The 255,755-nt window shown below is 62.4% G+C and overlaps 1 protein-coding gene and 2 long non-coding RNA genes across 11 annotated transcripts; 1 reads left to right on the top strand and 2 right to left on the bottom strand.

The window, feature by feature from the left end:
• Positions 1-16,497: 16,497 nt before the first annotated feature.
• On the bottom strand, positions 16,498-28,295 carry LOC138845820 (uncharacterized). The gene is made up of 2 exons (XR_011382998.1): positions 23,643-28,295; positions 16,498-22,911 (listed from the first exon to the last, which is right to left on the bottom strand). It is a non-coding gene; the product is annotated as an uncharacterized lncRNA (long non-coding RNA).
• Positions 28,296-52,421: 24,126 nt separating this feature from the next.
• Positions 52,422-240,866, top strand: TNS3 (tensin 3). Of its 9 annotated transcripts, none has more exons than XM_070059452.1 (31): positions 52,422-52,575; positions 87,028-87,124; positions 97,474-97,511; positions 114,828-114,860; positions 138,702-138,754; positions 141,863-142,034; positions 144,392-144,442; positions 146,560-146,682; positions 151,891-151,955; positions 154,294-154,377; positions 160,910-161,022; positions 161,583-161,643; positions 162,449-162,524; positions 167,309-167,438; positions 167,696-167,761; positions 168,981-169,085; positions 179,473-180,663; positions 185,955-186,124; positions 187,601-187,715; positions 187,806-187,889; positions 220,091-220,262; positions 222,036-222,619; positions 223,894-223,980; positions 226,534-226,665; positions 227,778-227,873; positions 228,531-228,608; positions 229,261-229,338; positions 234,995-235,163; positions 236,928-236,996; positions 237,092-237,121; positions 238,325-240,866. In XM_070059452.1, the coding sequence occupies exons 6-31, from the start codon at positions 141,885-141,887 to the stop codon at positions 238,467-238,469; spliced, it is 4,224 nt and encodes a 1,407-aa protein (XP_069915553.1). In that variant the 5' UTR covers positions 52,422-52,575; positions 87,028-87,124; positions 97,474-97,511; positions 114,828-114,860; positions 138,702-138,754; positions 141,863-141,884; the 3' UTR covers positions 238,470-240,866. The 9 variants fall into 9 exon arrangements, with proteins under 9 accessions (XP_069915553.1, XP_069915547.1, XP_069915551.1 ...); XM_070059444.1 differs by lacking the exon at positions 52,422-52,575 and adding an exon at positions 53,733-53,845; XM_070059447.1 differs by lacking the exon at positions 52,422-52,575 and adding an exon at positions 76,939-77,089.
• Positions 196,824-200,090, bottom strand: LOC138845819 (uncharacterized). Its single transcript, XR_011382997.1, has 2 exons — positions 198,980-200,090; positions 196,824-197,433 (listed from the first exon to the last, which is right to left on the bottom strand). It is a non-coding gene; the product is annotated as an uncharacterized lncRNA (long non-coding RNA).
• Positions 240,867-255,755: the final 14,889 nt, after the last annotated feature.

The raw sequence follows: 255,755 nt of genomic DNA, 5'->3' as shown, positions 1-255,755 counted from the left end.
GCGTGTTACCCCATCTCCCGCGAGCGTGTTGAACGCCCGCATACGGTCGCCGTCCGCGTCAGCCAGGCACCGCGATCCCTGCAGCTCAGCTGGCGTAGCTGTGCTTTGTCAGGGGGACACAGAGAAGCAGCCCGTGGTCCCGGCACACACGACAGTGCCGAGGGGACGCTGGCTGTGAACCCCGCGCTCCCTGGCCCTGGCCCCGCCCTCACCCACTGAGCCGTGAGCTCCCTTCCACCCGCGTCTCACGCCTCCACGCGCTGGCGCCGGCAGGCACCTCCCACTCGGCCACGGCCCCGTGCTGCCCCGAGAGCTCGTCCGCTCTGATGGGCTTGTTCCTTCTTGTAGCAGGTGCACTGGCATTTGTGTCTGTGTGCGGTCTCCACATTTGCTCTCTCTCCGGTGGGCTCCAGGGCCTGAGAGCAGCCCAGCCCCACGCTGGGGGCTTCCTGCCCTGTTGACCCACACAGCGGCCAGTCCTTGCAGACCCGCCGCTTACAGGTGACAACAGCTGAGGTCAAGAAACGGGCTCTTTGTCCTCGTGCACACAAGTCGTGGGAAAGCGGGACGGAGGTCAGGGGAATCTGTCATCAGACTGTTACTCACAGCCGCCATTCAGAGTTCACCCGGGGGCCAGGGCTCAACTCCGGTGTTTTCCCCACGGTCCCCTCGCGGTGGCCCTGAGCCCTCCGTCTCACTGGTTTGCTGCGGGCTTTACCGAGTCTGCCTGGGAGGAGTGGCGGCCGCCCGGTTCCACGGAGTCTCTGCTCTGTGCGTGACGTCCGTCTCTGCTGGTCACCGTGCGCACTGCTGCCTACACAAGCGTTTCAAACTGAAGCCCGCATTTTGCAAAGTTCAGAGTCGAGTCTCGCTGCATTAACGATTCTCGTTTTGCCTGACTTACTAACGCAATAGGCAACGGCTATTCAAACGGAACTTCGAAGTCAGCGGGGCTGCTGGTTTTGAGTCCATCTGAAGCTCGCTGCGTGCTGATAGGACTTGCGAAGGAGACCACTGGATTTGGAGAGCGTGCTCGTGTTTTTGGACTCTGAAGATTCTTGGTAACTTCAACAGGCCTGGTGAGAACGCGTGTGGTCAGAGCGAGTGTGAGGAAGCAGGCGGACAGTGTGGCATCCGCCAGGACTCGTTCTCGACCACGGGGCAGCCAAGGTGGTGCAGCAAAAATGAAAAAGTCGCTGACAACAACCCGTGAGTGGAGACTGAAAGGAACCGAGATAACTCCCGGTCTGAAGACATGACCTGGACCGAACGCAGATCAGGTTCCCCGGGCATGTCGGATCTACATGCGCTTGTTAAAAACCAGGAGAGCTCTCAAGTGAATAATTTTAATGTCCAACTCGGGAACCTGGAGGAAGATAGAATAAACACCAGGAACGTAGGACTCTGAGGATAAAGAGAGAGCACAGAAAGTAGTGAAGCACGAAATAGTGGAGACGCTCGACAAAGTCAAGACGGTTTTGTGAAAGAGCGACGGAGCAGGCAGCTCTCCAGGGAGCTGATGAACAGAAACAGCAAATAAGAACCCGAAAAGACGGATTCAGACACCATAAAATTAAAAATAGTAAAGTAATACCATACAGTTTTATTCCGGTATATCTGAAAGCTTGAAGCAGACATTTCCTGGGAAATATAATCAATCTGAAAAGAGAAAGATGATAGCTGAATCGTGACCCCAACAGAACAGAAATCTAGAATTTCTGAACTATGTTTGCAAGTGAGTTTTATGCAATATTCAAAAATATCCTTGCTGCACACCAAGTGTGCCAGGTATTTAAAAAAAAAAAAAACAAGGAAAAACCATGTAACTTAGTGTACAAAATTAGTATAATCGGGATTTTTTAAAAATTGACTAAGAATATTATAGGAAATGAACATTACATATCAACTTTACAAACACCATTTCAAGAATCTTACGTAAAGTATGAACAAATCCAATTCAGCAGGGTGGAGAAACACTGCCGTGATTAGAGGATTCCTCCCCTGCCCCCGGGAACTTCAGTCCTCGGGTGTCAACGGCACCAAGAAGGTGGGGACTTAGTCCAGTCATGGAACCTGGTGTCGGGGTCAGAGTAAGTCTTTGGATGGCAATGGCTGCACGAGGAGGTGTGGACACACGGCGCACTCCGTCTCCCCCCACACGATGCCCTGGGCACCGAGGAGGTGTGGACACACCATGTACTCCCTGTCCCCCCGACACAATGCCCTGGGCACCGAGGAGGTGTAGACACACCGTGCACTCCCTGTCCCTCCACCCCCAAGGTGATGCCCTGGGCACCAAGGAGGTGTAGACACACGGTGCACTCCCAGTCTCCCCCGACGTGATGCCCTGGGCACCAGCAGACGCCACCTGCGAGAAGCCATCACCAGAGGCTGAACAAGGTTCAGCTGGTCCTGGACCGTGAGCTTCCAGAACCTTGAGCCGGAGTAAACCTCTCCCCTGCCTCATCCGTACACATGGCTACCCCATTACAGATGGAAGGAGAACGGTTTATCCATGAAATCAACAGGATTTCGGGATGGGCGTTGTGGTTACGCTGCCGCTCAGGACACCCACATCTTAGAGTGCCGAGGACTGGGCCCCATCTCAGCTCCCGATCCAGCTCCCTGATGATGGGCCTGGGGGACGGCAGAAGGCGGCCCAAGCCCCTGGGCCCTGCCACCCGAGTGTGAGACCCAGATGGCGTTCCTGGATCCTGCCTTTGGCCTGGCCCAGCCCTGGCCTCTGTGGCCATTTAGGGAGGGAGCCAGTAGATGGAAGATTTCCCTCCTTCTCTCCTTTCTCCTCTCGCTTCCTCTCTCTGTCTCTCCCCACCCTCTGTCTGTCAAATAAATTAATCTCCTAAAACTCTTGTTTCCAAATGAGGCCATTCTCTAAGGCTGGGGTTTCAGACTTGAGCACACGCGCTGGGGGAGGGTCACAGTTCAACCCGTGACACCTTCCAAGTCGCTTGTTGGAACGACGGAGGCACTGAGCGCCCTGGTCACCTGTGGTGGAGAGATTTCACTACGATTTCCCTGGGGTCCAGCGCTATCGTTTTTTATATCATTTATAGATGGGTTTTTGAAAACGGGTCCTCTGCTTTTAGGTAAATTCCCCGTTGATGAATCGGCTGTTTGAGTCCTTTCCCAGTGTCAGTGTCCGTCTTACTGAGGCCAAGAAGCCTGGAGCCCAGAGCCTTGGGGAGCAGGTGCCGGGGTCCCAGAGCCTTGGGCAGCAGGTGCCGGGGTCCCAGGAGTGTAGGGCAGCAGGTGCCGGGGTCCCAGAGCCTAGGGCAGCAGGTGCCGGGGTCCCAGAGCCTTGGGCAGAAGGTGCCGGGGTCCCAGAGCCTTGGGCAGCAGGTGCCAGGGTCCCAGAGCCTAGGGCAGCAGGTGCCAGGGTCCCAGAGCCTTGGGCAGCAGGCGCCGGAGCCCAGAGCCTTGGGGAGCAGGTGCTGGGGTCCCAGAGCCTAGGGCAGCAGGTGCCGGGGTCCCAGAGCCTAGGGCAGCAGGTGCCGGGGTCCCAGAGCCTAGGGCAGCAGGTGCCGGGGTCCCAGAGCCTTGGGCAGCAGGTGCCGGGGTCCCAGAGCCTAGCGCAGCAGGTGCCGGGGTCCCAGAGCCTAGGGCAGCAGGTGCCGGGGACCCGGAGCCTAGGGCAGCAGGTGCCGGGGTCCCAGAGCCTTGGGGAGCAGGTGCTGGAGCCCAGAGCCTTGGGCAGCAGGTGCCAGGGTCCCAGAGCCTTGGGGAGCAGGTGCCAGGGTCCCAGAGCCTTGGGCAGCAGGCGCCGGAGCCCAGAGCCTTGGGGAGCAGGTGCTGGGGTCCCAGAGCCTAGGGCAGCAGGTGCCGGGGTCCCAGAGCCTAGGGCAGCAGGTGCCGGGGTCCCAGAGCCTTGGGCAGAAGGTGCCGGGGTCCCAGAGCCTTGGGGAGCAGGTGCCAGGGTCCCAGAGCCTTGGGGAGCAGGTGCCAGGGTCCCAGAGCCTTGGGCAGCAGGTGCCGGGATCCCAGAGCCTAGGGCAGCAGGTGCCGGGGTCCCAGAGCCTAGGGCAGCAGGTGCCGGAGCCCAGAGCCTAGGGCAGCAGGTGCCGGAGCCCAGAGCCTTGGGGAGCAGGTGCCGGAGCCCAGAGCCTTGGGGAGCAGGTGCCGGAGCCCAGAGCCTTGGGGAGCAGGTGCCGGGGTTCCAGGAGCCTTGGGCAGCAGGTGCCAGGGTCCCAGAGCCTAGGGCAGCAGGTGCCGGGGTTCCAGGAGCCTTGGGCAGCAGGTGCCGGGGTCCCGGAGCCTAGGGCAGCAGGTGCCGGAGCCCAGAGCCTTGGGGAGCAGGTGCCGGGGTCCCCGTGGGAGCACCAGCTCCATTTCCTCTCTGCGCTGTGTCTGTCTAGAAGCTTCCATGGGATGGCAGAGTAACGGGCAGTTTAGAGTCCAGGGTGCAGGCGTCAGGTGCCCACGGACACCTCCTCTTTTTTTCGTGTTTCTTTCTTTCAATGATGGGTGCCATGTGCACTTCCATACCTGTGAGCAGTGCGTGACCTCAGACCAGAAAGATCACATCCAGTGACTCAGACGCTTGTCAGTCCTCTCTCGCAGCTGTCTGGAAATAGACAGAGTTGTCAGGCACAGTGACCCCACAGTGCCGTGGGACCTGGAAGCTCTCGCTCCCGGCCGCCTGCACCCAGCACCCAGTTGGTCCCTGCTCCCCCTGGCCAGGCTCTGCCAGTCACTGTCGCCTCCCTGCCCCCGTGCAGCCACCAGCCACTTCTCGCGTCCCACACGAGCGGGGGCATGTGGTGTTTGTGGCATTTTCTCGGTGGGTTGTTTTCCAACCCCTGACGCCTGGCTTGTCTCCCGGGGGAGAAGAGTGAGCTCTGGGCCTCCTGGCTCCGAGGTGGAAGCCGGGATGGGGTGTTGACTCTGGCGCAGCGTGGACCCCCAGTAATGTCGTGCATCCCAGAGCGGCTCCCCCAGGACCGGGTCTGGCCGTGGAAGCAGAAGACCCCTGTGTGTGAGAGGCCCAGATGGCCGGGAGCGCTGTGCACGCGTGTGGGCCAGCTGCGTGTGCACGGAAGCAGAGCTGTGGGCCGGCTCCTGGGCCCGGTGTCAGAGCCGAGTCACAGCGCGGCGGTGCTGACCCTGGGATTCAATTACCCGTCCTATTTCTCATTCAGCCGTTTCCTCCTTTCCTCGGTAGATTTGATTTTCCCTCATCCTAATGAAGCTTCTCGGGAAAATCTAATCACTGCCTTATTCTAATCGGGGTAATTAAAACTGATGGGCCAGGCCTGGGCATGAGGTGGGCCTGGCGGAGGCGCCTCGGTTAAGAAAGTGATGGCGCCGCACAGCTTTGCTCGTCCTGGACACATGGCGGCAGCTCTGGGGGCTGAGAGGCAGGACCACGAGACGGGAGGCCACGCCACCAGTCCCTCCAACGCCAACGCCAATGCCGACGCAGCCACAGTGCCCAACGGAGACACCAGGAGACGGCTGTTCATAGAGCAGCAGATCCATGGTCAGCCTCTCTTCATGAAGGAGATGCTTTCAAACAGTTCTGAGACAGCCTGTGCCCTCGTCACCGCCACCTCTGTGGCTGGGCCGTGCCAGCCCCGGTCGTGGGTGCTTCCTGGGCTCTCTGCAAGTCGCCGCCACCCCCGAGCCCGGGGGGAGCCAGGCAGGTGCACTGAGGCCCCCAGCTGCCGCGCGCTCCTCCTCTGCTCCCCGGGGCGTGGCCCACCGTGGCTACCAGCCCTTTAGCTGCTTCCAGGCGTCTGACTGCCAGAGGGAGGCTCCTCTCTGCGACCTGTGACCCCCCCCAGGGTCCCTGGGGAATCACGGCGTTCCACAAGTGCTCCCCAGAGAGCAGACACCTCTGTCCCTGTCCCTGTCCCTGTCCCTGTCTCTCTCACACCCTTCACTGCTGCCTCCGTCTCTTCCCTCTGCCACCCACATGCAAACGGGATGCGTTCTTTTCTCTCAGTCTTCCCGGAGGACTGCAACGTGTATGTGTGCATGCGTGTATGCATGTGTGTGTGTTATATGTATGTCTATGCATGTGTGTGCATGCACATGTTTATATGTGCACGTGTGTGCATATGTATGATTGTGTATCTATGTGTGTGTGCATACATGTATAAGTGTGTGGGTATACGTGTGCATGTACATACATGTATGCATGTATGTGTGTATATGTGTATATATTGGTGCGTTTATGTGTATACATATATGATTTGTGTTATATCTATGCATGCAAGTGCATACATATATGATTGTGTATGTGTGTGCAAGTGCATACATATATGATTGTGTATGTGTGTGCAAGTGCGTACATGTATGATTGTGTATATGTGTGCAAGTGCGTACATGTATGATTGTGTATATGTGTGCAAGTGCGTACATGTATGATTGTGTATGTGTGTATGTGTGTAGGTGTATGTGTGCATGTACATGCATGCATGATTGTGTATGTGTGTGCATGTGTGTAGGTATGTGTGCATGTACATACATGTATGATTGTGTGTGTGCATGTGTGTATGTATATACATGTATGATTGTGTGTGTGTAGGTATTGTGTGTACGTACATGTATGATTGTGTATGTGTGTGTATGTGTGTAGGTGTGTGCATGTACATACATGTATGATTGTATGTGTGTATGTGTGTATGTGCATGCATGTATGATTGTGTGTGTGCATGTGTGTAGGTGTGCGCATGTACATGCATGTATGATTGTGTATGTGTGTGCGTGTGTGCATGTACATGCATGTATGATTGTGTGTGTAGGTGTGTGTGTGCATGTACATGCATGTATGGTTGTGTATGTGTGTAGGTGTGTGCATGTACATACATGTATGATTGTATGTGTGTATGTGTGTATGTGCATGCATGTATGATTGTGTGTGTGCATGTGTGTAGGTGTGCGCATGTACATGCATGTATGATTGTGTATGTGTGTGCGTGTGTGCATGTACATGCATGTATGATTGTGTGTGTAGGTGTGTGTGTGCATGTACATGCATGTATGGTTGTGTATGTGTGTAGGTGTGTGCATGTACATGCATGTATGATTGTGTATGTGTATATGTAGGTGTATAGGTGTGTGCGCATGTACATGCATGTATGGTTGTGTGTAGGCATGTGTGCATGTACATACATGTATGATTGTGTATGTGTGTAGGTGTGTGTGTGCATGTACATGCATGTATGGTTGTGTGTGTGCATGTGCGTGTTTCTCGCATCTCCTTCACCCCTCGAATGCCCTCCCTGGGAACTTGGAGCACCGAGACGCGGGCGTTCAGGGCGCGGTTGTGGTTTGGCCGCCCTTGCTCTGACAGTCCCCTCCCTCCTGGTGCGGGCAGCCCTGCAGCCTCCCGGCTGGAAGCAAAGCGCAACAGCCAGGACGAGAGGCATTCGGCCAATTTCTGGGAAAATGCGAAAGCATCTGCAGGCCCAAGACGCCTGCGTCCCAGAGCAGCTTTTATGGATGAGAGTGATGACGGGTTCAGCAACTGGCGAGGCAGCCAACCCGGGCTGTGCGTCCTGGGCGGACGAGGGGCTTCCTCTGGCCCAGTGAGAGGGGCACGGAGTGCCACGGAGCGCCAGAGTCGACGACTCTTCCCCTGATATGAACCATAAGTCAAGAGCGCCCGGGTGGACGGGGCCACCATGGCGCATCTTCTCAGGCCACCGAGAAGGAAGGACCGGGCCCGTCCCATCAGGCTCCGGCTGGTTCCGAGTCTGCAGGCGGAACCCTCACTCACGGGTCCCTGGGTCCCTGGCTTGCGAGGTGGCGTGGGATGGCATGAGAGGGCATCCTGCAGTGCACGCCCCGGAAGGGGTCGGGGGGGACACCCCGTGAGCCAGAACCCCTCACGGCTCACAGCCTCTGCCCATCACCGCCCCCACCAGGCCCAGACAAGCCCCTCATGTCTGCGACATGTCCACAGAAATGCAGGCTCAGGTGCAGCCGGCTCGGGGCGAGCGCCTCCCCAGGGCCCCGAAAGCCGATGATGTGTTTTCCTTGGGGGTGGCGGAAGTGAGCTGTCAGAGAAACCCAGTGAAAGTAAACATGGACCGGGCCCCTCATACACGGTGAGTCTGCCCGGAGACCCCTCCAGGACGAGCAGCCGCCGCAGAGACAGGCTCAGAGCATCGTCCTGGGCTGGGGCGGTGGGCCAGGCGGCCCCCTCGCGTGTGGGCTGGGGAGAGGCCATGGGAGCTGGGTATGTTTGTTGCAGAAGACCACATACAGATTAGGAGAATCACAGGACCCCTAGGGGCAGGCAGGCGAGCAGCAGGTACAGGTAACTCCCAGCAGAAGAGAGATTTCGGAAGCATGAGCGTACATGTGACCAGAGAAAGAAATTGCAATGATGAGATGCTGGCATCGCCCATCAAGGAAAAACTTTGCACCAGCGTTACACCTGCAAGGTGGGCGTTTGGTGCAGCAGCTAAGGTGTCTCTCGGGACGGCTGCACCTCATACCAGAGAGCTGGACCCCCGTCCTCGTGGGTGCTGTGGGAAGACGCTCCACAAAGTCCTGGCTCAGCACGCGGGCTGTGACGAGGGCTGCGTGGGGACTCCAGGCTCAGCCGAGAGCAAGGATGGCTCCAGGAAGCAGTACCAGGGAGCCGGCCCCTTGGCCGGTGTCCTGCAGGCCAGCCCTGACACGCAGGGGAGAGCCACAGGCGAGGCTGGGGTGGGGCAGCCGGGCGCGCGAGGTCTTCCGTGCAGCCGCCACTGCCACGGTGGTGCTGGGTGCAGACTGTGCTGCCGGCCACGAGGCCCGGGGAAGGCGGGGACCCCGCTGAGGCCTCGGCTCCTCCTCACGGCTTAGCCCTCAGGTGCTAAGGTGCTCAGTGACCTGACTCACGAGGCAAACGGGCTTGCGTGTCTCCCGGCCGGGAGCCACCTGTCTAATTCAGAGAAGCCGAGAGCCTGGGCCGAGGTGCCTTACTGGAAACCAGCAGAAAGTCGAATGCTGCCCCAACTCAAAATTCAAATTTTTTTCTATAAAAGTTGGTGTAACTTTCAGAAGCGAAACGTCTCTGGGTTATAAATAGGCTGGTTCTCATCGCAGCTGTGAGCAGTCAGCAGGCGCCGTGAGCCTCCCAGGGCTGCCAGCAGGGGCACACAGCTGGATCTTGCAGCCGAAATGACCCTTTCTCGGAATGGCTTTAACAAGCCTTTATTTTCCAGGAGAAAAGCAGCTGGGTCTCTTCGTTGTCGCTAACGTTCAGGGAGAAGGTGCTGGTCCACCAAGTCTGTGTGTGTCTCGACGTTCCGTTCCGTAGCCCCTGCTTCTCCCGACCCCCCGTTTTCCACATGTGTGCTGCCTGTGGGCGCAGGCCTGCGTGCGTGGGTGATCCGTGTATGCAGGAAACCGCACGGAGGCAGACGGGTCAGCAGAGGGCACAGCGCTCGGGGACAGGCGTGAGGGGGCTGTCGGGAAGTCGGGCGACACCAGAGCGCGCCCGCGGGCCTTGTCACTTCAGGGCTGCCGGCCGTTTCTCAGTAAAGAAGACTTTTAACTTTTATTTCTTTATTTTCATTTTATGGAAAAGGCAAAGAGACACAGAGAGCGAGAGCGAGCGAGAGCGAGAGGGAGCGGGATGGGGAGCTTCCCTCTGCTGGTTCACCCCCCAGAGCACGGCCGGTCCCGGCTCCTGGCTGCAGCCCCCGCTGCTGTAGTGGATGGAAGATCTCTCTCTCAGTCTCTCTGCCTTTCAAGTAAACACATAACTGTTTTTTAAAAGAACATTGAAGGCGCAATTTAATATTCTATACTGGTTGGAATTTAGATTCCCCTCTGTTGTTCCCATCAGCAATATTCCTGAAACCAGCGCAGGTCAGTGGAGTTTCCAACCCCCCGCCCGTCGGAAGCCGAGCGCCCCCCCCGCCCCCGAGCGGGGTGACAGGCGGCGCCCAAACACAGGCGGAGGCGAGACAGGGAGACAGCTCCCCATCCAAGGCAACGCCTGGGCCACCTCCAGGCGCAGTGGGGTTCTGAGTGACCCCCGGCCAAGCCCTGGCCCCGCCCTCCGCACCGCCCTCGGGATCGGACTTACTCCCTTCCCTGGGCGCATCACCCGAGTCATGGCGTCATGGCATCAAGGCCATCAACACCACCCTCCAAAAAGCCCGTCTCCATGAATGAACGCGCCGGCGTGTCTAGGACAGACGAGCAGCGGAGGCGTGGGGAGCAGGGAGGGGAGGGATTTGCACCCGGGGAGCCCCTGTTCCGAGCACCTTCACCCCGCCCGTCTGCGCCGCCACCGCCACTCACTGCAGCCAGATGGAACCCACGTCTGTGGCGACGGCACTGGAGCCTGGCTTCCACGCCTGGCGTCGGACGAGCCGATGGTGCCCGGGCAGCAGGAAGCGGGAAGTCTCCTTGCGCTCGGGTAATAGGGTTGCTATGCTAATCTCTGTAGCCAGCTCTCATTCCCTCCTAATGGGCTGTTCTCAATTTCCCGGGTACGAGAGTTCAGAACGGCCACGCGTTCAGTCAGCCACTCCGGCCTCCACAGCCCCCTCTCTGCTCACTCCGAGGGGTCTGTGCGTCTGCCCAGGCCAGAGCAGCCCGGTGCCACATAATTAGCTTAGCCCTTCATCTGGCCTGGTGCCGCCCACTGGCTGAGGGCTGCAGCTGCACCTGCTGGCTGTGACGTCGTCCCGGGGGAAAGGGCTCCCACTGGGGACTGCGGGGTGCTCTGGGGAGAAGCAGCCATGGCGCCAGCCTTGTGGTTGGGAAGATTCAGGCTCGGCTCGGGGACGCCTGCGCTCCTCCCCAGGTCCCCACAGACCCGCACGGGAGCCGCCTGCTCGGTGGGCTGTGGCATGGCCCCTTCCTCATCCCATCCCATCCGCCCGTGCAGCCTACAGAGCACACGCGTGCTGCGTGGGGGTCGCTGGGCTTGGCCCGGCCCCACCCTCCCAGCCCTGTCTCTGATTTGCCTCCAAACCATGCTAGCCTTCCACGCTGCCTGTGGCCTTATGCCCAGGGAAGAGGGGACTTCCCAGACTCAGCTGTTGCTTTGGATGCAAGATATTTCTAAATTGTGAATAGTGTTTTTCGTAATATATATTTTCCAGGAACTTTTTGAAAATCTCTCATATAGAGAATTTCGACCTAATACCATTTCAGTGTGGCTTGATCCCGAGTGGCGGAGCAGGTCCTGAGAATCTAGCACTTCTGTGCCCTGCGGGCTGGGGGGGGGAGCCCCTCCCCCACAGAGTGGAGCCCTTCCCCGTCACAGGCGCTCACAAGGCCTCAGGGCCTCTCCAGGGACGACTTTGAGAGCCCATGCAGGTGGCTGGTGGCCACCAGGGCTGGGCGGGAGGGTATCAGGACGGAGGGGCAGGCCTGGGCTTGCAGGGGGCGGGGGGTGGGGGGGAGCGATAAGGGGCAAGTCCCTTCACACCTCTCCAGGTGAACAGCACCTGCTAGCTGGGGGCGGGGCCTTCCCGCCCTGGCCGCCCCTCCCCCTCCCCCATTAACTCGTCTCAGTGCCAGAGTCCAGCGACATCACATTCAGTCACTGGGGCATTTTCCCAGAGTTCCCGGGGACCGCCCACCGTTGCCCTGGCACCCTGGTGGGCACTCGGCCCGCCCCACCCCCACTGTCAGCACAGCGCCTGGCACTGCCCTTCCCGCTTCTCTCTGAGAACTCCAGAGTGAGCCCTGCCTGGGCCTGGAGCCCGGACCCAGGGCTGGAGCCTGCGGCTGCGTCTTCTGTGTCCCCAGATCAAAGGCGGCCTGGGCTTGGGCTTGGGCTCTGCGTGTGCTGTTCTCCAGGGCGGAGACCTGCTGGTGGCAGTGTCAGGTTACGTGGGATGTAGGCGGTGCGCGCAGAATCCTGCTGACCTCAGCTCCACACTGAACTGGACGCCTTCCTCCCCCGATCACGGCCGCCCGGGCAGCCGCACTGGCAGGCTTTGACAGAGGCGGTCGTGCCAGGTCTCCGCTGGCCAGCTGTGCAGGAACGGGCACTTGTCAAGGGAGACAGGTCCCTTCTGGCCGTCCCCGGCTCTGCTCTGGCCCCGGGCTGCTCCCTCTGCCCCAGTCCCTTCCTCACCCCCGAGTGCCTGAGCAAGGGCAAAGTGCACTCAGGGGCCACTCCAAGGGCACCTTCCCAGCTGGCGCTGCGCTGAGCCAGCACCGGGTGCCCCAAGTCCTGCTGGAGGCCCTCAGCCTCGTCTTACAGGGTGGCTGTGAACCTCACCCCATCGACCCGGGATCTCAGGGCCTTGGAACAGCGTCCACGCCCGGCTCTGTGTCCTCCTCATGCAATCAAGGTACATGGTTGGTGGACAAGGGACGGTCACTCTTCCAGGGCCTGGCAGTCTCCATGTGGCCTGCACGCCCCCTCAGCCATCCCCTGTCACATAGACAAGGCCATGGATGCCCCTTTATAAGGCCACCAGGACCCTGCAGGACAGGGGACCCGAGTCCATGGGCTCTTGGAGAACCTGGAATCAGGGCTGCCCTCCTGGGCTGTGGGCATAAGAGATGATGCGGGCTAAGTGTCCCTCATCCGAAGTGCTGCGACCTGAAGAGTTTCGGATTTCGGGTTCGGGAATGTTTGCACCTGGGTGATGTGGCGTCTTGGGACCTCACCACGCAGCCTGAAGGGAGCTGTGCACGATGTTTGGTCACCTGCATTTTGGTTTGCCCGCGAGCCACCCTCGGGGAGCTCAGATCTTGGATTTAAAAGTTTCAGATCAGGGATGCCCAGCCCGTAGAAGTGACGTCCAAGCTGTGGGGACGAAGCAGTCGGCAGCTGGCCAGGCAGCTACGTCACGGCGTCCCCAGCTGTCTGAGGTGGGGCCCAGCCTCTTCCCACACCTGCAGCCCCCCATGCCCCACAGCCCACAGCCCATCCTGTGCCACACCCGGCCCTGCCCACTGCCCTCGCTGCCCACTCCAGCTCTGCCTCCCTCACACGGCCAAGAGGTCACTTCCGCTGCTCCTCATCAGCTCCTCCTCCTCTCCAGTCTGCCAGGGAGAGAAACGCGGGAGTCACCCTTGCCCTCGTCTCCTTGAAAGGCCCAGGGAGTCCCATCCACATGTCAATCACTGATCGGGGGTGGGGCAGCGCTGTCCCTTGCTGGCCTAAGGGCTATCCTAGGCCAGGGGCTATGTCCCTTAGGGCTATCCCAAGCCAGGCCTGAGAATGGGCAGAACAAGCCTCCCTGAACTGGGGTTCGGAGCCGTGCACTTGCATACAAGCCCAAGACCTCTGACCCGACGTGCGCTGTGGGAGGTGGGCAGCTGAGCGCTCGTCACGTTGGGAGGCGGTCTGGGGCTTGAGTGACACAGGATGTGACCAGGGGTTCTCAGAGGGTTGCAGCTTTGCCCCATCAGGACGTGTGGCGAAATCCAGCAGAACGTTTGGTGTCACCACAGCACGTGAGTGGAGGCTGGGGACACTGAACAGTCTACCCATGCCCAGCACATGGTCCAGGCCCAAAGGTCAGCACTGGCCATCGTGGGCACTGCGGTGAGGTGGGCTGGATGGCTCTGGGTGACGGAGCCGGTCGCTCCCCCACTGGGCAAGGCAGCGTCTTCAGGCAGGGCTGTGTGGGGAGGCGGGAGCAGCCTGTAGGGCTGGCTCTGCACCCGTGCACCCCAGCCGGCCCACCGAGGACGCTGCCCGTGTGAGAGACACGTGTCGCCCTGGGACGCCCAGGCAGAACAATGTGTTCCACAGCCTGACCCGTGCCCACGCCAGCGAGCGGCCACCAACGGTCCAGGCCGGGCTCCCAGCCTCAGCCTCTCCGCGCCCAAGGACTGAGCTCAGTGGGGATCACGCGTGCGGAGCGCGTGTGATGACGCACACGTCCCAGCCAGGGAGGGACCAGCAGGATCAGCAGCTGGGGCTCCGGGGCTCCGGGGGCTCTGCATCCAGGCGGCCACTCCCAGCCCCCACTGTGGCCTGCGTGCTCACGGGACGCTGGCTGGAGGCCAGGCGGGGCCCCGGGGCCAAGGCTCCCCGCCCTGCCTCCGTCTTCCTGCGATGCCGCGTGGAATGAGGGGAATGAGTCTCCAGCATGTGGGCCCATATTTAATTATTATGATTTATCACCGCCGAGTACATAAAGCAGTCCCCCGGACGCGACATTCCTCACTCCCCAGCGCGCCGGGCAGTCTGCGGGCCTCCGCGGCATCCTGCGCCGCTCTCCTCGTTAGCGTCATCACTGTTATTTACGACAGCCCAGCTGCCGGGGAGCAGGGCAGGGGCCGTGAGGTTCGCAGCAAGTTCAAGGGCTGGCGGGGAGGCCCTGGGCGCCCCAAGAGCTGCCAGCCCCCAGGGACCTGTGGGCGGGCGAGGGTGTGCGGGAGCCGCGGCTGCGGGAAGTTGTGATGAAACACGCGAGACCACAAAAGGCACCGCTGGCGCCATGCACGTGTGCGGCGCGCTCCCCTTCCCCTTACTTACAGCTGCATCGTTGTGCAACCATCACCACCATCCGCCTCCGGAACTTTCCATCGTGTCCCCCCTGAACACTCCCTGCCCTCGCCCCCTCCCCTGAGCCCCAGACCCACTACTCTGCTTTCCGTGTGCGTTTGACCTCGGTAAGGAGAATCGCAGGAAATCTGTCCTTCTGTGTCTTGCTTACTTCACTCAGCCGGGCCACTTGTGGGTTCGTCCGTGCTGTAGCGTGTGCCAGAATCCCCCTCCTCCGCGGGACTGGGCCGTGTCCCACGTGTGCGTAGCTTCCATTCCGTCTGTCTTCTCAACCATTGACATTTGGGCTGCTTCCACCACTGGCTGTGGCGCCGCTGTGCACATGGGTGTGCAAGGATCTGATTGAGTCCCTGCTTCCATTTGCTGTAGAGTCTGGAGCCTCCATGCTGCTCCCACAGTAGCTGCGCCACAGCACGCCCCCCGCCCCCAGCAGCCAGCGCAGCAGGGCTCCAGGTCCCCACCTCTCCCACGCTCCGACCCAGTCAGGGTTCTCACTGTCACTCCCGGGACCCGGCATTCGGAGCACCTAGAGCGGCCCCCGGGCACCCACATCCTGCTCACCTCCCCTCTACAGCACAGAAGGGGGCAGCGGTGACCCTGGCAGGGGCTGTGGGACAGCCTGAGACACCTTCTCGGGGGCAGGAGGCACGGATGCCACACGACAGCACAAGGCAGGGCTCAGCCGGGAACGCGCGTGGTCAGCGCGGTGCTTGCCGCCTCCGTCGTGGGCAGCAGCCACTTGCCCGTCAGACACACTGCTCGGCTCTGGGCCGCCAGTCACTGGCAGGATTTCCCTAACGGCAAACGATGTTGAGCACCCACGTGAATACTGGCATTTATGGGGCTGGCGCTGTGGTGTAGTGGTAAAGCCTCCGCCTGCAGTGCCCACATCCCATACGGGTGCCAATTCGTGTCCTGGCTGCCCAACTTCTGATTCAACTCTCTGCTATGGCCTGGGAGAGCAGTAGAAGATGGGCCAAGTCCTTGGGACCCTGCATCTGGTGGGAGACCTGGAAGAAGCTCCTGGCTCCTGGCTCCAGATCGGCACAGCTCTGGCTGTTGCGGCCATCTCGGGAGTGAACCAGCAGATGGAAGACCTCTCTCTCTCTGCCTCTGCTTCTACCTGTGTGTAACTCTGACTTGGAAGGGAGGGAGGGAGGAAAGGAGGGAGGGAGGGAGGGAGGGAGGGAGGGAAGAAAGAAAAGAAATTGCATTCGTCACGCAGTCTGTGTGCGCCTGGGGAGAAGGTCTCACAGCACAGTCGACATCAGGTGTCTGGAAGGCAGGAAGAATTCATGGCTGCCCCCAGTCCGTCCGCGTGCACCACCAGTTCCGCACGGAGCACGCACTGCTCAGTCACCGTGAAGGGAGCCGGCTGGGATGGGTTTCTGAGCACAGGTGTAGCCTGATGATTTTAGGACAATGAAGTGGGGATCAGCTGACCAACGAGAGCGCAGAGCACAACGGGCCAAATCAGCCGCCTCCGGCCAGGTCGTCTGGTCACAACGCCAGGACAGAAACGGAATTCCCGGGGAGGGGGCACCCGGAGCTTCCCGCAGGCCAGGACGCGACTCACTTGACGCACAGACGGTGATGTCACAATCCGGGTTTTAAAAGACAGTATTCGGCGAGAAACCAGCGAGCAAACATTCTGGCTTTCTGACCCGCAGTGTCCGTGCTGCAGCCGCCGCCGTGTGAAAGCGGCCTGGAAGAACACGGCGGAGGGCGGGCGCGGCTGTGTTCCGATAAAACTGAATTTACTAAGCCAGGACGGCGGCCCCAGCTTGAGTTAACACCTGAGTAGGAGGACACAAGGTGTACACTGAGCGCCACGTGTGGGAATTCTGAGGGTGAATTCTTGGAGTCCGGGCCTGAGCCGAGCAGTGCAGAACGCGTCGGTGGTCTGCGACACAAAGCACCGCACGGTGTCCTCCAACGGCTGCGGCGCCTGGCAGTTCACGGTGACCGCTTCTCACCGCCACAGCGTCACAGAAACTGGCAGCGTCCTTAGTGTAACCGTATCAAAGGCTTCCTGTGATAATTGCTTTTATTTTTTTTTTTTATTTTTATTTTTTTTGACAGGCAGAGTGGACAGTGAGAGAGAGAGACAGAGAGAGAAAGGTCTTCCCTTGCCGTTGGTTCACCCTCCAATGGCCGCCGCTGCAGCCGGCGCACTGCGCTGATCCGATGGCAGGAGCCAGGATCCAGGTGCTTTTCCTGGTCTCCCATGGGGTGCAGGGCCCAAGCACCTGGGCTATCCTCCACTGCACTCCCTGGCCATAGCAGAGAGCTGGCCTGGAAGAGGGGCAACCGGGACAGAATCCGGCGCCCCGACCGGCACTAGAACCCGGTGTGCCGGCGCCGCAAGGTGGAGGATTAACCTATTGAGCCACGGCGCCGGCCGATAATTGCTTTTAAGATGTTGTATTTATTGGAAAGGCAGAGTGACAGAGAGCGGGAGGAGACAGATCTTCCATCAGCCGGTCCAGTCCCCAGACGGCCACAAGAGCCAGGTCGGGGCCGGGCCAAAGCCAGGAGCTGCGAACTCCATCGGGGTCTCCCAGAAGACGGGAGCCCAAGTGCTGGCCATCGCCGGCTGCTTTCCCGGGCGCACAGGCAGGGAGCTGGGTCTGAAGCAGGTGGCAGGAACTCAAACACGTGATGGCCGTGTCAGCCAGCCCCTTGGTGATTACTGAAGAGACTTTTCCTGCTTCTGGTTTTCAGAACTACCCGGGTACATATTCCGCACCCTCGCCCGTTGCTGTTCCAGTAGTAGCAAGTCCAGGGCTGGCATTGTGGCACAGCTGGTTAAGCTACTGCCCAGGACACTGGCATCCCGCGTGTGGCCTTTGCCCACCACCCGCGGGAATGAGAACGCTGTGACCTTGCAGAAATGTGAGTGGGAACCAGAGAGCCACGGCCACAACGCGAGAGGCCGTCCTGCGGGGCTGATGGCGCGCGCCACCACCCCTGCCCAAGGTCGTGTAGGGGACGGAGAGCAGGCAACGCAGGAAGCAGAAAGCCCGGGAGGGGTTAAAGAGAAGAATCCGTTCACGGAGAGCCGAGGGGCGCCTGCTCCCGCCCGAACACATCTGCTTCCACACTCGCAGCCTGTCCGGATATCAACTTCGCACAACAGAAAACAGACGCCCTCAACGGCAGGGACTGAGCAGTTCCCGCAGCACAGTTCGCGGGGGCCCTCGCAGCGGCCACAAATCCCAACACCCTCCTCCATGAAACGTGCAAACTGCCCATGGGCAGGACGGGGCCTCTGGCGCGGGTCTCAGCCCAGGGAAGAGCTCAGAGCGCCCGGGGCGGGCGGGGGAGGGGCTGGGCACAGGAGACCCCATGGCCCGCCGGCTCCACGCGCCAGTAGAGGCTGGGGTCAGTGCGTCCCCACGGGAGGAAGGCCGACCGCTGTACAGAGGGAGAAGACCAGACCCAGTGCTAAGCAAGCGCTGCCTCTTGCGCCTCGCGGGTTAGGGCAGGAGGGGGAGCCAGTTCGGGGGCCACATTCAAGGGTGAGGCAAGAGGGCACGAGGACAGCCTGAACCAAGGCCCGGGCCGGGAAGGACGTGGACAGGGTGAGCAGAGCGTGCGGGACCCATCCACAGCGTGGAAACTGCCCGCTGCCCGGCTGCCAGTGCTGGGGCCAAGCACGCAGACTCAGCCCCTATCCGCTGGCCAGCCGGCAGGTGGGCCAGAGGCTCCCCTGGGAGCACGCGTAGTGTGGTCCCACAGAGCCAGGGTACGGTCCCTCAGGGCAGTGGTGGCACACGGGACGGGGCTGACCAGGCACGTGGGGGAGAGACGGGCTGGAAATCAACACTGCCTGTGCTCCTGACCCGCAGGGCCCAGCCTTGAAGGTGGAAGCCAGGCTGGGCCGTGTGCAGGGGCGGGGACCTGCCATCAGGGAGTGGGGCCTTCAGAGGAGCCACAGCCGGGCTGCTGGCCCCAGTGTCCAGGGCAGGGGTCAGCAGGGAGGAAGCACTCACCGAAGAACCCACGTGCACTGGGAGGTTGGCGCTGTGTCCTCCCAGGGCAGGGCAGCCGCTGGGCCCTGGGCTGCTCCTCAAGGGTGAGCTAGTCACATCTTCCGGAACCCGCGGCCCCCGATGGCACTTGACCCAAGTCCTCCAGCGCCTCCCCCTCCCAGCCTGCCAGGACCAAATCCTCCCGGTCTCCAAATACTCCTCCCACTGCAGACAAAGAACTGAGGAGTAGAAAGTGGCCTGAGTTTATCAGTTCCTTGAAGTAGCCCCTTCAAGGTATTTTGATGAGGGGCCTGTGCTGTGGCCTGCATCGCCAGCATCCCATGTGGACGTGGGTTCAAGTCCCGGATGTTCCACTTCCAAACCAGCTCCCTGCTAATGCACCTGCGAAAGCAGTGGAAGATGGCCCAGGTGCTCGGTCCCCTGCACCCACGTGAGACCCAGAGGAAGCTCCTGGCTCCTGGCCTCAGATCTGTCCAACTCCACCACTGCCGCCATTTGGGGAGTGAACCAACTGATGGAAGGTCTGTCTCTCTCTCTCTCTGTGTAACTCTGCCTTTCAAATAAGATAAATATATCTTTAAGAAAAGGTATTTTGATGGGGTGTGTGTTTGGCACAGGGGTTAACACATCACTTAGGATGTCCACATCCCAGATCAGGGTGCCAGGGTGGTGGTGCCACTCTGCTCCTGGATCCAGTTCCTGCTGAAATACACGAGTCCTTGCTGCCCACACTGGACTCCCAGCTCCTGATTCAGCTGGGCCCAGGCCAGGCCATTGCAGGCATTAGGTGTGAACCAGCAAACGGACGCTCACTCGCTCTCCCTCTGCATTCTGAAATAAATTAATTTTAAAAACACATTCTGATGATCTTCTTTTCAAGTGATTTCATTATAAACAGAAGCCATGAGGAGCCCGTGTTGTGACATAGTGGGGAAAGCCTCTGCCTGCGATGCTGGCATCCCATGTGGGCGCCAGTTTCAGTCCTGGCAGCTCCACTTCTGACCCAGCTCTCTGCTGTGGCCCAGGTGCTTGGGCCCCTGCACCCATGTGGGAGACCCAGAAGAAGCTCCTGGCTCCTGGCTTTAGCCGTGGCGACTGTGGCCATTTGGGGAGTAAACCAGCAGATATAAGATCAGTCTCTCTCTTTTTCCATCTCTCTCTTTCAAATAAATAAAAATAAGTTTAAAAGAAATAAATAGGGGGCCAGCACTGTGGCATAGCAGGTAAAGCCACAGCCTATAGTGCTGCATCCCATATGGGCACAGGTTCAAGTCCCAGTTGCTCCACTTCCAATCCAGCTCTCTGTATGGCCTGGGAAAGCAGTGGAAGATGACCCAAGTGCTTGGGCCCCAAGTACTTGGAGACCCAGACGAAGCTCCCAGCTCCTGGCTTTGGATCTGCCCAGCTCTGGTCATTGTGGCCATTTGGAGAGTGAACCAGCTGATGGAAGACCTTTCTCCCTCTCTCTTTGTCTGTAACTCTGCTTCTCAAATAAATAAATTCTTTAAAAAATCACAAAAGAAGGGGCCAGCGCTGTGGCATAGCAGGTAAAACTGCTGCCTGCAGTGCCAGCATCCCATATGGGCACCGGTTCAAGGCCCGGCTGCTCCACTTCTGATCCAGCTCTCTGCTATGGCCTGGGAAAGCAGTAGAAGATGGCCCAAGTCCTTGGGCCCTTGCAGCCCGTGGGAGACCTGGAAGAAGCTCCTGGCTCCTGGCTCCTGGCTTTGGATTGGCGCAGCTCCAGCCGTTGCAGCCATCTGGGGAGTGAACCAGTGTATGGAAGACTTTCTCTCTCTCTCTCTCTCTCTCTCTGCCTCTCTATAACTCTTCCTTTCAAGTAAATAAAATAAATCTTGAAAAAAAAATGATAAAAGAAGCCATGAGATGTTTAAATCTTCAAAATTTGAAAAGAAAATAAAAATTGTGTTCAAAGACTCAAAGACAACATTTGGCTTTCCTGCTCATAACGCTTTGTCCTGAGACAGCCTAAAAACAGCAGAGGAAGCATCTGTGAAAGAACACTTCTTCCACCAGCCTTGTCCTGAGTTTCTTTTTAATAAGGACTGCATTGTGCAGTTTCTAAAACTCATAAATTATTTTGACTTTATTTTCGTAATGTAACAACCACATGTTTAATATGAGTGAAATATGACTAAGAAATGATGTGTTCTCTTGGAAAAAGCTGCATTTTGTACTTGTACCTAATATAAGCCAGCACACTTTTTAAACAGAACCAAAAGGGTCCTATGCAATGGTCCAAAATTACAGGTTAAGGATGTAAGTAAGTAACATTTGTCTTAAAAATATTTCACCTTCAATAGCTCCGTACAAACTATACCAGATTCAAAGAAAGCCTGTTCAGTCCAGCAGGTGAGGAGGGCCCGCTCTCCCCACAGTCCGGCAGCCTGCGGCACGGTGCAGGGGACCGCACGCTGGCCCGCAGCCTGGGCCTCTGCACGCCTGGCTGCCGGGAACCCGGAGTGAGCACACGTCTCACATCAGTCTCTGCGGGTGTCCGGAACAAGAAACCACGGGTGGCTTATGTTGTTTAGTAGCACACAGAAAAGGACAAACGGTCTTGAAGCTATGGGAAAGAGAGAAGTTAACAGTCTTTTAAACAAAAATAGGATTTTAATGAGATTATATAGGCCCATGGAAACCTCACTCATTTAATTCCTATAACAACTTACAAGGCACAGGGTATCCCCACTTTCAAAATGAAAAACCACATACAGAGAGTCAAAGTAGACCGTCTAAATTAGCTAAAATACTTCACTTCCCTATAATAATTAGTTCTATAGCTTGCAGTAGGTGTAATTGACAAATAACTAATTTGGTTTTTCTGTTTGTTTTGACAGGCAGAGTTAGACAGTGAGAGAGCGAGACAGAGAGAAAGGTCTTCCTTCTGTTGGTTCACCCCCAAATGGCCACGACGGCCAGCACACTGTGCTGATCCAAAGCCAGGAGCCAGGTGCTTCTCCTGGTCTCCCATGGGGTGCAGGGCCCAAGCACTTGGGCCATCCTCCACTGCACTCCCGGGCCACAGCAGAGAGCTGGCCTGGAAGAGGAGCAACCGGGACAGAACTGGCGCCCCAACCAGGACTAGAACCCGGTGTGCCAGTGCCGCAGGCGGAGGATCAGCCTAGTGAGCCGCAGCGTTGGCCAACAAATAACTAATTTATAAGTGCAGACACAAGCCAGATAAGGATGTTCTGGGAGGAACAGACAGCACACAGGAGGTGGCCCCGGGGTGGGGGGGGGTCTCTCCTAGTGGCGTCACAGCTGTCCTGGTCTGCGTGAGTGCATCTCTGATGTCTGCCGCAGAGTTCAGTCTCCAAGTGCGTCCCTGTCGTAAATCACCACGTGCCCATACCAACCAATGGAGCCATGCGCTGTTTTATACGGCGCGTGCAGCTGTGAAGGCCCTCCACACTACGATCACACCGTGTGTACACTTATGAGAGGCCCTCCACACTATGATCACGACCCTCACACTGTGTGTACATCTATATGAGGCCTCCACACGACCCACACCGTGTACACCTTCATACGAGGCGTAAGCACTGGTGTGCACAGAGAGCTGCAGGACACACCACAGGTCCTCTGGTCCAACTTCCCTCTTGGTTCAGTGACTCTGAAGGTTCCGTCTCCCGCGCGTCGGCTGTTTCTGCACCAAAATGAGGCCTTCAGAGAGCTGCCTGCACTTTCTCCTGGGAGAAGCAGGAGCACCTGGAAGATGACTGCTGCGGCCGTGGAAGAGCCGTTCAGAGTCGTCTTCCTCGGGTGCCTCGCGCCTCCTGCCACACGCGTCCCACCTGAGGCACACGTGCTGGAAGTCCAGGACCAACCCAAACGTCACTGGCAGCCGGTGGCTGAATGACAGGTGGCACATGCACGCCAAGGCACGCTCTGCGGCCATGAGAAGGCACGTTCAGTGAGATGGATGAGTTCCTGCTCCAAACACAACGCGGCAAGACGCCAGAAACAAACGTGCATGGACGGGCGGCGTTCTGTCCACAAAGAGGCCCAACTAGCCATCGTGGACCTGCACGTAGAAGGTGGACGGCAGAGAAAACAAGAGGGTGGGCAACCCCAAAGCAAGATGGCGGGGGGGGGGTGGGGCCGGGCAGAAAGGGTCCCTGGGAGTCGGCAGTGTCCCCGACGGTCCCCTGGGATCCGCAGGACAAGCACCCGTCACACTGCACGTCTTGTGCTCAGCACCACAGAGTGCTGTGTTTCAGCATGAACACCCCTCACTCATAGACACACACATGCGTGCATCTGTGCACACACATACATGTGTGTACCCAGTCATCAGACACAGCACTCACGTGATTCTGCTTCCTGTTCTTCCATGCCAGCGGTCTCAGCCAGTCTTAGAGTGAACTGGAGTCACTGGTAGAAACCAGGGAAGCGGGCTCAGCGTGGCCTGTGCTCCCGGGCTGGGCTCTCGGCCGGGTGCTGGAGAGGGGTGCGAGGGAGAAGCCAGAATGCCAGGGGCTGGGCTTTAGGACTTTGCCTGCACTAACAAAAGCACCCAGGGACTTGCTTCTGGGCCAGGACTGGCCTTTGTGCCTGGGTTACTGAGGAATGTTCCCTCCCCGTGGGCAGGTGGAGGGGGCCCTGGGGCTGCAGAGCACAGCCCCTCTGTGCACCCAGCCAGCGCCAGGAGGCCCTTCCACCCTCTCCCCTCCTCCAGCTGCGCGCACTCCTCCTGGGACCCTGCCTACGTTAGTCCCAGCCTTGCAGTGTCCCCTGACGTGTTCCTTCCCTCTTCCAGCCTCAAGGTCACACATGGTGGGGCCAGGGCTGTGCTGTAGTGGGTAAAGCCACCGCCTGCAGTGCCAGCATGCCATATGGGCACCGGTTCGAGTCCCGGCTGCTCCTCTTCTGATCCAGCTCTCTGCTATGGCCTGGGAAAGCAGTGGAGGATGACCCAAATCCTTGGGCCCCTGCACCCGCATGGGAGACTCCGAGGAAGCTCCTGGCTCCTGGCTTTGGACTGGCTCAGCTCCAGCCACTGCGGCCGATTGGGGCATGAACCAGTGGATGGAAAACCTCTCTCTCTCTTCTCTCTCTCTTTCTCTCTCTGCCTCTCCTTCTCTTTCTGTGTAACTCTTTCAAATAAATAAATTTTTTAAAAAAATCATGCACGGATAAGCCTCTCCCCACCCCTAAAACCCCAGGATCACCTTTGCTGCCCTGGGGGACGCCTCCAGCTCTAAGGTCAGGTCACACAGATGACGACGCCGACGACAGGGTGCAAGACACCAGGACCACAGCTTTTCTCCGCCACCAACCCCGGTTTCCAGGAGCAGCATCGGTCTCAGCTGCACACAGGAGGAGGCCCCGGGGTCTGCTGGCGGGTTTTGATTTAGTTTGGGTGTTCCTGACAATCGGAAGCATGTGCACGTTTCAGAAATCATTCCTCGAATCATCCCCGCAGTAAGCTTCATAGAGTGGCCAGCGGCTCATCACAGGTGGTAGGTGGAAGCGTGGTAGGACGTGCAGAACAGTGACCATGCTCCAGCGCTCGCTCCTGCGCCCCAGCTGCCGAACAAACAAAGTCAAACATCCTTTCAAGACGGGCACTGATTCCTATAAATAAGCACAGACTGCGGATCCCTGCGTTCCTCGGCCGGCGTCTGCTGCCTTCACCCGGCCCTAAACACGCGGGCGACACACTCCGAAGCAGACGAGGGCAGGAGGGAGACTGACGGCGTGGAGCACGTCACGGGGCAGCAGAGCAGGGTCCACCGCACAAGCACCAGAATACCCGCGAGCGCGGTGCCCACGTGCGGGGTGACATGTGGGACGCAGCTTCAGAGCCCCCCCCCCCCCAGGGAGCCCGCACTCCTGGCACTTCTGTGCACAGAGAGCAGTGTGAGCGTGCCCACGGCGGCCCCCCCTGCAAAGTGGCTGCGCTCAGAGCCCAGAGGGACACCTCAGCCCGTGCTGTCTCCCAGGCCGGGCGCCTGGCCCTCTGCCCCCCAGGGAGCCCTCAGGGAGGCGGGGCCCTCTTCCCTGTCACAGTCACAAGCTGCAGCCTCTTGGAGCCCACACTGCTCTGCACAGAACTGGGGGGGGGGGGTAGGAGGTGAAGACGCCTCGTCCTCCATCTCACAGCCGCCCCACGCGGCTGCACGTGGCCCAGGGCCTCGCCCTCCATCTCACGGCCGCCCCACGCGGCTGCACGCGGCCCAGGGCCTCGCCCTCCATCTCACAGCTGCCCCACACGGCTGCACTTGGCCCAGGGCCTCGCCCTCCATCTCACGGCCGCCCCACACGGCTGCACTTGGCCCAGGGCCTCGCCCTCCATCTCACAGCTGCCCCACACGGCTGCACTTGGCCCAGGGCCTCGCCCTCCATCTCACAGCCGCCCCCAACGCGGCTGCACGCGGCCCAGGGCCTCGTTCTCCATCTCACAGCGGCCCGGCCTCGTCCTCCATCTCACGGCCGCCCCCACACGGCTGCACGCTCCCTGGCGGCCCAGGCCCCAGACTGGGAGAAGCCGCAGCTTCTTCAAACGCAGACAGCAGAGTGCCTCTCCGAAGACCATGAACAATACAATCAAAGGAAGAAAAACCAATCAACGAACCCAAAAGAAAGGAAGGTGGTGAATTCCCTGACAAAGGATGCAAAGTTACTGACTGAAAGACGCTGGGCGAGTTACCGGGGAACACACAGAACAAAATGAAACCAGAAAATGATCCCCGAACAAGACCAGAGTACCAGCGAAGAGACAAACGCAATCGCTCAACGGAAACTTCACCAGAAGGGCTCAGAGGCAGACGGGATCGCACACCGACGGAGAAAGCCTGGTTGAAGGAATGATGACCGCGAATTTCCTCCCCTGACCTGGGGGAGGAAGTGAGCCTCTGCATTCTAGAACCCCAAAGACCCAAACAGCTTGAGCTACACAGACACATTCTAACAGCTACCAGCAGTCAAGGCAGGAGCTGGCGCTGTGGCGTAGTGGGTTAAGTGCCACGTGGGCGCCGGTTCCAGGCCCAGCTGCCCCTCTTCCCATCCAGCTCCCTGCTGTGGCCTGGGAAAGCAGCGGAGGACGGCCCAAGTGCTGGGGCCCTGCACCCACGTGGGAGACCAGGGTGACGCTCCTGGCTTCCCCTGGCCACGTGGCCACCTGAGCAGTGGGCCAGCAGATGAGAGATCTGCTTCTCTCACAGAGTGCAGCTCTTGTCAGGAAATCGGACGTCTCGGCAGAAACCTCGTGGGTAGGAAGACAGCGACCAGGAGTGCTGCAAGGCAAGGCTGCCCTTCAGAACGAAGGAGAAGTAAAGATTGTTCTCACATGGGAGTCCTCAGACCTGCGGCATCACAAAGGCCACAGGGAGTTCTCCAACTGGAAACAGTTGGCACAGGGACTGGGACGCGCCTGAGACCCCGTGTCAGAGGCCTGGTTTAAGCATCAGCTGCACCCCATTCACAGCTGGGAGGCAGCAGGTCACAGCTCAGCCACCATACGGGAGACCTGGATGGCGCCCCTGGCTCCCGGCTCCCAGCCTACCCCAGCCGTGGTGGGCATTTGAGGAGTAAGCCAGTGGATGGGAGATCAAGCCCTTGGGCCCCTGACCCGCGCGGGAGACATGGAAGAAGCTCCTGGCTCCTGGGTTTGGATCAGCGCAGCTCCAGCTGTTGAGGCCATTTGGGGCATGAACCAGAGGATGGAAGATTCTCTCTCTCTCTGCCTCTCCTTCTTTCTGTAACTCTTTCAAATAAATAAATTTTTTTTAAAAAGTATAGCTTTTGTATGTGACCCAAGTTGTTCTCCCCTTCAGGTTTATGTTAAAAGATATTTTATGTAAAAAAAAAAAAAAAAAAAAAAAAAAAAAAAAACCCTGTTAGGATAAGTAGATTCATGGAATTGACACAAAATCAATATACAAAAATCAGTTGCAACTCTATCAAAACTCTAACAAGCAAAGCAAATGGAAATTAAGAAAGCAATGCTGTTCACAACAGCAATAAGAATACTTAATAAGGCCCGCGCCGCGGCTCACTAGGCTAATCCTCCGCCTTGCGGCGCCGGCACACCAGGTTCTAGTCCCAGTCGGGGCGCCGGATTCTGTCCCGGTTGCCCCTCTTCCAGGCCAGCTCTCTGCTGTGGCCAGGGAGTGCAGTGGAGGATGGCCCAGGTGCTTGGGCCCTGTACCCCATGGGAGACCAGGAAAAGCACCTGGCTCCTGGCTCCTGCCATCGGATCAGCGCGGTGCGCCGGCCGCAGCGCGCCGGCCGCGGCGGCCATTGGAGGGTGAACCAACGGCAAAGGAAGACCTTTCTCTCTGTCTCTCTCTCTCTCACTGTCCACTCTGCCTGTCAAAAAAGAAAAAAAAGAAAGAAAAGAAAAAAAGAATACTTAATAAACACGCACGGAGGGGTGCAGCGGGACAGCCACGCCCACAGAGTGCGGGGGGGGATGCAGGGCGGGGGCAGCGGGACAGCCACGCCCACACAGAGTGCCAGGATGCAGGGTGGGGGCAGCAGGACAGCCACGCCCACAGAGTGCCGGGGTGCAGGGAGGGGGGGCAGCGGGACAGCCATGCCCACAGAGTGCGGGGATGCAGGGCGGGGGCAGCGGGACAGCCACGCCCACAGAGTGCCGGGGTGCAGGGTGGGGGCAGCGGGACAGCCACGCCCACAGAGTGCGGGGATGCAGGGCGGGGGCAGCGGGACAGCCACGCCCACAGAGTGCCGGGGTGCAGGCAGGGGGCAGCGGGGCCAGCAGGGGCTGCATCTCCTCTCGGGGTCTCACCCCAGCACTGCCACCACGCCCACGACTGACAGGGTCAGAGTGCGGGGAACAGTGTGCACGGCTGGCCTGCCGTGAGCACACGTGTCGGCACACACATCCTGAGTGCGGGCAGAGACCGCACGGCCGTGCCCATGAAGGGCCTGCCCGCAGGCCCCCCGTTTTCCTAACACTTGTCTGACAGCTGCTCCCGCCCTGCTTGGCTGCTGTCAGACACGAAGAATGAGCACCAGCTCCCGGGTCTGGGGCTGGGGTCCGAGGCCACGACACCGCCAGTGTCCACGTCTGGCCAGCGCTCCCTGGCTCGTGGACAGCCCATTCATGGGGCCAGGCTCTGGGGCTCCCGCTCAGGGACACCCCTCTAGGTCGTGCAGGGCGCACCCAGGCCGCGGGCCGCGTCTGGACACCCGCGGAATCTGGAGCAGGTCAAGATGAACCCAGGCTCACCGAGCCGTCCGCGCCCACGCGTCCCGGGCCTCCCCGTGCCCGGCCCGGCCTGCCCCTCTCCTAACCCCAGCACGAGCACAGCAAAGGGCACGAACGCGTCCTCCACGGTCACGAGGCGCCGCCCGCCCCAGCTCCCGGAGGAGCGGCAGCAGCCAGGACCCCCAGCCCCGCGCACCACCCCAGGCTGACCACGGGCCACCCCGGCTGTCGGCCCGCGTGGACCGCGCCCTGGAACATTCCCACAGGCCGGGCCTTGGCAGCGACCCTGCCCGCAGCCCTGTAATTGGGCACGCCCGCGGCTATTTTAGGGCGCGGAGACGCCGGGGTTGTCCTTCCCGGCCCGGTGCCCGCAGGGCGAGTGGACACCCGCGCGCGGGGGCAGCCGCCCCGCACAGACCACGCCCCGCTTCCTCCGAGGGCCCCTAGCCCGCTCCCGAGGCAGGATCCTGGAGCCAGAGGGGAAGGGGCGGCCCCCCGTGCGGCAGCCACTCTGAAGGGGTACGGGGTGCGGCGCCCCAGCTGCAGAACCAACGGGCCAGCGGCTCGAGCGCCGACCCACTGTCCCCTGGTCATCATGGCGGCGCCTCCCCGCTGGCCCCAGCAGACACAGGTGCACCATGGGAAGTAGGTGTCCCGGATGGACGGGTGAGGGGGGTGGAGCTACAGCGCACGGCTGCGCCGGAAGTGGCGGCCATCCTAGGCGCGCTTCCGGCCCAGGGCCGCCATGTCTGTGCATGGTACAGGCAGGTGGTGTGGCCAGAGGCGCGCGTGGCGGCACACCTGGGCGTCCTTCCCACCTGCGGTCTTTGCGTGTGCTTGCCTGTGGAGTGCAGTGTTGTAGCATCACGCACAGGGGTCGTCACGGGACCAGCCTCGGCGTGCCCGCTCCTCAGACCCCACCTCCCGTGTGCTGGGGACGGGCCGGTGAATTAGCACCACAGCCGGATCCCCCTGCGGGGCGTGACAGCGGGGCTGGATCCCGGAAGCCCTGCTTCCAGACCCCGCAGGGAACCGCTCATTTCCGGGGGGCTGGGGCTGGGTGCACAGTTGAGGATTCTTAGGCCACGCACGGTTATGTTACGAAATTCTTGTGGACTGAGTGTCCACGCCCCCACTTCTGTGGGTTTATTTTGAGGTTTTGTGTTGAAATGATTGTGTAATGATGAGTTCTCCTGAGAACAGCTGCGACCGTGTGGACGTGACATCCGGGGGACGCTCCGGGGGCTGGCGTGGGGAGCCGGGGTCGCCCGGGGGTCGCGCGTACTCCGCGGGGTCCAGTGAGACTGGCCTCGGCCCGGGGCAGCCCTGCTGCAGGAGGAGCGCCATGGCTGCCCTGTGTGTCCAGGCTCGGTGCAGGCTGAGCCCACCGTCCCTGAGCAGGTGTGGCGCAGGTTCACGCCCGCAGCCTGGCCGTCACCCCGCCAGCACCCACCCAGCACCCCCACCCACCCGGCGCCACCACCCACCCGGCGCCCCCGCACACCTGTGAGTCCCCGGCACACCCAGCGCCACCACCCACCCAGCGCCACCACCCACCCGGCGCCCCCGCACACCCAGCGCCCCCACACACCTGGAGCCCCCCCCCCGCACACCCAGCGCCACCACCCACCCAGCGCCCCCCCCCCGCACACCCGGCGCCCCCCCGCACACCCGGAGCCCCCATCCACCTGGAGCCCCCACCCACCTGGAGCCACCACCCACCTGGCGCCCCCCCCCCCGCACACCTGTGAGCTCCCGCACACCCAGCGCCACCACCCACCTGGAGCCACCACCCTCCCGGCGCCCCCGCACACCTGAGCCCCTGCACACCTGTGAGTCCCCCGCACACCTGTGAGCCCCAGGGCCTCTGGGCCGGCACAGTGGCGGCGGGGAGCCCTAAGGATGCCCGTCGCTGATGGGCTCCTGTCTGACGCCCGCTCACAGGACCCAGGGACAGTGCCCGCATCTAGGATGGGGACCTGGGCCTCGGGTTCTTAGGGGCTCTGGTGGAAGGCACGCCAGCAGTCGCTAGTGAACGCACGTCACCGCGGACCCCTGAGTCTGTCTTGGCAATTCCTTCCGCCCCGGCCCACCCCATGCCGAGTTCTCTCCTTCCACTTTCCAAGGAGAGAAGTATGATTTATCAATTTCTTCTTTCAAGTTGTCTCATCGTCTCCAGTCACCCAGAATACATTTCTGAATTAGGTGACGGCTGTCGGGTGCAGACGTGGATGGTGCGGTGCTTCCCCAAGTTCATGGAGCACACGACTAGAAGTGAGGTGGTTTTGGTGGGGAAAGTTTTGAAATCCATTTAATCATTTCATGACACACACCCAGGAACTTTGTGAACACCCCTCACTTGCCTGGATTTCAAGTGTTTTGCTCCAAAATAAACTTGTCTTTTAGATTCCTTTTTCCATGAACTTTTTGAAGTCGTGCATATTTTAAACTTGAGGGCAACTTTCTCAGCAAAGCGAGAGCGCCGGGCGGGCACACCCACGTCTGCGCTGCGGTCGGCTGGCGGAGACCTCGCTGAAACGAGAAACCCACACATCCGCCTCGGGGAGCCAGGAGCCCGGGCTGCCGGTCCAGCTTTCCCACGGCTCGGGCTCCACGGACCCGCCTGGGAAATTATGGATTCGCACTCACGCCTGCTTGCAGTGGCTTCTCATTTCCTTGTGTTTTGTGTTGTTTTGGTTTGGGTGTTTGTGTTTATTTGTTTGTTTTGCTGTTCCGCTGCTCCCCAAATGTGGTGTAGTCCAGTGGAGGAGGACGGGGCCCACTCGGACCCTCTAATTATGAAGTTCGGTGGAATGCGTGAGACGGGCGGCCGTGGGCACACTGCCTCCCCCTGCCCTGAGACCGTTCCCTGGGACCCGGGCGGCCGGAGGGGGGGGGGGGACGGGGCGTGCTGCTCGCCCCAGCACAGCTGCTCTCTCACTGGAAGGAAAGGGAGTCCCTGCCAGCGTCGCCTCCGGGGTACCCCTGCTGCTGGTTCCCGGGACACCCGTGCCACAGCGTCAGCTCCTTATGTGGCTGATGGTTTGGGTGTCAGCATGGGTGGGTTGAGGGATACCCAGTGGCTGCTGAAGAGTTCGTCCTGGTGTGTCTGTGAGGACGCTTCCAGGGACGTCCACGCATGGGGCCGTGAACTGCGTGGGCAAGATCCCCTTGATGGGGGCACGCACCGTCCAACTGCTAGAGGCCCAGGTGAAATAAAACACGACGGAAAATGAGTCTCTTCTCACTCCCTCTGCTGGAGCTGGGCCGCTCTCCTCCTGCCTCCAACAGAACTCCAGGCCCCTCAGCCTCGGGACTCCAGGACTCGCAACAGCAGCCCCTGGGGGCCCGGGGGCTTCGATCTCAGACCGAGAGCTTTGCCACCAGCTTCCCTGGGTCTGAACCCCACCCCCACCCCCAGCTGAACCACGCTGCCAGCTCCCCTGGGGCTGCAGCCTGCAGACCATCTTAGCACAGGACTTACTCAGCCGCCCAGTGTGTAAGTCCCCTTGCCCTTGTCTGTAATAGGCAGAGAGATAGATGATAGATAGAATGATAGATACATACATAGGGATAGATAGGTGATTGATGAAGATACATAAATGAATAGATGATAGGTAGATCAATAGAAATACGCAGATACCTGATGGATGATAGATATGTAGATAAATAGGTAGATGGATAAATGACAGGTAGACAGACATAGACGGATACAGGAATGGATAATCGATAGATGAGAGACAGGAAGATACATAAGTGATAGCTAGATTAAACAGATCTCCTGTTGAGTCCACCTGTCTGGAGAGCTATGATTAATACAGAGGTCTAAGCACATTTTACAAACATTTTGAACCCATCTTCCTGTCTGGCCCTCAGTGGCCCTGTGTGCCTTGGAGGGTAACACTATATCTTCAGGCCTTTTTTCTGAGTAAAATCCACAGGAACACTGTCCATGTCGCCTCCATCTTTTTGTCATCTATGAGGACAGAGGACATCACTGGTGTGCGGGGTGCTCATCGCCCCTCCAGCCTGTCCAGGGGCAGGTGACGTCCATGCTTCTCACTCCCATCACCAGCTCCTGGGGTCCCCACTATAGCTCTGGCTTTCCTCTCTGGTCTCAGAGGCGCACCTCACATCTGGGCACTTTGTTATGTAATCTTTTCCCACACAGTTTGAAAAGTTATTTCTATGATGGTATCCTGAGTGGTATCAGCTCAGTCCATGGTACCACTAGAAGTTTTCCCGTGTTCGGTGCCTCATTGAGAAAGTGCGGTGATGACTAGAATGCACGCAGAAATACACAAATCCTTCTATTACACCATTTACTGAAAAGCAGGGCACCTGGGGGGGTCAGCGTAGTGACGGAGGAGTGAAGCTGCCGCCTGTCTGGGCGCTGATTTAAGTCCCGGCTGCTCCACTTCCGATCCAGCTCCCTGCTAACGGCCTGGGAAAAGCAGCAGAGGATGGCCCAGGTGCTTGGGCCCCTGCACCCATGTGGGAGATGCAGAGGAAGCTCCTGGCTTCTGGCTTCTTCCTTGTCCAGCCCTAGCTGTTGCAGCCGTCTGGGAAGTGAACCAGTGAATGGAGGATCTCTCTGACTCTCCCTCTCTCTGTAACTCTGACCTTCGAGTAACAAAATAAAACTTGAAAAGAAGAATAGCACCTTTGCTGTTCGCCCTGGAGTAAATAAAAAATGAACCCTGCGCTCACCACCTCCCGTAAAGAAGACAGAGGCACACGCAGAGTGAGGGCAGCAGAGAGCGCAGGTTGTGGCTGTGGGACTTGGAGCCCCGTGCGGCCCCGGCACAGCCATTCCCTGCAGGAGGCGTCCCCAGGCCCAGGGGCCATAACATCAAACAGCCCTGCTGGCCCCGTGCCGTGTGGACCCCCTTCCCAGTCTGTGCCGGTGGGTGTGGCCTTCTCTGGGTTGCCTCTGCTGTGGCAGCAGTGTCCACCATGGTGCTCTGGCCTACCCCTGGCCACTGACTTCAGTCCTGCTCTCCTGGAGCCTGACATGGGCATAACACTCAAGACTCAGGCTCAGTAAACACGTGACTGATCAAGAAAGCAGCGGCTCCCAGTGCCTACTCCTCTGGCCCCGTGTGTCAGACACTCGTCACACGGGACAGGCAGAAGTCCTGTCACTTTCTGTCGTGCCCGGTCCACGAGAGAACATCTCCCTGATGAGCAGCCTCGGGCCCTGAAGGCTTTAGTGGAAGCTGCTGGGGACAGCAGGGCTGGGGACTCCAGTGTCCCCACCTCCAGGAGTCCCCGATGCTGCAGGCAGGATAAAGAGATTAGATTCGCAGGGTCCTGGTGGCTGCCCTGCATTCCAGTGGACGCTCAGGTTACAGCTGGAGTGGGGCTTGTTCCTGGGCCAGACCTGGCCAGCCAGCCTGCCCATCTGGAAGCCAGAGCCAAGGGGGAGGGGGACGCCAAGCCAGGCCTCGGACCAGGGACAGTAGGAGGAGCACACGCCCTCACACATTCACACCCGCATGTGCACACGGGAGCACACGTGTACAAATACGTATGCACGCCGGCACGAAGGGGACCTGGGGTTTCCTGGGTGCCTCCTCTGTGGCAGACCCACGTCACGCCCTGTGTGAGCTGTCACTGCAAGCCGCCTGTTCCACAGAGGCCCCGGCCGGGAGGGCCAGAGTGGCGGATCCGGCCCTCTCACCGGCTCTCCATGCGGTGGCCGTCTGGTCTGCCGGGCCCTTGACTGCGTGCACAGGTGTGTGCCGCTGTTTTTACGGTGGTGCCTGATGCAGAATCATGGGATGGGCCCAGTACCTGCTCCTTCCAGGTTGTTCCTGCATTTCCTACGGAACAAGTGCCTCTGCTTCCAGATAGGCTGTAGCCCCACCAAGGGCAGAGCTGGGCGTCATCCCCTCCCTCTGGGCGGTGGCCTGCTGCTGGGGAAGCCGCCACGGGGGCACTCGGCCCCGGACCAAGCGTCCAGGCCCCGTGGAGTCCACCCGGCCTGATTGTCACTGCTCCTCCCACTCTGCCCCCTGCCACACCTGCCCCACGGCCATCGGCACTGGGTGTCCCTCGATCCTGTGTTGTGTCCGCCACCTGCTCACCAGCACGAGTGGAGAGGGGGACAGAGACGAGCAGAGCCTTCACAGGACACCTGCAGCCCCTCAGCAGGTGATGCCAGCACTCACGCCCCAGACCCCACCCTCCCTGCCACGAGTCAGGATCCACCTGCAGAGAAAGTCGGATCCACCTGAAACAACTCCGGTGACCAACCCTGTGAGCTCCTAGACCTGTGTCCTGAAATTCCCCATCACACACACCCTCCTCCATCACAGACACACCTCCTCCATCAGACACGTCACCTCCATCATCACAGACAGCACCTCCACCAGCACACACATCACCTCCACCATCACACACACCACCTCCACCATCACACACATCACCTCCATCACACACACACATCACCTCCACCACTGCTCACACCACCTCCACCATCACACACGTCACCTCCACCACTGCTCACACCACCTCCACCATCACACACATCACCTCCACCATCACACGCATCACCTCCACCATCACACACACCACCTTCACCATCACACACATCACCTCCACCATCACACACACCACCTCCACCATCACACACGTCACCTCCACCATCACACACATCACCTCCACCATCACACGCATCACCTCCACCAGCACACACATCATCTCCACCAGCACACACACCACCTCCACCACCGCTCACCTGCTGAACCACAGGTCCCTGAGCAGCTGCCATCCTGCAGGCCGCGGTGGGGATGCACTGGGTGAAAGGAAAATCACAGCAGGAAGCTGAGTGGGACTGTTCAGACTGGCGAGCTGAGTCGCCCAGGAATCCGAGCAGGTGCCCACCCCCCTTGATTCAGAGACAGCGGCATGGAATCCACAGTGCAGGACGCATCCCTGCAGCAGGCCCGGCGGTGCCCGGGCTGACCCCTGAGAAGCAGGCCTCTCACAGAGTGGGGGCGAGGCCCAGCAGACACAGCCAGGTCGCCCAGTGCCGCGTGGGGCCGGGAGGAACGTGCCGGACCCCCCTTCCCCTCTGCGGGCACGGGGGGGGGGGCCTGCCTGGGGATGGCCTTGCACTGCCGCTTGGAAGAAGACCTCTTCAACCTCGCCCACGGGGGCGGCACTGCGGGGAGCGAGCGACAGGAAGAGCGTGAGGGCCGCGTGCCCTGGCAGAGTGCCTGCGTGAATCCTGGCTCCGCTCTGAACCCCAGCAGGGGGACAGCAGGGGACAGACAGCTCCAGTGGTCGGGGCCCAGGAGACCCGGAGTTCCTGGGGAGTGAGTCAGCAGGAGGAGAGCACGCTGCCCCCCCCCCCCCGCCTTTGAGTAACACAGTGATTTTTTTAAAAAGTAATGCAACGCGCTGTGGTAGAGACCCACCGAGTTTTCCGGGGACGGGGTGGGGGTGAGGCCTGGCTGCAAGCTGCGCGGAGGGGTTCTGCCGAGTGCCCCCGAGATGGAGCCGCCCAGGCCGCCACACGGAGCCGCGAGGGAGCAGAGGGAGGGCCTGTGTGGTTCCAGAGCGCGAGGGGTGTGCAGGGGGTGAGCCCAGGGCTGGACGCTCACTGCCGGGGCACCTGGAGGGAGGCGGGGCCTGCAGCCGGGAAGGAGTAGGTTCTGGGTCACAGGTGCGCTGGGAGCCCCTCCCCCGCTCCCCCCACTCTCTCACCTTGGCCCCCCAGGATGCTGCAGCAAGGTGGATGGGACCCCTTGCACGGCTCAGGGATGGAGGAGGGTTCTGGACACGCCTAGCGTCACGAGGCGGTAGGGGTAGGGCGCCTGATCCCAGGACTGCGAATGTCGTAGTGGGCGCTGGGCCATCTGGGGAGAGGGCGGGAGCGGGAGGGTGGGAGGGTCCAGGGAGGCCCCTGGGCGGCTCTGTTCTCAGGACAGCAGTATGGCGGCAGCGACTCCATAAGCGGGGCTGCAAGTGGCCCAGGGAGGAAAGTGAAGGAGAGAGAAGCCGTAGGAGCAGCGGTGACAGAACTGGGGGGCTGCCTGCCGGGTGGAAGGCGCTCGGGGCTTACAGGTGGACACGGGGTCAGGGTGGCGGGCGGACCTGGAAGATTCCACAGCTCTGTGCCACGGCTGAGGGCCGTGGCTCTGGCGTGTGAGGCGGGGGTGGGGGTGGATGGGCGGGAGGCCGAGGGGCTGGGCTCTCCACCGAGCGCCTGAGTGGCAGCCCCGACGCTGAACCTGCCTCCTGTGTTTGAACGAGGAAGAGTTTAGGACGAAACGGGCCCTTCCAAGCCGGCCGAGCCCGCCTGCGCCATCCACTCCTCCCCCCACCCCCACGTCCTCAGCTCCCGGAGGAAGCGCCCACGCCAAAGCGCCCACGCCACGACGTGACAGCCACAGCTGACGCCGGGCGGGAGGGCACGCGCTCGGTGCGCTGGGCGTGGCGGGAGGAGCAGGGCTGCCGTGGCCGCAGCGTCACTTGGCGTTGCTTCTTTCGGATGGGTGCTCCCATTGAGACCCCTTGCCTGTTGGCGACAGTCAGGAGGGCGCCTGTCCCAGCCTGAGATGGAGGCCCAGGGACATGGCCCGGAAATGTTTGCAAGGGCGGCTGCCCAGCACCGAGGACGGTCCTGAGACCTCAACCCTCTGTGGCAGCTGGGCCCAGGGCATGGGAGGCTGGCCGGAGCCCTGGGGGATGTGGGCTCCGTGGGTCCAGAACACGTGTGCTGGTAAAGAAGCCACAGCCTGGGCTTCGTGTAAGCGCCCTTACATTTGGCACGACAGCCAAGGGCCACCCCTCCTCCCCCTTCAGCCGAAACCCATCATGCTAGGTCCCATTTCTGACTTCTCAGTCTAGCCCTAAAGCTGCCTACCCCGGGGCTACTGGGAGGACCGGTCACTCCAGAGGCTGCCCCAGTTGGCTTCCTCCCTGTTCTCCCTGACCCACGGCCTTCCACCCCTCCCTGGGCCCCCACACTCTGCTCAGTCTCCCCCAGGCCTGGCCGTGTCTCCTGGCGCTGTGCACCCCTCCTGCAGGGGCCCTGCCTGGTGCTCCGTGGGCTCCGAGGGCAGCCAGCGTTGGCAGGTCAGTGAGTGGCTCCTGTGAGTCAAACCCGAACACCCTCCATCCTGCTGCTCCTGCCCCTCCCCGGCATTTGCAGAGGCCATGACAGTGAGCTGCCCGCCAGGATCCTGGGTGCATCCTGGACTCCAAGCTCCGGTCTCCCAGCTCCAGTCTCCTGGCTGACAGAGGGCACAGGGCCAGTGCCTTCCTGTACTCCGGTGGGGCCGTCGGTGCTGGGTGGGCGGGTGTGTACAAAGTTCTTCATCCAGAAACGTTCACAGGGGCCGCAGCATGGCAGGTCCTGTGGGCAGACAGGGGCCATCTAGGTGGTAGAGGAGCCAAGGGGTCCCTCGCAGGGAGCAGGTGTACGGAGAAGGCACACAGTCGGCGACACCAGAGGGTCAGTGATGTCCACCCGGACAGGCGGAGATCTTGGGTCGAAAAATCCTCCCACCCGAACATTCACTTCGCTGTGGACGTAATCGGGAAGCGGGATGCTCCTGTGCACTGCACGTGTGCCCCTCAAAATCCACGTGGGGTGGTGTTGGGAAGTGGGGTCCTTGGGAGCAACTAGAGTCACGAGGGGTAGATCTGCCATGGTGGGATTAGTGCCCTGTAAGAGGGAAGTTTTCTATCTGTATCTGTCAGTCATCTATTCAATCATCTCTCTGTGTCCTCTATCTGTATCATTTATATCAATCATCTATCATCTACGTCTGTCATCTGTCTATTGTCTACCTATAGCTATCATCTGTCAATCATCTGTCTGTCAATCATCTATCTGTAGAATTTGTATCAGTTGTCTATCATCTACATCTGTCATCTGTCTATTTTCTATCTACAGCTATCATCTGCCAATCATCTGTCAATCATCTATCCATATCATTTGTATCAATCATCTGTCATCTATGTCTGTCATCTCGCCACCTCTCTGTGACTGTAATCATGTCTCTACCTAGCTCTCGTCCGTCTCTGCCATTCTCTCTCTCCCAGCCACACCGAGTAAGGTCACATGAGGACATGGCGAGAAGGCTCTCTACCCGCCAGGAGGACCAGCCCTGCACACGTTGAGGGGACTTCCAGAGGTTTCTGGAAAACAGAACTCAAAGGTTAGTTTACTTTGGTGCAAAATATTTTTAACTCCACGCGTGAGTTCAGGACAATGCGTGTCACGAGACAGCTATGCGCAGAGGAGGTGCAGGTGAGGGTCAGCCACTGAGGGGCCTCTTGGTCCGGGCTTGACTGTTTCCAGTTCACTCGCAGGCCGAGGCTCGGGCTGTCCTTGCTTCCTAGCAGGGTGGCTGGGGATGGACAGGGAGCCCACTGGACCTCACCAACTGACCCCAAAGATTGGGAGGCATTGCTGGGCTCCCGTGAAAGGCACGATGTGTGGGGGCCTTGCCCAGCACCGGTGTGCTTGAAGGGCTCATGGGCCCTGGGTGCCGGCTGGAGACACAGGGTGACTTGTCTGTGCCTAACGCCTGGGCCAGGCCAGAGCCAAGGACCCAGCCACCAGGGGCCCAGTCTTCCAAGCTGTGCCTCCCGCTATGGGTGGCAGCGAGCCGTGCTGAGTCGCTCTCCCGCTCTGGGTGGCAGCGAGCCGTGCTGAGTCGCTCTCCCAATCTGGGTGACAGCGAGCCATGCTGAGTCGCTCTCCCGCTCTGGGTGGCAGTGAGCCGTGCTGAGTCCCTCTCCCACTCTGGGTGGCAGTGAGCCGTGCTGAGTCGCTTCGTCCTCCCCGCCTCCAGCTCTGCCTTCCCTTTCCCACTGTCCCACCAGCCGTCCCGCCACTCCCAGTTCCCCAGGTATTGCCCCTGGCTCCCCCAGCACAGACCCAGGCATGAGGGGTGGGAGGGGGAGACTGGGAGGGGCCAGGGGCTGCAGGGCTCCGAGGACACCTTCTGTTGCTGGAACCAAATGCCACAAAACCCGAGGAGAGGGGATTTCGTCGAAGGCTGGGAGGCGGGGGCAGAGGCGCTGTGCTGGGGCGGTCCTTCCCGCCTGACGCAGCTCAGGGCAGCACAGGAGCTGAGGGGCCGCGCGTCTCTTCCTCTGAGCGAGCCTCAGGCCACTGCTGGCCCCAGGGCCCCACAGCAGGGCCAGAGTAAGTGCTCTCTCTCTCTCTCTCTCTCTCTCTCTCTCTCTCTCTCTCTCCTTTCTCTTTGAAAGGCAGTGACAGAGAGAGGGAGATCCTCCATCTGCTGGTTCACTCCCTAAATGACTGTAATGGCTGGGGCCGGGCCGGGCTGAAGCCAGGAGCCTGGAACTCCATCCAGGTTGCCCATGTGCGTGCAGGGGCCCAAGCCCTTGGGCCGTCTTCCTCGGCCTTCCCCGGGGAGTTAGCAGGGAGCTGGATGGGATGCTGAGCAGCCAGGACTGGAACCTGGAACCAGCGCCAGCATCACAGGCAACAGCCACACCCTCGTCCCAACTCCGCCCTCTGACGCCTCACTGTGGGGAGCATGTTTCACGGAGACGTTTGGTGAGGACATCAAGCCACAGCACTGGCCCTTCCTGGACGTCGACCTTGCCCCTGTGTGCCCCTCGTCGGACTTAGGGGACATCTGAGGGCTGAGCGGCCGGGGCTTCCTGTCCACTGGCCCCAGGAAGACACTCGGCCTCATGCTCCTCTTCAGTGGCTTCCTGCTACTCTGACCTGTGCAGCCAGCCGCGTCCCGGGGCCTAGACGGGCACTGGTGAGCCAGAGACAGACGAGGCTCCCAGCGGCTGTCCTCTCTTGCCGCTGGGACCTGCAGGGTGGGTGTGGACTGCAGCGTGAGATCTGCAAGGAGCATCCAGGCCCAGCTCTTGCCTGCGTGGGTCATGCAGGGGGGTTCCATAGTGCAAGGTGGCCTCCAGCAGAGAGAGACCAGGAGGGAGAGAGAGATGGGGAGGGAGAGAGAGAGATGGGGAGGGAGAGAGATGGGGAGGGAGAGAGGCAGAGTGCACATCAAGGCCTCTCACTGCCTTGCCCCAAGCCACACTGTATTTTATGCATCTGCTATTCTTACTTCAGCACATACCACGCATGGGTGTGCATGTATGCCTGTACATGCATGTATGTACACACACACACATGTGCACACGGAGGCACACTCTCACTTGCAGATGCTCAGAAAACTTGGAGTCAGACCTCCAGCGAGGGTGGGCTGGGCATTTGGGTGTGAGAGGGGCTTCGTCTTCCGCTCTGAGACCCACTGCCGGGTGCACTTGTATTGCAGGCCTGCTCTGCCTTCCCACAAAGTCAAGGAGCTGCACGGACGCTCTGGTGAGGGTCACAGTGTGCAGGAGGGGTGGCGAGGTCCCCGCGCACCGGCGACACCACAGAGGGGTCGGCACCGGTGTGTGCTTAGAAGGCGCTGACGGGTGGCTGGGTCCGGAGTGTTCCGGAGAGGAGCTGGCTGTGGTCTGCCTGGAAACGCAGCCTGCAGGGAGTCAGCGGGAGGAAACAGCTGCTGTCCACCGCAGGACGCCCCCGGCCCGCCAGCGCCCAGGGCGAGCGGAGCCCTGCTGAATTCCTTCCCGAATCCAAGAGCAGGCGGCTGTTCCCTTTCCGAAGAGCCCGGCTTCCTGTTTCCTGCAGAGACTGAGCCCCGTCCATTCACACGGAGCCCTCCTCGGCTCTTGCCCACAGCTTTTGTGAGAAAACCACGAGGTTTGAAAGAAGAAATCTGAGGGTCTGGGCCTGAGAAACTCCCAAGCGTGAGAGTTAGCAGAGCAGGGGGCTCCTTCCTGGTGAGAGCTGGAGGCGGTGGCAGCATCTGTGGGGTGGGGGAGAGGGGGTGAGGAAGGGGGGAAGAAAGAGACAAAGGAAGGAAGGGATGGAGAGAGCAAGGGGGTGGGGGGAGAGAAGGGGTGAGGGAGAGGGAGCTACAGAGAACAGGGCGGGGGAGGGGCGTCTCATCGCTGCTCACCATTTCTGCTCCTCCTCCCCACCCCCACGAAAGCGGGCAAAGCCAGGGAGGAAGCGGGAGGGGGGAGCTTGGGACCCAGGGGACCTGAAGACAGAGGAGCTGGCAGGTGCTGGGAGTGGTCTTGGGCAGAGTGGGTGTGGCCTCTGCTGCACCCATTTTTTTTTTTTTTTTTATTAAGGCAGAGTTAGAGAGAGAGCTCTTCCAATCTTGCATCCTCTGGTTCACTCCCCAAATGGCTGCAATGGCCAGTGCTGGCCCAGGCTGAAGCCGGGAGCCAGGAGCTTCATCTGGGTCTCCCACTGGGTGCAGGAACCCAAGCACTTGGACCATTTGCTGCTTTCCCAGGTGCATTAGCAGGGAGCTGGATCGGAAGTGGAGCAGCCGGGACTTGAGCCGGCGCCCATGTGGGGTGCTGGTTTCACAGTCAGTAGCTTTTACCCGCCATGCCCAAGACTCCAGCTTTTGAAGGTTTTTCATTTCTTGGCTTTGTCCTGTTAACTGTCCACCTGGGAAACTCGAATCCGGAACATCAGAGGGTGCGGGACCTGTGTCCCAGTAGGTGTTCAGCACGGTGTCGGTGTCCTACAAAGTCCCACTCTGCCGTCCCGCCTGCTGCGCCTCCCGTGAGAAGGGAGTTTGCAGAGAGCCCGTCCCGCTTTGTCAGCTGAAAGCGCAAACCCCCAAACCCGCATCATGACACAGACCTGAGGTCCCCACGTCCACTGCGCATGGTCTCCTTGAGCAGCTGCCCCACATTCCACCGTGAGGGAGACCTGTGGCACTGAGGGAGTGCGCTGGCCGGGTGGGCCTCTGCTGCGCCTGCCCCAGGCCTGTGCCTCTCGTGGGCCCCCCTCCCTTCTCTTACCCTTCCAAACTTGGATGGGATGTGTCTCCGGGGAGGGCCGCCCCACCTCGTGTGTGGACACTCTGTGCACTGCTGCCCAGGCCCTGCTCTCAGACTCTGGGGCCCCAAGTTACCGTGGCTTCTCCTTTCTGCTGCCCCTTTGCCGGGAGCCGCTCCTGACCGTGACCTGGTAAAACACGCTACCGCCAGGGCCCCGGGTCATCGTGGCCCCGCCGGGCACGGGGTCAGCCCTCAGTGAGCCCACACCCAGGTTTCCAGGTTGGGGGCAGGAGTTCAGCAGGGCCCGCAGCAGAGTGCCCGTGTCATCTGATTCCAGCCCCGGCTCCTGGTGCCAATGCGGCCTTGGGAGACAGGGGTGATGGCTCAAGCGCTTGGGGCCCTGCCACCCACGTGGGAGATGTAGGTTGAGGCCCCAGCTCCTGACTCCAGCCTGGCTCAGTGCCAGCTGTTGTGAGCATCTGGAAAGTGAACCAGCAGACCGGAGGGCTTTTCTCTCTCTCTCTCCCCTCACTCTATGAGCAAATAGAGAATAAGTTTCCAGATTGGTCCTCAGAATGACAGAACCACGTGTGTGCACCAGTAACTAGAAAAGACCCACGCCCAGGGCCCAGGACTCCAGGAGGCCTCGTGGGCAGTCCCCTGGACAAGGAGAGAGGACGTGCCAGCAGCCATGAAATCGTCTCTGCAAATGGTTGTCAGCAGGGAAGGCGCAGCCCTGGGGCAGCCGTGCACCCCCTCAGGCCGACGCGGGCTCACTGCTGTGGGGACCACACAGGACTTCCCGTCTGCACACATGAGCGCAGCGTGCACGAGTGGAGTGGGCGGTGGAGGCAGCCTCGTCCTCACTCCACCCACTGCTGCCGTCGCCAACCCCCTTGCTCGGCTTCCCACGGTCGCCTGGGCGGGCGGGGGTCTCTGCCCATCCTTGGAAAGGACCAAGGTGCTCGGGGCTGACCTGAGCATCCCCACGGATGCCCACTGGGGCTGAGACGCTGAGAAGAGCTGTCTCCCCCTTCTCTGTCTTTGGCAGGGCGTTCACCCACTCTGAACCTTGATGCCTGAGACCCTGCAGGGTGGGTGGGGTCCCCAGGGGCACAGCGTGCATGCGCCCACATGCATGTGGCCGAGGGAGCCATGCAGGCTTTCCTGCGGTGTGCGCCGGCCTTCTGCGGGATCCCTGGTAAGGGGAAGACGCTGTGACATCGCTCTGACATCACTTGATCATGCGTGCACAGCAGGATCAGAGGAGAGGCCCCGGAAACACATGTCTCTGAAGGTGCCTCAGGGTGCGGGCTGCAGGACACAGCCGGGGTGGGGCAGAGAAACAGGCTCTGTGCCCCGTGTCTGTGCTGTCCTCGCTCTCCACGTCTGTGGTTTCCGGCGGCTGAGCAGCAGAAATTCCCTCTCCCAGCCTGCAGGCTGCAGGTCCAGGGTCAGAGCATGGGCAGGGCCGGCTCTGCCCCAGGCCCCGCGGACGCTGTCTCCTCCCCGCGTCCTCCCTCTCTGTGTCTGCCTCTGGACTCCAGTTCATTTCCCCTTTAGAGCCCCTGCGCCACTCAGTCACCTGCAGGCGACAGGCGAGTGGCAGAACCGAACTTGGCCGTGCAGGCAGCGTTCCTGCTTCCTTCTTTATACAATACCACGTGGAGGGGCCGGCCCTGTGGCGCAGCCAGTTAAGCTGCCACCTGCAGCGCAGGCATCCCTTACGGAGGCTGGACCAAGTCCCAGCTGCTCCACGTCCGACCCAGCTCCCTGCTAATGCACCTGGAATAGCAGAAGACGGCCCGAGTGCTTGGGCCCTGCACCCACATGAGAGACCTGGATGAAGCTCTTGGCTCCTGGCTTCAGCCTGGCCCGACCTTGGTCACTGAGGCCATCTGGGGAGTGCACCAGAAGATGGAAGATCTCTCTCTCTCTCTCTCTCTCTATCTCTCTCAATCTGTAACTGTGCCTTTCAAATAAATAAGTCTTAGAAAAATAAAGTGGTATTTACAGATTTAAAAACCCAAGTGTAGAACAGGCTATAGGAACCTCAGCAGGAATTCTAGCCTGTCCGTCCCCAGTTTTTTTCTCTTCCAAAAGGTAGAGCGAGACAGTCCCGTATGCTGATGCCCTCCCCAGACGCCCACAGTGGCCCCGGCTGGGCCTGGGCTGCAGCTGGGAACACACTCCAGCTTTCCTGCAGGAGTGGCAGGAACCAGCTGCCTGAGTCACCTGCTGCCTCCCAGGGTCTGCATTAGCGGAAGCTGGGCCCGAGCAGAGCCGGGAGTGGAGCCCACGTGGGTGGTTCAGCCGCGAGGCTGCACCCGCTGCCTCCCCACCCCTGCTGTGTTCAGAGACTCACACCCTGGCCATTAGGGTCAGACAGGGCAGGTGAGCCTGATGCCAGCCGGCAGAGGGCAGGGCCAGCAGGAAGTAGCTCCGCCTCCCCCTAGCCTGCGGGTCCTCTCCCAATCCCACCTCAGCCCCTGGGACAAGCCCTTCCCCACTGCTCCCTGCCTGCCTGACCCGGCCACATCTGGTGCCCTGAGGTCCTGGCACCAGCCCCTCTCCCAGGCAAAGACGCCACTGCGGGGCTCCTGGGACGAGGCAGGCGGCCCCAGGGCCTTGTTTCTCCAGACACTGCACTGGAGGGAGGAGGATCCGCTCCCAGCGCTGAATCCGGTGGTCGGAATTCTCCCGCCCACGGCCGCCACAGCACGCATGATGGGGACGGTGGCTGCGTTTGCCGTTCCACACAGACGGCAGCACAGGAGGGGGAGACGCTGCGCCGTGGGGGGTGCGCGTGTGCCTCTGACAGCCCCTGCCTCCGGGCAGAGTTCATAGACGGAGCACCACGAAGAGCCGGGCGGGCGGGCCCCGCAGGAATGTTGGCACGAGAGAGTGTTTACTTAGAGGTTGACATCCAGGCTGGTGGCTGGGACTTTCCACGCTGTTCGCAAGAATCTTGGCATCCCAGCTATGTGGCAAGAGCTGGTCAGGGTGGGAAAGCCGCTCCCTGTCACTTGTTTGGAGCAGTCACCCGGCCGAGACGGGTGGGGGCGCAGTGGGTTTCCTGGGGACAGCAGGACACAGGGCAGCTGTTCACAGCCTGGAGCCCACGTCCCGCCAGTTACAACAAGGCCAGGCGGGCGTTTGGTGCCAGTGCTGCAGGGGACGCCCATGTTGACTATCAGAGTTTCAACTCCGCTCCTGACCCACTTCCTGCACACCCTGGGAGGCCACGGTGAGGGCTCAGGCATCGGGCCCTGCCACCCACGTGGGAGACCCGGATGGAGTTCAGGATCCTGGCTTTGGCCTGGCTCAGCCCTGGGTGTTGCCGGCATTTGGGGACTGAACCAGCTGATGAAGATGAAGATCTCTCTCTCTCTCTCTCTCTCTCTCTCTCTGCCTTTCGACTAAATAAGATAAAATCAGTAAAATCAACGAATAAGTAATTTTGTACAGAACATGGCCAGTGTCCCAGTTCCCAGTTCTTTTGTCCACATACGGGAGTAAGGTAAGCGGCGGTGGGCTGCCAGGGAAGCAGAGGTGCAGGAGTCCCCCACGACAGGAGCGGGGGCGGGGGCGGGGGCTGGGGCTGGGGTGGGGGCTGCCCCCCACCCCCGGCAGGTCCCACCCACTTCTCACTGCCAGCACCTTTGCCCTTTGCCAGCCTCCTCGGGGCAGTGTTCTGTGTCTTTTCTGTGCTGGGTCTCCTGGGGGCGTCATTTCTGTGCTGCCCACAGAGGCCGGCTGGGTCAGACTTGTTCCCCGAGTTCCCACTCCCTCCCCGGGCAGCCCCCCCTCGGAGCACGCTGCCTGGGTGGAAATCGAGAGAGGACATCGACACGGACAAGCCGCTGCCCTTGTCAGTTCTGGAGGCTGCGTGGACTGTCCAAGCTCAGGGTGCAGGCCCCTGAGCGCCACGGCCAGCGTGGTGCCCTGCTGCTCCGTCCTGGTGGCCGGGGCAGCCGGGGGCGGGCAGGGGGAGTTCCTTGGTCAAGCTTTCGGATGAGCACGGCTAATCATAGTCAGGCTTCCTGCTAAGGGCCCCCTCCCTGTACTGCTGTGCTGTGACTGTTGGAGGGCACATCATCACGCCAACCAATGCTGGCCAGAGAAGTGGTCCAGGTGGAGGGTGACACCCAGGCCACTCATCGGCCACACAGCGGGCTCTTCAGAGGATAACCCTGCCAACACCTTTAAGTCACCTTGGCTGCCAGAGCAGGTCCTCAGGCCTGTTCCCACAGCCGTTTCTCACCTCAATGTCAGACGCTCTCCTCACAGCCTAGGGCACGTAGTTCTTTCCATCAAGGGTCCATGCAGGGCCCAGGGCGGAAACGACCCTGTTCTTCCAGAGGTCAAGCTGGGAGCTGGGGTGGGGCTTAGTTCAGGCGTGCAGGTGCCCGGGCACACCTGTGCCCCTGGAGGTCACGGGGCGCACGGTGCACTGGGGGAGCAGCGAGTGTGGCTGGTGGGTGTAAGCCCCTCCCCTGCCGCCCACTCTGGCCGTGGGCCTGGCTTGTCCTTGTTTCTGGGGCTACTGGCACTCTGCTTCCCCTGCCTCTGCCTCCCTCCGGGCCCCGTGCGGAAAGGTTCCCTCAAGCCCGGTCCTGCTCCCCGCAACGGTGAATCCCACGTCTGTGCCCAGTCCTCGGCCGAGTCCTCCCGTTTCTCTCCAGGCCCCCGGCGTCTGAACCTACCCCAGTGCGCCTCCCTGGCCGGGGTGAGAAGGCAGGACATCGGGGCCGGAGCAGGTGGCTGCTGCTTGCTTTGTCCTGGCTGCACTGCGCAGGATCCGCCCTCGGCTGGGTCTGGGTTTGTCCCCGGAGGGCCCGTCCATGGTCACATGCTCCGCGGGGTTCCCAGCCAGTAGATGCCGCAGGCACAGGCAGCACTAATTTGTCAGAGGCCTCAGCTGCCAAAGGAATGCCCCTAAGCCCCTCCGTGGCGGCCACTCCCTCCTGTGGGCCCCTGCCCCCAGTCTCACCTCCAGCTCAGAGTGTGTCTCCATGGAGGGCAGCCTTCCTGTGGGCAGTGCTGAGGGTCATCTCCGTGGACGGTGTGTGTGGGGGGCCCTGGCCTCCCCCTCCCAGGCGGGCAGCAGCCCCCCACTCTGGTCCAGGCCGGCTGCAACCCCAGGGTTGGGCAACACTGACTTGAGTGCTGGAATGAACCTGCTGAGATGTCATCACCTCCCACCAGCCCCTTGAGAGCAGGGGACGGCCCTGCCCTGGCGCATGGCGGCCACGTTCATTGTTTCTTCCGGGAAACTCTTAGGTTACAAGCAAAAGGCACGGAGCAGCCTCCCCTGGGCTGCAGGACACGGTGCCTGCCCCTGGGAGTGGCGCACACCGACCCTGCATATGGCTGTAGCAGTGGCCGGGAAGGTCGCAATGAAGGCCCACGTGGGTGGTCAGAAAGAGCCTGGGGGTGGGTCTGAGACAGGATGCACAGCCGGGTGGCAAAGGCAATAGCCACCCACAAGGGGGACCTGGAGCGAGTCCCCGGCTCCAGGCTTTGGCCAGGCCCAGTCTCAGCTGTTGTGGGCATTTGTGGAGTTGACCAGAGGGTGAGAGAACGCTCTGTCTCTGTCTCCCGACGGCGCTGACATTACTTACTTAATTAATTAGATTTTTTTAAAAGGAAGAAAATACATCAGGCAAGAGCCCCGGGGTGGAGGAAGGGTCCACCTGGATCCCACTTGGAAGGCGTCTCTTCCCGCACCCAAAAGAACATAGACTTGCGGTTTCCAGACCTATTTTTTAAAAATTGTGTATTTATTTGTGCATAATGAGAGAGAGACACACAGAGAGAGAGAGAGAGAGAGAGAATCTGTGTCTGCCGGTTCACTCCCCAAGTGCCCACAGCCGCCAGGGCTGAGCCAGGCCTGGGAGGGGATCTGGCAGCTCCTGCGAAACCTCTCTGCAAACCCAGCGCGGTCCCACGGAGGGCCATCGACCCTGCGGCCCCTCGCGCGGCCCCTGCGGGCAGCGTGTGCAGAGCGGGGAGCCGGGCCTGGGCTGGTCGGATTCTTCCTGGGAACGCGGGGCGGACGCCAGCTGAGGCTCTGGCTGGTTCACAGCGGCCAAGTCCGCCCGGAGTGAAAGCGTCTTTACATAGAAAAAGGCTCCGGTAACCGCTCGGGGAAGCACGTTTCTTTCTTATGCAGCAGTTACAGCAGCTCAGACGTTCTTTCAGAGAGCACATTCCAGGACCAGCCCTGGAATTCGGAGGGAGGCTCAGGAATGCACGTCAGACCCCTCCTCCCCAGAGCTGTGATGGCTGCCAGGTTCGGAGTCCACACCTGAGCCTGAGGAGTTGTCCTCGGCGCTTTGCTGCTTCCTTTCCCTCGAGAGACCGAGAGACAGAGCCAGACAGACGGACGATGCACGGATGAAGGGCTGACAGAGTCCCCGTGCTCCGCTCACTCCCTGAATGGTGGGAGTCAGGAACGCCTCCCAAGTCCTGGGGCCCTGGCTGCTGTCTCCCTGGGTGCACATGAGCAGAGAGCTGGATCGACACAGAGCCTGGACTCAAACCAGAGACCCCGATCCAGGTTTCAGAGGTCCCAGCTGCTCCGCCAAACGCCCACACGGGGGGAGACAGGGAGCAGGAGGAGCCCCGCGTGCAGCCCCCCTCGCTGGGGCGACTGCTCCTCCAGGAGCTGCACTCACAGCACCAGGCTGGCCCGGGAGCCGCGAGGTGGAATCGGGGGCTGCCGGTGCCGGCACACGGACCGTGTGGCTGGTGTGGGGCTCACAGCAGCCCTATGGAACTGGTTCTGCTGCTGTCTCTGTTTTGAGGTTCATCACCTTACCACGGCCGCATAGAGAAGAGCGGTCCACCCCTGCACTTCAGACCCAGGGAGGGCGCCTGGTTTCCGGGCTGCACGCCCTGGGAGGCCAGAGCTGTGGACAGGGCTGGTTGGCAAGCTGATGGACAGCTGGGGGCTGTGGGCACCCTAAGCTCTGCAGAAGCCCTTGAGCAAGGGCAGGGTCGGGTCAGCCTGCCAGGACCCGGGTGGGCCCACAGGCATCCGAGCAGCAGCACCCACAAAACGTTGTGCGTTATGTTAGGAAAATGGCAGTCTTATCTATGGCGTGATCTACACCCCGACACATCCTAGGCTGTAGCCCCCATCGCCATGGCTGGAAGCCAGGTGACCCCATGGCCCAACCACCAGTGTCAGTTTGACCCCATAGAAATGGGGTTCGCTGCTCCTACTTCCCTGCCCCCGCCGCCCCCACCAAAGTTTGAAGAGGACCTGTTCCTGAGCACGTGGCGCTCTCTCTCTCTCTCTCTTACGCTCTCCTTCTCTCTCTCTTCCCTCTTCTCCCCTTCCCTCCAGGCTGCCCGGTTTCCCCACCAATAGCCCCTTCCCTTACTCTGGTGTTGGTGTATTTCGTGGTGGCCGTGCATGCTACTATTTGTAAATGAGAACGATTTTATGAGCAATCCCCGGAACATGATGCGTGTGTAAATGTGCAGTTGCGTGTTGGGAGCCTGGGCATGCCCCCCCGCCCCGATTTCAGGGGTCCCGACGCCCCCTCCTGAGCAGGTTCACCCGCCCACTCAGTGCTCTGCCTTCCTCCTTTTCTTCCTCTTTCCTCGCGCATTCCACAGAACACGCAAGGCCCTTGCCTGACAGAACTGGCTGACCCCAGACGGGGAGGGCCGCAGCAGAGCGGCCGTGAGAGAAGCCAGAGCCCACCTGGAAGGCGCCTCGCTGCCAGCCCCAGCCGTGCGGAGGGACCCGGCCCTGCAGGCCCGGGCTGGCAACAGGCGCTGCTCTCCCAGTGGGCGCTGGGCTGTCCTCTTCCTGCCAGCCAGGCTCGGTCCTGGGGGTGCTGCTAGCTTTTTCTAAGTTCAAGTTCCCTGTGTTGTGGAATCATAAATAAAATGCATATGTATGGGGCTGGGTCTTGTGGCATAGCAGGTAAAGCGGCCACGTGCAACACTGGCCCCCCACATGGGTGCCAGTTCATGTCCAGGCTGCTCCACTTCCCGTCCAGCTCCCTGCTAATGGCCTGGGTAAAAGCAGCAGAGGATGATGGCCCAGGTGCTTGGATCCCTGCCACACCTGTGGGAGACCTGGATGGAGTTCCTGGCTTCGGCCTGGCCCAGGGCTGGCCATTGCAGTCATCTGGGGAGTGAACAAATAGATTGAAGACCTCTCTCTCTCTCTAACTCTTTCAAATAAATGAATACATCTCTAAAAATAAATAAATAAAATAATACAACGCCTGAAGATCCTGTAGAGAAACGGAGGCAAGAGGACAGGCACGGATACAGGTATGTGAGAGAAGACGGGTTCCGTCGGCTCAGCGGGACTGGGAGGTGTCTGGCGTCCACAAGCAGGAGAGGGCCATCCGGCCCCGAGCCGCACGTGGGCGCGGCGCTACCCCAGCTCCCGCAGGACCTGTGGACACAGGGTCAACCTCAGCACAGTCTCCTGGACGCACAGAAGCCGGTGGGAGGCAGAGGGGTGAGGCCCTGGCAGGGCTGCGCAAGGGCCTGGGGTTGGGGGAGGGAGTGGGGGAGAGGCGTGGGGTCCATCTCACCCTCCCAGGGCACAGCGCTGCAGCTGACGGCACCCAGTCCAGGCCTGCCTGCCGTGTCTTCCAGGAGGCCTATGGGAAACAAGAAAGGAGGAGAGGACCCTCCCTGGTCCTCTGGGGGCACGGAATGACCACACTTGTCCCACAGCAGAGACAGTCTCCTGGCACTGACCGGCTTCCAGAGAAGCTTCCAGAACTCCCACTGGGGAGAAGCAAGAATGACCCTGGGGAGACGGGCTCAGGGGAGAGAGGCGGTGAGGGGTTCTTGCCCCGCCAGCCCTGCCCCCACTGGAGGGTTGAGAGGGGCCCGCTCTGGGCATAGGGAGACTTTTTCTCCAGCGAAATTGGTCTGAGGCTCCTGTTTTCGAGTTTGAGATATTTTTGGATGGCTAAGGATGGAAAAATGCACGTTCTCGTTTTCAGATAATTGCTTGTGCCCTGTTTCTGTTCAAGTTCTTGGAAGCTCAAAGTTGCGCCTGTGAAGTGGGGAGGCGCCGGGGAGCTGAGTTCCAGGAGGGGCCAGACACGGTGTCCGGAAGGCGATACCCTCGCCCAGGCTAACAGGAGGACGGGGTCCGGCTCTTCTCCTCTCTGGGGACACAGCCTGGGTGTGTCAAGGCAGATCCCACAGGAGTGGGAGTCCAAGTCAAGGCAGATCCCACGGGAGTGGGAGTCCAAGTCAAGGCAGATCTCACGGGAGTGGGAGTCCAAGTCAAGGCAGATCTCACGGGAGTGGGAGTCCAAGTCAAGGCAGATCCCACGGGAGTGGGAGTCCAAGTCGCTGCTGTGCCAGAAGCCAGGCCCTCCTCCCCCTGGCTGACCCGGAGGGGCTGCGGGTTGGTTGCTGGGGTCGCTGGCTCGGCGGCGGGTAGGAAGTCCGGAAGGTCGCCCTCGTGTGAGCACACGTGTAGCATCGGAGCTCCCAGCACATCCAGTGACCAAGGACGTGGGCACCGACAGCCTCGGGCGTGACGCTCTGTGGCCAAGTGGAAGGGACATTCACACAGAGGACCGGGCGCAGCTGTGCAGAGACAGTGGGCGGAGGAAGGAAGCTGAGAGTCCCCAGGAGGCCAGATGGCCTGGTCCTTATCGTGTTCCGCCTCTGACCAGCACACTGACCTTGGGCAAGATCCAGGGCTTCGGCCTCTTTCCTTATCGGGCCTAAGGGTTTAGTGCCCGGAAGGGCCAGCTGCTTCTGACACCTCCCCGCTCGCCCACTGCCTCTCCCCTACCACCCCCTGCCCCACCTCTGCCCTCTTGGGCTGGGGTCTCCTAGAAGGTGGGGAAAGTGCTGGCCTCACTCCCCGGCCTGGGGCTCCAAGAACGGGACGCTGGCCCTGGCTGTGGGGCAGGGACGTGGTCGCCCTCTCCAGCTCCCCCAAGCAGCACTTGCCACCCCTCCTTGAGGGGGGTGAAGGGACCGAGCCTGGCGGGCTGGGTGTTCTCACGGTGGAGGGGCGGTTGGCTGCCGGTCCCCCGGGGGGGGGGGGGCCCTTTCCAAACTGCGCTTCCAAGGATGGTTTACCTCGCTCTGTTTCTCCACCATCCCTTGCGCAGGGGCAGAGGAGCAGGGGGGACCCCCAGGCCTGTGGGGTGGGGTGGGGGTTAGGGTGTTCTGTGTCTGACTTGGCCTCTGCTCGGCCTGCTCCAGGCAGGAGCCCCGGGCCATGTGCTGCAGGTGGCAGGTGCCATCCTTGGCCCTCTACTGCAGGAGGTGGGGTGAGGGGTGCCCTCCCGGAGACGCCCCCCAGGTAGCAGGGGGTGCTGGTGTCTATAGGACGGGACGTGGATGGACCTCTCTTGGTGATCGCTGACCTCTGATTTCCCCAGAAGAGCATGCGTGTTGCACAGGGACCTACCAGAGCCATCCGCCCCCCACTCCTCACAAAGGGTGAAAGTGAGGCTGAGTGGCTGAGTGCTGGAGCACCCGGTCTTGGGGGTGGCCAATGCATGGCAGTGTGTCCCGCGAGAATTCCTCTGCTGGCACCTCCGACCTTGCTGGCTTCTGGCCCCCGGAGTCCTGCACAGTTGTCCCTGCTTGTTCTGAGAAGTGGGGTGACCTCCCCAGTCCTCCCTGACGCCCCCTTCCTTAGCTGGGACCTCCGCCCGGGCTGTTCCGCCCTGTGTGCCCGGCCCCAGGGAGACTCTAAGCTGCAGGAGGACAGGCAGACCCTGCTCCCGCGGGCGCGATAAACACCCATGCTATGCAGGGCCTGGAACTCGAACCCGCTCCCGGGGTGTTCTCGCACCCCCAAGCCCGCGGCACCCTCGGAGCCCGGGCCGGCTCCAGGGAGAAGTCCCAGGGGCGCACCGGCAGAGCAGGGGCCCCGCGAGTGCAGGCGCGCGGCTTTGTTGCGGCGATGAGGCCAGGTGACCGCTGGGCCCCGGGCCCGGGCCGCGGCGATTGCCCGCGCCGCCTCGAGGGGGCCCTGGCGCGGGCGCCGGCCGCCAGCCAGGAGGACGGGCCCGCCCGCGCGCTGCTCGGCGCCCAGCCTCGCTGCCGGCCATCGCTCCGCCGGACCGCGCCGCGGGCTCGCCCAGGTACTGGGGGCCGGGAGGAAGCGGGGTACGCGGCCACGCGCCGCCGCCCTCTTTGTTTTGGGCCCAGCGCGGGTGTCTGCGCCTGGGGCGCAGGGACTCGGGCTCGGCGCGTGCGGGGACAGGGGCTCCGGCTGCGCGGGGGACGGGGACTCAGGGCGCCGGGACAGGGGCTCGGGAGGACTGAGGCCAAGGCGCGCGGAGACCCGGGCTGGGGGCGCGTGGGGCCACTGTGCGGCTCTGCCGGGGTCCCGGGAAACGCGCTGGGGCGCGGACCGGCCAGGCTGGGGTCCGGGGTCCGGGGACCGGGGACCGGGGGCGCGGACCGGACAGGCTGGGGTCTGCGACGGAGCCGGCGGCGCAGGGGCGCGCGGGACGGCGGGTGGAGGCCGGAGCGGCGCTGTCTCGGTCGCGGCCGGGCGGACTTCGCTCCCTGGGACGCGTCCGAGACTCCGCGCCAGAGAGCAGAGCCCGGGGCCGCCCGCCGTGGGCAAACTCCATCTTCTGCTTGTTCTGGGAGGGCGCCTTGTTGCGTTTCTCTTTCCTTTGCGGCGCGAGAGGCAGGGGGCCCCTCGAGCCCCTCTGCCTCCCCCCGAAGGCGGGGGGCCTGGCGGAGCTCTGGGCAGGGGCCACCTGTGGCACGTGCCGCCTGGCACGCCAGTCTGCGCGGACCGGCGGTAGGAGGGGGAGGGTCCCGGCGCCCGTGGGGTCTCCGAGCGCTGCAGGCCGGCCTGACCCTGGATGTGCCTGCAGACTGGGAGGCGGGAAGCGAAGGGGGCTTCCCCGCGCTCCCTGGGGGGTGCCCTCTGGTGACCGAAACTCCAGCAGTGCTGAAAAGCAGAAGGTGACCCCCAGCGCACACGTTCCCCGGGTCTCCCTGCTTGAACCGGAACACAGGAAAGTGGGGCTGGAGGAGCCCTTGCAGCCACGGGGCCCCTCCCTCCCCGCACGAATCCGGCTAAGGCGCTTCCTGCGTGCTTTCCCTGCGCAAGGAGGGTTGTGCACCCTCGTGTTCTGGTTCCTCTCTTTGGGGCCTGCCCGGTTATATTTGCAAATCAATCAACAAGTATTAAGAAAGGCTTCTCTGTGCGGAGGCCTTGAGAGCCCGGGAGGGGTGGGGGAGTGGCCGCAGCTGGAGGGTGGAGGGGCACGGCCAGAACCCAGGGAGCTGTGCGCACGGGCTCTCCGCGGGGAGCTGCCTGGGAGGGCTGGCCGGAGGCCAGAGCCCAGACCCTGGACCGGAGGCCAGCAGCAGAGCTGGAGAGGAGCGCAGGTACCAGCCGGTCCATTTCCTTTCAGCCTTGCAGGGAGCAGGGTTACTGCCCCACTTGACAGATGGAAGTGGCCCGAGGCGGTGAACCCTGGTGGCGGTGGTGCCGCCTGGGAGCCTGCCCCTGGCTGTGGATGCATGTCTGTAGGTGGGCTCCTAGTGCGTGTCCGGCTGTAGGTGGGCTCCCGATGCGTGTCTGTAGACGGGATCATGATGTGTGTCTGCCTGTAGGTGGGTTCCTGATGTGTGTCTGACTGTAGGTCAGATACTGATCTGACCTGTCTGTAGATGGGATCATGATGTGTGTCTGACTGTAGGTGGACTCCTAGCGTGTATCTGACTGTAGGTGAGGGCCTTAATGAGTGTCCGGCTGTAGGGTGGGATCTTAATGTATGTCCGGCTGTAGGTGGACTCCCGATGTGTGTCTGGCTGTAGGTGGGGCCTTAATGTGTATCTGGCTGTAGATGGGCTCCCAATGTGCATCTGGCTGTAGGTGGACTCCTAGTGTGTATCCGACTGTAGGTGGGGGCCTTAATGCATGTCCAGCTGTAGGTGGGCTCCCAATGTGCGTCTGGCTGTAGGTGGGCTCCTAGCACGTGTCTGGACAGCAGTTCCTCAGTGGAGGTTGTTGAAGCTATCAACAGCTGCAGTTGAATTATTTGAAGAAAGTAGGAAGAGCAGCCTTAGGAACTGCAGCTCCCAGGGCAGGTCGGCTGCCTGTCCCAGACTGCCCCGCAATGTTCTGAAGCTGAGCTGCTTGCTGATGGAACCCCCACTGGAGGGTGTGAGCCCAGAGCATGCTACAGGCTGCAGGAGGTGCCACAGGCTGCAGGAGGTGCTACAGGCTGCAGAAGGTGGACAGGCTGCAGGAGGTACAGGCTGCAGGAGGTGGACAGGCTGGAGGAGGTACAGGCTGCCAGAGGTACAGGCTGCAGGAGGTACAGGCTGCAGGAGGTGCTACAGGCTGCTGGAGGTACAGGCTGCCGGAGGTGCTACAGGTTGCAGGAGGTACAGGCTGCAGGAGGTGCTACAGGTTGCAGGAGGTGGACAGGCTGCAGGAGGTACAGGCTGCAGGAGGTGCTACAGGCTGCAGGAGGTACAGGCTGCAGGAGGTGCTACAGGTTGCAGGAGGTACAGGCTGCCGGAGGTACAGGCTGCAGGAGGTGGACAGGCTGCAGGAGGTGGACAGGCTGCAGGAGGTGGACAGGCTGCAGGAGGTACAGGCTGCCGGAGGTGCTACAGGCTGCCGGAGGTACAGGCTGCCGGAGGTACAGGCTGCCGGAGGTACAGGCTGCAGGAGGTGAACAGGCTGCCGGAGGTACAGGCTGCAGGAGGTGCTACAGGCTGCAGGAGGTACAGGCTGCCGGAGGTACAGGCTGCAGGAGGTGGACAGGCTGCAGGAGGTGGACAGGTTGCAGGAGGTGGACAGGGCAGAGAGTGGGGGCCGGGGGGAAGGTGTTTGGCCCTCCTGGCAAACGCAGCTCCTACCTGCAAGGCTGAGTAGTCACTACGCAAACTCTGAAGTCCTGGCTCCGTGTGTCTGTGTCCTGTCCTGTCCCTGCAGCAGCCGCTGGGGCTGAGCACCGTGTCCAGGGGAGCCCCTGTCCCCTGCTCTCAACTCCATGCAGGAGTTGCTTGTAGGAATGCCACATGCCCCTTAGGAGGCAGCGAGCCTTCCTGCCATCCCAGCCACGGTCGGGCAGAAGCACTTGCTGACTATGTGTCAGCCGCACCCTTAGGTCCAGGTTGCCAGGCCTGGCTGTGGCTCCCCGGGGCTTCTGGGGGAGGGGCTCCTGGTGCAGCAGGAGCCAGGGAGGGTGGCCGGGGTCTGGCCTGGAACTCTCCATGGGTCAGCCCAGCCCCAGACCTCTGGCTGCTTCCTGTAGGACCCTGGTGAGCTTGGGGATCAGCTGATGATGCAGAGCCAGCCCCGTCTACCCAGAGTCCTTTGCGGCCACTGCTGTTCATCTAACACAAGGGGCTCTGGTTACTTGGCAAATTAAGCAGGCATTTGGTTAACCTACAGCTACTTCTTGTTTCTCGCAGTTAGCAACAGGGTTACTATCAAAACAGAGTCTCTTTTAACCCTCACTGCTTTTAAAACACTGAGTCAGTCAAAATCACCAAATGCCAGCAACTCGATGCCAAGGGGGCGTCCCCCTGCCTTGCATGCCCGAGTGTGTAGGTTCCGGGAGTGGGCTGCATCCGCCCAGGCCCTGCACAGCTGCGCCGTTCCTGGGGTGCAGCGCGGGGCTGGGACATTGATGCCCTGGGGCCAGTCCAGCCTCTTGGCTTTCTACCTGTGCCCTGGGCTTCAGTAGCGTCTGGCGCGTGGCCACTATTTCGGGTGGGAACGGGGAGCTGAGCTTGGAGGCCCCTGGTGGTCCTGATGTCTGTGTGGTGGGTTCTTTGTGGGGGGACATCTCGGTGTCTGTGCTCTCAGGGGGTCTCTCAGCCCTTCTGGGGGCTGGGCTGACCTGCGGAGAGCCGCAGGCCAGACCCCACTCTGCCCGGCCGCCTGCCTGGCCCTCCCGCAGCCCTGTCTGGGGTTCCTTAGCTGGTGCCCCAGAGCCCTCAGGGGCTGCCACTGCTGGACTGGAGGGAGAAGACCGGCGTGGGTGAGGGGGACCCACCACTGGGGACTTGGCACGTCAGGGGAGTGGATGGTTCTTGGTGGGCGCCATAACGACCCCTAGACACTTAAACAGGATTATTATTATTATCAAAGGAAGTACTGATCTTGTATTAAAATGCTTTGTTCCAAATGGGCAAAATAACCAGAGAGTGTGCTGGTGGCGATTATGTGTGTGAACCTGAGTTCCCTGTGGCACAGCACCCCCCGGTCATGCCACAGCTTTGGGAGAGAGAGTCCAGTAAAAATCCCTGCTCCCTGGCCAGGCAGGAAGTGACCCTCGCCCCGAGCCCTCTGCAAACAGCCTGCCTCGGACTCTGCCACCACGGTCCCACGTTCTGCAAGAGGGCCAGCTTGGGTCACTAGTGGTGTCGTGGGATGGCAGGGCCTGGCTTTGAGCCCCGGTCTGCCTGTGGTGCCTGGAGCTGTGGCACAGCGAGGGGTGCCAGCGTCCCTGGCGGTGCCCAGGCCCTGCGCGGCCCGCTCCCTGGCCCAGCTGCTTCCTCAGCCGGAGGCCGCGTTCTGTGCTTCCCTTCCTTCCTCCTCCGGCTCTAATTATGGCACACCCGGCGCTGCGTGCCCTTCCTCTTCCTCTTCTCTCCGGGGCAGAGAGCAGCACTTGGCGAGCCCTGTGCAGGCCTGGCTTTGCTTCTGTTTGCAAATTAGCACAAGACCGCTGGAGGAGTCCTGCTGGGCACCGTGCCCGTGGCACCAGGGGGCTTCCAGGTGGGCCTGGCACGGCCCCTGCTGTCTGAAACGCCACCGGACGCCCGGTGGCCTGCGCAAGACACTGCCCTGGGCGTTCCCGGCTGCTTCTCTTTTGAGCCGACCCCTGCGGGGAGGAGGGGAGGGCTGCCGATTCCCTTCAAGGGGCTCAGGAATCCCTGGCTCCCCTTCCCCTGGGACTTCACCGCCACGGCACTGGCCCACATCTGGTGGGAGGTGGGGCGGCTGCCGGGCCTCCAGCCAGGGCGTCCACGTCTGTGCACATTCCTCCCGGAACAAAGGGCCCCTCCCTGCCCGGGCTCCGCCCCACTTTGTAATCTATCACCTTTCTTCACATCTCCCCGGGCGCCAGCCCCCTCTCCGTGGGCACCTTGGGAAGTAGATCAAAGAGAGGCAACCAGATAGCCCAGGCTCTGACCGCCCGCGAGCCTGGGTGAGACCGCCCGCCCTGGTTCCCGGGCAGCCTGGGACTGCCGTGGGTCCGGTCCCCCGCTGCTGGCTGGCTCTGGGCCCAGTGCGCACTGGGTCCTGCTGAATTTCCATGGCCCCGGGTTCTGAAAAGCAGGCTGTCACCTTCTGGGAGAACATTGCCCCACTCTCCCCCATTCTGGTCCCTGTGTGGGCAGGGGGTCGTGCACCCTGGATGAGTGTTTCCCAGGGCTGGGGACAGCTGTGTTTCCATCCAGTCACCTCTGGAAGGCTTTGCTTGACCAGGGCTGGGGTGGAGGAGAGGGGCCTGTGTTGGCAGGTCTTGGCGGTGCTGGACGCTTAGGTGGGCGTGAGCGTGTGCAGGGGGCGGGAGCAATGCAGGGAGCAGGGGCACGGGCACATGCAGGGGGCAGGGGCATGTGCAGGGGGCGGGAGCACGTGCAGGGGGCAGGGGCACGGGCACATGCAGGGGGCAGGGGGCAGGGGCACGTGCAGGGGGCGGGAGCACATGCAGGCATGTACAGGGAGTGGGAGTGTGTGCAGGGGGGTGGGCACGTGTAGGGGGTGGGGGGCAGGGGTGTGTGCAGGGGGCAGGGGTGTGTGCAGGGGTCGGGAGTGTGTGCAGGGGGCAGAGTGTGTGCAGGGGCGGGGTGTGTGCTGGGGGCAGAGTGTGTGAAGGGGGCGGGAGCGTGTGCAGGGGGAGGGAGCGTATGCAGGGCGTGGGAGTGTATGCAGGGGGCAGGGGCGTGTGCAGTGGGCAGGGGTGTGTGCAGTGGGCAGGGGTGTGTGCAGGGGGTGGGGCACGTGCGGGGGGGGGGCACTGTCTGGCATCTGTGTTACTCTGGGCCCAGCCCAGGGCTGCCACACAGGGATGTGTCTTTGTTTTCTAACGTGCTGTTAAATGTTATTTATTTATTTTGTAATTGTTTGGGAGACAGAGAGACAGGTAGACAGGCAGACTGAGAGAGAGCCTGCGTGCACCGTGTAGCTCCTCGGATGTGCACAGCTGTTGGGCTGAGCCAAAGCTGGGAGCCCAGGACGAGGAAGCCAACGCAGGCCTCCCACGTGGGTGGCAGGAGCCGAGCTGGGCGCTGACCCCAGGCGCTCGGTATGGGGCTTGGGCAGCGTAACCGCTGGGTCCAACGCCCAGCCCTAGTCGCTTGTGTCTTTTTTCCATGAAGTGGTTTCCGGGTGACGCAGTAGACTTGGGAGAAGAAGGCCTGGCTCAGGCAGCCGGAGGATTTGCAGCCGCCCGTGTGCGGAGTTTGCACGGTAGGTCACGTCCCGCGTGCTGCGGTGTGTCCTGCGCTGTAACAGCACTGTGGCAGAGCGAGCGAGTGGCCTCTGGAAGTCCCCTGAGGGCAGCGCCTGGACGCCCCTGTGCGTTGGTCGCGACTCCCTGTGGGTGTCCCTGCCCACAGACGCCCGGGCAGCCCCCGCCAGCCCTGTCCTGAGCATTTCTAGCTGCCGTTCAGGTCCAAGGACACAACTTTCTTTTTTTAAATAATGACTTATTTATTTGAAAGGCAGAATTACACACACACACACACACACACACATCTTCCATCCGCTGTCCAGTTGGCTGCAATGGTCAGGGCTGGCCAGGCTGAAGCCAGGAGCCAGAAGCTTCTCCCAAGTCTCCCATGTGGGTGCAGGGGCCCAAGCACTTGGCCATCCTCTACTGCTTTCCCAGGCCACAGCAGGGAGCTGGATCAGAAGTGGAGCAGCCGAGGCTTGAACCGGCGCCCATATGGGATGCACTGCAGGTGGTGGCTTCACCCGCTCCCCCCAATGGGATGCCAGCACTGCAGGTGGTGGCTTCACCCGCTCCCCCCAATGGGATGCCGGCACTGCAGGTGGTGGCTTCACCCGCTCCACACTGCCGACCCGGACACAACTTTCTTGCTGTGCTAGAACACACCCGGGGAAACTTGGTGCATCAGCCATGCTCAGGTGCGCAGCGCATTGTGGGCGCATCCTTGCTGACGCCCCGCCTCCCCCCACCCCTTTCCAGAGCCCTCTGTCTCTCTCCGCTGAGCCCAGCTCCCCCTGCCGTCCCCTGCCCCCGTCTCTTGGCATCTGACTGCCCTGGATGGAGCGTGCCGGTGGGATGCTACAGCGTTTGTCCTTTCTGGCTGGCTTATTGCGCCGAGCATAAGGTCCTCGGGGTTCACCCACCGTAGCTTGTGTCAGAGCCTCACTTCTTTCCAAGGCCCAGCCATGTTCTGCTGTGTAGATACAGAGGCAGCAACACACGGTGCGCCACCACAGGGCTTGCGCAGGTGTGCAGAAAATTGGGATTACAAGGCAAGTTTATTTTGGTGTAAAAAATTTGGAAATCCATGCATTTTCCCCACAATATGCATTTTCCATGGACTTCCTGCATGTGTGCAGGTGTGCACTACGGTACACGCATGAGTGTATGTACATGTGTGTGGGCAAACATGCATGTGCCCACGTGTGCATGTGTGTGGACGCATTTCCTTTTTAAAAGATTTATTAATGTATTTGAAAGGGAGAGTGACAGAGAGCTAGAGAGCCAGAGGCAGAGAGAAAGAGAGGTCTTCCATCTGCTGGTCCACTCTCCAAATGGCCACAACATCTTGAGCTGGGCCAATCCAAAGCCAGGAGCCAGGAGCTTCTTCCAGGTCTCCATGCTGGTACAGGGGCCCAAGCACTTGGGCCATCCTCTACTGCTTTCCCAGGTCATGGCAGAGAGCTGGATTGGAAGTAGAGCAACCGGGTCTCGAACCAGTGCCCATATGGGATACTGGCACTGCAGGTGGTAGCTTTACTCCCTATGCCACAGAACGCCAGCCCCATGTTTTCCTTTTTTAAGATTTATTAATTTATTTGAAAGGCAGAGTGACACAGAGAGAGGAAGAGACAGTGACACACACACACACAGAGAGAGAGAGAGAGAGAGAGAGAGAGAGAGGTCCTCCATCTGTTTGTTTACTCCCTGAACAGCCACAGTTGCTGGCTGGGGCTGGGTCAGGCTGAAGCCAAGAGCCTGGGACTCCAGCCGGATCTCCGGGGGCCTAAGCACTGGACCATCTCCCGCTGCTTTCCCAGGTGCATTAGCAAGGAGCTGGATTGGAAGCGGAGACGCTGGGCCTTGAACTGGCACTCATGGGATGCCAGCATGGCAGGCGGCGGCTTCCGTCTCTGTGCCACAGCGCCCGCCCCTCCTCTTCTTCACCAAGTCCTCTACTGGACACTCCCACCTCTGGCAGCTGGGAGTGAGTGTGCAAGCCCCTGCTTTCAGTTCTGCCGGGGGCGTTACCCAAGCCCTTTGGGGTGCCCAGGTATGGTCCACGTGCAGCTCGGATCCCCGGACACAGCTGAGTTGGTGCCCCAGGGTAAGGTGCGGCCTGCAGGAGAGGAGGAGGCGTCTGGCCGTGCTGTTTTGACAGATCACGTAAACTCGGTGATTAATGGAATGAGAAAGCAGGAAGAATGTCTTTCATTTAAAAAAAATAAATAGAGCCTTCGTGGCTGCGTGGCTTTATTTTCAATTAAAAGGGCCTGATTTTGTTTCTGGGAATGGTTTTAATTTGGATAAATGGTTCAGTCTGGGAGCCACATGCCAGAGCCTGTGGTCTGAGTGCTGTTCGGGCGGGGGCTCCGCGGCCGCGTTCTCGGGGACCCACACTCCTGGGACCTGCCTTGCTCTGTGAATGGCGCTGCGGCCTGAGCCGTGCTGGCGGCTTCTCCCAGCAGGACGGGCAGGCGGCCGCGCCGCGCTGCCCTTCCGGGCTGGGCCGGTTAATCTTTACCCTCGGAGGACGCATTGGCAATTCCCAGGCAGGAATGTCCACAGGCAGGCCCTGGCTTTTTCCTCCCTTGGAACACGTGCACCAGAGTGACTGCCGTCTCTTCCGACGTGGGCATTTGTAGAATCGGTGGGATTTGCAGGCAGGAGGAGGAGGGGGCCCGGCGGGACTGCAGCCCCCGGGGGACCTGGGGGTGGGGTGTCGGCGGGGCTTCTTTCCAAGGGGATGTGGGGTGGACGGGGTGGAGGAGTGAACCCAGGGTGGCTTCCTGGTGGAGGGAGAGTTTGGGCCAGGGCTGGGGCGGCCGCCGTCTGGTGTGGCTGCCGTCTGGCGTGGCCGCCGTCTGGTGTGGCCTAACAAGTGGTTTGCAGCAGCCAAAGGGGATGCAAAGATGGGAGACGGGACCTGCTGCCATTAATCAGGGCTCAGAGCTCCTGAGAGCCTGGCCTGCTGTTTGCAAAGTGGGCTGTGGGCTCCTCCACCTGGGCCTGGAGCGAGCTTGGGCGGTGGCAGATGGTGGGGGCGCACCCCACAGGGGAAGGACCGCCCCTCCAAAGTCGCTTGGCTGGAGGGCGCCGGGACGGGGAGCCCTGAGCTCCTGTCCTAAGACAGGACAGGTGGGGGGCCTTGGCTCTGGAAGTCCAGCCCATGTCAGCTTCGTGTCCCGAAATCCTGGGCCCAACGTGCACCTGACCTCGGGGCAGCCCTGGGGGCGCTCCCTGTGCATCTTGGGGAATGTGCCCGTTTCTCACAGGGAGCAGATGCTGTCTGGGTGAGTGAGCGAGTGGCGGTGCACAGAGCCCACTGCACTGGTGGTGGACCTATTGCCGCTCCTCCCCCCCCCAACAGGGACAGGCAGCATGGAGAGCCCCTGCCCTACACATGGTGCAGCTCTGTGAATGATGCCACCCTGCCCTCCCCCGCCGGGGCCCTGACCTCTGACCTGCGCCCCAGACCTGCACCTAATGCTAAGTGCAGCCTGGCCCGTGTCCCTTCCAGAAAATTCCACCTGTGCTTTTGCTCAGGCCGGCTGGGCGCCTCCTGCCGACCTGAGTTTGCAGTTGCTGGGGTGTCCGAGCAGCCCCTGGCAGTGGGGCTGACCCTTGCTAGACTGGGACAACCCCCTCCGTGGGGTGGCTGGGACCCGGCACACGAGGGCCAGCGCAGAAACTGTGGCCGGCTGTGTGCTGACGGGGCTGGCCGTGCGCTGGAGCCACTCCGTGCTGACCTTGGCCCCAGACGTGTTTGTGAGTGGGGTTCCTGGTGCGTGTCCAGCTGCGGCCTGTCGGTGCTGAGTTCAGCTCTGTGCCCCGTCCTGTTCCGGCTGAGCCCCAGACAGATGCGGCTTCTGTTTCTGTGCCAAGAGGCACTGGCCACTGAGCTGGGGCAGACAAAGACCGTGGATCTACTGTGATCCCAGTGTCCTGTGTCCCCTTGACCCCTGGACGCCTGCCTGTCCTTCCATCTGCGCACACACAGGCCGCTCGCTGTGTCCGTCCCTCTGTCTCAAAGTGCCAGGTGGCTTGGAAGGCCCCCCTCTGGCCGCTGGAGAGGGCACTGGGCCTCCCTGTTTGCCCCGGGAGCTGGCCCTGCAGGAACAAGGTGGCGGGCACACTTACCCCTGCTGCCTGCTCTCTGTGGCCCTGCGACGGTCTCCCGACAGCTCTGAAGGGCTGCTAAGAGTGGACGATGTTGGGGGGGGCACCTTGCTGAGCTCTGGGGTGCCGGGGGGCACTGTGCCCCCAGGGCCCTCTTGAGGAGCCTGGGGGTTGCTGCTGTGTCTTTCCTATTGTCTGTAGTTGTTCACTTCCGGGGTGCTGGACCCAGAGGGTCAGCCCGAGGGCCTCCACACCAGGCCCCTCCCTGCCCACCAGACAGAAAGACTGGGACGGAGAGGGGCTGTGGGGCCTCCCAGCCACGGGGGGGGGTCCCCTTCCAGGTGGTCTGGGTGGACACACCCCCACACTCCCTGTCCCGAGGCTCTTCCGTGAGCTGTGCACTCTGGGACTGTCTCTCCTCCCTGAAATCTGGCCTCCAAGGACCAGGTCGAGGGGTCTTATTTCTTCAGCAGGGTGAGGGCCCTGGGAGGGGGCGCGCGAGAGCTGAGGGCCCCCAGGTATGGCGTCTGCCGTCCCCTGGATGGCCAGGGCCAGCCTCCCAGGCTGACGCGGGAGGACACAGCACCCCCACCCTCCACGGAAATGGTCCAGAAGATCCTTGTTCCTAGGAGGGGGGGCTCTGCACATTCCAAGGCTTCCGTGCCGTTTTTAGGGCTACCATTTCCTTCTCAAAAATGATCTGTGTGAGAGGCACAGAGACGCAGAGAGGGGGAGCTCCTGTGTGCTGGTTTCACTCCCCACGCGCCCACGGCAGCCGCCTGCTGGGGACGGAAGCCAGGCCCCAGGAACTCAATCCAAGTCTCCTGTGTGGGTGGCAGGGACCCAGCCCCTGAGCCCTCCTGCTGCTCCCCAGGGTCTGGGTCCGCGGGCAGTGGAACCCGGGTGCTGGGATGTGGGAGGCGGGCCCCCGGGGGAAGCCTGTCCCAGGCGACCGGTTCTGGCCGGTGGGGAGAGCCGTGTGCCCCTTCTTACAGATTTGAGCATCTGGCCTCTGAGCAAACAGCCGAGTTTCTCATCCCAGTGTGGAGTGCTGGGGGCGGATTCCGCTAGGACCCCCAAAGGCTGCCGGACGGGCGCTGCCCACCAGGCTGCTGCTGCTCTATGTTCCTGCAGCACCGAGGATCGGGCGCGCCCTGCAAGTCCTTTGGGTGTTCGCAGAACGGCCCGGGCGGAATCTCGGCTAACGCCGGGGGAGGGGGAGGGGCGGGGTGGGAGGGACTCGTGGCCATGGCAGGCGTCCACGCCAGGCTGGGGAAATGTCACTTCTCCGCATGGCCCGGGGCTCCTCGGATCACGTTCACCACTGGGACTGCACGCCCGGAAGGCAGCGGCAGAACCGGGAGTGATGGCAGGGCCTGTGTGAGAACACTGCCCCATGCTGGATCCCCCGGGGCTCGGGAGAGCAGGCCCCGCCCATGGCCAGTGTGCGGGGGACAGCGTGTCTGGGTCCGAGGTGTGGCCTGGCCATGAGCCACCTCAGCCCCCTGGAGGGCCGCGCGTCATCTGTGGGCCTTCGGCCTCAGCCCAGGGTCACGGGGTGCAGCTCGCGCCCGCCGCCTCGGCCTGGGTTCCCGCACCCTGGCCTCTGCTTCTGCTGCAGGAGTGTGCGTGGCACAGCACAGCTCCGGGCGCTCAGGCTGGCCGCAGGAAGGGGCTGCTGTGGGCTGGGGAGGAGCCCTGTGTGGGAGACCCCTTTGTCACCTGCTTCCTTCACTGCCCCTCCCCCATCTGCCCGTGCAGCTGGGTCCGGGTGCACGCGGTGCTCCCCAGCCGTGAAGGGGACAAGGCTCAGGACGGGGGGCGGGGGCGGGGGCGGGCGCTGGCCGTGCCCTCAGCGTGGGCTTGCAGGGTCGGGGCCTCCGGGGCTCCGGGTCCTGCCGGCTGCACCTCCCAAGGCCAGGGCTCCAGGCAGGGCTGCCTGCTGGTCACCGCCTTCTTGCTCTCTCCAATCCAAGGCCACGGTTTTCTGAGACCCGGCCTTGCCCGGACTGAGCGGCTGCGGTGCCGGCTCAGCAAGGGCTCAGCAGAGTGCGGGGGGTGCCCCCAGGATGCACCTCGCCAAGGGCTCGGCGTGCGCTGCCTGCGTGGGGCCCGGAGCTTGGGGGGCAGCTGGCAGATGCAGGCCTGGCACGAAATGTCGGAGAGCAGAGCGGCCAGTCCTGCCCTTTGCCTGTCTCAGAACGGCCTGGTGTGAGTCGCGCTCTCTGCTGGGTTCTGACAGTGTCGTCGGGATCTGGGGCCGGTAGCCCTGGGGTGTGGGAGGGGCTGGCTGGCTGCTGCCCCGGTGCCACGCTGCTCTGGTCACAGCATGCAGTACCTCAGTGAGGAAGGGGTGAGGAGGACCACAGGCCGAGTCAGGCTGGCCACCTGGGCCACCACGTGTTGGTCCCATTGTCACCGGCCTCTCCGAAGTCCCAGTCACTGAGGGACTCCTCCTGAGTAGGACATGAGGAGGTGGGGGGTCTCTATCATCGAGGGGTTGGGGGGTCTCTATCATTGAGGGGCTGGGGGGGTCTCTCCATCCCCGAGGGGGTCTCTATCATCGAGGGGTTGGGGGGGTCTCTCCATCCCTGAGGGGTCTCTATCATCGAGGGGTTGGGGGGTCTCTCCATCCCCGAGGGGGTCTCTATCATCAAGGGGTTGGGGGGGTCTCTATCATCGAGGGGTTGGGGGGTCTCTATCATCGAGGGGTTGGGGGGTCTCTCCATCCCCGAGGGGGTCTCTATCATCGAGGGGTTGGGGGGTCTCTCCATCCCCGAGGGGGTCTCTATCATCAAGGGGTTGGGGGGGTCTCTATCATCGAGGGGTTGGGGGGTCTCTATCATCGAGGGGTTGGGGGGATCTCTCCATCCCCAAGGGGATCCCTATCATTGAGGGGTTGGGGGATCTCTCCATCCCCGAGGGGGTCCCTATCATCGAGGGGTTGGGGGATCTCTCCATCCCCAGTGGGTCTCTATCATCCAGGGATTGGGGGGGCCTCTCCATCCCCGAGGGGCCTGGGGCATATCCTGGGGCCTGGGGGTCAGGGATGTGGGGTGTCCCCTGGTGCCGGCTCACACCAGTCCATCTTCTTCCCTCTCTCGGGGGTCACGCGGAGCTCAAGGCCTCGGCTGCTGCAGGCGGCCTCTCCCGGGCCGGGTGGGGCTCCTGTTCCGTGCTGCAGGACTTCGGTCTGACGACGTGGAGAGGGGCTGCATACAGCACGGGGCAGCTTGCTGGGTGGATAGCGAGCTTGGGGAAGAACTCTCGGCGTGCAGGAACCCGGTTGTGTCCTTGGCTTCTGTTTGCAGGGTTGTCTTTTGCCTTCCTGCCGCGTTTGCTTCGTCTGCCTCCACCTGCTGTGAAATCAAAGTCCTGCACGTCGGGCCTCGGCCTGCGTCTTCCGTGGAGCAGGACCTGTGCTCGCATCCCCCGCCCTCAGGGTCAGGATCCCACCCGGAGACTGCACGCAGCTTGAGTGACACCGGCTAACGTGCAAGCCCCGCCCGCCCCGTCCCCTTGGTGCCCCAGTGTGGTCTGTGGTCGCTCCTTGATGTAATCAGAGCTCTGTCAGGCTCTGCGCTTTGCACAAACTCTCCTGTCTGAAGCTTTATTTTTTTATGATGTTGGCTTGTTTTGAAATTTCCAAAGGCTTTTTTTTTTGTGAATTAAATTTCATTCTTGGTGACAGCTTGCAGGCAGGTGTAAGGTAAATACAGAGAGTGCGTGGACCCTTTATCCAGTTCCCCTTGAACAACTGCACAGCAGTGCAGGAGGCAGACCTGACAGGTGCAGTTCCCGAACATTCTAGAACATTCAGCAGGGGCCCTCGTGTGGCCGCGGTGTAGCCACTCCACCTCCCCCCATCCCGTCCTCTCCATAACCTGGTAGCCCCAACCTGCTGTCAGCCTTGTGCTTCTGTCGTCTGTGCTGTGTGGCTGGGGAGCCGTAGGCGGCTGGCTGCCGGAGAGTCGCCAGGGTTGTCGTGCCTGTCGGCTCCTGTGTGCTGCCGACGGAAGCGCCAGGCAGTGCTTGGCCACGTGCTGCCGACGGAAGCGCCAGGCAGTGCTTGGCCACGTGCTGCCGCAGGCCGCAGCTTTGCTGGTGAGTCGTCCCTCCGTGCACACGGCATGCTCTCCAGGTGAGGCGTCGTCTCTGGCCCAGGTCTCCGCCACGTTTTGTTACCATTCCACCCAAGTGTTTCCCTTCCTTCTCCCTGTGGCTGTGAGCGGTACTGTGCTTTTGACACTGTGTGCCTGTGTTTGTCACTCGTGCCTAGAAACACAGCCGGCGACGTCGTCTGTCTGCCTGGTTTCCTGAGATCCTGCTGACTCGTCTGGTCGATTCCTGGGTCCTCCTGTCCTCTCCTCCCGGGAAGGCCTGGGGCCAGCGTCCTGGGGGGGGCACAGTCTGGGGTTGCTGGCTCCTGTCTTGTCCTCCCCCTCAGGATAAGTGGCCTGTGCCGGGTGTTGGTGCGTGTGAGGAGGCGCCGTGTGCCTCTGTCCCTCTGCTGGCCAGCGCCCTGTGGTCACCTGGGTAAGACTCCCGTGGCCATCGGCGCCAGCACTACTGTCTGTACCTTTGAGCACCCTGCTTCCTAGTGGATTTTCCTCGAGGAATTAATATCCCAGAGCGAGCGCGGAGGCACAGGGGCCACAAGGTGGTCACGTCCGCGCCAGTCCCCGCCCCCGGCACCTGCAGCTCGCCCCGTCCTCGCTCTGCGACCCTGGGCGAGGAGCAGACTGTGCGTTACAGCAGTGCTCAAGTGAGGTCACACCGGAAGGCCGTCGGTGAACAGTCACCCTGGAGTGACACCGTAGGAGTCAGGGCTCAGGCCACGCAACATGGGCTCCCACAGGGTTGTGTGGGGTCACACGAGGTCAAGGTGGATCTGGCTGTGGCTGTGAAGCCCCTAGCGAGGAAGACGAGGCTGCATCCACGCCCCTGCATGGGGAGTTCGTTGTGGCGAGGTGGGGTTGCTCATGCCCCTGGCGCACCAGGTCTGTGCACTGCCTAGAAAACTCAGACACTCGGCTCCCACAACCACAGCACCTTCCAGACTCCCGGGGGCGGCCCTCGATTGGCGGGCGTCCCCCAGATGGCCGCCCTGTGGCCTTCCTGTGTGTGTCTCCCGAGGCAGTGCTGCTCTCTCGAGTCCCTGCTGTCTGTCCTGCTAGGCCGATCTCCGGTCCTTCTTCCTGGTCACCCGTGTCCTGCTGAGGATGCCAGGGCAGCCAGGGCCTGCAGTGCGCTAGGCTGGGGGTGGGGGAGAGGAAGGAGCAGGTGCAGCGGTAGGCAGGAGCCCAGTGGGGAAGCCTGAGGAGGCTGGGTCTGTGGGACGGTGTGGGCCTGGGCGGAGGCACAGAGCCGTCTGTCCTCTCAGGAGGTGGGCTCCTGTGCCTCCTGCTGGAGCCCCTCTGCCCCTCTGGCGCTCTCCGGCCCCGGTCCCCGCCTCTTCCTCTCCATTCTCTGCACAGCCCTGCGGGTGGCAGCTGGGCCACTGCCGCGCACCAGAGCACTGGCGGAGCTCACCGGGCAGATGTGGCTAAGACAGGGCGTCACACGGACACCTCTGCCCTTCCTCTCCGTCCCCTGGGGAGGCGCTGGCCCATTATTAAAATCCAAACACGCATCCCCGGCTCTGTGTGTCCAAGCGTGCATTAGGCCTGGGATCGGAGAGTGAGTCCAGGTCCAGAGTCCAGGGAGGTGGGAGCTGCTACTTCTGTGTCTGCCTCTCTGAGCCTTGCTGGGGCTCCCTCGGGGAGGTCTGGGCGCTGGGAGATTTGCCTCTGGTTTTCCTGTGCCCGGCTCCAGGCGAAGGCTCTCGGAGGTCAGGGAGGTGTTGCTGTGAGGGCGGCATGTCTGTGCCCCGAGCTGGGTTGCCCTCCAGGTGTGCGTCTTCTGGGGCAGCCAGGTGCTTGGAGAGGGCAGGAGGGCCGCGGGCCTGGGCGGGTCACAGCCGGCACCTGCGTGCCGCCCCCTCCTCCCCTTCCCTGCGGGGGGGGGGGCACCTGTCCTGGGAGGCCGAGGGCATCTCGTCCCAGTTCTCTCGGCAGGGAAACAGGAGCCCGTGAGGATTCGCAGGCAGGCAGGCGAAGGCAGAGGAGGCTGGAGCCCAGGTCCTTAGGGGGAGACTGTTGGAGCCCCTTCTCCGTCCCTGTCCCTGAGGGACCTCTTTCATGTGGGGCGCGGGGAGGGGTGTGGACCCTCTGTGAGTGTCAGGTCCGCCTCGGGGCTGGAGGGGCTTTGCTTCTCGCTGGTGGGTGAGCAGAGCAAAGCAAACAGGCGGCCGGCCGAGGAAGGAGGAAGCATTCCTGGCGGGGATTACCTGGGAGGTGACTCCGTCCCTTTGATCTCGGAGCACCTGGCTTGCTGCGGCTTGTTCCTATCGGGACAGCAAATTCCCTTCCCTTTCATGCTGGGAACCCACACCAGGTTCTGACGCTGGGGGGTGCCGGCTTCCTCATGCCGCCTGCAGGACCTGCCGCCGCGCCCGGAGGACACTGAGGCTCTGCCCGGCCCAATTCTGCTTCTTGGGCCCCGCCGAGGCGGGTCTGATAGGCTGGCTGGTGGGCGGGAGGATGGACGGGCAGTCGGTGGACGTGGCCTGCTGCCTGCTCAGCGCACACTCCCGGAGGAGAAGGTCCACACGGCTCCACTGAAGGTGTTCCCGGCTGGCAGGGTGGCCGGGCTGTGCACACCCGCAGGGCTCGGCGCGGGTGGGGCTGCCTCCTGGTCAGCCTTGTGCGGCCCCCACCTCCCCTGTTCTTGGTTCTCTTGAGACGGAGACCCAGGGCAGGGGCGGGTCGCTCAGCCGTGTGCCCCAGGACTGCCAGTGCCACTCCTGCCTTGGGAGCCGGGCCGGGTACCAAGGACGTGAGCAGCCGCCCTGTTTACTGAGTGCCAGCGGGAGCCCCTGGGTCTGGAAGTGCTTGGGGCACCGCCTGCAGCTGTGTCCCCTCACCCCCAGGCACGGCCACCCCCACTCCTGGGCTGGGCAGCGACACCAGGCAGCCAGCAGGCAGAGCCCACATGGAGCCCTCTGGGGGGCGGAGCCTCCCACAGCGTCCACATCAAGGTGTGGGCCTTGCGGGTTCAGGGCTTCAGATCCTGGACTCGGACCCCAGACCGCAGGCTCCCGGTCCTCAAAGCTCCAGGGTGGGCAGGACACGAGTGGCCGCGGGGGCAGGCAGGAGAGACCCCTGTGTGTCTCAGAGTGGGGGCCTCCTTTGTTCATTAAAGAGAACTTTAGGCGTTTTGAGGTATGAGTGTCTGCAGGGTCCACCGCACGAGTGGTGTTGACCGCAGCCTGTCATTGCCCAGCGTGGGGGACGTTCCAGGGATGACCCCGGGGCAGCAGGAATCTGAACAAGGGCCTGACAGGTGGGGCACCACCTGCTCACCGCCACCTGTGCAGGTGTTGTGTTTGGGCACATCTGCGTGTATGTGTGCATGCGTGTACTGCTGCGCACACACATGTAAGCAGCACGCATGCACGTGTGCCTGGGTGTGAGTACATAGTGTGCACATGCATGTGTGCACATGTCGGTGTGTGCATGTCTGTTTGTGTCTCTGTGTGTATCTGTGTGTGTGTCTGTGTGTGCTTGTCTCTGTGTGTGCGTGTCTGGGTGTGTGCATGTCTGTGTGTGTCTCTCTGTGTGTGTATCTATGTGCTTGTGTGTGTGTGCGTGTGTGTGCATGTGTGTATCTGTGTGTGTGCATGTCTGGGTGTGTGTGCATATCTGTGTGTGTCTGTGTGTGTGTATATCTGTGTGCGTGTGTGTGCATGTGTCTGTGTGTGTGCGTGTGTGTGTCTGTGTGCGTGTGTGCATGTCTCTGTGTGTGCATGTGTGTGTCTGTGTGTGCATGTGTGCATGTCTCTGTGCGTGTGTGTGTGTCTGGGTGTGTGTGCATGTGTGTGCGTGTCTCTGTGTGCATGTGTGTGCGTGTCTCTGTGTGTGCGTGCATGTGTGTGTGCGTGTGTGCGTGTCTCTGTGTGTGTGTCTGTGTGTTCGTGTCTGTGTCTCTGTGTGTGCGTGCGTGTGCGTGTGTCTGTCTCTGTGTGTCTGTGTGTGTGCATGTGTGTGCGTGTCTCTGTGTGTGCGTGTGTGTGTCTGTGTGTGTGCGTGCGTGTGCGTGTCTGGCTGTGTGGGTGTGGCCTTTCGTTTCTGAGGTGGAGGTGGAGCATGGTTGGGGCTGCTGTTTTTTCTTGTTCCTCCAGGCAAGCTGTTTCTCAGGCACGTGCGGGCCCGACGGCTTTCTGGCTGGCGGGAGGACTGGGGGCCCGCTGCTGAGCGGTCCCGCCGTGGTGCAATCCCTGCTTTGTCACGGCCTGCCTTGCAGCCACAACAGCCCGAGGAGAAGAGGAGCGAACGGGGGGCGGATCAGGTGTTGGGAGGATGTGCGGGGAGGGCTGTGTGTGGGTGACCACGCAGGGGGACCGTGCTGGGCCTGCTCAGGGCCTGTGCAGGCACTTCCTGTGTGGGGAGAGCCCTCCAGCCTCTCGCAGGCAGGGACGGCTCCCACGTCTGGCGGGGCGGGCCCTCGGCCTCTTGGCAAAGACGCACTGCTGAGCCCGGGCTTCCCAGGCCGCGGCCGTGCAGGCTCTGCAGGCGTGAGGGTCCCAGTACCGGGTAGTCCATTCCTCGGGGCTGCTCCATCCTGGCTCCTGTCTTCCCGCCCTCCAACACACACGTGTGCGTGTGCATGTGTGGGCATGGCTATGTACACGTGTGCACGAGCAGATGTGGGCACGTGTGTATGTGTAACTGCATGTGAACACGTGTACACACAGATGTGCGTGTGTGTGTCTGCTGTGTGCGTGAGTGCCTGTGTGTGCACGTGTGTGTGCGTGTGTTCCATGTGTTGGCTCGTTCCACTGTCCCTGTTGGGGGCCGTTCTTGCTGTTTCCCTCGGGTGCCGTGAGCAGGCCCGCGGCCTGCACGTGGGGGCAGTGCACATGTGTCTGTCCCAGGGCACCAGGCCTGTGCCAGCGTGTTCAGTCACATCTCGCGCTTCCTTGCTCAAACCCTGTGGCCACGTCCACTTCTGTCCGAGTCTCAGGCCGAGCCCTCCCCTTTGCCAGCCGCGAGGCCCCGGGAGCTGCCCCTGCAGGCCCTGCCCCGTGTCTCCCTGCTGCATCTCGTGTCCCAGCTGGCTGGTGGAAAGGGGTCCAGTTCCCACCGCCTTTGTCTGCATGCTTAACTTTTACGAAGGCCTAGGAGCCCCCGCGCTCCCTGCTCTCCGCACACACCGGCCTCATCATGGCCCCCGCTGGCCGCAGAGCCCCGGGGCGGTACGCATGTCTTTTCCCGCCTCCTTTGGCCATCATTTGGAAAACAGGGCTGCGTCCTTCTGATTGGCAGGCCTTGGAGCAGGCCATGGGGGGCCGAAGGGGAGGCTGGGGTGTGGGGCGGCGTCTGAGGCCCAGTGGGGCGTCAGTCATTCATCACTCCGTGAGTCCTTAGCCCTGCCCTCACGGACGTGACCTCCCCATGCCGTGCCTGCTGGACAGCGTGCTGGGTGAGGGGTGGGCGCTCTGTTGTCCGTAGGGTGGCACTCAGGCGCCCTGGAGGCCGTGGCATCTAGCAGGAATTTGCAGAGAGGAAGAGAGGAGGACAGTGGGGGAAAAGCTGGAGGCTCGGCGTGTGCAAGTGTCCCGGGGCAGCGGCTGGCTGGACAGGTTGGAGCACAGGCCCACGTGCTGGAAATAACACTGGGTGCGTTTACGACCGTGGGTTCCCAGGGCAAAGGCGGGTTTTGTGCTGGGACACGGTCCTCCTCCGACGTGTGTGTCGAGAAGCGCCGTCAGCCTGGCCTGGAGTGGAGACACTCCGTCCGTTTATCTGTGGGTGGAGCAGGCTGATGGGACGGGAGACCAAGGAGCCTCTTGGGATTTCCCTCTGCCCCTGCCACTCCCACCCCGACTCTTGGCTCATGAATGCCGCCCCCGGAGCCTTCTCTCTCTTTTCCCTGCCCCCTCCCACCCAGTAACCCGGAACCCCATGAATGGCCAGATGAGCCGGGGCTGGGCGGCATTGTAAACCAGCTAATCAGAGATTCAAAGGGCAGCAGATAGGAGGCCAGCGCATTCCAGAGGCCCAGCCCAGGGCCCGACCTTGGGTGTGGCCCGGGACACAGTCACCTTAAAGCCTGGCCTGTCGCTGTTGTCGATCCACTTGCTTTCTGAGGCCGAGGGCACCCGCGTGCTGGCACACATGAGCTTTATAGGCTGGGTGGGGGCCCCAGACACGGAACCGGCGCAGGACGACAGCCATGGGGCCACGCCCCAGGCCAGCGTCTCTTCCCTGCTCCCCTGGGGACGGGGGTCTGCAGCAGGGGCTCGGGCTGCTTTGTTGCCCAGTAAGGGCGGTGAGAAGTCCGTCACACGCTTCAGTGACGTGTTCCCACGTGACGCACGACAGCGAGGACACGGGCCAAAGCCCTCCCTCCTGGGTGGGCCTGGTGCACAGGGGAGGCTGGGAGCAATGGGATGCCAGAGTTTTCCTCCAGCGACGCCTGGGTCCTGAGTGCAGTCCTGCTGTGCTGTGGCTGTGCTGAGAGTGACTCGGGTAGGATGCTTCGGGCCTAAGCGTCAGCCCGTTGGCTGTGACAGGGAAGCCACGCGCCCAGCTTTGAGTCCCGGGTTCCACGTGCCCAGCGCACAGCTGGTGTTCGGCTCCTCCCTGCGCTCAGGTGCCTGCCACTGTGGGGCCTCCTGATGTGGCTGGGCTGTGTCCCTGGCAGTCGGTCGTGCCTGGGAGTCTTGGCCTGTCCAGCGCCTCCATAGGCCCCACGGCGTCCCCCTGGCATTGCCACCAGGGGGCATCACCCCGTGTTCTGGGAGGCCCCGTCCTGGTTGCCGGCCAGGGGAGCTGGGCCTTGCCCGCCAGAGAGGCCACCTCGCTGCTGCTGTCTGGGCGTCATGGAGGTTGAGGTTTCCTTCTGTCCCAGCATCGGTCAGGAGCGTGCCTTCCATGTCCCGCGAACGTCTCGGATTAGGTTGGGTGAGCGAGGTCGGGGGTGCTTCCGGGGCAGGAGCCTCGTGTCCAGGGCCGGCCGAGCAGGTCGCTGCGGGGTGGCAGGCCAGGGCTGCTGGCTCCTGAGGTTGAACGCGGCGGCATGGAGTGCTTGGCGCCCGTGAGCCTGGCCGTGGTGAGACCGGAGCCTGCGAGGTGCCCTGGCAGTGGTGGGCTCGCAGCCTCCGTGTGAGGCAGATCCTGGGGCGGGGGGGGGGGTGTCTGTGCAGTGGGAGTGGCCCCAAAGGTCTGCTCCCACCCCTCAGCCCTGCCCTCTCGCCTCCCTCCCAGGAATGCAAAGGTCCCTAGGAGCAAATCCACTGGGTGCTTTATTTTATTTTAAAAGATGTGTGTATTTATTTTAAAGGCAAAATGACAGAGACAGATAAATCTCTTCCATCCACATGGCCGTACCAGCCAGGAGCTCTGTCTGGGTCTCCCACGTGGGGGGCAGGGCCCAGGAACCTGGGCCGTCATCCGCTGCCTTTTCGGGAGCATTAGCAGGGGGCTGGAAGGAAGCGGAGCAGCCCCGGGGGAGGGGGAGGGGTGGGGAAGGGCTGCCCAGGCCTGGCTGCTGACCGGCCAGGGAAGGCCCCTCCGGCTGCAGTGTTGGGGACGCTGGGGGAAACACTGCGGGTGAGCCCTGGGAGGGCGCTGGTCTCCCTGTGCACTGTCACTGTAGTGATGAAGGGGAGCCCTTCAGTCTGTGAGAGCGGCACCAGTCCCGCCGCCCGGCTCCGCTCCTTGTCCGGGTCTGGCCCTTAGCATGGCTAAGTGGCTCAATACACCCTCTTCTCTTAGAGAGAGAATGAGTAACAGCAGGTTCAGGGTCCGCCTGCCTACAGCAGGAAGCCACCTCCAACCAATTCCTCCTGGTGGCCGTGGGCAGCGCAGTGCCCGACCCTTGATTGCTGGTCCCTGGTGGAGCCCAGAGAGAGCAGGGCAGGTCTCGTGTGCAGGGAGCTTGGTCACGTCTGGGGACCGTCTGCCCGTCACCAAATTCAGATTCCTCCCGCTCGCTCGTGGGGTGCTGGGGCAAGGTTGGGGGAAGAGCAACACCCAAGGCCACGCTTTGAGCTCGACTTGCAGACGCTGCTGTGGGCCTGGTCTTGGGTGAGACGCAGGGCTGTGAAGTGAACGTGACACAGATGTGTTCTCAGGGACTCCTCGGTCACCTGCGGGACCAGGATGCACCAGGAGGGGCACGCGTGCAAAAACTAAGGCTTCCGCACAAACGGCATGCGTGAGGACGAATGGACAGAGGAAGGGGAGCAGTGAGCAGAGGGGAGAATGCAGAGGATGCCCCGTGCTGGCGGGAGGGGAACTGGCACCAGAATGGCGTCGTTGAAAGTGGAGGGCAGCCTTGCTCCTCGCCGCGGAAGCAGACGGAGGGATGCTCGGAGCCAGACCTGAGAGCGGATGGGGGCCTGGAATTCGCACATGTGTTAGCCATAAAGGCCTGGCCGGGCCCACCCAGGCCGCCCTCCGCGTGGCAGGCATTGGAGTTGAGAGTGGAGCTGCGGATCAGAGGCCGGAGCCCTGGCTCCACAAAGGCTGAGCTGGGGGACACCGGGGTCCTGAGAACTGCTGGGGGCTGGCCTGGAGCCAAGGCCCGGAGGACCCCCCTGCTGGGGCGCGGGCACTGCAGGGCAGGGGCTCCTGCTCACAAGAGGCTTGGACACCTCCATGTTTTAAGCATTTTTTTAAAAATTTTTCTAAGAAACTAGACTTTGCCATAGACCTATTTTTAAAAAAGACTTCTTTATTTATTTGAAAGGCAGAGAGAGAGACAGAGCTCTTCCATCCGCTGGTTCACTCTCCAAGTGGCCACAGCGGCCAGGGCTGGGCCAGGAGCTCCATCCTGGTGTCCCGCATGGGCCGTCCTCTGCTGCCTTCCCGGGTGCCTCAGCAGGGAGCTGAGCTGGAAGCAGAGCGGCCGGGGTCTCTGGGGTACGGGATGTGTGAGTTGTGGGTGGTGGCTTAACCCGCGGTGCCACAACACCGGCTCTCCGTGGAGTCTCCTGTAGGAAGCCTGGGTGTGCTGCTCCAGGGAGGGCGGCCATGGGGACCGCGGCCTGCAACCCCACCGGCCCTGGGAAGGGGCTGGTCTGGCCGTGGCTTTCCTACGGGACCCTCCCACTGCCCAGACTCCTGGGTGCTCCCCATGCAGCTGCGTACCTCCTCCACGGCAGCTCTCGCATTTCTTCTAAAATGCTGTGTGCGTGGGGTGGGTGTTCAGCTCAGCAGCTGTGGGACACCTACACCCCACCTCCAGGTGCGTGGGTCAAGTTCTGGCTCCTGCTCCTGTGCACCCCCCAGAGGGCAGCAGGCCATGACCCACGCACCTGGGGCCCTGACCCCCACGTGGGACACAGTTCGGTGTCCGTCTGCCTCAGTCCTGGCTGTTGGTGGTTTGGGGAGTGAATCAGTGGGTGCGAGATCTCTCTCTCTCAGGCATAAATAAGTGCACCATACGGGCAGGCCCCCGGGACAGGCGGCCCTCCTGCGGGTTTGCTTTTGGTCGCCCTCGGTCCTCGTGTCCCGCAGCGAGGCCGGCTGGTTCCAGGGCAGCCTGTGGTCCTGCTCCCCACGCCCTGCTGGTGAGGCAGTTCCCGGGAGGCTGGCGGGGTCCTATCCCAGACTGAAAACTCGCGCAAGCCCGGGAGCCCGCCGGCCCGCGCGCGCGGAGGCCTGAAACCCTAGCGGGGCCGGGCGCTCGTTGCGGGCCCAAGCGGCTGCAGGCGCTGCCCAGCCCGGCGGGCGGCGTCCCCGGGGCTCCGCGGCGCTGCGGGCGGGGCGGGGACGGGGCTAATTCGTGTCAGATGCTGGGCGCCGCGCGCGGGCTTTTGTTCCCGGCGTCCGACTGCCCGTGGCGGGGCGCGCGCGGCCGGGCCCCGCCGCCACGAGCCCTCCAGCCTCCCGGGCCGCCCACCTTTCCCCGGGCTTTCCGCACGCGCGGCGCCGGCCACCTCCCCTGCGCGGACCGCCGCTCCTGAAGGCCCGCGGGCGCCGGGGCGGCCATGAGGCTGCGCGCCCTGACGCGCGGGGCCGGGACGCGCCGGAGCCAGGTGAGTGCGGCGCGCGCGGGGCCGGGCCGCACGTGGACCGCACCGGGCGCGCTCGCTCGTGTCCGCGGCGTGCTGTGGGTGCGCGCGCGCCTGCTCGCCCACGCGTGTGTCCCCGGGAGCGCGCGTCCGTATGCGCGCAGGGCCGGTGGGGCTGTGGTCGGAGCGGGGCTCCGGGCTCCACTCCTCCCCCTCCAGCGTCTCTCGGAAGCGCTTACTCCGCTGGCGTGGAGGTGGGACGCGGGCCTCGGCGCGGACTCGCTGCCTCGAAGGTAACGAGCGGCGTCGCGGCGCGCGCAGGTGGGCTGGGGCCGTGGCGCCCGGGGTCCCCGGGACAGCTCCTGGCCGAGCCCACGGGGCTGGGGACTCGCCCCGGGTTCAGCGGTAGCCGCTTCCCACGGCAGGGCGTTTGCTGCGTTCGTCCCGAAACTTTTGCGCGGTTCCCGAGAGCGCAGGTCACCAGAGCTGTCCCTGCGCGCCCGCGCTCAGCGCAGCGCGGGGCGGGCGGGGGCCGGGAGGGCTCTGCGGGCCCGGGCCGGGGTCGCCGCTTCCGCCCCGGTTTGCTCCCCGTCGGTGAGGTGTCTGATCAGGCCCCGCCTCTCGGGGTCGCTCCCGCAGGCTGTCCTGCTGCCCAGGGCCACCCGGGACAGCGCAGCCGGCACTGCCGCCTCCACTTCAGCGCGGGGCCTGCAGCGGCGTCTGCGGTTTTGCGTTTGTCTGCGTGCAGCTCGCTCCCTCGGGCAGCTTCTTCCTCACCAGCGGAGGCCCTGTGAGAAGCTGCACTAATTGCTGTGCCCCTCAGGGGGTCCCCCAGCCTGCGGGCTCCTCTTCCTGCGTCTCCCTGCTCACAATTACATGCAATTTAGATTCCTGAGCGGGGCCTGCTGGCTGCTGGAGAGGCCGGACCAGGTGGAGACAGGGCGGTGTGGCCAGATGTGCTTGCGCCGGCCCCGTTCCCTCCCTGCCGGTCCCCTCCGAGGGGCTTCTCGCTGCACCAGCGGGCAGGGGAGCTGCGGGGAACAGTGCCTCTTTCTCGCCGGGGGCAATAAAGGTATTTGTAAGGAGGAAAAGGCCAGCGCGTTCCTCCTTGGCCCGCACACTGTGGCCGATTCATTCGGTCCACAGACGTTCATTGAGGGGCCACGGCGCGCTGGCTGCCAGGCACCGAGGACAAAGGGGCCCGGGCCGGTGTCCTGCCTCCAGGAGGCTGCAGTGGGGTGCAGGGCGAGGCCCAGCTGGGGTGCTGCTGGACAGGGCCGTGAATGGCTGCCCCTGTGAACGCGGGGCTGGGGGGGAGACCAGCCCGAGCCCCACATCCCTGCTGCGTGGGCTGCCCAGAGCTCGCCGTCCCCACTTGGGCCACACGCTGCTGCCGACAGGGACACGGATGCGCCCTGCTAACACCGGGACCCCCGTGACATTGGGCACACAGCGTCTGCTCTCAGAGAGTCTGGTTTCTGCCGAAAACACAAGAGTGAGAGGGCTACTTGCGGAAGCTCACGGAAAAGTGAGGTTGAAAAGTAAGTTGAATTTGGTCCAGACTGTTTTGAAATCTGTGTGTAGTTTTGATTTTTTTCATAATACACATTTTTTCATGAACTTTTTGAAGTATGCATGGATTTTGAAGTAATTTTTTGCACAAAATAAGCCTGTAGTGTAGTTCCAGGTTCTGGGAGCCCTTTGAAGTGGAGCCCCACGGAACGGTGGGCACGGGCTTGGCGGCTAATTGGAGTCACCTGGGGGAGCTTTGGGCCCTCGCCAGGGGTCTGGCTCCGCCCCCAGTAATCTGATTTAATTGGTCTGGGACGGAGCTGAGGCTGAGCTCCTTATAAAACTGTGCCTGGGGCGGGCATTGTGGCACAGCGGGTTGAGCCGCCGCCTGCAACGCTGGCATCCGTGTCGGCGTGCCGGTGAGCCCTGGCTGCTCTGCTTCTGATCCAGGTCCCTGCTAACGAGTCTGGGAAGGCGTCAGGAGGGGTCCTGGTGCATGGCCCCTGCTACCTGTGTGGGAGACCAGGAGGCGTCTCCGAGTTCTGGCTTTGGCCGGGCCCAGCCCTGGCTGTTGTGGGCATTTGGGAAGTGAATCCGTGGGTGGAAGATCTCGCTCTGTCTCTCCCTCTCTTTGTCATTCTGCCTTTCAAATACATTCTAAAAAAATACAAAATGAAACAGCAGCAGTGCTCAAGTGCTTCTTATGGACTGGCGTTTGTCTCTGGTCAGGAGCTCTCCTAAGAGGCGGGAGGGGTTGAGAGAGGCGACTTGCCCAGGGCCCCCGCGATTGGACTGCAGGTGGCAGATCTGACGTGACGGCTTCTGCCTGCTTCAGGACACTTTCCCTAGTGGGACAGTCTGCACAAAAGCCCGAGCGGATGTGGTTATTGACAAGGCCACTGCAGGACTGAGGTGGGGACTAGAACCGGGGATGACAGGGAGCTACAAGTTGCCCGCCTTCCAGGCAGCTTGAATGACAGTGGGGAGACCCAGGCAGTCCCAAAGCTCGGGCATGCTGGCGTCAGTCCTTGGCCAGTCCCGGCTCCTGGGAGTGGCTCGCGGAGGCCAGCTGGAGGGGTGGACGTGCCGGGCTAGTTATGTCTGCCGTAGTGGGGGAGTGAGGAGCTGTGTGCCTGTGCCAGCATCGGGGAAAGGGGGAGTAATTAGATCTCAGAGGAGAATTTGCTGTGTTGCAAGTTAGAACGCGGTGTGTTTATTCAACACCTTGTCTTGTTAGTTTTGTAGGATGCCAAGAACACATTTAAAAATATTTAAATTAATTTTAATTTTACATGTAAGGAGGGGAGAGATGGATTCCACCTGCTGTTTCACTCCCTAAATGCCTGCAACAACCAGGGTTGGGTCAAGTGAATGCCAGGAGCTCTGAACTCAATCCAGGTCTCCCACGTGGGTGGAGGGAACCCAAGTACTGGAGCCTCCCAGGGTGTGCACCGGCTACACACACACACACACACACACACATCTCTGCCTCTGGATTTTGACTTAGATTGTGTAGGATCTCTCGACAGTTTGGGAAGAGCCTGATCTTAATTCTAGTGAGTCTTCGGCCTGTGAACATCTCTTCGGTTCCTCGGGTCCTCTTTAATCTCTTCTAGCGTTTTATAGTTTTTACTCTCTAGGTTGTTCATACCGATTGTCAGATTTATCCTTGAGTATTTAATGGTTCTAATGCTATCTTGTTTAAGATGTATTTATTTATTTGAAAGGCAGAGTTGGGAGAGAGAGAGTGAGAGAGAGAGAGATCTTCCATCCACTGGTTCAGCCCCCACGTGGCCGCAACAGCCAGGGCTGGGCCAGGCTGAAGTTAAGAGCCTGGAGCTCCGTGTCGGTCTCCTATGTGGGTGGCAGGGCCCGAGCACTCAGGCGCATCAGTGGGGAGCGGGACGGGACGTGCAGCAGCTGGGCCCCCATATGCGATGCTGGTGGTGCCGGCGGCTGTGCCCCTGCTGCTGCTCTACCTGGCGATGATCTTGGGGTTTCCGAATGGTCGTTGCTTGTGTGTAGACTTTGTGTACTGACCGTGTGTCCCTCACCTTTACCAAGTCCATTTGTAGAATCTGTGGGATTTCTCCAAGCAGGCAATCGGATTGTCAACGATGGAAGACAGTTCCCTGTCCCCTTCCAAGCCTGGTGTCCCTTGCTGCTGCTTGCTGATGGCACTGGTCAGCACCTCTGGACATCTGGGGAGAAGTGTTGACTGGGGACACCATTGTCTTGTTCCTGAGCCCAAGGTCCTTCTGTGTCAGGTCTGATGTTTGCTGTGGGTTTTCACAGTTTATGAACCTGAGGGAGTTCTGTTCCAGTCTTAGCTGAACAAAAGTTTTTAAGTGAATATTGGATTTTCTCAGTAGTTTTCTGCGTCATTGTAAAGACCAGGCATTTCTCTTTCTCAGTGTCTGAGTTGACTTGAAGGTTAAACCAACCTTGCATTCTTGGGATGAATGCAGCCTGTCACGGTGTGTCAGCCGTCTGGATTCTTTAGGATAACTTGTCATTTAGGAGTGTGTCGTTCAATTTTAAATATTGGGTGATTTTCTAGAGATCTTTCTGCTTATGTGTTCAAATTTAATCATGTTGTGGTCAGAGAACCTTTTTGAAAAACATGTATTTATTTATTTGAAAGTCAGAGTTAACATCTAGAGAGGGAGAGTGAGAGAGAGATGGAGAGAGAGAGAGCGAGTGCTCTGCCATCTACTGGTTCACTCTGCAGGTGGCCGCAGTGGCTGGGGCTGGGCCAGGCTGAAGCCAGAAACCAGGAACTTCATCTGGGTCTCCCACATGGATGGCAGGAACCCAAGGACTTGGGCCATCTTCCACTGTTTTCCCAGGCTTTTTGCAGGGAACTGGATCAAAAGTGGAGCAGCTGGGACAGGAACCGGAGCCTGCATGGCATGCTGGCATTGCGGATGGTGGCTTTACCTGCTGTGCCATAATGCTGGCCCCAGAGCACATCCTTATATGACTTGGATGTTCCTGAGCTTACTTAGAGTTGTTTTACGTCCTGGAGTAGGGTCTCTCATCCTTGGTAGACACCCCGTCGGCCCCTGGAAAGAACGTGCATTCTGTTTCTTTTGGGTCAAATGTGCTGTGTCAGGTCAAGTTCTTTGAAGACGTTCAAATCTTCCTTACACTTGTTTATTTTATTTAAAAATTACTCATGTATCACAGTTTATTTGAAAGTTAGAGACAAAGGCAGATGGAGATTGCTTATCACCTGCAGGTGCCTGCAGCCGCGAGGGATAGGCAGGGTGGTTTCTGCGAGACCGCCCTCCTTGGCTGTCACACGTCATGGTGTCCCGTGTGTTGCGCCCTGACCTTGGTGAGCCCCGAGCACTCTCTGCAGGCTGTCTGCACATGGAGGCACCTCTGAGGCCCGGGGGTCTAGGCGCAGGGACGAGGCCTGGTGTATGTGGGAAGTGACGTTCTGGCTGTGTTTGCACATTGGCCTGCTTCCTTTCGGGGTTCTGTCAGATTTTGCTTCATGAATGTTGACATTTTGTTATTGTCTTTTATCATTGCGAAGTGGCTTTCTGTAGCGCAAGTATACTTTGTTATGGTTTATTCATCTGAAAGAGTTACAAAGAGAGGGACGGGAAGAGAGCTCTTCCATCCACTGGTTCATTTCCCAAGTGACCGCGACGGCTGGGGCTGGACCAGGCTGAAGCCAGGAGCCAGGTCTCACCCTTGGGTGGCAGGGACCCAAGTACCTGCGCCATCTTCTGCTGCTTTCCCGGCGCGTCGACAGGAAGCCGGGTTGGAAGCGGAGCAGCTGAGACTCCCACTTGAACTGGCATTCCGAAATGGGGTGCTGGCCTGCCGGGCCACACTGCCCAAACCTCTTGTGGATACACTTTGATCTGAAGTCTGCTCCCACGGCCCTGTGGTTGAGGTCGGCATCTCTAGCCTTGGTCTTCTGTCAGTGCAGCCACGCCCATTCCCTTTGATTGACGTCAGCTGTGGCATGTCTTCTACGCCTCATCTTTCTCTTCCCTTTGTTAGACAATCTATTGGGGTTGGCATTGTGGCATAGCTGGTAGAGCCACTGCCTGCAGCCCGGCAACGCTGGCATCCCATGGGCACCGGTGCGTGTTCCAGCTGCTCCGTTTCTGAGCCAGCTCCCTGCTAATGCACCTGGGAGAAGCAGGGGAAGATGGCCCAAGTGCTTGGGGCCCTGCACCCATGTGGGAGCCCTGGATGAAGCTGCTGGCTCCTGGCTGCGGCTGAGCTTAGCCCTGGCCGTTGCAGCCATCCAGTAGATGGAAGAACGTGCTTGCTCTCTCTCTCTTGCTTGCTCTCTGTCTCCTTCTCTCTGTAATTCTGCCTTTCAGATAATAAAAGTGCAGAAGACAGCCTGACAGTGCTTGCCTCTAGTTCAGGTGTTCAGACTGTCGAATGCCACTTGCTTTGCCTCTGCCACACTCGTCTCTGCCTTCCTGTTCCTCACTTTCCTGTTTGGGATTTGTTGGATGTTGTTGTGAGTTCATCTCATCTCTGCTGCCGCACCAGCTACCACCGATGTTGCAGCGGCTCCTGTGGGACTTGACAGTGCCCCGTGACGCCCCACGGGTATTGACCCTTCCACAGTGGCTCTGAGAGCCTCGCGGGGACGTGTCTCCATTTCTCCTTTCCTGAACTTGTGCCGTGTCGTCACAGGTCTGTCTGTTCTCGTGTTAGATGCTACCTTACAGAACTGTTTTCTTTGAAGAGTGGCTTACCTTTAGGGCGCTTCAGACACAGGAGGACAGAGTCTTGTCCATAGCCGTGCGGTCACCGTTCCTGACACTGCCCATCCCTCCCTGTAAAGCTGCCTTTCCAGTGTCCGCTGCCCTCCTGCCCAGGCTGACCTTAGCACGCCCTGCAGGTGCGTGGGCTCCCGCTAAGTTCTTTCATCTTCCAGCTTTTGTTCCTTTCTTTTTTTAATTAAAGATTTATTTATTTATTTGAAAGGTACAGTTACAGAGAGAGGAGAGGCAGAGAGAGAGGTCTTCCATCCACAGTTACAGAGAGAGGAGAGGAGAGGGAGAGAGAGGGAGGGAGGGAGGGAGAGAGAGAGATGTCTTCATCCACTGGTTCAGTCTCCAGATGGCCGCAATGGCCAGAGCTATGCTGAACCGAAGCCACTGCTTTCCCAGGCCGTGGCAGAGAGCTGGATCAGAAGTGGAGCAGCCGGGATGTGAACTGGCGCCTGTGTGGGATGCCGGCACTGCAGGCGGCGGCCGTACCCGCTGTGCCACAGCGCTGGCCCCTGACCTTCATTTCTGAAAGATGCTTTAGCTGGGTATAGGACTCTGGCTCTGTGGGCCTTTATGATGTTCCCGGCCTGCATTTCTCAGATGTGAGAAGTCTGCACGGAGCCACCGCTTCCTCTCCCCTCTGGCTGCCTTTGGGGTCTCCTCCTAATTACTGGGTTTGAGTTTGGTTGTGCTGGGCCTTCCTGTCATTTCTGGAACATTTCTTTTACGTTTTCTTTATTTTATAACGTTATTTTTTATTTGAAGGTTAGAATTACAGAGAAACAGGGAGAGACAGAGAAAGGGCTCTTCGATCTGTTGGTTCACTCCCCAGTTGGCTGCTCTGGTCAGGGCTGGGCTGGAACCAGGAGCTCCATCCAGGTCTCCCACGTGGGGCAGGGCCCCGGGTGCACGGGCCACCCTCCGCTGCCTTCTCAGGCCGTTAGCAGAGGCTGGATCGGAAGTGGAGCAGCCGGGACCAGAACCGGTGCCACAGGGCAGCAGTGCCTCACCCCTCTCCTTACTGGGCTTGAGCTCCGTCGTGGTGGGCCGCCTTCTTGTTTCTGCTCCTCCGGATCTTCCGAGCCTCTCGGTTCTGAGGGTTTTACAGTTTCTCTCCTATTTGGGAAAACTGCAGCCCTCTCAGCCTGCTCCACGCCCTTCCTCTCCCTCGGGGACTCCAGTTACACGCGTGTGTGCCAGAGCCCTGGGGCCGCTGCTGCCTGTCCGTCTCGCTGTCTCGCCCCCACCCAGTGTGCTTTCCACCCGTTTTCTCCTGCGGGCCTTTGGCTGGGGTCTGCTCTGCTCGCTCTCTGGCCGTGTGGAACGCAGGCAGGTGCCCCGTCACCCTGTCTGCTCGTTCTGCTCGTTCTGCTGTCTGTCTGTCCGTCTGTCTGCAGCATTCCCCGTGCTGGTTGCATTTTTCTCTCTCTGAGCGCCTGATGATTTTTGGTTGGATGTCAGACACTGTGAGTTTTTCCTTCCTGGTAAGTTACTTGGAAACAGTGTGATTCCGTTGGGTGCTGCTTTTCAGAGGGAGTGGACAGGAGAGGAGCCGTGGTCAGTTCAGAGCTAGCTGTCCCCCACGAGTCAGGCCAGGTCTCTTCGTGTTGTCGGGGAACACTGTGAGTTCTCAGGATCCCTGGCCTGGCTGTGGGATCGGACGCTGTTCCCAGCACCGTGAGAGCACCAGGCCTCGTCTCCTCCGATTCCATCCGGCGATTCTTTCTCCAGCCCTGGGTAGTGTCCTCTCACACATGCGTGTGCACACACACGTGTGCTCACAGTACCGAGCTGACTGCTGTCCCCCAAACCACTGCTGCCCCCCTGACCCTTCCCTCCTCAACGCAGGCCGTGCCCTGGTGGACCTGGGCTCCGCCCTCCTCCTGGGCGTCACAGGGGCAGTGCTGATGCTCAGCACGGGTTCCATGTGTCCGACAAGGAAACAGCACCGCGCTTCGTCCCCGGTGTCGTGTCTGAAAAACCACTGCCTTGTATCACGTCGCGGCCGTTACTGGGGGCGTGATATCGTGTCGCGGCCGTTACTGGGGATGCGGTATCGTGTCGCGGCCGTTACTGGGGACGCGGTATCGTGTCGCGGCCGTTACTGGGGACGTGGTATCACGTCGCGGCCGTTACTGGGGACGCGGTATTGTGTCGTGGCCGTTACTGGGGACGTGGTATCACGTCGCGGCCGTTACTGGGGACGCGGTATCGTGTCGCGGCCGTTACTGGGGACGTGGTATCACGTCGCGGCCGTTACTGGGGACGCCGTATCGTGTCGTGGCCGTTACTGGGGACGCGGTATCCTGTCGTGGCCGTTACTGGGGACGCGGTATCCTGTCATGGCCGTTACTGGGGACGCGGTATCGTGTCGCGGCCGTTACTGGGGACGTGAGGACGAATCTTGTTCCTGGAACTTCGTCTGGATCAGGGGTGGAAGTTCCTGTAGGTGCTTTTAAGAGATAAACGAAGGTGTGTGGTGCTGTCCTGTGCTCACCTTTGGAGCCGGGTTACCAGCACCTGCCAGGGCTGTTTTTGTTGCTGCAGACAGCGCACTGTAAGGATCTTAAGGACACCACTCCGTGACCGAAATACTCGTGCCTCCACGTAACTGCCGGCTCCAGGGTGAGGCGTGGGACGCCTCCCTGTCCGGGAGCGTGTTGTCCAGGGAGCGTGTTGTCCAGGAAGCGTGTCGTCCAGGGAGCGTGTCGTCCAGGGAGCGTGTCGTCCAGGGAGCGTGTTGTCCAGGGAGCGTGTTGTCCAGGGAGCGTGTTGTCCAGGACGAGGCTGCTCCTACCACTGTTAGCGACTCTCTGTGAGCTGGCTGCCCGTGAACGCTGGGTGTCCTGTGCCTGGTGTCTGTCCATCCGTGTGATGCTTCTGCCGTCTGTGTTGGTGGTCTGTGTGTGGATTCCAGCATATGACTGAGCCATTTTCCTTTTGATGGGCACTGGGGCACTTCCTGTTTGGGGCACCCTGAAATAAGGTTGCTGTGACCGTTCACGTGCGAGTCTTTGTAGGCATTGACTTCTTTTTCAGGTCCATAAGGGTGGGGTCCCAGGCTCGTGGGGTGGGATTGTGTTTTAAGTTCAGAAGAAATTGTTAAGCTGACTTCTTCCACATCGTCCGGGATGCGTAAATTCAAGTCGTTCTGGCGGGCACGTGATGGCCTCAGACACTGCAGGCGGATCTGCGTTGCCGATGGAGCTCACCGGCGCTGGTCGGCAGCCGGTTCGTGGCTGGTGTTTGGTTTCTAAGGCAAGTTGAATGCCTGTAGGATCTTTAGACTGGTTGTGAGCGGTGACTCTGCCAACATGCATGTAGGGGCAGTGGCTGCGTCTCAGGAGGACGCACACGCGTGGTCCCTGGTCTGCAGAGGCGCACGGGGCTCACGGCGGGGCCGGAGCAGCCTGTGCTGTGCCGTATGAGCAGCGCTGGTGATGCTGGGCTCCCAGGACCCCCGGCGGGCTGTGCAGTGGGTGTGAGGGAACCTCGGATTGCGAGTCTAGGTCTGGGTGCCGACAGCGCGCCCTGAGCTGCCGGGGAACCGTGCTCAGCCGTGGCGGCTTTCCTGTCCCTTGTTTGCTTGGTAAAGTTCCTGCTCCCGCTCCGTCCAGGCTGCGCCCGGTCCACCGTGTCCTGCGAGGGGAGGGGAACACGCGCCTGGACTGAAGGTGTCCGCCTTTCCTCTTTCAGGCCGAAGAAGCAGCCTCGAGGCCACAGAGTTTTAAGAGCAAGGCGGTGACGTCATCCCGAGCGTGTGGGGTTTGCGGCCGGGGCAGCTCCTGCCGAGGTGAGTGCCTGCCGTGGTCGCCTCGCCGGGGACGGAGCAGGGAACTCGGCCGGCCTGGCTGGGACAGCCGTGCCTGCTCACCGGGAAACCTTACAGAAGGACGCAGTTGGCTTCCCTTGAATGCCAGCGGCAGGCTGCGGGTGCCGCTGGGTGGGCAGGGGAGGGTGCCGGGCAGCTCCTGGGCACCGACTGGGCTGTGTGCTCCTGGGGCCTCCTCTTGGTCCTGGGCCGTGCTCGCCCCTGCCTCCCCCTGCTCCAGGAAACCCAGTGATTCAGCAGCTCCCCCCTCCCCGGTGACCTCCCCTCCCCCTCCTCCCTGGCACAGGCTTCGCTCTCTCACCCCTGCTTCCCCTAAGTGCTGTTTCCCTGGCAGGCACTGCCTCTGTCGCTGCTTCCCGAGCACGGGAGCCAGGCCCAGGTGACTTGGGCACCGGTGCTGTGGTCCCTGCCAGGTGGCTCTGGGCCTCCCCGGCTGGGGTGGGCATCTGGGTCACAGGCAGCGTGGGCAGTAGGAAGTTTCAGAACTTGGGTGCCAGTCTGGGCTCCGCCACTCATACCCGGGTAACCCTGGACACGCGGGGTTTATGAGAGACTGGGTTTTCCACGGCAGGGTGGCCGTGAAGACCCCAGGGAAGCATGCGCGGGGATGTGCTGGGCACGCCTGCCCAGAGGTGGCGGGTGGGCCACCTGGCTTGCCCCGGGATGGTTCCCTGCTGCTGCAGCCACCCCTGTGCGCCGAGCCGTGCAGGCCCCCTCGGGGGTGCTGGCTCAGCTCTCCTGCCGCGAGCAGTGGCCCTGAGCTGGCTGATGCAAGTCCCAGGGGTGGAGCAGGTACAACCCGGCCTCCTCTGGTGCCTGCCTGCCCGGCTGGGTGCCCACCTGCGCACAGGACGGGCCGCCCTCATTCACCCCTGCCCACCCGTGTCTGCCTCCTGAGGGGGTGCTCACAGGCCTTGAGCCCTGTAGGCTGCTGGGCCCTGCTGTGGGCTTTCCCTGGAGGCCCTGTGGGGTGGTGGTGAGGATGGGCAGCGTCCTTGACCGTGGCAGGCCTGGGGGCTGCGGGTCTGTCCAGTCCACAGTGGTGCGCTGGAGCTGTGTCTCTGGGGAGGAGTCACCGAGCACAGAGCTTTGGAAGGGGAAGCTGTGCTGTGGCCAGCTCCGCTGTCCTTGGGAGGCGCCTCACTGCCCCTCGTCCCTCCAGAACCTGGGCCTCAGTGGCTGTCGGTGATGGCTGGACTGGCACGGCCTAGCCGCAGCTGGAAGCCCTGGAGGCCTGGGGCCGGCTCTGCTTGGCCTCTCGATGGGGGTGTGGGCCCGGGCATGGGGCAGGTGCATCTTTGGGCAGAGTGCCTGTGTTCCTGAGCCTCTGTGCGCCGGTGCACCGGGGCAGAGCTGTGTGCTGGGCGTGGTGGTGTTGTTGTCCAGCAGGGCAGGACACGTGTGGGGCGTGTCAGCTGAGTCGGTGGGTGGGGCCGAGCCTGTGCGGCACTTGCCGTGTTCTGAGTCAAGTCTGTCCGTGAGTCTGAGGCTCAGCAGGTGCCCCCGAGCGTCAGAGCCGTGAAAACTTTGTGGGCAGATAACCCCCTGGCTCTTGTGTTTGCTCTCTAGGTGCTGTCCCCAAACCCCTTCCCGGGACGGCCAGAGCCGGGCCCTGCCCGACCCCACCGTGGGTCCCTCTGCCTCCCCCACAGAGGCTCGCCGTGCAGACCCCACTGGCTGCCAGGCTCAGCTCTCCCCATCAGACTTGCCTTGTTCCCAGAGGTGGTCCTGGAGGGAAGCTTCCGGAAGTCTGAGAAGAGGGTGGAGGCACGTGGGCCAGATTCCGTGTGGTGCCTTGGGGGCCGATGGCTGTGCTTCCGCCTCGCTGAGCCTGGCTGTGACCCGCGCGCCTCCTGCCCAGCGCCCACACACCTGCTCTCACGGTGCATTTGCCCCACAGCCCTGTGTGTTCTGCGTCTGCACCCGGCAGGTGACTGGGCCCTGCTGGCTGCTTCTCGGCACGCCGGGTGGTTGGGGGTTGGAGTGTCGCCCACTAGGGGTGTCTGGGTGGCGTCGGTCGGTTTTGTAGGTGGATTTTGATTGCTCAGACTTCCTGAGCAGAGCGCCAGGCTGATCCAGCCACGTTTCTGTGCTGCGGGAGCTGCGACCTGGAAGTGGTTTTGAAGGTTGGGGCGGCTGACGTCCACGCTGTTCCTCAGGAGGGGGTTTTGTGGCTCCCTGTGTGCTCTCGGGCGGCTGGGCCGTGGGAAGGTGGAGAGATGCAGTGGTGGTGCCAGTCCCCACATCCTTGTAGCCAGGGAAGGGGCAGGGGGGCTCACTGTGGCCACGCGTGTGTCAGACATGGAGGGAGCCACTGACAAACTGGAGCTTGGCCTGTGTGGGACTCAGAGAGTCCCAGCATCCTGGCTGTCCAAGGCTTCCAAGGCCCCTTGTCAAGGCCAGCATGGGTCAGGCACCCACGTGTGTGGCGTGGCCATCAACGTGGGAGGATGCCTGCCTCCGGGCTGCTGGGCCACGAGGTGCTGGGCTTGTGGAGGGTGGGACCAGCCTCTGGCTGGCGTTCACGTGGTGGCGAGCGGTGCTGCAGTGGGCTGCGTGTCCAGGGTGATCTGCTCACACACAAGTCGGGTGTGGGCTTGGCGTCCATCCAACGTCAGTATAAGCTCGGCACGCCTCCCTTCTCTTACTTTTTTTTTTTTAAAGATATATTTTTTATTTATTTGAAAGGCAGAGGTACAAAGAGATAGAGGGGAGAGGCAGCAGAGAGAGAGAGAGAGAGAGGGGTCCTCCGTCTGCTGGTTCACTCCCCAAATGTCCACAATGGTTGGGACTGGGCCAGGCTTGAGCCAGGAGCTTCTTCTGGGTCTCCCACGTGGGTGCAGGGACCCAAGCACTAGGGCCATCTTCCGCTGCTGTCCCAGGCCACTAGCAGGGAGCTGGACTGGAAGTGGAGCAGCCAGGACTTGAACTCGTGCCCATATGGGATGCTGGTGTTTCAGGCAGCTGCTTAACCCATTTTGCCTCAACACTGGCCTGATAATGGTGATCTTGGCGGAGATGAGGGGGAGGGTTAAGGGCATCCTCTCTAACCTGGAACATTTTTACTCTTCCTTTTCGGGTTCATCTTCGCCTTTTATGCTGACTCACATTCTAACCCCCGCTTCAGGCTTCAGTGCAGAAGTCGCTGTAGCACTGCACTGTGAGCTGTCACATTTGCATATGGAAATGATGGCGCTGCCGCCGCCGCCTGGGCTCAGTGTCTGGCCGTGGCTTTCCTCGCTTTGCCTGGGACTGCGCCGCTTGTGCCCCCGCGGCCCTCAGCGCTGTGGACGCCTGGCCTCGTGTCACTGAGTTCCCGTGGTCTGGGTTCCATGGATGCCGTTACGGAGAAGGTGCTCGCTGGTGGGAATCCCACGCTGTCATGTTTCGTAGGGGGGCTTTGAGAGTTTAAGCTCTGGGGGACCTGGGCCGTAGAGGAGGGTGGAGCCAGGAGACCCAGGGTCAGACAGAGCTGTAATTCTGCCTTGCAGAATAAATTAAATTTTAATTTTTTAAGAAGACCAACGAGGCAGTGGTGGGACGGTGTGGACGAGCGGTGAATGTGGGTGTTAAGGAGCCCCAGTGTGGCAGCCATGGCTGGGGTGTAGGTCGGTCCCCTCCTGCCTCAGGACACAGAGAGGCCGGTGAACCTGAGAAGCAGGTGACTCGTGGGCTCATGTGCAGCATGCTGAACACGTGGCGAGTGCTGCATAAAGTCTCGGACGGGGCTGGTGCTGTGGTGTAGTGGGCTAAGCCTCCGCCCACTACATCCCGGCATCCCCTGTGGGTGCCACCTGGAGACCTGGCTGCTCCTCTTCCGATCCAGATCCCTGCTATGGCCTGGGAAAGCAGTGGAAGATGAACCAAGTACTTGGGCCCCTGTACCCCGTGGGAGACCCATAAGGAGCTCCTGGCTCCCGGCTTTGTCCCAGCTCTGGCTGTTGCAGCCGTCTGGGGAGTGTACCAGGGGATGAAAGATCTCTCTCTCTTGGGGCTGGCGCTGTGGCATAGCAGGTAAAGCTGCCACCTGCAGTACCAGCATCTGGTTTGAGTCTTGGCTGCTCCAGTTCTGATCCAGCTCTCTGCTATGGCCTGGGGAAGGCAGTGGAGGATGGCTCAAGTCCTTGGGCCCCTGCACCCGCGTGGGAGACCCGGAGGAAGCTCTGGGCTCCTGGCTTCGTATCGGCCCAGCTCCGGCCATTGCGGCTAATTGGGGAGTGAACCAGTGGATGGAGGACCCCTCTCCCTCTCCCTCTCCCTCTCCCTCTCCCTCTCCCTCTCCCTCTCCCTCTCCCTCTCCCTCTCCCTCTCCCTCTCCCTCTCCCTCTCCCTCTCCCTCTCCCTCTCCCCCTCCCCCTCCCCCCCTCCCCCTCCCCCTCCCCCTCCCCCTCCCCCTCCCCCTCCCCCTCTCCTTCTCTCCCTATGTAACTGACTTTCAAATAAATAAATAAACCTTTAGGGGAAAAAAAGAGATCTCTATATTTCTCTATTTCTCCCTCTCTGTAACTCTGCCTCTCAAGTAAATAAATAAATCTTAAAAAAAAAAAGCAAAAACAAACTCTGATGGCCCCATTAGGCCATGGCGAGGCCCCAAGGCCCCTGGAGCTGTGCCAGGGGGGGGCAAATTCCAGGACAATTTGCAGGATGGACAATGCATGTGCCCCACAGCCGGACGGCCCTGACCGTGAGTGCCGCGCTGGGGGCTGGGATGCTCGTGTGTGACCGGGGCACGGTGCAGCCTCCAGCGGGGGCCACCACGGAAGTGGCCCTGCTGTGCTGGCCGTGGGGGCCGAGCTCCCTGGGAAATGGCTCCGAGTGTGGCCAGCAGTGCCTCCCGCCCGCCCCCTCGAGACCCCTGCCGTCCGTTCTCCCGTCTCTGGGCAGGAAGTGGCGTCTCCTTTTTATTAGCCCTCTGGTCTTACCACGAGCGGCACGGAGAGTCGTCCGTGGCGGAGGGGTCTCTGTAGCATGCTGGCTCGGTTCAAAATGACGTGTTCTTCTGCATTTCTCGGAGTTCACTGTGAACGCGGAATCTGTTTTTTCCGTAAGTCATCTTTATTAGACAAACCTTTTGCCATTTTTGGATGGCTCCTGGCCACCCGGGTACCTTCCTGCCTTACCTACCGGGAGGCTCCAGTCGGCAGCGCGCCCGGTCCCGTGGGGGGGTGAGGTTGCTGCGGTCGGCTCTGCCTGGCTTTGTTCCTAATTTTAGCCGCCCCCCCCCCCCCCAAGGTCAGGGAGATGTTCTCAGGCGCTCGTTCGGAATTCCTTCCTGTTCCTCCAGTTCCGCTCCAGTGTCACGGCCGATGCTTCCGGAAACCGTGTTGTTTGGGTGGTTATGACGGCTTTCCACGGAGCAGCCGGCTCTCCCGGTGTTGCTGTGGGGGCGCCCAGGGGTGGGCGAGCCCCTGGCGTGTGCTTCTCTTACAAAGCTTGCGTCCTGCTGCACGAGGACTTGCGTCTTTCAGCTCTCCTGTCGTAAGCACTTTTGCGTGCTGCGTGTTTAGGGATCATGATTTTAAAACTACCCAGTGTTTTGTTTTTCTTTTCACTGCTTGGGTGAAAACAATCCGTTTGGCCTCAGGTGGGCAGGGCTCTTTGCTGGCCCTCAGGCCGGTGGCGGGGGACCCGTGGCTGGGGCCTGGCTCCTCGGTGAGGACCAGGGTGGGCACCGTCTGTCCAGCTGCACAGGCTCCTGGACGGCGGCTCTTCTGCCTCAGGTGGCTGCCGGGTGTTTGCAGGGCTGGTTTAGCCAACGTGGAGCCCAGGTGCTACGCCAGGCGAGCACACAGGAACCTTTGTGCTGGGCTCTGCAGGTGTTCAAGCCCAGCGCGGTGAGCTGTGCTCTGTGCACGCGGAGCTGGGCTGGTGGCAGCTCCGGCTTCCTGAGTCACACGCCGCTGGGCACCCCCTCTGTCGCCGGGGCAGGCACCTTCCGCTCCGTGCTTCGGTTTGCTGTTGGTGAAATGGAGCGAGAATGAAATGAGCCTTTCTCCCGGTCCCTGTGGGAGCAGGTGGGACAGGTGTGGGAAACAGGTGGCTGTGGGGCCGCAGCCAGTGCCTCCCTTGCTGTAGGGCAGCGGCTTTTGCCGGGCAGGGGGTGTGGAGGGGGTTCCGACTGGGCAGGGGCGGGGGGACAGGCCTTGGCCTGCTCACTGGTGCCTCTGGGAGAATGTACTTCCTTCTTTGCTGGAGGGGACTGGGTCCCTCCCTCGACCCGGGAGCCCCAGGCCAGGAGAAGGAATGGGGTTACCACTGCCGGTGTGGACCGGCCGTCCTCACCCCTGGGGTCTCGGGACTCCCACCGCTGAGTTCTCAGAAGACCCTCGGGAGCACTGGGGAGTGGGCTGTGTCTGTCAGTGTGAGAAGTGGGACGTGCAGGTTGAAAGCACCCATTGTAGGTGGACCTAACTGTGTATTTTAAAGCTGTTTGTTTATTTTTATTTATCCAAGAGACAGAGAGCCCCCATACGTGGAAGCTGGGAGCCTAGAGCTCAGTCCAGGTCGCCCTCGTGTGTGGCAGGGACCCAAGCACTTGGGCCATCACCTGCTGCTGTCAGGGTGAGCTTTAGCAGGAAGCTGGAATCAGAGGCAGAGCCAAGACGCGAACCCAGGCCCTCTCATCCGGGGTACAGGCATCCCGAGCACTGTCTTAAACGTGCACCGAGCACCTGCCCCAAATGTAATTCCATGAAGAATGACCGCGTTTGTCAAAAGCAAGCAGCAGCGAGAGCCGCGTGGTCGTGGCTCTGTTGTGGCTGTGTCACGCAGCCTGGGGGCCGTGGGGACCCTCCCACCTGCTTCTGCATGCGCCCTGTCAGTGAGTGGCCTGCCTTGAGGACTCTGCAGAAACCCAGCCCTTACAGGCGTGCGGCCGGGAAAGGAAGTGTGGTAATAGCTTTTCCAGGTGCCTGGAGGCTCTGTTCTGATTCCGCACAAAACTCAAGTGGGTCGTTTAAAGGTCACCTCTCTGTGGGCTTGGAGCTGGATGTGTGGGTTTTCCCTGCTCTGCTCTGCACATCCTCTGGCCTGTGTTCTTAATTTGAGAGAGGGAGAGAGAGAGAGAGAGAGAGAATGAATCCCATCTGCAGTTCACTCCCAAATGCCCACAATGGCCCCAGGCTGGAGTGCAGGAAGCTGGAGTCCAGGGGGAGCTGGGCATAGAACCCGTGCTCCCGTGTGGGCCGGCCGTCCTCACCCTTGGGGTCTCGGGTGTTTGAGCGCCCGTGGCCTGTGCTCCCGTGTGGGATGTGGGTGTCTGAGCGCCCGTGGCCCGTGCTCCCTTGTGGGATGTGGGTGTCTGAGCGCCCGTGGCCCGTGCTCCCGTGTGGGATGTGGGTGTCTGAGCGCCCGTGGCCCGTGCTCCCGTGTGGGATGCGGGTGTCTGAGCGCCTGTGCCCTGTGCTCCCACGTGGGATGCGGGTGTCTGAGCGCCCGTGGCCCGTGTTCCCGTGTGGGATGCGGGTGTCTGAGCGCCCGTGGTCCGTGTTCCCGTGTGGGATGCGGGTGTCTGAGCGCCCGTGGCCCGTGTTCCCGTGTGGGATGCGGATGTCTGCCGCTAAGCCGAGCGCCCGTGCCCCGTGTCACGCATTGAGTGTGCCCTCCTCCTGTCGTCAGCATCGCACCCTGGCTGTGTGGAAATGACGTCCCAGTGGGTTGGTTATGTGGGCTCCAGATGTTGATGAGCTGAGTAATCTCAGATTTATTTAAAGTCAGAGTTACAGAGAGAGGTCTTTCACCTGCTGGCTCACTCCTCAAATAGCTGCAACAGGAGCCAGGCGCTCCCTCCAGGGCTCCCACGTGAGTGCAGGGGCCCAGGCACTTGGGCCGTCTTCCTCTGCTTTCCCAGGCGCATTAGCAGGGAGCTGGATTGGAAGTGGAGCAGCCAGGACTTGAACCAAGCCCATGTAGGATGCCGGCTCTGCAGATGACGGCTCTACCCGCTGCACCACAGCACCGGCCCCTATCAGTGTAGACTGAATCGAGAAGTCCTAGACGTGGTCAAGCCCCTGGTGATGGATTCGTCTCCCTGCACTCGGGTTTTCACTTGGAATCTGAAGTTAGTCGTTGGTTTGTCGGGGCAGGCTCGCTTTGTTCGTTTTGGAGAGAGCGGCTGCGTCCCGGGTTGAGCATCCTTAGTCTGACTGCGGGAGCTCTTTCAGACGGGAGCCGTGTTGCCTGAGGACGCCGCGAGCTGTGCTGCCAGCTCCCCTGCACAGGTGTGGTCCCTGCCGCGCCACTGTGCTCACAGGGCCCTCTGCAGGCCACCTCCGTGGTCTCACCGGGAGTGAAGCCGTTTGGTCAGCCATCGAGACTTAGTAGCGTGAGTAGTCTTTGCTGCTTCATCAGATTATTCCTAAGTGAGGCTGGCATTTGTGTAAAACGGCGAGTGAGAGGCAGTGGAGAGCAGACGGCGACTCGTAGGGCTGGAGTAGCACCTGCCAGCAGGGATGCCCTGGCCTCACGTGGTCAGCGCGGGTGTCGACACCGAGCAGAGGCGAGAGCGTCTCAGTGCAGGTGTGAGGTTTTGTCGGAGAGGCGTCAGCAGCTCCAGGGGCTTGCAGAGCCCCATGGAAGAAGCCCTGGCTTAGACCCTCCGTGATCCAGCCTGCACCGGTGACCTCCCTGTGAATGGCACAGGCGTGGAGGAGAGAGCAGGGGAATATCCTGTGGGCGGGGAGGAAGTGGGGCCGAATACCGAGTGGGCAGCAGACGATGACCGTGAGGTCACCAAGCCAGGCAGCAGGATTCCCAAGATCCTTCTCCCACATGGCAGGTGGATCACGGTTCTCAACAGCAGCTCGGCCAGTCTGTGTGTGTGTGTGTGTGTGTGTGCGAGAGAGAGAGAAAGAGAGAGACAGACAGACGTGTCAGCCACTGGGGAAGCGTGGCCTAGCACAGCCGGGGCTCTGCAGGAGAGAAGGCACCAGGCTGTGTGTGCAGGTGGCTGAGGCTGTTGTGGGCGAGCTCAGGGTGCCGTGGACACAGGGTCACTTGGGAGCCACGTCTGGGGGGCCAGGAAGAACTTTGCAGAGACCCACGATCCTGGCATTGGCTGGGAGATCCTGGGTGATGGAGAGGAGCCCTGCAGGAGGGGGACGGGCTGTCAGGGAGGGCCTGTGTCCAGGGCATCCGCAGTGGCTCTGAGTGGCCGCTGCTGGCCTTGGTGGGCGCTGCACCCCTGCGGAGGTGCAGATTGGCTGCACTGCTGGCGCCCTGGCTGAGCCTCCAGGTGGGGACGCAGAGCGGCTCGGTCCTTCAGTCTGGGGGATGGTGGCAAGATTGCAGCAGCAGTAGTTGGTCAAGACCTGGGGGACCTGGGGAGGTGTGGCTTGGGCTCTCCTGCGAGGCCGAGTCTTCAGCTGGGCTGGAGCCGCCCTTCTGAAGAGGGGGGTTCGGGTGACGGCCAGGCTGGGGACCACGGACACCTGCAGAGGGGCTGTCCACGGGGCCAGCTGCAGGAGCCGCCTCCCAGCACGGCTCCTGGTGGTTCAGTAGACCAGGGCAGCAGTCACCCCCACCGCCGTGCCGGCAGCCCGGTCACACACACAGACCCCTGCCAGAGCTGGGGTGGGTTGCCCTGCTGGGGGGGCCATGACTGCTGAGGGTGACTCCACCCGAGGGTGCAGCCAGAAGCCGCCAGGCGTGAGCACGGCTGGGTGCCCCTCCCACCTGCACCCCTGCTGGCTGTCGCTCGCTGAGGCCACAGGCCGAGACTGCCTCCCCTGCTGCTGGCTTCCGGTGACTGCCGGGCTCGTGCCCGTGTACACACGTGTACACACGTGTGTTGTCCCAGGTGTCCTCCCCGGGCTGACGTGACCTTCGTGGCTTCTGTATTCCACAGAAGGCAGGGGGAGGTGGCAGGGCAGTCTCCCGCGCTCACGGGGCCCTGGACACCCAGTGGGATTTGGGGCCCCTCTGCCCCTTGTCTTCAGGGGTCCACACCCTGCATGTGGACGTGGCTCCGTCCGATGCAGCCGTTGCTCTGGAGAGGAGACAGCCCCGGGGTGTGGGGTCTCCACGGTTTGAAAGGCACTCCCAGTTCCCTTGATGGCCGCGGGGGGAGGGGGTTGACTCCCACTGCTGGGCACACCCGGGCTTTCTCTGCGCAGTCCTGTCTTCTCCCGGGATCCAGTGTGGCTGGACACGCCCCTGCAGAGCCATCCCAGCCGCCTCATGGTGTAACCTGGGCTGGTCCTCACCGTGGCCTCTGTCCATGCTGCCCCGGGGGCCTTGCGTAGCGGGGGTGGGGTGGGGGGTGGGGCAGACCCCTCGCTGGCTGCCACACACATTCTTTCTTTCTTTTCCAGCCTCCAAGTATTCCTGCCGCAGGAAATGTGAAGCCAAGGTAAGCATTCCGCGGCTTTCCCGTGGGACTTTTTATAGCTGAGTTGGCTCCGCCGAGCGATAGGCGTAGAAGGGGCCGCTTTGGACGGCGGCCACAGAAGGGAGGCTGCGGGACAGAGCCGGAGAGCAGTTCCTTCTCTTGGGCGTCTGTTTCTCATCTCTGGGGTAAACCCAATAGCTTTGAAACCCACAGGAAATGATTCCAGAGCGTTTGGTTTCAGATAAGAGCCCTGCGGGGTCTCCTGGCTGTGGCACCGGGCCTTCTGGGGCTGGCGGTCCCCGCGTTCCCCGGTGCCCTGAGGACCTGGCGGCCTCCCTTGGAGGGGAGCGTTGGCTGCCGTGGAGATCTGGGGGCCCTGGAGTAGGGGCAGCGCAACTGGGCTTGTGCATTCATGGGCGGGGCGTTGCGCTGCGGAGGACCCTCCCGGCCCTCACCCGGAGGCCTGGCTGTGCCGGGGGTGAGGGGCGCGGCAGTGGCGTGTGGGACACGGGCACGAGCAGGGAGCGCCTGCTTTCCTCCCGTCGCGGTGTCTGCGCCTCTGGGTTCCACACTGGAGTCGCTGCAGGGAGGCTGAGTGACGGTGAGGCCCTCCTGCCAGGGGTGTCGGGGTCCCCGCCGGCTGCCCTGTGGCCGTGGGTCCAGGGAGGTGGGGTTTAGAGACTTGGATTGTGCAGCTTCGCGAGCCTCATGGGTGCAGGCTTCCCGCTCCTCACGGTGCTGCAATCCGGCTTCAGCAGGTGTGTTCTGTGTGAGGCCAGAGGGCTGGTGTCCCTCACCCCCACAGTACACGTGTGTACATGCACAACACACACGTGCAGTCCTCACACATGTGCACATGCACACATATGAGCACACACATGCTCAACACACATGCACACAAACTCACACCTACACACATGCATACTCACAGACACGTGTGCACACAGGGGAACACACGAGCACACACATGTGTGTGCACCCACACCACACACGTGTATATGTTTATGTCCCATGCACATGCATACACAAGACACATGTGTGCACACAGATATATGCACACACAAACATACACAGCTGCACATACACGTGAGTGTACAACCTCACACTTGTATGCACGCATATTCACAGACCTGCACACACACACACGTGCACACAGACATGCACGTGGCAGCTACACTGTGCACCCATGCGTGTAGACACACGTGTGCATACATGTGTGTAGCCACAGGCACGACCGTGCGTCCACCCACTGAGAACAGCACTCTGGCCCAGCTCTGTGGCTCACGCTCCCTGGGGAGCGTGTTGGCACTCTGTGTTACCAGCCCCAGCAGGTCCCCTGCCTGCCACTCCCGAGTGAGGCTGCCTGGGGCTCTGCTCGCACTGTCCGCCCGCGTTGGGGAGCTGCCTTCCCCTTCTGGGCAGGCGGGCAGGCAGGCGGGCGGGCGGGTGGGCAGGCGGGCAGGTGCCGCTCACTCACCAGTGCTGGGCGGTGTCGGCGCAGGCTTCCTGGAGTGGTGCTGACTGTGGGGCTCCCACTCCTGGCCGCTCCCTGCCGAGTGCTTGGATGCCGCCCTCAGCCTGGGCCTCTGTGGTGCCGTCCACCTTGCACTCGTCCCTCGTCACACTGGGGGACAGAAGGGCTGTACTGCTCATCCCGGCGCCTTCCGCCACGCCCTGACCCTTGCCGGCTGTGGCCCGAGCTGCAGACGCGTGCCTGCCCTCCCTCTGCTGCTCCCGACTGCTTAGGGCATTGGCTTCTTCGGCTCAGGGCATTCCGAGCGCCCTGGCTGTGTGGCCCCGGCGTTTCCACCATAGCGTGGGTGGCCTGGGAGGGTGGATGCGCTCTCCCTGCCATCCAGCCACGGCCAGGGAGGGGCTCCCTGGGCCTTTTTTCTGACAATGTGGTTTTGAATGGGAGTTATGAGTGCGGCCAGCACTAACAAAGCAGTTTCTGGAAGCCGGCCCTGTTGGGGGCAGCCTGGTCACCCAGGAACCTCATGGAGGCTTCTCCCCGGCCCGCCCCAGCAGCTCTCGGGTCTTGGGGACTGTGTGTCCATTGCCACCCGGGCTTCCGGGACACAGCGTGTGCTCAGCTGTGTGGGAGTTGGGGAAGCTTCGGAAGAACACGGGCTGGTCCTCTCCCTGTTGGCCGCCTCCTGGCTGGGCCACGGCCTGTGCTCCTGCGCCCCCTGGTTAGTGTCCCTGAGGTCCAGAACTGAACACCCTGGAGAGCTGAATGCCAGCGCCACCATCCCAGGCCCCAGCCTCGGTCTGCAGTGACGCCAAGGGCGTGGAGAGACTGCCCTGCGTGTTCTCTCTGGGTCATCAGCAGGGAGACTGAGCCGTGAGCTGGGTCACTTCAGAGCCCGGTGGAGGGAGGTCATTCCTCCCCTGGTCCCCGGGGGCCAGGCTGTGTGGCTAAGTGGGTAGACGGGGCGTAGACCTGAGCTTTGATTCCAGTGGGGCCTCTTGGAGTCAGGCCACATCCCTTGCTGTGGTCTGAAAGTTCACGTTCCCCCAAGTTCGTCTGTGGGAAGCTAACCCCGCAGTGACAGTGCTGGGAGGTGGGGCCTGAGGGGGTGATGTGGTCACAAGGGCGGGGCTCTGGTGATGGCATTTGTGCCCCTATAAAAGAGGCCCCCGAGATCTCCCTCCCTCCTCTGCCCCATGAGGGTACCCAGAGACAACCTCAGAACTGGGGAGGGTCCTGCTGGGCCCCAAGTCTGCCTGCACCTTGCTCGGGCTTGCAGCCTCCAGAACCGTGAGAGATAAGAGAGGTAAGCCCCCCGGTCCAAGGGGATTCGTTACAGCCTCTGAACACAGGCGCACGGGCCAGAGCTCGGGTCTTCCGTGTGAACTCATGGGTGGTGCACACGTGTTAACACTGAGTGCACCTGCACGGGCCGCAGCCGGGGTCCCCCGCGTGGGGCACACGCAGTGCTGTCCCTTCGCCGTCCGGGCTGCTGACTGTAAAACTTCCGTGGCACCCAGGGGTGTGGGACAGTTACTTGAGACTTGGATGCACACAGCTGCTTCCTTCTCACTGGGCTTATTCTTTGCAGCCACGTGAACTGTGTGGCCTTGTGACTTGGTATTTTTCCTGCCTGTCAGCTGACTCACGGGCCAGAGAGAAGGAAGGACGAGAAACGAAGTGTTTTTCGGAAGGCACGTGGGGAGGTGCTGGGGGGGGTGGTGCCCGTGGGGGTGGGGTCAGCGGCTCTGGCAGGTGGGTGGGGGTGTGGGACCTGGCAGCGGCTCCTCCACTCCCGCCTGCCTGCTCATTAGATGTCCACTTGCTTAAGGTACCAAGTGTGATCTCCGAAGTTGTGAGGTTTACAGACCTGCAGGCGATTGGTTACGAACTTCGGGCCCCAGGCGGTGGCTGGCTGTCGTCAGTCCTCCCCGGGGCCGTGCTCAGGGGTCTCCCTGGAGGGGCCCCCACCACAGGGCCTGCCCTAGTCCAGGAGGCCCAGCCTCCTGCCCCCTGGGCTCCAGGGCTGCCCTCAGCCCCTGTGGCTCATCCTCGCTCCTCTCTCGCTTCGATTTGTGCACTGGACACACAGAGCAGGACAGCAGGTGCTGCCCCGGGTGGTGAGGTGTGGGCCTCGCTCAGGCGTTGCAGGGATAGGAGAGGGTCCTGGCCTGGCCTCCTGCTCCCCCGGGTGGCCCTTCCTCCATCCTGGGTGCTTCCCTTCGGGCGCGCCCACGCCAGGAGACCTCGTGTCATTGTGGCTGCTGTGTGCGTGGACCTGCTGTTCTTCTCCCCGAAGAGGAGCAGTCAGAGCCCACAGTGCCCTGGGCCCCCCGGGTCAGCCAACTTCTCCCCAACCCTTGGCCCTGGGACGCCGGGGGTCTGCTGCTGCCTCGGAGCCCTCGCTGGCCTCCTGTCAGTCATCCCCATGTCCTGGCTGTGCCTCTGCCTCCTGCAGCGCAGGCCAGGGCGAGGACCGGCTTTCTGGATGTTCTGCCTGTGACACCCGAGCCCGATTCCATAGTGTCGCTCCTGGCTTCCTCGGAAGCCCGTGCTCTGGCCGGTGCGGCTGACCCCTCGCTCACCCCGGTCTGTAGAGAGCGCCTCTCTACATGACGAGGAGCCACCTGCTTTGGGGGGACTGTTGGGCTGCCCACTGCTTTCATCACGTAGGTGAGAAGCAGGCCCAGGAGGTGAAATCCTTCACCTGTTGTCACTCGGCCTCCAAGGTCCCGCCTCTGCGGCTTGGGTCAGAGTCAGCCACAGTGAGGGACTAGTACACGCGTGCATACGCCCATACACACACACACGTATGCACACACACACGGAGGCACGGCCTCCCCACCGTCGACATCCCCCAGCAGAGTGGGGCACTTGTCACACCTGACGAAGCCACGGTGACATGTGCGCGTCATGCCAGTCCCTAGCTCACATCACACGGGTTCCGTGCCGTCTGTGGGCTGGGGCAAATGCGGAACTACAGGGCTTCCCTGCCCGCGTCCCCCTCCCGGGCCCGGCCACCCCAGCCCTGTCGGCCGTCTCCGTAGCTTTGGCTTTCCGAGAGCTCAGGGAGCCGCGGCCCTGCGGTCTGTGGTGTCTCTCGCTCGGGGCGCGCTTCTGAGTTCTGTGGGGGGGGGGTGCCGGACCCCTGCTCTTTAGCCTGGCCGTGTCCCGCGATTGGTCACTCGGCTACTGAGGGCCACCTTGGCTGTTGCACGTCGTACCCTTTGCCTTGGAAGTTGTCCCTGGTTTCAGGGGAACCACGAAGCCTCTGAGTGCTGCTCTCTTGGGAGAGCTTTTGTCCATCTTCCGGAAGGATGCACCTGCTGGCGGGCAGTCCTCGCTGCTCTTTCTGGCCCGTGTACCTTGCTGCAGGTGCGCTCCCGAGGGTGGGGTCTGGGAGCACAGTCCTTGTGTATTCAGTCATTCTCTGTGCTGTAGTTGATGGCTAGACACTGAGCCGGGTCTGGGGCCTGAACGGGAGCCCTGGCGGGGTCTTTGCGGCTGTCCTGGACCTGGAGTGGCCTGCAGGACTGGTCCCTGTCCCGTGAGGAGGCACGCAGGCCAGGTGGCAGCAGCCATGGCAGCTCTGGGATTCTCTTGGGTGGGACCGTCCCTTGCTCCGCCTTGGGAGGGCTTTGTGGGGGCCCGGCTGGGGAGGCACCGTGGGCAGCACGGTGGTGGCTTGACCGGCTTCGTGATTGGGTCTCTGGTGCAGCCTGCGAGTCAGCTCTATTTGTGTGGGCTCTCCCAGTCCCACCCCCAGATTCCCATGGGAATGACACCGTCTATGGAAAGACTGTCAGCTACAAGTCAGGTGCCTGTTTTCCTCGGATCCGCATTGGGGTGGGGCAGATACACATGCCTCCACGCGTGCCCACCGTGTCTCTGCACCCCCTGGTACCCCCCTCACTGGCGGCCACGCCTGCTTAGCAGGGGTGGTCTTCTCCTGAGCGGGAGACCCTGGCCCCTGAGTCCCGCTCATGGCTCGGGCCAGGATCTGTAAGATGTGGGCCTTTCGTGGCACTGTCCCTGGGTCTCTGACCCCCTCGCGGTGTCATTGGGTGTCTGCCGTGACGTGGGCTTTGGCGGAGCCTTCGGAAGTCCACTTTGGTCCCAGACTCCAGACGGATTCTGCCCCCCAGACCTCCAGCGTGGAGCAGCAGGTGCAGGGAGCACACGTGTGTGCTGATAGGACGTGCCCCTGGCCAGGTCAGGAAGGAGGGGAGATGCCGTCCGACCTCACGCTGCCGCCTGCCAGGACGGAATGAGGCACCCAGAGCTGCGAGGACCCCGAGTTCCAGCCAGATGCCACTTTTGTGCCAAGAGCAACATGTGGGTGCTTGTCCTGACCGGGCCATGCAGCCAGCAGGAGCCAGCTCTGCAGGGAGCAGGGTGCAGAAGCCCAGGCCCGGCTGCGGGGGCACACACCACCCACACGTGAGCAGGCCCTGGTGGAGTGCCCCGCCCGCCTTGCCCTCTGTTGGCCGGAGATTGCTTCCTTTCTTCCGGCCTCCTCCTGGGAGTCCTGCTGCGTCCGAGGGGTGAGGGGCAGACCTGGGTCTGGGCTTGGGCTCTGCCTGTGCAGGGCAGCTGACCCTGGCCTGTTTCCTCGGCTGTACAACGGGAGCGAGAGCCCAGCCGCTGGGCTTCCAAGCACTGGAGGCAGCTGCCGTGCAGTGTGCCGAGCGTCTGGTTGGTTTGCCACAGTGACCTTCGGCGCCGGGGGAGCCACCTGCAGTTTCTGGTGCTGGAAGCCGATTCTCCCTGCAGCTGGGGTTCTCGCAGCCGCCGAGCTGTGCCGCGGGCCCTTGCCTGCCGCTGGCGAGCGTAGATTTCATTTGTGAGCTGTTAAACAGGGGGAAGGTAGGCTGCGTTTTCTGGGTTCTGATGCAACCCTGCCTGGCCTGGAAGCCGTTCTGTGGCTGCAGGCAGAGCAGCCGGGTTCTTGATTTCCTGAGGGTGCAACCAAAGCACTCCCCGCTCAGGACTGCTGGCTCCGGCCAGAGCTGCGTGGCCTCCTGCTGGCCGGCTCCATGTGCTCTCACCTGGCCAGCTACCCTTCTCTCTGCCCACCCGCAGCATCCTGCATTTGCCCCTGCCCGGCCCAGCCTGGCTCCCCGTCCAGGGAGGAGGTCTGTGAGCCTCGTCCAGGGCTGCTGCAGCCATGGTGGCCAGCCCCAGAGCACAGCCAGGTGGGCCCCCCCCAGCCTGGTCCCTTCAGAGGACGTGGGTTCCTGCTCCTGCCCCCTGGGGAGATGTAGGGAGGCGGAGGGGAGGAGCAGGGTGCAGTGGCTGGACGGTGCCGGACGCCTGCACGGCGCTTTCGGTCACTTGGCGCTGGCTCCTGGGGGCCTGGGCCTGACCTCATGGCCACTCTGGCGTCTATGCAGCGTGGCAGCTGGGCCCATGGACAGGATCCTCGAGGCAGCTCCCTGCGGCCAGCCACCGAGGGGGGCTCTAATCCCTGTCTCAGTGCATCCCAGGGCACGCGAGGCCCAGCCCAGCTCCGGGAGGAGGGGTCGGACGCCCCCTTGTGGTGGGAGCCCCCGTGGTGTGCAGGGGTGTTCCCTGGGCCCACCAACAGTCCGTCCACACGGCTCAGATGCGGCTCCTCCAGCTCGCAGGGCCTCGGGCATTGCCAGGGCACGGCGTGCGGCCCCCGGAGGGCCCGAGTCCAGGCAGGGATTTTCCCGGTGGGAGAGGACTGGAGGAAAAGTAAACGAGATGACCGCCTCTCGTGTCCTCTCGCTACGTCGGGCTCATGAGCTTCCGGAACTTTCACAGGCGAGCAGCCAGCACTGGCAGGCACCCGTGGCCTCCTGGTTCCTCTGCTTGATCAGACAGAGCAGAGTGGGAAGGGCCGGCCCGAGGGGCTGGGGCTCCGGGTCAGCGCCTGTCCCTCCATGGGGCTCAGCCTCCTCCGCTGGGCAGCGGGTGTCTGGCCACCACGGATCTGCGGGCCCAGGCTGGCGAGCTGGCCAGGCCGCAGGGATGTGTGCCTGTTACTGAGCACGTGCAGGTCCCTGGCTGGGTGGAAGCAGTGGGCAGGGGTCCCCGGGGGCATCCGAGACCCGGGGAATCACAGGCCTTGTCCGGCGCTGGCCTTGCGGTTGGCTCGTGATGCGGTGTGGGTGGTGCTGATCTGTTCTCCTGTGTTCCCTTGAAGCCCCCACATATCTGCCTGGAGCCACGGGAGAGCCAGGCCTCCCTCGTGGGCCCTGGGCCTCCGTCGAGGGAGGGGAGTTGAGTTGGGGCACAACCCGAGGAATGCGGGGGTGCGGGGCCCTGTCTTGTCTCTTCCTGGCGTGTGCTGGAATCACAGCGCGGGGCCGGGAGAGGAAGCGGGAGGCGAGCAGCCAGGCTGAGAGCCGAGAGCCCGGGGGCGGCCGCTCATCTGCTCTCGCGGCTCTGCCCCCAGCCTGCCCTTCCGCTTGAGGAGAAACACAGGCGGGACCTCCCCCCTGCTGCTCGGCCGCGTCCTTGCACGCCCCTGGCTGGTGGTGGGGGTTCTCATGGGAATCAGGGCAGGCCCGGCTGGGCTTCCATGCCGAGTGCGCCGGCCGAGCTGCTGGAGGAGTGCGGCTGGGTCAGGCCTGACAGCGGGGCGCGGGGGCACGGCCGGAGTCGGTGTCTGTGCTCCGTGCTGTGTGCTCCGCGTGGACCCTTTGTTGGTGGTGAGGAGAGAGCCCGACCCCCACCCTCTGGCCCATTTTAGCAGCAGGCGTTTTGTTGGTATGTGTGTGTGTGTCTGTTTGAAAGGCAGAGTGACGCAGAGAAAGGATCTCCATTGTCTGGTTCACTCCCCAGATGCCTGCAGCAGCTGGGGCTGGGCCTGGCCCACGCCAGGGGCTGGCGGCTCCGTCCGGATCTCCCACGTGGGTGGCAGGGACCCGAGCCCTTGGCCTTCACCTGCTGCCTCCCAGGGTGCCGGGCCTGGATGGGTGCTCTGATGTGGCATGCGGATGTCCCAAGCAGGGAGGTAATTGGCTGTGCCACTTAGAGGAGGCTCACTGCCTTCCTCACATCTGCAGCCCTCCGGGGCCACCTGGAGGACCCAGCTGTGCTGGTGTTCCGGAATGTTCCACGTGGTCAGCGATCCTGCAGACATTTGCTTGCAGGTGTCAGGGCTGAGCTGTCGCCGTCTCCCCACATTCCCCCTCACCCTTCAACCTCAGGACGGGCTGTACCGGGAGCAGGCTGTTTTAACAGGTAACACAGGTAATACCAGGTCACCAGGGGGCTCTGATCCCGAGCGACTGTGTGCTCAGAAGAGGAAGTAGGACACGGATCCCGAGGACAAGGAGACAGCAGGGGGCGGCGCTGAGGACACAGGCACACAGGGGGCGGCCGGGTGAGGATGCAGGGAGAATTCAGCCTGCCGACACCTTGGCCTTGGGACCGTGAGCGGGCTTGGAGCCATGTGGGCGGGCTTGGAGCCACGTGGGCGGACGGCCAGAGCTGATTCCGACGTCCACGCAGACGGGCGCCTCTTGTGGCACTCCCGGCGTCTTGGAGCCTGCCCCTCCCCGCCGGTCATGAATGGTGCTCGTGGTCACAGGGCAGCTCAGGGCTTTTCCTTCTCCCGGTCCTGCCGTGGGTGCTGTCCTGTTGGTGAGTGGAAGTGAAAGTGGTGAGAGTCCACGGAACGCCCTGTGGAAAGGCCCCTCCCACCACCCTCCAGACTGTGGCCGTGCAGGGACGGGCACCATGGCCGGACCGTGCCTGAGCTTGCGTGGGCTTCGTGCATACTTCCCCCAGCCCAGCGACTGGGGCGGGTCTGGGGACTTTGCAGACAGAGGTGTCCCCGTGGCCTCTGGAGGAGTCGTGTCCATCAAGAGAAAGCGAAGGCGAGCTGCCACCTCCACCTCGTGCAGTGACGCTAGGGCTCCAGCTGCCCCCAGCCCAGGCCCCGTGTGGCTGTGGGACAGTGGGACCTGCGCCTGAGGCTGCACTTCCCCTCCCTGCCACCTGCTGGGGGTCCCTGGATTTGTTGGAATCCTCTGTGTGTGTATTGGATGCATTTTCTTTCTTTTTTTAAAAGGTTTATTTATTTATTTGCAAGTCAGAGTTACACAGAGAGAAGGAGAGGCAGAGAGAGAGAGAGAGAGAGAGAGAGAGAGAGAGAGAGGTCTTCCATCCGTTGGTTCACTCCTTAACTGGCCAGAGCTGCACCGATCCAAAGCCAGGAGCTTCCTCTGAGTCTCCCACACAGGTGCAGGGGCCCAAGGACTTAGGCCACCTTCTACTGCTTTCCCAGGCCCTTAGCAGAGAGCTGGATCGGAAGTGGAGCAGCCCATATGGGATGCCAGTACTGCAGGCGTTGGTCGTACCCGCTATGCCACAGCACTGACTGGTTGCATTTTCATCACTGTTGTCACTGGTTTTGAACCGATATCATCCTGAGCAAGAGCCAGCCCAGCCTGTGGGGGGGCAGGGGTGCCCACACACTCCACATCCTGGGACAGAACCCCCCCCAGGCTGTCCAGGTGACCTGGGACAGAACCCCCCTCCCTCCAGAGTGTTCAGGTGACCTGAGACAGAATCCCCCTCCCTCCAGAGTGTCCAGGTGACCTGGGACAGAACCCCCCTCCCTCCAGAGTGTCCAGGTGACCTGGGACAGAACCCCCCCTCCCTCCAGAGTGTCCAGGTGACCTGGGACAGAACCCCCCCTCCCTCCAGAGTGTCCAGGTGACCTGGGACAGAACCCCCCTCCCTCCAGAGTGTCCAGGTGACCTGGGACAGAACCCCCCTCCCTCCAGAGTGTCCAGGTGACCTGGGGCAGAACCCCCCCTCCCTCCAGAGTGTCCAGGTGACCTGGGACAGAACCCCCCTCCCTCCAGAGTGTCCAGGTGACCTGGGGCAGAACCCCCCTCCCTCCAGAGTGTCCAGGTGACCTGGGGAAGAACCCCTCTCCCTCCAGAGTGTCCAGGTGACCTGGGACAGAACCCCCCCTCCCTCGAGTGTCCAGGTGACCTGGGGCAGAACCCCCTCCCTCCAGAGTGTCCAGGTGACCTGGGACAGAACCCTCCTCCCTCGAGTGTCCAGGTGACCTGGGGCAGAACCCCCCCTCCCTCGAGTGTCCAGGTGAGCTGGGACACAACCCCCCCCCCTCGAGTGTCCAGGTGAGCTGGGACAGAACCCTCCTCCCTTGAGTGTCCAGGTGAGCTGGGACAGAACCCCCCCCTCCCTCGAGTGTCCAGGTGACCTGGGACAGAACCCCCCTCCCTCGAGTGTCCAGGTGAGCTGGGACAGAACCCTCCTCCCTTGAGTGTCCAGGTGAGCTGGGACAGAACCCCCCCCCTCGAGTGTCCAGGTGACCTGGGGCAGAACCCCCCCCTCCCTCGAGTGTCCAGGTGACCTGGGACAGAACCCCCTCCCTCGAGTGTCCAGGTGAGCTGGGACAGAACCCTCCTCCCTCAAGTGTCCAGGTGAGCTGGGACAGAACCCCCCTCCCTCGAGTGTCCAGGTGACCTGGGACAGAACCCCCCTCCCTCTAGAGTGTCCAGGTGAGCTGGGACAGAACCCCCCTCCCTCTAGAGTGTCCAGGTGACCTGGGACAGAACCCCCCTCCCTCCAGAGTGTCCAGGTGACCTGGGGCAGAACCCCCCACCCCCGCTGACCAGATGGCCTTTGTTCCGTCGGTCAGGGAGGCATGTGGCTGGGGAAACCTCTCTGTCTTGGTGTTGTCCGAGGAGCGGTTGAATGGCTGAGTTTCTTCATCAGGAAAGCGGTGTCTGAACGCACGGGCAGCTGGCTCGTCCCTCCCTGCCGCAGGAGAGGCAGGGGTGTCGGGAGTGCGTGCTCAGGCCCCACCCGAGAGGTGGGCACCCTGGCCCTGGCCTTCATCTACACGGGGCGGGCCACTGAGGGTGAACCGTCTCTAAGGCCGATGCGCTTCCTGGCTTCTGAGCCCAGGGATGGAGCTGCAGGCTGAGCTTGTGTGTGTGTGCACATACATGAACACACATGTGGACACACAGATCCACAGAACACTCCAGTCACATACATGGACACACCACCTAGCACACTGGCACACACATGGGCACACAGATACACACAGATGCATTGACACATGTAACCCACTGGCACACACATGGATACATAGGAACATGCAGATGCACAGAGACATGTACATAGACATAGACACTCCCACACAGACCCGCTGACAGAGGCAGACATGTTCTCACATAGATACAGACACACGTGGACACGTTCTCACTTAGACACACAGGGGACATCTTACATGGACACACAGTCACATGGACATGGACACACATGGACACTGTTACATTCCCAAACACAGACACACACAGATGTTCTGACACAGACGCACGTGGACACATGCTCACATGGACACACACACGTGCTCTGACGCGGACACAACCTCATGGACATACAGACATGGACACACGTGGACATAATCACATGGTCACAGACACGCAGACACATGGACATTCATGCTTTGACACACATGAACATTCTCACATGGACACAGTCCATGGACACACTCTTACATAGATACATGGACACAGTCACACAGACACACATAGACACATGAATACTGTTACATGGGCACAGGAACATGCTCTTATATAGATACACATGGGCACACTCATGTGGATACATGGGCACAGTCACACGGACACACACACACACACAGACACATGGATGCTGGCACGTGGACACACAAATGTGCTCTGATATAGAAATCCGTGGACACACTCACGTGGATACCTGGGCACAGACACACACTCATGTGGACAAACATGCTCTGACGCAGACATGCATGGACACGCTCTCCTGGACACAGATGTGCCTCGGGTGGGAACACACAGATGGTCCTCATGCACATACTTGCACAGACCCACAGTTTCCGTCATAGCCCTCCACATCCGCACAGGGCACCCCGGGTCTTCACACACACCCCCAGGGGCACAGCAGGGCTGGGTCTAGGCCACCACGCCACTGCCCCACCGTCCTGTTGCCCTGTTGCCCTGTTGCCCCGAGATGAGCTTATCGATACTGGCAGGCCCTAGGTGTCCACGTAAGCAGGTGTGGGCCGGGCCAGGCTCTGTTTGTTTGTGGTCGTCCGTGGTAACGAACGGAGCCAGGAGCCGGCCATGAAGTGGTTCTCACGCAGGCCTCTCAGGCCTGAGCCTTCCGGGGGGGCCGTCCTGCGGTGCCTGGGGCTGCGTTCCCGGCCTGTGGCACGCCACCCCTTCCTGGGTTTTCTGCAGCTGCCCTGACTCCCAAGGGGGCACCTTGTGGCCAGCAGGTGGCAGCTCCTATGGGAGATGAACTTGCTCTCCTGTGAGGGTCCTCAAGTGGCCGGCTCGCCAGAGAACGGGGCTGGAGCATCCGCAGGGCATCATGGGTGACACAGCCATGCTGGGCTGTCCCCAAACCCTGCAGCACCTTGGTCTCCAGCTCTGTGAGCTGGGACGGGCAGCTGAGAGCCCAGCTGCTGAAGCCACCACCTCCCCGTGCTGAGGGCATGGAGGACCCCGGAGAGGACGCAGGCCTGCATGTGTCTCGGCATCTGGAGAAAGGACCGGGGCCAGCACTGTGGCATAACTGACAAAGTCGCCTCCTGCGGTGCCGGCGCCCCACATGGATGCTGGTTCAAGTCCCAGCTGCTCCACTTCTGATCCAGCTCCCAGCTAATGGCCAGGGGAAGCAGCGGAAATTGGCCCAAGTGCTTGGACCTCTGCGCCCACATGAGATACCTGGGGGAAGCTCCTGGTTTTGGCCTGGCTCAGTCCTGGCCGATGTGGCCATTTGGGGAGTGAACCAGAGGTTGGAAGACCGCTTTCTCTGCATTTCTCTAAAGAGAGAGAGAGAGAGAAAGAGAGAGGGAGAGAGGAAGGGCCCAGGCCCACCGGGTATCCTGGTGTCAGGAGAAAGGGTCCAAGAGTGTGCGTTTGGCCACCCCCGGCCCTCCCACCCTGGAGGCCACCCCGGCTTGGTCACCAGCTCCTCCTCCTCATGTGATGCCTCTCCCTGACGTGGGCAGGCCAGTGAGGCCAGTGCGGCATGGGCGCCTGTGACTGTGGTGCCGCCCTGCCCTGGGAGCCATGTGTGCGGCAACCCCCTGTCCCCTGCCCAGGTGTGCAGCAGGTGCAGCTGGGGTGGGGGTGGGGGGCACGTGGCAGCTGCATCCCCATTTGCTCCTTGACAGCAGCCTGGACCCCCAGTTCTGAGAGTGGCCAGTGGCCTTCCATGTTCCAGGGGAGGGAAGAAGACCGAGTGGTCGTCCGACTCCAGGCCGGGCCTGGTCTGGAAGCCCGAGGAGTCAGAGCCCAAGGCGGCCACCTGGTCATTGTTTTTGCTCAAGCTCACGTTTGCCTTCTTGGTAGAAACCTGCGTTTCTGTCCCTCGGCAGGGGGCTCCTTGCCTGTGGGGCCACCCCGTCGCCTGGGGGATGCCTTTGCGGCGCCAGTGTGTTGCACTTCTGCAGTGGGGCCGCGGTGGGTCCTCCCCGGAGAGGCTCTGGCTCAGCCGGGTGCCAGTGAGCATGGAGCGCTGCCGCGTCCCAGTGGCCCTGCCGGCCCAGGGAGCTGCTCAGGCTGCCACACCCACTCATGTTCCTGAAGGCTGTGTGGTTTGTGCAGTTGGGCCCTCAGCCGCTGCGTACATGTGGGCTGGTTTGCTTTGTGTGTGATGACCAGTGTGTCCTGGCAGACGGTGCTGGGTGAAAGCAGGCCTCCGATTTCAGGGTGCAGTGAGGGCAGCTGGGTCAGTTCCCCTGGCTCCACATGCCCAGTAATTACTCCTGTGTGGCTGCAGGCATGCAGGGGATGTACCTGGCTTCAGGGCTGGGTCCTGTGTGGCCGCGGGCGTGCAGGGGATGCCCCTACCTTCAGGGCCGACTCCTTGTGGCTGCAGGGGTGCAGGGGACACCCCTACCTTCAGGGCTGGGTCCTGTGTGGCTGCAGGGGTGCAGGGGATGCCCCTACCTTCCGGGCTGACTCCTTGTGGCTGCAGGGGTGCAGGGGACACCCCTACCTTCAGGGCTGGGTCCTGTGTGGCTGCAGGGGTGCAGGGGACGCCCCTGGCTTCAGGGCTGACTCCTTGTGGCTACAGGGGTGCGGGGGATGCCCCTGGCTTCAGGGCTGGGTCCTGTGTGGCTGCAGGGGTGCGGGGGATGCCCCTACCTTCAGGGCTGGGTCCTGTGTGGCTGCAGGGGTGCAGGGGACGCCCCTACCTTCCGGGCTGACTCCTTGTGGCTGCAGGGGTGCAGGGGACGCCCCTGGCTTCAGGGCTGGGTCCTGTGTGGCTGCAGGTGTGCAGGGGACGCCCCTACCTTCCGGGCTGACTCCTTGCGGCTGCTGCTTCCAAACTCCAGGTTCCGCTGCTGCGTCTGCTCTTGCGTTGACTCTCTCAGCAGGCACAGCGTTCCAGGCGACGCACTCAGCAAAGTGAACAGACAGCACTTCAGGAGCCTTCAGAGTTGGGGAGAGGCAGGCCTGTGCCTGCTCCTCACGTGTCAGTGAGAGAGAGAGACAGAGAGAAAGGTCTTCCTTTTCCATTGGTTCACCCTCCAATGGCCGCTGTGGCCACTGCAGCCGGCGCACCGCGCCGATCCAAAGCCAGGAGCCAGGTGTTTCTCCTGGTCTCCCATGGGGTGCAGGGCCCAAGCACTTGGGCCATCCTCCATGCACTCCTGGGACACAGCAGAGAGCTGGCCTGGAAGAGGGGCAACCGGGACAGAATCTGGCACCCCGACCGGGACTAGAACCCGGGGTGCCGGTGCCGCAGGCGGAGGATTAGCCTTGTGAGCCTTGGCGCTGGCCGCCCTGCCCTTGGGAGCCAGCCCTTGGTCTGCATGGGAGCTCACTGTGGGGGCTGCGCGCTCTGGGGATTTGCACAGAGGCCGGGGACATGTGTGTGCCATCGTGGTGTGGCCAAGGGCTCCACCGTCCTGGAAATCCCCCAGCCGGCCCTCGGTCTCTCTGACCTCTTGGCTGTCAGCCTCGCCTTTCCCAGAATGCCCTGGAGGTGGAGTCGTAGCCGTGTGCAGCCCCGACAGTGGTGTTCACGGGCAGGGGCTCGCGTGTCGCGTGTGTGGTGAGGCCCAGGATCCGTGTGCGTGGTCGGTGAAGTTCGTGTCCCGTGGGGCCTCCCTGGCTGCTGCCTCCCACACCCCGAGGTTCCGTCCCTACCTCCCTCCTGTGCTGCCAGTCCCCGTGTGTTAGTGTCTGGCTGTCTGGCTTCGTGCTAGTTTGCTCAGAGCTGGACGTGCACGTGTGGGGCTCAGGACACACGAGTGGAAAAGAGGCATCCTGCCCGCTGGCCGCTGTGTGTGTGGGCGGGGTCTTGGGCGGGGAGCCCCACCCCAGACGAGTGTGAGTCAGTGTCCTGGTGAGGTCACGGCCTGTCCCAGACGAGGGATGACCGTGTGTCATGGATTCCTTGAGGAACTGGACTGAGTCAGATGGGCAGTGGCCCCCACTACGGCCAACCACAGGGACACTGAGCCCCTGGGGTTTCTCCTTCCTCAGCAGGTTCTCGAAAATCCCCTGGAGGATGGGGGGGCTGGGGGCGGCGGAGCAGGAGGAAGTCAGGGAGCCGGGCGGCCCCTGGGGCGCGGGTCCTGTTGCAGGAGCAGGAGGGCAGCCGGTTCCACTTGCTGGGCTCCGTGCTCGGTGCCAGCCCCTGCCAGCCCCCTCCTCACCAGCCCCTGCCAGCCCCTGCCAGCCCCCTCCTCACCAGCCCCTGCCAGCCCCTGCCAGCCCCCTCCTCACCAGCCCCCGCCAGCCCCTGCCAGCCCCCTCCTCACCAGCCCCTGCCAGCCCCCTCCTCACCAGCCCCTGCCAGCCCCTCCCGCTCCCCTCCTCACCAGCCCCTGCCAGCCCCCGCCAGCCCCCTCCTCACCAGCCCCTGCCAGCCCCCTCCTTAACAGCCCCCGCCAGCCCCGCCCCCTCCTCACCAGCCCCTGCCAGCCCCTCCCGCTCCCCTCCTCACCAGCCCCTGCCAGCCCCCGCCAGCCCCCTCCTCACCAGCCCCTGCCAGCCCCCTCCTCACCAGCCCCTGCCAGCCCCCTGCCAGCCCCCTCCTCACCAGCCCCTGCCAGCCCCTCCCGCTCCCCTCCTCACCAGCCCCTGCCAGCCCCTCCCGCTCCCCTCCTCACCAGCCCCTGCCAGCCCCCGCCAGCCCCCTCCTCACCAGCCCCTGCCAGCCCCCTCCTCACCAGCCCCTGCCAGCCCCATCCCGCTCCCCTCCTCACCAGCCCCTGCCAGCCCCCTCCCACTCCCCTCCTCACCAGCCCCTGCCAGCTCCCTCTCACTCCCCCTCCTCACCAGCCCCTGCGGGGAGACCCCACTGCAGCCGGCAGCTCTCACACGGGGACACTGTGAGGCCCGGTGCAGCCAACGGGCCCTGGCCTGAGGCCCCCGCCGCCCTGGGTCGTCCCTGGGGTGCCCACCCTCTCCTGCCGTCTTCTCTCCCCCTCAAGTCATGAGTCTTCCCTGATGAGCAGCGCTCCTTTCTCCCGAACCCTGTGCGGACTCGAAAACCGTGACCGCCACGGACAGACTCTCTGTTCAGGTCCGCCTGTGGAAGGTTCTACAAGGGGCAGTCCGTTTTGCAGGTCCCTGGGAGTGGGTGTGTGTGGGGTGGGGGCAGCTTGAGGAGCCCTGGGCAGAGCCCTCCACCGCCCCCTGGGGAGGGGGTGAAGTGGAAGGTGCGGCTCTGCTGGGTGTCAGATGCATGGCTCCCGAGACAGAGGTGCCCGAAGCGAGCGGACGCTTGCCCGTGCTCTGCTCCCTCCACGTCCCGGGTCCTAGCGTGTGGTCAGCCCCACCTTATGGCTGTGGAAGCTTCTCTGAGAATCTCCTCGCTCATGGCTTTCTTCTCTCTTTAAGGTGGTGACCCCCTGCTGTGTGCACCTGCGCCAGGTAAGCCGGGCGCCCGCCGCGCCCTCCCTCAGAGCTGTGTCTCCTAGGGAGAGGAGCCAGGGCCCTCTGCGGGCTCTGCCTCCTGAGCCCCGCGGATGTTTTCAGGGCTGACTCCCCAGGGCCTGGGTCGAGCTGACATGGTCTCAGGGAGAAGTGTGCGCAGGGGCCTCGCCTGTGTCACGTGTGGTGTGCGGAGAGCCTGGTGCCTCGGTTGGTGAACACTCAGTTCTGACAAATGCCCTGTGTGTGTGTGCATTTTAAAGACTTATTTATTTGAAAGACTAGGTTACAGAGAGACAGGGAAAGACACCACACACACACACACACACACACACACACACACAGAGAGAGAGAGAGAGAGAGAGAGAGAGAGAGAGAGAACTCCATCTGCTGGTTCACTCCCCGGATGGCTGCAACAGCCAGGGCTGGGCCAGGCCGAAGCCAGGAGCCAGCATCATCTCCTGGGTCTCCTGCATGGGTGCAGGGGCCCAAGTACTTGGGTCATCTGCTGCTGTTTTCCCAGGCGCAATAGCAGGGAGCTGGATCGACAGTGGAGCAGCCGGGTCTTGAACTGGCGCCCCTACGGGATGCCGGCCTCGCAGGTAGAGGCTTAACCCTTTGCACCACAGCGCTGGCTCCAACCTTTTTCTGCAAATCGGATGTGACCCCCAGGAGGCCAGGTGAAGCAGCGTCTGGATGCTGGGGGCGTGAGCAGGTCCAGCCTCCCTGTAGGGACGGACACAGGTGCACCTGCTGCTCCTCCCGCTGTAGCATCGAGAGCTGGGACCCTCAGGAAGGGCTCCAGCTGCCGTCGGGCCGACTGCCTTGCTTCCATGTGGCTGCTAGGCTCCCTGCTCCCTGTGGGGCTCCCAGCCAGGGTTGTGGGGGCTGTGGGGCCCCGAGCCAGGGTCGTGGGGGCTGTGGGGCTCCCAGCCAGGATCATGGGGTCGTGGAGCTTCCAGCTGGGGCCGTGGGAGTAGTGCGGCTCCCAGCCGGGGTCATGGGGTTGTGGGGCTCCCAGTCAGGGTTGTGGGGGCTGTGGGGCCCTGAGCCAGGGTCATGGGGGCTGTGCGGCTCCCAGCCAGGGTCATGGGGTCGTGGAACTTCCAGCTGGGGCCGTGGGTGTTGTGCGGCTCTCAGCTGGGGTCATGGGGGTTGTGGGGCTTCCAGCTGGGGTCATGGGGGCCATGCAGCTCCCAGCCAGGGTCTTGGGGGTTGTGGGGTGCCCAAGGGGGCCACGGGGGTCATGGGGCTCCCAGCAGGGGCTGTGGGGGTCATGGGGCTTCCAGCGTGGCCTTGGGGTGTGTCTCTGTAGGCACTTGGTTTTGACCAGCTATGGTTTGTCTCCGTGACTGATTGCCCTGGCGTGCCCCGGGCCCGTGTGGTCCTGGGCTGTGAGCCGTCCTGGGGCCCTGGCTGAGGTCCGTTCTCCCAGTGTCCACTGCTGCTCTCCCCTCTGCTCAGAGGCGCTGCTGGCACGCATGTGGGTGAGCGTGGGCAGCAGCCCCCAGGGAGTGCGTGTCCATGCCCCTGCTCCAGCACAGTCCCTCAGGGCCTTCTCCAGCCTCCACAGCCTGGAGCCACAGGGACCGCCGGCGAGGGCTCGTCCCTGCCTCCCTGGGGCCTCGGGGTGCCAAGTCCTGTGTCTGGCACATCGGAACGTAGCTTCCTGTTCAGAGGGCCCCTGAGTGAGCCGGCTGCTGCCCCTGTTGCTGTGAGTGTGTGTGTGTGTGTATGTGTGTGCACACACCAGTGTGCATGTGTGTGTGAGTATACAGCTGTTACATGCCTGTGAATCTGCGTCTGTGTGTTGTGTGATTAGAGGTGCCTGAACGTGCATGCGTGGGTTGTTATGTGAACGTGTGTGTACGATTGATCACATATGTAATCACTGGATCACGCGAGTGTGTGTGAGTATGTCTTTTACGCGTTTAGTTTTTTATTATTATTTTTTTGACAGGCAGAGTGGACAGTGAGAGAGAGAGACAGAGAGAAAGGTCTTCCTTTGCCATTGGTTCACCCCACAGTGGCCGCCGCGGTCGGCGCACTGCGGCCAGTGCACCACGCTGATCCGATGGCAGGAGCCAGGTGCCTCTCCTGGTCTCCCCTGGGGTGCAGGGCCCAAGCACTTGGGCCATCCTCCACTGCACTCCCTGACCACAGCAGAGAGCTGGCCTGGAAGAGGGGCAACCTGGACAGAATCCAGCGCCCCGACCGGGACTAGAACCCAGTGTGCCGGCGCCGCAAGGCGGAGGATTAGCCTAGTGAACCGCGGCGCCGGCCACGTGTTTCGTTTTTATCTGAAAGTGGACACATACACAGGTTGACTAGCCCATGTCCGAAATGCTTGGGGTCATAAGTGTAGATTTCAGAGCTTTTGGAGTTTGGAATATTTGAGTGGAATAGTGGTTAAGCATTTATTTGTTTAATCTGAGAGGCAGAGAGAGAGAGACAAAGAGAGGGATAGTGGACACTCCTGACCACCAGGGCTGTACAAGACAGGGCAGGGAGGAGGCCTTTCCTGCGGGGCTGCACTGGCCGGGCTGCTCACGTGGGGGCCGTTTCCCTGCTGAGGTTCCTGGTGTCAGCGCCTTCTGCGCATCTGGCCAGGAGAGAGGGATGTGAGGGTGCGGTGGTGCACAGGCAGAGCTCCTGTGTCAGCGCCGACTCGGCTGGCGACCACGCACAGGCCCTGAGTTTCCCAGGAGCCGCCGTGAGCAGAAGACAGGTGTTGACGGGCACCTTGTCTTCAGGGAGGCGAGAGCAGGTGGGGATGATGGAAAGTGGACGCCAGAGTGCTGGGACATGTCCTGAGCCCCAGCTGCGTGGCAGGTGCAGGGCGGCTGCCAGTCCCCAGGCACAGGGGGAGGCCGCTACGGAGGGAGGTCAGTGCCGGCCTCTTGCTGTGGGCGCTGGGGCCCACCCAGGACTTCTAGAAGTGCAAAGGCACAGCGTGTTGTTGCTGTCAGCTGATGCTGTACCTGATGTTCAGAGTCGGGGCTGTGGGTGCCTGGGGGTACACGTACGTCCCCACACGTGCACACAGGCACGTAACGTCGTAGCGGTGGTCAGTGTGGACCCCATGCAGGCGTGACGTGGGAGAGTGCTGAGCTGAGAGCTTTCGCTGTTCTGGGCTCCCTGTTCCCTGTGAGATGGGGGTGGTGCCACCTGGTCCCGGGCACCCTCAGGGTGAGGTGAGTGAGACCACGGTACAATTCCTGGCACTGGCCACGGTGCTCAGAAGGTCCCCGGTGAGCGGGGAGAGGCCTGGGCACTGTTCTGTGGATTCGAGAGCCCCTGCAGTGTGGGGCTTGTGTTGTGTTGGCCTCTCGTTCTCTTGGTGGATAGCGAGGGCACCGCACAGATACAGAGCGCTCGTCCGCTCCTGCGTCCCCTAGATTGGAGACCGAGGACGGGAAGCTGGTGGAAGGGGCTCCGTGGTGGGAGCAGGGCCTCTGCTCGCCGCTGCTGTCTGCAGGGTCGTCTCACGGTGCGGCCCTGGCAGCTTTGCACTGAGGGTCCGGAGCAGGGCATCGCTTTCCTCTCTTATCCTCAGCTTCGTGCACTGCCCAGGGGAGCCAAGCACCCACGGGTTCCGGCAGTCTCAGGGGAGACCGGGAGCCCATCCAAGGCCTTGTGCGCTGCCTGCTGCCCAGCCGGGGCGGCCTTCCCAGTGGCTCACGGCTGCTCTTTCCAGGGCAGGGCCCGGTGCCGCCAGTTCCATGGAAGCACCATGCTGTTTACAGAGAGCGGCCGTTGCCCTTGAGAGAGGCCTGGGTCCCGCCTCGCCGTGACCTCTGCGCCGCCGCACACAGGGTGCTGCGCTGGGGCATTGAGGTTGCCGCCGCCGCCGGCAGCCGAGAGGCTGACCGACAGCTGAGTCAGGATGCAGCCCCGCTTCCCTGTGTTTAATCAGATTGCAGACAATGGGCGCCTTGTGCCAACGGCGACCTCAGGAGCGCTCCACCTGGGCTTTCCTAATGACACCTGTGTGGGTGTGTGTGTGCATGCATGCGTGTGCACACGTCCCTTGTTCAGTGCAGTTGCTCAAACACACAAATGATCTTGTAGGAGGAGCCCGCCGTGGTTCCGGAAACCTGCACCCAGCCCGCGCTGCCCCCTCGCGCCCGCCTCCAGCCGCCGTGGCGGTCTGCACAGTGTCGGACGTCTCAGAAGGAATGCCCACCAGTGGGCCCGGGGGCCCTGAGGGTCCGAGGGACGAAGAGGAGGTGCTTTCCCGCATCCCTTGTAGTTCACGGTGAGGGGAGCAGCAGCACGTGCCGGGTGGGGCCCAGGCGGCAGCGCCGAGGTCTTGGGGCAGCTGGGGTGACACTGGGCTGCTCCCTGGTGGCCCTGGCCCGCGGGGGCTCTGTGTGCACATCTGTCCCTCAGGGCCTCCTGTGTGCCCGTCCCCCGTGTGTGCAGCCACCGCGTGGAGGCTGCTGGCCTCCTGCTTGTGTGTTGTCTCTACTCTGGAAAGCTCCAGAAGCCCAGCTACCCCCACTGCCTTCTGAGGAACACCTGCAGGCTCATGTGTGCACGCACATACGCGTCCGGGCCCACCACGGCCCTGCACGCATCGGGAGTCTGCATTCGAATGCGTTGGCCTGGGGCCGTGTCAGCCACAGAGCTGGGAAGATCCCCTGACTGCTGAGCAGAGAGCCCGTGAGGTCCAAGTTCAGGCTCTGCATCAGGTCAAGGGAACCACACGGTGGTTTTGGGATGAGCCAGACGAAGCTCCGAAATGAAAATACACACGCGTGTCAGGAGAGGGAGGTGGGCCGGGGCTCCCCGTGCTAACCCCACAGCCCCCGGAGGCCCGGAGCTGCGCTCTCCTCTGGCCTCTCAGGTGGGGAGCTGACATGCGGTGAGAAGGCGGACTTGGCAGCGAGTAGCCGTCTCCTGGTGGGCCCAGAGGACGCCTCTGTAGGGTGGGTGTAGGGAACGAGGTGGCGTCTCCGAGACCACGCCTGTCTCACGCCTCTGAACACGGCTGCCCGGGATCACACAGGGATGAGGTCTGGGCAGGCCGGACCCAGCGCCCGGCACCCTCAGCAGAGGGGGAGCGGCCAGAGACACCAGGCCATGTGAAGATTGGAGCGATGCGTCCACCTTGTGGAGAGGGCAGGGGAGCAGGGAGCTCTCAGAGACGCGGTGACCTCAGCCCCTGCCGCCGGTCACGGGCAGCCCTGGGCCAGGTGACACCAGGTGCCTCCAGCACATCACCTCTCGGTCGTGGCCAGCGGCTCCCCAGGTGTTTCTGGAACTCCCTCTGCCCCCAGAGCACAGAGGAAGCTGCTGTGGCCACATCAGGCAGGAGATGGGCAACCAGGACCAGCCTGCAGTGAGGAGAGACCCCGGGGAGGCCCCGCCCCGCATTGCCGCAGACCAGTGGTCAGGATGCCCGTGCAGCGTGTGTGCGGGAGGAGTCTGATGAGGAACAGCCGAGTGCCAGTGCTCCAGGACCCCCGGGAAGTCCCAGGAGCCTTCCTCCCTGGGCAGGTAGGGGGCGCAGGCCTGCAAGGGGCTCCTGCTTTCCCTGCAGGGACTCTTGGGCCGGCAGGGCTTGGGCCAGCCGGCCGGTCGGAGCCAGACCAGGTCTCAGAGACAGTTCTGGGAACGGCTCTGACCTTTGCCCACCAGCCTCTTCAGCTGCCCCTCAGACACCCCAAGAACCGTGGCCGGGGCCTGGGCCCCTGCAGCACGGGCCGCGTGGGCGGTCAGCTCCCTCCTCTCCGACCGTGGGCTGCTCTGTGATGAGCGCTGGGCTTTGATGCCATCGTCCCTTGCCACACCTGACGAAAGGGCACGCCTTCGGCTCCCCAGTGCTGGGTGGGAGGCCAGGGCCAGGAGGTCTCCCTTCTGAGGACCCCTCATCGGCATCAGGAGCTCGGGAGAGAGGGAAGAAGCCCCCGCAGTGTGTACTGCCTCGCCCCTGGGGTCCTGGAGCCAGGCCCGGGACTGTGCAGCCCTTGTCGGCCAGTGCAGGTGCAGGGACACATTAACCTGGTGTCAGCTTACAGCCCGCGAGCACAAAGCCTTGGCTAATGATTAAAGACACACGAGGCCCATGGCTGGAGACTCCCTTGGGCTGCAGCCTGCACCTGCCCTCCCACCCCCACCTGCCGTGGGCACTTGTGCTGCCAGGTGTGTCGCTGCCGTGAGGTGCTGAATTCCCACGCCCTGACCGCGGACTGCGCCTGTGTGCTTGGAGGTGCCGCTCTTCTCCGGGCCTCCGGACTCCCATCCTAAAGTGAGGGGAGGGGCTGAGCCCTTGGCCCTGGCTCCTACCCACCCGGGCCCCCTGGGGGACCTGCCCTCCGCACGCAGGGCACGGCGGGCAGCATCCCTCCCAGGCTCCCGCCGTCGGCAGCATTTTGAATGAATGAATGAATGAATGAATGAGTGGGCGAATGAAGGTGGTTCAGGTCTGGGGGCTGTGCGCCAGCATCGCCCAGGAGAAGCCTGGCGGAGCGCGATCCGCTTCCCCGTCATGTCGCAGATTCTGTGGCAGGCACACGCTTTGAACGTGGAGGGACTGCCGAGGCCACCCGGCATCACTGGGCCGACCAGCGCGGCTGTGGAAAGCGGACACGCACTTGTTTCAGTGTCCCGAGCCGGTGAGAAGTTAGCATGTGACAGAGTGGCGCTGGACAGTGCTCTGCTGACACGGCGTTTAATTGGCCAGAGTGCATTTGGCCTGCTAGAGGGAGGGGTTTTCCTTTTGAGGAACCTGCGCCTCACTCGCACCCCCCCAATCTGCATCCGCCCAGGGCAGATGTGAGGGGTGGGAGGGAGCCTGCGGTCAGCCTGGGTGGAGGCCCGGTCTCGTTACCCTGCCTCAAGTGTGGACATGGGCAACCGTGGGTGCCCTTGGTGGTCTCTGGTGGGCTCTGGCAGCTGACGAAGGCTCTGTGCAGAGAAGCAGGTGCCTGGGTCGCGGGAGGCCAGCCCGGGTGTTTGTGTGTCGCGGGCATCGCCTCCATGGCTCTGGTCCTCTCCCCGTCCCCGTCATCCCCTGAGCGTGTGAAGAAGGTGCTGTCTGGGAAGGGACGTTTTGTCCTCACGCAGCCCAGCTCACACTGGCGGCTGCGTCCCCGAGGGCAGGCGACGGGCGTCAGGGCAGGGTGCTTTCCCCGTTAGAGGAAGGTACTCCGGGACACTCCCCACCCAGATCCTCTCTGGGCCCCGTGGGGTGCGGGGCAGCCCCAGGCCTGTCCCCATGGAGCACACTGACCTGGAGAGCAGGCTTGAGTGGCAGGTCAGGGCCTGCAGGCGGCCAGGGCTTTGTAATGTGGGACGGAAGTCCGGTTTTGTGATCTATACAATGGGCTTTTAAAAAGTTGCTGATTTGTTTAAGAGGTAGAGCAGCAGAGAGGAGACAGAGGCAGATCTCCCATCCACTGGCCCACTCCCCCGTGTCTGGAGTGGCCAGGGTGAGCCAGGTACGTGGGTGGCAGGGACTCACGGACTTGAACCATCGTCCCCTGCCTTCCCAGGTGCATTTGCAGGGAGCTGGGTCAGAAGCCGAGTGGCTGGGCCTTGAACCAGCAGGCTGATGTGGGCTGTAGGCATCCTTCAGCAGTGGGCTAACCTGCTCCTCCACGACCCTGGCCCCCTACAGCAGGCTTCAGAAAGTGCGTGAAAGGCGAAATTGAAGGATGAGCTTATTTTGGTGCAAAATGGCTTTAAAATGCACGCGTGGATTCTTCGTGGTCGGCATCTCTTTGTGCCTCAGGCCGGCTGCAGCAGCTACGTGGCTCCTGAGTTGCTTTTGAGGGGGCTGGGCCCAGCTCGTCCTGGAAGTTGGGGGACGAGGGGAGGGGTCCCGTGTGGTTCCCTTCCCACAGGAACTGAACTCAGGGTTTCTGGGTCACAGGAGAAGTGGTGGGGGGTCACAGGTCTGCTCCCTGAACGCTGGCCTCGACCTCAGAAGGGACGCGGCTACGGGTCTCGTGCCTTCTCAACGCCCGAGCCCTTGCCAGAGTGGTGGGGGGTCACAGGTCTGCTCCCTGAACGCTGGCTTTGGCCTCAGAAGGGACGCGGCTACGGGTCTCGTGCCTTCTCGACGCCCGAGCCCTTGCCAGAAACCACCCCAGCCGGGCCCAGGCCCGCCATCCCTCTGCGGCTGCAGCTGCGGGGGTGGGGGATGGGGGAGTGGGGCCGGCACCTGGACGCAGCCGGGGATTGTCCCGGGCAGCAGTGGGGAAGGACCCGGCTGGCCGAGGAACGGAACCCAAGCGCAGCAGAGCAGGGTGAGCCCTGGTGACGCTGTTTGTGGCGGGCGGCGCTCGCCTCGGCTCGTCCTTTAGCCGGGGCTGCTTTTCATTTTCTGTTTAGTTTTTCAGCGTCTGACAGATTCGCTCATGTGTGCAGTGCTACAAGTGTGGTGATTCCCGTTCCTCCCTCTCTCCTCCCCACGCTCACTCCTCCAGTTCTCTCTCTCTCTTAGTTCTTCAGATCACTTTTTAAAAATTCACATCACAGTCAGACGTTTAATTCTCCACCAGATAACGAGTTCAACAGATGAAGGAAGATCCTAGTTTGGTGGGGATGCAGGCGTGGACTGTGCAGTGGTCAGGGGTTCGGCCGGTTCCCCTCTGTGCCAGCTGTGCACCAAGATGGTTGTGCATGAAGCGAGGCCACGTTGGGGTCAGCTCCACGCTGGCCTGGGGCGGGGAAGGGGCCACCTGGGGGTGCACCGGTGACCTTGGTGCCCGTGGCGGTGCCTGGGGGTGCTCGTGCACAGAGCACAGGTGGCTGCTGCCCAAGCCCCTGCGATCACGTGGGCGGTGTGGCCCGAGCCGCTGTCCTGTGCCCCTGGCTGGAGCCCGGAGGCTGAGTCAGGCTGGGACGTCCTCGCAGCAGCGCCGCAGCCTGTCTTACCGCGTGCTGGTAACTGCCAGGGCAGACAGCACGTTCACGGGCACCGGGGCCGCCGCTTCCCTGCGGCTTACAGACAGCAACACCGAGAACGCTGGATCGGGACTGCTCCAGGCTAGCCAGGAGCGTTCTTCAAAATTTTTGATTAATTGATTAAAGTTACTTGAAAGGCAGAGGAACAGAGAGAAAGATCTTCCACCTGCTGGTTCACTCCGCAAATGCCTGCAAACAGCCGGGGCTGAGCCACATTGAAGCCAGGTGCGAGCAGCTTAATCTGGTCTCCTCGTGGGTGGCAGGGCCCCGAGTCCGTGAGCCGTCACCGCCGCCTCCCAGGGTGCACATCACCAAGAGGCTGGAGTCGGGAGTGGAGCCAGGATTGGAACCCTGCCCCTCCAGGGTGGGGTGTGGCATCCCAGAGACGTCGTAATTGGCATGCTAAGTGCCCGCCTCCTTCTTCTCTCCCTGGGAAAATGGCAGTTGGCAGGGCGACCCCCCTTCTGAGTTATTTATACAGAGGTGGGACCAGGCCTGGGTGTGGGGGGAGAGCAGATTTCGACTGCCTGGAGCGCAGAACGTGGGAGAACGCAGCCCGTTGAGTAGGCTTGGATTGTTGGAGGCAGTGAGCGCCCCGGCATCCGTGGGGCTGGCAGTGGTGCTGTGGCCGTTGTTCCTGGCACGGCCGGCACCAGCAGGGGATGCTACCGGGAGGCCGGTGTTGCCAGTGCTGGGAAGGCGGCTGCAGGAATACCGCCGCTCGGTTCTCAGTGCAGACACCTCGGTGCACAGCTGGGTCAGAGAACGGGCTCCACAGCACAGCCGGGGCTTTCAGTCCCGGTCGGAGACTCCGGGCCGGGCGTCCACGTCTGTCTGCGAGCTCCTGCTGCAGCCGGCTCTGCGCTCACCCACAGCGCCCTGCTGCCCGGCCACAGCCCGGGCTCCTGCTTCAGCGGCTGCTGCTTCCGCCGCCACCACATCTCTTCCCACGGCACCGGCTCTGCTTTTGCCTTCGGGGAGCAGTCTTAGTTTACCCGCCAGCCTTCGCCTGCCTGGGTCTGATCCTAGTCCTGTCTTCTTCCTCCGGGCTGCTGCACCAGGCCTGGGTCTGCCACCTCCTTGCCTGTGCTCGGACTGCTGGCTGGGGAGGCTCTGTCCCAAGGACCCTGCGCATCACACACACCTGCCCCTCCCAGCCTGTCTGTGCCCCCGCACAGCGGGAGGTGGGCTCCGCTGCCCCCCACCCCACACTTCCTCCTGTCCCAGCTCCATCGGCACCTGCGGGCAGACCTTTCTGTTTCGTTCCACTCACCCTGGGATCTCCCTCCCCTCTGTTCCACTGGCCTGCCCGTGCTGCCTGGGCTAGAACTGTCCCTGCATTCAGCAACCCGTGCGTCCCTGTGTTTGGGGGACAGGCTCCTGCAATGGGGAGTCCCGGCTGCGGTGGCCGGCCCTGAGGGAGGCTGGCCTGGGTGGTTCGCGAGCTGCGAAGGTGGGGAGGGCTTCTGTGTCACTGCTCCTGCCTTCCTGCTGCCTCTCTGCCCAGGAGTTGGGCAGTCAGTCCCAGGCCGAGGACGGTCGCTGCGGCTCTCGGGTCAGTGTGTTATGACACGGAAGACTGTCCTTGTTCCTGCTGGGCACTTCTGGGGCTGCTCCCATGGCCGCACCTGCACACAGGGCAGGAAGCTGGAAGTCCAGCCGGGCATTGTGTGCTGGGCACCTGGCTGGGGCAGAAGCTCCCTGCACTTTGCCCTGCCCAGAGGTCAGGCGTGCAGGCTGCCCAAGCCCCCTCTGCTTTTCCCCTCCCGCGACTGTCCTGGTGGTCCTGGTGAAGGCGGCGCTGCCTGCGACGGCTCCGTTCACACTTCTCGTCCTGAAGCAGGTGTCCCGCTGCTCCCTCCTGAGGCTGGGGTGGGGGCTGTGCTGGCCGCAGCTGTGTGTCCCCACCCCGCAGTGGGGCAGGCCAGGCAGGGCCCGTCAGGCCTGTGCTCTGTGCTGGGGCCTGCCAGCACCTGTGGTCTCAGCTCCGCCGCACAGGTGGGACCTGGCATCTGCCTGCTCCGGCCTGGGTGGAACCGCCGTGCGGTGGCCTCCAGCTGCTCCTCAGAGTGTGTGCTGGGTGGAGCAGCAGGGGCAGCTCAGGCTGGGGTCAGCCCTGGTGTCAGCGGCAGGTGCAGGGTCATGATCCCCCGCCCCCATCAGTTATTCCTGGACAGTCGCGTGCTGACTGCGCCAGGTCCGGGTTGGGCGGTGTGGATGCAGAGTGCGCCATGCGTGATCGGCCGGGGCCTCGGCACGCCCGCCCCCGCCACAGCCCTGCTTCTCCGTGGTGAGAACCCCGGGCCCCTCCCCAGCTGCTGTGAAATGTGCACGGTTACTGTGATTCCTGCGGCCCGCGGCCGCCCACGCAGGTGCCCATGATGGCGTCTGTGAGGGAGCTGGGTCCCAGGGCTCCTGTCACCATGACGTCCTCAGGACCCCACACCCCCACTGCCGCTGCAGCCACGGGGCCAGGCAGCGCCTCTGGTCACAGGTGGCAGACGACGGTGAGCGATGCTGGCCTTGGGCCCCTGACTCCTCCTGGGGCTGGACAGCATCTTCTCAGGCCTTTAGCCATCCTGTGAGGCTGCTGTTACCAACCCATTCCACAGAGGAACAGCTGGAAGTCCTGTGGGTACCTGCATGTCTGAGGAGCACGGCTGGCAAAGGGGCAGCAGGTCCTGCTTTGGCCCCCGGCCCCCGAGGTTTTCTCTGGCACCTGCCTCCTGGGGGAGCAGGCAGGGCGCCCCCTGCTGGTCATCGGCCGTGGCCCCTCATCGCATCCAGCCTAGAAAGGGACCCCATGTGGCTGCTGTGGGGTGGGTGCCTCCACGCACGTGTGCCCACCCCTGCCCTCCCCCTGAGCCTGTGTGCAGCCCCCGCCCCAGGCCTCTGTGCCCACTTCCTCCCTCCTTCCCGCCCCCTGTCCAGGTAACTGTCACGGAGAGAGAACAGGTGCACGTAGGGTGTGATTATACAGTGAGCGTGTGCCTCCCCGCCAGCCTGGGAAGCCGTTGGAGTGACAGGTGCAGGCGCCTCGCTCGGGTTCCCGCCCTTGGCCGCCACCCTTCCTCTCGGCTCTGCGTGGCGTTCAGCGGCAGCCAAGACCCAGCCCCAGGCAGGTTGGGTGACCTTTATAGTCCCTGCTGCCACCAGGCTCTGCCTGTGGCCACCGTCTCCCTGGAGATTCAGAACCGGTCGGGCTCGGGTCCCGTAACCGAGGGGTCCTGTGGCCTCCGCCTCCCCTCCTGGCCCAGCTGTGCTGTCTCTCTGACCCCGGCCTTGTGCGTGTGCTTCTTGGTTTTGTTTTTACTGAGAACTGTTGTTGAATGCTGCTGAGTTTGCTGATGAGTCATCTTAATTGAGGTGGGAGGTGGAGCCACACAGCGCTAAGGACGGAAGCGGAGGAGGGGCAGGGGAGAGGAAGGAGGGGGCGGGAGGCGGGCGGCCGCTCAGCAGGTGTTGGGATCCCCAGGTGGAGACCTGGCCTCCTGGGGACTCGGGGTGAGGTTTTCTGGGAGGGGGAGATTTCCGGAAGCCACCGCCATGCCCGCTGTTCTCTGCACCTTGTGGAGGGCGGAGCTCCCTGGAGGCCCAGTCTGGGCTGGTCCCCGGGAGTGCACAGCCAGCTCAGCTTCCTGGTCACACGGTGCTTCCCGGGCTGGCTGTGGCCCTGGGCAGGCTGGCTCTTGGCCTTGGGTGGCAGTGTCTGTGCCTGCGTGCAAGCATGGGTGCTCTGCGTGGGGCCGGGCGCACCTGCCGGCTGCTGCTCCTGGCTCTGGGCCCTCCCACCTGTGAGCAGTCCCAGCGCCGCCCCCCTGAGGCCCGGAGCCCACACATTAGCATGTAGTGGGCCTGACCCAGCCGTGCGGTGGGAGGAGCTGCTTCTGCAGGGAGCCCCAGCACAGTAAGTTCCCGACTGCCTGGCTGTGTGTGGCCCTGGTGAGGACCCCTCCCCTGCCAGCCCCCGTGCGGAGGCCTCTTGGGAGCACAGAGGGAGTGGCCGGCTGTGTGGTAAAGGCTTGGGTCTCCGTCTCCTCCCCTCCCCTGCTCCCGGCCTGCCTGTTGCCCAGCGGCCCTGTTCCATATGGGACGTACCCAGCCGGGGTCCCCGGCCCGGGGCGGGACTCTGCGCGTGTGTGTTTACGAACATACGAGTCTGCGCGGGCTCGTGGCTGAGCTTGGTGGCAGTCTCAGCCTGGGTCACACGTGTCTCACGTGGCAGTGCCTGTGGGGAGAAGGGTGACCTGAGGGGGTTCTTGCCTCTGGGGGTGGAGTTGCCTCATCAGCTGTGTGGCTCTGGGGGCTTCGCCTTCTCGGTGCCGGCCCCACCTTCCCCTGCTCCGTGGGGCTGCAGCCGTGGCTGGTCCTGGGGTCTTGTGTGGGCTTGGCACCTGCGGGGGGAGTCATTGCAGGTGCCCGTCACCTGCCTAGCACTCAAATAAAACAATTGGGTAAGTGACTAATATTTGTTCAGCACTCAGTGCCGCCAGGCGCGGTCCCGAGCCCGTGTGTTTCCTTGTGTAATCCCGCCCCCGGCACTGAGGTTACCTCCCTCTGCCAAAGAAGAAACTGAGTCTCAGGGCAGGCAGGTGCGCTCCCAAGGTCAGACGCTTCCCGCCGGGCGTCAGGATGGCAGAGCGTGCGGCAGTGGGCAGAGGGACACGCGAACGAAGGCCTGGGTTGCGCCCAGTGCATGGGCTGGTCGTGGGCTCCGGGAAGGGCTCTGCTCTGCTGTGTTCGCCACTCCCTGCCCGTGCAGTCGTCCCCACGCCACCCACGGCCTCTGCTGGGCACCGGCGGCCACCGTCTCCCTTCCTTGCCCTTCACCGTTGCCGTGGTTGAGGGCAGAGCTGGCGTCGCAGGTCGTCAGGCTCCTGCAGGAGGGCACGGGCCAGGCAGCTCCAGGCGCGTGAGACGCCAGCGCAGGTCAGGGGTCTCTTCCTTGGCGTGCCGTATGTTCTGGTTCACGGATCCTGGCCCTGCCTGGCACCCTGTTAGCCCTGCGTGAGCTGGAGCCAGCGCCGACTCGTTGCTGGGTCTTTGGCCATGTTGGGAGGGTGACCACCTGCTCCTGGGAGTGGGGCCGGGGTCTCCTGAGCAGGAGACCGCTCCCCACAGGGCAGTCTTGGGAGACTGAGAAAGCTCTGGCAGGAGCTGGCGTTCCCCTGGCTGGCAGCTGCAGAGGCTCAGGGTGCCGAGTCCAGCCGCGCCACACCTTTAGTGTCTGCCTCGCTGGCTCCAGTGGACGCCGGACCACGCCTGTTCCGTGGGCTCTGTCCTCCTGCACCAGCCCCCTCGCGCCATTCCCATCTGTGGCAAGCTCGGGAAGAAGTCACGGGCTCCTGCTGGGCGGCGCCCTCTTCCGTGGAGCTTCTGCACCCGTGGGTGCCTTGGCTTCGGTTCTGAAGCTGGACGGGAGTCAGTGCTGAGATGGAAGACGGAGTCCACCTGCCTCTCACGGCGGCCACGTGGGTCCTGAGCCCCTCTGGGGTTGGTGGCTGCTGCCTCCTCTCTTCCTTTAGGATGCACCTGCAGGCAGGCAGGCAGTGCCCTTGCCGGCACGCACAGACGGGAGCAGAGCTCGGACGAGAATGCCCACGGTTAGTTCCCTCTTGGCACTTGGGGTCAGCGTGGTCAGAAGACCAAGGCAAGTGGACACGGGACGGCTGACTCAAGTGGGCAGGGATCTGAGCACCGCGGGGCCCTGGAGGGTCTGTCTGACCGAGAGCTCTCAGAGTCACAGGAGATGCCAGGCGAGGCCGGGGCGTGTGGGTGCGCTGCAGCCTGAGCTGTGCACAGCCCGTGCAAAGGCCCCGGGTCGTGTGTGAGGCAGGGACAGCGTGTGAGGAGGCACACGCGAGGCAAGCCTGCCCACCCAGGGGCCCCGGCCAGGGACCCCCACGGTGCCTTTAGCAGTGGGCACCCGTGAACCGTGTTCCCTCGGGAGCGCAGCAGTGGTGTTCGCTGCACAACGGGGTCAGTTTCTGCAGAGGAGCCAGTCCGGGCTGCCGTGCGCCTGCAGGGTCTGCCCTGCCACGTGAGCCCGTGATGCAGCCACGGCCGCGGCCCTGCTCGCGTGGGGGCACCGACCCCCTGTGATTCTGCGTAAGGCACCGCTTGCTCTCTGTCCTGGGACACCCGGAGAACGTGTTGTGGCAATGCCCGGTTGTGTTTGCTCCCTGCTGGGCTGGCTGGGAGGGTGCCACAGGCCTTTGCTGGCCTAATCCCCACGGTGGCCGTAGATAGAAGGTGGCCGCAGGCTGTTAGCCCATTTTGTGGATGTGGAGCCCGAGGCATAGAGGGACCGGTGCCTGCCCAAGGTCAGGTGGTGGAGTGCAGATGCAAACCCTGGGCCTGGTACTCCACGTGGCTGGGGATTCCTGGTGTCCCTGCGTGGAAGCAGCTGGGGCTGGGAACCTGGACGGGGCTGCTCCTGGCTGCACGTTCTGAGGGGCCCGGCCCCCGGGACTGCGGGCAATGGCACGTGTGAGTCCAGCCTAGCCCGGCACCCACCTGCTGTGTGGCTGGTCTGCTCTAGTGCCTTCTACAGGTGCCCTGCCAGACTCCGTGTGGGCACTGGCAGCCCCCAGGCCTCTCCTGGTGTCATTCTTGGGTTGGGTACTTGGAGCCACCCTCTCCACAGAGGCTGCTGGGGGCAAGGACCATGCTGTCCATGGGTGGTTCCTGGAGACCCAGAGCATCCCCAGGTCGGAAGGCTCCTGTGTGGCCCTGGGTGAGAGGCCCTGGCCTCAGCCTCCCAGGCGTCTGCTGGGAAATGGAGGGGGAGCCCAAAAGGGGGTTTGCATCCCCTGAGGTGGCAGGCGTCCCTCATCCTGGAGAAGCAACGGGGCGGCTGCCGGTCATCACCCGTGGTGCCTGTGTGAGCAGAGGAAGAGAGACCAAGCTGGCCGCCTGCTGTGTCCCGAGTGCTGGTGCGGCACGACGCCCTCACCACAGCTAGCACCACGCTCTGACTTCCCCACCTCCAGCGCCCCGGGCCCACTGGCCCGGTTCTTGATAAGTTAGGAGACCGTGGCTCAGTGGCAGCAGCAGGAGGCGGGCTTAGAGCACCTGCTTAGGCTCGGGCGTGAGCTGAGGTTCAAGGACGCTGCTGCAGCGCACGCCGTGGCACTTGAGCCCCGTCCAGTGGGAGTGCAGGCAGCTCTGCCTCCTCCGAGGCTCGCGGCTGCGGCCGGCAGGTGCTGGGATCGGTCCTCAGGCCAGGTCTGCTGATGCCGGCTCCCGCTGCTGGGCGGAAGGGCCTGGGGAACCTGAGCGCTGTGATCAGACGTAAGAGGCACAAACCAGGCCCCGCGGGAGACGGGCTGTCCCTGCTGACCAGCGTGTCTCAGGTCTCGCCTGCCCTTCAGGTGGGGGAGGGGCGTGGGGGGCGGGGTCCACCCACTGGAGGCACTACCTCGGGCCTAGGACTTTGTGACCGCTCCTCGTCCGCGTGTGCAGTGGGCTGCAGGCGTCTGGATTGTGTGCACATGTGTGTGTGTGTGGGTGGCATGTACATGCGTGTACATGCATGTGCCCTGGCAGGGGCTTGGTGTTCCAGCCAGGAGAGCTCTCCTGGCAAACCCTGTTCTGGAAGTGTCTTCAGGAGAATTATCACTCCAGTGGTCCCCGCCCCTCATCCTGCCAGGGCCCCTGGGTCCTTGTCCCTCTTCCCGTGGGTCCTTGTACTTGGCTCTCCCCTGGTGTTCTCTGAGCCCCAGGCCTTTCTTCCCGCCCACTCTGGCCTCCCGAGGGGGCAGCTGCCACCCACCGGGAAAGCACTATTTGCGTGGAGATGTTTGCCTGCTGTCCCCACGTGTCCCCCGGCCACCCTGCTGGGCCTGGCAAGGGGTGGGCAGGGTGGGCTGTGGTGCTGCACCAGGGCGCACGGAGGGATGCCACGGCAGCATCACGTGGGAGAGCAGGGGTCCCCGGCCGCTGTGCTTGGGTCCCTCACCCCTGTGAGGCGAGGAGGTGCACGAAGCCGAGGCGGTGGGGGACCTTTCACGGCTGCAGGTGCACAGTGGCCGGGACGAGCCGTGGCGGCTGCAGAGGGAGCTCCCGTGCAGGGCGCGAAGCCAGGCCCGGCCGGCGCCACAGCCTCGCCTCTCTCGCGCCACTTTAACCTTAACCCCAGATTCCGGCGGTGCAGGCCCCTCCTCCCCTCTGCTCTCAGCGCCTGCGGAAACTGAAAGCCACGATAATCCCGTGCCAGCAGGGGCACAGGTGAGGGCGGTGTGGGCTGGCACAGGCCAGGCGGGAGACTTTGCAGCCGGCAGTTTCCACCTGGAGAACAGGAGAGGACAAAGGGAGCCCTGTGCGGCTGCCTCGTGGAACGCTGCTCGCCGGGGGCCGGGCCCTGCCAGCCGGGTCTGGGCTCCGAGAGAGAGAGGGCGGCTCCGAGGCGGGAGGATCTCCCGGGCCTGCGGCACCAGGGTAGGACCTACGTCTCCGGGGAGCCCCCAAGTCCCCTTCCTGGCCACGCTGGAGCTTGATGCCCGCCCTGGGCCCACGGGCCCGGGTCTGCGCCATCATCGGTGTGGGCGTTCCTTCAGGTCAAGCCGTTCAGCGACGTCACGTCCCTCACCTGTTGTCCGTTTCCACGTGGCATGAGGCCTGTCAGCCTCCCTCAGCTCCACGTGTCAACCCCGAGCGAGTCGGGAATCCAGGCCCGGCAGAGGTTGGGGCTGGCTCGGGCGTGGTGAGTCGGCCGTGCCTCTCTGCCCCCTCCCCGCACCGCGTGTGGCTTGGGGCTGTGGACGCGCAGGGCTCCGTGGAGCAGCTGCAGGCTACCTGGGTGACTGCACGACACCAGAGCCTCAGGTGCCGGCTTGTGGGGCAGGTGTGGGGCTGCCAGCTAGCTGCCTGCCTTGGACGTGCTGTGTGCCCTGCAGGGGGCTGCCGCGGCCTGGACCTCCAGGTGGAGGCACACGGAGGATCCGCTGGCCTGGGCTGGCGATGCAGGTGAGCCTCGGGCTCCTGCGACCTTGGCAGTGGCCCCCAGACGCTGTGGCTGTCACCGCAGGTGTGGGTGGCTGTGTGGGGGCGGCCTCGTTCCCCTTCCTGGCAGTTCAGGAGACGTTCCTTTGGGTCGTGTGGGGTTGGAGGGGGCGTCCCCTTCGGGAAGCCCGTGTGTCTGAACTCCCCACGTGAGCAGCTGTGGGCTGGCACCCAGCACGGCCGCACGTCTCACCTGCTCCGGTGCTGGGGCTCGCGGGGGTGAAAGCCAGTGTACAGTTTCCTGGCGGCTTGCACCTGGGCACCGTGAGAGTCTTGATGGAAGGAATTGGCAGGGGGTTAGGCTCTGAGCGCTCAGTGCTGCGCTGGACCCAGAGGGTGTTGGGGGAGATGCGTCTGTGCGTCTGTCTGCTCAGCGCTTCGGTGTGTGGCCCAGGGGCAGGCCTGGGGTCTCCTCGGCCGTGTCGGTGTCTGTGCGTCCTGAGACCCTCCCCCGCCCCACCCTGCCCATGCTGGTGCCAGCATTTCACAGTCACGCGTTCTCTGTGTGCCCGTGATCGGGGGGTGATGTGCTCTGGGAGAGGTCGGGCTGTGCCAGGGAGCTCCCACAGCGCGTGTGTGTGTTCCGTTACGTGATGGCGCAGTTTGTGATACAGTGATGAGCAGGTTCCTAGTCCTGGAGCATGGCGAGCCTGAAGATGTGGGTCAGTGGGCGTCTCCGTGCGTTTTTCTGTGGCTGTGATGGCCATTCCTGAAGGACAGGCGTCTGTTTAGCTCCTGGTTCTCAAAGCCGCAAAGCCTGAGGTCAGACGGCCACATCCGGTGATCTCCTCGTGGTGCTGGGGACTTGGCCAAGGTCACGTGGGGCGGCCGTGGCAGGAGGGGCGCCTGGGAGGGAGTGCTAAACCCGCTCTGGTGGCAGACCCACTCGAGAGGACCCGTGAGCCCAGAACCCTTTCATCCATTGACTGCTCATCAGGGCAGAGCCCGAGGGTCCCACCTGGTTCCCTGATGCCTGAGTTCTGGTGGTGGTGGGTCCTGGCTGCCCCTGCAGAGTGAGCAGCTGGACCTGTCTGATCTGGTGTGGGGTCTGGCATCAGAGCAGGACGGGTTTGCCAGAGACCCAGGAGCACCGAGGGCATGCTCAGGCCACCTGTGGTTCTGGAAGGGAGAGGAGCCGCCCCAGTCGGATGGAGGATGTGCGTGCGGGCTGGGGCAGTTACTGCACAGGGCGTCTGCTGGGAGTACCCTGCGGTGGGTGCCACATCGAATCTGGGTTGGACCTAAAATTCCGTGTTCTGAACTTACTGCCCGGCCCTTGAGAGCCACTCGTGTGGGTTACCCGAGCCCCGCAGCCACCCGTTTTACAGATGGGAAAACTGGAGTTCAGGGCTGTGCTGGAGCCCAGGCGCAGTGCGGCTCAGGGCTGACCTCCGGGTTTGTTCGTTCATTCACAGTGGTAGAACGAGGCCCTGGCTCTCCCACACTGTGATGGTTGCAGTCGCTTAGCTCTGAAAATGGTGGGTTCAGGGATTTTGATGCACGGCCGAGGCTGGGGCTGGGGCTGGGGCTGGGGCTGGGGCTGGGTCCTAAGGGAGAAGCCACCGGAAACCACCCGTGGGGGTCAGGCTGGGCCTGGGAGGAAGGCGGCAGGGGTGGGGGCCAGGGTGGCCCTGAGCAGCGGGCCCAGGGCTGTACTCAGCCCCCCACACCCATGTGTCCTCCGCGCTGGCCGGAGCTGGCTTTTGAGGGTCTGCGAATGGGCCAGGAGCTCTCTAGCCCCCAGCCCCTGAGCCCCAGCTGTGGTGCTGTCCTTGCTTGCCCACCTTGCTGAGAGGGGTCTGAGGAGGACAGAGGGTGGTGAGGAGAGGCCTGGAGGCCTTGCTGGGCACTGGACTCATCTGTGTGCTTGGTAGAGAGAAGAGAAATCAGAAAAACAGCCCGTAACAGTGCAAGGCAGAAGCCGACCACTCCTCAGCCGGCTGCGGCTGGCCACGTGTGTGGCTGCACGTGGCAGCGTGGCCTCTGCCAGCCCTGTTTCCTGCCGTGTTCGTGCACGTGGGTGTGTGCACAGCTGTACAGCTTCCCGCGGGTGCACTGCTCTCACTCTGTGAGCCTTGCTGCCACACGCCGGGCTGTCTGCTCTGGGCTGTGACTTCGGCACCCCTCGGGAGCCAGCCTCGTCCGTCTCTGGTCATGTGTGCAGGTTCTGTCCTTCAAACAGCTGAGCCGCACGCGCCTCACCCCCTGGCTGTCCTCACACACTGACCAGCATCCTCTGCGGTGTGGACATGGTTCATGTCCCACCAGCGCCTGGCTGCCTGCCTCCTTTCTAAGAATTCTTTATGTATTTGACGGGAAGGTAGAGAGAAAGAGAGAGGGAGAGGGAGAGAGAGGGAGGAAGGGAGGGAGGGAGCGAGGGAGGGAGGGAGAGAGAGAGAGAGAGAGAGAGAGAAAGAGAGTTCGTCCATCTTCTGGTTCACTCCCCAAGTGGCTGCAATGGCTGGTTGGGCCAGGCGGAAACCAGGAACAAGGAGCTTCATCCAGGTCTCCCACATGGGTGCAGGGGCCCAATCTCTTGGGCCATCCTCCACTGCTTTCTAGGCACATTAGCGGGGAGCTGAATCAGAAGTGGAGCAGCAGGGACTTGAACTGTTGCCCATACAGGATGTCAGCATCGCAGGTGGAGGCTTTACCCATTTTGCTACAATGCCGGACCCTAAGAATTCTTTATGTGTTTGACAGGAAGACTTGAGAGAGAGATCTGTCTTCCCTCCGCTGGTTCACTCCCCAGATGGTTGCAATGCCAGGGCTGGGCCAGGCTGTGGGTGCAGAGGCCTAAGCACTTGGGCCGTCTTCTGCTTTCCCAGGTGCATTAGTAGGGAGCTGGATTGTAAGTGGATCAGCTGGGATTTGAACTGGCGTCACAGGTGGTGGCTTTACCCACAATGCCCCAGTGCTGGCCCCTCCACCAGTGCTTTCAGAACAGTTTCTGAAATTGTTATCTGTGACGTTCCAATAAGGAACAAAGAACTAATGTCATCATTGGGAGTTCTTTTCATGTGGGCTGTGCCCATTCTGGGCCCAGCTTCAGGACCTTGGAGCCAGCGGGGAGCCCCTGCAGCCTCAGGGGCCTGCAGGCTGGGCTGCACAGGGAGGGGCAGCACGCGCAGGCTGCAGCACCCCCCAGTCCCCGGCTGGCTCTGAGAGGTGGGCCCTGAATTGTCCTCTGCACAGGGAAGGACCAAGGAGAGAAGTGGCCAGGGGCTTCCCTGGGGGACGTGGGTGGGAGTGGGTTGACCCGTGGATGTGGCTATCTGGCCCCCAGCCCCAGCCCCTGACCCCCCTGCTGGGGAAGAGAGAGCGTGCACCCTGGTCCTGCCTCCGTAGGGCCCGGGGGTGGGCTTCTCTGTGGTTTTCCTGTACCTGGGGGGTGGTTTCTCCATGAATTCCTGTTCCTGAGGTGGGCTTCTCTGCGTTTGTCCACTTCCTGGGGTGGGGTGGGGTGGGGCGGGGTGGTTTCCCCATTCCTGGAGGGGGCGGTTCCCCATGGGTTCCCTGCTCCTGGGTGTAGGTTTCTCCTGGATTTCCGGCTCCCGGGTGGGCGTCTGTGGTGTCAGGGCCCTGCCTCGCTGGAGGCCTGGTGGGTTTCTCTGTGGTTCTGGAGCTGGTGGGAGGCCTTGTGTGTTCATGTCTGCCTCGTCGTCCCCTGAGCTCTCCCAAGAGTTTATTTCTGTCCTCTCGCACTGAGGGGCCCAGGGGGGCAGCCCCTGCTTGAGGGGCCCAGGGGGGCAGCCCCTGCTTGAGGGGGGCCCAGGGGGGCAGCCCCTGCTTGAGGGGCCCAGGGGGGCAGCCCCTGCTTGAGGGGCCCTGGGGGGCAGCCCTGGGTGTCCGCCTGCCGGTGTCAGTCGGGGAGCCGGCGGGAGTTCTGAGGCCTCTGCCCCGAGGAAGGCTCTGGGCGCCTGCACACGGCGTCACTGGGTCACCGGACGTGGGTCAGGACGGGCATCGGGTGCTGGGAAGGGCGCGTGTGGGCTGCCCCCCCCGCCCCGGCCTCTGTGAGACCTTCCCCTCTCTGAGCCTGATGTCCTCACTTCTGGTGTGCGGGTGCATCTCTGAAAGTGTGTGTGCATAGCTTGGCGTGGGAGGGGAACATAACCACACCCACGTGCACACATACAAATATGCAGACAAGTGCATGCACACGTCCAGGCACACACACACACACTCAGACCCTCGTGTGCTCTCACATGTGAAAGCACACAGACCCACGTGCACACATACAAATATACAGACAAGTGCATGCACACGTCCAGGCACACACACGCACACTCAGACCCTCGTGTGCACATGTGGGGAGCAACTCGGACTAGACTAAGTTACTGGAATTAAGACTTATTCTATGCATCTGCTCTCCCACAATATGGCGCTGGGAGAGGAGGAAACAGCTTCTACACAGCTGCCTCCAGTTCAACCAACAAGCTGCAGGACCTGCTCCTGATTGGAGAGCAGCGTACTCGGCGTGTGGGCAGCCGAGTTGGGATTGGTGGAAGAGGACTATAAAGGAGGAGAGAGACAACATGCACCAGGAACATCTAAGGGGAACACCTGTGCAGCCCCCGAGAGAGCCGGCCGGTGGTGTGCCGCTCCCCCGCGGAAGTGGGGAATGTGGCAGGGGGAACCGCCCTTCCACGGAGGTGGAAGGGACGGTAGCCAACCCGGGAAGAACCAGCAGCAAACCCGGGGAGGGCCGAGCAGACAAAAGAACAGCGCAGGGTCCTGTGTCGTTCCTCCACGAAGACGGGGAGCGACATAATGGTGCCGTGACTCGGATATGAAGCCTAGGCAGGGTTTAGTGTCGTTCCTCCACGAAGAGGGGGAGCGACATGCACACATATGTGAAAGCACACACACCCATGTGCACACATACCAAATATACAGACAAGTGCATGCACACATCCAGGCACACACATGCACACAAAGGCACTCACAAACACATGTACACACATCCATATCCACACACAGGTGGACACACATACGCACTCAGACCCTCGTGTGCACTCACATGTGAAAGCACACACACCCACATGCACACATACCAAATATACAGACAAGTGCATGCACACATCCAGGCACACACGTGCACACTCAGACCCTCATGTGCACTCACATGTGAAAGCACACACACCCACATGCACACATACCAAATATACAGACAAGTGCATGCACACATCCAGGCACACACGTGCACACAAAGGCACTCACAAACACATGTACACACATCCATATGCACACACAGGTGGACACACATGCGCACTCAGACCCTCATGTGCACACACCGTATGCACACACACACCCATGTGCACACACACAAGTACAATGAGAGTTTTGTCTCTACAGGGGCTGGTTCTGAGACCCCCACAGACACCGAGCGCCGCGCATGCTCAGATCCCTTCTGTGATGTCCTCGCTGCCTGCAGCCCACGTGTCCTCCCCGTGGCCTGCCCCTCCCAGTGGAAGGGCTGGGGCCCGTCTGGTAGAGGCAGGGCCATCCCAGACCCGGCCGCAGGGTTCGTGTCAGCCACAGCCTAGTGCTTTCCTGAGCGTCTTCCATCCCCGGGGACTGAATCCTTGGGAGCAGAGCCTGTGCGAGCCGAGGGCTGACTGCAGGGTCCGAGACGCGCCTGCTGGACGGGGTCCTAGAGCAGTCGGTAGAACTGAGATTCCCAGAGGGCACACGTCAGTGAGAGCAGCGCCGTGCACGTGTCCCGTGTCGGCCTTGCCCGTGGTGCCCCGTGGAAGCCCCGTCCTGCTGCTGGCCCGTGGGGCCGTGTCCCGTGGTGACCTGAAGTACCCTGGTGTTTCGGAGCCCAGTGGTGACAGTGATTGGCTCGCTGTTCATGATGAGCTGGGGACAGCGTGGGGGAGGGGACGTGCAGGTGACCTGTGTCTTCTGCAATTGCAGGCCCCCCGGAACTCCGCGCCGTCCGCTGCTCTCTCCGGTGACCAGCCGTTGCGGTGAGTGTCCGGAGTGTCTGGAGGGCAGTGGGCCGAGTCCCACGGGGGAACTTGAAAACGGTACTCGGAGGCGACGCGTGGGAGGCTCGCACGTGTTTTCTGAGTGCTGTGGTGCTGGGGCCCATTGTGCAGGTGACCTACGGGGGTCCCACAACCATGGTGGCGGAGGAGGGGCAGCTCCGTCCGAGCAGGTGCCAGAGGCTGGAGACCCATGGCCGGATCCTGGGATGGCCGAGGGCCGCGTTATCATTGCTTCACATCAGTCTTCCGAAGATGTTTTTTTTTTTTAAGTTCTGATTTTTTTGACATTTTTATTGACACTTTTTTACAAGATTTGTGAAGATTTACACTGGAACGGAGCTGATTAGAGTTCATTCTTCTTGTAGGGCTCTTTTAAAAAATATTTTATTTATTTGAAAGAGAGCAAGAGAGCAAGAGAGAGAGAGAGAGATCTTCCATCTGCTGGTTCACTCCCCAGGTAGCCACAATGGGCTGAGCGGGGCAGAAGCCAGGAGCTTCACCCGTGTCTCCCACGTGGGCGGCAGTGATTCGAGCGCTTAGGTCATCTTTCACTGCTTCTCCCAGGCCATTAGCAGGAGCTGGATTGGAAGAGGAGCAGTGTGGATTTGAACTAGTGCCCATGTGGGATGACAACTCTGTACATGGCAGCTTTACCCGCTACGCCACAGCGCCAGCCCCAGATTTGCTTTTTAAAAAGTAATTAAGGGGCTGGCGCTGCGGCTCAGTGGGTTAAAGCCCCAGCCTGCAGCACCAGCATCCCATATGGGCACTGGTTCGAGTCCCAGCTATTCCTCTTCTGAGCAGTAGAAGATGCCCAAGTGCTTGGGCCCCTGCACCCGCATGGGAGACCTGGAAGAAGCTCCCAGCTCCTGGCTTTGGATCAGCTCAGCTCTGGACGTTGCGGCCAATTGGGGAATGAACCAGCAGATGGAAGACCGACCGACCTCCCTCTCTCTCTCTCTCTCTCTCTCTCTGGCTCTCTTTGGCTCTACCTCTCTCTGTAACTCTGTCTTTCAAATAAATAAAATAAATCTTTTTTTTTAAAGAGTAATTAAAATTCGTTAGTGACTGTGTCTGATGATGAAAGTAAAGAAAAAATAATCTGGCAACTGCTCAGATCCTTATTTGAACAAGTCAACTCTCAAAAACTACCCCGCTTTCAGATTACTGGTGTTGCTGTTAATTCTTTTTCAAGTGTGAAAATGGCATTGCAGGTATTTCAGTCAGAAAGTGTTTTTATCTTTGAAATCAGTCCTGCAGTGTTCCTTTTTAAAGATCTTTTAAAAATGTTACTTTACTCGGAAGGCGGACCGAGGGAGGACTCCCAGTGATTCCTCCCCAATGCCACGGCAGCCAGAGCCGGGCCGGGCGGAAGCCGGGAGCCCAGACTCCACCCAGGCCTGGCACGTGGTGGGGGGGACCTGGTTCCTCGGCCGTCGCCTGCTGCCTCCCGGTGGTCCAGCAGGAAGTGGATCAGGAGCCGGGAGCCCGGACTCCAGCCAGGCTCTGGGCCTTGGATGTGGGCGCCCCCAGTGGAGACCTGACCCCAGGATTTCTGAATGAAACACCAGGGCCTGGGGTTGCCTCTGTGAGGTCACGGGGGTGGAGAGGTCACGGGGTCCCTGACAGATCAGCGTGGCCGTGTGCTGGGAATACCGCAGTTGGGTGACGGATGCGTGGGTGTTTGGTAAACTGTTTGTTAGGTTTCAGATTTTTCCAAAATGGAAAAAGAGAGGACACACACGTGCACACACACACAGACCATGCACACACACACACGCACACAGACATACACACGCAGACCACACACACACAGACCATGCACATGTGCCCACATACACATGCAGACACACACACACTCAGACACACACACGCAGGTGCACACATACACACAGACACACACACGCAGATGCACACATACATGCAGACGCACACACACAGACACATACGCAGATGCACACATACACGCAGACGCACGCACACACGCAGATGCACACATACACGCAGGTGCACACATGCAGATACACACATGCAGACACACACACATGCAGACGCACACATACACGCAGACGCACACATACACGGAGACACACACACATACATGCAGATACACACACGCAGACACACACTCGCAGACACACACACACGATAGGATGAGTAAAAAGGAAGTCGCAGCCGGTGGCTCACCTCCATGCACAGGAAGCGCCTCCTGCACGCCTGCCGGCCCCTCCTCACCTCCTGGGCCGCCTGTTGGGCTTCCCGGGGCCTTGCTTCCCGGGACCCTCTCCCATTCCCCAGCCCTCTCTCTCGAGGGCCTTCAAGGCCTTCCTGAGGGCACCAGTGACTGGGGAGAAGCTGCGGAGCCGTCCCCAGGGACTCCAGGCCTCAGCCAGCCTCACCCCATCCTCCAGTCCTGCCGGCTGGGCGGGACTCAGCTGCTCCTGCCCCAACCCTTCCCGTGTGTGCATCTCACACCTGGACGCCTGCTTGGGCACCTGTGTCCTGGGTGCAGGGGTTTGGCCGCGTGTGGCCCAGCAGAGGCCACCGAGCCCCGAAGTGTGGAGCCCCGCCCTCCTCCCCATCCCGGCCCCTCCCCTCCCAGCACCCGAAGGTTCCCTGTGACCCCCCACGCCTACCCCGCTGCACACAGCCCGGAGGGTCTGCTTGCTGTTGATGGGCAGCCTTGGCCTCTGCTTTCCAAACGCCTCATGCTGACTCCGATACTTGGAACGGGGTGAGGCTCACCCTCCCCGGGATCCCAGCCTCTGAGCCACCCCTTCCCGCCAGGCCTGCCCTTGCTGCATCCAGGGCCCAGCGTGCCCAAGCCCCGTGTCACTGCTGCAGAGGCCTGCCCTCGCTGCGCCCAGGCCCAGCGTGCCCCAGCCCCGTGTCACTGCTGCAGGGCCCCCTTCCCTGCTCATCCTGCTGGCAGCTTGCAGCGCCCGGTCGTGCCCGGATGGATCCGCACCCTCCTGGAGAAGTGCAGCCAGGTCGCCTGGCGTGAGACCCGTGAGGGTCAGTAGCTGTGCCCTGCCCTGTCCCGGCCCTCCTGTCCTGCTGGCTGACCTGTCGGCCTCTCCCTCGCAGGCCCGCGGCCCTGAGCCCCGCCATGGAGGACGGGCATGAGCTGGACCTCACCTACATCACGGAGCGCATCATCGCCGTGTCATTCCCCGCTGGTGGCTGCGAGGAGTCCTACCTGCGCCACCTGCAGGAGGTCACGCGGATGCTCAAGTCCAAGCACGGCGACAACTACCTGGTGAGCGATGAGGGCCGGCTGTGACGGCCAGACACGGGCAGGCCCCTCGTGGCTGAGCTGTACCCCACAGCCCAGGGCCCCGCTTCCACCCCACAGCCCCTACACCAGCCAGGGGGCCGGGTGTGACGGCCAGACACGGGCAGGCCCCTCGTGGCCGAGCTGTACCCCACAGCCGAGGGCCCCGCCTCCACCCCACAGCCCCTACACCAGCCAGGGGGCCGGGTGTGACGGCCGGACACAGGCAGACCCCTCACGGCTGAGCTGTACCCCACAGCCCCCTACACCAGCTGGGGGGCCGGGTGTGACGGCCAGACACGGGTGGGCCCCTCGTGGCCGAGCTGTACCCCACAGCCAAGGGCCCCGCCTCCACCCCGCAGCCCCTACACCAGCCAGGGGGCCGGGTGTGACGGCCGGACACGGGTGGGCCTCTCGCGACTGAGCTGTACCCCACAGCCCCTACACCAGCTGGGGGGCCGGGCATGACGGCCGGACATGAGCAGACCCCTCGCGGCTGAGCTGTACCCCACAGCCGAGGGCCCCGCCTCCACCCTGCAGCCCCCTACACAAGCCACCCCCTGCTGGTCCCCCACAGCAACCCTGGTACCAAAGAGCAAACTGACCCTGCTTGAATGGGCAAGACAAAGCGTGGGGTGGCCAAGAAACCAGGGGCTGCCCGGCCAGGTGATAGCTGGGTTGGCCTTGGAGGGGGAGCCTCTCATGGGTCTCCCTCCTTTGATCATCACTTTCTTCGTGCCAGTGTGCCAGCGTGCCAGTGTGCCAGCGCTCCGGTCTCTTCTTGCTCCCTGCTGGCACCCTCTCCGTTCCTCCTTCTCCCTTATCTGCAGCCCTGAGCCAACAAGGAGGCCATTGTCAGCCTTATCAGTCTCTCCCAGGACTGGGCTGGGGCTGCGGAGGTGGGGTGGAGCTCCTTCGGACTTGGGCTCCTCCGGGCCCCCTGCCCCACACACCTGCTCCTGCCCTGAAGCCAGTCCTCTGTGACCGTGGAGGATAGGGGAGTGGCCCCCCTCTCATGGGGCTCCCTCCCTTGGGGGCTTCTTCCTTTAGCGGGGGAGCTGGGCCCCTCGGCAGGACCTGCTCCAGTCAGCCCGCTCCCTGGCTGCCTACCCCAAAGACCACCCAGAGGGCCTGGGGCCTGGGATGGCACCCACTGGGTCTGGGGGCAGCTCCTCCTCTGTCACCACGCAGGGGTCTTTTATGGGTTTGGGGCGGGAGCTTTGGGAACCTGGGAGAGAGCCGCATGTGTGTCTCACCCAGACCCAGCAGGATGGCTCGCAGACTGGCTGGTCTGTTTCTCTGTGGACATCTGACAGTCGCAGACAGGCAAGCCGGCCTTGAACACACACCACTTACGGAGGACTCTGGGGCACTGCCTCTCCTGCTGGGGGAGCTTCCTGGGCCCTGCCAGGGCGGCAGCTGCGTCTCGGATTCTGGCAGGGCGGGCCGGGGCCACTCTGAGCAGGTCCCGGAGGCCGCTGGGTGGGCACCAGAGCTGTGCCTGCTGAGTCAGGGTCCCTACGGGAGACTTGGGGTGGCCAGGGCAGGCCCCGCTCCCTGCTCCCTGCTTCCCCCACGTCTTCAGAAAGTTCATGGAAGCTAGAATTAAAAGAATTTACTTTGGTGTGAATTTTTTTAAATCTGTGCAGTTTTTTCCTGAAGGCGTTTTCTGAGAACTTTGTTCAGGCCCTGCGTTTGCATGGATTTCAGAACTTTTGTACCAAAATCAATGTACCTTTTACTTCTGTTTCCCCAGGCCTTTCGCAGTGTCCTAGTGTTCTCTCTGAATATTTTACAAAGATTCATTCACTTGATAGAATGGGTGGGGGAAGGGAGGGAGATGTCTTCAATCAGCCGGTTCACTGTCACTGTCCATATGGCTGCAACAAGCAAGGTTGAGCCAGGCCGAGGTGGAGCCAGGAGCCAGGAACCCCATCCAGGTCCTCCCACGTGGGTGGCGGGGGCCCTCGTACTTGGACCATCATCGGCTCCTCCCCAGGTGCATTAGCAAGGAGCCGGAGTGCAAGTGGAGCAGCCAGGGCTCAAACCAGCACTCCAGTGTGGGATGGCGGGGTCACGGTGCAGCCCCCACCGCTGTGTCACAACGCGGGCCCTTAGGTGAATATTTTGCAGCCGTTAGAATAAATGGAGCCTTGGCAACTTTGCTGTGTAAGGGTGTGTTAATGCCAGTGGAGGAGGGCGCTGCGTGGAGTGCGTGTGAGGGTCGTCCCGCCGCCCCCACTGCGGTCCGCAGTGTGCCAGACAGAAGCACGTCAAGTGCAGCGTTCGCTCTCCCCTCTGGGCCAGCGATTTGTCTGAACGCTTTCTCCCCCGCCCCACAGGTGTTAAACCTTTCGGAGAAGAGGTATGACCTTGCAAAGCTCAACCCAAAGGTATGGACCGCGCTTCCCTGTGGTCTGGGTCGTGTGCAGTAAGCGAGGCCTGCTCCCCGGCCACAGGAGTGCTGGGGTGCAGGTCTTCGCGGACGGGGACTTGGCAAGCGGTGTCCACTCTTATTTACTTTAATTATAGCTTCATAGAAGCCTTGAAAATGGTAGAGGGCCCCCAGGTGCCCCTCCCTCAGTCTCATCCATGGTAGCATTGGGCAAAATTAATACAAGTTGAGCATCCTTAAATGTGAACATCCGGAATCCCAAATGGTTCAACACCTGAGACTTTTTAAAAAAGATTTGTTTATTTGAGAGAGAGAGAGGGAGAGAGAGAGATCTGCCACCTACTGGTTCAGTCTCCAGATAGCTGCAACGGGCGGCACTGGGCCAGACCACAGCCAGGAGTGGAGCTTCATCTGGGTCTCCCCCGTGGGTTCAGGGGCCTAAACCTTGGGCCATCCTCCTCTGCTTCTCCCAGGCCGTTGGCAGGGAGCTAGACTGGAAGTGGAGCAGCCAGGACAGGAACCAGCGCCCCTGTGGGATGTGGCACTGCAGGTGGCACCCTAACTCGCTACACCACAATGCCAGCCCCGACCTCGGAGACTTTCTGAACCCTAGCAGTGCCACAAGCAGAATGTTCTACACCACAAAACTATTTCATTCATAAAATTGTTACAAGTATCGTGTAGCATTGTTTTCAGGCTATGTGTGTAAGGTGTGTAGGAAACAGATGAACAACATGGTCAGCTGTGGCTCATGGTGTATATACAGATATTCTAGAATCTGAAAAAGTCTGAACTACGAAGCATCTCTGGTTCTGAGCATCTTTATCAGGGACGTTGGCCTGCAGTGAAATATCCACACCAGGAGGCCGGCGCGGAGGGCTCTGCAGACCTCATTCTCGTGTGACTGGCTTGCACACAGTGACTGTGTGTGTGTGTCTGCCATTCATCAGGTGTGTCACCCGTGACACGTGTGTGACTCTTGCACTTCGTCACGTGTGTTGATTGGTGTAACCACCACAACCTGGGAACAGTGTTCCCATCACAGGGCCCTTCCTCCTGTCACCTCTGTATGGTCCCCCCACCCCCGTCCACCACCAGTGGTTGTGGTCAGTGGCAGAGGCTCTCAGACTGTGTCTGTGATGGCACAGGTGAGTGTCTCTCCTGCACGCTGGATATTTTGCAACCATTACAATGAAGAAACACAGCTGAGCGTCCTAAATCCAGTAACACCGAGTTCAAAATGCAGATCTCAAAACTTTTGATGCCCAAAAGGTTTCAGGTTTAGAGCATTTCAGGTTTTGTATTTTCAAATGAAGGATACCAGTGGGTAAAGTCTTTGCAGATATTTGAAAATCCAGGCAGACTCCCAGATCTGAAACACTCCGGTCCCCGACACCCAGGACGGGGCACTTGGCCCGCGGTTGCGCAGTAAGTTGCCTGTGGAATGCCAGGCAGCGGAAGTGTGGAGTGTGAGCGCAGCGCTTGGAGTCCCAGGTCTGTAGAAGCACCTAGAACAAGAGACCAGGGGCTCATCAGTCACAGTGGTCACCCCGCGCGGTGCGGCTGCTTCCGGGCAGCTTCGTGACATTCCCAACTGTGCTGCACTGTTTCTCGTCTCTTCTGTGCCGAGGTAGACTTCTGTCCTTCCTAGAAAAAGGAAATGCAAGGCGAGATGACACCACCTTGTGGCCAGTGTGGCTTCAGGGCTGGGGTGGACGTTAGGTTCCCCGGAGCTGTGTCCCCGTCACCTGGTGGGGGTGGGGTCTTGTCTGTACACTAAACTGACTCCAGGTGTGTAGCGGGCACCTGCCTGGGGAGTGGGCTATAACCACGCACCCCACCCTCCGGCCCAGCAGAATTTTGGTGCCAGTGTGGGCCGAGCCTTCCTGCTGCCCCGGGAAGTCCGCCCAGCTGCCCAGGAGTAGTGTAGACCCTGGACGCGAGGATGTCCTGTGTGGGCACAGGACACGTTGTTGTTTGCCTCCGGGACAGCTGCCTGGCCACCATGCCCCTAAGTTGCACAAACGGGCCACACAGCGAGGTCCTCTACTCCCAGGTGAGATTCCCTGGATGTGGCCGCAGCAGGCTCCAGGGAGCTCCTGTGTCTCGTTGCAGATCATGGACGTGGGATGGCCGGAGCTGCACGCGCCGCCCCTGGACAAGATGTGCACCATCTGCAAAGCGCAGGAGTCCTGGCTCAACAGCGACCCCCAGCACGTGGTGGTCATCCACTGCAGGGTGAGCCCTGCCCTGTGCCCTCAGGGCTGCCCAGGTCCTCCACTGTAGGGTGAGCCCCGCCCCGTGCCCTCAGGGCTGCCCAGGTCCTCCACTGTAGGGTGAGCTCCCCCTCCACGCCCTGTGGGCTGCCTGAGTCCTCTACTGCCCAGGTCCTCCACAGCCAGGGTGAGCCCTGCCCCCACGCCCTGGGGGCTACCCGGGTCCTCCACTGCCCAGGTCCTCCACTGCCCAGGTCCTCCACAGCCAGGGTGAACCCTGCCCCTACGCCCTGGGGGCTGCCCAGGTCCTCCACTGCCCGGGTCCTCCACAGCCAGGGTGAGCTCCCTCCCCCCACACCCTGGGGCTGCCTGGGTCATCCACTGCAGGGTGATCCCTGACCCCCACACCAGGGGGCTGCCTGGTGTCGGCAGCTGGAGGAAGGGATTCGGAGGTCGGTGCTGGTCTCGTGGGCAGGAGCTCCAAGTGGCTCTGTGGTCAGTGTTTCCCACTGTCCCTGGAAACCAGAAGGGTGGCTGGGGGAGTCCTGAGGCTGCAGTTTGGCTTTGGAAGTGAGGGCCGAGGCTCCTGGGGCTTATGGAGGGACCTGGCGGCCTGAGTCCTTTGGTTTTCACCTGTGTCTGCTCCTCACGGAGAGCCGGCTGTTACCGAGAGAAAGGCACTTTGGGGGTGTGGTGCGTGGGGCTGTCTGCCCTCAGTTACGCTGATCCGTGGACGCTGTTGCAGAGGCGTGGGCTGTGCGGCCCCGCAGGGCAGCTGGTGCCAGCTGTGGGGTCCGCGCCCGGCAGCCTCAGTGGCGCTGGTGTCCACCAGCAGCAGCCTGGGCGCAGGTGCCTGTGGGCATCGCCCCTGGGTGCTGCTGGCCGCCGGTGCTACCTCCTCCTGGGGTGGTTCCTCTGAATTCCCGGTTCCTCAGCTGCCAGGGGCTCTGCCTGTGCCGCCCCCTGATTCCTCAGAATTGACTGGTGTCAAAAGGGGCTGGAAGGGCAGCGTGGGGGACTTGCCTGTCCCACGAAAAACATTTGCTGTAGGAGCACAGCGCTCCCCGCAGACGCCCTGATGGAGGGAGCGAGGAGGGGTCCCTGGGGAGGGGTAGCAGCCGGTGGGGTGGGGCTGCTGTCCCCTGCTTTGCATGCCCCGCACCTGCCCTCCTAGGCCCCTCCCAACATCCGGGAAATGCTGACTGTTCAACAGGGAAGTGTTTTCCACACTCAGATGAGCAGAGCTGCACGAGGAACCACGGGGTCCTGCGCTCCCGTCCCGTGGAGCACATGGGGTTGCCGGCAGCTGGGCTGCTGCAGAGGACGGGGGGGCTGCTGCACTCGGAGAGGTGTCCTCGGGGCTCCAGGGGTCACTCGCTTCCCTCTGGCCTTGTCCCCTTTCTCACGTCCAGCTTGGTCGCGTTCCTGGGAGCATTTGCCAGACACTGGAGCTGTTCCGTGTGTTCTGTTGAATCAGGGAGCCGCCGGCCATGTCTGTGCTTCCCTGTGAGAGGCAGAGGCCGTGGGAGAGAGCCCCTTCACAACACAGCGCTCGTCGGCTTCCCCGAGCTGTGGCCTCGGGCTCAGCCCGGGGAGCCCGCCAGCGCCTGCTGCTGCTGCTCACTGCACCTGAGCTCAGCTGACCGGGCCGCAGCACCCGGCACAGCACAGGGCTGCCGCTGTGTGCCACAGGCCCCTGGGCTGCTGGTCGGAGGCAGCGCCCCCAGCCCGCCTTCCCTCTCGCCGCTCACCCCAGGTGCTGCAGAAGTCAGGCGCGTGGACGGCCGCCTCCCCCGGCAGCCCTGGGCTCTCTGTGTGTTGGGAGCACGGCGAGTCTTTCCCACGGTGCTTTGCCTGTGGCTCCCACTGTGCTGGTGTCACGGAAACCTACTTGGAAACACTTAAAAATGTGCAGGGGAGATAAGCCCCCTTTTAGCCTGAGATTGCTGACGTGGACGTTAACAGAAGTTCATCGTCGTCCTCGCCGTGGGGGTGAAACTGCTGACCTTGGCCGAAATCTGCCTGCTCTGCAGAATGCGTGCCAGGAACTGTTCGGGCAGGGGCGGGCTGGGGTTGTGCTGTGCCCCCTTCTCCTGTTTGGTACCAGGCGCGTGGGGGGTGGTCCTGGATGCTGATTGGCCAGAAACGGACAAGGGTTCTTTGGGGGTTTCATGCCCATGACACCCTTTGTTTCCGAGTCTACGTTATGCAGTCAGTGGCTCTGTGACTCGTGTTAAGGTCAGACCAGGACTGTTGGGGTTTAGCAGGGCCTTGCTTGCCCTGAGAGACCCCTGCCCCTGAGCCTTCCCACAACCTGCGAACCAAGAGTCACTTTGTGGAAAAATCCGTGCAGCTCAGCTGTGAGGTCTGGGTGAAGCAGGGCCACCGGCTTTGTGTGTGGACACCCCCGGCCGCTTCCACCAGCTGCCGTCTGGCAGGACCGTGGCCTGTGTGGCCCCCGGCCGCTTCCAGCAGCTGCCGTCTGGCAGAACTGTGGCCTGTGTGGCCTTAGCTGCCGCCCTCGGACTCTTCCGCACAGCCCTCAGCGATCAGAGTCCACCGGGAGATGGCCTTGGAGACGCTGCTGCCTCCCGGGTGTTTTGGGAGGTCTGAGAAGCATCGGCACGGTTCTCCTTTAAGCGCTTGGTCCTCTGGCTGGGCTCCTCCTCTGTGTCCGTCTCCTCGCTCCACGCGGGTCTGCTCAGGCTCTCTGGGATGCAGTCTGGGCAGGGATTTAGCCGTCTCGTCTTGCTCATCCGGCTTGTGTTTCTGGTGGTCCTCCTCCGTCCCCTGTGTCTCTGTGGCATCACCTGGGCTCTCCTTCACTTCTGATTTTATTTGTTCGAGTCTTCTCTCTTCTTGGCTAGTTTAGCTAAGGTTTGTTGATTTTGTTTATCTTTAAGCATTTAAATAAAAATTCTTTATTTTAAAGGCAGAAAGACAGAGCTGTGTCTTGCCTGCTGGTTTACTCCCCAGATGTCCACCACAGCTCAAGCTGGCCCAGGCCAAAGCCAGGAGCTGAGAATCCGAGTCCCCTGGTACTGGAGCCATGACCTCCTGCCTTCCAGGGTGTGCATGAACAGGACAGGGAGCTGGAGTCAGCGGCTGAGCCGGGATCTGAACCCAGGCACCTGGTGTGGCACGTGGCTGTCCCATGCCAGGCCAGATGCCCACCCCTTGTTTAATCTTTTCCTAAACAAGTTTTCATTGTGTTGATATTTTCTAGTCTCTGCTCTGTTTATTTCTGCTCTGATCCTTGTTACTTGTTTCTTTAGGCTAACTTCGGTGCTAGGTTATTCTTTTTTTTTTAGTTGCTCAAGGTATAATGTAAGTTGTTTGAGGTTCTTTTTTTTTAAAAAAAAAAAAAGACTTATTTATCTGAAGGTCAGAGTTATAGAGAGAGAGAAGGAAGCAGAGACAGAGAGAGAGAGGTCTCCCATCCGCTGGTTCACTCCCCAGATGGCCGCTATGGCTGGAGCTGCGTTGATCTGAAGCCAGGAGCCAGGAGCTTCTTCTGGGTCTCCCATGCGGGTGCAGGGGTCCAAGGACTTGGGCCATCCTCCACTGTTTTCCCAGGCCACAGCAGAAAGCTGGATTGGAAGTGGAGCAGCCGGGACTAGAACTGGCACCCATACAGATACTGGCACTGCAGGCAGCAGCTTTACCCACTATGCCACAGTGCCAGCCCCAAGGTTTTTCTTTCTTTCTTCCTTTCTTTCCTTTTCTTTCCTTTTCTCTTTCTCTCTCTTTTTTCTATCGTTTTTGAGAACCCGTTTCTTTCTCTTTCTTTCTCTTTCTTTCTCTCTTTCTGCAGTTAGACAGTGAGAGAGAGAGAGAGAGAGACAGAGAGAAAGGTCTTCCTTTTTCCGTTGGTTCACCCCCAAAGTGGCCGCTGTGGCTGGCGCTGCGGTGATCAGGAGCCAGGTGCTTCTCCTGGTCTCCCATGGGGTGCAGGGCCCAAGCACTTGGGCCATCCTCCACTGCACTCCCTGGCCACAGCAGAGAGCTGGCCTGGAAGAGGGGCAACCGGGGCAGAACCGGCGCCCAGACCAGGACTAGAACCCGGTGTGCTGGTGCTACAGGCAGAGGACTAGCCTAGCAAGCCTTGGTGCCAGCCGGTTTTTCTTTCTCAATGCAGGCATTCGTGGCTATAAGTTTCCCTCTTAGAGCTGCTTCTGCCATGTCCCTTAAATGTTGGGATGTTGCGGTTCCATCTCGATTGGTCTCGAGATGCTTTTAAACGTCCTTCACTTGTTGTTGGAGCAGTGGCTGAGGAGCTGCTGCTGCATCTGCTCGTCTGTGGGTTCCCAGGCTCCCCGTGACTGACTCACGGCTCCGCGCCGCGTGGCTGGGAAGGAAGGCGGGGAGCTGGCAGTCTCAGGCTGTGGAGACGCGTTCTGCCGCCCGCCGTGCCGGCTCCGCGCCCTGCTCCGCGTGTCTGGCTGACCCACCTGCTGTCGCTCCCTGGAGAACTCTCAGTGTCTGCTCCGTGCTCCCAGCCGGAGCCGTGGACGTGGCTGGCGCAGCGGGGGAAGCCGCCACAGGTGTGCCCGTCCCGGGCGGCTCGTTCCTCGGCCAGACTGTGTGGACCAGCGCTGACGTGTGAACCTCGTAGCCTTTTCTCAGGCCACGGAATCTTCCTCTTTTGTGGTTTCTCTTCATGGGTTTATCATGGAAACCATGCTCGGCTCCCAGGTTGTGGGCAAGCAGGTGGTGTGCTGAGGTCGTCCTCGGCTGCTGTGGTCATGGCAGAACGTTCCGGAAGGCTGTGGTCTGTGGCTCTGGTGAGGGTGGCCGTGCAGCTGCCCCTTCCTCTGAGGGCGGCACTGCTGGCTTGAGTACGGGGCTGCGTGTACCTGTGGCTGGGTTTAGGGCGGCTCCTCGTCCAGACTGTCCGCCGGGACTGGACTCCCCACCGGGACTGGACTCCCTGGGCCCTGGTGCTGTCCCGGGAAGGGCCCTCACGCCTGTCCCACCAGATAATTGAGTCACACTGGTGGCTGCAGCTTCTTGAGGCCTAATTGGCAGGCACGTGCGTCTGCCCCGGGGGCTTCCGCAGACGCCCCTGTTACCTGGGGGCGCTACAGGCCATGGGGGCTGCACTGGCTCCCCTGGGACAGCTCTGGAACGTGGCGTGACACAGGTCCAACCTCAGCGGACTCTGCCATTCTGTCCTGCGCCTCGGTCCTGGGATTCCAGGGACCCTGAGTTCTTCTCCTGTCTCCTGCAGGGTGGCACAGGTCGCATAGGAGTGGTCATCTCGTCCTACATGCACTTCACCAACGTCTCGGCCAGGTAGGACGGGGGATCCCCTTGCCGCTGTGGGGAGCCCTGGGGGCAGCTGGAGCCTTCCTGGACACCGACCTGTGTCCTTGTCCCCCAAGGGTTTCCACTGATGGGAGAGACCTTTTCCTGGTGGGGTGGCCGTGCATGGTGGATGCTGCGACCCCGTGGGGAGACAGCTCAGCTCGCTGTCAGGACTGGGAGTGATCCTGTGGCTGTGGGCAGGGGTGGAGCTGTCTCGTGGGGCCGAGTGCCGCCGGCTCAGCACTCAGGCTCACAGCTATGTCCTCGGCGTCTTCCCTTTCCCCGGTCCTGACGGCTGTGGGGCTGAGGCTCAGGGGGGCTGGGCGCTTGCTCGCTGAGTCAGGAGGAAGTCGTGGGGACTTTGGAGTTGCCCCCAGGGTGCCCTCCGCCAGGCCTGCTGGGCACAGCCGCCGTGGCAACCCTGCTGGCGCCAGGCGGCCGCTGTGCACCCCGGTACACTTTGCAGAGTGCAGCTCTGCCCTCGTGCCGACAGCCGGCTTAGAAGAGAGTGTTTGTTCTCTGTGGGCTCGACCCTGGCGCCCGCCCCGTCCTCTCAATGGCGGCTTTGTGAGGCCTGAGCCTCCCCCTCGGAGCGGAGAGAAGCCCATTCACTGTCACCGAGGGCCCCCGTCCGTTCCCTCACCGAGGAGCAGGCTGTGACTTCCCGCGCTGGGGAGCTGGTGCCGGCCAGGGAGGGAACCTGGGCCCCTGAGCCGCGTCCCAGCTGCTTTGGCGAGAATTAGCCTGTGTGTGCCCAACGCCGCGCCCGGCCACCGCCATCGCTCGGCGCAGCCCTGGAGAGGTGGAGAGGCTGGTGTTGAGCCTGGCTGGCCCTGGACTAGCCCCACTGGCAGGCTGTGCCTGAATCAGTGAACCACGCCCTTGGCCCTGGCGTCTGGGGAGTGGACCAGGATGGGATGCAGGCTTCAGGCATCAAAGCACGGCCTTGCCACCCCACTGTCCCCATGTGCTCAGGGCCGCTCTGACCGCGGTCTCTGCGGTAGGGGCTGCAGGGGAGCCCCCGGGGGCTGTGTTGCTTCCGGGTTTTCCTTAGAATATCCTTGCCTCCGAGTATTCCGCACTCGAAAGCTGGCCGTGACACACACACGCTCATGTCCGCGTGCCAGACGATTCCCACCACGTCCCCCGGGAATATCCACTGTGAGGCCTTTGTCACACGCTGCAGCGGTGGTCACCCAGGGAGAGGCACCTTCTGGGTCAGCACCGACCAAGCGAGAGCTGATAGAGGAGGAGCCGAGACCGACACCGTCAGCTGCAGACCTGTCCGTGCCGGGCGCGGCGGCCAGCGCTCAGTAAAACAGGCACTTCCCGGGGACGCACGCTGGGCCCTCGCTAGTGGACCCGAGCCGACTCGCCGCCTCGGCAGACCCGCTTGCCGAGTTCGTCGGTGTTCAGAGTTGGACGGGACGCTTGTGTTTGCGATGGTGCCAGCAGCTCATTGAAGCAGACGAGCACCGTGCTGGGCCATCTGGCACGTCCCCTCCGGCGCTGCCTGTCCCCACCTCCCTTCCCGGTGAACCCAGTCCCTGTGGGAGTCCTTCCTGAGGGCACGCACCCCCGTCAGCTAGGCCAGGCAGCGGTTGCATAAGAAACCTGGACTGTTAACATGTCCACACCCACACTCACGATGTGCGTCCAAGTCAGATCAGGAGAACCCCCGAGTGCCCACTGTGGGGTTTCCGGAAGGTTCTGTCAGAAGCCAAGTGCAGGCATCGTGGAGCTGGGTTCCGCGCGAGCTCAGTTGAGGGAAGAGGGTCACCTGCACCCCCTGTAGAGACAGCCATCGTCCTGTGGCGCCGGGGCCGACGACGTGTCCACTCAGTCTGCTCCTCACTGAGCATCAGAGCTCACCCTGTGGGATGTGTGGCTGTGCGCTGATTGTCCCCACCCCCATCCTCGTGGTCCCCAGACTTGGCTCCACCACTCATCTCACAGAGCCCACTTGTGCTGGCCGCCTGGTCGGGGGGCCGGGGTGGCCATGGGACAGTGTGGGTGCCAGCCCTGCCGCCGCCTGCCGGAGCCTCGGCCAGCTCTTCCCTGCGAGCTGAGCGTGTGGCACGAGTGTGTGTCCCACCCCTAGACCGGGTGCCCGTGTCCCAGAGAACAGACCCGCAGGCGGCCTGGGCAGTGCCTGCGGGGGGATGCAGTGAGACGTGCCGGGAGGCAGTGTAGACGGACGCAGCAAGGACGACCCTGCCTCGGGCCTGGGCGCCCCGGGCGACCCCGGGACCCGTGTCCTGTGCCGCAGAGCCACAGGCCGAGCCCCCCACGCTGACACACTGTCCGTCTCTCTCTGCGTCCCCAGTGCCGACCAGGCCCTCGACAGATTTGCCATGAAGAAGTTCTACGACGACAAAGTGGCAGCTTTGATGCAGCCTTCTCAGAAGCGGTAAGCCTGCAGGAGCAGAGGGAGCAGTGGGGCTTCTCCACGGAAGTGTGGCAGTGCCTGCCCCGGCGTGTCCTGGCAGTGCCTGCCCTGGGCGTCTCCTGGCCGTGACCTGCCCCCGGCGTGTCCTGGCCGAGGACGTGAGGGGCAGTGTGTCCTGGGGTGAGCCGTCGTGCAGGCCACTCAGTGAGGGCTGGACGCAGGAGCCCTTTGCACACACAGCCGCTGGTGAGCTCGGTTGCCCTGACCGTGCCGGGGCTCCTCTCTGTCGGTGGGGTCGGTCCTCCGTGGCTGCAGGGAGGCTGAGAGCGCCGTCACGCTGTGCTGAAGTGACCGTGGCCGTGGCTGTGTCCTCCTAAAGCTGTGTTGGTCACTGCGCTGACTCCTGCGCTGAGCGTCAGCCCCAGCCCCAGCCCCAGCCCCAGCCCCAGCCCGGAAGCACTCCGCTCTCGTCTCCCCCGCTCCCCTTCTCTGACGAAGGCGTAGTTCCTGGCACAGCCCCAGGGCGGGACTTTGTGCACTGTTAGCTGCTCTCTGAGGCCGAGGTCGGGGTCAGGAGGAAGTTGAGGGGCCAGCATTGTGGGGCAGTGGGTTAAGCCACCTGCAGTTCAGGCATCCCTGAATTCAGGTTCTAGTCCCGGCTGCTCCACTTCCCATCCAGCTCCCTGCTAACACGTCTGGGAAGGCCGCAGAAGATGGCCCACGTGCTTGAGCCCTGCCACCCACGTGGGAGACCTGGCCGGAGTCCCAGGGGCCTGGCTTCGGCCCGGCCTAGGCCAGTGGGGAGTGAATCAGCACATGGACCGTTTCTCTCACCCCGTCTCTGCTTCTCTCTGCAGTTCTGACTTTCAACTTAATTAATTAATTAAGGAGGAAGTTGATGGGGCCAGGTGGGGGGCGTGGCTCCTGTGGGGGGAGGTGAACTTATTGTCTGGATCCTGGAAGGGGGAGTGACACGGCCCAAGTCCTGAGTGTCCCCTCCTCTTCCTGTTCTTGTCCATGTCTCTGTCCTTTCCAAGAATGGGTCCAGGCTGCAGCACCTGCCTCTTGGCCTCTGCACTCTGGGAGAGTGACAGGGAACCACTTCTGGGCTTGGATGTCTGACCTGAGCACCTGGCAAACAGGTGACCCCGGGAGGCCCCAGGCGGGGCAGGGTCTCCTGAGGTCACCACCAGCAGGTCCTCCGTGCACGTTTAGCGCCCCCTTGAGGTGAAGTGAAGAGAGACGGGAAGTCAGCTTCTGACGGGACAGCATCACTGGTTTCGTCTTCCTGGACGTGATGCTGGGGTGACCGAGGGGGGCAGGTGTCCAGAGCCTCCTTTAGGAGGCCACTCCTCGGGCCCGCAGCCTCTGCCGCTCCCTGCACCACACAGGCCCCTCTCACACGTCCTCACCCCTCCGTGGCCTGCAGCATGCAGACAGGAGGGGAACCTTCCCCAGCAAGCTGTGTCTTGGGACCCGGCATGGCTGTCCCCACCGACCCTGTGGCCACGTGCTGTCTGGCAGTGTCCCACGGAGAACAGGGGTCATGGTCGCCACCAACCCCCACCCTCCTTGCATGCCGTGGAGCTGTCTCAAAGTGCAGGTCACGGGTGCTCAGGAACCTGAGCCGCCTGCCCAGTGCGGCTCCCCCTGCAGAGCCCAGCTGTTCCACTTCACATTTCTCAGCCGGCTTGTGCCTGGCCTGTGGCCATAGCCAGGTGTAAATGCCTCAGGTGTGGTAGCAGCTGTGGGCAGAGCTCCTGTCACCGTGGGCTCTTGGCATAGAAAGTGGTGTTTGCTTTTGACAGGCAGAGTTACAGAGAGAGAGAGAGACAGACAGATCTTCCGTCTGCTGGTTCGTTTCTCAAATGGCTGCAACAGCCAGGGTTGAGCCAGACGGAAGCCAGAAGCCAGGAACTGCATGCAGGTCTCTCACATGGGGGCCCAGGCACCTGCACCGTCTTCCCAGGCCAATAGCAGGGAGCTGGATCAGCCGTGGAGCTGCCTGGTCTTGACCCGTTGCTCCAGAATGAGCTGCCGGTGGTTGGGCGGTGGCTTAACCAGCTGCACCACACGCCTGCCGCGGGCTTTGCCTTCAGAAGGGGCTGTGAAGGCCATGACCGCGCCCAGGACTGCGTGCAGCCAGTGCCCTGTGTTTGGTCCTGATGTCTTAAAGCCACCTTTCGCTTTCCAGAACTTTCTCTCTAGCTTGGGATGAGGCACGGGAGGGATAACTTCTCGAAAAGAGAGAAGCCGCCCTGGGCGCACGGGGCTTGTGGACGACGCGTCCGGCGTCTGAGCTGTGCTGCTGCTCAGGTTTCTGTTTCCTGTGAGGCTCTCGGGGCGGCCTGCAGCCAGGCCCGGTCACTGACGGGCTCGCTCGTTTGTTCGTTTGTTCATTCATTCATTCATTCCTGCCTTCAGCGCCAAGGCTGATCACTGTATTGGCAACATTGACCAGGGTCTTTTCCTCCTGTTCCACCCGTGGCCCGATTCTCTCTTCGTGGGCGCTGAGCGTGGCTCCCAGGTTCACGCGTGCTGACTGCAGCCTGCTTCGCTGTCCGTCATCTCTGTGACTTGACTCCTCGGCTTGACTCCTGGGGCTCTACTCCTGGGCTCGACTCCTGGGGCTCGACTCCTGGATCTCGACTCCTGGGGCTCGACTCCTGGATCTCGACTCCCGGGGCTTGACTCCTGGGGCTCGACTCCTGGGCTCGACTCCTGGGGCTCTACTCCTGGATCTCGACTCCTGGGGCTCGACTCCTGGATCTCGACTCCCGGGGCTTGACTCCTGGGGCTCTACTCCTGGGGCTCTACTCCTGGGGCTCTACTCCCGGGGCTCTACTCCTGGGGCTCGACTCCCGGGCTCGACTCCTGGGCTCGACTCCTGGATCTCGACTCCTGGGCTCGACTCCTGGGCTCGACTCCTGGGCTCGACTCCCGGGCTTGACTCCTGGGCTCGACTCCTGGATCTCGACTCCTGGGCTCGACTCCTGGGCTCGACTCCTGGATCTCGACTCCCGGGGCTCGACTCCTGGGCTCGACTCCCGGGGCTTGACTCCTGGGGCTCGACTCCGGGCACTCGACTCCTGGGGCTCTCTCTGGCAGTGTTGTTTTCTGCTGGTCACACTAAGAACTGAGCAGCTTTGTGGACCGGCAAGGCGTCTCCCAGAGTCCCCGGGGCCAGCGGGTAGCCCCCTTCCCTTCCCTCTGGCCCGAGTGGCTGTGGCGTCCTCTTCATTGGGAGCTGGTGGGGACAGAATTCGTCTGCCTGCACCCAGACCCTCCCTTCTGCTCGTCCACGCTGTGATGGGGGTGACTGTGACAGCCATAGGGGCTCCATGACAGAGCCTGGGACAGAGGCTGTGTCCCCCTCACGGGTTGTGGCCCTGCTTGGGGGTCACCCAGAGGGAGCCCTGCGGGGGCCCCTCCCTGTAGAAGCCACGGACCTGCAGGAGAACACAGAGCAAGCTCTGGCTCCCCCCTGGTGGCTCCGGCTGGTCCCTGCGGAACTGTGCTAGGTCACCGTGCTAGGCTAGGCCCCCCTGGGCTGCTGGAAGGGAAGAACTGCCTGGAAAGTGGTGACTCGGCCCCCAGGGCAGATACCTGTGGTGGTTCCTTTATCTCCTTACACACCAGGGAGCCAAGGAATCTGTCAGCCGCTCCCCTGCCTCCTCCCACCACACCGGCCCAGAGCCTTGTTCTCAGCAAACGCCCCTGGGGGTCAGCGGACCTGGCGGGGGCAGGGTCTCCGTGCTGACCCGGGGGCTCTGCCACTCACCTGCAAGTGGAGAGAGCATTTTGCCACCAGGAAGAGGGAAACTGTGCCTTGTTCTTTTCTTTTTCTTTTTCTTTTTCTTTTTCTTTTTCCTTTCTTTCTTTCTGTCTGTCTGTCTAAGATTTATTTATTTGAAAGGCAGAGTTACAGAGAGAGGAGAGACAGAGTGATCGTCCATTTGCTGGTTCACTCCCCAAATGGCTTTAATGGCCAGGGCTGAGTCAGGCTGGAGCCAGGAGCTCCATCCAGGCCTCCCATTGCATGCAGGGGCCCAAGCACTTGGGCCGTCCTCGGCTGCTTTCCCAGGCACAGCAGGGAGCTGGACTAGCCAGGATGCGAACTGGTGCCCATGTGGGACGCCGTGTCACAGGCGCTGGCCCTGATCTGCTCCCTCCTGCCGCTCCCCTGGAGGTCACTCTGGAGCAGGGCTGCAGCTGTGTTTTCTCGATGTTTGCCCAAAGCTCCCTCCGTTCCATTTGCGTCTTGCACAAATTCAGCTGCTGGGGTAGGGACTGGTGTGCGTTGCTGGTGTACGTGAGAGATGTTTTTTCCCGCGTGCGTGGGTCCCTCCTGCTGCCCATTACTGCCTAGGAGGCGTGAGGCCCTGTGCTGGCCGCACTCACTCACTGCTCCCTGTTAGATCCGCCCTGGGGGTCCGAGATTTGCCGAGGTGCTGTGTTTGGGGGGTTGGCTGTTTAATTTTTTCCCCTTGCAAAGGCTGCAGTACTCCGATGGAGAGGAAAGCACACGGCGTGCACGTGAGGAGGCCGTGTGGTGCAGCAGTGCAGCGGGGAGCTCAGGGCAGGTGCCAGTCGGGGTGTGCAGGAAGGCGGGGCGGAGGCATGGGTGCCAGCATGTGAGAGTACTGTGTGGCTGTCGTGAGTACTGAGAGTACTGTGTGGCTGTCATGAGTACAGAGAGTACTGTGCTGCTGTCGTGAGTACCGAGACTACTGTGTGGGTGTCATGAGTACCGAGAATACTGTGTGGCTGTTGTGAGTACTGAGAGTTCTGTGCTGCTGTCGTGAGTACTGAGGGTACTGTGTGGCTGTCGTGAGTACTGAGAGTTCTGTGCTGCCGTCGTGAGTACAGAGAGTACTGTGTGGCTGTCGTGAGTACCGAGAATACTGTGTAGGTGTCGTGAGTACTGAGAGTACTGTGTGGCTGTCATGAGTACTGAGAGTTCTGTGTGGCTGTCGTGAGTACTGAGGATACTGTGTGGGTGTCGTGAGTACCAAGGATACTGTGTGGCTGCTGTGAGTACTGAGAGTACTATGTTACTCTGTGAGTGCTGAGAGTACCATGTGGCTGCCGTGAGTACCGAGGGTACTGTGTTACTATGTGAATACCGAGAGTACTGTGTGGCTGTCGAGAGTACCAAGGGTACTGTGTTACTATGTGAGTGCTGAGAGTACCGTGTGGCTGCTGTGAGTACCGTGTGGCTGCTGTGAGTACCGAGGGTACTGTGTGGCTGCCATGAGTACTGAGAGTACCATGTGGCTGTCATGAGTACCGAGAGTACTGTGTGGGTGTCGTGAGTACCAAGGGTACTATGTTGCTGTGTGAGTGCTGAGAGTACCGTGTGGCTGTCGAGAGTACTGAGAGTACTGTGTTGCTGTCGAGAGTACCAAGAGTACTGTGCTGCTGTCGTGAGTACTGATAGTACTGTGTGGCTGTCGAGAGTACCGAGGGTACTGTGTTGCTATGTGAGTGCTGAGAGTACTGTGTGGCTGCCGTGAGTACCGAGAGTACTGTGTTGCTGTGTGAGTACCCAGGCCCGGTGCTTTGCAATGGAAGGAAGTTTTTCAGCTCCCAGGTGCAGAGCTCCGTGCGTTTGCTCTGGCGAGCTGGTGGTGAGCAGTGTCGTGTCAGACGAGAGCGCGGGGCTGAACCAGGAGGCCGGAGGGACCCCGAGGCCAGGCATGCTCTCAGAATAATCTGCCTTATTTTATTTTTCACTAATTAATTTCTGGGAGAGCGAGAGCGAGATTCCTGTCTGCTGGTTCACTTCCCAAATGCCTGCTGCTGTCAGCACGGAGCCTGGCGATGCCGGGAGCCAGGAGCCGCGTCCTTGCCCCTGATGAGAGTGGCAGGGACTGATGCTCGAGCCGTCCCCTGCTGCTCCAGACTCCCATCCCGTGACCCACTCGCGGGAACGCACTGGGGTCCCCATGAGTCCCTGCTGAGGTGGGGGCCCGTGACCTTCCACTTCCTACGGGGCCGTGCCTCTCGAAGTTCCCTCCGCCTCCACAGTGGCACACTGGGGCCTGAGCTTCCAGAGCTGAGTGTCTGGGGAACTCAAACCGTCTACACCGTGACGCAGGCACTGCCTCGTGGGGCCCCTGGTGTAGGAGCTTCCCCTTTGGCCAGCAAATGCACGAGGGAGACGGGTGCAGTCTGCGAGGGCGGGGGGCTGCCCCCTGCCGCTCAGAGAGCAGTGGCGCCGTCCAGGCCTGCTGCAGGTGTAGCCTCAGCCTCGGAGCTGGTCCACCAAGGGGGGCCGCGGCCCAGCAGGAGACGGAGGTCAGAGTCTCTGCCGTTGGCTGCGGCGTGGGAGGTGGACGTAGGAGGGGCGTGCAGTGGGCTCCTGCGGGGCACGTGGAACCTTGAGTGGACTTGGGGTGGGGCCCGGTCGCCCTGACGGTGTCTGGCGTGGGGTTTAGGGTGGGGCGCTCACCCCAGGAGGCTGCTGTGCCCTGTCCTGGTGCTGGCGTGTGGGATGCGGCCGGAGCCCACCCCTGCCCGTGGCTGGGGCCCTGAGCGGCTGTCCTTGCAGCTACGTGCAGTTTCTCAGCGGGCTGCTGTCCGGCGCCGTGAAGATGAATGCCTCGCCCCTCTTCCTGCATTGCGTGGTCCTGCACGGCACCCCCAGCTTCGACGCGGGGGGAGGTGAGTGTCTCCAGGGCTCTCGCCCCGGTCCCCCGCGGCAGCACCCGGCTCCCGGCCCGCCCCTAGGCTCCCCAGCCGTGGGCTGAGTCCCACGAGCACCAGGACGGCCAGAGAGGGCATCACGAGGACCCCTGTCATCCTGGCCCATGGCCCTGTGGGGACAGCAGCAGAGGGCCTGGTCCCAGTTCTTCTCATGACCCCGTCTCCTGCCACGCAGCACGGAGGGGTCAGGCCCAGCCTCTCCTCAGTCCTGAGCAGGTGCTTCGTCTTCAGGGCTGCTCCTCCTCTTGGCTGCTGTGGCCTTGCTGGGCTGCCACGTGGCTGGGGGACAGCCTGGCCCACTGCCCCACACCTTCGCCGTCCTCTGGGGAGCACCAGGCCTGGCCTGCAGGACGGCCTCCTGTGGCTCCCATAGGAGCACGTCAGACCCCAGGTGCCAGTCCCTGAGCCTCAGGCCCGCGGCGGGGCCTGCTGGTGGCCAGGCGCCGTCTGAGCCCTTGCCTGCACGGCCCCCGTGCCTTCTCCACCCACGGCTTCCCCTCGCCTGTGTTCTCTTCCAGCTTGCCGGCCCTTCCTGAAGCTCTACCAGGCCATGCAGCCCGTGTACACCTCAGCCATCCAGTAAGTGCCGGGGCCTTGCCCGAGTGCCTGTGCAACCGGCGCTAGGCCTGGGCCAAAGCTGGGAGCCGGGTACCCCGTCCAGGTCTCCCTCGTGTGTGGCAAGAACTCCATCCTTGAGCCGTCACCACTGCCTGCCGTGGTCTGCTTCAGCAGGAATGGCCTCAGAGCCAGGGCCGGAACCAGACACTCTGACGTGGGACACAGGCACCCTAACCGGTGGCTTAACCGCCAGGCCAGGCCCTGCCCATCTTTGTATTTTAGATGAGAAGTAGACGCACGTCCCCGCAGGTGTGAGGGTCCCTGGGCTTTGCCTGTTGGCCTTTGTGGGTCAATGTGCAGAGCTAACGTTCTCACCACTCAAGATGACCTGCTTGACGTCGGCTTGTGCAGGGTTCACGTTGGACCCCACCCCCCGGCTCCTGTGGCCGGGGCTCGGTCACAGCTCGCCGGCCGTGGCCCATGGCTGGGGCTTGGTCACAGCTCGCCAGCCATGGCCTGTGGCTGGGGCTTGGTCACAGCTTGCTGTCTGTGGCCCGTGGCCAGGGCTCGGTCACAGCACACTGGCCGTGGCCCGGGCTTGGTCACAGCTTGCTGGCTGTGGCCCGTGGCCGGGGCTCGGTCACAGCTCGCCGGCCGTGGCCCAGGCTTCTGGGAGAAGCCCCCTGTGTGGGGCTTCCTGGAGCCCCTGGGACTCGCGTCAGTGGGGTGGTGGGCAGGGAGGGGTTCTGGGTTCTTGGGGACGCGCTTTGGCCTGCGTGTGTGTGTGGCCCGGCCCTGATGTGCGACCTTCTTGTGTGTCCCGAAGCAACGTGGGCCCAGAGAACCCAGGCAGGATCTGTCTCGCGGTGGAGCCGGCCCAGCTGCTGAAGGGGGATGTCATGGTGAGTGCCCAGGCCTCCTCCCCACACACCCGGGGTCCAAACCCAGCAGAAAAAGCGAGTGATTCTGGTGTCAGGGTCAGGGTGTGGGCAGGGCCGGGCTCCCCGGGCCTCGCTCCTGAGTCCTCACACGTCCGTCCCTGCGTGTGCCGTGTCCTGACCTCGTCCCGCGAGACCCCGGCTGCAGCTCGGTGGCTTCCGCCCCACAGCCTCCTTTTGAAACAGTTTCCCTTTGCGAAGGCCCGTCTCCTTCAGGCTGTGAATCAGGGGGGTTGGGGGTGGGGGACACGACCCAGTCTCCGCCACCTCTGTCCAGTGACTGAATGTCTCCTGGGGGCGAGTGCCAGTGAGGCCAGGGCTGCAGGCATCTGTCCCGGCATTCCCTGGTGGGCAGTGACCAAGCCAGGGCGTGAAGGTGGTGGTGCATTGGACGTGACAGGGAACCACGCGCAGGCCGAGCTCATGTCCAGCTGTCCAGGCGGTGACGTGCAGGTGGTCACTGTGGAGCTGGGCGGTGCAGTGAATGAGTCTCTGTGCTCCAGAGGGGTGGGGCCTGCACAGTGGCCAGGGACGGTGGTGAGCCGTTACGTAACCCGGCTCAGGAACGCAGCCGGCAGCAGGCCTGCCGAGAGCTGGCGGCTGCCCTGGGCCTGGCCCCTGCTTGCTCCCTCCGGGCCCCAGCACGCTCTTCTGCCTGGCCTGCTCGATCTTGCTGCCCCTGCCTGGGCAACCCCACGGCCGCTGGTCCCGTCTTCATGGTGGCCGCTTTGTGACCTCCCTCCAACGGCTGCCACGAAAATGGTGCCATGCTTCTGAGACAAGCCGGTCCAGAACGGGGGCTCCCAGGGCTCCCCGTGCCCTTGCGGAAAGTTCTCTGGTCCTCTTCCTCCCTCCGGTCCCCTGAGTCCCCCAGACTTCGCACAGCCGACGCGGATCTGTATTTACTCTCGGCCGGCCTTTGCCCAGCCGTATGTGGCTTTGGGTCAGGAGCCCCAGTACTGGGCCTCTGAAATCCTGCTCAGCCCGGGGGCGGTCATGGCTGGTGCTGGCCCTGTGACTGTGAGCCACGCTGTCCTGGAACCATCACACGTGTGATTTAGCTCCTGAGGGCAGGGTCACAGCAGCCCTGTTTAGACAGGCACCAGGGCCTCCAGCGAGGCGTGAGCGGGTGTGGCTGGCTCTGCTACCGGGTGCTTTAGGGCCCTGCGTGCTCTGCTTAGATAATTTGGGGGAAGTTTGCAGGTGAATTGGGGCTGCCCCCAGCGGTGACTGGCACAGCGGAGGAGGCCCGGTCTGGTCTCGCTGAGTTGGGGGCGGGTGTCCCTGGGGGCGGCCTTTGCTGCAACCCCCGTGGCCCAAGGTGCTTGTCCTGCTGATGGAGAGTTGGCAGTCAGAGCAGGTCTCGGTGCCTGTGAGCAGATCCGGTCTGACGTGTAGCTCTGTTGCGTGGGAATTCCACGTGCCTGCCTTGTGTCTTAGGGCACTCCGGGGGCACAAGGGCTCACGGTGGGCTTGGGTCCCAGTCGCCCCCAACTGGAGTTCTGTCAAGGCAACCATTAGGAAGTCAGTTGGGGCCAAGGTCCCTGAATCGCTCTGTTGCACTCCGGGGGTGCAGGGCTGCAGGCAGGCCCTCCCCCATCCCTGCTCCTCCCTATGCCACACCTGTGAGCACAGAGACCCTCTCTGTGGACTCTGAAGTGGCAGGTGCCTCTGCCCCGGCAGACAGCCCGTGTGGCTGCTGATGGGCGGTGCCCACTGATCTTTGGAGCTGCTCAAGGACAGTTGTAACCCGGAAATCTTGATCATTTGTTCTGGGGCTCTGACTGGGGCAGCACTTCTCTGTGGAGAGAGGAAGTGCTGGGTTTTACCAACCAGCAGAGCGCTGAATGTGGGTTGCTCATTTCCACGTGGGGTGGACCGAGAGCCTGGGGAGAGAACCTAGCTGTCATTAGCACCAGGCTACTTTTCTGGCTTCTGCTTTGAGAGGCAGAGCGTCAGAGAGGGAGAGACAGAGATCTTTCATCTGCTGGTTCACTCCCCAAATGCCCACCACAGCCAAGTCTCAGCCAAGCCAGAGCCAGGAGCCAGGAGCCCCATCTGGGTCTCCCACGTGGTGTCAGGGGCCAGGCACTTGGGCCGTCTTTCCCAGGTGCGTTAGCAGGGAGCTGGATGGGAAGCAGAGCGGCCTGGGCTCACTGGGCTCACGTGGCGGTGAGATCGGGATGCCTGCGTCACAAGCCACGGCTCCCGCGGCTGCGCCACCATGCTACCACGCCAGCCCGCAGGGTGCGTTCCCCGGGGTTAGCGCAGAGGAAGCCTCGCTCGCGAGACCTGGCCGTCTGCTTCTCCTGGCTTCCCGGACAGTGAGCTCACAGCCTCGCTTTGGTTTGGTGTTTGGTTGGGAACTTGAGTGTCAGTGACTTGATTCTGAGGCTCCTCTGCTGGGACCCGGGGCGGTGGGGGTGGGGGTGGGGTTAGTCCCAGACCACGGCCTTCTGTCATTTTTCTCCAGCAAAACAAAGAGGCCGATGCTGTGGCGTGCAGTGTGCAGTCAGGGGCTGTGACTTGCCCAGGACCTGCCGCGTCCATGCCGGTCCCCGGGGGTCCGCGTCGCAGGCCCCGTGACGGCCCCCTGGCCGGGCTGCCGAAAGCAGGGCTGCAGCTCTGTTCGCAGTACAGGAACTCCAGGCCCCGAAGGCGGAGGCCAGCACAGTCTGGAAACATCCTGGAAACATCCTGGAGGCCCGGGCCAACCAGGTGCTGAGGTGGAACGGCTGCAGGGGACATTCCACACCTCGGCAGACGCCCCGGGCTCTGGGAAGGCTTGGCGTCACTCTGTGTCTCCGAGGGAGGCCTTGGGACCACGCCTCTGCAGTGTGGGCCGTTTTCCTGTCGGCTGTGCTGCTGGGAGCATGGGTGTGGGTGCTGAGTAATGGTGGGGTCCCCTGCAGGGCGCCAGGGCGGCCGAGGTGGGGTCCTGGTGGGGGGTGGGCCTCTGAACCGCCGTGCGGGTGGGCACTGCTGAGAACCCCAGGTTCCAGGTGGTGGGCGGCGGCATCGGTGCCTGCGAGAGCACCCAAGGGCCCGTCAGAGCCGGTGATGGGACCCGGGCACAGGGCGTCAGGCTGGAACCCGCCTCCTCCACTGCTGACGCCGCGCTGAAGACCGCCCTGGACCTGGGGAGGCACCTGTGCCCCACCTGGGCCACGGTGCTCACACAGCCTCCTGTTGTGTGCAGGGGCTGGGGTTCCCTCCCAGTCTCCCAGATTGTGGGGCTGCAGCCGGGACACAGGACAGGGCCCCGGGGGGGAGCTGTGAGGGTGGGGTGCAGCTGCAGGAGGGAGAACTCCGTGGGGGCCCCCATGTGCACCTGTCCCTGGGGACCTCCCCTGCCCACAGGTCCTCCTCCTCTGAGGAGCCCTCCTTGACTACTCCTGGTATTAGGCTGGAACTTGCTGCCGTGCCTGTGAGGGGTGGGCCGGGGCCGCCTCCTCACCTGCTGCCAGCTCCCTGAGACCTCGTTGCTCTTTTTCAAACCTTCGGTTCCCCTGACTGTGAACTTCGGGGCTGAGGCTGGCTTGGGTCAAGGCCACTTTTCCTTGTCCTTGCTGTGGTCTCTCCTGGTCACGCCCCGGTCAAGCCCACCATGAGAAGGCAGGTGGGGGCAGGTTTATGTGTACGTGGCCTGGTTGCTGGGGTGATTCTGGGGCCCAGGACCCAGAGGTGGGAGGGACGTGCTCAGAACATTCTGGAAGAACGCTGGGAGGGTGGCCCTTGGTGGAGCCCTGAGGGTGTCCGAGGCCAGCGCTGGGAGAGGGCTTCACTCCTGCCCTTTCTCCCAGTTCTCGCTGCCTGGGGCGGGCCTGGGTCTGTAGCCGCAGGCCCTCACCTGGCAGAGCTGGGACACCCTGCAGGTGTCTGACACGGCTCACGTGTTTGTCAGCCAAGACAGAGGTGAACAGGGCCTCCCGAGGGCAGGCCCCGCCTCCCTGGACGACTTCCTGGTTGCTGGCTGGTGGGACCTCACTGTTGTCCTATGCTGCTGGCCCCGCTTCTCACTGACCCGTCCAGCCCTCTGCTCTTCCAGTGAAACCAGCTGTGTGCCCACCTCCTGGGGGTGCCGGGCCCGCCGTGCACCGTGTGAGCTGAGGGCAGAGTCTGGGCCCCCTGAGAGAGAGCATCCCCACTCCCCACTGTGGCAGGGAGGCCCCAGGTGTCGGGTGGGACAGGACGCCCGGGGCTCCGCCCAACCCCTTCCGAGTGCTGCCTGCACCGCGCCCATCAGCATGGCCACCTGGGAGCCCAGAGCGCACCCCAGGGACCCAGTGGGCTCCCGGCTCCCAGGCCTGGAGGGCTCCAGCTCGCATTCCGACCCTACCAGTGTGAGGGTTTCACTCAGCACGGCAGCTGTGGGCGGCCAGGCGCGGGAACTTAACACCAGTGCCCACCTGTCTCCCTCCCGCCCAGTCTCTGCCTTCCTTCCTCTCTCCATCCCAGTTTGCGCCTGGCACCCAGCAGGTGGCGGAGAGAGGCTCCTGCTGCTCACAGAGAACTGAGGCTGGGAGAGACAGAACGGGAGGTGGCGGCCACCCCAGCCCCCTGTCCCGTGTTCCCCACACAGCACCTTGACGGGGTTGGGGGCCGGGGGCCGTGGTCCTGTGCGATCCTTGTGGCCCTGCAGCCCCCAGGGTCGCAGTCCCAGCCCAGGCAGGAGCTGCCCCACCGCCCGCCCCCCCCTGCGGAGCCCCGCCCCATGTGGCGCTCAGCGGCCGTCTGCGTCTCCCCAGGTGAAGTGCTACCACAAGAAGCAGCGCTCGGCCACGCGGGACGTCATCTTCCGGCTGCAGTTCCACACGGGGGCCGTGCAGGGCTACAGGCTCCTGTTTGGGAAGGAGGAGCTGGACGGCGCCTGCAGAGGTGAGGGGCGGCCCGGCGGCACGTGGGGGGGGGGGCCTGCGCTCTCCCGCACCTGCTTGCGTCACGGCCCCTCCCCGGGGCAGGGGACTCCATCCAGGGGAAATGACAGAGCCGCGAGCCCAGGACCGCGCTCCCTGCTTCCGTGTTTGCGCTGGGCCCGGGGCTTGGCGCCGTGCTGGGCGGGACCTGAGGACAGGGTCGGCCCGGCTCTGGGGTCCGGCAGCTCCGCGGTGCTGACACGCGGCTTCTCTTCTCAGATGACCGTTTCCCTGACTACGGAAAGGTGGAGTTGGTGTTCTCAGCATCGCCCGAGAAAATGCAAGGTGGGCCCTGGCCAGGGTGGGGTGCAGGCACAGGGGGGCCCTGGCCAGGGTGGGGTGTGGGCACAGGGGGGCACTGGCCAGGGTGGGGAGTGAGTACAGTGTGGGGTACAGTGTGGGGTGCAGGCACAGGGGGGCACTGGCCAGGGTGGGGTGTGGGCTCGGGTGGGCACTGGCCAGGGTGGGGTGTGGGTACAGGGGGGCACTGGCCAGGGTGGGGTGTGGGCTCGGGTGGGCACTGGCCAGGGTGGGGTGTGGGTACAGGGGGGCACTGGCCAGGGTGGGTGCAGGCACAGGGGGGTACTGGCCAGGGTGGGGTGTGGGCTCGGGTGGGTACAGTGTGGGGTGCAGGCACAGGTGGGCACTGGCCAAGGTGGGGTGTGGGTACAGTGTGGGGGTGCAGGCACAGGGGAGCACTGGCTGCAGGTGTGATGTGGGCACAGGTGGGTACAGTGTGGAATGCAGGCACAGGGGGGCACTGGCCAAGGTGGGGTGTGGGTACAGTGTGGGGTGCAGGCACAGGGGGGCACTGGCTGCAGGTGCGATGTGGGCACAGGTGAGCACTGGCCAAGGTGGGGTGTGAGCCCAGGAGAGCACTGGCCAAGGTGGGGTGTGGGCACAGGTGGGTACAGTGTGGAATGCAGGCACAGGGGGGCAGTGGCCCGGTGCGGTGTGGGTGGCCGCAGGTGGGCACTGGCTGAGGTGTGACGGGCACCCTGGAGTGCTGTGCGAGTTTCTCACCTCCGCGTGTGTTTTGTAATCAAATGTTTAAGCGCAGGAGGGAGGACACGTTGAGGCCCGCTGTGGCCGTCAGACCCCGGGGGCGTGGTGTCCCGGCGCTGCGTGCAGGGGATTGGTGGTCGCGTAGCCGCAGACGGCTCGGGGCAGACAAGTCCTCGTCGGTCACAGGAGTGCATTTGGGAAGAAGTCAGCCCTGTGGTCTGGGTGCTGCCACGGCTCCATCCGCAGGCCCTTCTGAGACGGATGGGAAACGGTTGCTGGCCCCGGCTCTCTGTAGATGCAGGTGGGGGCTGTGGTGTCCAGAAGCCTCCTGGGCGGGGGTTGGCTGGGGCACCCAGAGCCCGGATGCAGGCCGGTCCTGAAGCTCGAGTTGCCTCTGAAGTGACCCAGGCTCTGTCTCGCAGAAGTGGCACTCGGGCCAGCCCAGGTGGGTGGCGGTGCCGCCGTCCCGGACGCTGATGCTTCCCCCGTGCCCCGGCAGGCGCTGAGCATCTGCACAATGACCACGGAGTGACCGTGGACTACAACACCGCCGACCCGCTGATCCGCTGGGACTCCTACGAGAACCTGAGTGCAGACGGAGAAGGTGGGTGCGGGGGGTGGGGGGGGAGAGGAGGAGGAGGGGATGGGCGGGCGGAGAAGGCGCAGCTGGTGGCTGGGCGGGCGGTGCTGAGGCAGGGGTCCCCGTGTTTTCAGAGGCCCCGCGGCCGCGCCCTCTGTGGCTTTTGAGGGCGTTTGTTCAGGAGAATCAGGCCTGGAGAACTCGGGGCAGGCTTTTTACAGAAGCCCTGACTGAGGGGGCCATGCCGATGAGGAGGCCCACGGGGCCCAGCGTGGCTGAGCACGACAGGACCCCCGTTTCCTTGTGTTGGGGGCGCTCTAACGCTTGTCTACTAGCAGTGTGAAAAACTTAATTTTATTTATTTATTGAGAGGCCGGCAGGAGACAGGCAGAGAGCTCTTCGAAGCCACCGATTCTCTCTTCAAATGCCAGCAACAGTCAGGCCAGAGACGGGAACCCCGAGTTCTGTCCACGGCTCCCACGTGCACTTGGGCCGTCTTCTGCTGCCTTCCACAGCAGTTTGCGTGAACGTTGGGGGGCTGGGGGGTAGGGACCGTCTGGGGTGCACAGGTTGCCGCCTGAAGGGGCCTCCCCAAGTAGCGTGGTCCTTGTAGGAACCCGGGCGCCCAGGGGAGCCATTCCCACCAGAAGTCAGACGCTGCTGCGGGCCCTGGGCTGTCTGGGCTCCCGTGCTGTCGGCCGTGACAGTGGTCATTCTGTTTCTATCACGTGGGCTGGGGCTCTGGCTGCTGCCCGTCTGCTGGGGACTGTGACTGAGCTGGGCGTGGTGGGAGTCACACATGGAGGGTGGGACACATGGACCCTCGCTGCATCCTGTTTGCTGGCCCACAGCAGCATGTGGCTCTGCGTTTGGATCTTGCAGAACAGTGGGATGGGCGCGTGGTCACTGGTGACGGGCTGGTGGGGGGCGACGGCCAGCTCTGGGCACCGGGAACGCCTTCCTTGGCCTCTCTCAGCCCCCGACCTGAGGGTCCCCTTCCTGGCCTGATGCTGCTGTTGGCTAAGCTTCGAGTTCTGGTGTTGCCTGGCTTAGGAGCTGCTGGGGACCGGAGGCCAGTGGCTTCCTCCTGGTGAGAGACGTGCCCACCCTCTGCACGGAGCCATAATGGGGCCGGGGGGCATTGTCTCCGCAGTGGGTGGCGGTTGTCGGCGTAAGCGTGCTGGGTGGGGGCTCGGGCTGGAGGGGTCCAGCTGCGCTGTCCTCGGTGTCAGTAGCCCCTCACCTTTCTCACCCGGGGGATGGCGGGAAATGGCCTCGAGGTACCCATCGTCCTGTGTGGCTTTGCCTCAGGTCTCCAAGGCCCAGGCTCCGGGCCTCCCCTGCCTCCCAGGAGGAGGGAAGCCAGAGCGCTGGGACCCTACGGGCGCCCCCGACATCGTGGGCGTTGGGCGGGCTCTGCAAGGTGGCCGGCAGGTTTGCGCTCCCGTGGCTCTGTCTCGTGGCAGCCCCACGCAGGGCAGGCGAGGTCTTGTGTCTGTGCATCTGCCGCTCCTGCTCACCACTGATGCCTCAGCTGGTTCTCTCGCACAAGTTTGTGAAGCGGAGCTCCGCTCCCAGGAGTGCTGTCCTGTGGGCGGGCCCTCGCTGGGCTGCTGGGCGAGGCCCCGTCCCCTGTGCAGATCTCTCTTCCTCCTGTCTTTCGATAAGTATTCCTTGAAGGAACAATGCAGGGGATGAGTCACACTCACCACCTTCCCTGCTGGGCTTGGGTCCCTGGGGGGGGGGGGGGTGGCTCGGTGGAGGCTCCCTGCAGAGCAGCACAGGTAACAGAGGCCTCTACAGGCTCTCCCCTCCCGGGGCACTGGGAGCCTCCCGGGCCGTTCTGGGTGCTGTGCTGGGGGTGTGTCCCGCCCCCTTCCCTCTATATCTGCAGCCCAGCTGATTGGCAGTGACAGTGACACGGGTTCCCGTTGTGCTGGGGGACCCCGGGGCCATCAGGACAGCGCCGCCTGTTGGCCATGGGGGGAGAGCAAAGCATATGGTCAGTGGTCAGCCGAAGCCCGGGGCGGGCCGCTGGCTGAAGCCCACCTGCGCGAGCACAGGGAGGCCAGAGGCGGCCAGCGCTGGCTTCTGGGGCTCAGAGGCAGGGGTGTGCCAGAGGCATAGCGTTTCCAGCAAAGCGGGTCCCCGAGGTGTTTCCAGCAAAGCGGTCCCTGAGGTGTGCAGGCAGTGCCGGCGCTCGCCGCTCCAGGGCAAGGCACAGCTGGTCGGGGTTGGGGACTCTCACAGGAGCCCTGGCCCCGCCTCCTGCCTCCAGAGTTCAAATTTCACTAAACCTGATTCACCAGACTCCACCCTCGTGTTTACATTGCACTGGCCTGTTTGTGGGAATCTGGTGAGCCTTGCGTTGTGCGCAGCCTGGAGGAGCAGGGTCCAGAGCCCAGGGAGGGAGGCGGCAGCCCCCACCCCAGGGCGCGGCTAGAAAACGGGCCCCCCCGGTAGCATAGGGGGCTGGAAAACGGGGGCTCCCGGTGGCATAGGCGACCAGCTGCAGGGTGTTCTGAAGGAAGGTAGGCGGGGAGCATGTGCGTGCAAGTGTGGATGTGTTTGCGTGTGTGTGTGTGTGTGCGTGTGTGTGTATGCATGTAGCTCCTGGGCGCCCACAGCTTCTCTGTGCCTGTGTGCGACTCGCCAGCATTTGGAGGGTGGGCGACGATGCTGGCCGGCAGCCACGGGGGTGGAGTCGCGGGGCAGTGAGCGGAGCTGCCGCTGCAGCCTGGTGTAGGCGCCCCGATGCGCTTGCAAAGCTGGAGGAGGCTGGTGGTCGGCCTCCCTGGGGGTGGGGGGAGTCCAGGGTTGGTCCTGCATGTGGCATGGGTCCGCCCTGGAGCTGGCGGCTTGGGTGGCATGTGAGGGAGGCCAGGGGACCTCCTGTTTGCCTAGGCTGTGACTGAGGGTCAGGAGGCGGCCAGCACAGGCGCCAGAGTGCCCTAGCCGGCTTTGCTGTGTGTGCTGCTGGCCGGGTGCGGTGGCTGTGTGCGGGAACCGCCTGTCACAGCCCCGCCGGGAACCCCAGCACATTCCAGAGCCTCGCCCAGGAGCCCTGGGGAGGGCCTGGAATCCAGCCCTCAGAGGGCGGGCGGCCGTGGCTGCGCGGGCGGGCCTCCTTGGAAGGGCGGCTCCGGCCCTTGCTCCTGTTATTTGTTTCTCTGAGAATGTGCAGCCTGCGTGTTTGGGGAGGGTGAGCACAGAGCTCAGCTGTGTACCCTGGAGCGGGGTTTTCCAGGGTCCTCTCCGGCTGGCCTTGCAAGGTGTTCTGTGCGCTACCTGCCGGTGTCCTGCCCGCCTTCTGGCTGAGGCTCCCGGGGCTGCTGGGGGCCCTGGAGCTGCAGCTGCACTAGGAGCCGGCTGGGCGGAGCTGCCCAGGGAGAGAAGTGAGGCTGCCTTCTCCACCGTGAAGTTTGTTCCCATCTTGGTTCTCAGTGTTGAAAAGAGAAAGAGGACGAGGCCACATCTCATCCCAGAGCCGCGGTGCCTTTGGGTTTGTAGGTTGAGGTCCGGTGTGGGCATCAGTTTTGTTTGTTTATTTTCGTCTACTTGGGGGGTTCCATCCACTGGTTCACTCCCTAAATGCCTGGAATGCCAGGGCTGGACCCGGCCCAAGCCAAGATCCCGGAACTCCTTCCAGGACCCGCATGTGGGTGGCAGGGGCTCAGACACGTGAGGCATCATCTGCTGCCTCCCAGGGTGCGTTAGGGAGCTGAATCGGAAGAGAGGTTCTGGGGTGTGGACCCCGGCACCCCGAAAGGCAGCGTCACCTGCTGCACCGTGACGCTGTGTGTGCTCATCACTGGTTAGCGGTTGGAGTTCTCTGCAGTGGGAACAACACAACACAGACCAGGGAAATCTTCAGTAAGCACAGAGGCAGTAAGAGCAAACCTTGTTTCATCGAGAAGCGATGAAGACTTCTGTGCGTGGGGGTGGGCCCATCTGCAGTGCACACAGCTCGTGGGTCCGGGCTGCACGGTGTGGAGCGGCCAGAGGCCTCCCCGGTGCTGGCTGGAACGCGCAGGAACAGGGTGCCTGGATTTCAGCCCGGCTCCTGGTGCAGCTGCAGCTCCAGGGCGCCCTGGGACACCCTGTCCCCTTAAGAAGTAGCCTCGAGGCTCAGGCAGCACCTGCAGCCCTGGGGACCCCACCAGAGTCTCTGCACCTGCCCATTTCAGCGTCAGTGCTGGGGGCTGACTGCCACTTGCAAAGCCCGCACAGCCCTGTCCCATGCTCTCCTGCTCAGCCCTGCAGGGCTGGGACGGACACCTCCACGTGCAGGGGCTGAAATCCAGGGGCCCTGTTCCTGCGTGTTCCAGCCAGCACCGGGGAGGCCTCTGGCCGCTCCACACCGTGCAGCCCGGCCCCACGAGCTGTGTGCACTGCAGATAGGCAGGTCCAGCGCCCGCACTACCATCCAGTGCAGGGGGGAGGGGCTCACTCAGCAGCGTTCAGAGAAGCGGCTTCTGCACGTGTAGAACGCAGCTCAGACCAGATCTCCCCTGCCCCCCGTGCTGGCAGCCGGAAAGCTGAAGCCTGTCTCTGGACCTTGCCCATTGTCCTCAAACCCCACACCCCAGATTCAACCAGCCGCGGGTCAGAAGTGCTCAGACCCCGACTGCACCTGTGCTGGCACACAGACGCCTGTCACTGTGGACGGTGCAGAGTGACACCAGTTTATGTGGCTGTGATGTCACATGGCTGATTCGTTGTCTGGAGGTGACTCAGTGCACAGGAGGACACCGGGCCCTTTGATGTGAGCATCTGTGGGGTGTGGTCCCTGCGGGGGTCCTGGACAGGTCCCTAGGGTGACTAGTATTCGAGAGGAAGGGGTGGGTGAGAGACCCCACGAAACCTTCCAGAACCTGTCTCCTTTCAATTCCAACCTCCACCCCCACCCCCACCTCGCAAGGCCCTGGGACTTCCACAGCTCCCCGGGCTCCCTAGACACAGCTGCGTCTCTAAGCCCTGCAGACGCCTCCCTCCAGCCCTCGGGATGGCGGGGACCCCAGCCAGAGCCTGTGCCTAGGACATAGGTGGGCGCGTCAGTTCTCTGGTCTGGTTGCAGACGGTGACTTTGGGCGCGTCAGTTCTCTGGTCTGGTTGCAGACGGTGACTTTGAGCTTCACCTTTGCCAGCCAGAGCCGTATCATCGGGGCGGTCTCCATGCTGGAAGGCGTCCTCTGAGGCTGGGCAGGCCGTGGGTTTCCCTGGAGAGGCTGGCCGGCTGCCACGTGCCGTCCCTGCCCCCACTGCCCATTAGGATTCTGGTTACTGTCTCTTCTTGCTGCTCTTGTCCTGTGCGTTTTGCACTGGGTCTTGGAAGCAAAGCTACAATAGGAAGCGTTTTGCTGCCGTAGCGCTGTGCGTCGCTCAAGGTCACCCCGAGAGGGTAGACACGCTCAGGTGAGCAGAACAAGGAGCCCCTACGCGGGTGGCAGGTGGGCGAACGAGAAATGGGGAACGGTACAGGACCATTTGTTATGCACCTGCTGTTTGCCAAGGCTGCCTGCTTCGTCCTTGTCCGCTGCTTCTGAGTGCACTGTGGCCGGGTGGTGTGCCAGTGCCACGGCTCTCTCTCCTGCTCCCTGCTCCCTGGGCACGTGGAGCTGACTTTGGAGACGCGGCTTTCTTCCTCCTTGCTTCCAGAGCCCTGAGGTCAGGTGACGTCAGGTACTTTTCTGCTTCTGTTCTGAGTCCTTTGAAGACCAGCCAGGTGAGGGGACCAGGGCCAGCCCTCCTCCCGGCTCACCTGCGCAGCCTGACCTGGCTGTGTTGTCTCTAAGAGGTGGTTTGGATGTCCAGGAGTGGGGACTTCAGCCCTTGTTGGCGGCTGCTTGTGTGTTTGGTTTCTGTTGATCGTGTTTAGTTTATTTGTTTTGCCTGCTAAGGCAGCGAGCGTGTTTCCAGAGGCGCTCCCAGGTTCTGCCGTGGGAGAACAAGCCGGAACATTTTGTCTCTGTGGTACTCAGTAGCCACTGCTGGGGACACCAGAGGGGGCAGGGAAGCCTGTGCTGCTATGGGGAGTGGGGCGGCAGAGACGGCACGGTCAGTGTGCTCAGTGGGTGTGGACGAGGACCCAGCAGGGATCAGTGTGCTCAGTGGGAGGTGCTTCTGCAGCCGGCTGCCTGCTGTAGACGAGGACCCAGCAGGGAGGGGCGGTCCGGGGCGCCAGGCCGAGCGTGGCAGGTGCGTGCCTTCGTGGTCTTGGAATCACCAGGCAGGCACTGAGGCGATGAGTGCTGGGAGCGGACGCCAGCCTTGTCCAGGTGGGGGTGGCTTGTGCAGTGGCTGTGGTGCCATTGTTCAGTCCGTGGGCTGAGCACTCCACACGCACATGCTCTGGTTCTCAGAATGTCACGGAAAGACAGGAGTTAAGTAGCACGTTCTGTAAATGGAGAGCCAGGGTCCAGATCGTCCAGCTGTGACCGGGAACACACCGGCAGGACGAGAGGACGTCTCGGTCATCCGACTCGAGTGGGAGTCCCTCTTGCACAGTGTGGCTCTGTGGCAGGAAACGTGAGGGCCTGCTCCCCTCTGCTCCCCTCCGCCCCCCTTTGCCCTGCGCCACACGGGATCACAGATGCAGGCGTCCGGCGGCCTCCCTGAGCCCCGTACCTGTGGGAGGATCCGTGCTCCTGGGACGTCCATGAGTGTGGGCCCCTCTGTCTTGGATTTGTTTCTTACTATTGTCCTGTAGCTTTCATATTCATTGCCTTTTTTTTTTTTTTAAGATTTGTTTATTTATTTGAAAGACAGAGTTAGAAAGAAAGTTCACTCCCCAAATGGTTGCAATCGCTGGAGCTGAGCCAATCCATAGCCAGGAGCCAGGAGCTTCTTCTGGGCCTCTCACACAGGTGCAGGGGCCCAAGCACTTGGGCCATCTGCTGCTGCTTTCCCAGGCCACATCTGGATTGGAAGTGGAGAAGCTGGGACTCGAACCTGCGCCCAGATAGAATAATGGCACTGCAGGCAGTGGCTTTACCCGCTACGCCACAGCGCCAACCACTCATTTGGGTTTTGGTCACTGAGTCGCTTGTTTCAGTTCAGACTGAAGAAGGCTCTGGGGGCCACCAGGGCAGCCTCAGTGGTGGGAAACCTGCTGCCGCCATGGCAGACTGGTGCTCTGGCCATGTGGCCTGGTGGGCAGTGCGGCCCGGGGGTCAGTGCAGCCTGGGGTCCAGAGCGGCCCGGGGGTCAGTGCTCTGACCTCCCACCCAGCACGCTCCCTGGCAGTAGGGTCACTCTGTTTGTAACAGAGCAGAGACCCCTCTTCAGTGTCTCTCCATCCTCCTCCTCCCCCTACATCCTCTCCTCATCTGCCCCATAGCAGGACTGACAGCCCTGTCTCCTGTTAGTTTGCTGTTGCTTAGCAACAGAAGGTCCCGAACAGGAGTGGACTTCAGCGGGAGTTTGCTCAGACGTTGCGTGCTCTGTGGGTGCAGTGTCAGGTCCCCTGTGGTATGGGACCACTCGTGGCTTTCAAAGGTAAAGGCCAGGGTGAGCACAGGGGTCAGTAGAGCCCCGAGGGCAAGTCCAGCTGAGCTGGGATTCGTATCTGGGGTCCCTGGGATGCCGGAGCTGCTGAGAGAGGCCCTTCTCTGGCACAGCCCCCACAGTCGGCCCCTGGCCCCCCGCCAGCTGCTGGGTGTGCACAGGGCCTTTGCAGGTGCCCTGTTCAACTTGCAGGGTACACAAAGTGCTCTCGGCGTCCGCTGGGTCTGAAGCCTGGCCTGGGGTCACTCGTGGATCAGAGCCATGTGACTTTGCGGCCACCTCCCCCTGGGCGGGGCCGCTGGCAGCCTCAGTGGACTGGAGTGGGGCAGCAGAGCACCCGTGCTTCCGGGTTCTGGGCCCACACTGCCTCCTGCAGCACAAGGCGTGCATTGTCCTCAAGCCCTTGTAGCAAACAAGCAACGGCCCCCTCGGGGTCTGGCGTGAGGCTGGACCGAGCAAGGGGTTGAAAAGGCGTGTCCGCTTGCCCTGTCTTAGGTGTTCAGTGGACAACAGGCTTCAGGACTGGCCAGGGCCGGTCCTGACAGGACTTCCCGCAGCCCCACTTCCTGGCGCAGCTGGAACAGAATGGAAGCCTGGGGCACTCGGTGCAGCACGGGGAGCTTCTGGGGCCCTGCCCCGCAGCCTGGACCCTGAGCACGGCAGGACGTTCCGTCTGCAGCCTGGGACCCTCGCTCGGGGCAGGGCCAGGTCCCGAGCCTGCTGGGAGGCGTGCCCCAGACAGCTGGACTGTTGTGGAATGCCAGCAATTTCACAGGCCAGGCAGCAGGGAGGGGGAGGCCAGCTCCGCCCACGCAGGGGGCTCCTGCTGGGACACGCCCTCTGTGGCTGGGCTCCCAGTCCCTGGATGCCACAGCCGCGCTGTCATCAGTAACAGCGGACGGTCAGCTCCTCCTGCCCACAGCGAGGCACTGGATTGGGTTCTCCTGTCATTCCCCACGGCCACACGGGTCAGCCTGAAGGGGTGTGTGGTCCTGACACCTCATCGGGCCCCTGTGGGACCCCAGGATGCTGTGCTAAGCAGGTGGCCGGGGTCCGCTCTCGCACTTCCCTTGCGCTGTGTTCTGGCCGCGGATGGGGTGGTCTTGAGAGGGCGGCACGCAGTGTGTCTCGGGAGAGCAGTTTGCTGGGGGTTGGCGCGCTGAGCTGGGCTCATGTCCACAGTAATGAGGACCTGAGCGGCCGGCAGCGGGAGTCCCACTGGGAGAGGTCCCAGAGCTTTTCTCTCGGGCAGTGTCGGCGAGGAACGGTGGGTGCGATTCGCACCTGAGGACGATGGGTGTTTGCGTTTTTTCTGCTGGTGTTCACTCTGCTGCGATGAACACAGGGGGTGGGTAGGTAGATGATACACAGAGATAGATAGGTGTGTACACATGCATGCAGACACATACTACATGTACATAGGTGCACACAGATACGTGTAGGTGCACACACAGATACACACATGCATATAGATACATACATGCATGTAGATAGATACACACAGTGCCCGAATGCAGATAACACATACATGCATGTAGGTGCATGCATATACATGCATAGATGCATGTATCTATGTACACACAGATAGTACATACATGTAGGTGCACACAGATGCACGTGTCCATCCATACATGCATGTAGACCTGCATGCATATGCACACGTGTAGGCAGATGCACATATACATAGATAGATAGACAGATGTGTGCGTGCAGATACAGATACATAGGTGCATGCACAGAGATGCACGCATGTAGAGTGTGCATACACATACTACACACATGCACGTGTACAGAGATGCATGCATGCACACATAAATACACATGCAAGTAGATACATGGATAATACATGGAGCATGAACATGAAGGTTCACACATGTAGACAGATGAATGTGTACACACATGCCGTGTGTAGATAGATGCATGCATACATGTAGATACATGAATACATGGGTAGATGCATACACGTGCATACATACAGATAGAATTGACAGGATACATAGGATAGATACATCTGTACATGTAGATAATAAATGGATACGTGCTTATATACAAACATAGAACTGATAGGCTAGATACATACGTATACATAGATGTACACTATGTACACACATACTTAGAAGAGACAAGATAGGTACATGTGTACATGTAGATAATGTATACATACTTAATACCTACAGATGAATTAGCTAGGGTTGATGAATGGATAGGACAGACAGGGAGGGAGGGCGTGGGAACCCAGCAGAGCTACCATCCTACTGCCGTGTGCTGCTCCCAAGGGCCCGTGCAGCTGCCCTGTCCCCACGCTGACCACCTCTTCCCCTCCCCGACGAGTGCCCTGTCTGTCCCCACACTGACCGCCCCTCCCCCTCCCCCTCAAGTGCCCTGCCCCATGCTGACCGCCCCTCCCCCTCCCCCTCGAGTGCCCTGCCCCCACGCTGACCGCTCCCTCCCCCTCCCCCACAAGTGCCCTGCCCCATGCTGACCACCTCTCCCCCTCCCCCTCGAGTGCCCTGTCCCCACGCTGACCGCCTCTCCCCTCCCCATGAGTGCCCTGTCTGTCCCCACACTGACCCCCTCTCCCCCTCCCCCACGAGTGCCCTGTCTGTCCCCACACTGACCACCTCTTCCCCTCCCCATGAGTGCCCTGTCTGTCCCCACACTGACCACCTCTTCCCCTCCCCGACGAGTGCCCTGTCTGTCCCCACACTGACCCCCTCTCCCCCTCCCCCACAAGTGCCCTGCCCCATGCTGACCACCTCTTCCCCTCCCCCACGAGTGCCCTGTCTGTCCCCACACTGACTCCCTCTCCCCCTCCCCCATGAGTGCCCTGCCCCATGCTGACCGCCCCTCCCCCTCCCCCTCGAGTGCCCTGCCCCCACGCTGACCGCCTCTCCCCTCCCCACAGTGTTGCACACGCACGGCCCCGTGGATGGCAGCCTCTATGCCAAGGTGAGGAAGAAGAGCACCTCCGACCCCGGCATCCCCAGCGGCCCCCAGACGGGACCAGCCGCTGGCAGCCCGGAGCACGGCGAGCACACACTGTCGGTCAGCAGCGACTCGGGCCATTCTACCGCCTCGGTCCGGACCGACAGGACGGAGGAGCGGCCGGCCCCGGGCGGCAGGAGGGGCCTGAGCCCCCAGGAGAAGGCGGAGTTGGACCAGCTTCTCCGCGGCTTCGGCCTGCAGGAGTCGGGGCCTGCCCTCAAAGACATGGCCGACGCGCACAGCCAGGGCAGCGGGACGCGGCTGGTGGTGCCGGCCCAGGTCCACGTGAACGGGGACGCCGCGCTGAAGGAGACCGACATCCTGGACGACGAGATGCCACACCATGACCTGCACAGCGTGGATAGCCTGGGCACCCTGTCCTCCTCGGAGGGGCCGCCGGCCCCCCTGGGCCCCTTCCCCTGCCACAAAAGCAGCCAGAACTCCCTCCTGTCCGATGGCTTCGGCAGCCACGTGGGCGAGGAGCCGCTGTGTGCGCTGACCCCGGAGCTGGGCCTCGGCGTGGATGGCCTCTACGAGCGGGAGCGGACGTTCGGGGGCCGGGAGCCCAGGCAGCCGCCGCCGCCTCTGTGGAAGCCCTCGGTGTCGGCGCAGACGCAGGCCTACGGACCTGACGGCTACTCCACGCAGACCTGGGTGCGCCAGCAACAGATGGTGGCCGCCCATCACTATGGCCTTGCGCCCGCCGGGGAGGCCAGGCTCGTGGGCCGCGGCACTGCAGACAGCCCCAGCCTTATCCAGGCACAGCCCAGTGTCCAGGTCTCCCCCAGCCGCACGGCCAGCAGCCGGGTGACCGCCCAGAGGGGCACTGGCACTGGACTGTGTGCACGCGACTCCCAGCTGCCGACACCCAGGAGTGCAGGGGACAGGGTCGTGAATGGAGCTGGCCAGGAGCTGGGTGCAGGCCCCTCCCCGGGCTCCCCGACCCTGGACATCGACCAGTCCATCGAGCAGCTCAACAGGCTGATCCTGGAGCTGGACCCCACCTTCGAGCCCATCCCTACCCACATGAACGCCCTGGGCGGCCCGGCCAGCGGCCCCGTGTACGTGGACGGCGTGGGAAGTGCGCTCCGGGCTGGCGGCAGGCTGCAAGGTGAGACAGACACGCTGTCTCGCTGAGTGTGAGACCCCCTGAGGGGGACATTTCCCTCGTGGTTTCTGCCATTAGGGTTTCAGACCCGGGAATCTGAGAGCACTGTGGGGGGTCCCAAGGGTCCCCAGTGTCAGGCCGGGAGGGAGGGGCGAGTCCGGGAAAAGCCTTCCTCAGGGTGGGTGCGTGACAGGGATCAGGCCCGGCCCACCAAGGGGCCAGCCGAGTGCACACATCACATGTGGAGGTCTTGGCCAGGCAAGACCAGGAGCCGGCCCAGCACCGGCTGTCTGGGCGGTTGTGGGCGGGTCCCTGACTCCTCTGAGTTTCCACATCTGAGGGTGGGTTAGTGGGGCAAGCAGACGCGCCGTGGGTGAGTGCCAGTGTCCTGGGGGCTGACGGGAAGAATGGAGAGGGCAGCAGGGCCCCTGAGACAGCCTCATGGGGGCAGGGATGGGGGTAAGCGTTGGTGTTTAAAATGCCCGGATCACACCCACAGCTGCAGGTTGGCCACGTGGTGTGGGAGACCATTCATGGAGGCGACAGCTCTGGCAGAGGCCTGGGGGGCATTGCCAGGGTGGGGAGGGTCCTGCAGGTGAGAGGCGTTCCTGAGAGCAGAGGCCAGGGCGGGCAGAGGTGGGAGCGTGGGAGCCGAGGGGGGGACTCACTGGGGGAAGCAGGCTCGGGTGTGGGGCCGAGTTCAGCTGTGGTCCAGAGCCGTGAGCCTGGAACAGTGGGGTGTCGGGTTCTGGAGTCATGTGCGCTCTGCAAAGTGGGCGGGGCTAGCTGACCACAGGGCAGCGGGTGGGCGCTGCAGGCTCGGGTTAGCATGCTGTGGCCGTGTGTTCCAGCTGAGCCCTCCAAGGCCGCTCCTGTGTTTCACCCTCAGATTGGCTAATTATGAAACAACCTGATGGGCTCATTTTGAGAACCAGAATTTCGCTTTTGCTTTTGGACCTTCCTCAGTTCTTTTCCTCATAAGAGAACTGCAGTTTTGAAACGCGAAGACTTCGTATTAGCAGCAGCCGGGAACGTTGGGTGCACGTTTGGTCATCGGCATGCAGGTTGCGGGTCTTTGTTCCTCCCTCTAGGTCTGTCGGGGCTCTCGGGCCGTCTGCCCGTTGTTTCCGTGCTGTGAGAACTGCAGAGGTCAGACGTGGGTGTGAGCACGCGGGATTCCAGTCCACGGAGACCCATGTGCAGTTCAGAAAGGCCCAGCTCATTGGGAGACCTGCAGCTGGGAGCCATCCGGTGGACGCTGACGGGACAGCCGAGCACCGGGGCCCGGCAGAACAAGGCGATCCCTCCCTTGGAGCCGGCCCGCCCCAGCGCCCCGTGGGCAGGAGCACGCCTCACACCGCTGTTGGCGTAAAGGGGCCGGACAGGGTTCAGTGGCCTGCGAGCAGCCTGCACGGCCGGCTCTTGGATCTCAGAACAGGGCCTCTCGTCTCCATAGCGACCCCAGCAAAGAACATTGATGTTGTAGGGCTCAGCCCATTTGACGAGTGGGGCGGGGAAGTCCCCCCTCCCTGCAAGTGCAGGCAACGCCGGAGCCCTTTTGATCCAGAAATCTAAAATTTGTTTTTATTTTTATGTGCTTCAAATTCAAGGCAGAGTTAGGGATCTTCCACCTGCTGGTTCACTCCCTAAATGGCCGCAGTGGCTGGGACTGGGCCAGGACAAAGCCAGCAGCCAGGAGCTTCATCTCGGTCTCCCACATGGGTGTAGGGCCCAAGCACTTGGTCATCTTCCACAGCTTTTTCCAGGCCATTAGCAGGGAGCTGGCTCTGAAGTGGAACAGCCGGGACTTGAACCCGTGCCCATATAGAATGCTGGCATTGCAGGTGGCGGCTTAACCTGCTACGCCACAATACTGGCCCAGGAATCTAAATTTCTCGAGTGGAAGGGGCTGGCCTAGAAAGCAACAGAAAGGGAAAATCAGGACGAGCCCACAGGGAACCTCATCAGGGCCCGCTGGCCGACTCAGAAGGCCTGGGGGTGCTCCATTTCCACCGCTGGCCTGCAGGAGGCAGTCAGGGTGCCAAGTTGGGGTCCCGTGCGTGCACCCCCAGTTCCATTGTGCTGACTGGGAAGGGACCCAGCAAGGCCAGCACACTGTGATGTGCCCAGGACAGTGCCATCACCGTGTCCACCTGCATGTTGACGGGCGGCCATGCCTGGCCGGAGCCCGCCTGAGTCTCCCTCACGCGGGAGGACAGCAGGGTTGGAAGTCTCCAGAGCGCCCGGCCTTCTCCAGGAGGGACCCCCGCTGGCCAGCCGTCCCCACCCGGATGCCGACGGGCGCTCAGCTTTGGTTCTGCTAAGACTTCGGCATCCCGAAGTCACTGAAGCCCGCCACCATGTGCAGGCCGTGTCCTGAACGTGGAGGGGGCCAGGAGTTGGGTTGGGGGTTGGGCATGGTATTGCCCAGGTCCTCCTGGACCCGGCGGTGTGTCCTGCAGAGCTGGGCAGCTCGGTGTCACACCAGCAGGCCCCTCAGATCTGGTTCTTGGTGGGAAGGCAGTTCCACGTGGAGGTTGAACATTTCCTGAGAGTCTCTCGCGGTTCAGCACCGTAACGCAACGGTGATCTTGGAGGGGACGGTGGGGAGGACGGAGATGGAGGTGACGGTGATGGTTTTCTTCAGGGTGATTGATTGATTTGAGAGAGAGAGAGAGAGGGGAGACAGAGATCTCCCATCTGCTGGTTCACTGGAGATGGCTGCGACAGCTGGGAGCCAGAAACTCCATCTGGGTCTCCCACACGAGTGCAGGGCCCAAGCGCTTGGGGCATCTCCCACTGCTGTCCCAGGCTATTAGCTGGGAGCTGGACTGGAAGTGGAGCAGCTGGGATTTGAACCAGCGCCCGTATGGGATGCCGGCACTGCAGCACAGCACTGCCCAGGTGGTGATGTCGGAGCTGCCCCCCTGGGGCCTGTGCTATGCTGGGATGTGGGCAGAGCTCCTGTCTGTCGGATCCTGCATCCCGTGGCCACGCCCTTGTTCCACTCAAGGGGTGTTCGGCCAGCCAGAAAACCCAGCCAGCAGAGCCCAGGAGTTACCCTGTTTCCTTCCTGGTGTGCAGTGAGACCCCAGAAAGCATCCGGGCATGCACGGGCAGCAGTGTGGAGGGCACCTAGGGACCTTCTGAAGAGGCGGCCAGGTGGGGTTGACCTCTGGACGTGTGGAGCTGACCAGAGCAGTGGCCACAGGGCTCCGGGTAGCTCAGGACCTGTGCTGTTGGTGTCTGAGTGTGGGTGGGTGAGTGCGGGCTGCTCCCGCCCTGGGTCTGGCGCCTTCAGCTAGGGGCTGTGCCTTGCCAAGGAGCCCCGGCCCCCGCTGTGTGTGTGTGTGCACATGTGAAGGTGCGTGTTGTGTGTGCCTGTGGGAGTGTGGGTGCTGTGTGTGCATGTGTGAGCACCCGTGAGCGTGTGTATGTGTGCACATGTGAAGGTGCATGTTGTGTGTGCCTGTGGGAGTGTGGGTGCTGTGTGTGTGTGTATTGTGTGAGCACCCGTGAGCGTGTGTGTGTGTGCACATGTGAAGGTGCATGTTGTGTGTGCCTGTGGGAGTGTGGGTGCTGTGTGTGTGTGTATTGTGTGAGCACCCGTGAGCGTGTGTGTGTGTGCACGTGTGAAGGTGCGTGTTGTGTGTGCCTGTGGGAGTGTGGGTGCTGTGTGTGCATGTGTGAACACCTGTGAGCGTGTGTGTGTGTGCACATGTGAAGGTGTGTGTTGTGTGTGCCTGTGGGAGTGTGGGTGCTGTGTGTGTGTGTATTGTGTGAGCACCCGTGAGCATGTTTGTGTGCACGTGTGAAGGTGTGTGTTGTGTGTGCCTGTGGGAGTGTGGGTGCTGTGTGTGCATGTGTGAGCACCCGTGAGCATGTGTGTGTGCACGTGTGAAGGTGCGTGTTGTGTGTGCCTGTGGGAGTGTGGGTGCTGTGTGTGCATGTGTGAACACCTGTGAGTGTGTGTGTGTGTGCACGTGTGAAGGTGTGTGTTGTGTGTGCCTGTGGGAGTGTGGGTGCTGTGTGTGTGTGTATTGTGTGAGCACCCGTGAGCATGTGTGTGTGCACGTGTGAAGGTGTGTGTTGTGTGTGCCTGTGGGAGTGTGGGTGCTGTGTGTGCATGTGTGAGCACCCGTGAGCATGTGTGTGTGCACGTGTGAAGGTGTGTGTTGTGTGTGCCTGTGGGAGTGTGGTGCTATGTGTGCATGTGTGTGTAGTGTGTGAGCACTGTGAGCGTATATGTGCACATGTGAAGGTGTGTGTTGTGTGTGCCTGTGGGAGTGTGGGTGCTGTGTGTGTGTGTGTTGTGTGAGCACCCGTGAGCGTGTGTGTGTGTGCACGTGTGAAGGTGTGTGTTGTGTGTGCCTGTGGGAGTGTGGGTGCTGTGTGTGTGTGTGTGTGTATTGTGCGAGCACCCGTGAGCGTGTGTGTGTGTGCACGTGTGAAGGTGCGTGTTGTGTGTGCCTGTGAGAGTGTGGGTGCTGTGTGTGTATGTGTGTATTGTGTGAGCACCCGTGAGCACATATTTGTGTGCACGTGTGAAGGTGTGTATTATGTGTGCGTGTGAGTGGGTACTGTGTGTGCGTGTGTGTGTGTTGTGTGTGCGTGTGTGTTGTGTGAGCACCCGTGAGCATGTGTATGTGTTGTGTGTGCATGCGTGTTGTGTGTGCCTGTGGGAGTGTGTGTGCGGTGTGTGTGTGTGAGCGTGCCTGTGGGTGGTGAGTGTGAGATGGTGTGGGAGAGTGAGGCAGGCAGCCCTGGACGGGTCACAGGGGACACTGGCCCGGCTACAGAGCAGGTCCTAGTTGCCCTGTGGCGGCCCCTCGGGTGCCCGGGCACCATGTTGCTGGATGCGCCTTGGCCTCCCTTCCGGCTGCGTCTCCGTAGCTGCCTTGGGACTCCCTAGGGACGGGTTGAAGCTAAGCCCAGTCCCAGCCCGGCCGCCGCCCCGCGGTGTGAGCAGCGTGGCTCTTGGCTGAGAGCAGGAGTCAGCACCTGGCGGCTGTGGCGGGCGGTCCCGGTCGCTGGTGCCTGGGTGAAGGGCCTGTTCTGCTGACCACGCCCCACCCCAGCTCCAGGGGCATGTCCCTGTGCTCGTCCACCCCACAGGCCTGCGCTGCCGGGAGCGTGCCAGCTCCTGGGAGCCCCAGGGCGGCCCTGGGTGCTTGTCTGTCTGCAGAGGCCCGCGTCTGCCCAGCCCGATGCTGATGGGTGCTCTGAGCTGGGTTTGAAGGACAGCTGTGTGCTCCACTGGGACCCGCACCCTGCAGCTCCGTCTCCCCTTGCAGGCTCCTCGGGTGACGAGCCCCCGGGCGGGAGACTGCGGAAGCGGAGCCTGGGCCAGTATGACAACGATGCCGGGGCACAGGTGCCCTTCTCCAGGTGTGGCCGGGGGAAACCAGCTGTGGACGCGGCCCCTGGCCTGGTGCCTTTCTCCTCTCCTGCAGACGTCAAAGAGGTGCGTCCTGCGGCCATCCATGTCTCGTTCCCACCTCCTCCTGTCCTGGGGTTTGGTGGACACTTGCTTCCTCTGTGATGGGCGGGTGCAGTGGGTGGGAGTCCAGGTGTGTGGTGGGCAGACAGCCTGGGTGCTGTGTGGGCAAGGCCACCTTGCACTGGCCGCCCATGCCTCTGCGTTCTGGGCTGTGGAGTGGGCACACGGGCGGGTTGTGAGGGTTAGAGGTTGCACAGCGATGATCCTGGCCTCAGGACTCCCTAGATGGACGGCACCCCCAACGCGAGCACACCCTTCCTCCCGGCCATCCCACGGCCCGAGGACAAGGCCCATCGACAGGTGTCTCCGACCTCTCGGGAGACTAGTTCCAGCTTCTAATCAGAATCAGAGACAGGTCATGGCATCCAAAATGTTTGATCTTTTAAATGGACTTTGCTTATCCTTCTGTTGGGAGACCGGGAACTTCAGGGTAGCTGGGAAAACAGAGGCGTCCGCAGTGCCGGCTCTACAGAGAGAAAGCGGCCGGCATTGCCTGTCCCCGGGCGCGCTGTGTCGTAATCCAGGCCGTGTCTCGTGAATCTCTGAACACCGCACACGCGTCCCTCCACAGCCGGGGGGCGGGGGAGCGGCCAGAACCCCCCAGGGTCCCAAGTTTGCAGCTGCTGCAGCCCCAGCGGTGAAGGGCGAGCGTGCGTGGAACCCGTGCACATTTCCCGTGTGCCTGGAGTCGCAGCTGCTGCCTCGGCGAGCGCGTGGCTGCCAGGCTGTGCCGCTGCAGCAGGGTCTTGACGGGACCACTACATGCACAGTGTGGGTGCAGCTGTCCTCTTCTCAATCTTTTCAGTTAATTAATTAATTAGAGAGGCGGTAAGAGTGGGCAGCGGAGGGGAGAGAGGTCAGTCTTCCATCTGCAGGTTCACTCCCCAGCTGAGCCAGACCAAAGCCAGGAGCCCAGAATCCCATTAGGGTCTCTCACGGGGGTGCAGGGCCCAAGCAGTTGGGCCGTCTTCTGCTGCTTTCCCAGGCCACAGCAGGGAGCTGGGTGGGGAGTGGAGCAGCCGGGCCTGACCCTGTGTTCTGATGTGGGATGCCGGCGTTGCAGGAGACAGCTTGACCCTCTGTGCCACGACTTTTCCCGGTGCTTCCTCCCCACGATTGGTTGCCTCTGTGGGCGCTGAGCCAGCGGGTGCGGAGGCTGGCCGCTGCCCGTGGTGCAGTTACTCCACCCTGCTTTCGCTTGAATGCGGGAATGCTGATTTCCAGGTGCTGCCGCAGACAACTCTGTCAGTGCTGTGTGGCTCTGCGTTGTAAGGACACAAGACACCCGCCCCCCCACCCCCCATGGCTCCCAGTCCCCGTGCCTGGGGGCGGGGAGGCTGCCTGCCGAGGGCTCCCGCCGTAGCCAGCCTGGGGGCCGCCGCTGGGTGTGGCCTCCCCGACTCCCGCTCTCACCTGTCCTCCTCTCCCTGTCCATTCCAGACAGTGGTCACTGCATACCCGCCAGACCTGGACGTGTGCGACGGCCGGGCGCCGAGTGGTAAGGAGCCTGTGTGTGCGACCCCGGTGTTCCCCGTGTCTCCAGAAACCGCGTACGGTAAGAAAGGTGGGGCGGGCTGTGTGCCGCGGCCACCTGTGCCTCGGCCACGGCAGGGAGCCTGACGCCGCTGGCTGTGCACTCTTCCAGGGAAGACGCCCCTGCGCTGTTCCCCGTTCAGCCCGCCCGAGGCCCTGCGGAGCAGCCCGGCCACGCCGCACCCAGGAGGGCACGGTAAGGACCCCTGTGCCGGCCACAGCTGCACCGGGACACTGTCCTCTCGTGCCTCAGAAGCCACGGTGAGACAGTCTGGCTGCGGACGGTGTTGGGGGGGACAGTGACTGGCGCTGGGTGGCTCTCCGGTGTCCCTGTGCAGCCTCCCGTGTACCGTGTGGATGCGTGTTTATGAGAGCAGCAGTGGCCTCCTACTGCAGCTCAGCACGGTGCTTCTGACCTCCCGTCTATGCAGTGTGAAGAAGCAGCCGGAACACCCCACTCTGTCCTGAGCACGTGGTGCCTGCAGAGAGCCAGTTCTCTGTGTGCTGGACAGCCTGGGACCCGGCCATGTTCCCTCTGCGCTGCGGGCTTGGCCTTGTCTCTCCGGGGAGCACTGGTGCACCTCGCACACTCTGCATCCCGGCTGTCGGCCGTCTGCCCGGCAGCCTGGGGAGGGGTGCAGCGTGCGGCGAGTCCCGCGGCAGTTCTGCGTGGACGTTGTCTGCTTCCTGGAGAGCTCTGGAGAGGCCAGGCTTGGGCAAGTGCAGAGAGGATGTCTCCGAAAATCGCAGTTAATTTTTGATTGCTTATTCTTCAAATCATTTACTTATTTTAAAAATGTTATTTGAAAGTCAGAGAGAGAGGAGAGAGAGAGGGAGGGAGAGAGTGAGCGAGCGAGCAAGCGCTTCTCTCCAGCAGTTCTCTCCCCAGAGGGCTGCAGCAGCCAGGGCGAGGCAGGGTTGAGCCAGGACCTTGGAACTCCACGCAGGCCTGTGCGTGGGGGGCAGGGACCCCGCTTCTTGAGCCGTCCCCTGCTGCCGCCCAGGGTGTGCGTTAGCAGGAAGCTGGATCAGAAGTGGGGCCGGGGCTTGAACTCAGGCCCTCCGGAGCTGGTAACGGTTGCTCAGCACGCCTCCTGGGACTGAGATCTCGTACATGGTGTGCACAGCCTGCCCCGCGTGCGGGCAGGTGCGGTGAGGACGCTGGCTCTGTCTCCCTCCCTGCCCGGGGCATGGCAGGTCTTCCCCTGAGCCATCAGGGCCCACAGATCCGCTAAACACAGCGTTTCCAGCACCAGTGGCCGAGCTCAGTAAGGAAAACCACGTACGTGCTCCCACCCTCTGATCGGGCTTTGCTGCGTGAGCTTTGTGTGAGGTGGGTACCTGCTCTGGTACACACACATGTGTAGCCACGCGTGTGTCCTTGCCTCCGTGTGATTCAGGTGCAGCCGACGTCCCTTCGGCCCACACGGCCCAGCCCTCAGCTGAGCGGCCCACGCGCGGCTCCTAGCCTGAGTGTGCTCGGTGGGTTTGGACGAGAACCAGCCCTCTGGCCTGGAATCCCATCTCCTGCGACGCAAAAACCCAGGTTCACGGGAAACACGCAGGTGACATGCAGGGAGGAGGCTCGCAAGTGCCACGCGGAGCTGCCGTGACGCAGGCCTCACCGGTCACGTGCTGAGCCTCTTGTGACCTGAGAAGCCGAGGGGCAGGCGTGTCTGATGGCTGTGGTCATGGCCTGTGTGCTGAGCGCGGCTCCGACGCCAGCACGTCACAGGCTGCGGGCAGCAAACGCACCCTCAGGACTGCCCACGTGCACCGTGCATGTGTCCACACATGCAGAAGGTCATTGTGCAGCCCAGTTTCTGCTTCAGCGGGCAGCGCAGTGCAGAGCAGCTCCTCGTCCGTGCACCAGGAGCGCGGGGCGGTGGTCCTCGGCCCCTGACCAGAGACCCCGCCCGCTCTGTACAGGATGACTTGGTCCCTGGGCTGCACAGGGTGGCTCTGTGGGCCTTCCTATCTGCCCATTTTACAGATGGGGTAGCTGACATGGAAAAGTGAGTTCCCTCAGCCGCACAGCAGGGGGAAGGCCAGACCTCAGCGCAGGCAGCCTGGCTCCCCAGCCCCTGATGGGTTATTCTGGCTTGCCTTCTGGCCAGCATGGGTGGGACGGAATGCCATGGCTGATGGAACACGCGGAGTGTGTTTGCCGGGGACCTTACGAACCTCCCAGCTTTGTCTGCAAACCTAGACGGCCGGTGTTTGCCGTGTGGTCGTGAACTGTTGTCCGGGAGGCAACCATAGCAATGCCTCTTGTGTGTCACAGCCAGACACGTTGTTGTGTGTGAACAAGATTATTCGCTTTAAAGACGCTGGCAAGAGGCCTCGCGTCCTGGAGAGTGGATTAGACAGAGGGTGGGTTTTTCCTTATTCCTCCTGCTAAGTACAGATGAAACCCTGGACAGCATCTATGGAACAAGTCTCAGAAAACTCTGAGGGAGAGGAGAAGGCCAGCCAGCCCGAGGTCTCAGGGCAGGGCCTGGGGATGTCCACGTCCGGGGCCGTGACACTGCTGGACACGAATTGAAGCCATTCAGAGGATGCTCTCCAACAGTAATGGACTCCGACTGGAAATCGGTCCAGAGAGGCAACAGGCAAACCTTCAATCGCTTGGAAACCAAACACCCCCTTTATGAGTAGCCTGTGGGCCAGGAACGTCCTGCACTGAGTGAGAGTGAGCGGGAGACCGGCTAAGGCCCGAGCGGCGGGCACAGCAGGCAGTGCACACGGTGGACAGCGGTCTGCGGGAATAGTGTGCGCTCTTGCCTCTAGTGGGGAAAGGGGAGGAAACGAACCCCGAGGGTCACAGAGGAGGGCGGCGTGAAAATAAAAGTGGCGTCGGTGAAGGCAAAGCTGAAACCGTGGAGAAAGTACATGGAAGATCCGGTGCTCTGAGATCGACAGCGCTGGCGAATCTGGACGCGGACAGGAGACGGATGAGAGGCACGCAGGAGCCAGCGTCCCACGCTCCGCACATGGCCAGGGCGTCCGCTGCGGCTCCACCCCGATCTCTAGAACCCGAGTGAGACAGACCAGTTCAGCATGAAGCAGGGCTGACAACCCTCTCAGTGGGAAACAGGCACTTCCAATGCCGCTATCACGGAAGTTAAATTAGTTATCAGCAAACTCCCGGCCGGCGCCGCGGCTCCCTAGGCTAATCCTCCGCCTGCGGTGCAGGGACACCGGGTTCTAGTCCCGCTCGGGGCACCAGATTCTGTCCCGGTTGCCCCTCTTCCAGGCCAGCTCTCTGCTGTGGCCAGGGAGTGCAGTGGAGGATGGCCCAAGTGCTTGGGCCCTGCACCCCATGGGAGACCAGGAGAACCACCTGGCTCCTGCCATCGGATCAGCGCGGTGCACCAGCCGCGGCGGCCATTGGAGGGTGAACCAACGGCAAAGGAAGACCTTTCTCTCTGTCTCTCTCTCTCACTGTCCACTCTGCCTGTCAAAAAAAAAAAAAAAAATTTTAGCAAACTCCCCCGAAAAGAGACATCTCCAGGTCTCACTGGCGCGTCCTGACAACACTTCTAGAACTGCTTCCACGGGGTCCCTTCTGGAACAGAAGCAGAGGGCCGTGTCCCAGGTCGTCTCAGAAAGCCGCCGTTACCCTGATTCCAAACCCTGACAACAGCGGAAACAGCAGCAGAGTGAGCTCCCTCGTGATGTAGGCACAGAGCTCCGTCAGCAATGCAGACACATAGACTGGAGCCGTTGTACAAGGAACCAACCCGTCCCACAGCGGGGTTTGTTCCAGGGATGAAGGCTAGGAGCCGGAAGAGCCGCCGTGCGGCCCCACAGTGCAGGGTACAGAAGGTAAATCACGTGTTCTTATCCAGCAACGCAGAAAGCAAGAAGGACCCACAACACCCCCGGCCGTTCACGACCGAGAGCTTCCAGCAGCGTGGGCCTGGGGGAATCCCCTCGGCCTCCAACAGAGACCTGAGAATGCCGGAAGTGAAGCCCGACCCCGGGCTGCAGGTTCCGCAGGGCACGCACGAGGCACGGACGTCAGGACTGGGAAGGAAGACTGCAACTTTGCCTTTTGTGCCGATGACCTGAAGACGTGATGACGCAGAGAATCCCAAGGAATCTATGCGAGAGAACCCTGGAACGGATACCTGAATTCAGCACGTTTGTGGGATATGAGGTCAGCTCACACGGGTCTGCGGTTTGTACATCCAAGAGACAAACACGTAGACACTGGAACGTAAGGTACGAAGCCAGTCATAATGGCCAAAGCGAAACCCCGAGGGACTTAGGGGGGAGCCTCACAAAGCTTGTCCGGGTCTTGTGTGCTGCCGACCGCACGGCACCGACCGCACGGCACCGACGAGACAGCAGAGGCCGCCTGCCCATGCGGTGGAGACGGCAGCCTGGGTAGGAGCCCAGTTCTGTAGCTGCCGACGGAACCCAGCAAGGCTGCGTGCGGAGTCAGACGGGACGCTGCCCTGGCTTACGTGGGAAAGCGGACGAGCTGAAGTGGCCAGACGGCCTGGGAAAGACCCAGGTGGGAGGAGCGAGTTCCCCTGGTTCCCACCCTCGGGAGGGGCTCCCGGCAAGCTCATGGATCATGTGAAATGCTTGGATTTCAGAATTCTTTGCACCAGAATAAACTCACGTTTTAAAAAAAATTTAATTTGAGGCAGAGGGCAGGGAGACAGTGAGAGACAGGGAGAGAACCCTCATCAGGTGATTCACTCCCCAAGTGCCCACAATGGCTGCAGCTGAGTTAGGAGCCACAGGCGGAGCCCAGAACTCACTCCCTGGTGGGAGGGAGGCAGGGACCCAGCCGCTCGAGTTGTCACCTGCGGCCTCCGAGGCTGTGTGTTGGCGGGCAGGCTGGAGTCAGGAGCTGGACCAGGCCGTAACCCGGCACCCAACCCACACAAGGCTGGCCTTTGCTTCTACTTGCCACTGTTTGCAGTTGCCCGTATTACACGGCTCCAGCGATCGGGCGTGGGGCCTTGGTGGAAGGAGGCCCGCGATCAGTGGAACACGGGCGAGAACCCAGAGTAGAGCCACACAGAATCCCCCGACGGTGCTGGGCGCCTGCAGGCGCGAGGACGAACCTCAGCCATGGTCCCCCTCGGCCTCTGAAAGCTCCCTGAAAATGGATCGTGGATGTGGATGAGAAGTAGACAGCTTTTAGGAGAAACTCCTCGGGATCCAGGGCTAGGCAGAGAGTTCTTAGAATCAGAAGTGCAAGGTGTGAAATCGATCCATACGACGTCATCAAAGTTAAAATCGTGTGCTGCGGGCAGTACCTGTGAAGAGGATGGGGACGGAGCAGGGGAAGACGTGCGCAAGCCACATGTCTGGAAAAGCGTCACGTGGACATTTCCGGAACTCAACACAGCCCTGAAGAAGCCAGCAGTCCCCTTGGGAGCTGTGCTGCGGGCACGGAGGAGCCTCGGGAGCGGAGGGGGCACAGGTGGCGAAAGGCCAGGGACCGGCGCTCAGCACCCTGGGCCGGCAGGGCAGTGCAAGGCGGAGCCGCCGGAGCCGTCCCTGCACACCCACGGTGGCCGGGACGAGACAGGAGCCGCACCCCGTGCTGGTGGGTCCCTCACGCAGCTGGTGGCAAGGTGAAATGCTGCAGCGGCTTTAACCAAGAAAGCAAACCGGGCGTGCGTTCCCGTGTGACTCGGTGACTTCACCCCCGAGAGCCGGACTTCTGTTGGCACAGAAACCTGCACGCAAGTGTTGCTGGCAGCCTTAGTTTCAAGGGCTGCACACTGGGCCGGGTGTGGTCCTGGTGCCGGGCAGTACCGCAAGGGGGCATGAGCAACAGACAAGCGAGCGGTCACCCCCCGAGGTGTACACGGTGTGATCCCCTGGCAGTTGTGGGTGGGGGATGGAGCAGCGGTCCTGGCTGGTGGGAGGGGGGTGGTGGGAGGGGGGGCGCCCTGGCAGTGCAGGTGCATTCTGTGTCGGGTCTGGTGTGGTTTTCCGGGTGCCACGACTGGAGGAACCGGAGGAGCCGTACGGTGCCTCTGGTTCCTCCGAACGGGTTCTTAGAGCTGACGTGGGTCCAGGTAATCTCAGGATGGGGAGCGTAACGGGTGCCATTGCTGGGGGCATGGTTGAAACTGACGGGAGTTGAGGCTGGTGAGGGCTGCAGGGAGGGTCCCGTGCCTTCTGCCCCCTGTTGCGTTTCCGTGGGCTTCTCTCAACTTAAAAGGGAACACATAAAGGAGAGGAGTCCTTGCCGTCGGGTCTGCCTCGCTGCCGTCTGCACCTGTGCGCTCTGCGAGGCCAGTGGGAGCTGGAAGCCACCAGCCTGCCTTCTGGAAGGGCAGAGGCCCAGGGAGCACCGGCGCTGGGCGAGGGGGTCGGGGAGTGTGGAGGATGAGCAGCGCTTAAGTGGGCATTGATGAAGCAGGTGCAGGGTGTTGGGCTTGGAGAAACGGCAGGTGCCGAGGCCTGCGGCAGGTGCTCTGAGGGCACAGTGCTGGCCAGCGGTCTGCAGAGGGGCTGGGAGCTGGGCCTGACGCAGGACAGGGCCAGGGTGTTGGCGGCAGGCCCTGGGAGGTGGAAGGTGGTGGTGTGGCCTCTGTCTTTGGTGAAGGTGGTGGTGTGGCCTCTGTCTTTGGTGACAGCTCAGACCAGTGTTGTCCCAGTCACTGCTGCTGGACAGATGGCTCCGCTTAGGGTTTCTCAACTTCACGGTGATGTGAAAGAAAGCCTGGTGCGCTCGGGGAAGCTGAACTTTGACCTTTGAAAGTTGACCTTTGCCCGTGGGATCCTCCCACGATGATGCTGGGCAGTGACAGAAGGCCTGGGAGCTCGGGGGCACGCGGCTGACGTGCTGCTTGGGGCAGGCTAAGGGTGTTGGGTGGGTTTCCGACATAGGATATCTTCAGCGTGGGATGAGGTGGTTGGACATAGCCCCACCCTCGGTGGGGAGGGTCTGTAAGCGGAGCCACGGTGGGAACAACCGTGTGGGTTCCAAGCAGGTGGGTGGAAGGCCAGGCCTTTGTGCCAGTGTCCAGTGGCCTGTGTGGCACGGATCTGGGCTCTTTCCGATCCTGCTCCTGTGGTTGCTGTCATCTGCGTTGAGGTTGGACATCCTACTCCTTGTTGTGTGTGGGTAGCATGCCTCCATCCACAGGAAACCCTCTTGTGCCTAGCCGCTGCGAGCTCTGGCGTGTCCCTCACCTCGCTCGGCAGCATGGGTGTAGAAGGGAAACAGCCGGGGGGGGGGGCTGTCGTTCCGTGCTGCTGCTGCTCTAAGACAGATGCAGAGGTCAGCGCCCAGTGGAGCGGAGACAGCTGGGCTATACCCAGGGCTGTGTGAGAGGGTCCGCTGGGTGGACAGTTACCAGGGGACTTCTTGCCCAGCTGGCCAAACCGGATTCCAGCTCTGGGCAGGGCAAGGACTTAGCCAAGAGGCCAGGAGAGGAGTTTGTGGCAACTAAGCAAGATTCTCGCCAGGACCGAGCTCACCGAGGACAGCTGTGTTCAGCCAGGGTCGGATGTGGCAGGGGGCTTCAAGGGGGCTGGCCAGACGTGGTCAGGGAGTCCTTGTCCCAGGACAGGGGACGGGCCCGGTGTGCGGTGTGCCCCGGGGACACTGAGTGCAGCCTTCGCCTCCGCCCAGGCTTTGTGTGTTCCTGTGTCTGTCTCGGGCCCTCTGGGTGCTGAATTTAGCCACAGACCCTGGAGCGTGCCCCTGCCACCGCTTCCTGCACCCGCCCTCCCCACAAGTAAGCAATGCGCCGTAAACAGCCCAACAGTCAACAAGAGGCAAACCGGGTCCCTGGACTTATTAATAGCTGGGTGAGTTACGGGCGCCTTTCCCGAGCCTGTGAGGGGGCGATGCCGAGGCCCGGGCCTGTCGAAGCCTGCTGCGGCACTGAGCGGCCGAGCGCACGCTGCCAGCCCGGGGTCCGCAGAGCCCGCGGCGTTCACACCGCGCCGTTGGGCAGGGGCCACGAAGCCGCCCCCGCTGCAGCCCGCGGCTTCTCTGTCGCCCACAACAGTAGGCGCTCACCCCCCAGCCTCCTCCCCTTTCTCTCTGCTTATCAGCTCACTAGGAACAGAGCCTGGAGTCACTAAACAGATCCTTCTGCCCTTTGACGTCTAAATATTTGGCACGCTTTCCAGCATCCGGCATCTGGTCACAAGTCCTATTGCAACAGCGAGTTGCTCTCAAACTCGGCTGCAGGGGGCCTGGAAGCACGCGTGGTGCGGTGGCCCGGCCGCCACTGCTGACGGCCGTCCATCTCTCCATCTGGTCAGACGCCCCCGGCGCTGACTCCTCCTAACAGGTGACCCCAGGCAGGGCCCCGCCCCTCTGCGCCTTCCTGGCATCCTCTCCGTGACGGATGTGTGATTCCCTGCAGCCCTAGGGCTTGCGAGGATTGAAGGAGAACGGGTTCCTGGGATCCCGGCCTGGGCCACCGGGACATTCAGCGAGCCGTGTTCATGAAACCAGAATGCGAGCCGCAGCACCGCGGGGGGAAGCCGGTGGTGGATGCGACTCCAGTCAGGAGCCTGGAGCGGCTCCGGCCATCTGAGTGGTGCAGACTGGGTAACTTGTACTGAGCAGAATTGGACCTGGCCCCTGGTTCTGGAGGCTGGGGAGTCAGACTGAGGGGCTGCGTCACGTGGGAACCTCTTGCCATATCTTCTGTGGTGGAGGCATCACGTGGGCAAGTGGGACAGAGGGTCAGACAGAGAGGGACAGAGGGACAGACAGGGACAGAGGGACAGACAGAGAGGGACAGAGGGTCAGACAGAGAGGGACAGAGGGACAGACAGGGACAGAGGGACAGACAGAGAGGGACAGACAGAGGGACAGACAGAGGGACAGAGGCCGAGCCCCCGTATAACAACCCCCTCCCACGGCGACAGCACTGCCTACTTCTGATGCGCGGCAGAATGGATTTCCCACGCGTGGGCTTCGGGGCCGCGTTCAGACCTCAGTGGAGCGTGGGGTGGGGGAGGGAGTCACTCCACGCGCATGTGGTCTGGCTCTGGTGGGTCTGAACCAGGAGGGCTGTGCCCCGTGCCTTACCCACTCCAGGAATGTGGTGGACAGACATTTACTTGTGTAACTGATGCTTAAATAGGAACTCAAACACTGTTGAGTGCTGCCAAGAGGCTGTTGTAATTCAGTTAATTAGTTATATTTATTTATTTGAAAGGCAGACAAATAGAGATGGAGATCTCTGGCCACTATTCACTCCCCAAATACCCACAACAGCTGGGCCTGAGCCAGGCCAAAGCCAGGAGCCTGGACTCCAGTCTGAGTCTTTCACATGGGTGGCAGGAACCCAAGTATGGGAGCCATTAGCTGTCGCCTTCAGGGTGTGCATTAGCAGGAGGCTGGGATTGGGAGCAGGGAGAGGACTCGAACCCAGGACCGTGACACAGGATGCTGGAGTTCCGAGCTTTGACCACTGCCCAGCGCCCGCCCTGGGAGTCGCAATCAACTAGACGCTGTGACAGTGCGAGGATCAGGGACAGGGACGGGCCTGGCCGGGGTGGACCAGCCGCAGGCACCATGAGGACAGCAGGGCCGTCCCACCCACCCAGGCCCCTCGTGCAGGGGCCTGGAATGCAGCCCTCGGGGTGGCCCGTGTGTGAGTCAGCTTCACTGACTTTGGGAAGGTTGGTGAGAAGCGGGAGTGAAAGCTGAGTGTGGTGCTGGTGCCCTCGGGTTTGAAATCCTCGCATAGCTTCTCCATGATGCGCGTTTTCCTGGTACCTGAGGCGGCTGACTGCAGAGAACCGAAGAGGTCATCAGCTACGGCGTGGGAGGTTCCAGGGCACGGCGCCTGCACCAGCGCTGGCGAGGACCTGGCAGGAGAGGGGAGCAGCTGGGGCTCAGGGCTCAGGGGCGAGACAGGCAGGGGGGTGCTGGCCCCCCGCCCCCGCATGCCCCTGGTCACCCCAGGACCTCCCTCCGCGCCCCACCTCCCAAGGGTCCCTCGGCCTCCCTGTTTTGCCACCTTGGCTGGGGCCCAGCTCCCAACACCGGAGCCCTGGGCGGGGGGCGGGGGAGGTTGGCCATGTGTGGCCGCTTCGCAGATGTGGCCGCGTGGCCCTCAGACGTGAGCCTCAGAGGGGCCGCCGGGCCGCCGAACCCCAACCTGCTTGGGAGGAGAGAAGGAAGTACGAGGGAGGTCTGAGCCGGAGACAGCCCCGGGGATACTCTTAAATAGACCAGAAAACAAAACCCACAGCCTCACTGGAAACCTCCCGTTCCTGATGCCCCCGGCTTGCAGACGGTGTTTGTGGCTGAGCTGAGCGCAGTGAGAGGAGGCGCGCCCAGGGCGGTCTAGAACATTCCGTGACCTTGAGCACCCACAAGTGGTGTGAGGTGGGGGAGCTTGACTCCCGTGACAATGGGGGGCAGTTCCTGTGTGTCGCTCAGGAGGACGTCTCTTGTGTTTGCGACTTGCGGTGCCTGCCCAGCGTTCTGGAGAGCAGGGTGGGCCTCGGGGGGCCTGCTCCCGGGCACAGGGTCTCCTCACTGTGCCCCCGCCCAGGCACAGGGTCTCTTCACTATAGCCCCCGCCCAGGCACAGGGTCTCCTCACTGTGCCCCCGCCCAGGCACAGGGTCTCCTCACTGTGCCCCACCCCGGGCACAGGGTCTCCTCACTGTAGCCCCCGCCCAGGCACAGGGTCTCCTCACTGTGCCCCACCCCCCACCTGGGCACAGGGTCTTTTCACTGTGCCCCCGCCCAGGCACAGGGTCTCCTCGCTGCCCCCGCCCCCAGGCACAGGGTCTCCTCACTGCCCCCCCCCCCAGCCCAGGCACAGGGTCTCCTCACTGTGCCCCCGCCCAGGCACAGGGTCTCCTCACTGCCCTTCCTCCCCCCAGGCACAGGGTCTCCTCGCTGCCCCCCCCCCCAGCCCAGGCACAGGGTCTCCTCACTGTAGCCCCCGCCCAGGCACAGGGTCTCCTCACTGTGCCCCCCCCCGCCCGGGCACAGGGTCTCCTCACTGTAGCCCCCGCCCAGGCACAGGGTCTCCTCACTGTGCCCCCCCCCCCGGCCCAGGCACAGGGTCTCCTCACTGCCAACCCCCCGGCACAGGATCTCCTCGCTGCCCCCCCCCCCCCCCCCGGCACAGGGTCTCCTCGCCGTGGCCCTGCATCCGAGGCTTTGTGCAGACCCAGGGAGGCACTGTGTCCCGGCTGCCTGCTCCGGAGGCTGGTGGGGGAGGAGAGCAGCCAGCTCTGGGGCAGCGAGGGGCTTGCTGGGGGCTTGGGTGTCACAGGGCAGACGTGGAGGGAAGGTGAAAGGGGCCTCCAGGAGTACCTGACTGAGACGTGGGACAAAGCCACGAGAGTCTTCAGGCGGTGAGTGAGATTGCCCTCTGCAAGCTGACGAGTCAGAAAATCCTGCTGTCTTCTTCCCTGCACCCGAACCCTCTTTCTCTGTCCTCAGCGACCTTGAGTGGGACTGTTGGCAGCATGGTCAGCGTATGTCCCGCGTGTGAACCTGCGGCGTGTGCGGGGGCCCGGATGACCGTGCAGTGCTCTGACCCTGGAGAGCACCCGTGCCTGTGTTTGCCCTCAGGGGCACCTGCCTGTGTCCAGGCAGGTGGGGCCGGGCAGACCTGCACACGTCCTTGCGTTCCGTGCATGCAAAAGAACCCCCAGTGGCAAACGGCCATGGATCAGTGAATGCCACAGCCTCCCCTGGCCCCACACCACACAGAGGGAACCTTGGCTGGTGCCAAACGTACTTAAGAGTGAACATCGGGGCAGGTGCCTGGGGTGGGGCGGGTGGCGCGGGCTTGTGGATACGAGGAGCCGTTGGCGTGAGACCGTGAGTTCCCTTGCATGGAATGAAGTTGAGAAACTCGGGGCCGGCGTGCTGGGCACACGCCCCGTCCAGAGTCCGCAGGCCTGGTAGGCTCCTCGCCAGAGTGCAGGAATTCTGAGCGCGCCAGATGCGTGCTCTTGCTTGCTGGCTGTTGGCTTCGAGGCTGTGGTATTTCTCCATTGTCTCCTTCCATCCCCACCGCCCCCTGGACAGCCTATGACCCTCAGTGAGCAGAAGCGACTCTGATGAGCACGGGAGTTTTGCCATTGCCACTGTGTTCAGCACCCTGGGTGGGGTGGCGGAGGGCGAGTGGGCTCAGGCCCCGCCTGCCGGTCCCGCCTGTAGCTCTGTGGTCTTGCAGAAAGAAGCATCTTTGAAACGTACACGGAATAAGAGTGTGGACTCCATGTGGTGTCGCACAGTCTCGTAGTGTTGGGTCTGAGGTGATCCTGTAGCAAAAACGTGTCTTCAGGTTTAGGTTTTTAATTCAAGATGTGTCGTCTCGTCGAAGCATTAACTGGGTCGGCCCTGGGTCTGGCGCAGAGCTCAGTCCACAGCGACCTGGGGCAGGTGTGGCATCCGAGCCCATAGCAGCCCTGGACACAGCTCAGGCCGGAGCTTGTCTGCTCCTCGAAGCTCTGAGCAGGTAGCGTACCTCCGGGGGGGTGGGGGGGTGGGAGAGAGTGGGCGGGGTGGCAAGGGGCAGAGCGTGACACCTGTCAGGGTGCCTCTCTCTGGAAGCTCTCTCCTCCTGCTGCTGGCCTCACTCACGTCCCCTGGGGCCCTGTCCCCTGCATCAGGGACAGAAGCTCCCAGGAATGTGCCCTTGGGCCAGCGCTCCCAGGCACACCTGAGGATGCCGGAGCCTGAGTGGCCAGTAGGGCCGGCTGGGCTGGGTTCCTGAGAAGCCTGTAGCCATCAGTATGCATCTGGCCTCGCCCCACTCGTTCTGGCTGGGTCCTGCCTGTCAGAGCCTTTGGGGGTGTTAGCAAGAGTCATTGATGCCCTCCCACCCCAGGTGAGGCTGGCTTCTCCCCGAGGCGAGCGCTGGCCGCGCCCTCCTGGCTAGGTGCAGGAGCCGCCTGCCTCTGATGCAGCGTGTGAAGCTGTCCCTCAGTGTCCGTGGCTGCTCAGGCCCCCTAGGCCCTCCGGGGACTGGAGGGAGCCAGTTGGTGTGAAGCGTGGGTCAGCCACCATCGCGCCGTGGTGCCGAGGACATCATGGCAGGGACACCCTGTCTCCCCAAGCATCTCCTGCCCTTGGTGGTTGAGACGCAGAGCCCGGCACAGGAGGGGGTCGCACAGGTGTGCACTTGCTCTGTGCCTGGAGCCGGGCGTCCGTGTGCTCTCACACACGTGTGTGGAGAAAGAAAACGAGTGAACTTACGGAAAACTGCCGTCAGGTAACCACCGGTCTCCTCCTTTAGAAACAGGAAGGGCCTGTGGGTCTCGTGGGGGCCGCCCTGGGCGGCTCCCCTGGCAGGGGTCCGTGGGACCAGCTTGGGGCTTGCTGTTTCCTGGGGAGCCTGAAGCCCAAGTCCAGTCCAGGGCTTGGCACTGGCGTTGGTTCTCACTCTGCTCTGCAGAAGTGTGAGTGGCCGTCCCGCGTGGGGCCTCCCCTGGGTGCTGGCGGGCAGGTGACTCTCAGAGGCCGAGAAAGCTGCCGGAGCAGCTCCGGGGACCACACTGTGCTGTGCCTGGTCCCCAGGGGCCATCCTAAGACCCCTCCTCACCCAGCTTCGCTGGGACAGAGCCCGTTGCTGAAGGCAGGACTTGCAAGTGGTCCCGAGGCTTCCTCCCACGCCGTGGCCAGCACATGTGTCGATGCACACACGAAGCATCCGGCTTCCTGTCCTGCGTGCCGTAGCAAGCCCTGGGAAGTACCCAGCGCATGCCCGCTGTGTGGGATGTGCTCACGGCTGGGGGTGCTAGAGGGGATGGAGCACGGGCCCCAAAGACCCGCAAGGCTACAGGCAGCAGGGTGGGCTGGCTGGAAGCGCTGGGTGAGACAGGCCAGACCCTGGTTAGGGAGGGAGCCCTTCCTGTGTTGTGCTCCATCCCTCACAGCCCCGGATGTCCGCGTCTTCCCGCATCTTCCTGCAGAAGCTTCCGCCCCACTCCCTGCTCCCCTCCCCCTTCCTGTCTTCCCTCCCAGGCAAGCTCCACGTGTTGTCAGTGCCCCACATAGTCAGTGCCCCACAGTTGAGCAGCTGGCCCTGCTTCCGGGGTCCCTGCTGCAGCCAAGCTGCCCGGTGCCTGGGGATGGGGCTGGCATCCGGCCCCAGCTCCCTGATGTCAGCACACCTGCCCCTCTCATCTCATAGCGGGGTTGACGCCCGGGCTCCTTGTGAGCTTTGGGTCCGGGCCCAGCAGCACCCAGCACAGATGAGGTTCTGGACTGAAGTCTGTTTGCCAGTGAGTGAGCGTAAGGGGAGAGGTGGTCTTTCTATGTCTTTGTACTCCAGGGACTCCAGCAGCTGCCTTGCCGAGGGCCTGGGAGATGTGGGAGGACAGAGGGATGGGCGACCTGCACAGGTGCCCACGCTCCTGAGGCCAGGGCGGTCCTGCCCGGCTGTGGGGCTGTCGTCTCCAGGGCATCTGACCGGTGTCCGGCTGCAGGGTGGCGGTGGGTTGGTGGTGGTCTCGGCTAGTGCAGAGCCAGCATGGGGGTCTCCCTGTCCTGTTCTCTCCCCAGGAGACAGATCCTGGTGGGGGTAGAGGGGGCTTGGCCGAGTTTCAGGGAAGGAAATGTAGAATTTGTCCTCACCAGTAGGTAGCTGTGCCGGGGGCACGACCTTGGTGTCACTGTGGTCCCTGGGGCTGCGCGAGCAGAGAACAGAGGCGGGAGGAAGGGTCTTGGGGTGTGTGCCTCTCCCTGCGCCCCACAAAGCCCATGGCATGGCAGAGGGAACGGGACCCAGCCCCGGAGCACCGTCCCCACTGGCTGCCCCCACCGCTCTTCTCAGTGCAGGGCCCCGGGAAAGGCCGTCCATCTGCCTCCGGGAGCCTGTCCACCTGTGGCCTGGCACACACCTGAGCAACCTGAGGAAGTGCCGCTCTGACCGTGGGAGGAGGCTCCCGGGGGTCTCCCGGGCCTTAGCCGGCGGGGCCGGGTGGGCTGCAGTGCTCTGGAAGCCGCGTCTGCAGTGTCCTCGGGAGGAGCCGCCATGGGGACACCAGGGACCGAGTCCTCTTCCAGGCAGTGCTGGAGTCTGAAGGGTGGGTGACTCCAGACCCACACGTCCCTTGTGTGCCGCCCCTCGAGGGGTGCCTGAATCAGACCTCCCGTCGCTGTGCCGGCTCTAGACGTGTGACAGGCGATCTGGGGCCTCAGAACACGGCGCTTCCTTCTGCTTGGCTGGAGGACATGGCACCTCGAGCCCTGCGCCACGGCGGAGACTTGCCACGGCCTCGCCGGCCGCAGAGCACAAGTACTGCCTTCAGCCCCGCGGGAGGCCCGGCTGCCGACCAGGCGGAGGCTGGCAGGGGCTGAGAGACCCGCTGTGCCAGCAGGGCCTGCCAGGAAGCCACAGCCCGGTGCAGTAGGGCTGGACAGCGCAGGGATGGGCTGGGATTCACTGTTAGAGGGTCCCTGGGCTCCTCCTGGGACTGAGGGCAGAGCTGAGGGCAGGCCCTGGGCTCCTCCTGGGTGCTCAGGGCAGGCCTGAGATGCCCTGCTGCGGTTAGTAGCCAGACCAGGGCAGAAATGAAGGGTCCCACTAGGAAAGGGGTTGGGGTGTACACTCTGGGGTGGGGGCAATGTGCTGACCAGGGCTGTCCTCCGTGTGAGACGCCCCGGGCTTCCACTTCTCTGGCTGTATATGGCTGCTAGAAGCTTCTCTCCATTGTGAGTGTCCGCGGGCACCGTGGCTGCCTGTGGAGGGCCGGGTTGGGGCGTGCTGCCTGTCCCTGGGGAGGAGCGGGGCTGCGGTGGTGTTCAGCAGGGAGATGTGGGGGTAGGGAGGAAGGAGAGGGCAGAGAAGTGAGAAGGAAGCAGCCGGCAGCGGGAGCGAGGCGGGGCCGTGTCTGGAGGCACTGGCTGGGCAGGCTGCCCGCGGCAGCCCCACAGTCCCGGGATTCTTTTGCCGCTGCCTGCCGCTGAATGGGCCTCTTTGGAGGTGGCGCCCCGCCTCCCGCCGGACACAGAGCCCCGCCCGGGTGGGTGGGGGAGGCCTGGGGACTGGGACCTGACTCCCCCGGGACAGGCAGGAACACAGAGCCCAGCCCGGGTGGGTGGGGAAGGCCGCGGGGACCCGGGGCTCCGCGCACCACACTGGGCTGCCTAGGACAGAAGCGCAGAGCGGCTTGCAGCCGGCCCACGTCCTTCCGGGCCCTGCCATGGATTGACCGGGCCCCAGGTGTCCAGGTAAGCAGGACACTGGGACCTGGGGCTCCTTCCCGCCCAGCGATAAGCTGGGACTGTGCTCCGAAGGCCTCAGCCAGCCTCCTTTCTGAAACCTGATCCATGCCCTGTGGGTGGGTGGGTGGGTGGGTGGTGGGCTTGGTGTAGTGGGATGCGGAGGTCTAGGGGCAGGAAGTGGGGGCGGGGCTGAGTGCCTGCAGTCTTTGTGATTTGGTTGCAGTTCTGAGTCCCCTAGGCTTGGGGACAAAAGGCCCCAGCCCTTGAGCCTGGAGGGCTTCTCCCTCCGGGCAAGTCTCCCTTTGTCCTTGCTTGCCTGCGGGTCACTTGGGAACAAAAGCCTGGTTTACAGATGCACAGCTCTGCCGGGGCTGCTTCCCCCAGCACATTCCTCTGCCGTTGCCTGCTGGGGGCCAGCCTGCTGCGTTCCAGGCTGCGTCTGTCCTGCCCGGCACAGGGCGTCCCTGGAGAAGCCCCGGGGGCAGGCGCTGGGTGCTCACTACCCCTCGCCGCTGTGCCTCTGCTTGGAGCGGTCCGAGGAGTTTCCCAGCGAGTCCATGGCTCCCAGACAGAACGCGTTCCCTGGCACGGCCCAGCTGTGTCAGCAGAGCTCCCCGCCCTCCATGGGCGGCTGGGGCTGCCCCCCCCCCGCCCCCTACAACAAGGCCTTGCCAGGCTCTGGGGAGCCTGGGGCGTGTGGCCTCGCCACCGTGGGCTCTGCGATCGTGCCTGCCCGCGGCTGAGTCAGTGCTGCGCGGCGTCAGCCGGAGGGAGGGGACCCCAGACTCCACCGTGGCCCCAAGGCCAGTGTGGGAGTCCCGAGTGTCACCCTGGCAGCGACTGAGACAGTGTCTTCAAGGTTTCCTGTGCGTTCAGCGCAGTAATTTTCCGTAAATTCCATCGGAATGTCGGTGTCTCAGAAGTTGTGTGGTTGGGATGGAGAGAGCTTTGCTAACGCAGAGGTGAGGTGAGAGAGCTGGAGGGCTCTGTGGGTCCTCCTGGGCCTGCAGGCCTGGAGCCCATGGCTGCCGGGGGCCTTGGGAGCAGAGCCCCATTCCTGGGAGGGAGGGGCTTGCGAGGCGGCAGGTGTCTTCCCTGGCGCAAACCTGTGTGACAAGTTCCTGGTCTGTGCAGGGCGGAGGGGCTGGCTCTTGCAGGACCTGCAGGATTTGGGGGGGCGGCAGGGGTGTCCTGTTGGCTTCCTCTGAGCAGGCGTCCCTTCCACGCCTTCCACATGGACGCGTTGGTGTGAAGACTGAGCCAGGCGTGTGGGGTGCACAGTAGGCCCTCAGCCAAAGGTAGCCTTTATTCCGGGTCTGCCATGATCCTCGTTACAAGGAACGGAGGTCTCTGCGATGTGGGCAGGACGTTAGGGCAACCATGTGAAAGTGCTCTGGGAGCAAGAGGAGTGCCGTTCTCCGTGGAGTGGGGATTGCTGGTCGGGGCTGCTGGCCCCCACCCCGGCCTTGCCCCCCTCCTCCCCATCTCACCTCCCCATGAAAGCTACCTGCATCCACAGGTGGGGAGCTGGCAGCTGTGCTGGGGTCGGCATGGGGAGGAGAGGCGGTGTGGCCCATGGACAGCTCTGATCTGTGAACTCCTGGGGACGCCTCGGCCACCCTGTGCCCAGGAGAGCCTTGTGTCTTAATGGTGACAGGATCACTGTTCCCAGGAAGAGCCGGGTCTCTGTCCAACCGCCCACTGTGGATTTGCCAGGAAATCACCTAAGAGCAGGGAGCCAGCTCCTGTCTGTACTCCCCACTCCCCACCCCCAGCAGGGAGACCTGTGCCTCCTTCAGGTAGAGGAGGGAGGGGCTGGGTCAGCCAGGGCAGTTGTGGCTTCCAGGGGCCCCTGGTGAGTTCCGGGGCTCCCGTACAGCACTGAGGGGCAGGGGACAGGAGGGGCCCGGCTCCAGGTAAGATCTGCTCCTGGAAGATGTGGCTATTGGACCCCCGTGCGTGGTGGCGGCGTGGGCTCTGAGGAGCACACAGATTGCCTGTGGTCCCTGGGTTCTGCCATCAGTGCCATCCGTGAGGCTCCCACGCCGTGTCTGGAGCGTCCTGTGATGGTGAGGGAAACCTGAGTGGTGGAGTCGCTGGGAGGACTCTCTGAGTCCGCTGAGACACTTAGAGAGCTGTGCGTGAGTGGAGAGGAAGCCCGAGTGCTCCCGGCTACTTCACCCCCGTACGTCGGCGGCAGGCTGCATGCTCCTAGGACGCGGTCCGTTGATTCAGACTGATGCAGGTCCCGTTTGTGAGAACCGACTGTGAAGCCAGAACATTCTGTGAACACGGCTGGCGTACAGGTGGCTGGATCGACAGGTGGCAGGTGAAGGAGCCACCCGACCCCACGTGGTTGGGCCATTGGCCAGAGTCAGCAGGGGCAAGAGGAGACCCCACAAAGACGGGGTGGTTTCCCCTCGGGAGAAGGTCACGGGTGGCGACCGCGGTGGCCGCCAGGTACTGACGGAGCCAGGACGCAGTGTCGGGTGCGCGTCCGAGCAGGGACAGGTGCTCCGTTTTCTGTGTGTGTCTGGCCTTCCTGGGTGGGGGTCTCCATCACTTCCAGCTGGAGGTACGCAGAGGCCGCGTTTCTGGGGCCTCTCAGTGGCCACTGCCAGGCACTGGCGCGCCCTGCGCAGTCGGGGCGGCGCTTCGCCGCGGTGAGTGTAGAAATTCCACTCCAACCCTGCCCGCTCGTGAAGTGCATTGACGAGGCTGTGGGCGCCACCGGCAGAAGTGACCGTGACTCTCCCCACGCAGAGGACGGCCTTCCTCTTCCTGGCCCTGGCGTTCCTCCGCTCGCACCTTCCGGACCTCACCTCCAGCCACTCCTGCAGGGAGGGTTTGCAGGCACCAGCTCTCTTCCTTCTCCTTCCCGGAGCTGTGTGGGCTGCCCCCTCCTTCCCGCCGGAGCCCCTCTGCAATCTGGGCCACTCCCCTCCTTTCTGGCCTCTGGCTCCCGGTCTCTTCCCACCCATCACACCTGGGCTGTCGGAGCAGCGCAGGGTGGGTGGTGAGAGGCACTCAGGTTTCAGAAATGGGGCCCTGCACCAGCCAGGCACCTGGACGGGGGAGGCGGGGCCACAGGAGGCCTCCCCCACCCAGCCCTGCACCAGCCACTGGCCGCGTGGACCGCTCCACACCCGCCACGCCGCCGGGAGCCCTCAGCAGGGGACTCCTCCCAGCTGGTCCTTGCCTGCACTGCCTCACCTGTGGCCCGTGCTGGGCAGTGCGGGGACGGTGGCCAGGCTGCTGTGCACGGCTGCAGGGCTGGTGCCCCGGGAGGGAGCGCTTGACCACGTGGGTTCTCCCGAGCTTCCTGCCCGGACACTTGACCGTGGTGAATGTTGTCTGCAGCTTTAACCACTGTTCTCAGTGCTGTTTGTCACAACAAGTCGTTTCCGTTTTTCTTCTTGTAATTATGATGCAGTTGTCCGTGCTCTCCACGGTAGTGATCTGTGTCCTGAGTCCGTGTAATACAACGGGGCGTTGGAGAGAGCGAGCGAGGGAGCCAGCCCACCGCACTTCTTACGGCTGTTAGCATAATCGGCCCACTTTGTTAAGAGTGCTGCTGCCAGTCTCTCACTCTGCCTGACTTGTGAATTAGGCTTTATGATAGGAGTGAGTGTGGGGGGGGGAAAGTATATGAAGACTGTTCAAAAAGTCACGAAGACTGAATTTATGAAAAACGCACCCATGGGTTTCAAAGTATTTTGCACCAAAATAATCTCTCAGCTGTATTCCCCATGGACTTTGAAGCCCCTTTATCTGTAAACTTGGGTCCTCTCCTGGGTTCCAGGAACCCACTGGGGGTCTCAGCAGGTATCACCAAGGATAAGGGGGGCACTGCTAGATACTGCAGCGACTGCTGGTGTGTGTGTGTGTGTGTGTGTGTGTGTGAGAGAGAGCGTGTGAGTGAGCATGTGTGGATGTCTGTGTGCACGTCTCTGTGAATGTAAGTGTGCATGTGTCTGTGTGCATGTGTGTGTTCAAGTGTGCACGTATATGTGTACATGTGTGTGCACGTCTGAGTGTGAATGTGTGTCCAAGTGTATGTATTTGTGTACCTGTGTGTGAACATGTCTGAGTGTGTGCTTGTCTGTGTGAATGTGAATGTATACATGTGTGTCCAGCATGTGTGTCCTAGTGTGTTTAGACGTGTGTCTGTGTGCGTGTCTGAATGTGTGCGTGTCTGAGTGTGTGCGTGCACATCTAGTTTCCATCTCACGACTCATGTTTACCCATTCTTGCATGTCGCAGTCTTGCGTGTTTTCAGGCGTGCCTGTTTTCCATGCTGTCCTGCTGCATTCTACGTATGGGGTCAGTGTCATTACCAAGACCCTGGCCCGGTCTGGGTGCGGTCTGAGGGTGACTGGCAGCCGCCCTGAGTGTGACCGGGTGCTGGTGTCCTGGTCCACGCTTCAGTCTCCGTGTCTGTGAGGTGCCGAGGAGGCTCCGTCCAGGAGAGCTGAGCTCTTGGTGAGCGCTGGTCACTGAACGCCGGTGGTGTGCGCGGGCGGCCTCGGCCGCGGGTCCTCCCTGGAAGTGCTGGCTGGGTGTTCCGCACGCGCTCTTCCTGGGCGCGGAGTTCAGTCTCGGTGGAAAGGGCACGAGGCTCAGCGTGGCCAGGCCCCGTGGCCCGTGTCGGGGGAGGGTCTTTCTGAGCTCCCTGGTCCCCCCTCCCACCGAGTCTCTTCTTGGGGTGGGTCGTGCCGGGGGACAGGGCTGCTGGTCAGCCTCCACGTTTGGAGCAGCACAGTTCTTCAGAGCTCTCTGGAACCGGCCCTGGCGGGTGTCCAGCGCCACTGGTGGCCTCGGCATTCCCGAGGTTGGGACGCGCCGGAGCGGGGCTGGGCCTGCTGGTGCCTCCAGAGCCCAGCGTCCTCCCTGGCTGCTGACCAGGCGCCGCCTGCAGGGGAAATTAACCCAGCCCGAAGGAAAGCAGTGCCACGGAGAGTCGGGGTGCGGTGAAGCCCTCCGCCCGCGCCCACCGCACGCGCACGCGCCCTGCCTGTCACACACACGAGGGCATCCCCTCGGGGCCCCCTGGGGTTGGGCCTGCGGGATTTGATCCCCAGGAGCTCTGCCCCGGCCTGGTTGGAGCTGCGGTCTGCAGTGTGCAAGGAACACGTCGGAAATCCCCGCGCTGCCCTCAGAAGCCGCCGTTCCTGGCAGCGCCGACTCCAGCCCTGGAGGTGGGGGTGGCATCCACAGGCTCGCCCTGGCCCTGGCGGGGGGGCCTCCCCAGTCCCGCCTCCACCTGGGGGCCGACTCACGCTCACCCCAGGGTCGCGTGCTGAGGCCCCGGCCTGCCCTGGCCACGTGGCTGTATCCAGAAACCGGGCCTTCACGGGGAAAGCGAGTCCCTCACGGCCGGCCCCGGCCCAGCCTGCCCCGCGTGCTGCGGTCATGCCGAGAGGAGGTCAGCACCCAGGAATGACCCTGCCGGCACGCAGGGGCACAACGTGTCCGCACGGCGGGAGGAGCAGCCCTGCCCACACCGTGCTCGCAGACGCCAGCCTCCGAGACTGCGAGAGGATGACGCTGGTGTTGAAGCCGCTTGGTTTGTGCAGTGGAGACAGCGCGTGGGGCACCAGGATCTGAGCCACGCGGCTGTGGGCAGCAAGCGTGACGGGGATGAGCTCGGTCTTCAGAGCCGCGCTGGGAGCCCGGGTCCGCGCTGGGAGCCTGGGACCGTGCTGGGAGCCTGGGAGGAGCCCGTGACCGCGCTGGGAGCCCAGGACCGCGCTGGGAGCCCAGGACCGCGCTGGGAGCCCGGGACAGAGCTGGGAGCCCGGGAGGAGCCCGTGACCGCGCTGGGAAGCCCGGGACCGCGCTGGGAGCCCGGGTCCGCGCTGGGAGCCCGGGACCGCGCTGGGAAGCCCGGGACCGCGCTGGGAGCCCGGGACCGTGCTGGGAAGCCCGGGACCGCGCTGGGAAGCCCGGGACTGCGCTGGGAGCCCGGGACCGCGCTGGGAGCCTGCTGCAACTCAGCAGTGCACGCGCAGGAGCTCTCTCTCGGTGCAGGGAAGGAAAAGTCCATAAGCCCGGGCCTCCTCGCCAGTGTAGACAGACGATGGCCTACCCTCGTACCTGCTGTTCTCAGCTCATTAAGCACTGCCCCAGTGGTGATTGTGAATATAGGCCGTGTCATGTCTCCACTCTGAGAGCCTAGCAGGCCCCTCGGGCGTGGGGTGCCGGATTGTGGGGTCTGTTTGCTGCTACTCTAAGTGAATACAGGGTCTGGGGGCGGTAGGGGGGGCTCACTTAGCGCCTGGTTCTGGAGGCTGTGAGTCCAAGCGGGCGGTGCTGGTACCCAGTGGGGTCCGGTGTGTGGCTTCCAGATGCTGCAGGCGTCGGGAGGGGAGGGCCACGCAGGGCTGAGCTCCGTGGGGCCCGGCAGCCCCCAGCAGGGGCCCCCAGGGCACTGACTGCACACTCCTGCCCCATCTGTCCCAGCTGTAACCCCATCGAGTGAGGGGTCGGGTGGGGGGCACTGGCCCAGCAAGGCAGCCGCAGGGGTCACTTCCCAGTGAGGGACCTGGCCTCAGAACCTGACCAGGGTCGCCCTCAGGAGCACGGGGCACCACGGAGCCAGGGCTCTGAGCCACAGGCACCTCTTCCCAGGAGTTCCCAGGATTCAGGTCCGGTGATGTTGACCCCAGCAAATCGGGTTTCCCCTGACTCCTCAGTGCGAATCTACCTTACACCCCGTCAGGCCATGGTTAGGGAAACTGATAGTGCATGGACGTCTCGGGGCTTCCTGCTCGGGTGAGCGGGCCCCTGGAGTGACCCTTCCTTGGGTGGTCGAGGCAGACGCACAAGAGGGAAGCCGGGCTCTTCAGGGCTCTGCCGGAGACAGAATCGTGATGCTGTCCTGCCGTGGGCTCTGGGATGGGGGTGGGGGTGGTGATGGCACTGGAATTACCTGGGGACGTTGAACTTCTCCAGCTGATGTGGCCTTGTGCACACTGTGCCTTCCCAGGAGGGCCGTGCCTTCCCACGCTGGTCTCAGGGAGCCTCCTGCCAGCCTCCTGGCCAGATCTCTAAGCAGGTTCTGCGAGGTCTCCTTCGGCTGTGAAAGTAACCCCTGATTCTCTCTGCGCCCACCCACCCCCAGCGGGGTTCAGGGCCTCCGTCCTTCCCTGTGATGCCATTCTCCTGCCGGGGGGCTCATCTGCCTGCCGGGGGCTCGTCTGCCAGCCGGGGGCTCATTTGCCTGCCAGGGGCTCGTCCGCCTGCCTGGGCTCCTCCGCCTCTTCCCCCATTCCTGTCGCTGGGGAGCAGCTTCTAGTCTCTCATCCTTACGGCTGCTTTGTGTTGCAAGTTGGGGCCGTGCACTGGAGCCTAAAGGTGGACTCTGCCCAGGTTCACAGGGACACTGCTCGGTCCAGTCAGCCTGGTGCACGGGGACAATGCTCGGTCCAGTCAGCCTGGTGCACGGGGCTTGTGTGAGGTCCCTAAGCGCCCGAGTTCTGAGAGCTGCTGGGGTGGGTGCGAGTGTGTGTTCTGTGGGCGGAGTTTCGGGCGTGCAAGGTAGAAGCGTGAGCGGTGGTGACGGCTGCCCTGTGCAGTGGTTGTACTCCGTGCCGCTGTGGCCAAGAGGGTCAGTCTTGCCTTGTGTGTGTTTAACGCAGTAAAAATAAAACGGAACTGTGATGAGCGGCGGAGGGTGGCTGAGGCTCAGGGGGTTTGGGGAGCCCCCCTGCTAGGGCTGGTCTTTGCCCCCCCCCACTCGTCTGCCTGTGTGGTCTCCAGGTAGCCTCAGGAAGTGAGGCCCCGCCCAGTGCCATCCTTCCGAGCGCCCAGCGGGAAGGAAGTGGTTGTTTGTTGTTTGGTGGCGGCTAGCCCTTGGCAGCTTGCTGAGGGTGGTTCTGGTCACCCAGAGGAACTGACCCCAAGTATCAGACAGCTCCAGAACTCCCAGCTCAGGGAAGAAGCGGCCTTGGCCGTGTCGCCCTCAGAGTCCCTGCTGGACGCCGGCTGCTTGCCGTGTGGTGTTTCAGAGGGGCAGGCTTCAGATGGGACAAGGACACGTCAAGGAGGTCATCTGGCTGGGCAGATGGACCTCCTGCCCAGCTGGGGGTGAGAGCCCTGTGGGCTGGGAGGTGCAGCCCAACCCTGGGGAGACCACCCTGGTGGGGTTGGGTCAGGGTGGGTTTTGAACTGAAGAGCACGTAGGAATCAAGTGTCATAGGAATCAAAGAACGTGGGTGTGGCCCTGGGCTCTTCACCTCTGCTGTGTTTGGGGAGTGTCTCTAGGGCCGAGGTGCAGGTTCCACGCTCTTCCACTTGGGGGTCTTCACGATGAATTTCCCTTATCCCTAACTGCCTGCTGGCCTTTCCTTTGCTGTCCCCAAAGCTGGCTCTAAGTCTTTATCCACGGACTAGACACAGGAGAACTGCAAGCTAAGGACCCTCCACTGCTGAGCCTTCCATGCAGTCTTGTTCCTTTAAAGACCGCTAACCAGGTCCCAGCCTTTGCCTGAGCTGGCCTCGGGGGGTGTTCTGTGGACGGAGAGGGCCTGAGCTGGCCTCGGGGGAGTTCTGTGGACGGAGAGGGCCTGAGCTGGCCTCGGGGGAGTTCTGTGGACGGAGAGGGCCTGAGATGGCCTCGGGGGAGTTCTGTGGACGGAGAGGGCCTGAGCTGGCCTCGGGGGAGTTCTGTGGACGGAGAGGGCCTGAGCTGGCCTCGGGGGAGTTCTGTGGACGGAGAGGGCCTGAGCTGGCCTCAGGGGGAGTTCTGTGGACGGAGAGGGCCTGAGCTGGCCTCGGGGGAGTTCTGTGGACGGAGAGGGCCTGAGCTGGCCTCGGGGGAGTTCTGTGGACGGAGAGGGCCTGAGCTGGCCTCGGGGGAGTTCTGTGGACGGAGAGGGCCTGAGCTGGCCTCAGGGGGAGTTCTGTGGACGGAGAGGGCCTGAGCTGGCCTCGGGGGAGTTCTGTGGACGGAGAGGGCCTGAGCTGGCCTCGGGGGAGTTCTGTGGACGAGAGGGCCTGAGCTGGCCTCGGGGGAGTTCTGTGGACGGACAGGGCCTGAGCCTCAGCCCCTGTGGCAGTGCCCAGCACCACCTCCTCCAGCAGCCCTGATTCCTACACCTGGAACCAGGGAAGGAGGGAGATCAGCTCCTGTCCCGTCTTCCAGAATTCTTCCAAGTGATGGAAACCATGCGACTATGTAATGGTCCCAGGGGTGCCAGCAGGGAGGGGAGAAGGGAGATGGAGGGGTGGGGGGTATTGGTGGCTGCAATGAGGTTCTTGTCTTTGCACAAGAAAGACGTCAGGTGTGAGACAGGAGTGGTGGGCAAAGCCGGCAGGTGGGGTGGGCGGGGCATTCCTCAGAGGGGAGCAGTCTGTCTGGAGAAAGCGCCTCGCGTGGTTCAGTGGAGAGGATGCACCTGCCGGGCCGGCGGGCGGCTCAGGAAAGGCCTGGCCGCTGAGGGCAACGTCTGGACTCGGACTGAGCGTAGAGGCAGTGGGGTCGGGGTCTTCCCTCCGCTCCTCTTCCTCACCCTCTTCCCTGGTACCAGGGTTTGCTGGGTGTGAAATTGGGGAAGGTCCTCCAGGGTTTTCCTGTTACAGAAGAGGCAGCCCACTTGGCCCCCGCAGAGAGGATTTCCTAGGGTACTTGGGGGCGCGCTGGGGCCGCCCACGCGGGGACAGGGGTGTGGGCAGGACTTGCGGCAAAATGCTGCTTCCCAGGCGAGGCTGCTGCACGCTGTCCCCTCCTACCCGGAGGCTGGTTTCTAACTCCCTGCCGGAGGCTGGTTTCTAACTCCCTGCCGGACAGATGATGGGTGGGTGGCTGGGTACAGAGAGACGATAGGTGATTGACGGATGGATAGATGGGTATTCCCTTACTAACGTTTATTTGTGGTCAGAAGACTGGCTCTGCAGGTCAGATGACACTGCGCCTAGAGATGCAGTAGATTGACGGCTAATTTTATTTTATTTTCCATTAATGGTGACATGAAAAGTAAGGGGAATTTGTAATTATTAACTGATATATGAGTGAATGATTTCACTACGCTTGTTAACATTTTTATTAAGTTAAGACAGGAAAATGATGATTGAGAGAAGAGTTGAAATCCTATGTCCTGGTTTTTGCCCAGAAAGCTGTGGTTCCTGCCACTCAGATAAGACTCCCACCCCAGGCGTGACCCCAGGCGTGACCCCAGGGCTTTGGCTCCCTCTGGAATTTGCAATCTGCCAGGCAGGGCAGTCGCTGTAGGTGGCCCCTGTGGCCAGGCATCCAGACCCGAGACCTGAGACCCTGGAGGAGAGGGGAGCAGGGGGCCGGCCTGGGAGCCTCTGGCTTCCTTTTTGCTGTCCTCTTCCATGTCGTGTAAATAGTGGCCTGGGGGAGCCCGTGGTCTCCAGCTTCCCACGGAGCCCTCCTGCAGCTGCTGGAACAGGGACATAAAAATAGATGGCTTGGGAAAGGGTGGTGACCCTCCTCACCCCTGCTCTGCGCGGAGGAAGTGCAGGAAGTGGAGGCAGAGGGGAGACCTCGGGTGACATTCCTGAGCTCCCAGGGGGAGGAGCAGCCTGCACCCCCCCCCCCACAGCAGCATCTGCTGCAGCCCCCGCTGGGCACCCTTGAGGGGCGGGGCTGCGAGGCCCCCCAGACTTCTCAGGGCACCCACCATCCCCACCACACCCCATCCGTGTGTCCACTCCTGCTGTGGTCTGGTCGTTGGTCCCAACTGTTGCAAGGGTCTTCTCCAGGGTCTTGCGTCGGAGGTACTAAGAGGGAGGAAAGTTACTGCCACGCCGGGTGTATGGGGACGGGGCCTTGGTGAAAATGGCTCAATTGGATGAGGCCAAAAAGATGGGGCCCGATGATTGGAGGGAGAGAGCCACACAGGGCGAGGCGCGGGCTCCCGCCACGCTGTGTCACAGCCGCCGGGGCGGGGATGGGGGAGGGGTGCAGGGCTGCACTTTGCTGTTCAGGCTTCGAGCCTCCCGAGCCCCAGTGGGCCCCGGCTACCTCCCCATCATCGCAGAGAGCAGGGAGTACAGTTCCTCTGTGGCCCGGCCGGAGGCTCGGGCTGGGAGAGCCGGTGCCATCGTGTCCTCTCGGAGGGTGGCCGCACAGCTGGAGACACTGCACACGCCGGGGCCCCAGCCTCTCCTGGGCTCCTCTGGGTGCAGAGCTCCACGCTCAGCCCCTGTGCCCCTCTCTGTTTTGTTTGACTTTTTTTTTTTTTTTAAGAGAGTTACTTATGTCAGAAAGTCTTCCATCTGCTGGTTCACTCCCCAGATGGCCACAATGGCCGGGGCTGGGCCAGGCCGAAGCCCGGAGCCAGAATCATCTTCCAGGTCTCCCACATGGGTGGCAGGGGCCCAGGCACTCAGCCACTGCTTTCCCAGGCCATCAGCAGGGAGCTGGATCAGAAGAGGAGCAGCTGGGACACAGACCGATGCCCACATAGGATGCTGGCACTGCAGATGGCAGCTTTACCTGCTGCGCCACGATGCTGGCCTGGTTTTGTCATTCCTACCTGTACTTTATTTTTATTATTATTTTTTATTTAACAGATAGAGTTGGACAGTGAGAGAGAGAGACAGAGAGAAAGGTCTTCCTTCCGTTGGTTCACCCCCCAAATGGCCGCTACGGCCGGCGCTGCGCCGATCCAAAGCCAGGAGCCAGGTGCTTCCTCTTGGTCTCCCATGCGGGTGCAGGGCCCAAGCACTTGGGCCATCCTCCACTGCCCTCCCGGGCCACAGCAGAGAGCTGGACAGGAAGAGGAACAACCGGGACAGAATCCGGTGCCCATATGGAATGCTGGTGCCGCAGGGGGAGGATTAACCAAGTGAGCCACGGCGCCGGTCCCCCTACCTGTAGTTTAACCAGGAGCACCAGGCGCACCTGGCAAGCCAGGGCAGCAGCTCCGTGGGTTCTGCCTGTCCTTGGACTAGGGTTTTCAGATCTGTGGCTTTCCTAGATTTCCAGCAGAACAGTGGACAGGGGCACTTCAGAGGTGACCTGAACTGTACACCTTGGTCCCCTCTCCTGCACAGCAGGGTGCAACGCTTCCCAGGCTCCCACAGCCCAAGGGGAAGGGGCGGAGTGAAGCCAGGGCCCTATGGCTGCGCCGTGCAGGGACTACACCTCCAGTGCCGGGCCTTTGCTTAGGGTTCAGACAAGCCTTGCAGGAAATGTGTACCTGAGTCGCCTGGTCTCAGATCCTGACCCCGCCCCCCCAGGCCTGGCTGCCGTGCTTCTGTCTCTCCAGGACTGCATGATTGGCACATCACTGACTCTGTTGGGCCTCCTTGGCAGCTGCGCTCCATGGGTCAGTGGCTGAGTGGCAGAGGCTACAGTGGATCTCTCATGTGTCTCTGGGCCATTGCTTTGCCTGGAGGTTTGGGCCCAGGAAGCCCTGGCTGTCCTGGGAGAGCGAAATCCGCCAACCACAGTTCTGGCATTGGTCTAGTGGCCGTGGGTGTGCCCGGTCCCCGCTGAGAGTGCAGCTGCTGACTTTGCACCAGAGGCAGCCGGTGTGGCGTTCTCCGGTAGGCGGCTCCCAGGTTGTGGTGTTGCCTGGCTGTTGAGTGCGCTCTGCCGTCCCCCGCCAGGCCGGCAGCATCCCTCCCTCACACTCTGGCCACTTACCGCATCTCCTGCCCCCTTCCCTTTAGTGAGAACGAGGGTTGTCTGTAACCCTCGTTTGTCCTTGGGTCTGCACGTCCTCCAGATGAGGCGGAAGCCGGGAGAGCAGAGACCAAGTCCTTTATCTGGGGTCTACGCGCTCCTGGGATCCAGACACCCACCCCCGACCCCAGCTCTTGAGCTGGTTTTAAAATTCTGCATTTCCATGTTGTGCACAGCAGCCCTCAGAGTGTAGGCTCTGTGCCTGCCTGCATTTTTGTCTTTTCGTTTTTTTGCAAAACTCTAAGCCTTGGGCATTTATAAAGTTAACATGAGTGATTTCTGACTGCATAGCTAGTTCTGACTGCAGTGAGTTCCTCCTTTGAACGGGTGGAGGCATGAGCCTCAGGGGAGCTTGGAGTCACAGAGACCAGACTCATCATCTTGCCTGAGCAGACGACAAAGGGACGGTGGTTGGCGAGACAGTGGCCATCACGGCGTGGCCCCCGAGAAAAGGGAGACGCCCCAGCTCCACACCTGGGGCAGCGAGCGGAGACTCAGGTGGAATTGAGAGGCTCCTCGGGTTGTGCGGTTGGAGGGGAGAGTGGAGACGACAGTGGACCACGGGGTGCAGAGGAGGACGCTGCACAGGGGGACGGGGCGTCTGCCAGGACGCACCGTGCGTCTCAGCACCGGCCAGGCCACTCGGCAGAGGGAGCGTCTCAAGGCTGCAGAAGAACCGAGGAAGTGATGAGAGGAACAGGCCCCCATCCCCACCCGCGCCGGCATAGTGCCCCTCGCACAAGCCCAGAGAGGGAAATACTGGGATTCACAGGACGTCTGTGGCCCGGGTGGATATCCATTCCTAAAAAAATACACGGTGATCCATACCTCACACCGCATGCAAACATGAGCTGAAAATGGATCATAGACCCAAATGTAAAACCCATGACTATAAATCTTTTTTTTTTTTTTAAGAGTTATTTGAGAGGCAGAGTTACAGAGAAGCAGAGGCAGAGAAAGAGAGAGAGAGATCTTCCATCTGATGGTTTACTCCCTAGATAGACGCAATGGCCGGAGCTGCATCAATCTGAAGCCAGGAGCCAGGAGCTTCTTCCAGGTCTCCACGTGGGTGCAGGGGCCCAAGGACTTGGGCCATCTTCTACTGCTTTCCCAGGCCATAGCAGAGAGCTGGATCGGAAGTGGAGCAGCCGGAACATCCCTTATGGGATGCCAGCACTGCAGGCAGTGGCTTTACCTGCTACACCACAGTGCCAGTCCCACCATGATTATAAATCTTAGGAAATTAAACAGAAAAAAGAAAAAATCTTGTGTGATTTGAGGTTGGCAAAGGTTTTTTTTGTTTGTTTGTTTGTTTGTTTGTTTTTCCGAATTGGACTTCATCAAAATCACGAACTTCTGCTATTTGAAAGCAGTTCTGTGAATGCGAATACCAGCAATGGGCTGGGAAAATGTGCAGATGGACTCGTGTCTGGAATCAAAGGACCCTCACTACTTGACGGTGAGGTGGAGAACAGCTGAGGGGGGGGGCATGGGGAAGGATGGAGCAGACTGCTCTCTGAGAACACACGAGCTTGGCTGCATGCAGGCCGAGGGGGCTCAGTGTCACCCGTGGACACAGGTTAAAGCCCCGGTGTGCGTCCGCTGCCCAAGCCACCAGGCTGTAGGTGAGAAGACTGACTACAGCAAGCGTCAGCCAGCAGGTGGGGGAACGGGCACCCCGATGTGTGGCTGGTGGGAATGTCAAATACGCTACCTGTGCTCTGGAAGCAGTTCCTTAACACTAAGTTCACTGTGCACCTGCCATGTGGTGCCGCCGCTGCACTCCTGTGTGTGTACCTCAAAGAAGTGCAAGTGTATGTGTGTCCGTGCAAAAAAGTGTCTGTGAGTGTTCACAGTGCCTTTATTATAGTGGCCCCCCATGCAGGCATCCTCAGTGCCCACCAGCAGGTGCCTGGAGACACGGTGTATGTGGGTACAATGCAAAGCCGCACGCCAGCCAAGAGGAATGAGCCGTGTGTACCTCCTACAGCTCGCTGAGTCCTGAAGTAACACAGTGACAAAGTAGCCCGCCACAGTTTGTGTCAGCGCGTCCGTTCGTATGAAGTTTTGAGAAATGCAAACCACTGTGCATGACGGGAATGAGGTCAGAGGTTGCCTGGGCGGGAGCAGGTGTCCCCGGGGCTGGTGCACACATCAGTGAGGATTTCCCCAGAGATCACGGCGTCGCGCCTGACCGGAGTGTGCACGGCCCCTGTAGGGTTTCTGCAGGCTGTCTTTCTGAGACATCCAATGGGAGTTAACCTTTAAGTCTCCTCTAAGATCTATCAGAGGATTAGATCCTTGAGGGATGTCATTGATGTGGAAGAATCGAGAACTCCATCCGGTTTCAGTAAGGGAAGAACAGCTGCCAGACAGAAGTAAGGCACAGGCGAGCCCTGAGCCACGTGGCAGTGTCCCGTGGGTGGGGTGCGTGCGTCCTGTTGATCTACAGTCAAGTGACAGGGCACGTTTTGTGAATGGCTCCTGGGACTGCCCGGCCGTCGGGTACATGGCCTGTGTTGGCCTCGCTGGCCGGAGGGACCCACAGGTGGGCACTGGGATCAGCGCGCACTTCTCAGTGTCCGTCCAGGGGTCTGGTACTGCTGGCCACTCCTTCCAGGATCCCTGGCAGTGCCTTCCGTAGGGGTGTGATCATCGGAAGAGAAAAGGCGGCGGCCTTTGTCCAGTGAGACCCATGTGCCCTTGAGCCTCGGGCGTGCCCTGCAGTGACCCCTCGAGGCCAGGGCAAAGCAGACCTTCTGGAAAGCTCCAGGATTAAAATGGACTTTGTCCTACTTCATGATTCTCAGATTAACCTCACTTTGTTTTGCAGCAGGAAGCAGAATGGCTTGCATTTGTAATAATTGTTAATTGACCATGGTTGCCGTGCTCATTTCTTAAAGAATAATTAAAAAAAAAAAAAGGCAAGATTTTAAAATATCCAGAAATAGTGGTGCTCCTGGTGAGAAATTGAGCAGGAAGTCCACCAGGGGGCGTGCCCGTGCTCGGGTACTACTGGACACGGTGGGTTTGTGTGCCCCCAGGGCCCGGTGGAGGTGGCCTCCGCGTGTCCGGCCGTGGAGCCTGGGTGCAGGGTGACCGGGCGGGTGCTGCTTGGTTGCCCTGTCACAGTTGCTGGAGGTGTAGCAGTTGGGTCCCCGCCTGGGGAGGGAGGGGGCCGATGGAAAGTTAAGGACGCACGGGCAGCGGGGCGCAGGGTGTGGGGGGCGGCTCCTGTGGTTGGCAGAGAAAGCTGCGGCCTTCCTGACTCAGTGGGCGCCTGGGCCCTGAGCCTGGACGTGACCGAGTGTCCATAGGTCGTCAGTCGGTGCCAGCCTGGTCAGCCCAGCTCGTGTCGCCCATGCGGCCACAGCCTAGGAGAAGTGGGGTCCCCTTCTGGGTTGGAGTCTTCGCAGTGGGAGCCTGGAGTGTCTGCGGCTGCACCCCTCCTGCCTGTCACGGGTGCCAGATGACTGCTTGGCTTTGCTGGGACAGCTGGGAGCTGTAGAAGCTGGCACCACTCCCTGTCGGTGGCTCCTCAGACCCCTGACCGAGGTCTCTTCGTGTCCTGTTTTGTCCCGCAGAGCCCCGAGGCTGCCCCGAGAGCCTTGGTCACGCCGTGGGGATGTCAGAGAGCCCCCTGGGACCCGCCCCCGCCATGCTGGGGGCCGACGCCCCCGCCACACCCAGCTTCCAGCAGGCTTTCACATCTTCCTGCAAGATCTCGAGCAATGGCCCGGGCCCCAGGAGAGCCAGGTGAGAGCCGGGACGGGCGGGGCAGGGTGTCCTGGTGCGGGGAAGTGCAGCGGCACGGCACGTGGGGAATCTCAGCGCCTCAGTACAGGGGATCGCGAGAACCGAGACCCGAGGGAGCCCGGGCGGGGCCGGGAGGCGCCCTGTTCCCCACTGCAAGGTCACCGGCCGCGCCAGCTTTCAGGACTGCAGGGAAATAAGCCGCTTAGCGAGGACAGGGCTTTGCTTCTGCCCGCAGTCTGGAGGCTCACGGCCCAGAGCAAGGGCCGGGCTCCGGCCGGGCACTGCTCCTCGGCTGCATCCCAGTGGCGAGAGACAGACCTCGTGTCCATCTGTGTCCACGTGTCTGCCTATGTCCATGTATCCAGCTGTGTCCACGTGTCCGTCTGTGTCCACGTATCCGACTGTGTCCATGTATCCAGCTGTGTCCACGTGTCCGTCTGTGTCCACGTATCCGACTGTGTCTACGTGTCTGCCTGTGTCCACGTGTCCACCTGTGTACACATGTCTATCCACGTGTATGCCTGTATCCATGTATCCGACTGTGTCCACATGTCTGTGTCCATGTGTCCATCTTTATCCACATGTCTGGCTGTATCCACGTGTCTGCTTGTGTCCACGTGTCTGCCTGTGTCCACGTGCCCATCTGTGTCCCTGTGTCCGTCTGTGTCAACATGTCCGACTGTGTCTACGTGTCTGCCTGTGTCCATCTGTGTCCCCGTGTCCATTTGTGTCTACGTGTCCTCTGTGTCCTCATGTCCTCTGCGTCTCTGGCGAGAGGGAGATGAGGCACACGTCCTTCCCAGTGAAACGTGGGTGTGTCACGTGGGTCGTGGCTTCCCTAGTGCCTCTTCTGTCTTCCTACAAACGTGGTGCCTGCCAGTGGGCTCCTCCCTGCATCCGGGTTGGGACCCATCCCAGGACCCCCAGCACATGCTTGAAGGCGGATGGCACCAACGTGACACCCAGATGTCAGCGTGTTTTCCCACACGTGTCCCCGTGGTCAGCCTCCACCTCCCACACAGCACAGCGCCACTGGTCTGGTTTGTCCCAGTCGCCACTGTCGCCACACGCACACTTCGGGGCTACTGCTCAATAAAATCAGTGGAACACGCCAGACTGGGGCGACGATCAGGCGTGGAGACAGCGACTGAGCGAGGACCGAGCAGCCGAGCGCCCGGCAAGGACACGCGGGACAGCAGGGGACTCCGTCCCCTGGCGGGCGGGGCCGCCACTTCCTTCCTGCTTAGCTCCTGTTAGGATTTTCTTTTTTTCTTTTCTACTCTTTTTAAAGATTTATTTATTTATTTGAAAGTCAGAGTTACGGAGAAGACAGAACAGAGAATCTTCCATCGGCTGGGTCACTCCCCACATGGCCACAGTGGCCAGGGCTAGGCCAGGCCAGAGCCAGGAGCTTCATCTGAGTCTCCCTCGTGGCTGCGGGGCCCAGGCACTGGGCCGTCTGCTGCTTTCCCAGGCCGTACACAGGAGTCTGAGTTGGAAGTGGAGCAGCCAGGACACAAACCAGCGCCCTGCCCGTGTGGGACGCCGGCGCTGCAGGCGGCTGCTTTCCCCGCTACGCCACACACCCGTTGGCTGATTTGCACACTGCAGCTGTCCACGCAAATAAGGGGCCTGCGTAGCATCCTGGGCTGCACGGGGTCCCGGCTGCTGCGTCCCAGTCCTCCTAGGCATGGGCGGGCGGGGGTGATGGATGGGTCCTGAAGCTGCGTCTGGTGCCTCACGCGCGCTCCCGCTTGCTTTGTCTCTGAACAGCCCGTCCTCCGCAGAGCACCCGTGGCTGGAGAGCAGTCGGCCCGCAGGAGGACCCCTCGGCGCCCGCGAGTTCTCTGGCCCGAGCCCGGACCCCCCGGGGCTGCCCTGCTTCCTGCCTTCGGAGCTCCAGGCCTCTTTCCACAGCCACGAGCTGCCCCTGGTGGAGCGCCCCCCGAGCGGCCAGGCCTTCCTGGGCTTCGGCACCGGCCCCGTGGGCGGCAGCCTTCCACCCCGGGAGGACCCGGGGGCCGTGCTGGGCAACTGCCACACGGCGTCGCCGGTCCCTGGCACCCCGCTGACCGCAGCAGGCGCTGCTGACCACGGCTTCCTGTCCCACAACTTCCTCACGGTGGCGCCTGGCCACGGCCACCACAGCCCTGGTCTGCAGGGCCAGGGGCTGAGCCTGCCGGGGCAGCCGCCCCTCCCGGAGAAGAAGCGGGCCTCGGAGGGGGACCGCTCGCTGGGCTCCGTGTCCCCCTCGTCCAGTGGCTTCTCCAGCCCCCACAGCGGCAGCACCGTCAGCATCCCCTTCCCCAGCGTCCTGCCGGACTTCAAGCCATCAGACGCCGGCCCGTCCTTGCCAGGTGGGCGCGCGGCCCCTTGGTTGGCTGGCTCGGGAAAGAGGGGGGCGGGGCCATAGGAGCGAGGCCCCTTGGTTGGCTGACTCGGGAAAGAGGGGGGCGGGGCCGTAGGAGCCAGGCCCCTTGGTTGGCTGGCTCGGGGAGGGGGCGGGGCCATAGGAGCAAAGCCCCTTGGTTGGCTGGCTCGGGGAGGGGGGCGGGGCCGTAGGAGCCAGGCCCCTTGGTTGGCTGGCTCGGGGAGGGGGCGGGGCCATAGGAGCAAAGCCCCTTGGTTGGCTGGCTCGGGGAGGGGGGCGGGGCCGTAGGAATGAGGCCCCTTGGCTGCCTGGGGAGGGGGGCGGGGCCATAGGAGCGAGGCCCCTTGGTTGGCTGGCTCAGGGAGGGGGGCGGGGCCGTAGGAGCCAGGCCCCTTGGTTGGCTGCCTCGGGGAGGGGGCGGGGCCATAGGAGCAAAGCCCCTTGGTTGGCTGGCTCGGGGAGGGGGGCGGGGCCGTAGGAATGAGGCCCCTTGGCTGCCTCGGGGAGGGGGGCGGGGCCATAGGAGCGAGGCCCCTTGGTTGGCTGGCTCGGGGAGGGGGGCGGGGCCATAGGAGTGAGGCCCCTTGGTTGGCTGGCTCGGGGAGGAGGGGGGCGGGGCCATAGGAGCCAGCTGGGCTGTGAGGACCGAGCCCTTGCCCGAAGCATCCAGAGCCAGGAAGTCTTTCCTGTCCCCCTGGCCGGGGGCAGCCACGACTGCTGCGTCTCGTGTGTTCTGGGCACCTGCGCGGACCCACGTGGGAGCCCCGTCCAAGGCACAGTGCAGGCACTTGTGGTGATCCTGGCTGCTTATTCTCTTAGCGTTTTGTTTGGAAGACAACTTTATTTTTCAAGTCAAACGAAGTCATCCATAATTTATTGATGAATTATTCCAAGTGTCTAAGAAGTAAGACCCACTGGTTAAAAGACCAGCCCTGCTGTGTGTACCTGTTTGGTTTTATTTTATTTTATTTTAAGATTGTTTATTTGAAAGGCAGAGTTACAGCAAGGAGGAGAGAAAGAGAGACAGAATCTTCCATCCATTGGTTCCCTCCCCAAATGGCCACAACAGCCAGGGCAGGGCCAGGCTGAAGCCAGGAGCCCGGAGCTCCATCCTCATCTCCCACGTGGGTGCAGGGGCCCGGGCACTTGGGCATCTTCCGCTGCTTTGCAAGGTGCATTAGCAGGGAGCTGGACCGAAGTGGAGTGTGAGTTTGCAATTAGAAAAATAACCTCTCACAGTTTATCAATTTTGCTTCACAGACAGTCCAGGGGACAAGCTTGTGATCGTGAAATTTGTCCAGGACACTTCCAAGTTCTGGTACAAGGCAGACATCTCCAGAGAGCAAGGTACGTGGGAGGAGGTGGGCTCCCCGGACACCTGCCCCGCTCAGCGCCCCGGCTCCTCGCCCGGGGGGGGCCCTGCCGCAGGAATGTCCCAGAAGCTCGGCTGTGGGGCGGCCTGACTCAGAACAAGGCCAGGCTTCATCACACGCCTGCAGGGGAAGTGCTGCTCAGTCTCTAACGGGAAAAGCTTGCGCTAATGAGGGAGTTGGCAAGCCGTGGGCGCCCCCATGGCACTGCAGCGGGGGCGGTAGTTTCTGGATGCTTCCGCCAGCCGGCAGCTGTTGAGAGGAGACACACTCCATCGGGGTCCTTAGCCACGGAGGGTGGGGGCTAGGGAGGAGCTGCCTGGCTCTGTGTGGGCAGGGACCCCGTGGTGGGCTTCCCTGCGTATGTCCCCTGCAGGCCACACCCAGCGTCTGCAGGCTGCGGGACTTTGAGCACCAAGGACACAGTCACTCTGAGAGGGAGGTGGGGAGCTGACACGCCTGCTCTGCTGGAAGATTTGGGCGGCGCCCGGAGCTCGGAGCGGTGGTGTGGGGAGGGCAGGGTCCGGATCCCAGGAAGTGAAGGGGTTGATAAGGCTGCGGGGGCGTGCTGGGCTGAGCCGAGCGGGGCGCCGACCGTGGCGGGGGGAGCCGCGTGGCTGCTGTCTGCATCGCGCTGTCTCCTGGTGGTGTCTCAGAAACGGCCGAGCTCGGGTAGTGAGGGCCGCACTTGGCCGCTAGAATCCTGCCCTCAGTCACGCAGCTCAGAGACTGGCAGAACGTGCCTTTCTCCCCGTGAGCTCAAAGAACCTATTGTCCTTGTGAACGGGAGAGGGAGAGAGAGAAACGCTCGTGGTTGGAAGCATTCATTCCCCTGAATCGGCCTTTTGTGCAAAGTTCTGCTCCAGGCCGAGGGCCGGCCGGACGCTGTGTCCTGTGGCCACCAGCCCGGCCCCAGCACTGTGCCTCCCACAGCAGCTCAGCCAGCGGGCAGGCGCCGAGGTGCTTGGGTGGGGCACTCGTGTCCTGGAACGGGGCTGGGGAGCCATTTTTCTGCCAAAGGCTATTTGGGTACTTCAGCGTCATTTGTGGGCCGTACAAAATTGTCAGCTGAAACGTTAGCCGGCTACAGCTTTATTGGATTTTGAGGCCCACCTGGGGCTGCCTTGGCAGGGCCAGACCAATTGAAGTTGCGGCCTTATAAGTTTCATGGGCCAGATGTCCTGCCATCCCTGTTCTAGAAGGTTCTGCGCCTAGCCTCCTACTCCGTGGCGCTGTCTTCCAGTCCCGGCTGGTGTGGGCTGGGCTGCCTTTGCCCACAGAGCCCTGGTGCTGTGGGAGAGGGGGCTGCACCTTCTGACCCCTCGGTGGAGCGGGGATGATGGCCAGGAGAGCTGCCGTGCTGTCCACGCCTCAGGGAGGCGCCATCCGGGCGGGGCGGTCGCCCTCCAGGCCTGGACTTGCACACGTGCAAAGTGGGCTGCTGGGGTGGGCTCGCTCAGAACGGCTCACGCTGCGCCGGGAGCGGGGAGGCGGAGCCCGCCCCACGTTCTAGACGCTCTCCGAGCTGCAGAACCAGGTTGTGCTGGGCATGCTCAGGCCGTGGCGCGGCTGGGCGTCGGTGCAGGCGGCAAGGTGGGAGGAGAACACAGCCAGGGCCCCACCCCCTGCCTGGTCCTTGGGTGGGCAGTGGGGTGCTGCGGGCTGGGCAGAGTGCACGCCCGCCAACACCACGTGCACACCTTCCTCCTGGGCCTCCCCCTCACCCCCGCAGGCTGGCACCTTAGCCCTTCCATGTTTCCGAAATTAAGCTCTGGCTCCCCTTGGCTGGTTCATAAAGGCCCAGCCCCTCGTGCCCATGCAGCCCTGGGCTCTGGGCTCTGTGGCTCTGTAGGCCACAGACCCCCAGGTGGCCTGGAGGGAGGACTGGGCTTCCCCGTACTGCAGACGCATCGGACAAACATCTGAGTCTGGAGGTGCAAGGAGTGAGGTCTCTCACACTTGGGAGAAACGCTTCCTGTAGGCGTTCAGCAGGCACACCCTGCCGCCCCGGCAGAGGCCGGCCACTGCCAGCAGTGGGCTTGGAAAAAGCAGCACACGGTCAGCCCCCAAACTGGCCAGAAGTGCACCAGCATGCAGGGTGGGCAGGCTCATCCTCCAAAGTAGTGGGGCCCACGCCCACCCCGGACACCCCAGCAGGCTCTGTCCTGGCTCCCTTTGTAGACGCGGGCAGAGAGAGGTCAGCCTTGTCCTTTGGCTGTGGCTGTGACCAAGTGCCTGAGCCTGGAAGTGTGTAGAGAACATGGGTTTGCTGTGACGGGCGGTGCTGCGGCTGAGAAGCCCGGATCTGGACGCCGGACACAGTTCCTGCCGCCACCACTCGAGGTGGACAGCGGACGGGCAGGCGGCGTGCGCACAGCAGCGAGGCCGAGCTTTGGGGCAGCCTGGCTGCAGGTACCCGGAGCACCCCCAGGAGAGCAGTGGCCACCTGTTGCTTCTGGTGGGAGTAGACCTTGCACACCTGTCCTGCGGCCGGCCATGTGTGGACGCTCACACCTGTCCCCTCCCGCAGCCATCGCCATGCTGAAGGACAAGGAGCCCGGGTCGTTCATTGTGCGTGACAGCCACTCCTTCCGCGGTGCCTACGGCCTGGCCATGAAGGTGGCCACGCCGCCTCCGTCCGTCTTGCAGATGAACAAGAAAGGTGGGTGCCGGGCCCCCATCTGCTCTCCGTCTCCGAGGAGCGGCACCCGCCGGCCAGCTGGGCCTCAGTCTTTCTTTCTACAGGGCTGTTTAGCAAATGTCCTTGCTCCAGGAAAAGTTCCACTATTTGCGAATTTCATTTTCCGCCCAGGCACTGGCCTCTGTGTCTGGGCTCACCTCTGTGACCTGTGCCGGCTCGTGTGCGGGCAGACGTGCCCTCTCTCAGGAGCGTGCCGCAGGCGCTAGCTTCTGTGCCCAGTGGGCTGGCTGGAAGTGGCACCCAGGGTCACCAGATGTCACAGCTCCGGCTACGGCCTGGACACGAGGGTCCTGGGTTCAAGCAGGCCGGTGGCAGGCGGCTGCTGCAGAGCGATGGGTGCTTCCGGGGGGGTTTGTGCACCGGAGCCCCCGCTCCTGGCCGGGACTCACTGTCGGGCATCACTGTGCCGGAGTCTTCCCAGCCTGCCCTGTGGGGCCGGTGGAGCTGGGACCCAAGGGCTATTTCCTGTCTTCTGCAGTTGCTCTTTATTTATTTTTACTGTATTTGAAAGGAAGAAAGACAGCCGAGATCTCCCATTTGCTGTGTTCATTCCCTAAATGCCTGCAACAGCCAGGACTGGTCCAGGCCAAAGCCAGGTGCCTGCGTAGCAGGGTGGGTGGCAGGGACCCAGCTGCCTGAGCCGTCGCCTGCTGCCCCCCAGGGCGCCCGTCAGCAGGAGGCTGGACTGCAGGCCCAGGAGCTGAGGCTCCCATTCGGGGTGCAGGCGTCCCAAGCAGTGTCTACATCCGCACCAAGCGCCCGCCTCCCTGCAGGCCCTCAGCTGTGAGCTCTCGCAGAGCACTCCTGTCAGCCAGCGTCCTCGCTGCAAAGACCCGCGCCACGCCCCTGGCCTGCGCACACGCAGCTGACGCGCTGTCCCAGTGCCCCGTGCGCACCCAGCCATCCCACTGCCCACAGCCCAGAGCCCCTTCCTGGTGGCCCCGGGGAGCCTGCAGGTGGTGGCTGGCCATCAGGGCCCTCCCAACCACAGCTGCTTGCTGTAGGGCTGCTCTCGCCCACACCCTCCCGTGCTCCCGTCTTCATTCTGTCTTGTTTCTCATTCCTGAGCCCAGGTGGAGACTTGGCCAACGAGCTCGTCCGGCACTTTCTGATCGAGTGCACCCCCAAGGGGGTGCGGTTGAAAGGCTGCTCCAACGAGCCCTACTTCGGTGAGTGGCTGAAGCTGGCGGCCCGGGGCCCTCTGCCCTCTGCCCCCTGCCCGCCTCCGGGGGCCCTCGCTCCGTTCTGAGACTCCTCCGAGCGGATTAGCATCTTTAGGCTCGGCTGGCTGTGAAGACATTCTTGGAGGCTTTGTCAAACCTAACGCGAAGCCCCACGCTGGGAACAGAAGTCACAGATGCAGACAGAGCACCCTCCTGGTGGCCGGTGGGAGTCCCCACGGGGGACCCTGGCCCGTGGCACGTGGGCCACAGAGCTCCCTGCGGGGTGGCTTCCTCCCCGTGCACCGGGAGCCTCCGCTGCGCCCCGGGCTTGTGCTCGCCCGACGCCCTCACACTCTCGCCCTTTGGGAAGCATCGTCCAGGGGCCGTACGTGCGGTAACAGCTGGGGTTCCCCAATCCCAGCCCTCTGAGTTTCCCACGCAGCCAACGCGTGGTTGATTCTGTTTGGTGTGGAAAGAAGCTGTGTTCTCTTCCCTCACTTCTTCCTGTCTCGCTCAGCGTGTCGCTTCTCAGAGTTTGGTACCGAGTCACACGGGATGCAGTGACCCGGCTGCTGGCCGTGGACCGGCTCTGCCTGGGTGGCGGCTGCAGGCGGGGTGCACCTGCTGCACCTGCTGACTCACGTCTGCTTCCGTCTCTCGCAGGGAGCCTGACGGCCCTGGTGTGCCAGCACTCCATCACGCCCTTGGCCTTGCCCTGCAAACTGCTCATTCCCGAGAGAGGTATGGGGCTGGGTCTGCCTTGGGGGTTGTGGGAGGTCACTGAGAGCCAGACGGGAGCGTTTCTTCTGCCCCACGCCCTGGGGGTACAGGCGAGTGGAGGAGCAGGGAGGAGGCCGCGCTGCAGCCAGATGCCCTGGGACACTTTCCCGTGCTGGGCCTCCGTGACAGCGCTCCGTGGAGCAAAGGCCCGAGGCTTGGAAACCCAAGACCCTGGGACAAAGGCCTTGGCGTCCCCGCCGTTGGATTTCTGAGATTCTGCAGCATGAGCGCTGTGTCAGCCGTGCTGAACACAGGGACCAGCCGCTCCCCCTGCTTTTAGCTTCGTCTTCAAAGACACACAATGAGAAAGAAACTCGCAGAGTGGCTCCCGCAGCCTGCCCGGGCCGTTTGCTGAGCCGTGTCCGGGTCACAAATAGGTGAATAATTCAGACGAAGCTGACTTACCTCTTAGAGCTGACTCTTCGCATGAGTTAGTTCAGTCTAGACCCGGCTGGGCCTCGCCACCCCCTTCTGTCCCCAGCAGGGTCGCAGTTAGGTTACCGTCCCCAGGGGAAGTCCCCACGGAGCCGTGCATGGCCCCCTCGGGGACTTGCCCGTGAGGATTCTGCGTGGGCAGCGGGACTCACTTCTGTGTTTCGCCCCCTCCCTGCAGATCCGATGGAGGAGATCACGGAACATTCTCCCCAGACGGCGGCCAACTCGGCGGCTGAGCTGCTGAAGCAGGGTGCAGGTGGGTGAGCGCACACTCGCACACAGCTCCCTCCCCGACCTCCAGGCTTCCTCCTCCCCGGTGGCGCCCAGCCTTTCCCTGCTCACCAGGCCCGGGCGGGGCTCAGCTGCAGACGCGGGGCTGAGTGGAGCCAGGCAGAGCTGGCGGGATGCATGCCGAGTCCGGCATTAGTCGGGGGGAACCGTAGGAGGGCAGGATGTGGGTGACCTGCCCTGCCAGCTGCAAATGCCAGCGCCTTCCGGAGAAGTGAGTCAGCCACCACCCTCTGCCATCTGCCGGGGAGGCAGACGCCGCCCGAGACTGCCTTCCGGACGCCGGGCTGCCACTTTGTTTTTATTTTTTTTTAATCTTACTAATAGGTTTTATTTTTAGAGCAGTTGCAGGCTCACAGCAGAACTGAGAAGCAGGTGCAGGGATGGTCCTCGTAGCCCTGCCCACGCAAGCGCACAGCCACCCCACCGTCCACGTCCCCTGCCACAGTGACACGTCTGTGGCCACTGAGGGACTGTGCTGACCCATCGCTGTCAGCCAGGTCCACGGTTTACGATAGGGTTCACTCCTGCCGTTGCACGTGCTGTGAGTGTGAACACCTGCACACGCGTGTACTGGCCTGTGCCCACTGCCTCGTCTCCTGCAGGAGCGTGTCACTACCTCAAAGCGTCCTCTGTGCGGGGCCCGCCCGACCCTGTCTACGCAGCCCCTGGCAGCCACTGCTCGCTCCCTGTGTCCTGTGTCCTGGACTTTGACTTTTCCAGACTCTCACGTGGCTGGAGTCACGCAGCCTGTGGCCTGTGCGTTGTGGCTTCTTCCACGTAGTACTGTGCGTGTGCGTGTCGCCAGCATCACCCACGCTCGACCAGAGTAGGGTCTCACCAGCTGGAAGAGCCATGGTCTCTGTGTGCGTTCACCTGCTGGCGGGCATCTTGGTTGCTGTGATGTGTTGGCAGTTTGGGTATAGCCACCGTGAACATCTGTGTGTCTGCCTGAAGCCACCGTGGACATCCGTGTGTCTGCCTGAAGCCACCGTGAACATCCGTGTGTGCTTGAAGCCACCATGAACATCTGTGTGTCTGCGGGGATGCGTTTCCAGCCTCTTTGCCTGAATGCCACCAGCATTACCGCCGGACCTTGTGTTGAGGGCCTGGTTTGGAAGATGCCTCCGAGCCGTCTTCCAGGGTTGCTGTGTGCCGCGTTCCCGCCAGCCGGGAGGGGAGCCCTTGTGGCTGCAGGTCCTCGCCTGCATCTGCCGCTGTCGGGTCCTGAGTTTGGCCATCTTCTTACGTGAGATGTCCCGCGAGGGCTTTGCCCATGGCCTAATAGGGTTTGCTGTGTTATCACTGTGGTGTTTCAAGAGCCCTTTTCCCGGGCGTGTTGTCTGGGAATTTGTTCCCTGCTCTGTTCTGGCAGCAGGATTTTCAGGTCCAGCGAAACGCAGCTCGTCAGCTCTGTCCTCGCTGGTGTCGTCTCTTAGACGCCGTCCCCGTTCCTGACGCTGGCTGGGTTTCCCCTGTGCGTTATCACTTGGGTTGAGCTGGGTAGTCCTTTTGGGTTTGATTTTGGGGGGCGGGGTAAGGTCTGGATCCAGGCTCTTGCTGTGGCTGTGGGTTGTTTCTCTTTGGTCAGAGCTGAGCTGCCCGGATTTTGTGGGGCCGGGTCTCCTCTCCCAGCACCACGCGGTTTGATTCCTGTGGCTTGAGTAGCATCGGCTGTCTAACTGGTTCTTCAGTAAGTAGCGTGTTTGCTCTCCCGCGTCTTCTGCCTCTCCATGCAGGCTGTAGGGTCGCTTTGTCAAGATCCACGTCCTAACTTGCTGGAATTTTCGCTGGGATGGCGTTGAATCTACAAGAACTGGCGTCGCGACGGTGTTCAGTCTTCCTAGCTGGGCCGGGTTTGTTTCTTTGATGTCTGTTGTCAGCGCTGTGTTGTTTTTCTCATACAGTTCTTGTGTGTGTGTGGAGAGAGAGAGAGAGAGAGAGAGAGAGAGAGGGCTGCGATGGCTGGGTCAGGAACGTCGTCTGCGTCTCCCACATGGGTGCAGGGACCCAAACGCTTGGAACGTCAGCGCTCGGGTGGGGATGCTGGCCTTGGGGCTGTGGCTAACTCGCTGAGCCACAGTGCTGGCCGTGATCTAGCTCTTTCTGAGCTCGGATCTTTGAGGGCAGACTTGGTTTGGAGCCTGAGGTCTCGTACTGGGAGCTGGTGGCCGAGGTTTCAGTTGTGCCTGTCTCGGGCTCCTTTCCAACACTTACTTCTGTCCCACCTCGGGTGCGTGTCTGTCCCGTGTCTCTGGTGTGAGCCAGGCAGGAGGCCGGGGTCACGGGGACCCGGGGGCTTGGGCGACTGTGAGGTTTAGGACGAGTGCAAGCAGCCGCTGTCGCGAGCCCAGGAGTGGGTGTGTTTTCCGCACGGTTCTCTGCTGCCCTCCTCCCCTCGGAGCCCCAGCCGCCTGTGTGGTCCAGGTTGTCCCTGGAAGCCTGCAGCCGCGGCGCCTCGGGGCTGCCAGAGAGCGTGGCGGATCGCGCGGCGGAGTGGCCTGCGCCCTGCTCCTCCCCACACAGCCCAGCCGGTCATGGGCTCTGCGCCGCCAGCCTGCTGGACTCCCGCCCGGGTGCCCTGGCCCCACGGCTTCTCCCCTCGGCAGCAGCACTTGTCCGGCACAATCAGACGGCCTCAGGCCAGGCCCAGTTAGACTATTGGGGTTGACCCTTCGGGCCACTGATCCCTGCTGGGGGGAGGGTCAGCCTGGGGCCCGGGCACAGTGTCCCCTTAGGCGGGCACTGCCCTGGGGAATGACCGCGTAGCTCCCACAAGTTGGGCGAGAATCCCCGACCCAGTCCCTATCAGAAGCCTGCGGGAGAGCACGGGGCTGAGCCGTCCGGGCTGTGCCCGCGTATTGGACTCTCCGTGGTGGCCGGGTCCCAGTTCTCTCCCAGAGTCGTGCGGTCGGCACGGCGACACGCGAGGGGGCCCTCCACCCCCACGCCCGCCCCAGGAGCCCCAGGCGCCTCCAGCTCGGGTTTGCAGGCTCGGTGCTTTAGTTCAGGACGCCAGGCATGGCAGAGACGCTGTCAGCCGCTGACCGTTCTCCACGCAGGGTGACCCCCACCTTGCTGTTGCTGTATGCTTGGTATTCCCAGGAGGAAGCCGCCGTCACCCTTCCTGAGCCAGGTCTCCCTGTTTCCGCCCTCCGCGCTGTCGCTAACCTGTGCACCGTGTCTTTCCCTTGGCCGCCGTGTCCTGGCTGTGCAGTCTTTGCTTTCTGGATCTTCGGCAGCGGGACCACTGGGCGGCTTCCGGCACTTCCGAATCCTCATGAAAATGCTGAATTATCAGCAGAATTAGGTTGAGTTAGAAGAAATGAAAATGATCGTGTTTGGGATAAAGGCTTCTTTTTGTTTGTATTTTTTAAAAAGATTTTATTTGTGTATTTATTTGAAAAGCAGAGGCAGAGAGAGAGATTATCCATCTGCTCGTTCACTCCCCAGTTGGTTGCAACAGGGCTGGACCAGGCCAAAGCCAGGAGTCAGGAGCTCATCTTGGTCTCCCACACCGGGTGCAGGGGCCCGAGCGCTTGGGCCATCCTCCACTGCCTTCCCGGGCCATTAACAGGCGCTGGGTCAGAAGCAGAGCCTGGGACCAGTACCGGTGCTCATACGGGATGCTGGCTTTGCCAGTGGTAGCTTCACCCGGCTACACCACACGCCAGCTCCTAGAAGCTTTTTCTTTTTAAATTTTGCTTAGTGGGCAATGCTGTTGTAATAATCACAGCAGTGAAACACCAGCTGCTATTTCATGAGAGTAGAAGTAAATTTTACTGAAGCAAAGTGTCGCAGACGAGACGCCCTGTTAACAGAGCTGAGAAGTGCAGTGGACTGGTGACTCATTCCACTCCCTTGTTCAGGGCAAGCCCCATGGGTGGCCGCAAATCCTGGCTTTGGAGGCTGTGGGCCTCGTGGGCGAGCCCAGCCTGTGCTCCCGTCCTGCCCCCTCACTCTCGCCACGCCCACGAAGGGAGCAGCTGGCCTTCCTGGCGCACTCGGCACGCACCCTGCAGCCTGTTTGCTTCCCCGGTCATCGCCGCGCCCACGGAGGCGGAGGTTTCCGAATCCTCACGATGGGAAACTTGAGAACACAGCCGTGAAATGGGCCCAGGCCTGCTGAGAAAAAGGGCAGCCGAGCGGCTCGCTCTCACCCGTGCGCCCCCCGAGGCCTCTCTGGGATCCCCCCTCGTACGGCTCCAGGTGGGGCTGTGCTCCAGTGCACCTGCCGACAGGACAGGTGCGGAGCCTGCTCGCGTGCGGGCGGAGAGGAGGTACTGCTGCCCCTGCTGCGGCTCTGAGCCCTGACCGCTCTCTGAGCGCCTGCAGAGACGGCCTGGAGCGCGGCGATGCTTCCGTGTCCCTGTTTAGTGGAAGCCGCAGGCCACTGCAGGTGGAGTGGAGGTGCCCGCTGCTCACACAGGGGCTGGGAGATGGCGGAGTGCGTCGCAGGGAGAGCAGTGCTAAGCCTGCGTGCTGTTGCCGTAGCAGAATGCCTAAGACCGTGTCACTGTCCAAGGTGCTTTGGGCTCAGTTCTGGAGGCCAGGAGCCCAGGCTCGTGGGGTGGGCGTGGGGGTGGAGGGCCCCCTCGCGTGTTGCCGTGCCGACCACACGACTATGGGAGAGAACATCTGCTCCGCTTCTCCCCAGGGGCTTTGTGTGGCCTGAGCTCACAGCAGAAAGAGGAAGACGGGCGGGCGCCTGTGAGAGGGAAAGCAGGAGAGGCAGGCAGGGGCCCGGCCTCGCTGTCAGGGCGACGGCCCTCCCGGTGGCCAGCCCTGGCCCACGAGAGCCACACTCGCCCGCGACGGCCCTCCCGGTGGCCAGCCCTGGCCCACGAGAGCCACACTCGCCCGCTGGTGCACACCGCCTGCTGGCAGCCGGCTCACGGTGGGTTTTGTGAATGTGGCAGCACTGCTCCCCGGGAGGCAGCCCCTCGGCCTTGGGGCACCCATCACCCATGTCTGCAAGCCACGTCATGCACACCCAGCGTCCCCTGCGGGCTCCCTCTGTGTGGCAGGGACGCTGGCTGAGAGGGAGAGCGTTATTTACGTAAACCCAAGAGATGACCACGGAGCAGCCCCCGGGGCTTCGCGGCACCCTGAGCCCGCCCCAGCCCCTCGGTCTCAGCAAGGCTTTCTGGAAGCTTCCCTTCTGCACACTGCAGGCCGGGCAGCGCACCTCCCCCTCCCCCACGATTCCTGAAGGCCTCAGGCCTCTTTGCTGTGACTGTCGTTGGGCTTTTGTGCTAAGGGACCCGCCAGAGAAGGTGCCACAAGCCCCACCTGGGACACCAGGTTTAACACTGAAGCGGGCGGATAGGCGGATAGGTCCTCCTCCCTCGGCAGGCCAGGGCCGAGCCAGGCTGGGCAGCGGCTCCTGTTCCCATCTCGTCTCCACTCATTGCCGTGGTGCTGGGACAAGTGTGTCCTGGGTCCTTTCCTCTCCAAACCTTCAGGGTCGGGGGTCGGGGGACACTTGCCTTTAAATGGACCTGCACAGGTGCACAGGTGAGTCATTCATCAGCCCTACATGTGCTGTGGGCATGGCTTGTGCGTGCACCTGGTCTGCGTGGCCCCCACGTGGGGCTCACAGCGGCCCCCTTGCTGTCTTGCAGCCTGCAACGTGTGGTACCTGAACTCCGTGGAGATGGAGTCCCTCACAGGCCACCAGGCTGTGCAGAAGGCCCTGAATCTCACCCTGCTGCAGGAGCCGCCGCCCGTGTCCACGGTCGTGCACTTCAAGGTGTCAGCACAGGGCATCACCCTGACGGACAACCAGCGGAAGTGAGTGGGGCGGGGCCTTCTTCCCAGGGTGTGTCACCGCAGAATCCCTAGTGTCCCTGGTACCATCAGGGACCCAGCCCGTCTCAGCCCTTAAATCGGCCCAGGAATGACAGGTGCACGTTAATGTTTGTCCTGATGGCTTTATCTTAGGAACCAGTGAAGTATTCCCTCCCCTCAAACCTTTGATGCTTGCTCTCTTTCACACACACACACACACACAGACACACACACGTGCACACATGTACACATACACACACACTGCAGGTGTAACATGTACACACACAGCAGGTATAACACACAATGTACACACAGAGACACACACATACACACTAATACACGTACACATACACACAGTGTACACACACACATGAATACACATACACATACAGTGTACACACATAGCAGGTGTAACACGCGTATACACACAGTGTACACAGAGACACACATACACACACAAACACACATACACACAATGTATACACACACACACTTCAGGTGTAACATGTACACACACAGCAGGTATAACACACGTACACACAATGTACACACAGAGACACACACGAATACACGTACACATACACACAATGTACACACACACGAATACACGTACATATACAGTGTACACACATAGCAGGTGTAACACACATACACACAGTGTACACACAGACACACACACGTACACATACACACACAATGTATACACACACACTGCAGGTGTAACACACGTACACACAATGTACATACAGAGACACACATACACACGAATACACGTACACATACAATGTACACACATAGCAGGTGTAACACAAGTACACACACAGTGTACACAGAGACACACGTACACACACAATGTATACACACACACACTGCAGGTGTAAAAATCTGACTCATTTCTTCAGAAACGCTCTGAGACTGACCAGCATGTGCAGGTCTTCGTGTCGGTGCCATGGCTTTTCAGCTGGGGGTCATCTGGGGGGAGGACGTGACCTCGGTACCCGTTATTTCCTCTGTCCAAGTGACTCAGAGGACTGCGGAGTCGCCAGGGGCCCGGGACAGCCGCTGGCGGAGGCCTGTGTGCTGTGGATGTGACAGCACGGGCTGCTGCCCCCACTTGCCCTCTGCAGCGCCATCGGGTGGACACAGCCAGCGGCTGGCCGTGCCGCGTGCCGGGGAGTCCACGCAGAATCTCGTTCTGGGATGATGGGAGATTGGACAGGTTTTGCCCCTGACCCTTCAGCCGCCAGTCAAAGGAGCCTCAGAAGGACGTGGGCTCTGCTGCTCAGACCCACATTCCACGTCAGGTCCCACCGCTGGCGGCAGGTGACCCTGGGCAGGGAGCCTGTGTCCCAGACCCTCACTAGGACCCTGCCTCGGAGCTGGGGGCTGCACAGGTGCCCTGAGCAGGGCTGCCCTCAGGCCCCCCGCCCGGGCCTCCACTGCTCAGATCCGTGCCTCCAAGGGCTCTCCCAGGAGCTGGGGCAAAAATACAGATTATGAAAACTGTGCGTGGAACTTGCGGTATTTGGCACCTGGATAAGCCGGCCTTTTGGTGCCGCGTCCCGCCGCCTTGCCGAGGTCCTCACATCTGGGCCCTGTCCCAGGAGAGGAGCCCTCCGGTCTCGTGAGCCCCTTGTACCATAGGGGAAACCAACACGGGTGATCAGCCAGGTCCCCGCGGTCTCTCGGCTCTGCCCCTCCGGGACCCCCGGCCCGGCCCTGCTGGGGTCCCGGCCGCGGCCTCAGGCGCCCTTCCCGTCCCCGCAGGCTCTTCTTCCGGCGGCACTACCCCGTGAACAGCGTCATCTTCTGCGCCCTGGACCCGCAGGACCGGAAGTAAGGCGGGGCGTCCCGGGGTCTGAGGCCGCGCTCCCCCCTGCCCGGGCGTTGTTCGTAAGCTGACGTGACTCTGTCTGTCTTTAACTTGCCAGGTGGATCAAGGACAGCCCCACCTCCTCCAAGTGAGTGCCCGGCCTGCCCGAGAGGCCCCTCCGGAGGAAGCTGCTCCACTCCGCTGCGTGCGCCCAGGCCGCGTGGGCAGGAGGAGGGGACAACGCCCTCGCCTTCCACTCCAGGGCGTCCCTAGCTGGGGTTTCTGCTCGGTGCCGGGCCTCCCCAGCCCGGACACGGCCCCCTCTGCCCGGCAGGGGCTTGGGCTTCTGCATGCCGTGGGCCCCGTCCCTGCAGGACCGCTGAGCGGAGGGCGTGTTTCCCAGGAAGATGGACAAGGCTGGCCTGGGCTGCGGGCGTGGCTGTGTGCAGTGGAGGGCTTGGACAGCCTGCAGTGGTGGCGGCTCAGTGCTTTCAGCAGGGTCCCGAGCCGTGCCCGCACGTAGCCACACACACACCCCATGTGTAGCCACACACGCACCCCGCGCGTACCCACTCGCACCCTGTGTGTTTCCCTCTGGGGGGTGTGCGTGTGGAGTCAGCATCTCCCAGAGGCCCCGGGCCCCCTCCCCGGGGCTTCACCCACTCCTCGGGATCTGAGGATCCTGGCCCTGCTCGCGTGTGACTGGGGCAGCCACATCCATCAGCATCCCATGCCCTCACCTGCAGGGCAGCACTGAGGCTTAGCTGCAGGTCCGGTGCCTGCACACGTACCTGCCCGGTGCTTGGCAGGCGTAGACTTGCCATTCTTCCCGTGGTGCTGCCTGAGGTCGCAGGAAGCAGAAGCCTGGGGCCTGTGCGTGGTGGACGCCTGGGGCCTGTGCGCGGTGGACGCCTGGGACCCTGTGCGTGGTGGACACCTGGGGCCTGTGCGTGGTGGACACCTGGGGCCTGTGCGTGGTGGACACCTGGGACCCTGTGCGTGGTGGACACCCGGGGCCTGTGCGCGGTGGACACCCGGGACCCTGTGCACGGTGGACACCTGGGGCCTGTGCGCGGTGGACACCTGGGGCCTGTGCGCGGTGGACGCCTGGGGCCTGTGCGCAGGGGACACCTGGGGCCTGTGCGCGGTGGACGCCTGGGGCCTGTGCACGGTGGACGCCTGGGGCCTGTGCGCGGTGGACGCCTGGGGCCTGTGCGCGGTGGACGCCTGGGGCCTGTGCACGGTGGACACCTGGGACCCTGTGCACGGTGGACACCTGGGGCCTGTGCGCTGGGGACGCCTGGGGCCCTGTGCACGGCGGACGCCCTGACCTGGAGCCTCTTTTTTGCAGAGTCTTTGGATTCGTGGCCCGGAAGCAGGGCAGCGCCACGGACAACGTGTGCCACCTGTTCGCAGAGCACGACCCCGAGCAGCCAGCCAGCGCCATTGTCAACTTTGTGTCCAAGGTCATGATCGGCTCTCCAAAGAAGCTCTGAGGCCCTCGTAGCCCAGACCTGGGGGCAGCAGTGGGACGCGAGGCGTGGCCCCCACTCTGTCCCGGACTGATCACCTGACATTCCAGCTCCGTGGACCCAAGCACAGACGTCCCCCAGAGCAGCCTTCCCCGAGCCTCCTCTCGGCCAGCACTTTCCGGCAAGCAAGTGCTTCTGGGTGGCCGGACCGCTCAGGGTCCACGTGGAAGGAGGACTTGGGAGCAGACAGCACAGAGGCGTGGCAGCCCCGATTCCAGGCACCCAGGCCTGTGGGGCGAGGAGCGTGGCAGCCGCCCACGCGGCAGGTGCCGAGTGACTGCCAGGCCCGGCTTTGGGCAGGCACGCCCTCGTCCTGCAGCGCCCGCGCCTCCGACTCCCTCGCCACGGTCTTTGTGCCAGAAATGCTGATGAGACTGACCGGGGCACGCAGGTTTGATGAAGGTTTGCGCAGGTCGCCCCTTCCGGGGCACGGCGGGGACCCACACAAGGGGACGGCGTCCTGGACTGTGGGGCCCCGCATCTGGAGGACTGTGTGGTGTCAGAGTCTGCCCCCGCCATCCTGTGTGGGAGCCGGGCCAGAGAGTCCAGGGGGACCCACACGAGGGAGGACAAGAGAAGGAAACGAGATCGCCACTTCGGAATAATTTATATTCTACTTACGCCAAATTATTTATGCTGACGGTTTGCCATGGCTACGCTGCACCAGTGTCAAATGCTGCAGCCCGCCCACTGTGACCAGAGGACGCACCGTGTGCACCTGCTCCACACGTGGGGGCATGGTAGACTCGGCCAGGCTGTAAAATCCGCCTCACCGGCAGTGCCACCAGAACTTGGCTCTGCCTCCAGCCCCCACCCCGCCTCCACCGGCTGACTTCATGGTGGGGGTGGGCCGTGGGGGTCGCCCTTGGGCCTCTCTCAGCATCACCTGATGCACCCTTGGCCTTCGTGGGATCTCGCGAGGCTGCTTCTCGTTGCGCCCGTGGCTTCCCGGCAGGTCCTGTGTGCTTCTGCCGTGATTGAGGGAGGAGGAGGAGGAGGAGGAAGGGCAGGAACCGAGAGCGTACAGGCCGTCTGCAGCGGAAGCCACCGAGCCAGTGCGTCACTTCCTGCCCAGACGCATGACCCGGTGCCGGGCTTTTCTCGCCTCCCTCTGTGGTCCAAGGCGGGGAAGAGCCTGGGCCCCAGATTCCCCAGAGCGAGAGGCGGAGCTGGGCCGTGGAAGCCACGCCTGGGCCTCCCCCGCCCCGTGCTGACCGGCTCACCGCGCTGGCAACGCGCAGGACCCGCCCAGAGCTCCTGCCGGCCCCACCGCACCCAGGACCGGGCGGTTTGGAAGTGGGCTTTGCGCATTCCCTGCTTTGGCGTGAGGGGCAGGGGAAGAGACAGGGAGGAGCAGAACTGGATCCAACCCAGTCACGGTGGGTGTTGTCCGTGTGTGTGTGCACACATGTGTGCACGGTGTGTGAGGGCAGGTGGGCCGTTCCACTTCGATGCACCAAACTCAAGTGCCTCATTTCTGTGCCAAATGTTTGCCTTGGTCTTTGCGGACCTCCTTCCCCGACACGCTGGCGAGGCCGTCCAAGTGCAGAGCCTCCGCAGGCCCTGGTGCCTTCGCAGCCGCAGCCGGCGTTTCCGTTTCGCCCTCTGCAGGCATCCAGCCAAGGGGAGCCCCGGTGCCCCGTCCTGAGCTGGTTTGTGCCCACATTTGTTGCAGAGGCTGCGGGCCAGGCCCCTTCCGCCTGCCGAGAGCGGAGAGGGCAAGTCCCAGGTCTGAGCAGGGCAGGTGTGGGGAAGGGGCCCGCGGACGACCCCGCCAGTGGCGCCTCCGCTACGCCCTTGGGAGCGCGGGCTTCTACCCTGACGAGAGCTGTCAGTGTCCCCATCAGACAGCTCCCCCTGCGGGGCATGCGGGAGCTTCCAGGGTTTCTGGGGGCTGGTACATGTGTGTCCCGTGTGTACCGCCCAGAACAAGGCAAGGCTGCTCGTCGGCTGCGCCGTGTTCTCAGGGACACAGGAGAGGGATGTCCCCCGGTGTTGGCCTCTGCGGCCCCTGATGGGCCGAGCGTGGGGTCCTGGGGAGGACCTGCGGTGGATTCGCAGGGCTCGTGCCCGACCCGCGGCGGCCAGGGGCCCATGAACCCGCTCGCTACAGTGTGTGCGCCTCCAGTGCTGCGCTGTCCCGCGGTGAAGTCGCCCTGCGTGTATCTCAGTGTCCGAGACCGCGTAGCGTCTCGTCCGCCTTACCCGCCCGCGCATGTTTGTACTTTTCTGATACTGTAAAGAATATACCCAGTATGTAAATGAATGTGCTCTAACGCCTTGTATCGTCACCTCTGCGCCTTACGCACCATCTCCATGCAGAGTGGAATAAACCACGGCCTTGGTATGCCTCGCTGAGAAGGGGCTTGCTTTCCCCGCGTGCGTGGTGTGTGTGTGCGTTTGTGTGTCTGTGTGCATACATGTGAGTGTGCGGTGTGCGTGTGTGTGTGCGTGTACACCTGTGCACTCGTGTGTGATGCGGGTCTCTGCGTGCCAGTGTGTGTGGGTGAATGCACACGGATGTGTGTCTGGGGCTGCATCCGCGTGTGTTCCTGGGTGTGTGTGGATCAGGGGATTCAGTTCTAAACTCACATACGTTTGGCCCTCAGGAATGTTTTCGAGGATTTCTTCCCGAGATCTTTGAAAAAATTAAATTCAAAGATTCTAAAGACCTAATTGCCATGCATGGTGTTGACAGGTACTGGTATGTTTTAGGGGTTGCTATAAATACCCTCCCCCCACACGCATGTGCACACACACGCACACGCACACGCACACATGCACCAGGCCTACGCGTCTGAGCACTGGAAGTCTGGTGGAGTCACGCACCCTCACCCCACGCAGGGGGTGCTGGGTGCCCTCTCCCGCCTCTCCCATCCCCCAGCCAAGGCCTCTGCCTCTCTTGGCGCCCCTGGTGCTGGCTTTCTGCCTCTGGGGACTGACCGTCTCCCTTCTTGTCAGGTGTCAGAACCTGGGAGCACCTGCTAACTCAGCTCCCAGTGAGAAGCAGTGCACTGGGCCAGCGTCCACTGTGTCTGGAGAGCGTCCAGCCAGCTGCTGTGCGTGGTCAGCTCTGGATGCCTGCCCACGCGTGTCACCCGCGTGTGATGTGGGCCCCTCGGCCTGCCCTGCCTGTGCCTCTGCCGTGATGTTTCTGTGTTGTCCAGAGGTTTGCGTGGCCCCCAGGGGCCTGTGGTGAGCTGCCCAGAGCAGGCGCCTGTGAGCCAGTCTCCGAGGAAGAATCCGAGTTCTCCAGGTGGGCCTGGGGCGGTGCTGGGAGGGGATTTCCAGCACGCGATCGGTCACGTGCTGAGCTGTGGGATGGGTGAAGAAGAAAAACTCCTGAATCACAAATGGCCCTGAAGTCCCCGAGAAGGCAGAGGCCTGGCCGGGGACAGCTGATGGTCACCAACCCTGTGCTTCCCCCAGGCCGGCGAGTGCAGTGCTAGGAAGCTGCTTCCCAGCCGCGGGCCTGAGCCCCTTCCCCTGAGATGCACCCCCGTCCGTAGGTCAGCGCCGGCAGGGGCGCCCAGAGGCACCAGGCAGCTCCCATCAAGCCAGCACTGAACGAGCCACCAGTGCGACCGTAGCCCAGGCAGCAGGCCAGGACCTGCTCGCGGATCGCAGGTGACTGCCTGCGCCAGTACAGATCTCAGCAGGACCCGAGTCCGCCAACATAACAGCCAGAGGACCTCAGTCCCTCAGGCATCTGGGACACAACAAAGTTGTCACACTGACAACTGAGATACTTGGTTTTTTATTTTTATTTGAAAGAGTTACAGAGAGAGGTAGAGACAGAGGGGTCTTCCATCCGCTGGTTCACTCCCCAGATGGCCACAATGGCCAGAGCTGAGCTGATCCGAAGCCAGGAGCCAGGAGCCTCTTCCAGGTCTCCCACATGGGTGCAGGGGCCCCAAGCACTTGGGCCATCCTCCACTGCTTTCCCAGGCCACAGCGGAGAGCTGGATCGGAAGTGGAGCAGCCGGGACATGAACCAGCGCCCATATGGGATGCCGGCGCTTCAGGCCAGGGCGTTAACCCGCTGCGCCACAGCGCCGGCCCCAGAACCAAGGCATTTGTAACGAATGAGGAAGGCTGTCCAGACGAGCAGGATACGGGGAGTCACCGGGCAGGAGTTTGAGCAGCTGCCATAGAAATGCTCCACGGCCAAGAAGAAATCATGAGAAAAATGAGAAAGAAACCACAACAAAAATACAAACCACGAAGAAGCAGCAACTGAAATCACAGACGTACCAGAAACAAACTCAGAAGGAACAGGAATGGGGCAGCGGAGGGTTCGGCAGCGGAGTGGAGAGGGCGGAGGAGAATGGGTGAACGTGGCGAGGTGTCACCAGTCAGAGCAAACGGACTTAACGTGGGCCGTGGCCGCTAACGGAGGGGCAGCGTTGGTGTCACGGCAGTGTCAGGAGGGGAGGACGGACACTAACGAGCGCGTGAAGAGAGAAGGGCTGTAAGTTCCCCCACGAACCGCACACCCAGAGTCCATACAGCAACGGCAAAACCCACGCTGAGACAGACGGTGACGTAACTCCCGCAGACTGGAGACGGGGGCCCGAAGGCTGGCAGAAGGAGCGGTGTGCAAGCGCTCACCAGGGCAGCATGTTCCCTGTTACAGCCGGCGGCCACGCAGAACTCACAGCGTTTCTCCAGGCCATGGGGAAGCCATGCAGCGTGTCTCCAGGCCACGGGGAAGCGACCCAGTGCTTTCCAGGGGCTGAAAGAAGAGGACGATGGCCATGACTTCCACTTGCAGTGAAAGCACCGCTCAGGAGTGGGGAATCAGGACAACCTCGGGTGGGGGAACCGAGAGAACTGGCGGCCTGCAAGCCTGCGTTTAAAGACTGGCGCAGGAAGTTCTTCAGACTGGGCAGTGGCCCAGCGAGGAAGCTGGGAGGGCAGGAGCAGACAGACAGGGACGTGGAGTCTCCCGTGCCGCATCGCCGTGAGGCTGGAAACGGACGCTGCACCTCCCTCTGTCCCCCAAGACAAGGACGTCTACAGGTGCGCAAGGCAAACCTCACTGGATGGCAGTGAGGGTTCCAGTCTTCCACCCGGGGAGCAAGGACCGGTACAAGTGGACAGAAATCGCCTTTTCTTGTACTCACCAGATGGACCCTGTGCAAAACATTCTCACCACCAGGGAATCAAGGCTCGTAAATATCGCAGGAACCCACAAGAAGACAAGAATACAGAAAGAAGGGAGCGGAAACGAGACGAGGGGAAATGACAGTCGCACCGTAGCGCATCGGTGACTGCCTTAAATGTAAACAAACGAAACCAGTCGAGACAGAGACCGGGGGCTGGCGCTGTGGTGTAGCGGGTAAAGCTGTCCACCACCTGCAGCGCCGTCATCCCATACGGATGCCGGTTCGAGTCCCGGCTGCTCCACTTCCGATCCAGCTCTCTGCTGTGGCCTGGGAAAGCAGTAGAAATGGCCCAAGTCCTTAGGCCCCTGCACCCACGTGGGAGACCCAGAAGAACCTCCTGGCTCCTGGCTTCGGATCAGCTCAGCTCTAGCCATTGTGGCCAGTTGGGGAGTGAACCAGTGATGGGGGACCTCTCTCTCTCTCTCTCTCTCTGCCTCTGCATCTCTCCAACTTTGCCTTTCAAATAAATAAATAAATGTTAAAAAAAAAAAAAGAAGAAGAAGACGACCGGCAGGGTCAGGGGAAATGCCTCTTTCCTGCTGTTCACAAGGAGCCGCATTTCAGTGAGATAAGAGGTGGAGGGCCGGCGCCGCGGCTCACTAGGCTAATCCTCCGCCTTGCGGCGCCGGCACACCGGGTTCTAGTCCCGGTTGGGGCGCCGGATTCTGTCCCGGTTGCCCCTCTTCCAGGCCAGCTCTCTGCTGAGGCCCGGGAGTGCAGTGGAGGGTGGCCCAGGTGCTTGGGCCCTGCACCCCATGGGAGACCAGGAGAAGCACCTGGCTCCTGGCTCCTGCCATCGGATCAGCACGGTGTGCTGGCCGCTGCGCGCTGGCCGCGGCGGCCATTGGAGGGTGAACCAACGGCAAAGGAAGACCTTTCCCTCTGTCTCTCTCTCTCTCACTGTCCACTCTGCCTGTCAAAAAATAAAAAAAAATAAAAATAAAAAAAAATAAAACAAGAGGTGGAACATAAAAGGATGTAAGAAGGTGTAGCATGCAAATATGAATCAAAACAGCCGGAGTCGCCACGTTCGTATTGAATAAAGCAGACTCTAGGCAAATAAAGTTCACTGGAGTCCGAGGGTGACGTCGTGACAAAAGGGCCAGACACACGGGTGTGCGGAGTGGAAACAGCCAAGTCCAAGTTACAGCCGGGGGCGGGGGCCTTCCCCCTCCCCCAGCAGCGGCTTCCGCCAGGGTTCCCCTACATGATGGCGCGAGCGCGTGGTGTCTCCTTCATGTTTCCAGCCTCCGGAACCGTCAGAATGGTTCGCAGATGGAATCGATCATCAAGAGAGAAGCAGAACTTCTCAGCCGTATGCAAAAAGCACGTTTACGTGTGGAGGCCCAGGCGTGGCCAGCTGCCTCATGTGGGAGATGTGGGGCCTGGCGGAAGGCAGGTGCTGCTTGTCAAGAGCCTAGCACCGAGTGCCCGCCTCCCACATCAGAGTGCCCGGTCGGTCCCAGCCTCCGCTGCTGTCCCCAGCTTCCCACCGCTGCCACCCTGGGAGGCAGCAGCCGTGGCTCAGGTGACTGGCTCCTGTCGCCCTGGGACGCCTCGGTTCTTGGCTTGAGCTGAGGCAGCGGTCAGTGGGTGGGAGCAGCCCCCTCCCCTCCCTCCCTCCATCCCTCTGCCTCCAGACAAATCAGTAATCACAGGATGACCCCAGAGGCACTTCGGTGATGACTGGGCCACTCCTCTTCCCATCGAAGACCCGGATTTCCCGGTGAGGACGGAACATCGTCAAGAAGGAGCCCTGAGGGCCTGGGGGCCTCACTGTGCCTGCAGCAGCCGGGCCAGTTGGTGGACCTTGGCGGCATCCACGTGGCACCGACTCCACAGTGCCCAGAGAGCTATGGGGGTGTAGCTGCCTTCACCCCCAGCCAGCAGAGAACCACCCCAGGCGGAGGCCACCAAGGACAGCGCCCCGGGAGATCCTGGTGGAGCCCTGGGGGTGATCAGTACAGCTGTGGGCAGCAGCTCACGGCCTGAGCCAAGTCCAGTGAAGGTAGCCGGATGGGGCAGCTCAAGGCCTTGGGGGCCCAACCCCTGGAAATGTGTCCAGCAGGGGTGACAGCGAATCAAAGCTTCCTCACTCCTTAAAGTGCGATGTGGCTTTCTCCTCTGGGGTCGCAGGTTACCCCGGGCTCCCTGGGCTGGCGTGAGCAGCCTATGCTGGCCCGGCCACTTCAGATGACGTCCACAGATGAGATCCGGCCTGGGGCCTGGGGGTGCCTGCAGGGCCGGGGAGCCGGGGAAGAGTGCCGTGGTTTGCATGTGTCCTAAATTCCGTGTGTGGAACCCAGGAGCCAATGGGTGGGGTCAGGGAGGCCTTGGGGATGAGGCCAAGTGGGAAAGGCAGCACCCTCGGGCCTCCCACAGTGAGGACACAGCCAGAAGTCACTGACAACATTCCTGAACTGTGGGGGGACACTTTGCTTTCTTATGAGCCACCCCACCTACAGTATTTTTGTTATGTCAGCCTGAGTGGACTAAGATAAACCCCCAGACAGAAGATCAGAGATGTAGAAAACCCGACAATGCTAACTACAGAGTTGACAGCATGGACAACACCCACACAGCAACAACAGAATCACGCGTTTTCCTCCAACGGTCACGGTGGTCACCAAGACGGATCACGTCCTGAGCCGTATAACAAATCCCAACGAATTCAAAAAAACAGGATAGAATTGATTCTATAGAAAAATAGGACATGAAAATGCACGGGACGCAGCTAAAGCAGAGTCGAGTCGAGCATTCATAGCACTAGAAGGCGTGCGCAGTGGACACTGTGCCGCTGGTGCCGTGGACGGAGCGCCTGGAGGGCGCATCCTGGGGCAGCCCCCTGCAGAGCTCAGAGACCCCAGGGCTGCTCTGTGAGGAGTGGTGGGGTGAGACCTGGGGCAGCCCCCTGCAGAGCTCAGAGACCCCAGGGCTGCTCTGTGAGGAGTGGTGGGGTGAGACCTGGGGCAGCCCCCTGCAGAGCTCAGAGACCCCAGGGCTGCTCTGTGAGGAGTGGTGGGGTGAGAGCTGGGGGCCGAGGCACCGGCAGCCACATGGACACAAGCACCGGAGGAGCTGAGGGGCACCTGCGACATCCTTGCATTTACGTGAAGGTCCCAGCCAGGCCAAACCGGCTGATGGCCACGGTGGCCAGAGCGCTGGTCTCTAGGGAAGAAAGAGGCTATGCCAGGTGGGAGGGGACGCAGAGGGCCGGGCCTGAGGACCCATGAGGACCCTGAAGATGGGCAGCTGTCCATCTAAAGTGTGTGCACTTTCTCTCCTTCTGTGCTGTTTTTTTTTTTTAAAAGATTTATTTATTTGAAAGATTTACACACAGAAGCAGAGAGAGAGAGAGAGAGAGAGAGAGACGTCTTCCATCCACTGGTTCACCCCTCAATGGGCTACAACAGCCGGAGCTGCACTTATCCGAAGCCAGGAGCCAGGAGCTTCTTCCGGGTCTCCCATGTGGGTGCAGGGACCCAAGGACCTGGGCCATCTTATGCTGTCCCAGGCCACAGCGGAGAGCTGGATCAGAAGTGGAGCAGCCAGGACTCCATATGGGATGCCGGCACTGCAGGCGGCAGCTTTGCCCACTAAGCCACAGTGCTGGCCCCTGTGCTGTTGTGTTTAAATGTCTGTGTGGCTTCATTTGATCCTCAAAGGTGCTGAAGTGGACCGTCCACTCTTCACTGGGCGTTTCCTCGAGGCTGAGGGGAAACAGGGCCAGGTTCAGGCTCTAGGGGCCTCTGGGCAGGGGACAGGGGACAGGGCCCCTGGCCCAGCAGCTCCACTGCATGGCCATCCCAAGGCCACCTCCTTGCAGGAGCTGGCTCGGCACCCCACGAAGTCAGGTTTGTGCAGCTGTGGTTGGGGTCAGGATTGCGGGGGGTCAGATGTTAAAGTCTCTCTGCAGAGATCAGGGGGAGCCCTGAGCCGGTGCAGGGTGGATGCTGAGAAGGGCCCCTCTTCGGGGAGACTCGCGGCTTCCCGGCATGCACCGGGCCTTCTGGATGCTGGTGCTGCTTTGGGAGAAGTAGAGCAGACATTGGTCCTGCCAGTCCTGCTGGCCCTGCGCGCAGCGTGCGCCACCAAGTTAGCTGTGGCCTCTGTAGCTCACTTCCGCCACGCACAGCCCCAGGACTCCCCACCCCGGCCCCCACACAGGGCTGGGCTGAAGCCGCCCGGTGTGGCATGTCTGACAGCTGACGACTGCTTCCCACGCCAGGGGCTGGGGGGAGTGGCCGACCTCCCCGGCCGCCGCAGGGAGGTGCCCCCCCCCCACAGGTGACAAACTCGGGGTCATCGACATAGCCACTTGGCACGGTGGGGAGACCCGCAGCAACAGAGGAAGACTGGGTTGGCCAAAGGCTACCCCCCCCCCCCCCGCTTGGGTTTGATTTGTCTCTCTGGCCACACAGCAGAGACCGCCTTGAGCCCTCAGCCCGCCCCTCCCTGCGCGGGCACGAGACCCCTGTGCGCATGCGCCCTGGGGAGCGCGTTCCCGCGTTCCTGCTCCTGCACCCTGCCCTCTATTTGCACTGCAGATCGCGCTGACCTTGCACTTGCACAACCGCGCGGACAACACCGAGAACGTGGCAGGCAGCGCCCCCTGGCGGGGAGCGCGACGCCCGACACAGGCCGCGTCCCGGCTTCCCAGGGTCGGGGCAGTCTGGGCTCCGGGCTTGGTCCGGTGTCTGCACGAGAAGCTCCTCCAAGTTCCTCCACTTCCCAGACGGCATGGCCCCTCCTGCTAGCTCCGGCCGAGAGACAGGTGACACGGGGGGCCCCGAAGGGTTCCGGGCACCGTCGTCTACGCCCCGTTAAGCCATTGCCTGAAGTGTTGGGGATTCAGCGTTTTGAACCCTGAAAAATCGAGTTTTCCCCAAGTGGCCGCTGGTCCCCTGTAATTGTGGCTCCCACGGTCAGCTGTCGGGTGAGTGTGGCGTTGCTCAGTGAAGCCATTGTAAACCCGCGGACTCAGGAAACTCAGCAGGCGCCCGCCCGGAATCGGACCCCCAGACCCCCGTCTACACATCCACATGCAGCCGGCTGGGCCCCTTGCCCTGGGGGCTGGGGGGCTGGGTGGGTGGGCCGAGGTGAAGGAGCTTCACCCACCAAGCCCTTCCCAAGCGCCTGCAGGGGACGGCCCTGCACCCTCCCAGCCGCCCCTGGGCAGCCCCAGTAGCACAGTGTGGGAGAATGAGGGCAGGTGCACAGGAGAGGTGGGGACATCCTCAGACGTCACAGGGACTCCACGTGGCGTTGCCAGTTCTCCAGACGACCTGCCTTAACTTCCCGGCTTCACCAAGCCGGCAGGTGGGACCAGAGGCGGCCCTGCTGCTCCGAGGCTCCACCCCGGCTCCTGTGTGGGGACGCTGACCCCAGGAGAGGGGACTGGCGGGAGCTCAGCCAGGTGGCTGGGTGCCGCTCAGCCCTGCACTGCAGCCCTAGATCGGAGCTGGCAGCCTTGGTGGGGTCCCCAGGCCATGGATAAGGGAGAACCTAGGGCTGCAGCAGGCTCCCCGGGTGGGGGAGCCGTGAGTGGGGTCCACCCATGGGTGGCCTTTCCTGGCCAAGGATGTTCACCCCCAGCTGACCCGCAGGCCACACTGCAGGAGCCGACCTGTCGGGCGCCGACACTGGACACGGTGAGACTCCTGCCGGCACATGCCCCCTCACGCTGCTGTTTGGGGGGTGGCCCCCACGGTCGTTCACGTGTCACGTGAAGGCAACAAAGGTGGAGTCCTTGCTACAGCCGCCTCCTCCGGCAGCCGCGGGGCCGGTAGAGCACCTTGGTGCCCTCCTGAATTCTCTCCGCCGGCTGCGCAGCTGGAGCTCGGAGCCGGGACAGAGGCAGCGTGCTGGGAGTTACGGGCAGGACTCGGCTCTTCAGGTCCTCCCGGGAAGACGCACCCGCGAGTGGCCGGTGCTGAGGCGGAGGTTCTGGGAGGAGTGAGGGGAGGGCCGGCTGCCAGGATGGGAGCGAGCCCCGGGGGGGGGCCTGCAGCCCCAGAGTCCTGGGTGGCCACGCGCAGGGTGAGCTGCTCTGAGGGAGGAGACGCCCTTGGTGGCCACAGAGACCGTGGAGGAAGGCGGCGGTTTGCAGGGAGTACCAGCGCCAGGTCCGGGGGTTTCAGGGAACTGGGCCGGCAGCCGTGGCCAGGGGAGCCCAAGGCCCAGGTGAGTCCCCGGCCTTCTCCCCCCACCCCCAGGGCGTCTGTCGCGCCACGCCAGCCAGCTGAGAGGCAGGTGCACGCCGGGGGTTCTCCCCAGCCCAGCGTCCTGGGCACCACGTGGGCTGTTCCCGCAGTCCAGTCGCCCGCAGAGACGCCGCCGCCTCCTCGCAAGATCTCGTGAGAAGCCGCAGGGCCGACCTGGGACTCCTGCGCGCACACGCCCCCCCCCCCCCCCAGCAGCCCCACACTCCGCAATTCCGGGGCCTCGGCCCTGGGGGCAGGGGTGTGGCAGGAATGGCTGAGCGGGCAGAGGATGCTGGGCTCGGGCTCGCACCTGCCTGGATCTCAGGGGCTCTCGCCTCTGACCGTGGGCGCTGCCCTGTGCGGCCCTTCCCAGCAAAGGTGAGGCGGACGCCCGGGTGCAGCGGTTTGGGGAGTGAGAGGGAACGCGCGTGGCCGCCGCCCCAGCGGGGCCCGGGAGGCTGTGTCCCCCTTGGGGCTGTGTCCCCCTTGGCTGGGGCTCCTGCCAGCCGCGCCGCTCATGCCGGGCACGGGCAGCCCCCGGCGCGGCCGGCAGGGGGCGCTCGTGCCCTTCCCCAGCGCCCCCTCCCCGGCCCGCCCGCGCCCCTCTTCGCGGCCGGCGTCCCCCCTCTGGGGCTCCGCAGGTGTGCGCCCGGAAGATGCTCCCGCCCTGAGCTGAGTCGGAGCTGGGGTCGGGCAGCGGTGGTGCCAATGCCAAGGGAGGGCTCTGCGCACGGCCCTCCCGCCCCCGTGCACCTGCTGGCTCCTGGGGGCGGGGGGCGAGCTGTGAGGTTTATTATGTACTTGCTTAGTTTTAAAAATGTATTTGAGAGGTGGGGAGAGAGAGACCCCCGTCCTCTGATCCACTCCCCAAATTCCAGTAACTTAGGGCAGGGGGTGGGGGGAGGTGTGTGAGGCCAGGCTGAAGCTGAGAGTGGGGAGCCCGGTAGGGGTCTCCTTGTGGGTGGCCGAGCCCCACCCCTGGTCTGCGCCAGCAGAGCCAGGAGTTAGGGCCTGAGAAGGGGGCCCAGGGGCTGGATGTGGGACGCGGGTGTGCTAACCGCTGGGCTGCGCGACTGCCGTGGGTGTTAGTTCCCCATGCAGTGGCGTGGTTCTGAGTGAGGCACATGGGCAGGTGCTTGCTTTCGGGAGATGGGCCCCCTCCCTCTCCCAGTGCGCGGCTGCAGGTCCCGCGTGGCCTCTGTGGAGCGCCTGCTGCACGGCACGCAGTGGGCTTCCACACTGCGACATCCGGAATCCTCGCGAGAGCTCGGCTCCCTGGAACCCGCTTCTTCCGCCAAAGCTGCTGACCCCTCGTGAGGGCTGGGCACAGACCTCAGCCTCACTCCTGGGGCAAGGCCCGGGCACAGTCGCCGGCCTCTCGGAGATCTGCCCGGGGTGCCCCTGCTGGACGCAGGCAGAGTGGACAGCTGCTGCGGTGCCATCACAGCTGGGGGCGGGTGGGGCCGGCCATGACCGTGCTCTGGGTCCTGAGCCAAGGCCGCACGGGTCCTGCGGCGGTCACTTTGGGAAGGCACAGACCGTGGCGCCGCCGTGGGCCCTGGAGGCGGGGAGCCAGCGGCACGGTGTGGGCAGGCTGCTTTCTCCTGGCCTGGCTCGCGCACGCCGTCGTCCCCCTGTGTCCTCACTTGTCGCTCCCCCTCTTCATGGAGGAACGACACAGGACCCTGCGCTGTTCTTTTGTCTGCTCGGCCCTCCCCGGGTTTGCTGCTGGTTCTTCCCGGGTTGGCTACCGACCCTTCCACCTCCGTGGAAGGGCGGCTCCCCCTGCCACATTCCCCACTTCCGCGGGGGAGCGGCACACCGCTGGCCGGCTCTCTCGGGGGCTGCACAGGTGTTCCCCTTAGATGTTCCTGGTGCATGTTGTCTCTCTCCTCCTTTATAGTCCTCTTCCGCCAATCCCAACTCTGCTACCCACATGCCGAGTACGCTGCTCTCCTCCAATCAGGAGCAGGTCCTACAGTTTATTGGTTGAACTGGAGGCAGCTGTGTAGAAGCTGTTTCCCTTCTCAGCGCCATATTGTGGGAGAGCAGATGCATAGAATAAGTCTTAATTCCAGTAACTTAGTCTAGTCCGAGTTGCTCCCAGTTGCTCCCCACACTCACTCTTCCTCCTGGGCACGCACGCACCTCTCTCCTTCCAGGGCCAGCCATGCCGTGGGAGCCGGGCCCCAGTGTGACCCCCGTAACCCTAGTGACCTCGGTAAAGGCCCTCTGCAGTCACACTGGGGGCATGGAGGGGACACAGTGGTGCCTGTGACAGTCTGTGCAATGGGCTTCCTGCCGCACGGGAGGAGACGCGGGCCCGGCTGACCGTGCAACTGCAAGCTGGTTGGGCTGCAGGGCGCGACCAGGATGGGACAAAGTGGGGACGCAGGAGGGCCCTGGGGGCCCTTGCAGGACGTAGGACACCCAGAGGGCTGTCACCAAAGAGGCTCTGCAGAGGCGATGGCCCCATGGCTTCTCAGAGCTCTTCCTGGAGTTTGGCCATCTGCTAGCTTCAGCCAGGCAGTGCCCCAGAGCCGGCCCCGAGCAGGCCCAGGGCTGGGCAGCAAGCGGTCAGCGCCAGAAGCCTGCTCTGCCGGAGCGGGGAGCCGGAGCAAAGCCCTGGCTCCCGCAGCTTTGCACGGAGGTCGAAAAACACGGAGGGTGCCTGTGGGCACCAGGCCTCCCTCTCCTTTCCTCTTCTGTAAACAGACGCAGCCAGGCCAGTGTGGGAGCGCCCTCCCTCGCCCTGTCCAGAGAGGGCCGGAGTGCAGCAGAGCCATCACCCACATTCCCAGGGGCATAGCCCAGAAAGCTGGGCCGCCTCGGCCCTGCGCCTCCGTCCGCAGCCAGCGCTGGAGCTGGCGTCCGTGAGTGTTTATCCAAGCTCACGATTAGAGAGGAATGTTAAGTGTGCAGCTTCGCTCTCGTCCAAATGCTGAGGGATCCAGAACAGTGCATTCCCGGGAAGCTCGGAGGGAAAATCACATTTGCAAATAACACATTTGGAAATAACAGCATCCTGGTGTTGGGCGCACGCACAGTTCCTATATTGGTTTTTAAAAGCAGCAGCCTCAGAGGACCAGCACAGAGGTCACGGGTCGTGGCAGCCAGGAATCAAACACAGGCAGCCCCCTGGAGTCCAGGCTGCGAAGCCCCGCGCATCTGTGTGAGACCGTCGGGTGCACGCCCACGGCGGTGCAGCCACGCGGCCGTGCCTCCACCAAGCTGCGGAATCAGACCGCTGACCGTGTCCCACCGAGAGGCATGCTTGTGCCGGTGGCTATGCCAACTCCATCCCGCCCCTCTCGCTCTGCCACCAGCTGCCAGAGGCCCCCGTTGCCAATGAGGGCCTCACAGCAGGGAGGCCTGGAGCTAGCTGTGGAGCCCTGCACTCCTGGCTCCCGGCCTGTTCTCCCTGGGGCGGGAGGTGAAGGCTGAGGCTGTGTCCAGGCCCCCGGGGGCTTGGGAAGGGTCTGGTCTGTGCAGGGTGGGACTTAGCCCCACTGCTCAGTCCAGCGCAGTGATGGCTGATGTGGGGTGGGGCGGGGGGGGGGTGTCTCCAAGGGGGGCAGGCGTGCAGGGGAGGCGCGTGCGCACAGGTGGGTTTCACTTCTAGGAGGAGGTGAGCTGAGGTATGAGAGTCCCGCCCCTCGCAGCGCCATCCCAAAGCCCAGCCCTGTTTCTGTCACATGAGAGGTTCCACAGACACTCTGGCACCCGGACGGTTCTGGCAGCGGTCCTCGGGGAGTCTGCAGGTGCTGGTGGGTGTGGGGGCGCTGGCGCCTGCCCTGACACCGAGGGGCCGTCCTCATGCAAGCAGGAGCCGACCTCAGCCCTGGGGCTTCCCACGTGCACCCTCTCTGGGGCCCGTGTGGCCGGGCTCAGGGATCTGGGCGATGGTGAGGACAGAGCGCATAGGACTGCAGGTGCAGCTTGTTCTGTGCCCACACTGAAGGGCAGGAGGAGGTGGGGCCGCGGCCTGCAGGCCTGGGGAGAGGGAGAGCAGGGAGTGCAGGGGATCTGTGCCTGGCTGGGAGACGCCCGCCTAGCCCAGGCAGGAGGTTGAGGGGGGAGGCACACCAGGCCTCCCGGGAGAGACCCTAAGACCCGACTGCCTGCAGGCACAGGAGCCCCAGGCACACCCCACCCCCAACCCTGCTTCCTGTTGAGGGGCCTTGTAATTGTCAATCAAGTAATCAGCCCGGGTGTTGCCTAGGCCCCAAGGACCACCTGGGAGCTAAGGGGGCTACGTGACCTTCAAGCTGATTGGAGAAGCACAGCGCCAATATCGGCTTTATCCCATAGAATTAGTGCTGCCCTGAACTAGCCACGCCCTCTGCCTGCCTTTAAAAGCCTGTTCCTGCTCGGTGATGAACGGACAAGTTCACCGAGACTGTCTCCGATGCTTCTTGCCGAAGAACACCGCGGTCGCCCGCCACCCGTCGCCCCGTCGCCCCTCACAGGTCAGGGCTACACTCGGAGTCCTGCTGCCACCCTGATGGGTGGGCCTCGCGGGTCGGGGCTGCACTCAGTCCTGCCCCCTCCTCGACAGTGTGGGCCTTGCGGGTCGGGCCGCACTAGAGTCCTGGAGACCCTGGGCAGAGAGGGCAGTGAGGGCCCTGTGGGACACAGGGGTCTGGCAGTGCGGGAGGGCGGGGCCCTACCCGGATGCCCGTGGCACATGGAGTCCTGGCAGTGCGGGAGGGCGGGGCCCTGCCCGGATGCCCCGTGGGACACGGGGGGCCTGGCAGTGCGGGAGGGCGGGGCCCTGCCCGGATGCCCAGTGGCACACAGGGGCCTGGCAGTGCGGGAGGGCGGGGCCCTGCCCGGATGCCCAGTGGCACACAGGGGCCTGGCAGTGCGGGAGGGCGGGGCCCTGCCCGGATGCCCCGTGGGACACGGGAGCCTGGTAGTGATGCCGCGGGAGCCTGCAGGGCGTCGTGCCGCAGGGCCAACCAGGCATCTTCTCTGCTGCAGGAGCCGCGGCTTCGCTCGTCCCCAGGAGCCCTCGGTGCATAGCGCCAGCACGGCCGGCTGGCAGCAAGGGACACACAGGGCTGTCCCCAGACCAGACGCAGCCCGAGAGGAAGCCACACAGCCTCCCCGAGACAAGGCCCACACTAAAGTTTACTATTTACACACGTGCACACGCATACGTGAGAAGTGTGTGTGTGGTGTGTGTATGTGCTGTTTGTGTGTTGTGTGTGGTGTGCATGTGTGGTGTGCATGTGTGGTGTTGGTGTGTATGTGTGGCATGCCCGTGTGCTGTGAGGTCCGGTACGTGTCTGTGTGTGAGGGGAGGACCCTGTCCTGGATGTCAGTCTCTCTGGGTGTGCCGGCCCATGGCAGGTCGCGGGGACGGCGTCCAGTCTGCGTCAGACTCCTGGCTTTGGCCTGGCCATCTGGGGAGTGAACCAGCAGATGGAAGGTGTCTCTCTCTCTCTCTCTCTCTCTCTCTCTCTGCGCCTTTCCCTGTCTGGAGCTCTGACTTTCAAATAAATAAATAAATCTTAACAAAACACAAAATCCCCACACCGCACTTCTCTTCTTCTCTTTGCGTTCCATTTTCCCGCACTCTCTGGCAACTGCTCACACGTGGCATTTCTCGTTGCCACTCACCCACCGACACGTGCGGTGAGCGTGGCTGCTGGCGGGAGCACTGAGCCTTCCTAAGGAGGGGGCTCTGTGGGGGTCGCGTGTGTGTGACTCTGCGCTGAGGGTCAGGCACCTCCCGGTGCTCAGGAGTGAGCCCTGGCCTGGGGTCTCTGCTTCCACGCACGGCTGAAACACCTGCCAGATGCTAAGGGGGGCCTGCAGGGACTTCCAGGACCTGGGTTAAAGCTACGGAGCAGGATGGCCGTCTTGAAGCTTGT

The sequence above is a fragment of the Oryctolagus cuniculus genome, chromosome 16, assembly GCF_964237555.1.
Source record: "Oryctolagus cuniculus chromosome 16, mOryCun1.1, whole genome shotgun sequence".
Classification (NCBI taxonomy): Eukaryota; Metazoa; Chordata; class Mammalia; order Lagomorpha; family Leporidae; genus Oryctolagus; species Oryctolagus cuniculus.
Note: the sequence above shows the minus strand (reverse complement) of the source record. Positions and strands in the feature narration are given on the sequence as shown.

Bases quoted from the DNA above. Each gene is read 5' to 3' on its own strand.
- TNS3 (XM_070059447.1), top strand. From the start codon at position 77,042: ATGAGGCTGCGCGCCCTGACGCGCGGGGCCGGGACGCGCCGGAGCCAG. The intron at 186,125-187,600 runs GTGCGTCCTGCG...TGTCCATTCCAG, and splicing joins CTCCTGCAGACGTCAAAGAG to ACAGTGGTCACTGCATACCC. The intron at 235,164-236,927 runs GTGAGTGGGGCG...CCGTCCCCGCAG, and splicing joins CTGACGGACAACCAGCGGAA to GCTCTTCTTCCGGCGGCACT.